Source organism: Sphaeramia orbicularis, chromosome 19 (genome assembly GCF_902148855.1).
Source record: "Sphaeramia orbicularis chromosome 19, fSphaOr1.1, whole genome shotgun sequence".
Taxonomy (NCBI): domain Eukaryota; kingdom Metazoa; phylum Chordata; class Actinopteri; order Kurtiformes; family Apogonidae; genus Sphaeramia; species Sphaeramia orbicularis.
In genome coordinates this window covers 15309847-15598204 of record NC_043975.1, presented here as the reverse complement: position 1 = coordinate 15598204, position 288358 = coordinate 15309847, and the positions used below count along the sequence as shown (strand labels likewise).

The 288358-nt window shown below is 37.1% G+C and overlaps 14 protein-coding genes, 1 long non-coding RNA gene and 1 other non-coding gene across 35 annotated transcripts in view; 11 read left to right on the top strand and 5 right to left on the bottom strand.

Moving 5' to 3' along the window:
* The first annotated feature begins 46128 nt into the window (after nucleotides 1-46128).
* LOC115439308 (transmembrane protein 238-like) lies at nucleotides 46129-58634 on the top strand. Its single transcript, XM_030163134.1, has 2 exons — nucleotides 46129-46730; nucleotides 58269-58634. The coding sequence occupies exon 1, from the start codon at nucleotides 46176-46178 to the stop codon at nucleotides 46719-46721; it is 546 nt and encodes a 181-aa protein (XP_030018994.1). The 5' UTR covers nucleotides 46129-46175; the 3' UTR covers nucleotides 46722-46730; nucleotides 58269-58634.
* Nucleotides 54578-61184, bottom strand: LOC115439309 (uncharacterized). Its single transcript, XR_003938246.1, has 3 exons — nucleotides 61173-61184; nucleotides 59290-59296; nucleotides 54578-54698 (listed from the first exon to the last, which is right to left on the bottom strand). It is a non-coding gene; the product is annotated as an uncharacterized LOC115439309 (long non-coding RNA).
* Nucleotides 61185-77640: 16456 nt separating this feature from the next.
* On the top strand, nucleotides 77641-93019 carry LOC115410314 (forkhead box protein K2-like). Its single transcript, XM_030121918.1, has 9 exons — nucleotides 77641-78124; nucleotides 82756-82950; nucleotides 84335-84476; nucleotides 84864-85010; nucleotides 87425-87618; nucleotides 87716-87918; nucleotides 89510-89767; nucleotides 89885-90082; nucleotides 91498-93019. The coding sequence occupies exons 1-9, from the start codon at nucleotides 77829-77831 to the stop codon at nucleotides 91716-91718; spliced, it is 1854 nt and encodes a 617-aa protein (XP_029977778.1). The 5' UTR covers nucleotides 77641-77828; the 3' UTR covers nucleotides 91719-93019.
* An 18348-nt stretch (nucleotides 93020-111367) lies between these two features.
* wdr45b (WD repeat domain 45B) lies at nucleotides 111368-127372 on the bottom strand. Its single transcript, XM_030121871.1, has 10 exons — nucleotides 127110-127372; nucleotides 125836-125910; nucleotides 123785-123886; nucleotides 122048-122135; nucleotides 119898-119992; nucleotides 119614-119804; nucleotides 118846-118931; nucleotides 117156-117257; nucleotides 115737-115858; nucleotides 111368-114377 (listed from the first exon to the last, which is right to left on the bottom strand). The coding sequence occupies exons 1-10, from the start codon at nucleotides 127174-127176 to the stop codon at nucleotides 114271-114273; spliced, it is 1035 nt and encodes a 344-aa protein (XP_029977731.1). The 5' UTR covers nucleotides 127177-127372; the 3' UTR covers nucleotides 111368-114270.
* A 436-nt stretch (nucleotides 127373-127808) lies between these two features.
* Nucleotides 127809-127881, top strand: trnar-ccu (transfer RNA arginine (anticodon CCU)). Its single transcript has one exon. It is a non-coding gene; the product is annotated as a tRNA-Arg (tRNA).
* Nucleotides 127882-128509: 628 nt separating this feature from the next.
* On the bottom strand, nucleotides 128510-135860 carry LOC115410237 (zinc finger protein 93-like). Of its 2 annotated transcripts, XM_030121790.1 has the most exons (7): nucleotides 135670-135860; nucleotides 134285-134487; nucleotides 132705-132806; nucleotides 132463-132552; nucleotides 132264-132374; nucleotides 131744-131867; nucleotides 128510-130929 (listed from the first exon to the last, which is right to left on the bottom strand). In XM_030121790.1, the coding sequence occupies exons 1-7, from the start codon at nucleotides 135695-135697 to the stop codon at nucleotides 128909-128911; spliced, it is 2679 nt and encodes an 892-aa protein (XP_029977650.1). In that variant the 5' UTR covers nucleotides 135698-135860; the 3' UTR covers nucleotides 128510-128908. The 2 variants fall into 2 exon arrangements, with proteins under 2 accessions (XP_029977650.1, XP_029977651.1); XM_030121791.1 differs by lacking the exon at nucleotides 134285-134487 and having other exon boundaries at nucleotides 135670-135855.
* A 1890-nt stretch (nucleotides 135861-137750) lies between these two features.
* On the bottom strand, nucleotides 137751-145748 carry kdelr2b (KDEL endoplasmic reticulum protein retention receptor 2b). The gene is made up of 5 exons (XM_030121528.1): nucleotides 145469-145748; nucleotides 141951-142051; nucleotides 141554-141712; nucleotides 139847-140099; nucleotides 137751-139001 (listed from the first exon to the last, which is right to left on the bottom strand). The coding sequence occupies exons 1-5, from the start codon at nucleotides 145557-145559 to the stop codon at nucleotides 138967-138969; spliced, it is 639 nt and encodes a 212-aa protein (XP_029977388.1). The 5' UTR covers nucleotides 145560-145748; the 3' UTR covers nucleotides 137751-138966.
* A 1772-nt stretch (nucleotides 145749-147520) lies between these two features.
* On the bottom strand, nucleotides 147521-153465 carry mettl9 (methyltransferase 9, His-X-His N1-histidine). 4 transcript variants are annotated; one of them, XM_030121525.1, is made up of 6 exons: nucleotides 153310-153465; nucleotides 152946-153189; nucleotides 150848-151038; nucleotides 150566-150775; nucleotides 148798-148982; nucleotides 147521-148709 (listed from the first exon to the last, which is right to left on the bottom strand). In XM_030121525.1, the coding sequence occupies exons 2-6, from the start codon at nucleotides 153120-153122 to the stop codon at nucleotides 148480-148482; spliced, it is 993 nt and encodes a 330-aa protein (XP_029977385.1). In that variant the 5' UTR covers nucleotides 153123-153189; nucleotides 153310-153465; the 3' UTR covers nucleotides 147521-148479. The 4 variants fall into 4 exon arrangements, with proteins under 4 accessions (XP_029977385.1, XP_029977386.1, XP_029977387.1 ...); XM_030121526.1 differs by having other exon boundaries at nucleotides 152946-153136; XM_030121527.1 differs by having other exon boundaries at nucleotides 152946-153107.
* A 4936-nt stretch (nucleotides 153466-158401) lies between these two features.
* On the top strand, nucleotides 158402-196137 carry tmem94 (transmembrane protein 94). The gene is given in 38 exon segments (XM_030163474.1): nucleotides 158402-158507; nucleotides 159797-160191; nucleotides 166832-166951; nucleotides 169289-169416; nucleotides 170167-170303; nucleotides 172164-172369; nucleotides 174086-174237; nucleotides 174555-174657; nucleotides 175055-175141; nucleotides 175278-175394; nucleotides 176487-176543; nucleotides 181971-181995; nucleotides 181998-182074; nucleotides 183145-183180; nucleotides 183182-183319; nucleotides 183402-183623; nucleotides 183720-184032; nucleotides 185915-186088; nucleotides 186437-186539; nucleotides 186862-187017; nucleotides 187019-187068; nucleotides 187168-187179; nucleotides 187182-187231; nucleotides 187233-187320; nucleotides 187323-187348; nucleotides 187572-187704; nucleotides 187932-188047; nucleotides 188244-188343; nucleotides 188509-188617; nucleotides 189488-189677; nucleotides 189766-189843; nucleotides 190047-190132; nucleotides 190917-190998; nucleotides 191173-191336; nucleotides 191432-191526; nucleotides 191619-191712; nucleotides 194250-194420; nucleotides 195204-196137. Coding segments are annotated over 37 exon segments (4092 nt in total). The 5' UTR covers nucleotides 158402-158507; nucleotides 159797-160167; the 3' UTR covers nucleotides 195277-196137.
* A 6339-nt stretch (nucleotides 196138-202476) lies between these two features.
* Nucleotides 202477-212345, top strand: tdrkh (tudor and KH domain containing). Its single transcript, XM_030163497.1, is given in 15 exon segments — nucleotides 202477-203488; nucleotides 204974-205134; nucleotides 205228-205319; nucleotides 205781-205988; nucleotides 206148-206287; nucleotides 206370-206700; nucleotides 207105-207194; nucleotides 207197-207273; nucleotides 207403-207575; nucleotides 208161-208225; nucleotides 208364-208515; nucleotides 208584-208697; nucleotides 208855-208909; nucleotides 211609-211690; nucleotides 211786-212345. Coding segments are annotated over 14 exon segments (1779 nt in total). The 5' UTR covers nucleotides 202477-203423; the 3' UTR covers nucleotides 211665-211690; nucleotides 211786-212345.
* Nucleotides 212346-213066: 721 nt separating this feature from the next.
* On the top strand, nucleotides 213067-228754 carry mbtd1 (mbt domain containing 1). Of its 3 annotated transcripts, XR_003938273.1 has the most exons (18): nucleotides 213067-213242; nucleotides 214526-214730; nucleotides 215592-215725; nucleotides 215816-215930; nucleotides 216021-216103; nucleotides 216197-216314; nucleotides 217199-217333; nucleotides 217426-217514; nucleotides 217597-217831; nucleotides 218024-218079; nucleotides 218465-218569; nucleotides 219046-219193; nucleotides 219765-219847; nucleotides 220762-220996; nucleotides 223327-223398; nucleotides 224635-224790; nucleotides 226139-226739; nucleotides 226812-228754. XR_003938273.1 is itself a non-coding variant. In XM_030163475.1 (17 exons), the coding sequence occupies exons 1-17, from the start codon at nucleotides 213222-213224 to the stop codon at nucleotides 226255-226257; spliced, it is 2109 nt and encodes a 702-aa protein (XP_030019335.1). In that variant the 5' UTR covers nucleotides 213067-213221; the 3' UTR covers nucleotides 226258-228754. The 3 variants fall into 3 exon arrangements, 2 of the variants coding, with proteins under 2 accessions (XP_030019335.1, XP_030019336.1); XM_030163475.1 differs by having other exon boundaries at nucleotides 226139-228754; XM_030163476.1 differs by lacking the exon at nucleotides 224635-224790 and having other exon boundaries at nucleotides 213068-213242; nucleotides 226139-228754.
* A 10598-nt stretch (nucleotides 228755-239352) lies between these two features.
* On the top strand, nucleotides 239353-271135 carry LOC115439629 (uncharacterized). Of its 7 annotated transcripts, none has more exons than XM_030163481.1 (7): nucleotides 239353-239654; nucleotides 242637-242993; nucleotides 257336-257677; nucleotides 266483-266584; nucleotides 268677-269009; nucleotides 269532-269855; nucleotides 270453-271135. In XM_030163481.1, the coding sequence occupies exons 1-7, from the start codon at nucleotides 239612-239614 to the stop codon at nucleotides 270548-270550; spliced, it is 1599 nt and encodes a 532-aa protein (XP_030019341.1). In that variant the 5' UTR covers nucleotides 239353-239611; the 3' UTR covers nucleotides 270551-271135. The 7 variants fall into 7 exon arrangements, with proteins under 7 accessions (XP_030019341.1, XP_030019339.1, XP_030019342.1 ...); XM_030163479.1 differs by lacking the exons at nucleotides 239353-239654; nucleotides 242637-242993; nucleotides 257336-257677 and adding exons at nucleotides 261717-261802; nucleotides 264294-264650; nucleotides 266069-266404; XM_030163482.1 differs by lacking the exons at nucleotides 239353-239654; nucleotides 242637-242993; nucleotides 257336-257677 and adding exons at nucleotides 261717-261802; nucleotides 264294-264650; nucleotides 266069-266404 and having other exon boundaries at nucleotides 266477-266584; nucleotides 270465-271135.
* LOC115439634 (uncharacterized) lies at nucleotides 247594-284959 on the top strand. Of its 7 annotated transcripts, none has more exons than XM_030163490.1 (4): nucleotides 247594-247955; nucleotides 254717-255147; nucleotides 279869-280225; nucleotides 281825-283640. In XM_030163490.1, the coding sequence occupies exons 2-4, from the start codon at nucleotides 255111-255113 to the stop codon at nucleotides 282199-282201; spliced, it is 771 nt and encodes a 256-aa protein (XP_030019350.1). In that variant the 5' UTR covers nucleotides 247594-247955; nucleotides 254717-255110; the 3' UTR covers nucleotides 282202-283640. The 7 variants fall into 7 exon arrangements, 4 of the variants coding, with proteins under 4 accessions (XP_030019350.1, XP_030019351.1, XP_030019353.1 ...); XM_030163491.1 differs by lacking the exon at nucleotides 247594-247955 and adding an exon at nucleotides 254448-254480 and having other exon boundaries at nucleotides 255083-255147; XR_003938274.1 differs by lacking the exons at nucleotides 247594-247955; nucleotides 254717-255147 and adding exons at nucleotides 278448-278916; nucleotides 284913-284959 and having other exon boundaries at nucleotides 281825-282328.
* LOC115439635 (uncharacterized) lies at nucleotides 247949-252870 on the top strand. 2 transcript variants are annotated; one of them, XM_030163494.1, is made up of 5 exons: nucleotides 248016-248391; nucleotides 248703-249059; nucleotides 250940-251272; nucleotides 251359-251434; nucleotides 252266-252870. In XM_030163494.1, exons 1-5 carry the CDS (start codon nucleotides 248355-248357, stop codon nucleotides 252309-252311), a joined length of 849 nt encoding a protein of 282 aa, XP_030019354.1. In that variant the 5' UTR covers nucleotides 248016-248354; the 3' UTR covers nucleotides 252312-252870. The 2 variants fall into 2 exon arrangements, with proteins under 2 accessions (XP_030019355.1, XP_030019354.1); XM_030163495.1 differs by lacking the exon at nucleotides 251359-251434 and having other exon boundaries at nucleotides 247949-248391.
* LOC115439630 (uncharacterized) overlaps nucleotides 273471-288358 on the top strand; it is a 47395-nt gene continuing 32507 nt past the window's right edge. Inside the window, exons 1-2 of the mRNA XM_030163486.1 lie at nucleotides 273471-273585; nucleotides 276719-277192. Of these exons, the coding sequence (XP_030019346.1) occupies nucleotides 277150-277192 (43 nt within the window). The 5' untranslated portion in view covers nucleotides 273471-273585; nucleotides 276719-277149. The remainder of the gene's footprint in view (nucleotides 273586-276718; nucleotides 277193-288358) is intronic.
* The window catches only part of LOC115439632 (uncharacterized), a 4356-nt gene continuing 820 nt past the window's right edge, over nucleotides 284823-288358 (top strand). Inside the window, exons 1-3 of the mRNA XM_030163488.1 lie at nucleotides 284823-284999; nucleotides 285522-285845; nucleotides 287994-288317. Of these exons, the coding sequence (XP_030019348.1) occupies nucleotides 284834-284999; nucleotides 285522-285845; nucleotides 287994-288317 (814 nt within the window). The 5' untranslated portion in view covers nucleotides 284823-284833. The remainder of the gene's footprint in view (nucleotides 285000-285521; nucleotides 285846-287993; nucleotides 288318-288358) is intronic.

Here is a 288358-nt window from a genome sequence, read left to right as displayed (position 1 = left end):
AGAATAGGTACCGTGGCAACATGATTTTTGAATGAAAAAAGCTGTACACCCATTCATTCATCTCTCTAAGGTACAGGACTTTGACACAAGAGAGCGGAGTTTGCATTTTGACTCCTGTACGTGTTTAGGTTGAGGCAGCAAAAACACTTTGGTTATGAATAGGAAAAGAGTTGTTTTGTTTAAATATTAATAAATACATTGTGTGTCATGTTTTTGCAGGCTTTAAGCATTCAGGAATAGGGGCTTAGGTTTAGCACCACCAATGAATAAACATAACCATAAAATTTGTTTTTGTCACAACTAGCAGATATTGTAAAAGAAGATTGGATATTTTGGTGGTAAGAAAACAAAATGTATTGTCTGCAGACATTTTACTTTTAGATTCAGTCTGAACATGTTTGTTGTTTAAAAAAATACACCTTCTCTATTATATTGATAGAGAAACTGATGCAGGTTTTAATACTAACTATATTTGCAGAAGATTTATTCATGTATTTAAACTGCATAAAAATTAGAAGACCATGAGTTTTACATTTAAGATAATGTGTAAGAGAAAATGTGACAAACCATTGTTTTATTTGCATCCTGTCTGATTATCACGCTAACTCTTTTGGAGCTACTTTATGCCCAGACTTTAGTATTCATTCAAACAGACATTTCTAACATCGTTTCCACTTGCATTTCTCTTGTAGTAGGATGAATCTATGCAGGTTTTGAACTTTTCTCTCAAGCTCTGTTTTTGCTCTTTACTTATTTTCTTTCACTTGTTGAACTGATGGAAAAGAGTGTTGTGCCCTCATTTCCATCTGCACAGTTGATTGCCTTTAGACTCCAAAGACATGCAAAAGACATAGAGTTCTCAGAAAGAAATCAGGTACGTGATTTGATTAAGCCCAAAGAAAGACGGCAGCCCATTTTTTCACCCAACCAAGTGTGACAATTCGAAGCAGGTGTAAACAAGTCTGCCTTCAGACACTGAGCAGCAAAGACTTTTTCAAATACACGCATGCACACCCATGCACATGCCTTTCTAGAACTGTTTCCAAGATTATATGTTGATAAGTATGATCAAATTGTAGCTGATAGAAATAATGGCCACAGTGGATCTAAAAAGACACAAAGATTTATGCTGCGTTCCAGGCAACCCAAAGTCAAACCCGTGACTTCCCACCCGTGAACTCGTACTAGATCGATGTACTCCCAGTTCCGAGCACTGACGTCACATAGCCATGGATGTGATACACTGCAAAAATCCAAATCTTACCAAATGTATTTTTCTCATTTCTTGTCAAAATATCTCATCACACTTAAAATAAGACATAATCACCTAAAGAGTACCTTTTCAGTGAGATATAAGAACTTATTTTTTGACAATAGATCTTGAAAATCTTATTTCAAGAGATCTTACCAAGATAATTTTCACTTGTTTCATTGGCAGATTTTTTTGCTTAATTCAAGAATTTTTTTTGCTAAATTCAAGCAAAAAGGTGGTTTGGTCATTATGTTGTATTTTAAGTGTGATGAGATATTTTGACTAGAGATGAGAAATGAGAAAAATGCACTTGGTAACATTTAGATTTTTGCAGTGCACCATGTCCATGGGGGCCACCATTGTTGTTTCACAGGCTATGTGATGTTAGAGCTCGGAACTGGGAGTACATCAATCTAGTATGAGTTCATGGGTGGGAGGTCACGGGTTTGACTGCCATTCCAGTGTATTTTCACCAATAGAAGGTGGAAAAACACTAATTTTCACTTATTCCATTGGCAGATATTTTGCTTAATTCACAATTTTTTGCTTAATTCACAATTTTTTTTTTTTTTCTGAATTCAAGCAAATAATATCTGCCAATGGAACAAGTGAAAATTATCTTGGTAAGATTTCTTGAAATGAGATTTTCAAGATCTATTGTCTAAAAATAAGTTCTTCTATCTCACTGAAAAGTTACTCTTTAGGTGATTATGTCTTATTTCAAGTGTGATGAGATATTTTGACTAGAAATGAGAAAAATACACTTGGTAAGATTTGTATTTTTGCAGTGTGTTTATGCAGATTATTTATTAAAACAAGGTATTGTTCTAACATTATTTATCCACAAATGTTCTGCATTATCAGCAGCTACTCTAGCGTTAGCAAGTTTTCAGTCCTTTGAGTGTATTAATAGATTAATACCAAATACATATTCAAGTATACAAATCTCAAAACAAAGTTATAACAGATTCTCTTGCCTTATGCGTCGTTTTTCTTCCCGTTTCCTTCAAATAAGCAAAGAGCAAACACCTCTGGGATAGAAATGACTGTAAATGAGCATTAGCCCCCTACGTTCTGCCATGCTGGTTTGTTTTCATCTACCTACCACAATTCCTTGCGCTCAGGCAGTTTGGCATGACTTGCCTGGAATGTTACAAAGTCGTGATTCGTGGTTTGAAGTCATGACTTACGGGCTCAAAAACCTGCCTGGAATGCGACATTAGTAACTCATAAAATTGTTAAAATTGCACTTATTTTCACGTTGTACTTAGGATATTCACATTTTTTGTGAAAGGATAGTTTGTAAATGGAAATATTTTCATAATGTAATTTTACTTTTGAAATTTTTAACATTAAAAGAAAGAGGAAAAAATTGGAGTTATCAGTATTTATAGGTTTTTATGCTATTATGTTCCCGGAGCTGTATGTGTCCTCAGGTTTGACACCCTTGACTGCTGATATCTTCAATCTAATTTTTCCACTTTTTTCACAAATTCATTCCATATATTTGACTTCCCTGATTTAGAGTAAAAAATAATAACTGCAATTATGTGAAGAGACTGTGAACAATGTAGTCATGCAAAAATGTAGACTTTTTACATCATTTTTAAGGATTTTTGATTGGGACAGTAATGGTGTATCATACTTAGCATGACTACTCACTGTAACCTCATAAAAACTACTAGGCATGGACAACAGTGGTTCTTATTCTAGTTAGTGATGTGCAGATCGATAGTGAGATAACAATATCTCTGATACCAGATCTTTACACTCTAGAATTGATTCACAAATCAAAATATCAGTACTTTTGATACTTCGGTCTTTTGAGGTAATATATATCAGGAACACAGTGGAAAATAGCTAAACTATTGGGATCTTGTCCAAATGATGCATGATTGGTAGGAACTACTTCTTCTCCTGCCTGGGTGTGTACTGCGTCACGCTTCTCAGTCAGTCAACTCTGATTCACTCACTTTGTAGAAAAAAATGGCAGAACAGAAAAGGAGTCATGTGTGGAGCTATTTTAGCTCCACAAACAGCCAAAAAGATGATTAATATGCAAGTTTTCATTTTTATAGTAGTTCTTAATAATTAGACAATAATTACTATCATGTCTTATATTCTACATGAAGTTATGATTTGGAATACACAAATTTTTTTTTATTTGTTTATTTTTTTTAGATTTTCCAGACATTAAGTGTATTTGTACAAAGTATCGACTCGGTATAGCCGAAACCAGGCTGAATTTGACTTGGTATCAGATCAGAAAGGAAATCTGTGTTATGGAACATCACTAGTTCTAGTCAGTTTTGGCTCTGAACTGGTTTTTGTTTCTATTGGTGAAAAAATAAAGGAAGGTCCGCACAACCTGTGAGCTCCCTAAGAATTTATTAAACAAAGTAATGACGTTTCGGGCCGTAGCCCTTCATCAGACGTTTTGTTTCTATTGGCTCATATATGTATAGGCGAATATGTCCAATACCGCTGCCAGACAGAATATCTGTATCAGTTTAAGACTACACTTTATGTAGATTATTTTCTCCTCTTAACCTAGTCCAGAGAACTGAGATCTGAAGTCTTAAAACCACCAGACTCCCTTGACAAATGTAGCACTTGTACTGCATAGAAAAACTGCTTTAATCAGTTCGTTTTTTAATGTGTGATTAAGGTGTTTTGGTGCATTCGATCCAATTCACACTAGTAAAAAAACATAACAAGGCAGTGCTTCTATGATGTTAAATTGCTGTTTTTGTCAAAGGAATGATTTTGAAGAGACTAATACTGTATAACAGTTTAAATATATAAATTTCATCATGTGGAAAATACCACAATGGCCAATTGTACATGAGCATTTGTTTCTATTTTCAAACTGAAATTTCAGTATGTTTAAGTGTGCAGCAGGTCTTTAAAATTTTCAGTTTGTCATATGCCATGGTACCTGGTGATGAAATTGCCCTTTACTTAAAAAAACAAAACTTTATTGAAGGAGATTTACATAGTATAACAAAACACATGCCCTATACCCATTCCACAAGCATCTATACTTACAAACCAAACACACATTTACCCACACATATATTTATGTACACCCACCCATAAAACATCCATGCAGATACCTATGTTCACAACATATATATGCACACACACACACATATATATACACATACACACACATACATTTATACATACATACCTAAATATACACAAACATGCACAAAACCATATACACATATATATATTTACATATATACACATATATACATACATAAATATACATATATACACACACAGACACACACACACATTTTTTTCCTTTTTTTTTTTTTTTTTTTTTTTTAAGATGAGAAATATTGCCTTTTACCTTTACCTCCCATACTGTGGACTGGACGCTACAAAAGCAGTAGTGAAGGTCAGACGTAGTACGTAACGGCGATGCACCTTAACGCTAGATGCTACTGACCTGTAAAAGTCTGTTTTGAGTTACTGTAGAAACATCTTGACCTGTTTCATCTGCAGATATAAAGACACCCTGATTCTTGTTTACAGGGGATTATACACTAATCAAAACATAAAATATGAATATTGCATCGTATTCTGTTTCTGAACCTTGAAATGACTCTTGCTGATAGAACAGATGCCATGTTATTAAAACCAGACTTCAGAGATGACTCATCCTTTAAGGTGAAGTTAAAACAAATTCACGGTTTTGTCCTTAGGTGCTCTGTGCCAGCTTGTAACCCCAGGATAACATTTGCGGACAGACGGGATGGCAGATATGAGATGTATTGATGAGTTTGTTCTTCAGTCTCTCAGATGTGAAGCTTCCTGTCAAGTGTACGTACGTGTATGTGTGTGTGTATGTGTGTGTATGTGTGTTTGGAGTCGATGTGACAGCAGCGTCAAGGACACGGCTCTGAGGCGAGGGGCCCCCCGCCTCACACAAGGGACAGAGGTCTGGCGTAATGAGGCCTCCCCAGGCACCACGTCAACCTGCCTGTCATACACACATACACACACACACATATCAGAATCACATTAAGCCTGGCCGCTGTGTTCCACTCAAGTCGTTCCATTTTGCTTTGATCAATACATAGAAAGTGATCCAAGACTGCTCTGATGCCTTCCACTGACAAACAAGGGGTCCTGTGGCTGTCAATAGAGAGGGCCATGCATTGCATTTTGTTCTGCTGCGGTGCTTATCGGGTAAGAGCAGGACTCCCTCTCTGGCCGATAGTCAAACCCACGCATGCCTCTCTAACCCAGCTTCTCCCATGAGAAAACAGACACACGGACACATGTTCAAAACACACCCACCGTTCCCCTCCCTCTTAACTAAATTAGCTCATTGACACTTAGCAAAGTGTGTAAAGCTGTATTTGTTCAGATAGCTCCAACGTGCATGGCAGTGCTGAGAGCATAAACACACTCAGTAACACCTTGGTGATAGCAGGAACAGAGACTCTCATCACGAGTCCTGCAATCCAATTTTCACATTGTGCTAGGCAAATCATTGTTGCCAGGCAATAGCATATCGATGCTTCGCTTAACTTGGCAGGCTGCACTCCGTCTACATTCCTCTGGCAGCTGAAGACGCTCAGCCACATTCCCTCGGAAGGTTGTGGAGATCGTTCAGAGCATCACCAGGAATGTTTATCCTCAGGGGATAAATGATGGAAACGGAATTTATTTGAGTAAGAACTGGAGGGAAAAAGCAGAGAAGCTTATTCCAACACAGACTAATTTAAAAATCAATACATGAAAAAAACTGCACTGCTTAAACACTAGAAGTAACCAGCATTTCAAACAAGTGCATTTATCAGTTAATGGTGTGTGGGTGCTTTTATTGCATAGGAATATCAATATCTGAATGTAAGAGTACAACTTTTTTTTTATCTTAGTTCTAATGTGTATGAGAGGTTTTGCACTCTGGCAGAAACAAATACCGCCATCTAGTGCTGTTTGTGGTTATTGCGGACTTCATTTGAGCAATCAGAGACTGTTGCAAAGGACAAAAGAGTCAGGGATGGAAACTCCCTCAGATCATGATGTAAACTGTACAGTCACCTTGTCTTTAGCGCTGCTCGCTGTTTCCTTATCTGGTCCGCAGCCAGACAAACAGATGCACACGAGCATAGCAAAAAAAAAAAAAAAAAAAAAAGTAGCAGACAGACTCACAGCACAGAACATCTCGGATCAATAGCTTTCTGGGATCGCAGCCAGAAACACTTGTATCCTTACTGTAGTCTGCGATCACTACCTGTGTCACTTTACGCATGTTAACAGAGGAATACTCTACTAGGTTGAGTTGTGTGTTCTTATGAGATGACAGGATCTGTCACAGTACAAATAGTTTCAACCAGCTTTGTGTTGTCAGTCAGTTTGTGCTCATCTTCTCCTCCTCTTACTGGGGAACCAAACATGCTTCATCAAAACTTGCGGATTTCCTTTATGATTTTGTGGATTCAGTACAAGTCTCTCAACCCGATCTGCCTGATAGAGCCGGCTGACAGGAGGCAGCAGGAGAAATTCCTCCAACACAAATATTGCAAAGGCATTTTTGTTGCTTGTGAGGATAATGATATGGCCTGTGTCGCAGAGAGGGGGCAGCTAAGGTGGAGCTTGAGCCGAGGAAAACATGTCTGTAGTTTATTACTGCCTGCGGGCACAACGAATCTGAGCGACTGGAGACAGATCTCCACATTCGGGCCAAAAAAAAAAGGAAACAACAGCAGCAGAAATAGCCCGGTTGATATGAGAATACATTTGAAGAGAGGATGGTATCTATCCAGTCCCCAAACACATAAGCCACCATCCAATATAGCTCGTGTTGTCCTCTGCAAAATGGCACTCTGCAAAATCCAGGATCTGCAGAGGACAGTAAATAAAGAGAGCTGCCATTTGGGAGGTAAGGTAGCAGCCTAACATATTGCACTTTTGAATCCAAGTGGGTATTTCATACATCGGTAATGTGAAATCCCTGTCTTGATATTTGGATCTACAAGATCTCTGCTACTAGGTTAATACAGAGAAAGTGGGTGGAATTCAGATTGTGGAGCTTGCAGCACTGAAAAGTTACATGTAAAGGAATTTAAAGAGGTAGTGCTCACTGAAATGGGTTTTTTGAGCAGCATGTCCTCGTAGGGAAAAAGTACAATGTGTTGTTACCAGTCACTCCTAAAATGTCACACATAGATGAAACTTGCAAGCACAGAATACCATCATTTGCATTAAAAGATACTACTTAACTGTAGGACGTGACGTTGCCCAGGCTAAGGTTTGGTTACATTTAGGCATTAAAACATCTAACTAAAGCTGGGTACACACATAAAGATAATCAGGCTGTTTTTGTCCTTATTTTCCTCCTTCCCAACCAAGGACGGCAAACACCAGATTACTTTATGTCTTATAAGATTATCCTGTAGTCTGATGTGTGTTTAGAGTGAATTTGTCCCGATAATCGGCTCCAAAACGGGTCAGGGCCGACAATTGTAAATATTAAACTTGTTCAATATTTACAACCAAAAATCTTCATGTGTGTGGGGAAAGCCGACAACTCCCAAGTCATGACTCTGAACTGTGACATGGACCAGAATGTAGCCAATCAAGAAGTGTGCTGACTGAGGAACAAGGAAGCAGGCGTAAATAAAAACAAGCATGGCCGACCTGAAACATAAAGTTCGGTTGACCTCAGAAATTCGGGATTTTTCTGTCAAAAATAATCCCAAGAACACCGTCGTTCCTTCCTCTCGTATGTCCTCTTCCATGTTGCACGTTGTGTTGCAATGTTTCTTCTTTGTTTTTGTTAGATCACATTTGATCACGCAAGATTTATGGCTTGGAGGACTAGGTTGTAGATCATTGGTGGGACAGAATCATTATACACTACAAACAAAAAGTTAAGGAAATTTTTAATTTTTGGGCTATTTTTTTCCAGTTGGGATTCTTGCACAGCACTTTTTACTTTTCTTGTGTGAACTGAATTCAAACACATTTTTTTAATGACCAGACATAGTTTTATTTACAAAAGGTGAAAATGACAAAAAAAAAAAAAAGAAATATCCTTAACTTTTTGTTTGTAGTGCATGTGTGGTGTGCTGTCTTGAGATTATTGGAGCACACCACACACAGTATGATCAAAACTGTTCAAGGCCTGATTTTTTATCTTCATGTGTAGGGTCTGTAACAGATAAAAAAATCTATTCAGATTAAGAAAATTCTATATGTGTGTATCCCGCTTTAGGCTTAAGAAAAGATATTTGGCTAAAACAAATTCACATGAATAACATTACATTACAGTTGAGACAGGAAGCAAACATTGATCTCCTGTTTCAGACACTATACTGTTTTCTCTGTTCAGCATCGCCTGTCCAGCATTTTTTGCGTGCCCTTATTCACCTAGAGATTATCACCGGCCTTTCTAATCCCCTTGAAAAATTCACCAATACTCATTTTTAAGTGCGGTCACAGTGTGACGGTGAACGAGTTCAGGCTGGTTTTGTTTTCAGTAACCTGACTTTTATCACTACAAATGAAACACATCAATGCCAGTGTTCATATAGAAATAGCTGTAGAAACAGAAGAGCTTTGCAGTCATTAAATTGAGTGATATTTTGCTTTTTTAAATGGAATTATTCATTTTAAAACATTTCCCTGTGGTCTACATAAACTGTAAATACTATGCTTGGGTCTGAATTCTTCATTAATTAAACTCCACAGGTCCATCTTCAGCCCTATTTTTGAGTAATGACACCAGAAAGGTCGTTTTGAGCGCTGACCCTTTAAATGCACATGACCCTACCCCCTTCCAGGTTGTTGACTATGCTTCTCTGTCCTGTTCATCCACTTGAGTTTGTTAATGCAACCAGCAACTGAACATTTTAGGTAATCGACTCGAAGTTTGGACATATTTTCAGTTTTTACTACAACCACTGCTGCTGACAAACAGTTATGGCATACTTAGGAAAATGTTCATCGGAAGTCTTGACCTTATATGTGCAAATGTCAAGACGTAACTAGTAGAGCTGCAACCAATTAATCGACTAGGTGCTTGAAGTCAATGCAAAAAGTCCCGATTTGATGAATCGATTCGAATTGATCGAAGGGAGATATTCTATTGCAGTTGTCCTGAATTGAAGCTTCTTTGTGTGTCACAATAAGCGTCCGTGTGAAACACAACAGTGGAACCAATGTTTAACAGCAGAGAAATGAAGGAAACAAAGCTTTGATTCAGGACAATTGTAGTGGAATGATTTTTTTTTTATCACTTTGAGTCGATTAATCGGTTGCAGCTCTAGTAACTAGTTGTAAAATGTAACAAATTAAGAAGGAATTGAAACAGATTGTAGAAATCCACTTGATTTTTGCACCTGGATGGTTCATATTCAAACTTTATGAACTATTAGGGTCCATATACACAAATAAATGTACCAAAGACTAATAAAAGTGGGTTTAGCAAAACATGACCCCTTTAACAAACAGAATCTTTATATTTATCTGTGTTAACAATAAAATAATTTGCACAGATGGTTTATAGTGAGGTGAAACTCCCTTCTCCTCCAGTTGTTCTTTACTGAAGCAAGTGGCAAGAGACAAGTACATACTGTGGTGGAAAAAAGTTTTTGGACCCCCCATGCTTCTGTGATATATTGCATTAAGAATCACAATTGAGTTACTGAACTCTACCAAGAATTGTTCCAGTCTCCAAACCCACATGTTCCCCTCTGCCCCTCACTGTTCTATTGAGGTCAAAACTGGATATTTCAGCAAGATAATGCCCCTTGAAACACAGTGAAATGTGTCAAGATTATGACTGGCTCAGTGTTTGTGAAGTAAATCGACAGTGACGAGAGATGCAGTCCACTGACTTTCTATACATAAACTTGTGCAACTTTCGGAACATTACTATTACATTTCAAAGCGACAAACATCATATACTGTTGATGGCATCAGGATGAAAAAATGTTTCTTTCCACTGACTGATGTCTATATTTCTTTTGATGTAAGGTCCCATTGTGGAGGGGTAGGACATTTTGGGTAGGAGTTTTCTGGGTAGTGTGATAATAGTGTACACTACAAACAAAAAGTTAAGGATATTTCTTTTTTTTTTGTCTTTTTTTTTTTTCATTTTTGCCTTTTGTTAATAAAACTATGTCTGGTCATGAAAAAAATTTGTTTGAATTCATTTCACACACAAAAAAGTAAAAAGCGCTGTGCAAGAATCCCAACTGAAAAAAAAAATAGCCCAAAAATTAAACAATATACTTAACTTTTTGTTTGTAGTGTACTTCTCTAACCTGCATTTTCTGAACTGAAGCCACTATATCGCCTTTTACATTTGACGAGTGGTTAGTTTGGTTTGTAACTGTATTATGTCCTCGTGGTGTTTTCAAATTTTATTTCAGAGGAAACGTAGTGGCTTTGAAGAACACTACTGGGGTTCCAAATATTGCAGATATACATTATTAAACTGACATTGATTTTTGTAGATGATCCTTTTTTATACGGCAAAGCAGTACAAAACCTAACCCTTCAGCTTATGGTTCTGCGTAGGTGTCTCTTCCCTTAACTTGTGTCTCATAAATCCACAGCTTTCCTCTTTAACCCATTTTGACTTTTAAGCTTTTTCCAAATTCATGCTGTGGATTTAGTTCGGAGAAGGGGTTGTTTCATTCAAAATTTCAACAAGATCAGTGGGTTGTGTTAGTGCTTGAAGTCACACTAGGTTTTATGAACCCACATCAAATCTTAACTCAAGGACTAGAAACATTTAACGACATCTGGCTGTTTTTCTCTGTGGACGTAGAGAGTTCAGTCTCATGGAAATGGACTATGATAACAGGTGGTTTAAGTTGGATTTATGATGGAAGGAGGTTTGGATTTATAGCTAGGTGTTGGATTTTACCATCTCAGTGCCAGACACCTGTATAGTACATAATTGTGTCTGTTATTGTGTGTGTGCTGTGCTCATTACTTTATGATAAAAGAGGCCAAAAGGATACATACACACTCATAAAACTGATAGGAGCAACTCATAAAACTGGAATTACATCCAGGTATCTCATAACTGCACTTCACCATGTCTCTTAGTACAGACATTATAATGTTAAGATGTGATTCATTTTTAAATTACTTTATCAATAAAGCTGTAAAAATCCTAAAAAAAAAAAAAAAAAAACATGAACCAGGCAGTAGCACAACACTCAATACTGTCAAAGTTTTATTAAAAGCTCTTCAGTGAAGAACAACCAAAATAAATGTGAACATGCATATTAAGAGAGATTTTTTTTTTTTTTTCATATTTAATTACATTTAAGAATAAACTGTTTTAGTCTGACAGTGATAAGAAAATTAATACATTATTATTCATCACCAGTTGAGTTAGTGTTTTTGGCATTCATTGTCTACACCAAAGGTCACCAACCCTGATCCTCGAGAGCTACAATCCTGCATTTTTTAGATGTTTCCCTCTTCCAGCACACCTGACAGGCATTATCAGGCTTCTGCAGAGCTTGATGATAGGCTTATTATTTGAATCAGGTGTGTTGGAAAAAGAATACATCTAAAACATGCAGGATAGTAGCTCTCAAGGACCAGGGTTGGTGACCCTTGGTCTACACTGTGCTGGAGATTCTGCAGAATCATAAACTTGTACAAGGAAAATGGAAAACAGTTTCTGCAGTTCCCATGTGGCGTCTTATGTCATCAACAGGTCATTGAGGTGGATTTATGCTGGAGCTGAAGCAAGGTTATTATCGTTAATGAAAACTAACGAAATGACGAAAACTAGAATTGAAAAAACATTTTCGTTAACTGAAATAAATAAAAACTATAATTAAAAGAAAAAAACAATAACTAACTGAAACTGTATTGTGTACTTATAAAACTAACTAAAACATATAAAAAATTATGGATAAAATTCCCTTCGTTTTTGTTTTTGTCAATGTCGGATTGATAGGAAATTGATTTATTTCACTCCAGCAATTTTAACTTTTGGCTCCATATGACACTTTACGTGGTTTAGAGTCGTCTTCTGTTCCCCACTGTACCTGGAAACATGGAGACTAAAGCCGCAGAGTCCTGAACGAGATTTATGTGAATACAACGGCGAAGAAGAGAAAAGATATGAAAAAACTAAAACTAATACTGAAACTAAACTAAAACGAAGCATGTAGAAAATAACAAAAACTACTAAAAACTAGCAAACCTGCTCTAAAAACTAATTAAAAATAACTGAATTAGAGAAAAAAAAGTCAAAACTAAATAAAACTAAACTATAACGAAAAATCCAAAACTATTATAACAGTGAGCTGAAGGTAGACTTGACATCACACTTAACCCATAAAGACCCAAACAGACACTGATGACCAAAACCATCTACTGATCTAAAATGTTTAATACCTGTTGATCCACTAATCCTATCAATACATGTAAATAACTGGTGTAAAATGCAGTTTGTCATCTTTTCATGGTCATCAGATATGACCCATTTGGATGTTCAGAGGCTCTGTACCGAATGTGGAAACACCGTCATCTTCAACAACATTGATTCACCAGTAAAACCCATGGACTTTGATCAGTGACAGTGGGCGGACACTCTTAGTTTATGTTCAGTTGTTGATGTCTTTGCTGAAAAAAAAATCACTTTTTCTTCAGTTTTATCTGTTTATGATTAAATAATCATCAACTGTAATCTGAGCTTTTATGAAAATTCACATTATTAGCAAATTAAATACAGGAAAATAAGTGATTTTCATGAAAAAAAAAACAAAAAAAACAAAACAAAACACAGATGATAATATCACAGTAAATGGTGATAAATCACTGAAGAAAGGTTAAATAAAGAGAAAAAATCATTTGGGAAGTGACATAAAAGTAGCACTGGGTCTTTATGGGTTAAGCTGACCGTGTGTCAGTGCAGCAAGCTGGAAAACCAATTGTAATGTCAGTTCTAACCAGATTCACTACTGTTACCAATAACAGCTGAAAACAACCCATTACATATTAAAATTATCTTTTTAAAAAAACCTAAAACACATTTATGAGCTGAATTATGACTGGTCCCACTGGTGATAACATCCAAACAAATCTGCAGATTCATAAAGATTACAACACTTCCTGTTTGGAAAGTCTAAAACCTTGATACTGATGCAGAGTCAGCATTTTGGATTGATTAAACTACTCCAAAAATTGATTTTCATTCCCTCTATTTAGGGATGTGTGGTCTTTTCAGAATCACCGGATTTGTTTCAAAAATCCTCCTTTTGTACGTGTTTTGGTTCTGCCTCAATAGGCCACATTGTCTGTTTGGATCTGAACTAATGTATTCAAACCCCAAAGTGATAAAGTAACACAAGCAGGCTGAATGATGGAGGTGGGGTAGAATTGTTCAATTGTTGGGAAAGTCTGGTTGGTTTATTAACACCTCAGGGCAGGGGTGCCCACACATTTTCAGCTTGTGAGCTACTTTTAAAATGACCAGGTCAGAATGATATATTTATACTATAAATACATACTTAATATACTTTATATACACTATAATAGGAGTACCCTGTGTAACTGCATTAACTCTCATAGGACAATACATCTCCATCCACTTGTGGTCAGTACTTTTCTCTGATGACTTGAGTCACCCAGGGTTGTATAGTCCAGTCTGGACTAGTCTGGTGGTTCCAGCCTCTAAATCACAGGTGTGAAACATGCGGCTTGGGGGCCTATGGGTCCAGTCCAGCCTTTGGGATGAATTTGTGAAATACAAAAATTACACTAAAGATATTAACAATCAGTGGTGTCAAAATCATTTTAATTCAGGTTCCACCTACAGACACGTACAGTCCAATTAGATTTCAAGTGGGTCAAACCAGTAAAATATCATAATAACTTATAAATAATGACAACCCCAAATTTTCTCTTTAATTTTTTGGTGCAAAAAAGTAAAATTACATGAAAATGTTTATAAAATGTGAATAACCTGAACAAATATAAACAAACAGAAATGTCTTAAGGAAAGTAAATGCAATTTTACCAATATTCTGCCTGTTACTAAATGTTTTGTGTGATTGTAAAACACATGTGTAAATGATAAACTGATAAAACGAGGCATAATATTGTTACAATTACACTTGTTTTTCTTAAGACAATTCAAGTTGTGCATGTTATTCAGATTCTTAAGGAAACTTTGTAGATGTAAACCTGATCATAATGTAATTTTACTTTTTTCACTATTATCATCTTACAGGTCCGGCCCACTTGAGATCAAATTGGGTTGAATGTGGCCCCTGAGTTAAATTGAGCTTGACACCCCTGTTCTAAATGATCATCAGTCATGATAGAACACTATTTGGACTTAATTATCTTCATGTGGAAAAATGACTGCTGTCTGATTGCATATGTTTTTAGTTCTCTCACCTTTCTCTTTCCCTTCTCTCTGTCTCTGCACTGCAAAAATCAAAATCTTATCAAGTGTATTTTTCTCATTTCTAGTCAAAATATCTCATCACACCTAAAATAAGACATAATCACCTAAAGCATAACTTTTCAATGAGATATAAGAACTTATTTTTAGACAACAGAAATAATCTTGAAAATCTTATTTCAACAAATCTTACCAAGATAATTTTCACTAGCTCCATTGGCAGATTTTTTGCTTAATTCAAGATTTATTTTGCTTAATTCAATTCGCACATATTGTAGCTTATTATGGCATCGATAAAGCTGATGTCCTCATGTCTATGCGTGTGCTGATGTCAGCATATCAATTGCCTCTATGTATTTGCCAAGTTTGAAGTAAACTGAAAGAAAATTGATGTTTTTATAGACATTTGAAATTTCACCCATCATAAATAAATGGGAGAGAAAAAAAAAAGATTTTAAAAATTCAGTTAAAAAAAATTTACTCTGACCTACTTTTCCCAAAATGTAATCAGATCTATTCTGAGTCACTGGCAATCTATAAACCCAATTTGGTATGAATTCAACCAATTGTTTTGCTGCTAGAGTGTTAACAAACAAAGAAGCAAACAAACCGAACCAAAAGGGGGGTAGGTAATAATTTGACAGATTAGACAAACACATTTCAAATATGACATAGCGTTCATGGAAGTGGTACTTTTTTGGCTTCTTCCTTGGTCCAGCTCTCCCACACATTTTTCTACCACTTTTTTAGTAGATATAAATGGAAAGGTTAACTAGGTCAATTAGCTCTCTGGAGTTTTGCAGGATCTCACAACCGCTGACCCTTGTGTTTGAAGAAAAGACATCTCAGACTGGACACCCGGTGCATCAGTCAAGGGTCAAAGGATGACAGATGATAGACTAACATCTAAAACGTTTTTTTGAAAGTCACGTGATCTTTCTGCACCACTTTTGACTACTAACTACCAGGTGATTGCTGTCAATGTATTGGGTCAGTTTATTATTGGAAAAGACTATCTGAAGACATGTTAACCCATAAAGACCCAAACATCCACCACTGACCCAAAGCATCTGCTGAATTAAAATGTTTAGTTCCTGTTGATCCATTACTTCTACAAATACATGTAAATAATTGGTGTAAAATGTACTTTGTTATTAGATATGACCCATTTGGACGTTCAGACACTTTGTAGTGAACATGGAAACACTATCACCTCCTACAACACTGACTCACCAGTAAAACCCATGGAGTTTAATAAATGACAGTGGATGGAGACACTTGGCTTTATGCTCAGATAATGATATATTTGCTGAATAAGTTACTTTTTTGTCAGTTTTCTTTGTTTTTGATATAATAACCCCGAACTTCACTCTGAGCTTTTATGATCATCTATATTAAATGGAAGGAAGGAAAATACCTGATTTCCACTAAAAAGAAGGCAGAATAAATAAGATAATATTACAATAAATGGTGATAAATCACTTAAGAAAGGTTAAATATAGAAGGAAAAATCATTTGGGAATTGCCACAAACGTAGCACTGGGTCTTTATGCACTGTAAAAAAAAAAATCTGTAATTTAACAGGATTTTCACCGTTTATTTTACAGATTTTTCCTGTATTTTTAAGATACAGGAAAATATCAATGAAATTACAAAAATAGACTGTGATGTTACATATCAAATGGAAAATAACATGAAAAAACTGTAACAGTGAATAACCATAAAATTTAAATTTTTTAAAAGAAATTTTTCCTTTTTCACAGAAAAATACAGTTAAAATACATTTGCAAATGTATCATAATTTCACAAATATTTATTTTGTATTTATGAGATTAAACTGTTAATTTAAAGTTTAATACTGTAAAAAAAAAAAAAAAAATGAGATAAAATTACTGACAATTAACCGTAAAAGAAGTATTTGTTCCGTAAGTTTAACAAGACTTGTTTGTTAATTGACAAATATCTTGTGGAATTACAGGAGGTTTCACAACAAAAATGTTGAATAAATGTGTTTTTGTGAATGTATAACATGTATAAGCACTGATAGACAGTCAAAATACAGTTTTTATCAGTGGATTGTACAACTTAGTCTCATTGAAAATTATACATATATATATATATATAGATAGATAGATAGATAGATAGATAGATAGATAGATAGATAGATAGATAGATAGATAGATAGATAGATAGATAGATAGATAGATAGATAGATAGATAGATAGATAGATAGATAGATAGATAGATAGATAGATAGATATGTGTGTGTAATTTGATTGTTTTAATACATGAAAATATTTTTCATTAAACATTAAAAAGTAAAAAAAAAAATCTCAAAATCTCATCTAAAGTTAGGGCAAAAAAACTGTATTTTAATTATGGAAAATTACTGTATTTTTATGAGATGGTTATTTTCCGTTATTTTACAGTATTTTTTCAGCACCCCCCCTGCTGCCGGAATAATACTGTTTTTTACTGGAGGGTTTTTACAGTGTGGGTTAAAGTAGTCAAAATATTGTTAATATACAATCTGTTAAAGTGAGTCTTATTTTTGTATGTGGTAAGTATTGTGCTCCAAGGACTGACTGGACTTTTTTTTTTCCAATGCTGTGACAACTTTTTTCCTTCATTTGAAAGGTGGGCACACACCCAAATTATTTCTATAAGAAAAACATTCAATAATTTGGTGAATAAACCCTTTAAAACTCTCACCAAAGTCACAGAGATGGAAAATAATTCATTTCATCAAATTAATGAGACGGCCTTATTGTCTTGGAAATCATTTCCAAAGGGACATGCACTGAGGTTATCAGAAATTCACTCATTTGAAAAATTTAATGACTCCTTACATCTGGGACAGTGACATGATTTATAGTGCTTATTTTCCCTCCACAATATGCCCACTGCATCAGAATAGAAATCTCACCCAGGTCTGTCCAGAGCTCTGCAAGCCTCCGCTATTCATTTATGTTCTCCATTAGTAATCCAATTACGCTCACTGGCTCCTGCCACCGACGCTGCTGATCGTTTTTTAATCATATTAAGCCTTTCAACTCGTTCAATTGTTTGTTCCAACTCGGCCAGAGACACGGCGGTGGGGAGGACAGAGGAATGACACTTCAGCTAATAACCGATGAATGGAAAATCAACAGTAACCCGGGGGGTGCTGCTGCTTGAGGTTATATCCTCCTCTTGCGGTGTTTCCTCCCAATCAATGTACATGAGATGGCCAGTTATTGACGCAGTATTGTTGTGTGTAGCGTTGATCTTTAAGTACTCTGATTTAGAGCCCCCGTGTATACTTAAAGCTACAGAATCAAGCCTGGCAGGAAAAGAGCTCCTGCACTCAATTTGGAATCAGACTTTACATTCCGTAGGAGTGGAAGTCAATATTCCCAGAACTCCCCAGGGCTTTGAAAAGGGGGAAATGGTGAGAAATGTTTACAAATAGATAATCAGTTAAAGGCTCGATGAAGCGAGACTCACATGCCTCCCTGTCAGCTGAGATAAAAATCCGCAAAGTGTAACTGCCGTGAAAGATAAGGGGGGAATCTCATCTCATCCCCATCTTCTTTCGCACAAACCCGCCAACGGCATCCATTTTTCTCCCCCTGCCTGTATGACTCTCTAGTGCTCTCTGTCTTTCAGGATCCCCCTGTTGAGCTGTGTAGACCCTGCAGTCATACCAGTCAAGCTGCAGTTTACATCCATGTCCAAACTCATAAAAAAAATATGTATAAAGTATTAACCCTTTACTTCCCAAATGTATTTACAACAAGTGGTTCCAGGCACAACAAACCCTGCCCCTTCCACATATTGTGGCTTATTTTGGCATCAATCCATCTGATGTCAACATATCTATGCATGTGTTGATGTCATCATATCGACTGCATCTATATATGTGCCAAGTTTAAAGTAAACAGAAACAAAATTGATGTTTTTATAGACATGTGAAATTTCACCCATTATAAGTAAATGGGAGAAGAAAAAAGAATTTAAAAATTCCTTAAAAAATTTTGAACTTTGACCTACTTTTCCTAAAATATAATGAGATCTATTCTGGGTCACTGGCGATCTTTAAACCCAATTTGGTATGAATTCAGTCCATAGTTTTGCTGTTACAGACATGTGAAATTTTGCCTGGTATAAGTAAATGGGAAAAAAAAAAAAAAAAAGATTTAAAAATTCATTAAAAATTTGAACTTTGACTTACGGTTCCCACAATGTAATGAGATCTATTCTGGGTCACTGGCAATCTAGAAACCCAATTTGGTATGAATGTAACCAAAAGTTTTGCTGCTAGAGCAGTGTTTTTCAACCTTGGGGTAGGGACCCCATGTGGGGTTGCCTGGAATTCAAATGGGGTCGCCTGAAATTTCTAGTAATAGCTAAAATAAATAAATAAATAAATAAAAATAAAAACTTACTAATAAAAAAATATATGGTGAGTTGAGAGAAACAATCACAGTAAAAGACATGACAAGCTGTGAAGCTGAAGCTGCAGCTCTTTCATAATTCATAGTTTGAGTTATTGTTTGTTCAGAATTAATTGTCAGTCTTGTAAATCCATGCTGGACTGACTGTACATATCCTGACCAAGGAAAATAAAATTCTCACTTTGTGCAGTAATCTACATCTGGCTGTACTGCCTCCGTCCATAATAATATACATTATATAGACTAAATGTCATCTAAAATTAACGTTTATTTACAGCATAGCATAGCAAACTATTACATGATCAAAAACAAATGAATTTTAGCAAAAAAAAATCTCCATTTTGAATGTCTGGGGTCGCCAGAAATTTATGATTTTGAAATGGGCTCACGAGCCAAAAAAAGGTTGGGAACCACTGTGCTAGAATGTTAACAAACAAACAAACCCAACCAAAAATAATACCCCTTGCCTCCCCTATGAGTGATGAGGTAGTTATAAAAAAAAAATAAAAATTAAGCATACAGGTATATTGTTAAGGTTATAAAAACCCAATTTACATTATGCCCCAAGTTATTTATTTTAGAATATCCTAAAGTGCTGTCTGCATTTCCCAAACCACTGAAAGACTGGATAAGGACTGCTCTAATGACTGAATGACAAAGTATCATGAGGAACTGGAAGAAATATGGAGTGGATGACAGAAGTGGGAAAAGTAGCAGCATATGAAAGAATGTCACATAGGATGCAGGACAAGACTGAAAAATATCTTTTGAAATGGAGCAAATACCTGGACACTTTAAATGTCATAGACTAAAGACCAAGAGGATGCACACGGAAAATACCATGATCCCATTCCCTATGTATGTATATATGTGTGTGTGTGTGTGTGTGTGTGTGTGTGTGTGTGTGTGTATACTATGATTAGATTCTTCTGTGTAGATATGTATGCTGTATGTATATATTATATACATGGGGGTACTCAAAGTGGATGTGTGTGGGATAAAAAGCCACTATATTGATAGAAGACCCCTTCTTGTTATGGGTGGGTGGGCGGACAGGTGGGTAATTTACCAGTGCTCTAATGTTAATGTTAGATGTGTGATAATGTGATACGTTTGGAAAAAGAAAATAGAAATATGTAGGCCATTCGAAAAAAAAAAAAAAATCAAACAGATGCTACATTAAGTGGAGGTTCTTGAACATAGCACATAACAATAGCTCTGATGCAAATTAAAGTGGCATAATTGGCATAATAGTAATTAAGCACATTTTCCAGTCTCAGGTATGTGGATTATTTTATTGATCCTGCTATTGATCAGTTCCTCCAAGTCAACAATCCACACAAAACAAAAATGATCCAAAAATCAGTAGAATGTAAATGAAAGTAATAACTCCTCTCTTTCCTCCTGTATTGACTCAGATCGTCGTCATTTTATTATAAGAAAATGTAAAATCATCACCTCTGACAGTTCACGTCCCAGACACAGCCTGTTCTCACTGTTGTCCTCAGGAAATGGATACAGATCCATTAAGGGCCGCACCTCCAGATTCAACAACACGTTTTACCCCAGCGCAGTATGGGTACTGAACACATAATAGTGTCAATACCTTGAATAAGGATATATATATTTAACATATATCCTCAGTGTTCAGCCAAGGTCAACAGTGCAATATATTTATCTCTACCATTTGTTGGTTGTCATGCTTGTTCTTCTCACTTTATATTTATACTTTTTTTTTACCTGTTTGTCTTCCATATTTGTACTTTGCACCACAAAAAAGTTGTCTTTTAATTTTGTTGTACATGTGTATAATGACAATAAAGCATTCTATTCTATTCTATTCAATTCTATTCTATTCTATTCTATTCTATTCTATTCTATTCTATTCTATTCTATTCTAAAATCAGTCAAAAACATTAGTCGCTTTTCCATTGGACATCTGTGCAAAACTTTACCAATATTTACTAAATGTCAAAAAAACAGAAGTACTTAATATCGTTTTTTCCATTAAATCATACATGTAATGATTTTTTCATTTATTATTGCGATGACACGAGAAGTCATTCCATAAACATGGCGACGAATGTAAATATGGTGTTGATTTACAGATATATTCATTATTATATATTACCCCTCTATCTCGTACTAAATTAAAAAATGATTGGGTTTCCTGGTGTGCCCACACATACCGCGACATGTTTCTTCTTCTTCTTCGCTTGTTGTAACGTACGTCAACATCCGTTTTTTTAATCCACCTGACTCTAGTTGCAAAAAAAGGTCTTTCCATTGCAGTTTTGCATGATATACCATTTACGCTACACCTGAAAAACCACCTCTTGCCAGTACAAAAACTTTTAATCGAATAATGAGACTTTTAGCAAAATTGTAATTTTTCCATTAGGTAAATTTTTATGCGCAAGTTATATTTGCACAATTTGAGGGTCAATGGAAAAGCGGCTATTGATGCATGTACAGTGAATAGAAACTAATACATAAACGTATACATAAAAATCTACATTTATCAAGTTAATGTTGCTTTAAAAATCAGTAAATTATAGTAATTTCTGACTTGTTGCAGGTATAAAAAAATGGTTCCTCGAGTCAATAATCCAAACAAAAAAAGATAATCAAAAAATCAGTAGACTGTCATGAAATTAATTACACTGTTACTCAAACAGGGTTTTAACCAGGTAGCATATGTGCATTCAGAGTGTTTAGTAGCATCTCATTACAAAACCAGCAGAATAAAAAGGCCAATTCGCAACAACAGTCCACAAAGGGTTAAGTGTATTTCTTTGGTGAAACAGAAGTTCTCCCTGTTTTGACATACAGTACAGAATGGAGCACTACAGACAAACCAAGAGAACAGACTATTATCTTGGATGCAGGCAACAAAAGACAGTTATCTTAGAAATGGAATTAGGTGTCATCCCACAATAAAACATAAACCTTCAATCACTGTAGTTTTTTTCAGCATAGGAGGCTTTGGTTTGAGTCCCTGTCGCTGAGCAACAGTTGTCGAGCTTTTCAGTTCACATTTAACTGACCCTGACCTTTGAACTTCTATGTAACAAGAGAACATTCAGATATTGACAAAAGACCATGAAGGCTGTTTAAAAAGCCTCGTCACACACTGCTATTTTTGATTAATCCCATTTGAGCAGCACATGTTTTTATGCTTGAGGCAAAGTAAATATGTACAAATATTTTTCTCCACAAAAAATAATTTAGTAGCCTGCAAAATAAACTGTGACTGAGCAGCGAGACAACTGGCAGGCAGACATACTTTGATAGCGCCTTCATCTTCCTACCTAGCATGAAATGAGGGAGCTTGTTTTGAATGAATGAATTCATTAATTAATTAGCGTTTTTTTCTGTACAGTGAAATTGAGATTACTATACCTTTTTCGTAGTTCACCATATTTTTCTTACTATATTTAACTTCTGTGAAGTGATTTGTCACCATTTATTATAATATTATCAATTTTTTCAGTGAACATCAGGTATTTTCCTATATTTAATTCACTGATCATGTAGATGTTCATAAAAACTCAGATTATAAACTGTAAATGCTATGTTTGGGTCTGAATTTTCCATTAATTCAACTCCACAGGTCCATCTTCAACCCTATTTCTGAGTAATGACCCCAGATTGGTCGTTTTGAGCGCTGGCCCTTTAAATCCAAATGAGCCACTTCACACCCCACCCCCTCCAGGTTGTTGACCATGCTTTCTGTCCCGTTCAACCACTTGTGTTCATTAATACAACCAACAACTGAACACTTTAGGTAATCAGCTCAAACTTTGGACGTATTTTCTGTTTTTACTACAACCGCTGCTGCTGATAAACAATTATGCCGTACTCGGGGAAATGTTCGTTGAAAGTCTTGACCTTATATGTGCAAATGTCAAGACATAACTAGTTATAAAATGTAACAAATTAAAAAGGAATTGAAACAGGTTGTAGAAATCCACTAGATTTTTGCCGGAATTTATATAAAGATAACTGTGCAGCACCTGGAGGGTTCAAATTCAAACTTTTCGAATTATTAGGGTCCAAATACACAAATAAATGTACCAAAGACTCATAAAAGTGGGTTTTGCAAAAATATGACCCCTTTAACCCTTTCATACATTATGGTTACTCCAGTGGACAGTTATTTTACAGCTGTTCTCTTTATCTCACTTTATTTTATGTATATTTTATATATATAGTATATTTTTTTTATTTTGTTGTTTTAGTTTCATTTCAGCCAACACTGTGGACACTCATGCATCATCCCATACACTACAATTCATACCATTACTGTAACTTTGCTGTTCTTAATAAACCTGATCTGCACTAACATGTTTGGGTGTAAATCAATTGTTAATTGTTAGACTGTAATTAAAAGTTTGTTATTTTTTTTTTTTTTTTTTTGCATATTATCTCCATGAAGTGAGTAATAACTAGTATTAGAATATGTTAAAATGTGAGAAAACATCAGATTAGCAGCATTAAACATGTTTTTACTTCATTGTTTTCATATCATTTTCTGATATTGGGATTTTAAATACTTGTTTCTTTGCTTCAAGAATATAATGCATGGTGTAGCATGGACATTTTTGTAAATCTATAAAAAAAAAAAAACCCACACAACTCAATTATATTGTTTTTTTCATGCCTAAGGAGGAATAAAAACACTCAAAAAACCCCAAAAACTCAACTAAGGTTTCCATAATTCATGCATGAAAGGTTTAAGTCTATGAAGCTAACAAATGTTGTGTGGACAGAAAAAAAAGTGAAATAAATGTAAAAATTGAATGCAATTGCAGCTATTACCTGCTTTATAGTTATATATTTATGTCCATATGACAGATAAAATGTATGTGGTATGTATCTGTCATATAGGCTTAACATCAAACAGTCTGTGCTACATTCTTTGTGCTATTTTTGTTAACTGGTCATCTGGTATCATTAGCCAACTCCATTTCTAAATTAATGGTAGCATAGCATATGCTGGGGAGCTTTAAGGTTATTGGCCGTTATCATGGATGTAGGCAAATGAGATGGTCATTACTTAGAAATGGAGCCAAAATTCACAGATGTCTGACTCCGAGAACAAAACAGACCCTTTTAATAATCATTTAACTTAATAAATGTTTATTTGATTGGGAAAAAATCAATTAAAAATGTCCTGTGGGCCTTTTAAAGTTCATTTAATTCATCTGATGAAAACATAACACAAGATTAACAATAAAAATGAAAAACCTAGTACCTAACACAAGAACTAAAACAGGAATATGACGTAGTGCGTTATGATTTATTATTCTGACTTCCTGTAAAGATCCTTTGGTGCATCCATTGCATGTTAGGTCACATTTACTGTCTTGCTAATGAGAAACTAGAGTAGGAGAAATCGCCATCTGCTCACTGTCATTTGGAACAGATTACACTGGTTGCATTGGAACTCATATGGACATATGGATGACAATATGCTGAAACACATCACCTACTCCATGGCAAAGATTTGTAGAGAAAAAAAACCTTCTTGGCAGGTTCTTGGAAATTTTCAAGAAATACTGTTCGCTGGGCCTCATACTGAACTTTATTTAAGTGTTGGCAGTTCTTTAATATAAGTCAGTCCAACCCAAATTATGCAATCATATGAATCTTGCTCCATTATATTTCTCCACGGGATGTTGAAAAACCTTTAAGAGCTGTAAGGAACAGAAAGGCTGAGTGGCTAAATGGACATTGTGCTTTCTCATTTCCCTGAGTCCAATCCTCCTCACACCAACCCAATCACCGTGACGACCTTGAAGAGGACAGTTTGGCCATAAGACCCGTTTCTCTTTTTTTCTTCACCCACTCCATCTTCTTCCATCCCTCCCTCTCTCTCCCTGTCGCTTCCTCTTTTAATCCTCCCCTGCTCTTGTGCACCATCTGATTTATATGAGCAGGGTGAAGACAATAGCCACTCAGAGTGGAGGGTGGGAGCTGAGGGGAAGACGTTTCATTGGCGTCACCACTTTCTCTGTTAGTTTCCTGCACTGTCTTGAAGTGGAGTGGATACAAGGGACGCCAAGGCCAACAGCATAAACTGTCATGACTGTCCTTGGCTGATCTCTCTGGGCAACAGCTGATGGGAAATGATCTTTGACCTCAGCCTGAAATGCCACAGTTAAATCAAAGGTCTGCGATACAAAGATGGTGCAGCCTATCCTCAGTCAATGGTATGAAATGGTACACTTCCCCATTCATCTCATTGGGTTCAGTTCATTTGCAAGAGTTACAAAAGCTATGTGGAAGGATGATTGTAAATTACATTACATTATTTTGGGGCTGTCAAAGTAAACGCATTAACGCAGATTAATCCATCATCATGACTAATCTGATTAAAAATTTTAATGCAATTAATCCACCTGCAGCACAGAATGACTCTGAACGTCTATAGCAACACATTCCGGACAGTTTGTCCAAATACAGTTAGCATTGTGCATGCGTAAATGGGCAGTTGATCTAGTAGTGACAGGCAGCAGAACCAACCAATAAGCCAACCAGCAAAGGCCGCGTTTCCACTATGTGGAACCAGCTCGACTCAGCTCGACTCGGTATTCCTGGAGACCGTTTCCATTACAGGATACTACTGACTTTAGAGTACCTGGATGTCAAAGCGATGCGGCGCGTTATTTCCGTGTTGTCTGCTCTGAGAGTTGCTGAAAACTCACTTGTTGCGTGTTGTCTCGTCTGAATTTTTACGTCAGCCACCAAAGACTGAATCTCCTCGACCGACCATGGTGTAGTTTTGGGCTGTTATCATGGGGATTAATGTACCGCTATATTTACTGTCCACTTCCACATCTGTTTTTTGTAAAACAGTGGGTCACAGAGAAAACTGTCTGACCAATCAGTGGTCTGCAGTGTTATAGGTCACTGTTTAGTATCGCTTGGAACCTCGGCGGAGGTGACGCCAAAAAACTAGTACCGGGTACCAGATTCCAGGTCCTTTTTTGTAATGGAAACGCAAAAAGGCCGAGCCAAGTCGAGTCAAGTTGGTACCACACAGTGGAAACGTGGCAATTGATGGAAGATACTAAACAGCACATTAGCCCTCGCAATGGGAAATTTGAGTACAAAAAAAAACACAAGACGGAACAGTTGTTTCACATTGTTTTATTGGAGCAGTTGAAGGTGTTTAATAAACATGTTAAGTGGATATATATTCTTTTATTTCTTGAGTCTGTTTGCTCATGCAATATGAATGATATTTAACTGTGATTATTTGAAATGAATCCACAGCAATCCTGTGACTAATCTGATTAAACATTGTAAATCGTTTGATAGCACTACATTGTTTACATTATTTTTTTACTGGTCATTGACCTCCTTTAGATCAAATTTGTGTAGCAAGGTGTCTCAGACTCAGAAGTGACCATATTTGGACAAAAGGGCAGAGTTTGGGCAGTGCAAGGTTGTCATTTTTGTTATACATAAAGACACTGACCTTACCTTTAAGTTGCAGTTGTTGTGTTTGGCTTAGTGTTCATAAGACACGTCCCTTGCTCGAAAAGCAGGGAGGATAATAGTGTTTTTGCCGAAGGCCCCATAGCAGAATAATCCAGCCCCGAATATGTTCTGTTTGCTCTTTTAACAGCCGATGTGAAGCTTTGAAAATCAGACAGTTCAAGTTTTGTTAGTAAAGAGTTCAGTTAATTAAAAAGAAAAAAAAAAAGTCTTTGTCTGGATCAAGTGCTGAGGCAAGATTTCAGGCTGAGTCTTGGGAATGGATAAAATTCTGTAGAAGGTTCTTGTCTGTGTGGTAAAACAAACACAAAGTGTGTTGACATGTGTGGCTAAATGTATGTGTTTGAGCATGAATAGCAGCTCTGCCTCTCCATGCTCAGTCCCTCGGGGATAAACAGGTAGAAAAGTAACTGCTCCCATGAAATTCACTCTATCAGTTTAAATGCAGCCGTCCAATTTCCTCCCCAGGTGGAGAAAAGATACAATCTCTGATTTGAAACCTCAGCTTCATCGACTCTGCATCCCTCATTCACTCGTGGCTAAGACAGTGTAAACATTTAATGAAATGACTTGGGTTTAATCTTGCGAGTTCCTTTTAAAAGTCGAGCGAGTTTCTTTTTACGTCGCCAACAGGTGATAGAAGTAGAAACGAGGCACGCTTGATAGAAATGGAGAAACAAGAGAGGAGAGAGTGAATGAGGGTTTAAGAGGAGACTGTAATAGGGAGCTGTGTGCTGTTTAGGAAGCGGGATGGGTGGGTGGTTGAGTGGGTGGGCGGTGTGTGGGTGGTGTGGATGGGGAGGTTGACTGTTTAAATGTTCACAGACGCCCATGCGTGTCGAGACTGCCAATCCTCTGGGAAATCAGGGCCCGGGAAGCCGTCAGGCTCCCTGGAAAGATCCCCATTTCTAAGCACAGAGATCTGACATTTTGAAATGTGAGGCAGCCAAACCACCTGCCACATCCAAAGGTTTGATATGAAGCACTGATGAGACAGACAGAGATGGGAAATGGGTCTCATTTGTTAAATTTTTAGATCTCATTTCTTCTCTTGTGTGTCTTTCTCCTCCTCCTTCCTCACTCTTCCTTTCTCTCCAGATTCATCATCATTGAGCTATAACTTTGGGAAGTGTCTGGGTATCTCTGTAATGAGAACAACCCCCTAGATATTATTGATCTATGTCCTCAATTACCTTCCAACTCTCAATTATTTAATACTCTTCCAGCTCCTTTTACTTCCAGAAGTTGTTCAAAGGGAAGAAGAAGAAGGTTTAACTCTCCAATCATGGCTTTTCCTGGCACAGATAAAGTGTTTCTGTGCTACATGTCTTTTCCTGATTGATTCGACTCTATAATGCAATCTCCAGGGCACGGGTTTGTAAAGCAAGCATTTCCACCCCACTGCCAAGGTGACCAGCTGCAAGTGTTGTAGTGCTCTCAGTCGGTCTTAGGTTTGAGATAATTTTCTTGTCTTATCTCAAAATCATCTGTATTTTCTCTCAGCCTTGCCTCCATCTCAAGTTAAAGAGGATTCGGGATTTTATTTCAAGTCTGGGAAGTACCAGAACTGTGCAGATATCGCTAAGTTGCCTGTGCTATGTTTGATTTCCTTGATATCCTCATTTATGTGATTTGATATAAAACTTCTTATGTGATTCTTTTTTTCTTGTGATTTATAGACAAGTAGCCATGGCTGTCTGGAGGAGATATCTGACAAATCTTATGAAGTAAATGATGACAACTGTTAATAATCTGCCTCTGTTCTAAAACTTGCAGGAATTGCTTCACTTCTCACTAATTAGCTACAGCCTAATTATGAACCACAGTTTTGTCTCTTTGCTTCTGCACTCTTTGGTTCACAAGCCAAATTTAGCTGCTGTTTTGACAAATCCTATATGTGGTTTATATGTATTTAATCTCATATTGTAGTAAAGGTATTGTGGTACTAATTGAGTAGTCTTGTATTGCCAGACCTGTCTTGGCACTTTGTTAGCTTTGCAATAATGTTGTAGATACGTCTCCACTCTTGTTGTAAAATAGGAGTTTAGGCCATTTCACTAGTTCTCGGGCGGTGTAGAGCGCAGGATACTGACACAGTACATTTCCAAAATAGTGTCTGGAGGGAAGATGTTTTGATGGATGCATGTGAATGACTAAACCCCTACAAAAAAAAGGCACCCAAAAGACTCTTTATCAAAACTTGCCATATTCAGGCAGTAGTTGCAGATCAGAGGTTATTGTTCTTTCACATTGCAAAGGGGACTTTAAAAGTAATAGCTCACAAATAGCAGAAGGCAGACAAATGATACTTCACTTCATTATGCAACAGAAATATTCAGACTTATTCTCCAAAACAGACCATGGGTCATAGCGACCACAGCTCCTGGCGGTATTGTTAGATGCACAAGCTACCTCATTTAATTTGAAAATGTTGTTGTAGTTGATGCGGTCTTGTCATTGCAAGAGACAAGGCATATGATGACAATTTTTTTTTTCCGAAAGTTACTTTAGTTACTCTTGACCTTCTAAATCCGAAGGGTATTTTCTGAATTTTTACAAACTTTTTTTGATTCATGTTTTTAAGGCACTTGTAAAATAACACAATACCCAAGTGTTTTATATAGCGGCTAAAATTTGCTTCGAGGTCTTGTTTATGTCTTTGTGCATAAGAAATCAATGTAAGTGAATCCCCAAAGGAACTTTGTGTTGGTAAATGCAAGTTATGCAAATTTACAGGATTTCAATTCTGTTGCAACATGTTGATGGTCATATGAACTATATTTTCAGGTCAAAAATGTCCAGTTTCATTACATTTAATGCTATATTTTCATGTCACAAATGGCCAAGTTATATTTTAACCGAATTTACCTGAAAAACAAATATTCTATTCTTTTAGATTCCCCAATTTTTCTTACAAGATTATATCCTACATATCACATGTTTTATTTTTACAGGTTGCAATATGGAGTATGGTGCTGATCCATCCTGCTTATGTTACGCCAATACATACATTAAGAATGTCACACGTCACTTTTTACATCAACAGTTTTCTCATAATAAGCATTTTTATAAAGAAATAACAATTCTATATTGTTATTTACTCTTTAGTATGATGATAAACTATACAATAAATAATTCTGATACTAGTTTTCGCACAGGGATCATTTGCGGAAACGGTGACATGGCTGCCGAGCATCAGTATGATGGGATCTGTAACAACCATGTCACATCCGTCCACTGCCACATTTTGTGTTTTTGTTCAGCTGTTATTGTTTTAGATCCACAATACTAACATTTATGAATAAGAGGAGAATTAGCAATAGTAAGTATATAAGTTTATTACTAATAAAGTACTGGTACTGACCAGATCATCATGGGTAATTTCACGTCCATCCACCAGCAAAAGTTTTCACATACACGTGCTATTCAAAATCCAATATTTCTGAAAATATAGCTTCCACTGTCAAATAATATCAGTAGTCTGTGCACAAATGTATTAGCTTTATTTCAACACAGTTCTATGCATTTCTTACAACTTTTTTTTTTGACAAAAATGGCCACTCATTGGACCCCCTAAGTAAATTTTAGCTGATAGAAATGTTCAGGATAATCTCATCTTTATTTATAGTGAGGCCCCTTTTTTTCTTAAAGGACTGATCCAGTTATGTATAGTGAGAGGTGATGCTATGTTTGATTGCTTTGTGATTGGCCCTCGAACTCCGGCTGTGACTCAAATGGGATGTCAAGAGTGGGAGTAATAGAAAGATGAGATTCTCTGCTCACAGAAGTAATTGAACCACTTTTCTATGGTGTAAAATTACAAAAATATTAATAAAACAGCAAAACTGTTGCAATGATGCACTGGTGCATCTTTTGACTCTAGAGGGTTAAACAATACTGAACCAGACTGGCCATGGTATGTTTTCTATAGCGCCTGTTACACAGCACTTCTGTTCCAGGAATATTTCACCTTTATTCCAGAATGACGTCTGTGTAAACGAAATGGTGGGATCATTTGGTCCCACCTCTGTCATGGCTGTGTAACACCTCTGGAGGTAGTAACAGAGCGGTGATAAAGATGGAGTCATGATTCCGGAACACTACGTAAAAGGAACCATGGTGTGACATTTTGATGATGTATTGCGTGGGCAACCCTCACGCTGGGGGGATTTAAAAATGAGTGCAGGCCGTGTACAGTAAACAAACATATCAACGTGACCAGAAAGATGTTGAACTGGGGACAACTGGGGAGATCCGTGAGGTGTTGTCACTTCGGGAGGAGAGCCAACACCGCTATGCTCAGGATATTTCCGATGTGTAAGTTATACGTCCCACTATACATTGTGTCACCGCCCCTTTGATTCAGGAAGTCCAGCCTTTCTCACCTCTGTTACTCCTTTGGTTTAGCTGTGGAAAGTGGTCAATGGTGGAAAAAAGGTGGGATCACCATCTCACCTTTTTTCTTGGATCTCTTTGTTTTTAGCTCAATAGTTCTTACTCTTGCACTTCTTTCCAGGTCTGACTTGCCATTGTCTGATTAACCTATTTATTTCTTCTTCTTCTTCTTCTTTTTCTCCTCTCTCTTCTTCTCTCCTTCTGTCTTTTATATCTTCTTATTCTAGAAAATGTTATTGTACTTTTAGAATGTAAGTACCTTTTTATGTATTTGGCTGTAACCTTTCACCCTGAGCAAACTTTCTTATATTGTCATGTTTAACAGTTTTCTTCCGATATATTAGTACTTCATAATCTATGTGATGTTTTATTACACAGGTGTCAAACATGTGGCCTGGGGGCCAAATCTGGCCCACCAAAGGGTCCATCCTGGCCCTTGGGATGAATTTGTGAACAGCTAAAATTACACTAAGATATTAACAATCATTTTGGTTCAGGTTTCACAATCAAACGAATTCAATCTCAAATGGGTTAGATCAGTAAAATACTACCCAATAACTTACAAATACTCATAACTCCAAATTTTTCCCTTTGAAAATGTAAATATTTTCATTTATTTACACTAAAACAAAGTATAATTTTGCAAAAAAAAAAGTAAACAACCTGAAATGTCTTAAGAGAAGTACAATTTTAACAATATTCCACCTGTTAATAAATATTTTGTGTATTTGTAGACCTACTGTGATCTGTAAGTTATATATAATGTACATGTGTAAATGATAAACTGAAACATGATATTGTTAAAATTACGCTTATTTTTTCAGTTTGTTCATGTTATTCACAATGTTTGAAAGGATTGTTTGTAGATGTAAACATTTTCATAATGTAATTTTACTTTTTTCACTCTAAAACATAGAGGAAAGTTTGGAATTGACATTATTTCTATATTATTATGATATTATTTTACTGACTTTGCCCACTTCAGATCAAATTTAGCTGAATGTGGCTCCTGAACTGAAATGAGTTTGACACTCCTGTTTTATTATGTCAGTCGTTTGTCCAGGACAACAGACGGAAATTAGCGTCTCTGCTAAATCTGGTGCATGCATCTTGTTCTTTGCAACTAATGCCAATACACACTGTCCTGTAACTAAATAAATGAATACAAATACAAATAAAAGTTGCTTGTGTCTCTTCTAGTCTTAGTCTTTACCTGGTCTCAACCCCTTTTTAAAGTCTTGGTCTTCTTGCCTTGGTTGTGCATCATACCTTGGTCATTTTAATGGGTCATAACTACAACATGACCAGCTGCAGCTCATGTTTCTGCAGCTTTTCTTCCACTATGTCTTTAAAAGTAAATTTACTGTATTGCCTGGGGAGCAATTTGTATTATTAGTCAATTTTACAGAGGCTGTGTGACAGAAAGCAGGACACACATTATGATATGTGGTTATAATAAAAAGGAAATATGTGCAGAAGTGATGTTAGCTGAGAACTCACCAAACGCCCAGAAGCAGTGGAGGAAACAGTGAAGTACCGGCAGGGTTTATCTGCATACTTGACTTTATTGAAATCCTTTGCATGCTAAAGACAAACTAAGTGAACTCCGTACTCAGAAGCAGCCTCCAGCAGCAGCATCCTCTTCTTCTTAAGCAGTCAATCACAATGTTACACCCCAAAGTGAAGGGTGAATGAGCTCCTCTTCACTCAGCTTTTAGAGTGAGAGCAGAGAAAAACAAGTTCGGGCTGTTTTTATATCTCTTAGGCGTAATTTTTTGAAGAAATGTATTTGGCTTGTTTTCATCTTTTTCAATTACCCTGAGGTTTCATATTATAACTCAAAGTAGGTTTTTTTTTTTTTTTTGCTTAGATCTTGCCCTTTAATAACAGAATTTAAAGCATGTATTGATCTGCATCTGTTGTTTAAAACTTTAAAAGCCATTTCCTGCAGTCTTGTCTGCATTCTAAAATAACCTGTGTCGGAATAAACCACTGTTTTTCATTCAGTCATAAATCTATGGCTCTGTACCTGGGGTGTGAAACATCACAGGGGGTCTCGAGGCTTGTGCTGTTTTAAAAATGACATTTTCACTGAATAAAATTATAACAATGTGCTTACTGGAGTCTGCATATGAAAATATTTAAGGTGTTTGTTGATTGACCTAGGTTTATTTACATACATATATATATATATATAAAAATCACGCTAAACAAGATGATAATAATGCCAAAGAGACATTAAAACTTCAGTGTGCAATAGTGTTTTGATGCCACTAGATGAAAATTAAATGGCATCAGATCATCTACATTATTTATAGTTGTTCTTTTGATTTTATGTAAGAGAAGAGACGTACAGGGGGAAAACATTTGAAGATTAATTTTGCTGATAATGATGAAGATGTGCTTTTGTGTGTTCATGAATGTACTCAGAAACACATTCTTTATTTGCCTCATGCTCATGGTATGAACAGTGAAATGCAAGAACTGTCCACAAGGTCGTGCAGTAAAAATAGACAAAAACTACATAAACTCTCAACCCACAAAGATCCAAACTATCAAAACTATCTACTGATCTTAACTGTTTAATACGTATTTGTTTGTTTGTTTGTTTCAATTTAGCATTAAAACCAAAACACAAAATGATTATATAAAAGAAAGTCCGACATTGGAAAAGGAGTGGGATGAAGTTTGATTTATAATCTCCCGCACACTTACCCCATTCTTCAGCCTACTCTAAATTCCCATGTCAGATCCCATAAGAACCTCACAAATCCAACACATATCAGACTAAATTCTGGCCTGTTGATCCACTAATCCTATCAATACATGTAAATAACTAGTGTAACATACAGTTTATCATCTTTTCATGGTCATCAGATATGACCCATTTGGATGTTCAGAGGCTCTGTAGTTACTGTGAAAACACCGTCATCTTCTACAACATTGATTCACCAGTAAAATCCATGGAGTTTGATCAGTGACAGTGGATGGACACACTGGGTTTATGTTCAATTAATAATAGATTTTACTGAAAAAGTCACTTTTTCTTCAGTTTTCTTTGTTTCTGATATAATAACCTTCAACTTTAATCTGACTTTTTATGAACATCTTTATGATCTGTAAATTAAATATAGAAAAATAACTGATTTATAGTGATAACATGCAAAATACAGATGATAATATTGTAATAAATGGTGACAAATCACTTTAGAAAGGTTAGATAGAGAGGAAAATGTCATTTGGGAAGTGACATAAAAGTAGCGCTGGGTCTTTAAGGGTTAAGGAGTGAAGTCATATGGATATAAATATGCCAAATATCAAAGTAACCGAAAAATACTACAGTAACCATTGAACTCTCATATGTATTTAGTGCAGAAAGTGGAGTAGCAGGTGCATTATGCAAAATGTGCATTGTGCAAATGTACAAATATTGTGCAGATGCTACATATATACTATGGGATAATTTTGTTTTCAGACACATTCCTCTTTTTATTCCTATTCAAACACATCAGTAATCACCTTTGACTATTTACCTAGAGTCCCAGTCACACTTTATATATCAAGAATAAATCACATTGTCACAGTCATTTCATGAGAAGAGGTAAAAATCTGTTAGTCCAATAGTGTGTGTGTGTGTGTGTGTGTGTGTGTGTGTCAAGGTTATTATTGTTAACGAAAACGAACGAAATGACGAAAACTAAAATTGAAAAAACATTTTCGTTAACTGAAATTAATAAAAACTCTAATTAAAAGAAAAAAACGATAACTAACTGAAACTGTATCGTGAGCTTACAAAACTAACTAAAACGTATAAAAATTATGGATACAATTCCCTTCGTTTTCGTCTTTGTCAATATCGGATTGATATCAAATTGATTTATTTCGCTCCAGCAGTTTGAGCTGGTGACACCATACTACACTTCACAGTCTGTCATGTCTGGTCACTGGTGGTTTCCAGTGGTCTTCTGGTCCCCACTCTACCTGGAACATACAGACTAAAGCTGGGACAAAGCAGCACAGTCCTGTCTGGGGTTTACTGTAGTGATACATGGGTCGAGTTTTTTTTTTTTTTTTTTTTTTTTTTTTGGCGTACCGTGTGTGTGCGCGTGAGTGACAGAGACAGAGCAGAGCTAAAGGACAGAGTCAGTGTTGAACTAGCATCCAGGTTAAAACTGGAGAGTTTATCACCATGAAAAGGCCTTCCAAGCCCTGAACTGCACAGTTTAGAAGAGGAGAAAAGAGGAGGATGAAAACTAATCCAATTACAGAGGTATGGAACCTGTTAGAATGTTAAAAAACGTTTGATGTTACTAGCTACAGCTAGTTGAACTGAACTGAAGCAAAGTTGGCTAATAATGGAACTGGAGATGATTAAGAGATGAGATATCTGCTAAGGTGTGGTTTACTGCTGATGAACTGGGTTATATATGTTTATAAGTGGTTTATATATGTTCCTATCTGCTTTAACTGCTGGTTAGCTGGTTTATAATAGGTTCCTATCTGCTTTAACTGCTGGTTAGCTGGTTTATAATATGTTCCTATCTGCTTTAACTGCTGGTTAGCTGGTTTATATATGTTTCTATCTGCTTTAACTGCTGGTTGGCTGGTTTATATATGTTTCTATCTGCTTTAACTGCTGGTTAGCTGGTTTATATATGTTTCTATCTGCTTTAACTGCTGGTTAGCTGGTTTATATATGTTTCTATCTGCTTTAACTGCTGGTTAGCTGGTTTATAATAGGTTCCTATCTGCTTTAACTGCTGGTTAGCTGGTTATATATGTTTCTATCTGCTTTAACTGCTGGTTAGCTGGTTTATAATAGGTTCCTATCTGCTTTAACTGCTGGTTAGCTGGTTTATAATATGTTCCTATGTGCTTTAACTGCTGGTTAGCTGGTTTATATATGTTTCTATCTGCTTTAACTGCAGGTTAGCTGGTTTATAATATGTTCCTATCTGCTTTAACTGCTGGTTAGCTGGTTTATATATGTTTCTATCTGCTTTAACTGCTGGTTAGCTGGTTTATATACGTTTCTATCTGCTTTAACTGCTGGTTAGCTGGTTTATAATATGTTCCTATCTGCTTTAACTGCTGGTTAGCTGGTTTATATATGTTTCTATCTGCTTTAACTGCTGGTTAGCTGGTTTATAATAGGTTCCTATCTGCTTTAACTGCTGGTTAGCTGGTTTATAATATGTTCCTATGTGCTTTAACTGCTGGTTAGCTGGTTTATATATGTTTCTATCTGCTTTAACTGCTGGTTAGCTGGTTTATAATATGTTCCTATCTGCTTTAACTGCTGGTTAGCTGGTTTATATATGTTTCTATCTGCTTTAACTGCTGGTTAGCTGGTTTATATATGTTTCTATCTGCTTTAACTGCTGGTTAGCTGGTTTATAATATGTTCCTATCTGCTTTAACTGCTGGTTAGCTGGTTTATATATGTTTCTATCTGCTTTAACTGCTGGTTAGCTGGTTTATAATATGTTCCTATCTGCTTTAACTGCTGGTTAGCTGGTTTATAATATGTTCCTATCTGCTTTAACTGCTGGTTAGCTGGTTATATATGTTTCTATCTGCTTTAACTGCTGGTTAGCTGGTTTATAATATGTTCCTATCTGCTTTAACTGCTGGTTAGCTGGTTTATAATATGTTCCTATCTGCTTTAACTGCTGGTTAGCTGGTTATATATGTTTCTATCTGGTTTAACTGCTGGCTGCTTTGTGCATCCCCTCTCATGCTTTGCACATCTTCGCATTGTTTCACGTAAGTGACGTTGTGTATGGATTGCACCCCCCCTCAACCTGCTATAGGGAATTTATACATTGTACGGTACATTGTGTCTCTGCTCAGTCCATGAGCCGCCCTAACCCAACCCCCAAATAAAGTGTCCAGGGTAACCCATATCCGCGCCTCACTAATTTCTTTGAATAGGATGATGAGGAAGATAAAATATTTGAAATAACTAAAACTAATACTGAAACTAACCTAAACTAAACTAAAACTAAGCATTCAGAAAAAAACGATAACTAATAAAAACTAACAAACCTGCTCTAAAAACTAATTAAAACTAACTGAATAAGAGAAAAAAAAGTCAAAACTAATTAAAACTAAACTATAATTAAAAATCCAAAACTATTATAACCTTGGTGTGTGTGTGGGTGGGTGTGGGTGGGTGTGGGTGGGTGTGTGTGTAGGTGTGTGTGTGTGTGTGTGTGTGTGTTCTTGCTTGTGTAATATACATATTTACATATTTACATTGCAGTGCAGTCCAATGTTAATCTTGGTTATGTCTTGAATCATAACCAAGATTAAATATATGCAAAATAGATAATAAATTAGCTGAAATGTCTACAGCTCTGGTCGCCCTGTTGCCTGACTGTCAAGTAAGTAAAATGCACAGTGAGCTACTAAATCAAAGAAAAAAAAAACAGCTGTGAAACCAGAGTTTGAGGCTTCAATACACAATAGCTTCTTGGGTTTGATGTGAAAAAATTCCATAATTACCTTTGCAGCACGTTGTAATTCAAGTCGTCTTGAATTACAGTAAGATGAAGCAGTAATTCAAGACTACGGCCGCCATTCTGTTGACTCCATTTACATTCTGTAGAAAATCTACCCCATCATGGGATTAAATACACAGCTTTAACCCTATAACGCCAAACATATTAAAGTTGATACATGAGTTTTGAACCCCTCTACATGATCAGTGTGGTTTTTTTTTTTTTTTGAAAACTCTGATGTGTACAATTAGATACATGCAATACATGGATAATCCACCAGGGGGGAGGAATTCATTCACCAGAGGCCTTTCCAGTGACACTACAAGATTGTCATTAACCCTTTCATGCATGAATTATGAGAACCTGAGTTGAGATTTGTCTCCTGAGTGTTTTTATTTGTCTTTAGGCATTAAAAAGCATGCAATTGAATTTCTATTTTTTATTTATCATTATTTTTTGTGAACCTGTTTTTCATGGCGTTACAAACACATCTGCCCAGCTGGACACCATGCATTTAATTTTTAAAGCAAAGAAACATGGATTTAAGACCCATCATCAGAAAGTGATATACTGTGTGAAAACTATTCATTCATTCATTCATTCATTCATTTTTTGTTTAGTTCAAGCATTTACAGAATAAATGTAAATTCAAAATTCCAAAATCATTCGTCTACACTGGAAAAGGAGTGGGAAGAAGAAAAACTATGAAACAAAAACATTCTTCATGCAGCTAATCTGATGTTTTCTCACAGTTTAACATACTCTAATACTAGTCATTACTAACTTCATGGAGATAATATGCAAAAAAAAATTTTTTTTGATTAAGAAAAGTGTTAATTACAGTCTAATAACAATTAGCAATTGATTTAAAATGTATTTCTTCAGATCAGGTTTAGCAAGAACAGCAAAGTTACAGAAATGGTATGAATTGCAGTGGATGGGATGATGCATAAGCGTCCAATGTGTTGGCTGATATAATGATAATAATAATAACTGCATTTATAAAGCACTTTTCATTCAGCAGAATCTCAAAGTTCAACAGAGAGAAAATACGGAACTAAAACAACAAAACCTATGAATATACAAGAGAACGGCTGTAGAATAGCTGTCCACTGTAGTGACCAGTATGCCTGAAAGGGTTAATGAGGAGGGAGGCAGAACTTTGACAATTCTGAAAAGGAATTACCAATTTGTTAGACATGTTTGAGTTATATTGTGTTTCTGTTTGTTCAAAAATAATAATATTTGAGCATTGAGACCTGATGTATCAAATATGGTACAAAACTGAAACTCATACAAGGAAGCTTATATTTGAAAAAAAACAAAATTGGGCTTGTTCAGAATGACTGATTAAGGTTCCAGTTTCAGTTCAGGTTAATTTTACTGAACATTGTTAAGATTCCATCAGATGTGACACTACTGCTCTACTCTGTGACTCGATACAGATGGCAGCTCCCATATGTTGGCTTTACTTTTTCAGCATGTCTTCATATTCTCCGTCTATATTTTTAGTCTGTTGATTTGAACAGATAGAAAAGTCCTGCAGAATGGAAATGTGTATTTTCATATATTGGCATTTTCCCCCCTGGCTTTTGTCTCATGTGGCTCTAAGTCAAATCTGTAGGTATTTATAAGACAGATAAGTGAAGAAAGGCCAATTTGTGAGTTTACACTTGAGCTGTTTAGAGGATGTCTTTTGGAAAATGTTACCATAAAAGCAGCAGTGAGGCAAGTTCATTTACAAAGCACATTTCATACACAATTCACTTATAAAAGAAAATAAAAAAGAAATTACAGCACAGAATTACAGCATCCAGGACACAGACCATGACTCACTGTAACAAACTACCTATAATAAACTATTTTTGGTCACTAAATTTTTACTAAGTATGCCCATAAGGGAGACGAATGAAAGGAAAAAGCTGATGGGATTAGTTTCAATGACAGTGTCTCCATCCATAGGACATAGAGGCTCACTGGATGGTTTGATGAGTATGAAAATGATCAAATGCTATGGCCTTCACAGTCACCAGATCTCCACCCTGCTCAACACCTTTGGGAGATTTGTACATGGCTGTAAGTGCTTGTGGATAATGGATTTTAAATGTACTGTACAGAGTCGGTAATTTGTCTCAAAGTCAAAGTGAGACTTAAAAGTGAACAATGCTTACAATGCTTTTCCACATTTTAACTTATAGGTGCTGCTGGATAAGCAATGCGGGTGTATGTTTAATGCAGTTCTCTAGCGTGTGTTTCAAAGAAGTCTGGCGCCCTCTAGCTACCGATTTAACACTTGTAGGGAGTGTGTTATGTCAAAACATCCACCTCACATGTGCAGTTTGTCCTATTGCAACAGAGACAGTTAGTAACAGTAGGAATATTTGGCAGGGAGCTAGGATTTGTAGCTATCCCAGAATCCCCCTCTGTGTTTGTCTGCTTGTTATTTCCTTGCAATTTTCTGCAGCAGATGCCTTGCATATGGCAGAGAAATCACTTTGAGCCATGAAAGACTTCACTGAGGGAAATCTGTGTAATCCGCTGCATCTTCCACTTAATCACGGTGCTTAATAAGTCATGAAATCATTCACAGTGTGACGAGGTTTCAATAAACTGCTGATAAATAGTGGACGTGTGCGGGTCGCTGTGCAGATCTGCATGACGGGAAGAAAAGTCAGGTATCCATAGGTGTACAATATTAGTGATTTAAATATTATAATTACAAACTGATTACATATCAGAGGTGAGTTGTGGAAAATAGACTAAGCCCAAGAGGAGGCTGGACACTTTTGACACATCTGACTTTGAGTTTGATGTCTTAAACACAGACGCCGTCACATTACGGGCATGAAATTGTTCTTAATTCTGTGTGTCGTTTTTGAGATGTGAGTCATTTAGATGAATATTTAAACGTCTTGACACATTTTTCCATCATCACACCTAATAATTTCACTGTGAATGTTTTATTTTTAGCTCATTGCCTCAATTTATGCTGTTCACCATTTGGTAGATTGAATTCATTTATATTGCAGCCTCATACATTCCTCAATATTGGGTGAAGTTATGAAATTATAGGTAAAGTGAGCCACTTAAAGTGTCAGTATGCCTGCAATACCCCCCCACCCCCACCCCAAAAAAAGGTGCAATTTGTAGAATAGAGCGTTTATGGGTGGTTGGTGTTGGGAACGTCTTGTTTGTTGATATAAGCTAATTCAGTTTCTAAGTTACACTATTTTTACTGCTGTGACATTAGACCTGTAGTTTCATTATGTTATTTGACACTATATGATGTTTTCATTTCAGTTAGAAAATTTTTTTTCTTTTGAGTTTTTCTTGGAATACTTCAGCTTTATTGTCAAGACATCATGACTTTTTTAAATATCTTGTAACTGGGTGCTTCTATGAAACTCGTCTCTAAAAACAGGACATGAGGGCTGATTCAAACAAGACGTAAACTAATGTTATAAAGCAAGTTTGGAAGCATCTATGTAAAAATAAATATTTACTTTATAAAAGAGAAACTTTTTTCAGATAAATCACATTTTTGAATTGTTTTCATATTATTTTTATACTAAAAATTGCATGTAACCTGCTAAAAAGGACACAAAAATCACATGCTAGTATTTTTTTCGAATATCTTTTTATTCTCTCACAGGTACATTTTGGGAATCAAACAAATTATGCATGGCAGAGCGTTTCAATTTATATGTTTAACTGGTCAGGTTCTACAAGTAATGCCAGTGGACACAGTGGGTTACACGCAAAACCTGGAATGAGACTGCTGATTCATGGAAAAACCCACATGTCTGGATTAGAAAAACCACTAGGATCATCAAATTTAACACAGTGTCTTTATTTATAGTGGTATATAAGACCATTTACAGCCATGTTTACAAAATCAAATGCACTGACACCTAGGTAGCTTTTCATGTCCCAATTTTGATTGTATTTTTGGCCCCAGTAGTTTATTAAAAATTCGTTCATTTTGGGATGACTCAGAGCAAGAGTAAAATTTTTTGCATTTACTTGAGGTCATCATTAGGTACATCCTGGGGGGAAATATGTCTAAAGTTCTTGTTTGTTATTGGGTCTATAAAGCTGGCAAAGTACCAGGTACTAAAATAAACTCAGTTGCATAGAACCACCCAACTTTATTCTCAATCTTTCATATCAGATTTTTTTTTAATCCTTATGGTTTGACCCCGGTCTTTGTTCATGATATAAAAACCATATAAACCCTCGATCAGGCGAGTGACTATTTTTGGTCATTTCTGTACACATTACAAGACAGTGACAGCAACGGTTAAAGTGAGGACAGTGAGGGAACGATCTCAGGTCCGATGTGGTCTACAGGGTCTGTAAGGTCCACCTCTGCATGAACAGTGAGTGTACCTGCTTTGTTAGGTACCATGAAGTAATGGTACTAATGTAAGGAATGATGTTCAAAGGGATAATATGGATGTGGACAGGGGTCTGGATCAGCACTTATGTTGGTCTAATTTTCTAAAAGTGATGCTCTAATGTTCTAAAATACATGTTAATTTCACCTTACATGTGTTTTTCTTGTATTTTTTTTAAATATACGTCTTGGATTTATTTTTATTTTTATTTTATTTTTTGCCAGTTATGGGTAAGGAACCATTAACCTGGATTTTCTACATAACAATAAAACATTTTGATAAATTTCCCTAAAGTAATAAAGTCTTGTTAGGTTCTCCAATAACACACTAAAGTTGATTTTTTTTTTTTTTTTTTCTCCAGACTATTTCTGTGAGTGCCTTATAAAGGGTTAAAGTAACTATTTCATAAAAACAATTCATGTCTGACAACTCATTTCAAGCTGTGTTTATATTTACCTGATTCCACCCTATAAAGGTCAGACTGGTCTGGTTTGTTTTTTGTAACTAACAGGAGGAATAGCTAAATGGTATGTTAGTGGAGAAAGCTTGTTTGAGTAGTTTTGATGTGTTTCTGTGCTGCTGTCGATCCCACCCACTCTTGGTGCTTTGTGTTTATAGTCCACATCATGAAACCAACCTGCACTCAGTACTCTGGGAAAACCTGATAATGGGTTTCTGCTATTTTGTTGGGGACATTTTTTGTTTTTAATAAATAAGAATGGAGGCAGTGGTGGAAGGTAACAAAGCATATTTCCTGAATTCGCCTACTGCACTTATATATAGCATTAATAATGTAATGATTACATAAAACAGATCAAACTAGGACTTTTACTTAGAGAAACCTACATGAATTTTATTGCTTATACTCCTTTACTTCCACAGATATTAGATTTTTTTTTTTTTTTTTAATCCAAGACTTTCTAGAATGGGTACTTTTGCTCAGATATATCATCTGAATGCTTCTTAAAATTAAATCAAAACAGTATGAATAACATGACACAAGGACTTTCTGTATTACATATTTTTTTCTTCTTTTTTCAACAATTGTTATTTCATAATATTTTCCATGTTAGTATGAAAATTATGCTTATATTCCAGTATTAGCCTGTAACTACTTTATTCTCATAAACTTGTATCTTTCTCCTCACAATATTATTCCGTCATTTTCATTGTGACTTTATTCCCAAAATAACTTGTTGTGACTGTTTTGTGAGCAAAAAATTTGATTTTCTTTCCATAATATAGTATGACTTTATTCTTAAATTCTTTCCTCCTTCATTTTCTCCAAACATCTAATGATAACATTGCGCTTGCTGGAGTCTACATATGAATGTATTTAATGTGTTTTTGATGCTCACACAAAAATACTAGGTTTCTTTACATCCACATATATAAAAGTAGCCAGAAAAAATGTTAATTATGCTAAAGAGTCATTGTAACTGATGTTAAAGCTTCAGTGTGCAATAGTTTTTTTAATGCCATTTGACAAAAATTCAATTATTACCATTAAGAAACTTTTAATTCAAATGGTCTAATGGAAAAGAAGAATTTTAACCCCTTCTTTAATGTTTTCATGCTGTAGAAAATAAATAATTCTTCTGCTTATAGGTTTATTCAGTCAAGTAGATGTATTATGTATGTGACTGAGTTACAGACAGAGGAAAATTGACTGCTATAGTCTACAGTTTAAAAAAAAAAAAAAGGTAACTTTCCAAAGCTGTGTAAACCGGAACATCTTTTACTTTATTTGTAGTTGGTCTTTTGATTTGAGCTATTAGGTGAGATGTACAGGGAGAACATTTAGCTCCTGATATTTAATTTTTGCCAACATAGATGTGCTTTTTGAGAGCTCATGTATGTGCTCAGAAAAAAAAAAAAAACATCATGTCATCCATAAATACAACTATTGGCTTTGTTTTAGTTTTATTTTATTTCTTATGTAAGTTCCAATGTGTTGCACACAGAGTTTATAGCCATCGCCTGCTGAAAACCTGCTGGGCTTTTGCACCTACAGATGAATAGTGACAATAGGCAGCTCTCATTTACAACACAACAGTACACTGCAAACAGAAAGTACAATGAAAAGACTGAAGATTTTCACATGCTGATAGTATGAACAGTGAAATGCAAGAACTATCCACAACGCTGTACATTAATAATTAGACAGACACAACAAAAATTTACTCTTAACAAGGTATTTGCTCTTTATCCAAATAAAAACTCCAGACTTTTTCAAAACTGCAATTTTTTTCCCCAAGACCTTAACTTCATGTTTTTTAATATTTGCTTGCATTGTGTGTAGTAGAAAAGTTCATTTTAATAAACATATGAATGAATGAATGCATAATTCGTAGTAAATTATGTTTTACTGACAGAAACATTTTCAAAACATATGAAAATCACAAAAGTGCATGGATATCACACAAACAAGTTTCACTAGAATCATTCCAGTACCGACCGGTTAGTGAAATCATATTAGGTTTTTTATATGCTTTCCTCATGTATTTCTTGTCTTACAAGATTATGTGTCTTTGTGCAGACAAAGCAACTTTTTCCCCATACTTTATTAAGATTTTCACACAAACTTCCAGACTTTTCAAGACTTTAAAGACCTGGGCAAGCACCCTGTCTTAACCCATAAAGATCCAAACATCCACTGGTGACCAAAAGCATCTACTGATATAAAATTTTTAACACCTGTTGATGAACTGTAAAATAGGCCTACATGTAACAGTTTCCATCAAACTATGTCATCTCTTCTCTCATCTCATATGCATCGCAGTGCTTGATTTGTGACACAGTTGCAAAAAAAAATCATTAGACCACCCTTGTTTTCTTCAGTTTCTTGTTCATTTTAATGGCTGGTACAACTAAAGGTACATTTGTTTGGCAAATATGATGATAACAACAAAAGTAGCTCATAAGAGTTTAATTTCAGAGCTGATATCTTTCAGTTTCCCATGGTTTTCTTGATAATAACCAAAATCACTTAAGACTGTGTTAGTCACATGATACACACAGGAGTTAGTACTTAATTGCATAACCATTGTTTCTGATGACTTCTGATGGTCTAATAATTTTTTCCATGATGTATTTATACATACATTATATGTCACATAATTATAGTCAAAGTAAATGTAAAATAGGCCTACATGTACCAGTTTCCATCAAACTATGCCTCATCTCTTCTCTCATCTCATATGCATCGTAGTGCTTGATTTGTGACACAGTTGCAAAAAAAAAAATCATTAGACTGCTTATGTTTTCTTCAGTTTCTTGTTCATTTTAATGGCTGGTACAACTAAAGGAACATTTGTTCAGACAAATATAATGATAACAACAAAAATAGCTTGTAAGAGTTTAATTTAATAGCTGATATCTAGTTATTTTCCATGGTTTTCTTGATAATAACCAAAATCACTTAAGTCTGTTTTAGTCACATGATACACACAGGAGTTAGTACTTAATTGCATAACCATTGTTTTTGATGACTTCTGATGGTCTAATAATTTTTTCCACAATTGTATTTATACATACGTTATATGTCACATAAATATAATCAAAGTAACTGTAAAATAAGCCTACATATACCCGTAATTATCAAACTACGTATCATCTCATCTCTCATCTCATATACATCATTGCGCTTGATTTGTGACACAGTTGCAGAAAAAAATCATTATACCACTCTTGTTTTTCTTCAGTTTCTTGTTCATTTTAATGGCTGGTACAACTAAAGGAACATTTGTTCAGACAAATATAATGATAACAACAAAAATAGCTCATAAGAGTTTAATTTCAGAGCTGATATCTAGTTATTTTCCATGGTTTTCTTGATAATAACCAAAATCACTTAAGTCTGTTTTAGTCACACGATACACACAGGAGTTAGTACTTGGTTGCATAATCATTGTTTTTGATGACTTTTGATGATCTAATAATTTTTTCCACGATTGTATTTATACATACATTTTATGTCACATAAATATAATATGTAACAGTTTCCATCAAACTATACATCATCTCATCTCATCTCATATGCATCTTTGCGCTTGATTTCTGATACATTCTCATTAGTTAGAATTCGCAGTGCACCTGAACGCAGCATGGTTTTATGAGGCCCCTGGGAGCCCACCTGTTACAGTGACGTTAGGGAAGGGGGCGGGGCTTGGACACAGGTGAACAGTGCACAGGTGTAAGGGGAGGAAATGTGCGTCCTGATAAACAACTTCAAGCGTCAGGACCCGTTACTCGGGCTCTCGGCTCTGCTCCGGTATGGCCCACGGCTGCGTGGGGAACTGCGCGCCCATCTTCTACCTGGCTTTGGTGTTTGACGCAGCGGGTCTGGTGGTTCTCCTGGTTGGGATTTTCGGAAACCTGAGGCTGGACGGTCGGTTTTATGGGGATTTCCTCATCTACACGGGTTCACTCATCATCTTCCTCAGTCTGGTGTGGTGGGTTCTGTGGTACACGGGGAACGTGCAGATGTACACGGAGGAGAAGAGGGGTTCCCTGGACAGCACCTTTGCGCACTGGGCCAGGAAGCTGTCCGAGAGGCTGTCCATGAGGGGCGTCAAGACCCTGGAGGATGAGAAGAAGCACAGCATCGGGAACGGGAAGGACATGAACGGGACGGTCCGTGGGCCGTGTCGGGTTACGTGGGATGACCCCGGCGGCGGATCCGAATCGGGTCACGATAACAAAGGGTTTGAAGTGGGGACTGAGGGCGCACCGGCTGACAAAAATGTGGAGCTGGGGGTGTTGAGGGGCTCGGATGTGGATCTACAACCGATGGAGGGCAAAGCAGAGAGGCTTCTCTGACAGGAGATGGTGCGTACTGAACACCCACTCCCACAGACAGGGGCTCAAACATAAGGTCCGCGGGCCAAAACTGGTCCCCCAAAGGTAGGGGTGTCAAACTCATTTTAGTTCGGGGGCCACATTCAGCCCGATTTAATCTCAAGTGGGCTGGACCAGTAAAATAATAACAGTAAAAAAAAAAAAAAGGGAAATTCTATTATGATCAGGTTTACGTCTAGAAAGTTCCCTTGAAAATCTGAATAACACGAACAACTCAAATTGTCTTAAGAAAAACAAGTGCAATTTTAACAATATTCTGCCTTGGTTTATCAGTTTATCATTTACACATGTGCATTACAATCGCACAAAACATTTAGTAACAGGCAGAATATTGGTAAAATTGCATTTAGACATTTCTGTTTGTTCATATTTGTTCGGGTTATTCACATTTTTTATAAGAAGTATATGGTAATGTAATGTTGGTAATGTAAACATTTTCATGTAATTTTACTTTTTTTAAACACCAAAAAACAGAAAATTTGGGGTTGTCATTATTTACAGGTTATTGTGATAATATTTTATTGGTCTGACCTACTTGAAATCTAATTGGACTGTATGTGAAACCTGAATTAAAATGATTTTGACGCCATTGATTGTTAATATCTTCAATTTAATTTTTGCAAATTTTCACAAATTCATCCCACAGGCCGGATTGGACCCTTTTGCGGGCTGGATTTGGCCCCTGGGCCGCATGTTTGACACCTGTGCCCCAAAGGGTTCCATTTGACAACAAGATGAATTTGTAGAAAAAGTGGCACTGATAAGATTAACCCTTTCATGCATGAATTATGAGAACCTTAATCAAGATTTTTTCCCTGAGTGTTATTATTTTTAGTTATTTATTATAAAAATGCGATTGAATTTTTTTATGAATCTATTTTTCATGGAGTTACAAAAATGTTCACTCAGCTGGACACCATGTGTTTAATTTTGGAAGCAAAGACACATATATTTAAAACCCATCATCATAAAGTGATCTACTGTGTGAAAACTATGAAAACATTTTTTTAATGCAGCTAATCTCATGTTTTCACACATTTTTATCATATTCTAATACTAGTTATGGAGATAATATGCCAAAAAAAAAAAAAAAAAAAACTTTTTGTTTGAGAAAATTACCAGTTGATTTACACTCAAACATGTTAGTGCAGATCAGGTTTATCAAGAACAGCAAAGTGACAGTAATGGTCTGAATTTCAGTGTAGATCACAGGTGTCAAACATGTGGCCCGGGGGCCAAAACCAGCCTCCCAAAGGGTTCAATCTGGCTCCTAGGATGAATTTTTCAAATACAAAAATTGCACTGATATTAATAATCAATGATGTTAAAATCATTTTAGGTCAATTCAATCTAAAGTGGATCAGACTAGTAAAATATTATCATAATAACCTATAAATAATGAAAACTGCAAATTTTCCTCTTTGGTTTAGTATAAAAAAAAGTTAAATTAGAAAAAAAGTTTGATTTACAGACTATCCTTTTACATAAAATATGAATATCCTGAACAAATATGAACAATCTGAAATGTCTTAAGAGAAGTATGTGGAATTTTGTACAATACTCTGCCTGTTACTATATCTTTAAGTTGTGATGCACATGTATAAATGATCAACTGAGGCGTAATATTGTTAAAATTGCACTTTTTTTCTGAAGAATTTTCAGGTTGTTCATTTCTGTTCATGTTACGTTCAAGTACAGTTCGTAGGTGTAAACATTTTCATCATGGAATTTTACTTTTTTCACTCAAAAACATAGAGAAAACTTTGGAGTTGACATTATTTATAAGTTCTTATCCTATTATTTATATCATGTTACTGGTCCAGCCCACTTTAGATCATATTAGGCTGTATGTGGCCCCTGGACTGAAATGAGTTTGACACCCCTGGTGTAGATGATGCATGAGCGTCCACTGTGTTGGTTGATATCCTCCTGAGACCCAGGAAAGTGAAAATTTTTAGCTTTTTTACAATAAACAGTCATCTTGATTGGAAACTGCATAATGCAACAGTTTTTTTCAGATAGTTTTAAAATTATTTTCAGGTATTTATTTTTTAATGACAAACTGTATTTTACTCCAATTATTTACGTGTACTGATAGAATTAGTGGATCAACAGGTATTAAACAGTTTAGATCAGTAGATGCTTTTGGTTGCCAGAGGATGCTTGGGTCTTTATGGGTTAAAAATGAAGGGTGTCAAACTTGTTTTATTTCAGGGACCTGATGTGATCTCAAGTGAAATAATTAACTTTTAAGTAATGACAACTCCACATTTTCTCTTTGATTTAATGTGAGAACAGTGAAATTACAGTGTTTAAATATTTACATTGTTCACAATAAAATGTGAATAACCTGAACAAATATGAACAACCTGAAATTTCTACAAAAAAGTAAATGCAATTTTAATAATACTATGCCTGTTACTAAACATTTTGTGCATTTGTAGACCTACTGTTACTGTAATAATAAGCTAAGACATAATATTGTTGAAATTGCATTTAATTTTTTGAAGAAATTTCAGCTTACGGTAGTGATGGTAGTCCAATTTTTCCACATTTTCATGATGTAATTTTCCTTGTTTGTATTTATTTAGTTGTATTACGTTATTATGTCTATTATTTTACTGGTCCGCCCTACTTGGGACCATGCTTTATGTGGCCCCTGAGCTAAAAAGTTTGACAGTCCTGGTGCAGCACAAAATTCTGATCCATGCACATAAACAGTCTCTATGGGTTCCACTTATGATCCATGTCTATCACATATTTTCTTTGTCTTTTTTAACTGTACTGGTACGTAAAGCAATCACTAATTAATTAATATGACATCAATAATCTGTCATGTGTCCTTTTATGTTTGCACACTCATTTTAATCCTCCAATACTGCAATTATAATGTGATTTATCATTTGGTTACATGAGGGTTGATTATAGTATCATACTTAAGATAATGCTATTTTCATCAATCATTTTTTGACTTTTTAAGGCCAACGTAGGCAATGATAATTTGATGACAGACAGGTTTAGATGATGTTCAAAATGAGAAGGCTTTGACTGTATTAAAACTATTGATTTCATTAACATGCCGTGGAAGTAAAAGACTATGCCTGGCACAAAACAGGCTTAAAAGACACCACTGTTACGGAAAAGAAACCAGAGTAGCAACATAAATTCCAATTGATACTAAAGAAATAAATCATCCTGATGTTTTTCCAAGCTTTAGAAATAGATGCAGCCAACTTTAAGAATAATTAAAACTAAACAACCATTCCCTTCTGTCATTGTCACCATACCAAAACATTTTATTTAATATGAATGTTCTTATAAAAATATTCACAGTATAAAAGAAATGTTTCATCCTCAGCTTCTCATTTTTAATCCAAGAGGGATTTCTGTTTAAGACTCAATTCCTTGATAAGTTTGAATTCAGGACTGATAATTGTGGTCAGAGAAGCCCAGAACTTCCTTCTAATTGTGTTGCATGTTTCAGTATCACTATACATATATCGTGTTACAGCGTCCTGGAAAACAGCATGAACTGCATAAAGCATTAAAAACCGTGTGCTGAGCTGAATAGATGAGCAAAAGTAATGAATACCTAAATAACTGAATATCAAACTCATTTGAGCTATTCAATAAATCTGGAAGTAAACATCAAACTTCATAAAGAATTGAGGTGGGAGTGATTTTATTATTTCCCTGTAATAATAAAGTCTGTAATTCTTGTTGGCAAGCAAAATAGATATTAGACACCAAGTTCTGTAACAAGTCTATTGTTGTCACATTTCCAAGTGATGACTAAAAACTGTACTTTCCCTGCTTTGAGAAAACATTTATAAACTCAAACAGCAACTGAAAGAGACTTAACTAGAGTCATGTTTTGCAGAGAAAAAAACGTCAAACGCAGATTTCCTAAATTAGAACAGTCTGTCCATACACTGCAGTGTACGTTCAGTTAGGGCTGGGCGATATGGAAAAATGTCATATCACAATAACTTTTTTCATATCAGACGGTATCCATATGTATCACGATATAAATAAAATCACTATTTTTGTCAAGGTTAAATTTTCTGTTACTCAAAAGTTAGTTGTAACGACATCAGAAGTTTATTTTTGATTTAAATATGATTTATTTTCTGTCAAAGATTGAACATGACAGATGTTCTGAAGAACATTATACAACTGTTTCAGATCAATAAAACAGGTCCATATATTTAAAACTAAAGTAAAAGTCCGACCAGCAGGAAAAGGCTTTCAAGTTTTAAAAGAGAATACAAATAAAACAGACCATCTTCACCAAACAATGTCGGGGGTATGTACGTGGGGGTGCGTTCCTTAACTGTCATAACTGGCGTGAACCGAAAATGAAACTTAACATGCTTTGAACGTCCGACTCCCGGCTTCTATGCCACTCCCTACTTTTCAGTAAGTTCTCGGTCAAGTTTCCTCCTAAGGGAACACTCATTTCCTCCCGCTGCAGCCCAAACATTAGTGTGTGTGCTGCAGCTGCTCTTACACCTGCACTGTGTGCGTCAACCTAACTTTCCGTGGCTCTAGTGTGATTGGCTTGGTGCGATGCTACTTAATTGTGATTGGCTGTTCTTATGTCTGTCAAAACATGGACAAATGAATTCTATCAAAATTGTATCGAGTGTGTCTCATATTTTTATCGAGGAAAAGTTTTATATTGCAATATACACTACAAACAAAAAGTTAAGGATATTTTTAATTTTTGGGCTATTTTTTTCATTTGGGATTCTTGCACAGCACTTTTTACTTTTTTGTGCGTGAATTGAATTGAAACACATTTTTTTAATGACCAGATATAGTTTTATTTACAAATGGCAAAAATGACAAAAAAAAGACCAAAAAAATTAAATATCCTTAACTTTTTGTTTGTTGTGTATATTGTTTTATCGCCCAGCTTTACATTCAGTACATCAATGCTACTATAAGTGGTGGTTCAGAAACAATTATATCCTTATATAAGATTAAGTCTTAATAATTAAGTCCATCATACAGTTTGGTAGAGCAAATGTTTTCTCATCCACATAGCGTTACAACACCTGGCCTGTTGGTATGACACAATAGCATTAGCAGTGTGGACAGAGTGAGATAGCTGTAGTGTTAAGGTGCTTCAGCTCCATCTTCTTGTCCAAATATAGACACTTATGGCTCAAAAAAAAAAAAGAATGCACAAGGAAGTCCACAAACTAATGTTAGTTCTGTCATAAAGGCCACAGATGGATCTTATGGTTATTTGACACATCAGAGGGTTTATTAGCATGTTATTTCTATGCAAGTCCAGCAAATTTTAACCCTTTGATGCATAGTGGTCACCACAGTGGACAGCTGTTCAAAGGTGTTCTCTTATATATTCATGGATTTTGTTGTTTTAGTTCCATATCAGCCAACACAATGGACGCTTATGCATCATCCCATACACTGCAATTCATATTATTACTGTAACTTTGCTGTTCTAGATAAACCTGATCTGCTGTCATGTTTGAGTGTAAAAAAATGTGATTACATTAAATTAACAGGTTTGTTTTGGTTTGGTTTTTTTTCATATTATCTCCATGAAATGAGCAATAACTTGTATTAGAGTATGTTAAAATGTGAGAAAACATCAGATTAGCAGCATTACAAATTTTTTTTTTTTTGTTTTTTTTTTCATAGGTTTCACAGTATATCAGTAAATACATGTTTCTTTGCTTCTATCAAGATGACTGTTTAATGTAAAAAAGCTAAAAAATTTTCACTTTCCTGGGTCTCAGGAGGATATCAACCAACACAGTGGACGCTCATGCATCACCTACACTGAAATTCAGACCATTACTGTAACTTTGCCGTTCTTGATAAACCTGATCTGCACTAACATGTTTGAGTGTAAATCAACTGCTGATTTTCTTTTGTTGTATTATCTCCATAACTAGTACTAGAATATGATAAAATGTGTGAAAACATGAGATTAGCTGCATTTAAAAAAAAAAAAAAATTCATAGTTTTCACACAGTATATCACTTTATGGTGATAGGTTTTAAATATATGTGTCTTTGCTTCCAAAATTAAATGCATGGTGTCCAGCTGAGTGGACATTTTTGTAACTCCATGAAAAATAGGTTCATAAAAAAACTCAATCACATTTTTTTTATGCCTAAAGAGGAATAATAACACTCAGGGAAAAAATCTTGATTAAGATTCTCATAATTCATGCATGAAAGGGTTCATGTAGCTATGAGACCAATTACTTAAAAACATAAAAAAAAAAACTGTCCTGCCCTGGGTCGTGAGTCCCATCTTTCTCCACTCCAACGTCCCTTTATTATTGTTATTTTCTCAGTAATGTTAAGACTTTGGATATCCATTTTCCCATACCTACTTAATCTCATGACCTCTTATAACCTGTTACATCTTCCAAAGTTAAACTAAGCTTCTGAAAAATGTATGATGTGCTGAGAGTCTAGGCCTGTGGAACCAACAAGCAGTCATAATTGAAGTCATAAATATTCAGCACATTGCCCCGGTTCACCCTTTGTGCCACTCTGCTGTTGTTTTGCCTGTCATTAGCTGATCACCGCTCCAGCTGTTACTCTTTCATCATTATTGTTGGCATCACTATTGTGTGTTGGCGTGGTGGCCCTGCCTTTTGCTCTCGCCCCTGTCATAATTATGAAATGTCTCAAATTATTATCACTGATCAGATGACACCCACTGTGAAGCCTGTCCTGAGGAATGGGCGTTCACATGCAAAGCTGCTATACCCTCAGGATGCTGCCCGCTCTCTTGGCTCATGAATATCTGTAATAATAATTAATTAATATTTTTTTTCCTTTCCCCGGCTGCTGTGAGAAGATCTTCAGTGGCCCGTGGCAGCTTTTAATTAATGAGCCTGACCGTTTCTGCTCACCTTCACAGTTCTGCATTATTTTAGCTGTCAGTTTGCTTGTAACCAGGTGGCAGGCCAGACACCCTTTAGGCCAAAAGGCGCAATTGCATTTTAATGGAACTCAGCAGTGCGTATTGATCCTGTGGAATTGAATGTGGTAGGTAGGGAGTGTACCGAATGCAGGAATCAGAAGCCGGCTTCATGCACATTCCCTCCATCCACTGGTTTCAGGTAGTTAATTTTAATGCACCCCTGCACTGAATTTCTTATTATTTACCAACCCGGCTAATGATCATGAGATACAGAACTGAGTGAAATGGTTTGGTCAAACAGAACAAACAGTGCACCCTGTTCTTTATCATAACCTCACTTTTGTAAATGTAGGTTAAAGCAGCACAAAACACATAACGTTAAGAATTTTATCAGAAGCCTCCGCCTAAAGAAAACACTGCTATTGTAGCAGCCACCTGTCTTGCGATATTATGAGTCATAAAGTCAGATGTTTATCATTTAGGTTCAGACAGTAGCTTGCATAGATAAGTGCTGGAACAGTGTTGCTCAGGTGTTTAGCAAGAAGAATTGTCCAACACCCATTAAGTGATGCCAGTAAGAGTTTAGAAATAGGGAAGGGCTCTGTTCTGTGGGTATGATTGCTGTACATTATCTGTTGTAAGTCTGTAATGCTGGTGGATTATTTGTGTTGCATGGGCTCTGGTGCAATTTGGGCAATATTTAAAGTAAGGGTTCAGTATCTGAGGAAATACACTAACTCCTTTTGACCTTTGGCCCTCACCGTAGGGTATTGTCATCAGTTCGTCGTCTGTATGTCTGTATGTGCAGAATTTTTCTCAGTTTTTTGGTCAAAAACTGGTGTTTATGCTGAAACCACCCTATGTTCTACTGCCAATTATTAAAGAACCCAAAAGGCTAGAAACCTGATGAAAGAAGAGAGTCTACACTTTCTTTTGATAGTTTCAATGTTTATGTAGTCATAGAACTCAATATTCTGTGGGTCTTGAAACATCAGTCAAAATGCTCCAGAAGTATGGGGCTCTCTGCTCTGAAAATGGTGTATAGCCAATGAGTAATTGCCTTAAAAAAGTCACTTAAAAAGTATTAAATTTAATATGGTAGGACTTAAGTTATGTTGCTGTAAACATGTTCACTATATTGTGTTTAAATGTGTCTGGGAAATGTCCAAGCTGCAAAGAAAGTAACATTATTCTACTCATTTCCACATGTTCCAGTGATACTTTTTATATTGAAATTGGAAAGTAATTACCGCTAACTTTACAAAAATGATCCCAGAACATCCCATCCCAACACATGTGAAGCCGTTAGTCATGTGCACGTCGCCTGAGAAAGCTGACCTTGTATGGTCGTGAAATGGGCATTAATTCTGTTCTATGTAGTCTTAAAAAGTCTTAAATTTACCTTGTAGAAACCTGTAGGAACCCTGGACCGAAGGCCGAGGGTTTTCAAGTGTGGGCTCGTTATGTTCTTTATAGCTGCAGGATTACTACATTTATTCCACTCTAATTTCTGTTGAGTTGAAGTCATGAGACATAGATAGGGATGGGAATTGATAAGAATTTAACCATTCTGATTCCATTATTGATTTTGCTTATTGATCTGATTCTCACTGGGTCATCTTTTCGTGTGAAATATAGCCATACTTTGGAGTATTTCAGCCTCGATGCCATGTTGGCTATGTTCTAAACCAGAACAATGCAGCGTACGTGTGACATCATCACCCATGCGCACCGAAGACAGAACTGATAAGCAGAGTCATTAAGCAGGCAGGCAAATGATTCCAAGGAAATGAGCTACTGGGAACCAGTTTTTAATTCCCATCCCTAGATATAGAGTGACCAGATGTCACAGTTTATATGGTGCATCAGAGCATTTTTATCTCTTGTCCTAAGTTCTACATGTCAAGAGAATACCCAATATTCTGACCCATTTAATAGGAATACAAGAATCCAAACAGGCTTTCACATAAGACCATAAGAATAAGAAACTTGAGCTTTCTTTTATGTTTGTTCTCATTGTTTAGTACGGTTTACATGGGAAAACTGCCCTCAAATAAAATCTATTCGATAAATCTTTCGCATGCTGCCTAACCTTTAACCTACATTGTCTATTGTGTGTTTAGTTTTTAGGTTAGTTATTATATGAAAGCTTTTTCAACATTCGTAACATGTACCACACTGTCCCATGCAAACATACTGGTCAGCCTGTGTTAGCCGAGCACAGACATCATGGCTAATCAAATAACCTGTCAGTGTCCTGGGTCGAACTCAATGTTGTAACTTTGCATCTCTTGTGAAGCTCTTTCTTCAACAGAAATCTGTGTTTTTTTGAATGTTTGGAAACCTGTGCATCCGCTGGTATCACTGCACAAAAGTGCCAAGAGGATAGATGCACTATTCTATAATGTAACTCCACCTAAAACCACAAGTATAGGGGTTTACATTGCTGTCTTTGTACAGGTGTACATTGTGTAAGGTGTTTGGGGTGTATTTTTTGGAGTAGGGCAGGGCTATGATGGCTGCTGTGGACTGCTTGTGGTTGAAATGAGGCTTTACAGATCCAGACCCACATTAACACACAGATAGCGGATAGAATCTAAAGTTCAATATCCAGCCAACGGCAGACTACTTCCTATGAATCAGACTAATCATGTGCTTTAGTCGAACCAGATCTTAACACAAGCTTTGTTGTGTAAAGGTTTAATGTGTAACGTTTGGATGCAAGTTTGCATTTACACGTTTATGCTGGAATTTGAGTCTTGTTAAGGCTCATTTATTTGCTGACATCAGCAGAAGTCAGGACCTGAAAAACTGAGGAACAAGGAAAAGGATTTTGTTTGCAGTCAACATAGAAATCAGCGTTTTATCATCAATGTACGGAAATGAAACTGTGTTAGCTTGGGAAAGGAGTTGGTGAAGAAAACGCAAACAGCACACATGACCAAGAATGAAGAATACACCTTGACAATCCCAACTAGCACTCAAGTTAACTGAAAGGAGTGATGTTTTGCTTTTTTAAATGGGATTATGCATTTTAAAAAATTTCCCTGTGGTCTACATAAACTGTAAATGCTATGCTTTGGTCTGAATTCTTCATTAATTCAACTCCACAGGTTCATCTTCAACCCCATTTCTGAGTAATGACACGAGAAAGGTTGTTTTGAGCGCTGGCCCTTTAAATGCAAATGAGCTACTTCATGCCCCACCCCCTCCAGATTGTTGACTGTGCTTCTCTGTCCTGTTCACCCACTTGTGTTCATTAATACAAACAACAACTGAAAATTTTAGGTAATCGGCTCAAAGTTTGGACATATTTTCAGTTTTTACTACAACCGCTGCTGCTGACAAACAATTATGGGTCACTCAGAGAAATGTTTGTCGGAAGTTTTGACCTTATATTTGTAAATGTCATAACGTAGCTAGTTATAGATGTAACAAATTAAGCAGGAATTGAAACAGGTTGTAGAAATCCACTTGATTTTTGCCAAAATGAATATAAAGATAGCTTTGCAGCACCTGGAGGATTCAGATTCAAACTTTATGAACTATTAGGGTCCAAATACACAAATAAATGTACCAAAGATTAATAAAAGTGGGTTTAGCAAAATATGACCCCTTTAATGCTCAGTTACACATCTACACAATCACTGTAATCTATTATTATAAGGTCAATTTTTCCAGCACATACTTTTAATTTCCCCATGAATGTGCATATGCAGTCGACTAGCGATGTAAAAATGTGTTAATAAAGCAACAGAAACATTAAAGCAAAATAATTAAATGCAACATGTACTTTGATGGAAAATGTACTGTACTCTTGTTAGGTACTTTACATCAAATAAATTATACTTGAACAAGTGGTTCCAGGCACAACAAACCCCACCTCTTGCACATATTGTAGCTTACTCTGGCATCAATCCAGCTGATGTCATCATGTCTATGCATGTGCTGATGTCAGCATATCAATTGCTTCTATCTATTTGTCAAGTTTGACATAAATTGAAACAAAATTTATGTTTTTACAGACATGTGAAATCTCGCCCATTATAAGTAAATGGGAGGAAAAAAAAGAAGTAAAAATTCATTAAAAATTTGAACTTTGACCTACTCTTCCCAAAATGCAATCACATCTATTTTGGGTCACTGGCAATCTGTAAACCAAATTTGGTATGAATTCAAGTAACAGTTTTGCTGCTACGACATTTGAAATTTTGGCCATTATATGTAAATGGGGAAAAAATTTTTGAAAAACTCATAAAAAATTTGAACTTTGACCTATTGTTCCAAAAGGTAGTGAGATCTATTCTGGGTCACTGGCAATCTACAAACCCAGTTTGGTATGAATTCAACTGATAGTTTTGCTTCTAGAGTGCTAAAACAATATCCCTTGCCTCCCCTTCAGGATGTGGGGTAATAACTGCCACAGAGGCCAGTTTTATGAGTGTGTTGTTAATATATTACTATACTTATTTTTATACGGTGCTGTTAAGCCATATTTCCGCTTCATTTCCAGTTACATCTGTGTTATTTCCACGATCGATAATTAACCTTTGCAAATAAATGACAGCCTCTTTCCTCTTGTTCTTTTTACAGGTGGTGTCCAGCTTTCCATTTCAAAGGATGGGCTTTCATCTTTATGCTGCGTTTACAGCCTTCAGACTGAAAAACAGACTGAAATCAATGAGCTTATGAACTGAAGTCACTTTGTTCATTTTTTTGTTTTCTTTTTATTTTGTTGTTGCTAATGGGGAAGACACTTTCTCAACAATCAGGGAAAAGCCTTTCATCCAGCAGATGGGCTGTGCACAGAGGAAGAAAAGGTCTTACATGTACATAGTAAATTTCTATTTTTGTTTATTTTTATGTTTATATGTTGTAACAGATGTAAATTATTTTGCTTAAAAATTTGAATAAAGTTTACACAGAAGTGGATTGTACTGAGGGTGTTACCGCACAGGAATGAAAAGGCTCCACGTTGGCAGCTCATGATGTTTGAGGTCTGATAACGTAGTATCACCCATATGCATCAAGTTGCATAACGGTCAGCTTTTCCTCACTTCCTTATTTACTTTTGTTGTTAACTATGTCACATACACTACACAGAAAGCCGAGTCTTTTCTCATCATCACATTTTAAACATTCATTTTTGAGGCTTGTACACACCACTTCACTATCTGCACTTATTTCCGATCACGTATACATGTCGGAAACCAAAGTACAAGGCTTTTATTCATCGCTGTGGGCCTGAGATAAGGCTTGGATTTGTGGATGTGGCAATGTAATATGTTTATGAAATGAATCCGTGTCAAAACCACATCCAGCGGAGATAGAGCTGGAAAATCTCTTGTCATCATTAAGGAAACACATTTCTTCTCTACCATGAAAAATATGCGAGATGTAGATACAGAGAGGAATGTGACGAGAGGGTAAAGTCTTCCTTCTCATCAGTCTCACCTCAGACTCTGAATAGAGAAGAGCCGAATTTCTTTCCCTTGTAACATTCTTCTTGTTTAGATAAACTTGACTCATTTTATCTCTAAAACAGTGACTAATTGCCTGATCCTGACATGGATTGTAACACCTATTTGGGCCGCTGCCGGATATTTTTTTACACCGCAGTCCTTCTGGACGTAGCAGGCCTTGTCCTGTTCCTCATAGGGGTCTTCGCTCCTCTCAGTTCCTGGGATTTCTATGTGCTTTCAGGGCCGCTAATTATTTTCTTCAGCCTGGTGTTGTGGATCTTCTGGTATCTGGGAAACCTGGATGTACCGATGGAGGAGTTACTGCCCAATTCAGCTATTTGAGATGCAGATTCAGCCACGAATGCAATCTCAGTTTTATTTTGGACTTTGAGGTTGGCTCTGAGAAACTTTTTTGTCTTCACTTTTGCATTTTTCTTGAGCCAAACATGCTGTTTTTCTTCTTCATCATCCTTCTGGGTGCAGCAGGACACATTTTCTTCATGGGTGCGTTCGGTTCCCTTAAATTCTGGGATTTCTTTGTCTGTTCGGGGCCAGTCATTATTGTCTTCAGCCTGTTTTTGTGGATCCTGAAGGAACTAATGGAAGAACTGCACTACATTTGAGTTTCACAACCTCTTCATTTGTGGTACTGACAACTTTGTGTGGCTGCTGTTACAAAGGTAAGCGACAGGTGTTGAAATGAAAGGAGTGACACAGTCCACAGACACTGTCTTTTTACTCCTAGTATTTGGTTCTAGTTTAACAAGTGTCTTTTATTTCCTGTTTAGGTTTTACATACCGGCCTCTTCTCGATCAAATTGGTGGATGATGATTGTATATTTGCTTCTACACTCTAATGGACTTAATGGACATTGTGTAATGTCATCTGTAAGCTTCACATCTCTGGCTATATTGTCATAATTCATGGAGTTTTTATGTTTTTCTGATATATTTTTTTCTGAAAGCACTTTACATTACAGCTCAACACCTGGTTGACCTGGTTGTTTTTAACATTACCTTGCATCATTTGTGAGCTAATGGTTGGTAGGGTTGTTCACTGTTACTGTTGGGTGAGAAAGAGGCTTTTGTTGGGAAAAATGTAGTCCTTTACATAGAAATGTTTATTATTTTTATTAGATCTTTATTTAACCCATAAAGACCCAAACAGCCACCGATGACCAAAACCATCGACTGATCTAAAATGTTTAATACTTTTTGATCCACCAATCCTGTCAATACATGTAAATAATTGGTGTAATATAGAGTTTGATGAATGACAGTGGATGGACACAGTTGGTTCATGTTTAGTTAATGATATATTTTACTGAAAAAGTCACTTTTTCTTTAGTTTTCTCTGTTTCTGATATAATCATCAACTTTAATCTGAGCTTTTATGAACATCTACAGTTGTGAAAAAATTATTAGACCATCAAAAGTCATAAAAAACATTGGTTATGCAATCAAGTACTAATTCCTGTGTGTATCATGTGACTAAAACAGACAGAAAAGAAAACATGGAATGCCTAAAAGCACTGTTTTTGGCAGTACAATGCCATAGCTATGGATATAAGAACTTCAGTCATTTTGGTTATTATCAAAAAAACATGGAAAATGGATAGATATCAGCTCTTAAATGAGACTCTTATGAGCTATTTTTGTTGTTTTCATTATATTTGTCCAAACAAATGTATCTTTAGTTGTACCAGGCATTAAAATGAACAAGAAATTGAATAAAACAAAGGTGGTCTAATAATTTTTTCCGCAACTATACATGATCAGTAAGTTAAATATAAGAAAAATACCTGACATTCACTGACAAAATGTAAAACACAGAGGATAACATTAGAATAAATGGTGATGAATCATTTAGTATAAGTTAAATATAGAGAAAAAAAATTTTGGAACTGACACAAAAGTAGCACTGGGTCTTTATGGGTTAAACAGATAAAGTGAGAACGTTTTTACAGTGACGACCTGGCCAAGAAGTCAGGAGGACATGCATGAAAGAAAACAGATTTTACAGACAGGTATTAACAATGAATTAAAACAATCAGTAATATAATGACAGAAATCTGAATATTTGCTGTTATCATGGATGTATGTTTTATTTTATTTTATGTTATTTATTTAATCGGGACCGTGCATATTTATGAACATTGCTGTGTAATAAAAACACTCATGTAAATACGCCAGAATTAAAATAACTACTTTTCATTTGCAGTCCCTAGGAAGGTGACAGAAACAAGACATAAAACAGCCAACATTGATACATCACTCATTTACTATAAATGTTAGCTAACCCAACCCAAAACAGACTTCAACACAAAGTTTATTTAAGCACATGGACAAGCACAAATTTCTTGCCATTGCCTGGTTATTATTTTGTTATTTACGTGTTATTATTTAATCATTCATTTTCAAACCATGACCCTAGCCTGTGTTATAACCAAGCTGTAATACACGAGTTCTTGAATTACAAATGTCTCAAACATAAGTGGTGAAATCTTTGTATTATTCCCACATTTCCTCTCTATCTCCAGTCTGATCCTGGCAGCTGTGAATGTACTCCCTTTCTTTGTCATTGATTTCCCGGTGCAGCCCTTGTTCCTGATCAGTCTCTGTGGTGATTTTCCTGTTGTGAAATCTGAGTATTGGTCGCTCAACCCATTCAACAGAAACCTGTCAAACTGGGTCCATTAGTCACTGGGGGTAGAAGTGCTCTCATTTTACCTGAATGGGATTTGTGTGAGGTAGAAATGCTTTTTTTTTTTTTTGTCCTTCTATGAAATATTATGAAACCAAAAGGAGCGTGACATTTTTCTCAGATTTTACATAACTGATAAAAGCGTTTAAATATATGTGCAAGTATGCGGTGCAGCCGGTTTCTTTGTTGCTAATGGAGGCACACCCTATTTACAGCGTGGCTGATATTTAATCTTGACACCAGAGTAAACCTTGGTTTTAACAACACTGCCCGTTGTAAGAGATCTGTTGCAAAGACAAACAAAGGAGGAACAATAGCTGAGCATTCTGAATGGATCAGAGTCTTTTTGATGATTTGTTGATTTAACATGTCACTACAGTGCTGCATAAACACTTTTGCACAATCCATGTTTATTCATTATCTCATTGCTTTTCAAGGAGGCCATCATAGCCTCCAACAAAGGAGTGATTGGAAATGTGTCAGCCCCGCATTACTAATTCATAACCAGCTACACAAACATCTCCAGAAGAATTATTCTCAGGTTAACGTGTGATTCTGAGGTGCCTGTGTATCCCTGGGGATTCAGTTTCCACCTCACACATAATGTTTCTTTCCATTACCTGTAGCCAGCTGATGCACGGAGAGCAAACACACAAACACACACACCTCCACCTGCCCTGGGTCATCCGAACATGACACGGTTTGACTCTGCCCCGAGGCAACAAAGGGGAAGGAGATTAAGTTCTGTGTGGCCTGTCAGTGTGAGGTGTTTGGTTGTTGTGGATCCTGCCAGCGTTTCACACTGCAGCGGTCTGTTCTGGTATTTGACACAATGGGGTTTGAAAAGGAAAACTTTACAGCCTCATCAAGTAGAAAACCCCAAACAAGTGCACTCCTACTGTAGGCTGCTCTTATTTGGTGCTTTTATTGAAGGCATAATGTGTAGGATTTTTGTGTGCTTATATGACGTTTGTGTTGGAGGCTGTGTTTGTGTGGTTTGTGTAGTTTTATTTCGAGCACATAGCATCAGATAACAACGAACCATACAACATGGTCAAACAAAATTTTTCGGTGCTTAAGAAGGAGTGGGAAGAAGTATAACGTATAGACTTCCACCCCTTTTTACAAAGTAAATTTATACCGCTTCCATACTTTTTTACCTCCGCCAAGGGGGTTATGTTTTCATCTGGATTTGTTTGTTTGTTTGTCTGTCTGTCTGTCTGTCTGTTAGCAAGATAACTCAAAAAGTTATTGACGGATTTTGATGAAATTTTCAGGAAATGTTGATACTGACACAAGGAACAAATGATTACATTTTGGTTGTGATAGGGGGAGCTGATGTGCCTTGGTGGAGGTCTACGCTCTTCTAGTTTGGTGCTTTTACTCAAGGCACAATTTGTGGGATTTTATGAAGTTACGTTAATGAAGTTAGGGCTTATATGAAGTTTGTGTTGGAGGCTGTGTTTGTGTAGTTCATTAGTTAGTTTTATTTCAAGCAAATAGAATCAGATAATAAAGAATCATACAACATGGTCTAATAACAAACTCGAAAGAAGTGGGAAGAAGTATAACTTATAAACTCCCACCCCTTTTTACAAACTAAGAATTAAATTTATTCTGCTTCCTTTGCTTTAACACACTTATTTTTACCTCCTGTGTTTTCATTGGGGCTTGTCTGTTTGTCTGTTTGTTTGTCTGTTAGTAAGATAACTCAAAAAGTTATGGAAGGATTTTGATGAAATTTTCAGAAAATGTTGATACTGGCACAAGGAACAAATGATTAAATTTTGGTGGTGATCTGGGGGGGGGGGGGCTGATCTGCCTTGGTGGAGGTCTGTGATTGATCTCTGAGTGCTTTTCTACTTTCTATTTATTTTTACAATAACACAAAGCATCCATACAAACCATTTACATACACTTTTTTAGTCACCTCACAAACAATCGGTTTTGCATAATCAACCTTTTTTCATATAAATTATAATATTTACATACACTTTCTACACATACAATCATTTATAAATGTGATAATATCTCCTAATCATGATAGTCTGTATTAATTACTTATTTACAAATAGGTAATACAGAATAATATCTTATTTTATGTATTCTTCTATAACTAGATATTCACTTACTCAGATAATGTTCTATATTCTGTTATTGTACTGGACTTTTTTTTAAATTATACATTTACATAAATATGTACTTGAACATAAAGAACCACACAGACACAACACAAAAAAAAAACAAATTATACAACAAACCTACAGACCTATTAAACACAAAAAAAGAAAAGAAAAAAAAAACTGAACAAAACACAACAACAACAACAAAAAACAACAACAAAATAAATAATATCATCATCTCCTCTTTATAGTGCTCAAGGCTGATTGAGAGTTAATATGATGTATACTAACAACAAATTTCTTCATCAAGAGGACATAGGAGACAGCAGGACACTACTGTTGACAGTAGAGAAAAAAGGATTCCATTGTTGATAAAACAAATTAATTTGTCCACGAACAGAAAACTTCATCTTTTCCAACTTTAAAAAGAATAGTAAATCATGCACCCATTGCACAAAAGTTATATATTTTATTAAATAACTAATTATACTCAATTTATACATCCTTTTAAATGCACAAATTGAAGAAGACATTTTGAAGTTTTGGTCCAGATTATTCCACAAGTGTACTCCTCTAACATGTATATTGAATAATGTCCAAGGACCACAGTTGGAAATTAGTTTCAGCTTTAACCTGGTACCAACATCTTTCCTCCTGATGCTACCTATAGGTCAATGTGTTGTCGTGCACTGTCCCTGTCCAAATAAAATCATATCATACCATATAAATTCATTATTAGATACATGAAGCTATTTCACATTCAGATTACAACAGATATCAATAGTCGAAATTGCTATGGACTGGATGTATGTCAGATACCTCAGTAATCTATTACTGTCACGGTTGCCCACATCCATTTCAGATAAGTTTTTCCTCAAAAATGTTTACATGTACAGCTGAGTGCTTCAGTACTTTTCCTTGCTCCTCTGCAGCAGCAGTCACTAGTTTAGAAATGGAATTGGATATTGTCACAAAAAAAGGATGAACTCCCAGAACACCACTACAACTGAAGATTAGGACCACACTCAGGAGAAAAAATGTCAAGAATAAACTTAGAATACTGGGAGTAAAAATATCATTAGAATAAAGTCATAATATTCCTGTAATAAAATGGTAATATTACAAGAATAACTAATAACAAATAATACAAAGAGCCATAATGTTAGAAAAAGCCACAGTATTACAAGAATATTATTGTAATTTTAATTGCATTACATTTCTAAGGCTATTGTTTCAGCAAGAGAACTGTATTTAACAAATATAAACAGCATGTCCTGGACTCATGTTCTGTCCACATTAATATGAATATCTTCCCTGTTTTTTGTTATTTTATTCTGTTCACACAACTTTTGATTTGTAATTCTGTCCACAGTAGAACACAAAAACAGGTACAAAGCAATACAAACACCAAAACAAACTCTTGTTCATGTCAAACTTTAAACTAAGGACACCAAAGGCTTCAGATAATATTGGACATAGCAGATGCAGAGGTGTGTATTGTATTTGAGCAGTGACGACAAATTTAGGTTTAACACATAAAGACCAAAATCATTCATTGATATAAAATGTTTAATACCTGTTGATCCATTAGTCCTATCAATAAATGTAAATAATTGGTGTAAAATACAGTTTGTCATCTTTTCATGGTCATCAGATATGACCCACTTGGACGTTCAGAGGCTTCGTAGTTACCGTGGAAACACCATCATCTTCTACAACATTGATTCATCAGTAAAACCCATGGAGTTTAATAAATGACAGTGGTTGGAGACACTTATTTTATGTTTAGTTAATGACATACTTTTTGCAGAAAAAAATAATCTTTTTCTTTAGTTTTCTCTGTTTTGGATATAATAACCCTCAGTTTTAATCTGAGCTTTAATGGACATGTACATAATCAGTTACATTAAATACTGGAAAATGCCTGATTTTCAGTTATAATATTAGAGTAAATGGTGATAAATCACTTAAGAAAGGTTTAAAATACAGAAAAAAAATAATTTGAGAATTGCCACAAAAGCAGCACTGGATCTTTAAGGGTTAAACTGAAGTTACTTTAAATATCAGTTCAGGTTGTCTTTATATTCTCTATATTCATAACGATATGAGTGATTCTTGTTGACTTTAAGATACTTCAGGTAAAACACTGCCTTACACATCTATATGAGCTGTATTTGTTAAAGGTGCATGTTGATTCATACCAGCTGACTACACAAATGTACAAACTGGGGTGTGAATTCATTGTTTTCTAATCTCTTTTTCTCCGTTCTCTCTGTCCACATAGACACACACCTATATACCATGTTAAAAACCTTAAGTCGGGAAAGCATTTTTCCTGTTTATATGTGGACATGAGGCCCAAATGTGCTGAAAAATATCTGTTTTTCAAAGTATCCACATCAGTATGAATGGGGCATCAGACTGCTGTGGAAACTTTGACAACTCTCATAACATTAAGCATTTTTACGCCTAAAAAAACATGTTTTTTCCCCATTATATCATACATTTTGTAGTACTTTTACTGTCTCCATAGGGAAATTCAACCTCTGCAATGAACCCTTAGTAGTACACACATAAGGAGCCCTCTGCCTCTGAAGGTACCTGGGGACCCAGTCTAGATCTACACCAGCACCTTGGCCAAGGGCACTGACAGCAGAATTAATTTAGCATCCATGTTTTTGCCACAGAGGGAGGCTGCACAGAGATTCATACAGAAAATGAATTGAACTCATAACCCTCCTCCTGTGAGGTGACCATGCTAACCACTGTGCTATCAGATAATACCTGAACCATATTACTGTATAATTATGACTCTTTGATTATGATGTTAAGACTTTTTTCATGAAATATCATAAACAGAATGTGTAATTCTTGTACTATTTTTAATTAATCTTAAAATCTCTTATCCTCATTGTCGCTGTAATATTCCTTCAACGTAATCCTTACATAAATATGTTACTGTTAAAAATATTCTGTTGTTTTTACGGAAAAAAACTGGCAGCTGGTTACCGGAACAATACTGTAAAAAACACACCAAACCATGAACATATTTACAGAGTAACATGTAGATTTTACATTTTAAACATGTATATTTAACATTGGATTTAAACAGACTGCACTTATATAGGGCATTTTATACACATTCATTGTGCCCAAAGTGCTTTACAAAGCCACCAGGCCCTACTGGGAGCAATTTAGGGTTTAGTGTCTTGCAAGGACACTTTTGGCATGTGGACAGTTGGAACCAGGATTCGAACCACCAACCCTTTGGTCATTGGACAACCCACTCCACCAACTGAACCATAGCCACCCATTAATTTACATGTTTAAATGATAAATTGTTATATGTTTACTTTTTTATTACTTAAAAAAAAAAAAAAAGCAAATAGGCTGTAATTTCAACATTGTGGTCTTGCAATTTAAATGGCACCACAATGTTTTCAATTTACAGTTTTATTTTCTCAAAACAATAGAAATACATAATATCTTCATATAAATCTGGTTTTGTTAACATACTGTTCCTGTAAAAACTACAGCTATATTTGACTTAAGCGTTAACACAAAATCTTTTCAAATAAATAACTTTGCTTTGTATTTTCACTTACAGCTTTTTTATGTTGCAGTTTTACAACTTTTTGGTGTTAATTCTACGTTCATTTTTTACAGTGTATTTAGCCTTTAAATATCAGACCTCATAAATCCAGTGTGTACCACCTGATATTGAAGCCTATTTTCAACGTAATTCATTACAGGAGTGTTTGATTGTGTTTCATGTAAATGAACCCCTCATTTAAGGATCTCATTTATTCCCCTGGTTTGAACTAGCAGTGAATGCGAGCGCCTTAATGAGCTGCTAATGTGCCTGAAACTTCATTAGTCTGGTTTCAGTGGAGAACTGCTGTGTGCTGTGCTGGTGCAGAGGCTGATAAGAAACACTGAATAGCAGTTTAGATTAAAATGAATTGATAAACGCATTTAATTCAATTAAAAGCCATGTTTAAATCAGCAGTATCACCAAATGAAATAGGCAGATGAAGCAATTATTCATATTAGTTTTGCTGTTTTTCTCTGCTCTACTCTGTGACTCATCATTAGTTTGACAAAGCATCATGAAACAATAATAATCTATCTTTACATTTAGTATTTTGACATGGGTAATGATGAGAGAGGTGCAGATAGAAAGTGTGTATTTCCACATCCTGTTGCTTTAATGATCAACACTTAAAAGGTTATGTGTGCTTTGCACTGGAGCTGAATAATTAAGCCAATGCAGAGGTGTCACATCCAGCCATCTACCTTTAAACCCATAGATTAAACACCAGAATTCATCTCCGTAGCTCCCAACTTTGAAATATCTAACACTAAGTACAATGTTTGCACATGACATGAAGTTGATGTTAAATGTACTGTGTAAAATGGCATGTGTTAAGAGTTATCAAGTAGCTGAAATAACATGATGGTATGTAATATGACAGTGTTAGTTAACGATATGAGTGTTTTCAGTAAGTACTGTATATTTACTCCTATTGGACTGTAGATATGAGAAGTAAGGCTTGTCTCAGTAGCATTCTCCACAGAAGGAAGTGACATTAGGTAATGATGCCATCGGACTTGTTAGTTTATTGCCTTAGTTTATGACCTTATTACCTAATGTCTGTTCTCTTTTTGGTGGTGTACGTGTGTGGCCTTGTACAGTACAGATGCATGTGTTTAACATTCAAGTCAACTTCACCCTCAGAAATATTGTACCCTACCATTCTATCCTATCAAAATATTGCGAGTCATATCTCTTCCTCTGAGCATTAGGCTGCGTATCACAACCCAGACCAACTGTAAATATTGGTGTTCGTCCGTCAGTGTAATATCTAGGTCGTCTCCTGACATGTAGCCGAGCACAAAACACCCAAAACTTTTCTGTTCTCATCTTCTTTGCAACTTTCTCTGGTTCTTTTTTCACCTCATGTAGCTCTTTTCACTTCATCCTCATAACCTCTTCGGTTTTTGACACCCTTGTCTTGGCTCAATTTATATTTATTTTAACCCATAAAGACCCAAACACCTACCATCAATCAAAATCATCTACTGATCTAAAATGTGTAATAACTGTTGAGCTGCTAATCTTATCGATACATGTAAATAATTGGTGTAAAATGCAGGTTTTCACATTTTCGTGTTCATCAGATACGACCCATTTGAACGTTCAGAGACTCTGTAGTAAATGTGGAAACATCATCATCTTTTACAACAGGGGTTCCCAAAGTGGGGTACATGTACCCCCAGGGGTACTTGGAAGAAGCCCAGGGGGTACTTGAAATTTTGGGGGAAAAATACGTTAAATAAGTCATCATGTACCAAATACAAAATAAATAATAATGAGAATTAATGCTGAAATAGAAAACACAATAAATACATTTTTTTTAAAAAGCCAGGAAAAAGACTTAGTTGGTTTTAAACAGTCTTAAATATCTTACATATCACTAATTGATGCTTTTGGGATTATTTAGAACTGTCGTCTTCCCCAGAGTCTCTGTGCTTTGTTGGTTTTCCCTGGATCATCTCTGGACCTGCTGCTGTGGTCCTGCCTCTCTCCGGTCTTTATCATCATCACTCACTTATCCATAAAGTTGTGATAGTGTTTATTATATAGTTTTATAGCTCCAGCTGTTCTGCTTTTTAACAGTTCAAGTTCAGTTTGCTGTGCATCCATGTGTCTCCCCCTTCTTCCCCCCTTCTCTCTCCCTCTCCCTCTCTCCAACTGGTCAAGGCAGATGACCAACATGCCTCATATAATATACGCTACATCCACTGACCTCCTCCACTCATCTCATAAGAGATGATAAAAAGTATTCAGAGTTGAATAATAACTAGTCTGACATCGTTTTTCCTCCCAAAAAAATTGGTGACTTTGACCCTTTTAAAAACTGTTGAAATCGCTACCTTCCTCGGTGCAAAACCCAGAACCTCAAAATATTATAATGTTTATTATTTTTTGGTGAGACATTTCCTGCACCCCTAAAGGTTCCTGAGAAGGGATGTTCAGAAAGAAACAGAGGGATGTGAAAATGTGAAAGTGAAAAAGTACTGGTACTTATTTTTGCTGGAGCAGGACTTAAACCAAAGCAGTGTACATGAACCAGCTGGTTTTCATCTAAATCTTTTCAGCTTCTGTGAGTCAGTTTTTGTGAATATACTGTACCTGTACACTAAACATATAGTACATCATGTCTACATACAAATGTTTCAACAGCATGGAAAAGCTTCTGACATGACTGTACAACATTAAACATCCAGCAGATGGCAGCATTGGTCTGTTTCACAAAAGCTGTGCCAGCAGAGTATTGGAGTAATGTTAACAATTCAAAAGATGTAGAAAAATTGGATTTAACAAAACAAAAAAATCCAGTTAAGGGTAGCTCCCTCTGTTATAGACACCTGCACTGTTAAATTTATTGTGTATCATTAATGAAGTGAAACTAATGCACCCATATGTAGTACATCTATAAACTCCTCTCAGATCCAGACTGCTGTGTACCTGTACAGTAACCACATACACCAGAGGTTAGTTTAGGGGACACATTCAGCCCAATGTGATCTGAAGTGGGCCGGACCAATACAATAATAGGCATCATAACCTATAAATAATAATCCAAACTGTTCTCTTTGTTTTCGTGTGAAAGTTAAACTACTTCACGAAAATGTGAATAACCTGAACAACCATGTACACCCTGAAATACGTTTTTAAAAAGTATGTACAATTTCAACAATATTCTGTCACAGCTTATTATTAACACCATTTACAGTTCACAGTTGGTCTACAAACACAGAGAATATTTAGTAACAGACAGAATATTGTTATAATCGCACTTATTTTTCCAGAGAAACTTCAGGTTTCTCAAATTTGTTCAGGTTATTCATATTTTATTGTGACAGGATAGTTTGTGAATATAAAAATTTTCATGTAGTAATTTCACTTTTTTCACATTAGACCAAGGAGAACATTTGGAGTTGTCAGTATTTATAGGTTATTATGTTTTTATTTAACTTGATATCACATTGAGTTGTATCTGACCCCTGAATACCCTTGACTACAAATATTTTCAGTGTCATTGCCTTCTTAAATTCATCCTGCAGGCCACATTGGACCCTTTTGGTGGGCCGGTTTTGGCCCACAGGCCACATGTTTGACACCACTGATATACAGTGACTCACTACTCAATCTCGTGTTACAAAGCAGTATTATGAGATGGGGGACATAACTTCTGTAAATATCGCTGCAATAAAATAAATTGTAAACAGCTGTTTCATCCTACTCTAATGATACAACTGAAATTAATACAGAAATGTTATAATCAACTCATTTGAAAAACAGAAATGCATTGCTGTGATAATATAAATAACATGACAACCATGTTATAGATATATACAGTATATAATTGTCTTACTTGTGTCTTGCTAAATCAGTTTTCCCCAGTACTGATAAACTTCGTCACAGTGTTGATACCCGTAAATAAAGTTCTAATGTGTTTTTGGTATTGCCAAAAGTGTATAACCTGTTTAGAAATGACAAATCATTGGTTTTAGTACAGCATGAAATGACAAACATTAGAACAGCCTTCCAAAACTGAATCCCCTTGTGTCTTACTAACATATACAGTCACGGAAAAAATTATTAGGCCATCAAAAGTCATCTAAAATAATAGTTATACAATCAAGTACTAACTCCTGTGTGTATCATGTGACTAAAACAGACAGAAAAGAAAACATGGAATGCCTAAAAGCACTGGTTTTGTCAGTACAATGCCATAGCTGTTGATGTAAGAACTGAAGTGGTTTTGGGTATTGTCAAGAAAACATGGAAAATGACTCGATATCAGCTCTGAAATTAAACTTTTATGAGCTATTTTTGTTGTTATCATTATATTTGTCCACACAAATGTACCTTTAGTTGTACCAGGCATTAAAATGAGCAAGAAATTGCAGAAAACAAGGGTGGTCTAATCATTTTTTCCGCAGCTGTAGGTCCAAATTATTCTTTGAGAGTTCAGCCAAACCATAAATACAGTGCACTCTAAAAACACAGATGTACTCTCACAATGGTCAGAGTGTTGAGTGGGGAATGCCGACTCTTCTCACCCTCAACAATCACCATCTTAGCAGCATGATATATGTAAACACATTTATACACAAAAAGAATGTCTAACATGGAGCACTATTTAAAATGTGGAGAAATTCACATTTATTTGTGATCACTAATGAAACATTTTTGGTCTTTAATGTATTTTTTATTACCTATGTTTTTATTTGCTTTGACTTTATGATGTGATGCCAGCTTTTTACTGTTTTTTTTTTTTCCATTATTCTTTTTTTATTATCAGCAAAGCAGCCCAGATAGCAAAATCATTATGGCTTAAATCTGGCCCAAAACTGGCATGCCATTTGGCAAAGTTCTGGATGGATGTATGGGCCCTAAATGGCCCAAAATTGGCAAGCCAAAATCAAACCAGAAGGAAGCCAAAATTCACCCAAAACTAATTGCGGACTTCCTAAACATCACCATAATTGTCCCAGAAAAGCCCCAAATCCCCATAATCCAGCCAAAAAGTAGCCAAAACTGACCCAAAGAGAGGCCAAAAGGAGGCCAAAATTCACCCAAAATTTGTGTTGATCATGCTTTTAAAATGAAGTGGGGTTTTCTTCTGGGTAGAAATTCCTGCTCTTTGCGCGGTGTTTTGGCTGTACACAAATATGCCAAAACATAACCAAAACACATCCATATATGGAATAAGATGTTGCTGCTCTTTAGTCAATCTTCTGGCTTGCCATGAACATGCCATACCATTCCTATACTTGATCCTGCTCTTTGCCGGGCCTGATCTCATTCTCCACCATTTACAAACATAATACAGTGTCCATTCACATAAACACACCACCATGTTATTGTACCTTTAATGAAACACAAGGAATTATATGATTCAATAAATCATTTTGGTCCAAATATATTTCATGTCTCTATGAGTTACCAGTGTTAGATTTTGTATTATCAACAGGACAAACTTAGTGGTTTCAGGCTGATGAAAGTTCTGGAAACTGTTAGTTAACGGCCTTAAACTCAAAGTATTTTATCACTAATCATTTATGATTGTAGTTTTACAGCATTTACGGAAATAAACTATCCCTCAGCCAAGTTTTACCACAAATGTGTGATTCACATGAAACGTGACATCAGCTGTAGTCTGCATCCATGACGGAACACGTTTCATAACGTCGGTGAACACTGTTGTTCCTGAACGCAACACTGCTACAGATCATTACGTCATTGGAGGAGAACACGTGCGGCATGGCGCATGGCTTTTCTCGGTGCAGCACGTTTCCTTTAATATTGATGTGAGATGGTAAAAAAGTCGGTCGCAGGCGGCGGATCGTGGAGAGGCGGCGGTGACGGGGCTCCGTGGAGAACACCTGGTGTCCCCGTGGCGGTGTCACCCCGGTGGGACCCCCGTCACCTGCGGCCAAACCTTCAGTCCGACCTCCACACACAGACACTGCGCTCACAGCGTGGTGGCCGGTGTACTACAGTTAGTAAACGAACCCGCAGCACGGAAAACCCGAACCGGATCACCGAGGAAACGGACTCATGCATCTAGACCAGGTCCAGGGGCCACATTCAGACCAATATGATCCCATGTGGTTCCGATCATTAGCATAGTAACAGTGGGGGGAAAAAAGTAGAATTACATTATTAAAATGTTTACACCATTTAACCCTTTCATGCATGAATTATGAGAATCTTATTCAGGATTTTTTCCCCTGAGTGTTTTTATTCCCCTTTATGCATAAAAAAAAAACCCAATGTGATTGAATTTTTTATGAACCTATTTTTCATGGAGTTAAAAAATGTCCATTCAGCTGGACACCATGCATTTAATTCTTGAAGCAAAAAAACATGCATTTACTGACTGAAACTATGAAATAATTTTTTTTTATGCAGCTAATCTGATATTTTCTCACATTTTTAACATACTATAACACTAGTTATTACTCACTCAGATTATATGCAACAAAAAAAACCCTTTTTGTTTAAAAAAAAAAATTACAGTCTAATAACAATTAGCAATTTATTTACACTCAAATATATTTCTGCAGATCAGGTTTATCGAGAACAGGAAAGCTACAGTAGTGGTATGAATTATAGTGTATGGGATGGTGCATAAGGGTCAAAACACAGTATTCGAAACCTCTCTGACAGGACATTTTAGAGACAATCTGACAGATTAGTGTTGCTAAATGACCCACATTTTTACTTTTAAATTAATTTTTGCTTTAGTTGGACCATAAGGGATTATCCAAAACAAGGAGCTACTTTATATCGAAATAAATGTTGGAATGGCAATCAATTAAAGTTTGCTCTCTGATGGGACATTACTGTGTTTTGACCAATAAGCGTCCACTGTGTTGGCTGATATGCAAGTAAAAGAACAAAATCCATGAATATACAAGAGAATAGTTGTCCCCTGTAGTGACCACTATGCATGAAAGGGTTAATTTTTAATTGCAATTCTTTATTTCTATAAATATTTGTATAAATACCATATTTCTTATTTTTCTCTATATTTTCATTTTTCTCTCATTTGTGGTTTTCCTACCTGTCTTTTTCTCTGCGCTTGATTTTTGTATCTTGTTATAATTTCCCCAGTGGGATGAATAAAGTCTTATCATCTTACCTTACGGGCAACTCGGGGGTGCAGTGGTTAGCACTCATGCCACACAGCAAGAAGGTCCTGGGTTCGATTCCAACACCAGTCGATGGGGGTGGGACCTTTCTGTGTGGAGTTTGCATGTTCTCCCCGTGTCTGCGTGGGTTCTCTCCGGGTACTCTGGCTTCCTCCCACCATCCAAACACATGCACTGATAGGTTAATTGGTTAATCTAAATTGCCCATAGGTGTGAATGTGAGAGTGATTGTTTGTCTCTATATGTCAGCCCTGAGATGAACTGGCGACTTGTCCAGGGTGTACCCCACCTTCGCCCCTATGTAGCTGGGATAGGCTCCAAGCGACCCCTGTGACCCTAGTGAGGATAAAGCGGGTTCAGAAAATGAATGAATGAATGTGTCATCTTATCTTATCTTATTGTACCAGACTTTTCTGTGTTGGTGAGATGTACTCCCCTTTTAGTCCCTAGAGGTCTCAAACATGCGGCCCGGGGACCAAATCCAGCTCACCAAAAGGTCCAGTCTGGCTCATGGGATGAATTTGTGAAATGCAAAAATTACACTGAAGATATTTAGCATTTTATTTCAGGTTCCACATACAGACCAATTTAATCTCAAATGGGTCAAATGGATCAGTAAAATACTAGCATAATAACCTATAAATACTCACAACTCCAAATTTTTCTTTTTGTAAATGTAAACATTTTCATGTCATTTTACTGTATTTATGCTAAAACAAACTATAATTTCACAAAAAAGTGAATAACCTGAACAAATATGAACATTTTGAAATGTCTGAAGTGCAAGTTTACCGATATTCTGCTTGTTATTAAATGTTTTGTTGATCTGCTGTGATCTGTAAGTTGTAATTTACTTGTGTAAATGATAAACTGAGACATAATATTGTTAAAATTGCTCTTAGTTTTCATAAGAAATTTCAGTTTGTTCATGTTATTCACATTTTTTAAAGGATAGTTGGTAGATGTAATCATTTTCATCGCATTATTTCACTTTTCCACTCTAAAACATAGAGGAAAGTTTGGAGATAACTTTATTTATAAATTGTTATGTTATTATTTCACTGGTTCAGCCCACTTCAGATCAAATTTGACTTAGTGTGGCCCTTGAACTAAAAAGAGTTTGACACCCTTGCCCTAGAGAGTTACCATAGTTACCGTAAAGTGATAATTGCCATAAAGCAGGTGTTGTGGTAAGGTGTTATGGAATGTGTGGTGACATAGAACATGGTGGAATAAACCCGTACCTGTGGCTGGACATGCAAGACTCCTGTGTGCTCTTTATTATTTAGCTTATCACTAAATATAAGTTAGGTGCATACAGGGGAGTACATCTCACCAACATAGAAAAGTCTGTTACATTGTCTTACAAAGTATCCTTCGAAACTATGTGAATAACACAAACAACGTAATATTTCTTAAGAAAAATCTGTGCCATTTTTTTAATAATATTTTTTCTCAATTTATCATTTACAAAAAAAATAACAAAAAATAACAAAAAACAAATAGAGTAATACACAAAAAGAATGGCTGACATCGAGCACCACATAAAATGGTCAAAATGGTAAAATTCATTTATTGTGAATGAACACCAATGAAACATGACTTTTGGACTTTTATTTATTTTTTATTACTTCTGTTTTTATTGGCTTTTATTTTGTGATGTGATACCGGCTTTTTCCATCATTCTCATTTATATTACTGCTTTTTCTTTTTTTTCTGTCTCATGTGCCAGTCTTCTCATTTGCATCATCTGCTGCGCACCTTGCATCAGCTTATCCTCTTTTTTTTATTTTATCATCTCTTTCTGTTGTTACATTGAATTCTGAGTTTCCTGTTTTTACCTGGTCTGTCAAATCACCTTTTAAACTTTTTTTTTTTAATTAATAAAGTTTTTTTTTTTTATGTTTTTATTTTTATTTTTTTTTATTGTGATTATCTCCCATGTGTGTAATGTGGACAGCAATATAACTGTTTGTGTTTGTCTTGATAGACCTAGTGTTCTTATCAGTGACTCATCCAGGGCTTCCAGTACCTGGGTGACTCAAGATTCCTGTAGCTGCTTTCACACCTATTTATTCAGGCTTTGCTTCATAAGTTAAACAGTGACATTGTTTATGTTGTATTTATTCTTTATTTCATTTTCTATATGTCTCACTTTATTCTTTAATGTATAGAGCTGTATATATATATATATATATATAGTAATAATAATAGACCTTTTATTCCTTAAACAGTACTACAATAGTATTTTATTTCTTTCTTGTGACTTTTTTGTTACTATTTTTGCACTTGTCACAATGACAAATTCCTCATACCGTAAAAGTGCCCTTTACCATATATGGAAATAAAAACTATTCTGATTTTATTTCAGTTCTTATATGAAAGTGTATGAAATTAAGCTTCATGATCTTCTCCTTCAACTTATGATTATTATTATTGTTATGTTGCTATTGTTATTTTTTGTTTTTACAAAAAGAATAGAAAAATGGAATCTACTTGTAGAATTGAGTTTCATGTAAGTGTAACAAACAATAAAAAAAAAAAAAGAAAAATACAAAAAAGCAACTATATCACAATGGTGATATTCATCAAAATGATACCCCTACAAATCATTACAGCCTTAAATAAAACATAAAATTAAACCGTAAAATTAAAATCATCCATGCTTTATTTCTGATTTCTGAGACCAGTGTGTGGCGGAGTAAAATCCCGTCCTTTCAATCACTGCACCGCAGTTTGCAGCTCTCCACCCATCTGCGTGTCAGCCTGCAGTGCAACCGACCTTTATTTTCTACGGCTATTTTTATTATTGTTGTCATTGGTAAACACCACACATCTGCCTACCCAAACACGCTTCCCATTGGTCCAAAAGCTTGTCCGTCACCCCACTTCCGTCCGTTTGGCCGCTTTTGATTGGCCTACGCTTCTCTTTTTTTTCCTCTTCTTCGCGGCGGTGGGTCGGAGCCGCTGCGTCCCCGGTCTGGCACGTTCCTAGCCAAATTCTCCACTGTGTAAAATTGGATTCCCCCTTTTTCACTAAACAAATAGAAATATCCCTCTTCAATTCCCTGCAACCGCGTATAGGTTTGCCGTTAAAATACGCCTCTAAACCCCCCAGCAGATACTTCAGAAGATGGCGGTGGTAAGCGGGATGTCGGGGTCGGCGGTAGCCCGGCTGGAGGGCCGAGAATTCGAGTATCTGATGAAGAAAAGGTCGGTGACCATCGGCCGGAACTCCTCGCAGGGTTCGGTGGACGTCAGCATGGGACACTCGAGCTTCATCTCCCGGCGGCACCTCGAGATATTCACCGCCGGAGAAGACGGCACAGGCACGGGGGAATTCTACCTCCGATGTCTTGGAAAAAACGGGGTGTTTGTTGATGGGGTGTTCCAGAGAAGAGGGGCTCCACCTCTTCAGCTCCCACGAATGTAAGGCTCATATTTGACGAGTTTGCTTACAGAAACAGAAAATGTGTATTTCGGCTGTGTTGTGTGTTGTTGTTTTGTTGTTCCCGCAGCAGTGTTGCACGTGCTGTGTCAAGCAACACAAGCCATACGTACCGTCCGTTAGTATGAGGACGCTACACCACAGCCAACACAGCAACACGACTGTTTCCACGGATTATAACAAGTACAGCAACATGTTGAACTTGATGTGTTCAAGGCCTACATGTGTTCGGTTATTCTGAATACATGTAGCCCACAAAACACACGTCAGTCACACGTCAAATAGCAGAAACGCTGCGGTTCATTGTCAGGAAGCAGAACATTTTAGCTAAATTAGCCCCAACATTTACCTACCTGTAGTGTTTATAGTGATTTTAACGCAGAATAGAACTTATTTAGACTGATATCTGCATTAACTTCAAGAACTTCTGTTGATGTTGTGATAATTATCGCGATAAATCTGTAAACAAGGTTAAATGTTAGTGTTTGGTGCAAGATATACATTTATAGTCTGAGATTATTTCTAACATGAGATGAAATTGTTGTAAAAGACACAACAAATGGAAACAACATGAAATGAAGCAAGACAAAAACATGTAACTAGACAAAGGTACAGCAAAATTGGTGCAGTCCAAGATCTTATGGAACTAAATGACGACCATATTTAACACCATAAAAACACTGATTCAAGGATAACAACATGTTGAACCTGATGTGTTCAAGGCCTCCATGTATTCAGTTATTCTGCAAACATATAGCCCACAAAACACATGTCAAACAGCAGAAATGCTGTGGTTCATTACTGTTCATTTTCAGGAAGCAGAACATTTTAGCTAAATAAGCCCCAATATTTACCTGCCTGTAGAGTTTATAGTGATCTTAACTCAGAATAGTACTTATTTAGACCGATATCTGTGTTAACTTAAAGAACTTCTTTTGATGTTGTGATAATTATCACGATAAATTTGTAATCAAGGTTAAAGATTAGTGTTTGGTGCAAGATGTACGTTTATAGTCTAAGATTATTTGTAACATGAGATGAAATTGTTGTAAAAGACACAACAAATGGAAACAACATGAAATGAAACAAGACAAAAACATGTGACTTGATAAAGTACAACAAAAATCACAACACAATTGATGCAGTCCATTATCTTATGGAACTAAATGACGATTATTTGATACCATAAAAACAGTGTTTCAAGTATAATTTCATGTTTGAAACTGATATGTTCAGTTATTCTGCATACATATAGCCCAAAAAACGTGTCAAACAGCAGAAACACTGTGGTTCATTACTGTTCATTCTCAGGAAGCAGAACATTTTAGCTAAATTAGCCCCAACATTTACCTACCTGTAGAGTTTATAGTAATTTTAATTCAGAATAGTACTTATTTAGACTGATATCTGCATTAACTTGAACTCCTTTTGATGTTTGTGATAATTATCACGATAAATCTGTAATCAAGGTTAAAGATTAGTGTTTGGTGCAAGATATACGTTTATAGTCTGAGATTATTTGTAACAACAGGTGAAATTGTGGTAAAAGACACAACAAATGGAAACAACATGAAATTAAACAAGACAAAAGCATGTTACTTGACAAATGTACAACAAAAATCAAAACAAATGTAATAACATGTTGAACTTAATGTGTTCAAGGCCTACATGTCTTAAATTATTCTGCATACATGTAGCCCACAAAACACACGTCAAACAGCAGAAACACTGTGGTTCATTACTGTTCATTCCCCGGAAGCAGAACATTTTAGGTAAATTAGCTCCAATATTTACCTACCTGTAGTGTTTATAGTGATTTTAACGCAGAATAGTACTTATTTTGACTGATATCTGCATTAACTTGAACTCCTTTTGATGTTTGTGATAATTATCGCGATAAATCTATAATCAAGGTTTAAGATTAATGTTTGGTACAAGACATGCATTTCTAGTCTGAGATTATTTGTAACACAAGATGGAATTGTTGTAAAAGACACAAGAAATGGAAACAATTTGAAATAAAAAAATACTACAACAACAAAAACATGTAACTTGACAAAGGTACAACAAAAATCGTAACAAAATTGGTGCAGTCCAAGATCTTATGGAACTAAATGACAATTATTTAACAGCATAAACATGGTGATTCAAGTGTTACAACATTTTGAACTTGATGTGTTCAAGGCCTACATGTGTTCAGTTATTCTGCATACATGTAGCCCACAAAACACATGTCAAAGAGCAGAAACTCTGCGTTTAAATACTGTTCATTCTCAGGAAGCAGAACATTTTAGCTAAATTAGCCCCAACATTTACCTACCTGTAGTGTTTATAGTGATCTTATCTCAGAATAGTACTTATTTAGACTGATATCTGCATTAAGAATTTATTTTGATAAGTGCTTATGTCAGTCATGCATTTATAATCTGAGATTATTTGTAACAAGAGATGAAATTGTTGTAAAAGATGCAACAAATGGAAACAACATGAAATGAAACAAGACAAAAACATGTAACTAGACAAAGGTAAGTTTAAGACTACACACCAAGACGAAAATAATGTAAAAGATATGACAAGACATAACAACAGGTGAGCTGGATCTGTCCTTATCAAATCAGAAGTAACAGTAGAACAAAAATTTAATCAAAATTGGTACACTCCAAGATCTTACGGAACTTAATAACGACCATATTTAACACCGTAAAAACCACTGATTCAAGTGTAACAACATGTTAAACTTTATGTGTGTCCCGTAACACATCAAACATCACAATTTGGCTCCTAAATTTTAAGATTCATTTTCTGGAAATAGTGCTTTTTAGTTAAATTAGCCCTTTCATTTACCTACCTGTCATATTTATTGTAATCTGTGGTGATCTTAACCCATAATAGTACTTATTTAGACTGATATCAGCTTTAACTTGAAGCAGAACTTGGAGATGTGATTAAAAAAATCTTATGACCAAACTGTTTATATCACGATGAGTGTAGGTTAAAGATTCATTTTTGGTGCAAGGCAGGCATTTATAGTGTGAGATTACTGGAAAAAAAAATGTTGTAAAAAACCCAACAAATGGAAACAACATAAGATGGAAAAAGATCAATACAACAAAAAGATTCCACGAGACATGAGTGACTCTTAAGACAACGCATCAAGATGAAAATAATGTAACAATGCATAACAAGATGAGCTGGCTTTCTCAACCTTAAATCAGAAATGACATTAAAAAAAAATCAGTGCAGTCCAAGATGTTATGGAACAAATAAAAAAACACAGTGATTCAAATTTATAACTAAGCAGAACTTGATAAACACTTCCCAAACAGCAGAAGTGAAACTAAAACTATTATCATGATTATTTGTTGTACATCAAAACATGCTTGAAGAAGTTAAGTAAAACACTTAAGTAAAAGCTATAAGACAAAAGAAAAATATATATATATTGATAATATGATGTCAAATACAGTTTTACCCATAATCCTCTCAAGGAGTAAACGGTTTGGTAAATAATTTATAAATGCATATTCTTTTATTAACCAGCTCTAACTAGGTCTTCAAACATAACAATGCACTTTAGCATATTATCCCTCACTTTGTATATATTAGTGAAACAGGTTTATAGTTCTGGGAGCAGTGTGAAGGGATTAAGTTGTGGATCCGCCTCCAATGAACATTTAACTAAAAACTCATATCAGGTTGTAGATTTTCACTTTACAGCCAGGAAGGAGCAAGACAAAAATAAATATGCTTACTGATGAGGTGTGTGTGATGTCCTGAAGCAATTCTTCACATTTTTGTCTAATTAGTGAGTGAATGCACTGATTTTTGTTTCTGGGATTCTGGCACTTTAACTGTTTATAACATCATCAGTTGATATACACTTAATATCTCGCAAGAAACTTTTAATAAAATAAGTAATATTCTTTGTGTGACTGTAAATGACAAAAAACATAAAAGCGAAGGGGGCACTGTTTTTCCCTTTTGTTTTGGGTAAGGTGCAGTTTTTATACTGGTTTGGAAAAGCCTGTTTTGAGCCTCTGGTGTGTGTGTTCAACCTCCTGAAACGCACGGTGCAAAGTGCTATAACAAGACACAGTCGATGTATTTATCTTGCACTTCGTACACACATTTTTACAGTGTTATTATGGCAGCAACAAGGCTAAGGTTAGTGCTGTAGTTAATTTGATATGGCTCAATGTCTACGTCGCGTCATGTTTCCCGTTGGCATGTTGACACTGCTCTGGTCGTCTGTATTTGTTTCTTTGTGTTGTAATATCCCAGAACTCACACTGAACTGTCTGTGAACTCATTGCAGCCCCTTGTATGTTTAGTTTTGTTGTTTTCACCATACTAATGATTCATTCCAGTATTTCAATGCCAATGGTAAAGTAAACCAGGCCAAATATACACAAATAAATTAGACACGATCTGTTATATAATGGCCTGTGGTGACTGTCCATATTTAACTGAGCACAGCTACACTTAGACTTCCTTCGCTCTCGTGTTGCCAGGCAGGAGGCCTTTTCTGACTGTTTCAACAATGACAGTGTAATAACCATGTGGATCTCTGCTGATTTCTCCCTCCAGACTAATTTCAATGCTCCCTTTTCAGGTGTTGTTTCCGGTTTCCCAGCACGAGTATAAAGATCACGTTCACAGCCCTGTCCAACGATAAGAAAGAGCCAAGGAACGTGCCCGAATCACCGGTTAAGCCTGTCCAGCCCCAGATTTCCCCACTGACCATCAACATTCCTGACAACATCGCCCACCTCATGAGCCCGCTGCCTTCACCCACTGGTACCATCAGGTGAGATTGTCATCACATTACGAACATGTGCAATAAATGCGAGACGGCCTGAAAAATGATGAATGAAAAGGAAAATATTTTGTATTTATCTGTGCCAACACTGGCAGCCCTTTTCTCAGTTTTCCAAGTGTGATTTCTTTTCATAAAACATCCAATAAAATACAGAGAATTCTGAATCTCAGAAATGAAAAAGGTAATCTATATTCATTGTATTTAATTATTTGTACCCCAGGTTTTTTAAAATGCTTTCATAGATTTATTTGAAGATTTTATTTTAACCTCATGAGACCAGCAATGTGTTTTATCCTCTGAACAGGACAGGAGTTTCACAGCTTTACTTAAAACAAAACACTGTCCACTGCAAAGGATATGGCATTAGATAGATAGATAGATAGATAGATAGATAGATAGATAGATAGATAGATAGATAGATAGATAGATAGATAGATAGATAGATAGATAGATAGATAGATAGATAGATAGATAGATGGAAAACTGCATCATACCTTTTCCAATCAAGACAATTATTTAATATAAAAAAGACAAAACTTTCACTTTCCTGAGTCTCAGGAGATTATGGCAGCTGGAGTAAATTAAATTCAATTAGTTCATTCATTTATTTATTTTGAACAAGTGAGTAAGCATTTAACAACACACACCTGCATACAACAGTACCTGACAATGCAACAGAGTACATGCAAGTTCAATATTTCAAATTCATTCATTTATGCTCAAAAAGGAGTTGGAAGAAGAAAACGTATTTAATTCCACCCCCACTTGTAATCTCTTCACTCAGTGTGTGTGTGCAATTTCATAAAAGCATGTTGTAAATAATTTCATTTTCTCATTCAGTGCCCATAGATTATTTGATGTGAGTATACAGATTAAAGTATAGAGAAATGATGAGATCTGTACAGCTAATTTTCACACTTCAGTCTTTGTTCATTTAGCAACATATTGTCATTGCCATATTGTCAACATATGTCTTTATTGAAGAATGTTATACATAGCAAATTTTCCTAATATTCTCAAGGTCAATTTGTCAGAGTGGGCAGTACAGTGGTGCAGTGGGTAGCACTGTCACTTCACAGCAAGAAGGTCCTGGGTTCAATTCCAGCACCAAGACCTTTCTGTGTGAAGTTTGCATGTTGCAAAGAATGTGGGTTCTGCCAAAGACATGCACTAATAGATTAATTTGTTAATCAAAATTGCCCGTAGGTGTGAATGTGAGAGTGATTGGTTGTTTGTCACTTTGTCAGCCCGGAGATGAACTTGTGACACATACCCAGCCTTCATCCATAGGTAGCAGGGATAGGCTTCAGAAGATGAATTTGTCAGAGTTTGGCATTTGTGTGCATTATTCTAATTTGTTTCCGAAATATAGTGCAGCAAACTCCTGTCCATCAAGTCCGCGGGGGGCGGGACTCTCCAGCTACAGGACAGGCCGAGTACTGGCTGCCGACCTTATAGGAGACAACTCCCAATCAGAAAACGACAAGGAGGCCTCAGGTGAAGACAGCCCAAAGGTAAGAAGAAGAAGAGGAGGAGGAGGATGGCCCAGTTCAGTGTGTGAAAACTGGATAAAATAGATCTTTTTGTGTGCGTCTGCTTGCCTTCACACTGGAAAATATGTCAGCATATAATAAAGGCAGCACACTTCAGAGAGTCGTGTATTCCTGTCGGTGCCTGAGCACTTCTTTGGTTACTGATTGAAGTCTAAAAATTGCCCAATGCACATGACAACATAGACTTTGGAGTAAAGAACCTGGATGAACTTGAAGTGGTGTCTGTGTTTTTATGCCTGTGAGGAAACTAGATGAAGAATATGTATGCCTTGTAAGTTTTTCATGAAACTCATTAAATCCTAACAGCTCATGGATTTAACTTTTTCTTTTTTTTTTTGTCCTCTGCAGGATGACTCAAAACCACCATATTCATATGCACAGTTAATAGTCCAAGCTATTACCATGGCTCCGGATAAACAGCTAACACTGAATGGAATATACACCCACATCACCAAGAACTACCCCTACTACAGAACAGCTGATAAAGGCTGGCAGGTCAGTGTCTACACCCCTCTGTCTCAGTGGGAATAAATGAAGCGTGCATACTTAACACTGATTGCCAGATTAAGGTTATTAATGCAGAGTGCCTAAGCTGCAAGTAGCTGACTATTAAAAGGCGTTAGAGTTCATTTAAGGTATGAAGTATAAGGACAGTACATCTGATTTGTTAGGAGTTTTTTTGTCATGTTTTTCAAAATAGGATCGTATGTAATGGTTAAAACCGTGCATTTTTCTAAACCTGGGATTTAATCTGAGGAATTTTACACATCTGAATAAGTACATTGTTGCGTTGTATAATATCTAAAATGAAGAATTTCTAAAAAAAAATTGACCTTATAGAATAGTACTGACATAAGGTATTTTTCATAATAATAATTATAATTATTATTATTATAATGACAGAAGTTTACAAAGAGCTTTTACTGTGGAAACAAACAGGACACTCAGAACTGATGAGTGCAGTAGCGTCGCCAATTAACCAAACAATAATGACCAAAGCTTAGATCAAAATTGGGAAAAAAAACTGTCATTAATGATAAGTAAATGTAGGCAAATATAGAATCACAGTGTAATTAACTTTGACAGTAATTACAAAGAAAAGGAAAAAAAATCAGTAAGAGTAATACCCAGTCCCAATTAAATTGGGATAAAGTGTAGAAAATTGATACCATCAGGTCTTAGAAATTGTGAAAGTGGAAACCCATTCCAGAGATAAAAGCAATAAAAGTGAAAATGGACCTAAAAACTAATAAAAGTAGTTGGCAAAAACTGTACGATGGAAGTATAGAAATAAAAGGATTATGGAATGTAGTATTCTCAGATGTGAAATGTAATCCGAAAAACTACTGAGAATTCAGAATTTTTAAGCAGAAAATGTACGAGTCCAGATTTACAGAATGATCTGGCATGTGTTGTCTCTGCCAATACAGTGTGAGTCAATGGGATGTGTGAGGGTACTTTATTATACTATAAAAAGACACAGTTTATTGTTAGTGATTTCCCGTTTTCCATTGAAAAACACGCTATTCTTCCGATCAAACTGAAAATCATCAGTTTTATTCTTCCATTGTTGATGTGAAGTAGTTCTCTGCAGTGTGGATGGTCATTTCCTGTGGAGTGCCACAGAAATGCAAACGATCCCATGTGCGTAAAATGTACTGGTCATGTACTGGAAGCATGTGTGTTTAAGTGTTCATGGCAGCTGAAAGTTGGCACAGTTGAAGCGTATTATGGAAAATCTGGGTGTGCTTACATGAAGTTTGTGTTGGAGTCTGTCTTGTGCTGAGAGCCTGTTCTTTGTTGACGTAAGCGAACCACATTCTCTGTTGTCTCCATCTATAACAGCCGGTACCCTTATTTCTATAGAGAGCTTTGATGTCACATTTTCCACAACATCTTACATTTAGTCTGATTAATCATTACCTCTATAAAAGGTGAATTTAGTGAAAAAGTCACTAGTAATCTCCTATAATCCCAGACTGACAGGGTTTTTCCACAAGTCGAAACATGTTTAGCAGCCTCCTGAAGAAAAAAGATGTCAGATGGAAGAGCAAATGTTTGACAATCTCATTTAAAGAAATCACTGTAATAAAGAATTGATCATCAAAACTTTTATCAGTTCAATGAGCCGTTGAAGTTCTAACCTAGAGGTATCAAACATAAGGTTTATGGGCCAAAAGGGTCCAATCCAGCCCACAGGATGAATCTGTGAAATACAAAAATGACAGTGAGATATTAACAATCAAGGATGTCACAATCATTTTAGTTCAGACTAATTTGATCTCAAGTGGGTTGAACCAGTAAAGTAGGATCATCATGACCTGTAAATAATGACAACTTTAAATTTGTCTGTTTTAATGTAGAAAAGTAAAATTACAGTAAAAATCTTTACATTTACAAAGTATCCTGTGACAACAAACGTGAATAACTTGTCTTGAAGAAGTGTAATTTTAACAATATAATACCTGTTACTTAATGTTTTGTGTCTTTGTAGATCCACTGTGATCAGTAAGTTGTAATGTGTAAATGATAAGATGAGACATAATACTGTAAAAAATTGCACTTATTTTTCTTGAGAAATTTCAGGTTATTCATGGTTGTTCATGGTATTTGCACTTTAATTTAATTTTAGTTTTTTGCTCTAAAGCATAGAGAAAAGTTTGGAGTTGATATTATTCATAGGTTATTTTATTAATATTTTCCTGATCTGGCCCTCTAACCTGTAACCCCTGCTCTGACCCATAATGACCTCTAGTAGGACAAGAAATATGAACTTTATCTTCATTGTAGGATTTTCTGAATACTGTTTCTGTATGAGAAGGGAGTGGAATCAGACTATATATTTAAGTGGATTTATTGGTCATTTTAATCTCGTTCCATTTTGTAATAACTGTCCTTGTGTTTTTCAGAATTCAATCCGTCATAACCTGTCCCTGAACCGCTACTTCATCAAAGTGGCCCGGTCTCAGGAGGAGCCGGGCAAGGGCTCATTCTGGAGGATCGACCCGGCCTCTGAAGGCAAACTCATAGAACAGGCCTTCAGGAAGCGTAGGCCCAGAGGGGTTCCCTGCTTCAGGACCCCTGTTGGACCGCTGTCATCCAGGTAACACACTCTGAAATCCAGTCTTTTTTTTTTTTCCTGCTCTGTTCATGTGTGGGATGATGTCAAGATTCACCCTCATTTTCCCGTCCTGTTCCAGGAGTGCTCCGGCTTCTCCAAACCACACAGGAGCTCTATCGGCTCACTCCAGCGGGGTCCAGACCCCCGACAGCCTCTCCAGAGAGGGCTCCCCGGTCCCCATGGAGTCAGAGCCGACCCCGCCGCCAGCGCCCACCCCTGCAGCCCCAGTACAGCCCAAACTCGCCGTCATCCAGGAGGCCCGCTTCGCACAGAACTCTCCTGGTAAAAAAAAAGACTTAAATCCCATCTATGAGACAGTTCTCCCACTAGGGCTGCAGTTTAATATCCTCAGACCAGTTGCAGATCCTATTTGGGTTCCACTTATCGATTTATATCATTATTTTTATGAAAGTTTTACTGTTGTCTTCCAAATGCCACTTCTTTACTCCAACCTACAGCTGCCTTTTTTCTTTTTCATTGGAATTATGTTGGGGGTTTTTTGGAAATTGGTTTGGCACTTTTAAGTAAAATAATAATTTTTGCCAACAGCTGAAGCGCTAAGGCTACGTTCAGACTGCAGGAAAATGTGGCCTGAATCTGATTTTTTTTTTGCCCATATGTGACCTGTATCCAATCTGTTAAAGACAGTTTGAACAGCACAAATCCGACCTAGGCCACTTTCATATGTGGTCCTAAATCTGATACATATCTGATATTTTGCAATGTGACTTCAGTCTGAACGGCCAGGTTGCATTTATCCGACCTTTACGTTATTGAAATACATTTCTGCATCCTTGGAGGGGGAGTGGCAGGAATAATATATTTACTTCCATAAACACAGTGTGTGTCTGGGTGGTCACTTATTACATCGGGACCTCTTTTGCACATGTGGGTCACTTCAGGGTCGCATTCAGTTCTTACTCAAAACTGATAGAAGTCGCATTTAATGTGTAATATGAACAAACACACAAAAAAATCAGACCTCACCAAAAAATCTGAATTGTGCATTAAGACCTGCTGTCTGAATGTAGTGTAGGTCTTGAGGTTTCACACTTTGGTTTTGTTTTGGCTTAAACAGACTAGATTAAACTTTCAACAACAGCAATCTCTCCAGCTGCATTTTGCACTTTCCAGCATTCAAATTACTGTAACTCCTGAACCATTTGTGCCATCCACAGAATTCAAACGGCACTGGAAAGCTGAGATCCTGAGCTTTCTGATACTATATAGCACTTTACAGCAGTAATGTGGGACTCTATTACAAGTAGAAAGAAACTGTTTCAGAGACTTCCACACAGGCGAAAAAAGCCTGGAAATAACAAAAAATATGAAGCCATAATATGGATACTGAATGTTCAAGACGAAAAAACATGTTTGAGCAGATGTAAAATAGTTGAGTTTATTTCTGTTATCTCAAAAAGTTTTGTTATGAACATTTACAGTTGTTTCTGATACTAGATATGCTAAATACCTCAAGTCTGTTTTTTTTTTTCTTTTTTACTAAAACACACTGTTTGAAGCATTTATTATTTATAATAATGATAATTAATGTCCGGGTGTTGAAAGATAAGTTCTTCCTGAAAATAATGGTGCAAAAGAATTGGCAAAAAATACATTTTCTGACACTTCATTGCAAAGAAAACATGAAGACACCAAAGCGGTGTGTTATAATGGCAGTGTTAAAAGGGTTAACTCTGACTCTTTTTTTTTTTTTTTTTTTTTTTCCCTGGTGAGGTCAGACTAAATGCATTAGTCTTTATGATACTGGCAATATATTCACTACTGTACTTTCTGTATTTAAGTCTCTGTCTCATTAATATCTGAGTTGTGAGAGGCATGACTGCGACATTAACCTGACCCCGCCCTCTTTCAGGCTCCCCCCTCAACAATCAACCCGTGTTGATCGCCGTGCAGCGCCAGATGCCTCAAACAACCATGAAGCCTGTGACCTACGCCATGGCCACACCGGCCATCGTAACGACGACAGGTAGCCCCGCCCCCGTAATGCAGACGGTGCACGTCGTCCATCAGATCCCAGCTGTCACCATGGCGACGGTCGCCGGACAGCCTACAGCTACAGTGAGCCCAGAGCCTCAGGAGAACGGAGGAGGGGACCATCAGGAGATCAAAGGTGAGAACATTCATCCTGCTGACATCAGAGCTCAACAGAAGAAGAAATTCAACGAAACTGAGTTGTCGTGTTGTATTTCATCATGTTTTAATGTTCCGTGTTTGTCCATGTTCGTAGTAAAAGTGGAGCCGGTCCCGTCCATCACAGCCTCATCTATAGGTGGAGTCAGTCGCATCATCCAGACTTCTCAGGCTGCTCCGCTCACAACGGTTACCATCGTGCAACAGGCCCCGCTCGGTCAGCACCAGCTCCCAATAAAGGCCATCACACAGAACGGGACTCACCTGGTCCCCATCAGCACTGCTGCTAACACAGGTCAGTGGGTACCATTGGACATGAAGCTGCATTTTTATTCATGATAGTTTATTTATTCATACCCCTTAACTCCCCTGAGCTGAAGGGGTTGAGCAGAGGCCATTAGTGCAATTAATGTCATATTCTCTGCCCAAAAGAGTTGAAGACGTTTTAAGATTAAAGAGGTCACACCATACTACATATTCTTCCATGTATAGCTGTGCCCCACTAATGTATATGTCAGAATCTTAGTGTGACACATTCCACTAAATCACTGACTTCACATTAGTGTTTCATTCCAGCTTTAAACTGCTGATTGGTCATATGATGTATTTAAGAGCAGGGTTCCCGCGGGGTCTTTAAAAGTCTTTAATTTACAAATCTGCTTTAATACCTTACAAAAGTCTTTAAAAGGTATTAAATTTCATATAGTAGGTCTTATGTTATGTTGCTATAAACTTGTTCACTGTGTTGTGTTTAAATGTGTCTGGGAAATGTCCAAGCTGCAAAGAAAGTAACGTTAGTCTGCTCAGTTCTACCCGTTCCAACCCGACAATTTAACTTGAAATTAGATACCAGTTATCACTAACTTTGCAGCCCCCAGTCAGAAATGACTCGGAACAGTGGGAATCGAGGCACTGGAGTATATTAATACATTTTCCTATATTCTAGGAGTCACAAATTTTGGCTGTGAAATGGGCATTAAATTCTGTTCCAAGTAATTTTAAAAAGGTCTTAAAAAGGCTTAAATTCAACTTGTAGAAACCTCTAGGAACACTTCAAGAGTCACAACAATATATTTCCTCTGTATTCTGTAAGAGTAAATGTGACAAGAGCTTGCTTAGTGAGTGGGTCTACATGATTCTTAAAAACTGAATTATTGCATTAGTCCTCCTCGAACTGGACTATGACAGTGCATGTAGACATGTTAGTTTGACTGAAATCGAAATTACACTAGTTTGACTAACACCCAGATAATGTGACTGAAATTCAGTCTACTTCTTCATGTAAACAGACCAATTGGACTGGAACAGGACAAGCTCTGCACCAAATCTTGGCCTGGAAGTTGAGCATCATGCATTTCTTGTGTAAAAAAAGTAGAGCAGACAGAAAGTATGCTATGTGCAAGTTTGCAATGTTGTCCATCGTTGCACCAATTTACTTCTGGATTGACGACTTGGTAGCTCACTGTTGACTGTTGTTGTGTTCTGTGGTGGTGTAGGTTATCAAGTTAAAAGAGTGCATATTGCCACCTATCGTAGTGGAGATATCATGATTTAAACAATAAATCGATTTCACTCCTGTCCTGGTAGACTGGGACAAAGACAACAGTCCAATTCAGCGGTTTAGCGGAGCTGCAGTTATAGCTTGGCTCAGCTGTGCATGGAAACGTACAAACTATACCACCTGATTTCTCATTCCTTTTCCTGTTGCAGCCGTTGCCAACCCCCTCCACCTCCTGGCAACCCATGCCTCCGCCTCCGCCTCCCTCCCCACCAAGAGGCAGAACGGTGAACTGCAAGACCAGCCCTTGTCCAAACGGGCCAAAACAGAAGAGGAGGAAGACGAAGGCGAGGCCTCCACCAACAACGGCAGCAGCAACAACACGGACAGAGCCGTAGAGGGAGGGGTCAGTGAACAGCTCAGCGACAAGTAGCTCGGCATCCTGACCCCTGACCCTTCTCTCCATGGAGCCTCACACCTTCCACATTCTCAGCCCTCCATCTTAACCTGGTTATCATGTTCTCCAAGGTGCCAAAAAGAGAAGAGATGTGGAAACTTCAGAATGTGCAACCCTCCACCACCCCCCCAACCCTTACCAACTTCCTCTTCCGTAGTATTAAAGAACACGATGCAAAAACTAAAGACCAAATTGAAAATCAAAGAAAAGTTGCTGTGAATCCCCGACATTTGAGACCCAGATGGCGCCAAGAAGCACATTGGGGACAAAACTCAAGAGAAATTACTTACCAACGTCTCATCTTTGCCTTCCCAGAGTGCAGTGGGGCGACAAAGAGTCGACATTGGCCATCCCGGTAGCATTGCAGACAGACAAGCGCTTTATGAAATGAGTGGGATAGAAAAGAAAAGTGAACAGTAGTGTATTGGGCAAAGGGAAAGCGTTGTGTACGTGTGGACATTCCCATCTTCGGCAGCTAGCCTCCATGTTGACCTACCTAACCACGTTGTGAGTAGATATGCAGTATTCCGTTGTACAAGTGTATCTTTGGATCTTTTTAAGTGTTTCTCCGTCTCCTAAGGCACAGACACTTGTCTAGTAATAACTAAGATACTAAAAGCTATAAGTGGGCTCTATGAACATTGAAACATCACCTGGTATTTTGGGATCCTTTTTGTTTTGTATGTGGACTCTGTTCAGTGAAATGAATGTAGTCTTCTTTTTCCTTTGAAGAAAACACTATCTATGGAGTGGATGTTCTGTTTTTCTGCTCATTCATGCAATTTCTTTATTACTGTACATCAGATTTTTCATATTTTACAAATACCCTATGAGAGAAAAAAAAAGTATATTCCCATGCGTATTTGACCATATGCTTCATCCAGCTTGCATGTTACGGATCTAGAGACAGTGAGCAGATTATCTGAATATGGAACTGAAGAAAATTTAGACTGAATCTACGCTATATGATTCTGACCAGTGCTGCACTTAACCCTTAGTTTCTTTTTAATGTTTCTTTCGTTTGCTCTCCTCTGTCATCATTTGGCTGTTTGTTACCTTTGAGTCTGTTTTGCTTGATTCTTTTTCTTCCGTTTCAGGCTACTAAAAAAAGTCTATTCAGATTGTATTCTATGTTACATGAGGAAAAACAAGTGATAGGTGTTTGTTCTGCTTCAGTGGGTATAAAAATGCTTTTTTTTATAAATTTATTTAAAATGCATAGTTGCTTAGTTTGTATTCCTTTGAGTAAAAAGCCTTCTCCGCTGGGCAAAGTCAAACTGTCTGAAGAATTCTTTGTTAGCTCTTGCATATCAAAGTCGATCATGTGGCTGGCGAAGAGTTAACAGTGAACGGGGACACAGAGGGCTTCAGTGTGCATTCCACACAGTGTGGTCAGGCTGGTTCCAGGAAGCCTGTATAGGCCAGTGCTGGAAATGCTTCCTTTGAACACTATCAGCTTCCTTTTAATTACGAAACAAACAGCTTGACTCACTCGTTTCCAAGACTTCTCAGCTCCCAGTGGTCTTCACCCTATTTTCTGATACTCCCCTTGTGGGACTCTGGTAAACAGCAAAGAACATGACTATGGAGCTAATACCCTGCCAAAAACATTAAAAAAATTAAAAACAAACAGGAGGAGTGATTACAGGAAAGACTACAATGTAAACAGATCTGAAAAGCAGTGCACCTGCCTGTAAAACACTATCCCTTAGGGGAAAGTGGGTGCCAGTTTTCTGCCAAAACCTAACAATCAAACAAATCCTGTTTTATGAATTCTCTTCAATTTAACAAACACTAGGGCACATCTGAATTCCTTTTTTAAATCTGTCAACAATCAATATTCTAAGCTTAACTGTGGGGAGGAAGCTTGAAGAAAATAACAGTCCTGCCGAAATGTAAACCAGCACTACGGTAAATTTCTAGCAGTCCACCATACCTTTAAATAACTCGACAGTACGTCATGGTAAAGATGGTCAAACTATATAGAACAATGGACTGTGGCAAAATGAGCTTAACAGTTTCAGTCAAGTCAGTAATTTCAGTTCATACATAAACGTGGATGTCTCTGATGCACCTACTGGGACTAGACTTACCCTGTGGTTGGCAATCATTCATGGGCATCTGCAGCTGAACACAACCTGCACATGTTATTAGTCTAACATCATGACCTAACAGCACTACTGAACTAGTTTACACAAAGTTGTGGGGATTAAAATTGTGAGTAAAAACACTTACTGCCAATAGACTGAAAGAGTGGGAAACAACGCTGTTAGCTACAGTAAGTATAATGTCCACCAGTTGAAACACCTTCAAAAACCCCAAGGAATGATTAGACGGACACCAGTAATTATGACCATTTTTTTGGACCACATGCTATAGCCTTACCATGTGACCACCAGAGGGCACACTGACAAATATGGAAGATAGACTGGAAGCATGTCAACGCATCAATAAATGAATGGATATGTTAGTAATTATCGTGAGAACTTTTTGGCCAAATTTGGTAATATGACCAGAATGACCATTTTTGGACCACATACTGTAGCCTTACCACTGTCACTAGAGGGCACTGGCAAATGTTAAAATAAAGGGTTGAAACACCTTGAAACACCTCAGGAAATTATTAGATAGACTGGATAGATTATCTGGTGCACTTTTACACCAAATTTGATGATATGACCATTTTTGGAGCACATACTATAGCCTTACCAATTGACCACCAGAGGTTTCCGATGAATTTTGGAATAAAGGGTTGAAACACCTTCAGACACCTCAGGAAATTATTAGATAGACGTTTCTTATTATCTAGTGCACTTTTAAACCAAATTTGATGATATGACCAAAATGACCATTTTTGGAGCACATACCAATTGACCACCAGAGGTCTCCAATGAATTTTGGAATAAAGAGTTGAAACACCTCATGAAATTGTTTGATAGATGTTTCTAAGTATCTGGTGCACTTTTAAACCAAATTTGATGATATGACCAAAATGACCATTTTTGGAGCACATACTATATAGCCTTACCAATTGACAACCAGAGGTCTCCGATGAATTTTGGAATAAAGGGTTGAATCACCTTGAAACACCTCAGGAAATTATTAGATGGACGTTTCTAATTATCTGGAGCACTTTTAAACCAAATTTGATGATATGACCAAAATGACCATTTTTGGAGCACATACAAAAGCCTTACCAACTGACCACCAGAGGTCTCCAAGGAATTTTGAAATAAAGGGTTGAAACACCTCTGGAAGTGATTAGATGGACATTTCTAATTATCTGGAGCACTTTTAAACCAAATTTGATGATATGACCAAAATGACCATTTTTGGAGCACAAACTATAGCCTTAACACTTGACCACCAGAGGTCTCCGAAGAATTTTGGAATAAAGGGTTGAAACACCTTCAAATACCTCAGGAAATTATTAGAGAGACGTTTCTAATTATCTGGTGCAATTTTAAACCAAATTTGATGATATGCCCAAAATGACCATTTTTAGAGCACATACTATAGCCTTACCAATTGACCACCAGAGGTCTCCGAAGAATTTTGGAATAAAGAGTTGAAACACCTCAGGAAATTGTTTGATAGATGTTTCTAAGTATCTGGAGCACTTTTAAACCAAATTTGATGATATGACCAAAATGACCATTTTTGGACCACATACTATAGCCTTACCAATTGACCACCAGAGGTCTCCAAGGAATTTTGAAATAAAGGGTTGAAACACGTTGAAACACCTCTGGAAGTGATTAGATGGACATTTCTAATTATCTGGAGCACTTTTAAACCAAATTTGATGATATGACCAAAATGACCATTTTTGGAGCACATACTATATAGCCTTACTAATTTGACCACCAGAGGTGTCCGATTAATTTTGGAATAAAGCGCTGAAACATCTTCAAATCCCTCAGGAAATTATTAGATAGACGTTTCTAATTATCTGGTGCACTTTTAAACCAAATTTGATTATATGCCCAAAATGATCATTTTTGGAGCACATACTATAGCCTTACGAATTGACCACAAGAGGTCTCCGATGAATCGTGGAGTAAAGGGTTGAATCACCTTGAAACACCTCTGGAAGTGATTAGATGGACATTTCTAATTATCTGGAGCACTTTTAAACCAAATTTGATGATATGACAAAAATGACCATTTTTGGAGCACATACTATATAGCCTTACCAATTTGACCACCAGAGGTGTCCGATGAATTTTGGAATAAAGGGTTGAAACACCTTAAAATACCTCAGGAAATTATTAGATAGACGTTTCTAATTATCTGGTGAACTTTTAAACCAAATTTGATGATATGACCAAAATTACCATTTTTGGAGAATACTACTATATAGCCTTACCAACTGACCACCAGAGGTCTCCGATGAATTTTGGAATAAAGAGTTGAAACACCTTCAAAAACTTCTGGAAGTGATTAGATGGACATTTCTAATTATCTGGAGCACTTTTAAACCAAATTTGATGATATGACCAAAATGACCATTTTTGGAGCACATACTATAGCCTTAACACTTGACCACCAGAGGTCTCCGGTGAATTTTGGAGTAAAGGGTTGAAACACCTTCAAATACCTCAGGAAATTATTAGATAGACGTTTCAAATTATCTGGTGCACTTTTACACCAAATTTGATGACATGACCAAAATGACCATTTTTGGAGCACATACTGTAGCCTTACCAATTGACCACCAGAGGTCTCCAAGGAATTTCGAAATAAACGGTTGAAACACCTCTGGAAGTGATTAGATGGACATTTCTAATTATCTGGAGCACTTTTAAACCAAATTTGATGATATGACCAAAATGACCATTTTTGGAGCACATACTATAGCCTTACCAGTTTGACCACCGAGGTCTCCGATGAATTTTGGAATAAAGGGTTGAAACACCTTCAAATACCTCAGGAAATTATTAGTTTGACGTTTCTAATTATCTGTTGCACTTTTAAACCAAATTTGATGATATGACCAAAATGACCATCTTTGGAGCACATACTATAGCCTTACCAATTGACCACAAGAGGTCTCTGATGAACTTTGGAATAAAGAGTTGAAACACCTCAGGAAATGATTAGACGGAAATTTCTAATTATCTGGTGCACTTTTAAACCAAATTTGATGATATGCCCAAAATGACCATTTTTGGAGCACATACTATAGCCTTACCAATTGACCACCAGAGGTCTCCGATGAATTTTTGAATAAAGAGTTGAAACACCTCAGGAAATTGTTTGATAGATGTTTCTAAGTATCTGGTGCACTTTTAAACCAAATTTGATGATATGACCAAAATGACCATTTTTGGAGCACATACTATAACCTTACCAATTGACCACCAGAGGTCTCCAAGGAATTTCGAAATAAAGGGTTGAAACACCTCTGGAAGTGGTTAGATGGACATTTCTAATTATCTGGAGCACTTTTAAACCAAATTTGATGATATGACCAAAATGACCATTTTTGGAGCACATACTATATAGCCTTACCAATTTGACCACCAGAGGTCTCCGATGAATTTTGGAATAAAGGGTTGAAACACCTTCAAATACCTCAGGAAATTATTAGATAGACGTTTCTAATTATCTGGTGCACTTTTAAACCAAATTTGATGATATGACCAAAATGACCATCTTTGGAGCACATACTATAGCCTTACCAATTTGACCACCAGAGGTCTCCGATGAATTTTGGAATAAAGAGTTGAAACACCTCAGGAAATTGTTTGATAGATGTTTCTAAGTATCCGGTGCACTTTTAAACCAAATTTGATGATATGACCAAAATGACCATTTTTGGACCACATACTATAGCCTTACCAATTGACCACCAGAGGTCTCCAAGGAATTTCGAAATAAAGGGTTGAAACACCTTGAAACACCTCTGGAAGTGATTAGATGGACATTTCTAATTATCTGGAGCACTTTTAAACCAAATTTGATGATATGACCAAAATGACCATTTTTGGAGCACATACTATATAGCCTTACCAGTTTGACCACCAGAGGTGTCCGATGAATTTTGGAATAAAGGGTTGAAACGCCTTCAAATACCTCAGGAAATTACTAGATAGACGTTTCTAATTATCTGGTGCACTTTTAAACCAAATTTGATGATATGACCAAAATGACCATCTTTGGAGCACATACTATAGCCTGACCAATTTGACCACCAGAGGTGTCCGATGAATTTTGGAATAAAGGGTTGAAACACCTTAAAATACCTCAGGAAATTACTAGATAGACATTTCTAATTATCTGGTGCACTTTTAAACCAAATTTGATGATATGACCAAAATTACCATTTTTGGAGCACATACTATAGCCTTACCAATTTGACCACCAGAGGTGTCCGATGAATTTTGGAATAAAGGGTTGAAACACCTTCAAACACTTCTGGAAGTGAGTAGATGGACATTTCTAATTATCTGGAGCACTTTTAAACCAAATTTGATGATATGACCAAAATGACCATTTTTGGAACACATACTATAGCCTTAACACTTGACCACCAGAGGTCTCCGGTGAATTTTGGAGTAAAGGGTTGAAACACCTTCAAATACCTCAGGAAATTATTAGATAGACGTTTCAAATTATCTGGTGCACTTTTAGACCAAATTTGATGACATGACCAAAATGACCATTTTTGGAGCACATACTGTAGCCTTACCAATTGACCACCAGAGGTCTCCAAGGAATTTCGAAATAAACGGTTGAAACACCTCTGGAAGTGATTAGATGGACATTTCTAATTATCTGGAGCACTTTTAAACCAAATTTGATGATATGACCAAAATGATCATTTTTGGAGCACATACTATAGCCTTACCAGTTTGACCACCAGAGGTCTCCGATGAATTTTGGAATAAAGGGTTGAAACACCTTCAAATACCTCAGGAAATTATTAGTTTGACGTTTCTAATTATCTGTTGCACTTTTAAACCAAATTTGATGATATGACCAAAATGACCATCTTTGGAGCACATACTATATAGCCTTACCAATTGACCACAAGAGGTCTCTGATGAACTTTGGAATAAAGAGTTGAAACACCTCAGGAAATGATTAGACGGAAATTTCTAATTATCTGGTGCACTTTTAAACCAAATTTGATGATATGCCCAAAATGACCATTTTTGGAGCACATACTATAGCCTTACCAATTGACCACCAGAGGTCTCCGATGAATTTTGGAATAAAGAGTTGAAACACCTCAGGAAATTGTTTGATAGATGTTTCTAAGTATCTGGTGCACTTTTAAACCAAATTTGATGATATGACCAAAATGACCATTTTTGGAGCACATACTGTAGCCTTACCAATTGACCACCAGAGGTCTCCAAGGAATTTCGAAATAAAGGGTTGAAACACCTCTGGAAGTGGTTAGATGGACATTTCTAATTATCTGGAGCACTTTTAAACCAAATTTGATGATATGACCAAAATGACCATTTTTGGAGCACATACTATATAGCCTTACCAATTTGACCACCAGAGGTCTCCGATGAATTTTGGAATAAAGGGTTGAAACACCTTCAAATACCTCAGGAAATTATTAGATAGACGTTTCTAATTATCTGGTGCACTTTTAAACCAAATTTGATGATATGACCAAAATGACCATCTTTGGAGCACATACTATAGCCTTACCAATTTGACCACCAGAGGTGTCCGATGAATTTTGGAATAAAGGATTTAAACACCTTCAAATACCTCAGGAAATTACTAGATAGACATTTCTAATTATCTGGTGCACTTTTAAACCAAATTTGATGATATGACCAAAATTACCATTTTTGGATCACATACTATAGCCTTACCAACTGACCACCAGAGGTCTCCGATGAATTTTGGAATAAAGAGTTGAAACACCTCAGGAAATTGTTTGATAGATGTTTCTAAGTATCTGGTGCACTTTTAAACCAAATTTGATGATATGACCAAAATGACCATTTTTGGACCACATACTATAGTCTTACCAATTGACCACCAGAGGTCTCCAAGGAATTTCGAAATAAAGGGTTGAAACACCTTGAAACACCTCTGGAAGTGATTAGATGGACATTTCTAATTATCTGGAGCACTTTTAAACCAAATTTGATGATATGACCAAAATGACCATTTTTGGAGCACATACTATAGCCTTACCAATTTGACCACCAGAGGTGTCCGATGAATTTTGGAATAAAGGGTTGAAACACCTTCAAATACCTCAGGAAATTATTAGATAGACGTTTCAAATTATCTGGTGCACTTTTACACCAAATTTGATGACATGACCAAAATGACCATCTTTGGAGCACATACTATATAGCCTTACCAATTGACCACGATAGGTCTCTGATGAACTTTGGAATAAAGAGTTGAAACACCTCAGGAAATGATTAGACGGAAATTTCTAATTATCTGGTGCACTTTTAAACCAAATTTGATGATATGCCCAAAATGACCATTTTTGGAGCACATACTATAGCCTTACCAATTGACCACCAGAGGTCTCCGATGAATTTTTGAATAAAGAGTTGAAACACCTCAGGAAATTGTTTGATAGATGTTTCTAAGTATCTGTGGCACTTTTAAACCAAATTTGATGATATGACCAAAATTACCATTTTTGGAGCACATCCTATAACCTTACCAATTGACCACCAGAGGTCTCCAAGGAATTTTGAAATAAAGGGTTGAAACACCTTGAAACACCTCTGGAAGTGATTAGATGGACATTTCTAATTATCTGGAGCACTTTTAAACCAAATTTGATGATATGACCAAAATGACCATTTTTGGAACACATACTATAGCCTTAACACTTGACCACCAGAGGTCTCCGGTGAATTTTGGAGTAAAGGGTTGAAACACCTTCAAACACCTCTTGAAGTGATTAGATGGACATTTCTAATTATCTGGAGCACTTTTACACCAAATTTGATGATATGACCAAAATGACCATTTTTGGAGCACATACTATAGCCTTACCAATTGACCACCAGAGGTCTCCAAGGAATTTCGAAATAAAGGGTTGAAACACCTCTGGAAGTGGTTAGATGGACATTTCTAATTATCTGGAGCACTTTTAAACCAAATTTGATGATATGACCAAAATGACCATTTCTGGAGCACATACTATAGCCTTAACACTTGACCACCAGAGGTCTCCGGTGAATTTTGGAGTAAAGGGTTGAAACACCTTCAAATACCTCAGGAAATTATTAGATAGACGTTTCTAATTATCTGGTGCACTTTTAAACCAAATTTGATGATATGACCAAAATTACCATTTTTGAAGCGCATACTATGGCCTTACCAATTGACCACCAGAGGTCTCCAAGGAATTTTGGAATAAAGGGTTGAAACACCTCAGGAAATTGTTTGATAGATGTTTCTAAGTATCTGTGGCACTTTTAAACCAAATTTGATGATATGACCAAAATGACCATTTTTGGAGCACATACTATAGCCTTACCAATTTGACCACCAGAGGTGTCCGTTGAATTTTGGAATAAAGGGTTGAAACACCTTCAAACACCTCTTGAAGTGATTAGATGGACATTTCTAATTATCTGGAGCACTTTTAAACCAAATTTGATGATATGACCAAAATGACCATTTTTGGAGCACATACCAAAGCCTTAACAATTGACCACCAGAGGTCTCCAATGAATCCTGGAATAAAGGGTTGAATCACCTTCAAACACCTCAGAAAATGATTAGGTGGACATTTCTTATTATCTGGTGCACTTTTACACCAAATTTGATGATATGACCAAAATGACCATTTTTGGAGAACATACTGTATAGCCTTACCAATTGACCACCAGAGGTGTCCAAGGAATTTTGAAATAAAGGGTTGAAACACCTTGAAACACCTCTGGAAGTGATTAGATGGACATTTCTAATTATCTGGAGCCCTTTTAAACCAAATTTGATGATATGACCAAAATGACCATTTTTGGAGCACATACTATATAGCCTTACCAGTTTGACCACCAGAGGTCTCCGATGAATTTTGGAATAAAGAGTTGAAACACCTCAGGAAATTGTTTGATAGATGTTTCTAAGTATCTGGTGCACTTTTAAACCAAATTTGATGATATGACCAAAATGACCATTTTTGGAGCACATACTATAGCCTTACCAATTGACCACCAGAGGTCTCCAAGGAATTTCGAAATAAAGGGTTGAAACACCTTGAAACACCCCTGGAAGTGATTAGATGGACATTTCTAATTATCTGGAGCACTTTTAAACCAAATTTGATGATATGACCAAAATGACCATTTTTGGAGCACATACTATAGCCTTAACACTTGACCACCAGAGGTGTCCGATGAATTTTGGAATAAAGGGTTGAAACACCTTCAAATACCTCAGGAAAACTATTAGATAGACGTTTCTAATTATCTGGTGCACTTTTAAACCAAATTTGATGATATGACCAAAATGACCATTTTTGAGCACATACTGTAGCCTTACTAATTTGACCACCAGAGGTCTCTGATGAATCCTGGAGTAAAGGGTTGAATCACCTTGAAACACCTCAGGAAATGATTAGATGGACGTTTCTAATTATCTGGAGCACTTTTAAACCAAATTTGATGATATGACCAAAATGACCATTTTTGGAGCACATACTATAGCCTTACCAATTGACCACCAGAGGTCTCCGAAGAATTTTGGAATAAAGAGTTGAAACACCTCAGGAAATTGTTTGATAGATGTTTCTAAGTATCTGGAGCACTTTTAAACCAAATTTGATGATATGACCAAAATGACCATTTTTGGAGCACATACTATATAGCCTTACCAATTTGACCACCAGAGGTGTCCGATGAATTTTGGAATAAAGGGTTGAAACACCTTCAAACACTTCTGGAAGTGATTAGATGGACATTTCTAATTATCTGGAGCACTTTTCAACCAAATTTGATGATATGACCAAAATGACCATTTTTGGAGCACATAGCCTTAACACTTGACCACCAGAGGTCTCCGGTGAATTTTGGAGTAAAGGGTTGAAACACCTTCAAATACCTCAGGAAATTATTAGATAGATGTTTCAAATTATCTGGTGCACTTTTACACCAAATTTGATGATATGACCAAAATTACCATTTTTGGAGCACATACTTCAGCCTTAACACTTGACCACCAGAGGTCTCCGGTGAATTTTGAAGTAAAGGGTTGAAACACCTTGAAACACCTCTGGAAGTGATTAGATGGACATTTCTAATTATCTGGAGCCCTTTTAAACCAAATTTGATGATATGACCAAAATGACCATTTTTGGAGAACATACTATATAGCCTTACCAATTGACCACCAGAGGTGTCCGATGAATTTTGGAATAAAGGGTTGAAACACCTTCAAACACTTCTGGAAGTGATTAGATGGACATTTCTAATTATCTGCAGCACTTTTAAACCAAATTTGATGATATGACCAAAATGACCATTTTTGGAGCACATACTTCAGCCTTAACACTTGACCACCAGAGGTCTCCGGTGAATTTTGGAGTAAAGGGTTGAAACACCTTCAAATACCTCAGGAAATTATTAGATAGACGTTTCTAATTATCTGGTGCACTTTTACACCAAATTTGATGATATGACCAAAATTACCTTTTTTGGAGCACATACTGTAGCCTTACCAATTGATCACCAGAGGTCTTCAAGGGATTTTGAAATAAAGGGTTGAAACACCTTGAAACACCTCTGGAAGTGATTAGATGGACATTTCTAATTATCTGGAGCCCTTTTAAACCAAATTTGATGATATGACCAAAATGACCATTTTTGGAGAACATACTATATAGCCTTACCAATTGACCACGATAGGTCTCTGATGAACTTTGGAATAAAGAGTTGAAACACCTCAGGAAATGATTAGACGGAAATTTCTAATTATCTGGTGCACTTTTAAACCAAATTTGATGATATGCCCAAAATGACCATTTTTGGAGCACATACTATATAGCCTTACCAATTGACCACCAGAGGTCTCCGATGAATTTTTGAATAGAGTTGAAACACCTCAGGAAATTGTTTGATAGATGTTTCTAAGTATCTGTGGCACTTTTAAACCAAATTTGATGATATGACCAAAATTACCATTTTTGGAGCACATACTATAACCTTACCAATTGACCACCAGAGGTCTCTGATGAATCCTGGAATAAAGGGTTGAATCACCTTCAAACACCTCAGGAAATGATTAGATGGACATTTCTTATTATCTGGTGCACTTTTACACCAAATTTGATGATATGACCAAAATGACCATTTTTGGAGCACATACTATATAGCCTTACCAATTGACCACCCGAGGTCTCCAAAGAATTTTGAAATAAAGGGTTGAAACACCTTCAAATACCTCAGGAAATTATTAGATAGACGTTTCAAATTATCTGGTGCACTTTTACACCAAATTTGATGATATGACCAAAATGACCATTTTTGGAGCACATACTATAGCCTTACCAATTGACCACCCGAGGTCTCCAAGGAATTTTGAAATAAAGGGTTGAAACACCTTCAAATACCTCAGAAAATTACTAGATAGACGTTTCTAATTATCTGGTGCACTTTTACACCAAATTTGATGATATGACCAAAATTACCATTTTTGGAGCACATACTATGGCCTTACCAATTGACCACCAGAGGTCTCCAAGGAATTTTGGAATAAAGGGTTGAAACACCTCAGGAAATTGTTTGATAGATGTTTCTAAGTATCTGGAGCACTTTTAAACCAAATTTGATGATATGAACAAAATTACCATTTTTGGAGCACATACTATAGCCTTACCAATTTGACCACCAGAGGTGTCCGCTGAATTTTGGAATAAAGGGTTGAAACACCTTCAAACACCTCTTGAAGTGATTAGATGGACATTTCTAATTATCTGGAGCACTTTTAAACCAAATTTGATGATATGACCAAAATGACCATTTTTGGAGAACATACCAAAGCCTTAACAATTGACCACCAGAGGTCTCCAAGGAATTTTGAAATAAAGGGTTGAAACACCTTGAAACACCTCTGGAAGTGATTAGATGGACATTTCTAATTATCTGGAGCACTTTTAAACCAAATTTGATGATATGACCAAAATGACCATTTCTGGAGCACATACTATAGCCTTAACACTTGACCACCAGAGGTCTCCGGTGAATTTTGGAGTAAAGGGTTGAAACACCTTCAAATACCTCAGGAAATTATTAGATAGACGTTTCTAATTATCTGGTGCACTTTTAAACCAAATTTGATGATATGACCAAAATTACCATTTTTGAAGCGCATACTATGGCCTTACCAATTGACCACCAGAGGTCTCCAAGGAATTTTGAAATAAAGGGTTGAAACACCTTCAAACACCTCTTGAAGTGATTAGATGGACATTTCTAATTATCTGGAGCACTTTTAAACCAAATTTGATGATATGACCAAAATGACCATTTTTGGAGCACATACCAAAGCCTTAACAATTGACCACCAGAGGTCTCCGATGAATCCTGGAATAAAGGGTTGAATCACCTTCAAACACCTCAGAAAATGATTAGGTGGACATTTCTTATTATCTGGTGCACTTTTACACCAAATTTGATGATATGACCAAAATGACCATTTTTGGAGAACATACTGTATAGCCTTACCAATTGACCACCAGAGGTGTCCAAGGAATTTTGAAATAAAGGGTTGAAACACCTTGAAACACCTCTGGAAGTGATTAGATGGACATTTCTAATTATCTGGAGCCCTTTTAAACCAAATTTGATGATATGACCAAAATGACCATTTTTGGAGCACATACTATATAGCCTTACCAGTTTGACCACCAGAGGTGTCCCATGAATTTTGGAATAAAGGGTTGAAACACCTTCAAATACCTCAGGAAATTATTAGATAGACGTTTCTAATTATCTGGTGCACTTTTAAACCAAATTTGATGATATGACCAAAATGACCATCTTTGGAGCACATACTATAGCCTTACCAACTGACCACCAGAGGTCTCCGATGAATTTTGGAATAAAGAGTTGAAACACCTCAGGAAATTGTTTGATAGATGTTTCTAAGTATCTGGTGCACTTTTAAACCAAATTTGATGATATGACCAAAATGACCATTTTTGGAGCACATACTATAGCCTTACCAATTGACCACCAGAGGTCTCCAAGGAATTTCGAAATAAAGGGTTGAAACACCTTGAAACACCCCTGGAAGTGATTAGATGGACATTTCTAATTATCTGGAGCACTTTTAAACCAAATTTGATGATATGACCAAAATGACCATTTTTGGAGCACATACTATAGCCTTAACACTTGACCACCAGAGGTGTCCGATGAATTTTGGAATAAAGGGTTGAAACACCTTCAAATACCTCAGGAAAACTATTAGATAGACGTTTCTAATTATCTGGTGCACTTTTAAACCAAATTTGATGATATGACCAAAATGACCATTTTTGGAGCACATACTATAGCCTTACCAATTGACCACCAGAGGTCTCTGATGAATCCTGGAGTAAAGGGTTGAAACACCTTGAAACACCTCTGGAAGTTATTAGATGGACATTTCTAATTATCTGGAGCACTTTTAAACCAAAGTTGACGATATGACCAAAATGACCATTTTTGGAGCACATACTATAGCCTTACCAATTGACCACCAGAGGTGTTCGATGAATTTTGGAATAAAGGGTTGAAACACCTTCAAATACCTCAGGAAATTATTAGATAGACGTTTCTAATTATCTGGTGCACTTTTAAACCAAATTTGATGATATGACCAAAATGACCATTTTTGAGCACATACTATCGCCTTACTAATTTGACCACCAGAGGTCTCTGATGAATCCTGGAGTAAAGGGTTGAATCACCTTGAAACACCTCAGGAAATGATTAGATGGACGTTTCTAATTATCTGGTGCACTTTTAAACCAAATTTGACGATATGACCAAAATGACCATTTTTGGAGCACATATTATAGCCTTACCAATTTGACCACCAGAGGTGTCCGATGAATATTGGAATAAAGGGTTGAAACACCTTCAAAAACCTCAGGAAATTATTAGATAGACGTTTCTAATTATCTGGTGCACTTTTAAACCAAATTTGATGATATGACCAAAATTACCATTTTTGGAGCACATACTATAGCCTTACCAATTGACCACCAGAGGTCTCCGATGAATTTTGGAATAAAGAGTTGAAACACCTCAGGAAATTGTTTGTTAGATGTTTCTAAGTATCTGCTGCACTTTTAAACCAAATTTGATGATATGACCAAAATGACCATTTTTGGAGCACATACTATAGCCTTACCAATTGATCACCAGAGGTTTCCAAGGAATTTTGAAATAAAGGGTTGAAACACCTTGAAACACCTCTTGAAGTTATTAGATGGACATTTCTAATTATCTGGAGCCCTTTTAAACCAAATTTGATTATATGCCCAAAATGACCATTTTTGGAGCACATACTATAGCCTTAACACTTGACCACCAGAGGTGTCCGATGAATTTTGGAATAAAGAGTTGAAACACCTTCAAATACCTCAGGAATTATTAGAGGGAGGTTTCTAATTATCTGGTGCACTTTTAAACCAAATTTGATTATATGCCCAAAATGACTATTTTTGGAGCACATACTATAGCCTTACCAATTGACCACCAGAGGTCTCCGATGAATCCTGGAGTAAAGGGTTGAATCACCTTGAAACACCTCAGGAAATGATTAGATGGATGCTTCTATTTATCTGGTGCACTTTTAAACCAAATTTGATGATATGACCAAAATGACCATTTTTGGAGCACATACTATAGCCTTACCAATTGACCACCAGAGGTCTCCAAGGAATTTCGAAATAAAGGGTGAAACACCTTGAACACCCCTGGAAGTGATTAGATGGACATTTCTAATTATCTGGAGCACTTTTAAACCAAATTTGATGATATGACCAAAATGGACCATTTTGAGCACATACTATAGCCTTAACACTTGACCACCAGAGGTGTCCGGTGAATTTTGGAATAAAGGGTTGAAACACCTTCAAACACTTCTGGAAGTGATTAGATGGACATTTCTAATTATCTGGAGCCCTTTTAAACCAAATTTGATGATATGACCAAAATGACCATTTTTGGAGCACATACTATAGCCTTACCAATTGACCACCAGAGGTCTCCAAGGAATTTTGAAATAAAGGGTTGAAACACCTTGAAACACCTCTGGAAGTGATTAGATGGACATTTCTAATTATCTGGAGCACTTTTAAACCAAATTTGATGATATGACCAAATTGACCATTTTTGGAGCACATACTATAGCCTTAACACTTGACCACCAAAGGTCTCCGAAGAATTTTGGAATAAAGGGTTGAAACATCTTCAAATACCTCCGGAAATTATTAGAGAGACGTTTCTAATTATATGGTGCACTTTTAAACCAAATTTGATGATATGACCAAAATGACCATTTTTGGAGCACATACTATAGCCTTACCAATTTGACCACCAGAGGTGTCCGATGAATTTTGGAATAAAGGGTTGAAACACCTTCAAATACCTCAGGAAATTATTAGATAGACGTTTCTAATTATCTGGTGCACTTTTAAACCAAATTTGATGATATGACCAAAATTACCATTTTTGGAGCACATACTATAGCCTTACCAATTGACCACCAGAGGTCTCCAAGGAATTTTGAAATAAAGGGTTGAAACACCTCAGGAAATTGTTTGATAGATGTTTCTAAGTATCTGGTGCACTTTTAAACCAAATTTGATGATATGACCAAAATGACCATTTTCGGAGCACATATTATATAGCCTTACCAATTTGACCACCAGAGGTGTCCGGTGAATTTTGGAATAAAGGGTTGAAACACCTTCAAACACTTCTGGAAGTGATTAGATGGACATTTCTAATTATCTGGAGCACTTTTAAACCAAATTTGATGATATGAGCAAAATGACCATTTTTGGAGCATATACTATAGCCTTATCAATTGACCACCAGAGGTCTCCGAAGAATTTAAGAATAAAGAGTTGAAACACCTCAGGAAATTATTTGATAGATGTTTCTAAGTATCTGGAGCCCTTTTAAACCAAATTTGATGATATGACCAAAATGACCATTTTTGGAGCACATACTATAGCCTTACCAATTTGACCACCAGAGGTGTCCGATGAATTTGGAATAAAGGGTTGAAACACCTTCAAATACCTCAGGAAATTATTAGAGAGACGTTTCTAATTATATGGTGCACTTTTAAACCAAATTTGATGATATGACCAAAATGACCATTTTTGGAGCACATACTATAGCCTTACCAATTGACCACCAGAGGTCTCCAAGGAATTTTGAAATAAAGGGTTGAAACACCTTGAAACACCTCTGGAAGTGATTAGATGGACATTTCTAATTATCTGGAGCACTTTTAAACCAAATTTGATGATATGACCAAATTGACCATTTTTGGAGCACATACTATAGCCTTAACACTTGACCACCAAAGGTCTCCGAAGAATTTTGGAATAAAGGGTTGAAACATCTTCAAATACCTCAGGAAATTATTAGATGGACGTTTCTAATTATCTGGTGCACTTTTAAACCAAATTTGATGATATGACCAAAATGACCATTTTTGAGCACATACTATCGCCTTACTAATTTGACCACCAGAGGTCTCTGATGAATCCTGGAGTAAAGGGTTGAATCACCTTGAAACACCTCAGGAAATGATTAGATGGACGTTTCTAATTATCTGGTGCACTTTTAAACCAAATTTGACGATATGACCAAAATGACCATTTTTGGAGCACATATTATAGCCTTACCAATTTGACCACCAGAGGTGTCCAATGAATATTGGAATAAAGGGTTGAAACACCTTCAAAAACCTCAGGAAATTATTAGATGGACGTTTCTAGTTATCTGGTGCACTTTAAACCAAATTTGATGATATGACCAAAATTACCATTTTGGAGCACATACTATAGCCTTACCAATTGACCACCAGAGGTCTCCAAGGAATTTCGAAATAAAGAGTTGAAACACCTCAGGAAATTGCTTGATAGATGTTTCTAAGTATCTGGTGCACTTTTAAACCAAATTTGATGATATGACCAAAATGACCATTTTTGGAGCACATACTATAGCCTTACCAATTGACCACCAGAGGTCTCCGATGAATTTTGGAATAAAGAGTTGAAACACCTCAGGAAATTGTTTGATAGATGTTTCTAAGTATCTGCTGCACTTTTAAACCAAATTTGATGATATGACCAAAATTACCATTTTTGGAGCACATACTATAGCCTTACCAATTGACCACCAGAGGTCTCCAAGGAATTTTGAAATAAAGGGTTGAAACACCTTGAAACACCTCTGGAAGTGATTAGATGGACATTTCTAATTATCTGGAGCCCTTTTAAACCAAATTTGATGATATGCCCAAAATGACCATTTTTGGAGCACATTCTATAGCCTTACCAATTGACCACCAGAGGTGTCCGATGAATTTTGGAATAAAGAGTTGAAACACCTTCAAACACCTCAGGAAATTATTTGATAGACATTTCTAATTGTCAAGAGCAGTTTTTAGCCAAATTTGATGATATGACCAAAATGACCGTTTTTGGAGCACATTCGCCTTACCAATTGACTAACAATGGGGACACTCATGAATGTTTTAATAAAGGGTTGAAACACCTTCAAACACCTCAGGAAATGATTAGAAAGACACCACTAATTAATTACAGCACTTTTTAGACATGTTTGATATGACAAGAATGACAATTTTCTGTCATTTACAATTATTTCAAGCTTCAAAGAAGGTTAAAAATATTTCAGAAATAGTCTAAGATAAAATTTTTTCCAAACTGTCCAGTTCCAGAGGAGATGATACAGTGTTCCTACAGCACCAGTACAGAACAGTGGAGTCTCACACTGTTAACATGAAGCAGCGTGAAATACAAAAAGCACTTTTACTATCTTTTGAAATGTTAATCCATCTTCAAATACTAGTGCAAATCAATTTAAACACGGTCTGAAACCTGCTCCGTAGGAAAAAAAAAAAGAATAAACGTAAGGTTGTATAGTTATATAAATGTGTAGAAAAGTTAAGAACTTACTGGTTTTAATATTTATAGGTTAATTAGTAAAACTGCCTTTTTTGTTTATTCTAAAAATTAATGACATTTTCCCTTATTTCCTAATACTTTTGCTGAGCATTTATATACATTAAAGCACAAAGATAGTGTTTTCCGACCTCAAGTAATGCAGAAAAAATACATTTCTATTGATTTTGACAAATGTTTTAACTTCAGAAGAGACCTTGGACCAGTATTTGGTGGTGTAACTGTCCGGTTTCATGAGGGATTCAGATCTGAAAATATGAACTTTATGAACAGGTGTTGGCATACTCATCAGATACATTTAAAGAAAAAGTGCATGGAATGGTCTTTATGTAAAGAAGGAAAAACTGATGCAAGGGAACATTAATGATGGCTGTAACTTCCATCTACTCGCACTAAGAAAAGCACCGTTTTATGATCACCAGTGGAGCTCTTCATCAAAACAGACCAAGTATAATAGTAAAAGCACATTACATTTTATTTACCAGGTGTTACAATCATTCTGAGTGTCAGAAACACGTTGGCGTTTCAGTGAGTGCATCATCCTACTGTGACCGGTCATTAGTAACACCTGCAAGTGAACAATCAGAGTCCCAAAGCAACACCAATCAAATGTTGTTTTTGCACCGAGTCAACATAAGGCTGCTGAATACAGACGTATAAGAGACAAAGATGTTATTTTTAACTGTAAATTAAATTACTCCGTATGTATGCGGTCCACGCTGAACAGATCTGTGGTTTATGGCTGCCGGCATCAGCAAAGCACTTCAGATTCCCTGATAAGCTGAATCTATAAACGCTGCAGAGGGTCAAGTAGTTACACAAACACTAAAGTCAAACTACGCTCCATGTAATATGGAGCTATTGTCCTGCAAAAACATGTTTTACAAATGCCTTATGAAACACTGTGGTTTTGCAAACAAGGTTGGAAGGATTATTATTTTCACAACTGTGCACAGGTGCCAAAAATGGTTAAAAAGAAAAGTACTTTATGGATCTTGGGTGTAATGGGTGTGACAAAACACTCAACCGTACCCTTAGGAAAAAAAAAAAAAAAAAAAAAAGTGTCCGTATGAATTTTTTACCTAGATGCACCCAAATTGGTATGTACAAAAATGGGAATAAAGCCCATTGCAATTTTGTTATTTTTTCCATTTTGAGCCACTGTTTTACTATAAATTTATAAAATTAATGGGTATTTAAAGTGCCAGACAATGGACACCAAGTGTAATATTTAACTCCTTGTGTTGGGCTGATGGTCATTGAAGCTTATAATCCTGTTGGTTTGCAAATACAAAAACACCCTATAAATGCAACATAATTTCACTACATCATTCTTCACAAATTGTCTTAATGCTACAAAATATACATATATATATACACACACACACACACACACACTCTCTGAAGTGGAAGTAGAAAGTGTTATAGTCACACTAACTTCAATTATTACAATAAATTCTGTTCCAATTTTTAAAAAAGATTTTCTGTTTTGTAAATCATAATAATTTATCACTTATTTCCAAAACTTGAATTTCTTACATTATTGTGTTTTGTTCTTATGTTGTTATACATCATCACTTTCCTAAAATAATTGCCCGAGTCCTTTTGTTTTATTTTATTTTTTTTGGGGGGGGGGGGGGGGGGCAAAAGAATGACTTTTTTTTTTTTTACAAAATCATCAAATACTCAATTTCTGGTGAAGTTTTTTAGTTTCCTGACAAATCTGAAATAATGACTTTGGCACTTGTTTTAGGAAGGCGACAATATACAAAAAAAAAAAGTTTCTGATGCCTTTTTGTTTTCCAGTGTGATTGATGATTTACAGTTTTAATCAATTGCTCAATCAAAAATATGCTTTCTTTTACTGAAATTACATGCCATAAACATAATACAAGAGGCAATATTTGTTGAGGAAGAAAACTCTGTGGTAAATAATCTCAATTTTTTTTTATTTGGTGATTTTTCACAGATCTCAGAAAGCAAAACCCAAATGAATCAACTTAATGTGCATATATTATCCACCTCATATACAGTAGTGTATATAAAATGATATTTAGAGTTCAGAGTAAGGCTGGAGTTTCTAAATTTAGATTGTGGAGGGTGAATTACTTTGAGTTCTACTATCTTTGTCCAAATGATTCTCTCAGTAAAGTCCAATTACATAATAGATAAAGTAGAAAACTGTAGTTGTTTTCAAGTATGATGTGCAATTGTTCTACATGTATGTTTTGTATTTGCAAACCAGACTGAGTGAACATTAGCACATTTGTAAAACATGTTTTGCTTGTGAGTTTTGGCATTAATTTAGCTCCAAACATTAAAAAGTGTAGCCAGAATTTGAACAAAGATCATATATTTAAGAAAATATATAAAGCAACTGTCATCATATTGGGTTAATCATTTACATAACATGAAGTGTGAATTTGAACCAATGTTACAGTCACACCTCAGATGTTTTGTTCAACAAACCAAATTCTACACAATGAAGAGTTTCCCATTTGGTTGGAAAATCCATAACTTTCTTTTAACAAAAAAAAAAAAAAAAAAAAGGAAAAGAAAAACAAGATATATTGCACAATGTATGAAATAGGAAAGACTTTTTTTCTTGCTACTATTCTGTACATTTCTATGTTAGATGTTCAGTCTGGTGCATTGTGTTCATACAGTGAATATAAGAAAATCTAGTTAATACTAAGGTGACATTCAGAATGCAGGATCAGACTGTGTTCCACATGTCACTGTGGGCTGTACACAGCTGAAAAAGCATGGCTATACATTTGTTCGCTCAATCTGATCCTGCTTAGTGAACACCAAAATATGGTACACTGGTATATACACGAACACACATACAGTATGTATATATGATAACAATAATATGTGCACACATACGACTTCTCTCCACGCTCCACTCAGTTCAGAGGCACTCCCTAGAGTTAGATTAGGTGGTGTTAGTCGACAAAAATCTCAAGCTGATCAGTTTCTAACTAGCGGAATCATCTATGTGATTAAAAATAGCCATCCACTGGAAATTCCTCGGAAGACGTCTTAAAAAGCGACAGGTTTCTCCTTTCAAAAATAGAACTTTCCCTCTTTTTTTTCGGTTTGGTTTGGGAGCGTCTGTGTGCAGAGACCGTCCTCAGGAGTCTATAAGACATACAGTTCACATTTCTGTTGGAGCGTCTCGTCCAAACTGTGCTTCTTTTCACCGTTTCCTACCTTCGTCCGACGCTCTTTCACAGAGTCTGTCGAAACGAGAAGAAGTGCAGCACAGGACTTCTCCATGAACGTAAAAAATATATATATATGTGTAAGGACGTGGGAGAGCAGAGTCTGCAGAGAAAGGGGGCCGGGGGTCAAAGGTCATATTTTTTCATCGGTCATCTCCAGGAACTGGGCGTACACATCTCTGGAACACTCCCCTTTCTGGTTGAACAGGAACTTGTAGTAGCTGCCGTCAGCACATATGGCTGCAGGAGGAGGAGGAAGGAGAGAGAAGAGCTCAGTCAGCGACAAAGTACACAACACACGAAAACAAAACCATTTACAACGATCACAAGGAACCCAGCTACAGAAAATAAGCCCAAAGTTGGAATGAAGCTATTCTATAAACCCATATTAGACCAGATTCATGACGGGATGGAGCACAACTGCCCTCAAGTCTATGGCTGTTATCATCTGATGGCAGATGCTGACATCAATAGAGACTCTATAAGTAAAACACTATTTTTGTTTTTTTGCATTTGGCCTGTGTATAAAAGCTGACCAGTTATAACTGCAGAGGTTTAGGAGGAGCACCTGATGTACTTATGAGAAAAGTCAAACCTAGTTATTTATCACTATTACATATCATGGAGCCTGTTGTAAAAATTACAAATATTATTACTGCTATTATAGTTCAGGGGTAGATCCTGAAATGACTGCAGGCAAAAAAAAGATCCAAATATGTTGCCTAAAACAAAATTAATGACAAATGTAACAAGAAAAGCATTCGGAGAGCGCAGACCTCCACCGAGACAGATCTGTTGTGTGTGTGTGTGTGTGTGTGTGTGTGTGTCCTCGATCACCACCAAAATTTAATCATTTCTTCCTTGTGCCAGTATCAACATTTCCTGAAAATTTCATGAAAATCCATTCATAACTTTTTGAATTATCCTGCTAACAAACAAACAAACGTGCAAACAAACACACAAAGCAAAGCGATCCCAATACCTCCTGGCGAAGGTAATGAATGCATCAAACATTTGTATCATTTCTTTTTATTGAATTTCAGCTCTACCTCCATTTTTATGTTAATATTTTATGTATGAATCTGTATGTTTTCAAAAGAGATATCTAGTTATGATGGGATGTCCCTAGTGAGTGAGTTAGTGAATTAATATGTTTTGTCTTTAAACCTTTGTGTGTGCCTGAAGGATATACATGAGCTTTACATTCTGAATAGACCTTCTCATTTTTTCCTTATGCTTCATTCAGTTAACAATGTCAGAATAGTCATTTCCTATAGTTGGTACAAAGTGGTGGAAAAAAAAAGGAGACATCCTCCAGTCTATTCCCAAAGTGGTTTAACCATCTAGAGGAGTTTGTGTCATCTCTAATAAGCAGGGAAAACACAAACTAGAAACAGGATTTCATCAGGAGAACAGTTGATATGAATGCTGGACACACACATTGTCCCTGTACATCTGACGACAACATCAGGCGGATGGTTCACACTTCTGCAAAATCCTAAAATGTTCTCATCTAATTGCAAACCTTTGGTCTGAGCTGGGCTTCAAGTTTCAGTGTGAATTCCTTAAATATGAGACATTTTTCCATGCCATACATACCTATGACAGCGTTGGGCTCTGTTCCAAAGGCACACACACATGGAGAGCCCGAGGGCACCTGGAACTTGGAGAAGCTCCATTTGGAACTGAAGTATTTGGGGAGAAAACTAGCCGAGGCCAAACTGCAGGATGAGACACAGACATGCACAGTCACATTCAGATATGTCCGCCTCCACAACCCTGTTTATTCCCCCAAATCAGAAACACACATAGTTTGCATTTTTACCCCCCCCCCAAAGGGGAGGCAAGGGGGTATTGTTTTTGGTTCGGTTTGTGCTTGTTAACACTCTAGCAGCAAAACTACTGGTTCAGTTAATACCAAATTGGGTTTATAGATTGCCAGTGACCCACATTAGATCTGATTACATTTTAAGAAAAGTAGGTCAAAGATCAATTTTTTTATGAATTAAAAAAAAAAAAAAAATCCCCATTTACTTATAATGGACAAAATTTTAAATGTCTGTAGCAGAAAAAGTATTGGTTGAATTCATACCAAATTGGGTTTATAGATTGCCAGTGACCCAGAAGAGATGTGATTACATTTTGGGAAAAGTAGGTCAAAGTTCAAATTCTGTATGAATTTTTAAAATCTTTTTTTTTTTTGGTTTCACATTTACTTATAATGACCGAAATTTCAAATTTCTATAAAAACATCAAATTTGTTTCAATTTACTTCAAACTTGGCACATACAGGGTGGGGAAGCAAAATTTACAATGAACATTTAGTTGTTTTTTCTCAGCAGGCACTATGTCAATTGTTTTGAAACCAAACATATATTGATGTCATAATCATACCTAACACTATTATCCATACCTTTTCAGAAACTTTTGCCCATATGAGTAATCAGGAAAGCAAACATCAAAGAGTGTGTGATTTGCTGAATGCACTCGTCACACCAAAGGAGATTTCAAAAATAGTTGGAGTGTCCATAAAGACTGTTTATAATGGAAAGAAGAGAATGACTATGAGCAAAACTATTACGAGAAAGTCTGGAAGATACTATTAAAGAAGAATGGGAGAAGTTGTCACCCGAATATTTGAGGAACACTTGCGCAAGTTTCAGGAAGCATGTGAAGGCAGTTATTGAGAAAGAAGGACACATAGAATAAAAACATTTTCTATTATGTAAATTTTCTTGTGGCAAATAAATTCTCATGACTTTCAATAAACTAATTGGTCATACACTGTCTTTCAATCCCTGCCTCAAAATATTGTAAATTTTGCTTCCCCACCCTGTATATGGAGGCAAATGATATGATGACATCAGCACGTGCATAGACATGATGACATCAGCTGGATCGATGCCAAAATAAGCTACAATACATGCGAGGGGTGGGGTTTGTTGTGCCTGGCACCACTTGTTTTATTTTTTTGCTTTTGCCTTGAATGCAGTGGACAATGCAAACTCAGCTGCTGACCTGCTCTGCTTGTTCCTCTTGGGGTCTTCTGCTGCGAAGATGTGCACTGTGCCATGGTCACTGGACACACAGATGAGGGACGCATCCTGGTTGAAGTTGATGCTGAGCAGGACACAGGAAGTAGAACGTGTAAACATGAATAATGACCCTCCATGCGCAAATGCTGCAGCTGACATGGTTCACTCTGCATGTCTGTAGCAGAATGAACACATGAATAGAAAATGAACCAAGCTGCTTCAAGGGTTTGTTCATCTTCCAGGTTGTGGACTATGTGAGGACCTGAGGTGGGTGCTCACTTCATTATTGTAGCTGTTTGCACATGAAAACACACAACCATGTAACTATGAGAAGTTCAAGCTAGTTATCCATCACTGTCACATATCATGGAAACCCTTAAAAAAATTATATAAAATATTAATATAAAATAAAAGCAGCACTATGTACAGTTCAAGGATTGATCCAGAAACTACTGTAGATTAAAAAAAAAAAAAAAAAGACTCAAATATGTCACTTAAAACAAATTAATATAAATAATGACTGCATCAAACATTAGTATTGTGTCATTTTATTACATTTCAGTGCTTCCTCTATTTCACATGAATATTTTACCTCCATGTTATGTGATGATAATTGTTAACTAGCCTTAACTGGTCTCATAATCACATGTTCCTGATGTTGTAATTATGAGATCATAAGCTTTTCTCATAATTATAAGATCAGGAGTTTTTAATTATAAGATAAAGTGTTTTTTATTCTCTAAAGAATGTGCTTCTGAGCTTCTCTCATGCAATGTTGTGATGATGCAGCTGTGTTTCTCATGTTTGACAACAAACTAAAGAGCTTAGTGCTTAACTTAGTAATAACAATGCTTTTTTTAATTCATCACCTTCGTCTCAGACCCTGATTAATATAATGAATGGAAACTAGCATGTTTTATTAAATAAAATAATAAATATCACATTTAAAAAAGCTTTCTGATACTAAAACTGAAATAAACAGAGAAGATGTTCTTTGTTTTCATCTTTGTCCATTTAATTCTTACACACACCTATCATTAATTATGAAAATTTGTTATTTAGTTGTGACTGTTTTATACCAGCAGATGGCAGCACATGACATCTGCATTCATGGTTGACATCATATTGATAAAGGTCAGACAGAAGCATACAGTCCCATTTTTAAGTATTTTAGAAATAATAAATCAGTCAACAGATATTTTGGTAAACTCCCATCATGGAAAAGGTTCCAGATTTAAAAAGTAAATACAACTAAACTGAAAAAATCTAAATAAAATAAGAATAAAAACCAAGGAAAAAATCTGCTATTTTAAATTATTTTTTCTAGTTCAATACAAAAGACAAATTAGTCAGAAATTAAGTGACTGAACTGGCCTAATGCTTTCATCTACTGCCTCTTTACACATTAACACATCTCCTTCTCTGGGGCTTTGAGAAAATTTTTACAAAATTACCAAAGAATTATTACAACTATATTCCATTAGTAGAATTTATATACAGTAATACTTTCATCACATCAATGACAAAACAGGTGGACCGAATCAGTATTGCCCAAAGTTTTTGCCTCTCCAATGTGAGAATTTGCTGATTTTTGCCTGATACAACAGTTAGGGAAACATGTTTGGATTTTATCTGTTGGTGAATGAAAACACATCCTCTGTGAATGAACTCACCAGTAAATGTTAGCTGCCTGAGAGCCTCGTCTGAGCTCCTGAATGAGCTGACCTGCTGATGTGTCAAAGATTCTTATGAGGGTCCCCTGCAGAAACACAAAACAGATTAATCACATGGTAAAAGACATTCATCTAGGTCTTCCTATTTTCTATTTCTGACAAAAACATTCTTCTAATTACCTCAGAAGGAGAGGCAAGGGGTATTGTTTTTGGTTGGCTTTGTTTCTTTGTTTGTTAACACTCTAGCAGCAAAACTATCTGTTGAATTCCTACCAGATTTGTTTTGTATGTTGCCAGTGACTCAGAATAGATGTGATTACATTTTGGGAAGAGTAGCTTAAAGTCAAATTTTTTTTAATGAATTTTTAACATTTTTTATTTTCCCACATACTTATACTGGGCAAAATTTCACACGTCGGTAGCAGCAAAACTATTGGTTGAATTCATGCCAAATTTGGTTTATAGATTGCTAGTGATCCACAATAGATGTGATTACATTTTGGGAAAAGTAGGTCAAAGTTAAAATTTTTTATGAATTAAAAAAAATGTTCCATTTACTTATAATGGGTGAAATTTCAACTGTCCATAAAAACATCAATTTTGTTTCAATTTACTTCAAACTTGTCACATATATAGGGGTAACTGATACGCTGACATCACCACACATACAATGGACATCAGCTGGATCGATGTCAAAATAAGCTACAATACGTGCGAGGGGTGGGGTTTGTTGTGCCTGACCCCACTTTTTTGTTGTTGTTGTCGTACTTTCTCAGATGCAGTTGCTATTCTTGTTCCCTGTAGGTTCAGGGCAATGCAGCACAGTGCCCCCTCATGGGCGGGGATGTCCACTGGGGGTTTTTCTGTGTTGGCCAAGTCCACGATCTGCACATGGCCTGAGTGAGTCCCAGGGAAGGCCAGCAGGGAGTTGTTACTGTTGGGACACAGCACACACAGCCCTGCAGAAGGAAAACACAAAAACACAATCCTCTGTGAATGTGATCAGTGAACACAGTGCTAGTCTTTTAACAGCTGCAGAGTCTGGAACTGACCTTTGGGGTTGTAGCAGGTCTCGAACACATGGAGCTGATGGGGGTTGTGTGTGAAGGTGAAAACCTTGATCATTGAGTCCAGGACCACCACGATCCTGAACACGGAGCAGAAACACCACATTGACACTTGTATATTAATGTCATTTCAACAACCTAAAGAGGAAGCTCCCATTTAGAGACTAGTGATGACCACATTACACACACTTACACATTGTGCAACACATGACGAGGGTTTTTCCTAGAGAAAAATGTCTAACAGAATTGCACTAAACATTAAGAGTTTGTACCATAACATGGTAGAACTTTTTTTCCCATTTAAATAAGTTTGAAAACAGGTGTTCTGCCAAAAACATGCCTCAAGCAAAACATGTTCCCTGTAGCTTCTCTTATAGTTTGTGGAAAACCATTTACGTCAGTTGAGAGATAAGTCACTGGGTCAAGGTAAAATTAGGTAACTATTATGCTCAAATTTAACATAACAGAATCAGCAAGAAGCGATGCTTTCAGGTTTGTTATTTTGTCCCACAAACAAAAAAGTGCCCGAAGATATCAATTTAGCAAGGACAATAATGCACATCTGCAACAAAATTTGGTATTTTGACTCCCAGAAAAACAGGGTTCCTAAAGGTTTCTACAAGTTAAATTTAAGACCTTTTTAAGACTACTTATAACAGAATTAAATGCCCATTTCACAGCCATACCGGCAAAAATGTGTGACTCCAAGAATTCAGGAAAATGTATTTATTTACTCCAGCGCCTTGATTCACATCATTCCCAGTGATTCCTCACCTGGGTCTGCAAACTTAGTGATAATTCGTTCCTAATTTCAATATAAATTGCCAGGTTGGAACGGGTGGAACTGAGTAGACTAACATTACTTTTTTAGCAGCTTGAACATTTAACAGACACATTTAAATACAATACAGTGAACAAGTTTATGGAAACATAACTTAAGACTTACCATATCAAATGTAATACCTTTTAAAGACTTCAAGGTATTAAAAGCAGATTTGTAAATTCAAGACTTTTAAGATTTTGCAAGACCCCATGGGAACCCTGAAAAAGCCATATTACTTTCTTATATTTTTTTTAAATCACCTGACAAACAGATTAACATTGGTTCTGAAATAATACATTAAAGTTGAAAAAAATAATAATAATAATTGTGTGCCATTTTGGAAGAACACAATTAGTGTCAGATTTTACTGGCATTTATGAGATACTTTTTTGGATCACATCTTTTAACAGAAAAAATACTTTACTGGTAGATGACTAAAAAGGTTTTTAGGATTATATTTTAAGACCTCAAATTCTTCACTGATAATTACTAAATCTGCAATCACAGTAACTTGGTAATATATTCCATGATTTTGTTCACCTCAAGTATTTGTTAGATTAATGTTTAACAGTAAACAGCGCATGTTGCCACACTGTTTCAACATATCTGTCATTTTCTTCAGTCATAATTACCACAGCTCCTATAATATGTTGCTTGTAAAATGTTACGAGCCAGGTGAAGGTGTGATACTCAGCATGAGGATGGCACAATCTCCACCTTATTTTGCAACAGAAAAACCTGACTGATCAAATACATGTTACCACACAAAAGCAGTTTGTAGGACTGTGTATTACAAAGAACAGAAGTTAAGACTCCAAATCTTTCTAGTTTTTAACTATCTAATTGTAATGATGAAAAAGGAGACTGAAACTAGCATTTAAATGAAATAAAAATAGCTTAAAAAAACATGAAAACTAAAAAACCCCAATAAACGGCAACACAAACTACATCAAAATAGAAATGCAGGTAAAATAACCTGTGGTTCAAGAATAAAATAGCTTTGTATATGGGACCTTTAACAACAACAGTTTTGTTAATATTTTATGTCTGCCTGACCTTTTTCAGCTTCTATAGATTAAGATTTTCCTCATGATACCTGAAAAACTCATACCAACCATCAAACCAAATAAAAACCCAACTAAAACTAGCCAAACCCAAGGAAAGTATTCGCACAACCCTACAACTGAAACCAAATTAAACTAGAACACACATAAATACGTCAAAGTAATTTCAAGACTAAGGAGGAAGGCTACCGCATTACACAACTCATATTGAGCAAGAAACAAGTTTTCTTTTCTTTTTTTTTTTTTACCTGTCACGACGAAGCTTCACTGCTTTCACCTCTGTTGAAAATTCGATCTCAATAACTGTCTTCTTCTTCAAGTCGTCCCAGATCATCACTGTAGTATCAAAAAAAAAGCAAGACAACACAAAACAGTGTTTCACTAAAATATAAATATTAAGACAAGATAAGATAAACCTTTACTAATCACCTGTCTGGGAAATTGAGTTTGCCACAGCAGATGAATAATACACAGGGTAGCACAGAAAACAATTTTTTTAGGTGGAATATGTCAAATTACTGCTCGGTAACACATGGACTTGAAACAGACATTAATATTTTAAGCTTTACACAAACATTCAAAATATGTGGTTCTCGACAGAAATTGATATCAAGTAGGACAAAATCTTGTAGATATTATGTTCAACTATGGTGAAAATAACTTTTGGAGTAAAATATTGAAAAGTTTCTGTTTCATTGACATGAGAATGTGGTAACACATGGACAGGCTGCCATAGTAACACGTGGATGACTCTTTACCATTATATGCATCACCAAAATGTATCAAAAGATCATTACTTTCTGAAAATATCTGAAATAAAAGTAACTTGAAAATTAAAAATTGGTATTTTTGTGATAACATGTGGACAGGGCCTTTTAAGGAACTCACAAATGTTCAAACTCAAATATCAATAATATTCACAAAATAATGAAAATCTAATACTTGAAACTTAATCATCTATATAATGAACAGATTGAATACATTTTCTAAATTTTTTAGATATAATTTTTAGCATCAAATTTGAGCTTTATTTTTATATCTGAGGCATGACTATGGTGTAAAAAGTACAATCTGTTGTAACTTTTTCTACAAGTGGTATTTTAAAAAGGATAATAGCTCCATAAAATAGAGATCTTGAGATAAAAAAATGAGCCCACTTGATAAATGATGTGTGCAAATTTACTTTTTCATGCTGATGTTCACTTGATTGGACCCATGTACAACGATAGCTATATATTCCTTGACATACTTCAGCTGTTGACTGAGGTGTTAAATATTAACCAGAGGTCTTTGACATGGAATCTCATCAATTTTGTCGAATAATCTGAATCTGGTTTCAGCCCTTTTTGACCTTTAACCCTCTCGTTAATAAGATGCCTCTTTCTAGTGACTTTTCTACTGTTTGTCAACGCCTTTGTCTAACATTTAATTCTTCAGCTCTTCAAACTTGGGGCATTTTAGGTTCATTTTTCGTACCCATTCAAGGAACGCTGCAGTCTCCTCAGCAGTCCAATAATAAACACACATGTAAAAAGACGATGGTTGGATATAAAAGCAATTTTCTGATTTAAAAATTTAGATGAATGAAATGCCAAGATCAGTTTTTTCCTGTGGATGCATAAACCCTGTTAATCACCTTTAAAAAACCAAAACAACATTTATTTTGCCATGTAAAAAACATTATGCAATCACTTCACTTATGTTTATGATTAAAAATAGATGTGTGCAAAATGTATAACTGATTAGAAAGTAGATAATGACAAGGCAAAATGGGGGTAAAAGTCTCTTCTGTTGTTTCCTTCACTTATTCATATTCGCTTTTTATTGATACATACAGTACAACTTTACCAGCTCCTCTACCACAAGTAAAACCTTCTTTGTGGTATTTCAAGATGTTTTCTTATGTGTAAATTTAGAACATGTAGGTAAAAAACAGCTGGATGGGATGCATTAACTGACAGATGAGGCTTTTAAATAGCTCATACCTTTGTTGGTTGGGTACTTGGGTTTCTTTCCTCCCCCTACTAATGCCAGATAGTTACACCTAAACAGCATCTCCACGTGGCCGACTCCGCCTTCCAGGAACTCTGCAAGTCACATTCATTGACAGATTATACAAAGACCGGATGAATGGAGGAGCAGACTGTTTACTGTACTTATCGAACATGAGCAGACAGCCTGTAATCAGTTTTAGAAAAACTCCTGGTGACTGATTTGTCATGGGTTAGCTCTCCACGACAGACGCAAAAGCACAGTGACAGGAAACCCTCTGCGTTCGACACAGTGACTCCAGCTGATCGGATACACATCATCATAAGAGTGGATCAACACAAAGGACAAGACCAGAGACACAGCTGCGCTCCACTCTATGAATGAATACATGGCTTACAGCTTTTACATGAGTCTGAAAATTAACTCTGAAGCTGGTCATGTGTCGAGTCATATTTTTAGCCATTCTGAGGAATGGTTCCTCTTATATTCCTTCAAATTCAAGAAGTTGAATTAGTTGCCATGAGTCTGTTTGCATGGTTTTACTCAATGCTGTAAAATCCCACAAGCCAAAATGAGTCTTCGAACTCACTAATGACAAAGCCATTCCTGTATTATCATTATTTTGGAAAATAATTCCCAAGCAGACTTCCTAATCAGCAGGAAATAAAACACTGACAAAACTACAAAGCACAAAATGTATACTCTTATTTAACTGTTTAGATTTTTAACAGATCTACACTTGTGCAAAGAGTGTCTGTAGCAAAATCAGCCTACTTGCTTAAAAAAAAAACTACCCCTGCAGGATACTAATGCAGATTAATAAAAAGCACCTACTACCCTTGATTAGGAATTCCTTTGTCACACAATAGTGTCAAACGTATGACCTTTTGGCACCACTGCAACACCACCTATTATCACCTACCCACTAGAATCTGAAGACCCATTTAAAATTCTGCTCCAGGGCCCAGCCAAGCCAAAGTGAACATCAGGGTCAATTTTCTTTTTCTCTAAAACAATATCTTTGATTACTCAGCATGAAAGACATATCTCTAGTTTCCAAAACTCTGTTAATTTAATTAATAACTGAATTACAACTGGATATATAAGAAAATATATGACAATACTGTGTAAATTAAGAACAATAAAGGCTATAAATGAATGTATACAGCATACATTCAGAACATAAATAGCAATGTGTAAATAAATACGTTCAAAATATATGTCTGTGTCTAATCTTATATTTCATAATAACCGAATACTATAATGATTTCAAATGTTATTTATTATAAAAAACAGCAGAAAGATGTGTATTTAATAGAGTAATGAAACATATGTTGCACAGACTGATCATTTTATCAGTATCTTAATATAATCTTTGATTATTATTATGGTGCATCACAATGAACAAAGACTTCACTCCATTACTTTTTTGGATTCTCACTCCGATACCATGAATTAATGTTTTTTAAGACTCAAATAAAAATGATATCAGTTTCATTTTTGGATATAATGTATTCTCATATATTAAGAAAAGTGTGGTATGCTAAACATTTGCAGTTTCCTTGAGGAACAGCACTTTTTGGCATTTTTTCCAAACCTTGAATAACTGCTGTATATGATTCCTCACTCCATTACTTTGTCAATGATGACAAATTCATGTTTTTATTAAATATCTGGTTATAATTCCTTAATGGCTTGTTAAAGTACTTGCTTAGACGTACAATTTGAGCTATTAAGGTTGCTGCTAAATTAGTTTTTAAAAACAGATACGGAATGATTAGTGTTGCTGCAAAGTGCTTTCTCACTGTTACTCGCTTGGCCAGGCCCTCCATCATTCAGTCACTTTTTGGCTTTCAATATAAACTCCTTCTGTAGATTTAATATTTGTTGTGCACAATCCTCTAAAAGCTGAGAGCCAAAACATCTGATGCTATGACTTAATATGGAAATGTATACAAAAGAACAGTCACAGACATTTTTCTTTTTTTTAATGTGACAGATGTAGATACATCACATCAGCACAAGTAGTAGTCAGTAGTCTCACCTTGTTTCTCCTTTTCTTTGAGAGGATCTGTGTTGTACACGCGAAATCCATTCTCCATCCCACAGGCGAAGCATCCTGAGGACACACAAGCATAAAGCAGCCATCAGAGACGGATCAGCACATAAAGATCACATTCATATACTGTTGTTGCCAGTTTGTTTCCCCTGAACAAATGACTGTATTTGGTTTTAACATAACCAGAACACACTGCAAGGAAAAACTCTAATTACATATTCTAATTGGAACTGAGGGCGTACCCCCCACATAAATAGATGACTTAAACACATCTGGAGCTACAGACAGTTAACTGAAGTGATAAAAGGGCCTAAAACGAATACTGAGCTGACACGAACCATGGAAGACAAGTCATTGACTTATAATGGAATGGCTGCAGTCAAAGTAAATAATGACATCACTGACATTTATGTGATTCTGTTAGGGGTCACATGAGGTCTCTTATCCCTTCGACTATGCGAGTTTGGTTGTCTTGACTTCGGGTTTAATGTTAACACCAGTAATTTCACTGAACTGATGCCAGACTGTATAATAAAATGAAAACGCGATTAACATGTATGCCTGTGTACATAGAAATATGCGGGGGTGGGGAGAAGTAAATAATAACAATGTAGCTAAGGAATTTTACGTGGGAACAATAAGAAAAAAACAAACATTAGAAAACTGCAACCCTGATAAAAGTCTTTTTAGAGCCACCTAGATGTACTTTAACCCAAAAATATACATAAAAAAACTACCTTAGCGTACCTGATTAGCATACCTAGCTAGCTATCACCGTTAGCTGTGTTATCACAAAACGGTTCTCGACCCTAGCTTTGAAGCTGTCTAAATTACTTGATAGCTACATAATACACGCGTTTATATTAAAATTAAATGTCACATGTTAACCACATGTCTGTGTCTACTTAACCCTCACTGTCATGATGAACTAACATTAGCTTGCTAGTGTGTGGGCTGAAAACAAAAAAGCTAGCTACATTAGCTAGCTAACGGTGATCCAATGGGTTAGCCAGAAGTAGTCAATATTAACTAAACGTTCGACATTTGGCCTTTAAACGTTTAGACTAACAAAGACGTAATGTTAGTGTTTTTAATAATGTAACATACAAAATTACCAGGTTAGTTATATACTGTTAGGGTTAATTAATTCCCTGGAAGACATTATGCTAGCAAAAATAGCTTAGCATCCACGTCGCTGCCAATTTCCATTTGGGAGGAAAAATACACACACACACACAAACGACAGTAGTATTTCTTACCATGATCCTGGTTAAATCCGGCATAAAGTAGCCCATTCCCGTGCGGATTAGACGGTAGTAAATTCATTATTTCACCAGATAGTCAAATTCCAAATAACCTTATCAAGTTAATCCAACAACTGCTGTCTGAAAAGCTAGCTGGCTACCATTCCTCCAGAGTCTGCTAACCAGAGAGAAGGAAAACCACTGAGGCTGGTTCCTGGTTGTTGAACTATCCTCGGTCAATAGCGGAGGGAGTTTTTAATGGTAGCGGAAAAGTAAGAAAACTATTGACATATCAGTGACATCAGTTGAATATTATTCCAGTCGTTTAACTAGTTTGGGTAAATTGACACATATCTCAGGGCTTGTAGGATGACAATTGATCAAAGCAAACATACACCTAATCAAGCTAGTCGAACGACATGACATTATATTTAAAAAATGATTTGATTGTCTGACTTAAAATGTAATTACTGAGATGATTTCACGAGCTAATAGTATTGTTTACAGTTTTATTTGCTTGAATTTTAAGAAATTAAATAAAAGCTGAAATGAAGACAAAGCTCGTTCTGTAGATAGATACATAAAGCGTTAAGCTATTGGTAGCTAACTTATTGTTAGTTCGATAAAAAAGTATCAAATCAGATAAACATTAAAATATTTACTTTAAATGAGAAGATCTATTTAATATTTCGGTGTATTTCAGTCTTGTATATAGCCCCAGTGGCCTAATGGATAAGGCACTGGCCTCCTAAGCCAGGGATTGTGGGTTCGAGTCCCATCTGGGGTGAATTTCGTTTTTGTAGGTTTCAAAGATTTCTCACTTAGACACTGATTTTTGAGATTAAGAGCAATTTAATTTTTATGTTGCATCTTAAGACCCCAAAGTGTTATTAGTGCTTAGTTGTACATTTAAATGTTTTATTTGTACATGTGATACTCTATAGTTCGATAACTCTGTACTGGATCATTATTTTTCCTGCTTGTGCTTAATATTAATACATGAAACAAATATGTAGTTTGAGTGAAATGTTACATGTTGACTTACCTCAACAGAAAGAAGCACGAATCTGTAAAGTCATACCTTAATAGACTAAAGTCAGTACTGTACTATCCATATCTATTCTTCCAAATTTAAACTTAAATTAATTTGCGTATTAATACATATGGAAGATGAAATCAAAGTCATTCATTTCTGTATTCTGCCAGTAGATCAGATACAGCTGAATCTTTAATTATTCCTGATATTAACTCAAATCAATTATTCAACTATAGACTGAACATGTAAAATGTCAGTGACCAGTGTATTATGAGACAAAGGTTTTATGTTAAACAACTACCAAAAGTTTAGTGAGCAATACACTTTTAACATTCACCCAGACTTTTTTTAATTAATGAAAATTCACTGACACTTGAAATCACTTGAAATCTTCATTTTATTCAGCAAAATGAAATCCATTCCCAGAGGAAACAAGGTTAATGTATTTATACATACAAATCTTATGTAGAACTACAGCAAACATTTGTGTAAAAAATACAAAGATACATTTTTATAATAATCAACTATACAATTACACATTTTCAGCCATTTCCAACAGTGGCAGCTGCAGACTTTTAAAGTGTGGCCTATGAGTTAACAAAATGGTCCTTCAAATGAGGAGTCCAGTTTCATTTCCCCGTCAGTCAGTGTCCACACTGTGAAAAGATTCTCAACAAAAAACAGATCCTCAAGCTCTGGTCCAGAGCTGACCTCTGACCTCCTTCAACAGGGGTTTAGTAGAACAGAACATCCCTCTAGTGATTACTGTTAATATTAACTACGCATGGACGAGCCTCCTGTGTCTTTTGAGACCGTGCAGACTTGAAAAGCCTTTACTACATATATTACAAACATAAGGTCTCTCCCCTGTGTGGGTTCGCATATGTAGAGTAAGAAAGCAGGACTGGACAAAACCTTTATCACAGATGTTGCACTTAAACGGCCTTTCCCCGGTGTGGTATCTCCTGTGGATCTTCAGTTCTGCAGCAGATCGGAAAGATTTGTCGCAGTCGTCGCACTTGAAAGGCCTTTCACCGGTGTGAATTAGTGTATGTCTCACCAACGCGTCTTTGCCAAAGAATCCCTTCCCACAGTGTTCGCATGGGAACCGCAACCCTTTGTGATGGAAGTTGTCATGTTTTAAAAGGCATCTTCTAGAAGTGAAGGTCTTACCACACTGAGCGCAGGTGAAGGTTGGTGTGGGTTTCTCTGTAATGGGTTCACCGGCGTGATGCACACGCTCAACATGCCTCGTCAACGTTACACCATGCCTGAACTTCTTTCCACATTCCCAGCAAAGGAAAGGATATGCTTTTGTGTGTTTTTTCTGGTGCTCCACAAGGTCAGAGTATGATCTGAATCTTTTAGTGCAATGCGGACATTGAAACGGTTGGTAACCCGTGTGTTTCCATTCGTGTCTAATGAAACGCTTCAAACTGGCAAACGTCACCTGACAGTGGGGGCAGGTAAAAGGCTCGGTGGGATTATGCACGTCGATGTAGTGCTTATGAAGAGCCTTGAATACAGGGAAATTCTCCTCACAGTGGTTGCACTGAAACGGAGTGTGCGACTCCTTGTGCATGGCCAACGCGTCAGAGTCTCGTACCAGCTTCATGCACACTTCGCAGTAGAGAGGATTGTGCGTTTGTTTGTGGGAATCTAGAGTTGATTTGTATTTGAATGCCTTGTCACACTCGTCACACCTAAAACAATGCTTAACGTCCTCTGGCTTCTCAGGGTCGACCTGCTGCTCAGTGTAGCAAATGTTCCTTAAATGGAACCTAAACGTTTGTTTGCACTTGAACTCGACACTGCAGTGAGGACAGTAGAATGGACCTTCTAGAATACTTTTGTTTCCATCTGGGCTCCTCTGTCCTGATTCTTTAGACCTCTTGTCTGGTGAGTAATCAGGGTCATCTTCAGTGTCTGGTAGCTGATCTTCATTTGTTGTCTCACATGGAATCCCACTGGACGACTGTTCACCATCATCTGCTGGCTCTGGTTCTTTTTCTTTCCTCTCTTTCGGCAGGCCTGTACATTTGTGATGCTGCAGATAACGCAAGCTCTTGTAAAACTTTTTACATGACAGACAAGAAAATGGGGGTTCTTCTGTGTGTTGATTCATGTGTCGCTCCAAGAATCTGGCAGTACTCGCCACCTTACCACACAGTTTGCATGTTCTATCTTCCAAGTCATTGGTTTTGGCAGAACCTTGGGATCTGGGAAATCTCTTAGCTGTGGTACTGTTGGCACCCGGTGTCTTTCCGGTTTTCCTCCACTGAGACAGGTAACGTTTCATCTTGAGGCCCCGGTTCTTTCGCACTGGTCTGTCCCACAAGACAAAGTCCGGATCTGCCTGTTTGTCCCTTACTTCAAAGTCTTTATCTATAGGTTGTTTCTTTTTTCTCCCACGTCTTTTCTTCTCCACGCCACCAAGGACAGTCACCTGACCGTCCTCCCCGATCATTAACATTTCAGGTTGTCCGTCATGGTGGTCGTCTGTCATTTCAATCTCATTGGCCCCGTTACCTTCAATGGGCTCCGGAACCACCTCAGTATCTGCTTCTGTTTTCACCTCGCTGCTCAGGCCAAACCATTGGCTTTGAACAGCTGCTTCAGAACTCCCAGCTCCCTCCACGTACACTTCCTTATTCTCAGACTCCACTTCCATCTCTGTGCAAACTGTGTACACAAGGCCACTCTCTGTACCGGGCTCTGTTTGTTCATTGACGATTACAACTCTTTCCACAGGAGGGAGACAGAGGGCTGATAGGATTCCACTGTCTACAACATATGAATCTGGAAAGAGCAGACAGCAGGGAAATTAATTATTTTGGCATTTTTCAAGTTACATTTAGGTCAGAAGTTAAGGTTTACATTTCACAACGGACAGCTGTTCATAAGAGGGACATGAACATTATATAAACTTGTCTTCTATTGTTTCTCAGTGATTAGAAAATGTCCCCTGATTCTGTGACATTTATGGTTGCAATTGTCACTTGTGCCAGTGAAAGAAAAGTAAAAAAAAGTATATATATATATATATATATATATATATATATATATATATATATATATATATATCAGAATATATTTATAAAGTATATATTTCAGGGCTGTCAAAATTAACACATTAAAGCGGATTAATTCATCATTATTAATCTGATTAAAATTTTTTACCTAAATTAACCCATCTGCAACGCATTTGGGGCAGTTTATCCAAGTGAGACGAACAGTTGACCGACAAAGTATTATGAACACTCTGCAGGAAGAAGTTTTCTTTTCACTGAAGCACTTCCATCTTAAAATACCACATTAACGCAAAGCATACGTTAGTTGGAGATTCTGCTAGCACTTCACCTAACGCGTCGCCCAGCTTGTGACAAACGCATCAAGTGCATATATTTTCCCTTCTTTCTTGAGTCTATTTGTTCATGCAAAATGAAACGCAGTTAATATAGATTAAAAATGAATGATATTTAATGGTGATTAATCAAAATTAATCCACAGCAACCCTGTAATTAATCGGATTAAAAATTTTAATCATTTGACATCACTAATATATTTATCAGAATTATAAAAATACCACCAAATTTACATGTGAAGAACTCACCGATGTCATCCAACTGGCTGAGGTCTTTCTGAGCGTCTAGCAGTGTTTTCAGCTCCTGAGGCCGAGCGAAAGACTCCACGTATTCATTTAGAACAGACGAGGCATCACCAAGAAGAGACGCAATCTGACAAAAACAAAGTTAATAGAAAATAGTATTAAAACCTCTTTCAATGTTTAACATATTGCAATATTCAGATATCTTCTTTCTTCTAAGCAAATATCACAAAAAGCTGCAAAGTAAAATGAATGGATTCAAGTGTCTATGTATTCCAGGTACTGATTACTTAACAGTATTCTTCTTAAATCAAAGTCTAACCAGATAGTTAAAATCATCTATAACCATAGTTTCTCGGCAAACTAAGAGATGACAGCTAAATGTACACAACTTTCAGCAATAACTTTCATGTAAACTATCAGAATTTTTTTTTTTTTTGTGGCACATACACTCACTTCTATGCTCAACTGTTATCCAAACAAAAGAAAAAACATTTTTTTGTCACACAGCCATGTAACATGTTACCTGTTGCAAAGACTGGGTTGGAAGAAGCTTTTCAAGTCTGGACAGAAACAACCACATCAATGTCTGGATTGCTTTGTCATATGTGGGGCCAAAGTCTCCTGGGAAAACATCCTGTAACAGAGACATGTGCAGGTTAACCTTTGAAACTTTCAATACAAACCAGCATATCAGTGTTTAAGGCAAAAAGAGTTGATCTTACCTGGAAGAAATTTCTCCTCTCTTCAGGATCTCGCAGCAGGTTTTTCACAAGTCCCATAAACTGAGAGTCAGATGGGTCTGCGTTGTTAGTCTGTGATATGTGACAGTAAAAATACTTAAATGCAATATTTCCAGAATGCTCAATAGTTGATACAATAATAATAGCAAACATCTGCAAATGTGTTTAAAAACATAACAATAATATCCATTATTGTAAAACCACAAAAAGGAAATTTATGCTACCTCTGCATTCCAGAGTGTTTTGAGGTTCTGCATACGATCGAGATGTGGCTGAATAATCTGGAGGTCAGCAGTCTGCTCAGAGCGACACAGTTCCAGAATCAGCTGTGATAAAAGAAAGAAAGCAAAAGTGATAAACATACTTTAAAATGAACACTGAAGGCAGTTATTTGACAAATGAATGGGTAAGGTCCTGTCACAATGAATGACAATACTCTAACACCAATATCTGGTGTACACCCTTTCCTTGTACTCTATGTAGCATAAACATTTTGATTTCACTTTTTGTTAAAGGCCGTCAACCTTGATGCAGAGAGGTACTGCCGGTATAGTTAGATCCAAAAATTGTACTGCACTTGTCCTCGAAAATTATTAAACCTTGTGACAGTGTGTGACAAATGCAACCTAAAGCTCTAACAAAATAATCAACGACAAATTCTATTTGAGCTTTGGCCAAATAAAGAGTATTAAAAAACATTGATTCAAAAGCAACAAAAACCAATAAAGGAGATTATCTCTTTTTGCAAGAAAAATAGGGCTGCTCACTTTTGGCCAAAAATAAAATCCCGATTATTTCGCCTTAACACTCGATTTTGGGTAAAACTACAACAGAAGTCAGCACCGTTTTTATGACCAAGGCACTGCTCTCTACCTCAAAACTGTGATGGTATCACGTAATGGGCCCACAGTAGTGATACCAACGTAAGTCAGTGACGGGCGTCAGTCATGCTGGTGTGGACCACTTAATATGAGTGATTCCCATGCAGTTAATAATTAATTTCGGGGTCCGTATATGGAGGAGACCAACCCAGGACACGCTGGAGGGATTATATCTCTGGGTTGGCCTAAGAATGCCGCGGGATTCCCCGGAGCTGGTGGATGTGGCTGGGCTACTCTGCTGAGGGTGCTGCCCCTGTGATCAGAAGATGGTACTGAATGGATCCATGCCGGACAATATAAGATGAGTGAACTCCATGCAGTTATATTTAAATTAGGGAATCTGTGTGTGGACCACAGTTTACATTGGTATCACTACTGCAGGCCCATCACAGATTTAACGTCCGTGGTCATTACACGAACTTCTGTGTATGCCCGCTCTCACAGATAGGAGGAACCTACGGCAACCCACAGGCACGTGGCTCAGAGGCACGAGAGAGATGAAATCGATTTGATGATTTTCCCTTTTTAAAAAAAATCATCCCAATTTTAAAACTCCAATTTCGATTTAAAATCAATTAATCGCGCATCCCTACTGAGAAATGAACACCTCACGATGGTACTAATGGGGCATTATTAAAAATGAATTAAGTTTGTATCCAGTAGTTGTTGGTTCAAAATTTGTTGCATTCCAGATTTGGTGTAGGATGATAAGAGTAATAATAAAAGGTTTCCTGCAGATGGAATCTCAGGGAGGCAGAAAGGAAAAGATACAATACAAAGAATTAAACCGACTAAAAACATTGAACAAAGCAAACTTCTTCCACTAAGAAAGGAGGAACACGTAGGATCCACCTCTGTCACATATTATCCCACATGAACTGTATCTTATTTGATTTATTTTAAAGACAACTAGGATTCCTTACTCGTGCTCTGAGGCCCAGAATGAGTTCAGCCCTCTGCCTCGTTGAAAGAAGCTGGGGAACAATCTCTGTGACCCTAAATACAAACTCCTCAAGCAGACCATAATCCGACACAATTTTCTGCTCCACCGTTTGCCAGATGGCTGCAGAGACAAGCCGAATGGGTGGCACCAGGAGGCGCAGGGAGGAGAGGGGAAGAGACGGACCTGAGACACAAAAAACTACGTTAAGTGGTGACATTTTATGAACGCAATATCAAAACATAACAGCATTTGGAATATGCATGATTAACCTAACAAAAGCTTTATATGAAAAGATGCAAAGGGTAATGAATATGAAACGTATCTAGATTTGATAACCCTTATAGTCAGGGTCAATAGTAGTAATGTAATTTGTAGCAGAATCATTACAATTTTCATTATATACATTTCGGTCGACTTGAAATGTTTCACTGTTTTATTTCCCACATGCATATTTTGTGTGGAGCAAATTATTGTTAATGTTTTACCTCTAGATTTCCCATATGTTCCACTTTGTGGCAACGTCACAGTTTAAACCCACAAATAACCATCTGGTTTCCGGAGGAGCAAAATTTATCCATTAAACCTAAAAGAAATAATGATCTGACATTTACTGAGACAATTCTCAGTATGGCCTAATATGGAAATTTCAGTCATGATAACATCTTTGACCATGTGGCCCAACCCTTGCTGTAATCACTGACCAAACTGTTATCATATTACATGCTGCACTATTAATGTCGGGAAATAGCTAAATTTCTATGTACGCTATATAGAATTTATATGGATAGAGTTTTTCTTACATTTTATATTTATCTATACCAGAGACATAACCACCAGCAAACAATCGCTTGTATATGTTTACTTACTTGGTGAATAAAGCCGATTTTCATTTGCTACTGCTTCTGAGCTTAGATTTTTGCTAAAACCGTACTTTGAGGAATTCTTCAACTCTTCAACAACACTCGTTCAACAACATTAAACGTAACACATAACCACCTACTTACTTGCATGCTTATACTGCCCATCTACTTATAAGGTATCTGTTATCAAACTGTCAATACAGAACAACTGAGCTACTTCTTATCCCATGTGTAGAGCCAGTGTTAGCAAACAGCTGCGCCGACAACACTAAGCTAGCGTTAGCACACATCCCAAAACTACCAGATACTAAATGTAGGTAGCACAGCACGGGGTTAAACTGGGTCATCTGATGTCTGTGGTGACAAAAGTGTCACTTAAACTCACTGGGTGATCACTGTCTTCTGTAAAACAGCCTTTCGCCGACAAAGTTAGCTGTGCTATTCCCGCGCGCGGGCTGTGTTGCGGCCTAGCCAAACAAACCCGTCTGTAACGGTTTATACTCACCGGGTAATGCGGAAATACCTCTGTCCATCCTGGGGATTCACTTCAGATACATTCCACTAAGAAATATTAATATCGGCTGCTGTACCAAGGTCACGTCTAATATTTCACGGTTTTTGCAAACGAGAGCCCGACAAAACAGACAATCTTTGTGCGTCAACGGTTGTCTGTTCCGTCCTGAACAACAGTCCGACGGAAGACAAGGAGCTTTCATTTGTTCCGCGTGTTCCTTTCCGCCTTCTCTCATTTACATAATCCGTATAGTACTGTGTAGAAGTCTTAACCTTTTACCTTAGTATACTTTGCAGTGTTGTAATGACTTTAAAACATATTTCTTTCCTTGTCTTTGTTTGAAATCATTGCATAGGTATGTTCAATAGAAAAATTAGACAGAAATACAACAGATATTAATGCAATTAAATCTCATATTGTCTCATATTTGAAGTGCAAATGCTGAATACTTCCCACTTTGGTCTGTAGAAACAAATTGTAGACTCAGAAATTTATGAGTATGGGCATTATAACCTTGCTATAAATAAATAAACAAATAAATAGATAGATACTAACATATTTAAAAAATATAAATATCTATGAGAGTGTCCAGTATCATCTCTCCTGTCAACATCTACTGTAGAAATCATCCACTCACTCTTTCTGCATTTTGCAAAGATGTAGTGGGTGGAACCAAAAATATCAAATTCAGATTTCCACTGGTGTAATCTTGTTCTTCTTCCTCAGTAGTGGCTTCTCTGCAGGAATTCGACCATGAAGGCCTGATTCAGTCTCCTCTGAACAGCTGATGTTGAGATGTGTCTGATACTTAAACTCTGTGATGGATTTAAATGGAATCTTATTTGAGGTGTTGTTAATTTACAGTTTCTGAGGCTGGTGACTCAAAGGACGTTATCCTCTGCACCAGAGGTAACACTTGGTCTTCCTTTTCTGGGGAGAGCCTGCTTTTTCATAGTGTTTGACAGTTTTGCATTCACTTGAGAACACAGTCAAAGTTTTTGAGATTTTCGAGACCAATTTACCTTGGTGTCTTAAAAAAATGCTGGTCATTTCTTCTTATTTAGTTGAGTTATTCTTGCCATAATATGGATTAAAATAGAAGTCAAATTCTAATATTGAATTTCTGTACTCACCATACCTCTGCACAACACAAATTACAGTCCCAAACACATTAAGAAGGTAAGAAATTCCACTAATTACTGGACTCTTTGCACAGCCCTACTACTTCCTGAAGTTAAAGTAGCTCTTTTATTTCCTCTTTCATTATTGGACACACTAATTAATCCAGGTGTGTCTGCTACTTCTTGTTGTGACTACTGTGGTCAGACACACCTGGATTATTCAGTGTGTCCAATAATGAAAGACAGGAAACGAAGGAGCTACTGTAAATTCAGGAAGTAGTGGGGCTGTGCATAGGAACCATTATGAATCTGATACCAAGAGTGTGCAAAGCTGCTATCATGAAACAGAATTACTTAAAAAACATATTCTGGTTTGTTCAATACTTGTTTACTGTATAATTCTATTAGTTTTGTTTAATAGTTTTGATGGGTATTAATCTACAATATAGAAACTAATGGAAAAAAAAGAATGAGGACTGACTGAGAAGCTGCATCCAAACTTCTGAACGATACTGTATATTATCCTTATTCAAAGTAAAACTATTTAGTTCAGTAAAAATGTCTAGCATCACATAGATTTTATTGTGATTTTTAACATGAAATTATAGGTAAACTATACTTCTATTTAAATGTTGTAATCATGCTTTGTCCTGTAATTTTCTACATGACTTTTTGCAGTTTTTTTGGCATCCAAGCACTCAAACACTTATCTTTTTACTCTTGGCTTTTCACGTACATGTAAAAATAAACCTGAGTTACAGTCGTTGTTTACTTGATATCTTCCTGTATCTTACAATGTACTGTCATTTAATTACTACCATTAAAGGTTCTAGACTAATAAAAAGCTGCTTTTCAATCTGCTAATACATAGTAAAATTCTTATTTAAGGCCTTAAGTCTTGTTCAATTCTGTATTTAACATGTCTGATGATCTACAGCATGGACACAAAGGTTTCCCATAAAGTCTTTTATTTTTGGTGGCAACATCATGCAAAGCTCTGATAGCAAAATAAAAAGAAAAACTGGAATATAATCTAAAAGACGTGGATATGTCTTCTGGAAGATTCAATGTAACAGAGTTCGTAGGGTTGCGTTCGGGGACAGTCAAATGTTCAGTTAAAATTATGCACAACAGGTAAACAACTCTACGCACTGTGTTTATTGGAAATCAGAAAGAAGATAAAAATAAATACATCTGCACCTAAAAGAAAAAAAAAGAGACTTCGATTTGTGCGGTGATAAGTCACATACAGTGCATTACCAGTGGGTGTTAAACACGTTAAGGAGCCACTTGAAATGGAGAGTAATTACAGGTAATAAACCAGCCGTTCTCTTTGGGTGATGACTGGAATGAAAAATGAAGAAGCCATTTACAGTGATGACAGCGTGGTCTCCTTTAAATGCTGTACTTTTGTTTTGCATTTCGCTCACTGACAGAACAGAAGAACCTATACTGGTCTCCTTACATGTTCGAAAACAGAACTTTTAGCTAGAGCATCCTTAGGAATTTATACTCTACAAAGGGTGTGATAAAAGTCGAGTAAAAAGTCTTTATACATGGGAATGCATACTGCAAACAGAAGAGCAAAACATGAATAAGTTGCCCACCAAAGTTATGAGGATTCAACAAATTCCTCCCCAAATTGATTCAGGAAAAACAATGCACATTTATTTAGATTGCAAATACTATTACAAATAGTTGAGTCAATAGTATCCCACCACAAGAAGTCCGCTTCAGTATCATACAGTGCCAAATCAGAGGCAATTTTACATCTTCAGCTCTTATTCACCAATGTGTCAAATCTTCAGAGAACACATTTTTATGTAGAAAACTTTTCTCACTTTTTTTCTTCCTTTATAGAGAGCAATAAAAAAGTTAAGGCAAGATGCATCAAACAGAAATCCGAAGGCCATGGACCAGCCTCTGCATGTGTTCTGATTCCACTGATTCTGGATCAGATGAAGGTGCAGCCAGCGGCTCCCACTTGCTCTCTGTCTCAGGCATCTTACACAGATCGATGGGAGGGGGGTGGGGGTGGGGGGGGTGGTGGAGGGCGGGGCTGGTGGAGGAGGGGAGGGGGGGCAGGGGGCGTCAGAGGTGTCTGCTACCGCTCCTCCTCCCCTCCGATCCCCCTCTGCGAGTTTGCCGAAACACTCCTCTTTGGCACTTAGGCTGGCAGACTCAGCTTCTTTCCTTTCAGCACTGGAACGACACAGGACAGATGTGTGTTCAACAGGTGAAGCAAAGAAACAGCGTTCACAGTGAGGTTAAGGGTGTGATATTTTGTGCCATCTAGTGTTGAAGCTGCAGACTGCACCCATCTGAATATTGCCCTAACCCTCCCGTAAAAATCTGATGGCTAAAACCTCTTATTATACTTATTAAACCTCTTATTATAATTAAACAGATGTTAACTCTGGTCCATAATCAGACATTGACTTCAGATGCAACCCACTATAAAACACGGAATATATAATAGAAAGTTCTCTGATCTCAAGGTCAATGTTTTGTTTTGTTTTTTTTTGTTTTTTTTAAACACAGGTTTTCGGCTCAATGACTGAAATAATGTCTGTTCGTAACACAAACAAAAGATTTTAACATTTAATTTAAAAATTCATGAGTAAATATCCCATTCATCTGTTCTGAAGCTTTTCTATGTCCTTATAAAGCTACTTTCAAGCAAACTACCAAAATTGGGGATGTAACTTCATAAATTTAACAGATTAGTAGTTTTCAGTGTCAAAAATTAGGGCGAAATTAGTATTTTTGAAATTTGAAATTAAGATTGTAATTAAAAATGCTTAATTACATACATTTAAATAAAATAATACTGAAGAAATATGAATAAATACAAAATATACAAACAAATAATACATTTTACATTGGGATGGGTAAGGTTTTCTGGCTTCATGCAAATTAAGTGATAGATTAAAAGATAAAGAAAGCTGCAGCACTACTTCCAAATTATTAAGAAGTTAATTAGATATACAAAAATGACATAGTAAAATCAACTTATATATGATGAATAAAAATGCTCCACAGCTCACCTTTTGTTACATACAAATAGAAGAAGTCGCAGTAGAGGATGGTCTGCACCACCCCGGCGACGATGGCAATCATGTCGAAGAATCCCTCGAAGTAGAACCTCCATATCCAGTTGATGAGGTACAGGGCTCTGTAGAGTCCCAGGAAGAACAGGTAGTGGGTGGTGATGGTCTCGGCCTCGCCGGTTTTGCTGATCATGAAAAGCTGCGGCAAGATGGCAACAGACTCCAGGTAGATGGAGAACGTCCACAGGATCTAAGACGAGTGGAGGAGAGAGGAAATGACATATGAGACAGAGGTCAGAACACAACACAAAAAACAAACAAGTAGTGGCAGGCACAACAAACCCCACCCCTCGCACGTATTGTAGCTTATTTTGGCATCGATCCAGCTGATGTCATCTTGTCTATGCATGTGCTGATGTCAGCAGATCAATTGCCTCTATATATGTGCCAAGTCTGGAGTAAATTGAAAAAAAAATGATGTTTTTATAGACATGTGAAATTTCGCCTTTTATAAGTAAATGGGGAAAAAAAGATTTTAAAAAATTCATAAAAAATTTGAACTTTGACCTACATTTACCAAAAATGTAATGACATCTATTCTGGGTCACTGGCAATCTATGAACCCAATTTGGAATGAATTCAACTAAAAGTTTTGCTGCTAGAGTCTTAACAAACGAAGAAACACACAAACAAACCAAATCAAAAACAATACCCTTTGCCTTCCCTTGGGGGGGTGGAATGAAAATAGTCTCATGGACCATTATTCCAAATATCTGGGGGATCTTTATTATGACTCATTTTGTCAGACAATGTCATATCTATAAAATTAAGACTTTTATCTTGGCTAAGAAGTGACTGCTGGTTCACATTCAGGCTTGAGACACCATGAATAAATTATGTTCATACTCTTTCAATGGTCAAACACAAAAAAATTGTATTATAGTGACTTCAGCTGGATTCAAACACACTACGGTAACTAAACAAAGATGTAACAGCTGATAAATGACACCAACCAAGCATCAAGCAAGACTGAACTTTGCTACATTTGCATGTTTTGCTTTATATTAAATGTTCAGGCCTGAAAGCAGCCATGTCTGTTAGAAAATTAGTTGGAAACTCCTGTGTGTTACTTCGGCCTTAAACTCATCTAACTAGCATCAACTAAATTAGTTGTGATATCCTGGGATGTGCTTTTGGAGACAAAAATGAGCGTGATCCATTAAATGTAGTTTTCTGCTGCTGCCAGTAACAACACTAATACTAGAAGCACTCGGAGAGCGCAGACCTCTGCCAAGGCTGATCAGTGCCCCGCCACCCCCCCCCCACCCCCCCGTGGGCCCCCCCACGCCAAGGAGGTTATGTTTTTGCCAGGGTTTGTTTGTTTGTCTGTCTGTTTGTCTGTCTGTCCGTTAGTGTGCAACATAACTCAAAAAGTTATGGACAGATTTTGATGAAATTTTCTGGTCTGCGCCCCCCCCGTGGGCCCCCCCCACCCCCGATCACCACCAAAATTTAATCATTTCTTCCTTATCCCATTTCCAACAAACCCTGAAAATTTCATCAAAATCTGTCCATAACTTTTTGAGTTATGTTGCACACTAACGGACAGACAAACAAACAAACAGACAGACAGACAAATAAACCCTGGCAAAAACATAACCTCCTTGGCGGAGGTAAAAAGTGGTGGGAATAAGAATTTCTGACCTCCAGTGGAGAGAAGTCGTGGTTCACCAGGAAAGCCAGGCCACCGACGGGTACGACCAGAAACTCCACTCTGAATGTGTCATGGTTCCCATCGTAAGTGGCCTTGAACTTGACGTAGATCAGGTACACAGTGGCGTATGCACAGCCGATGTAAATGATCTGAAACGCACAGAAAACACAATGCAAATGAAATATGAAAACATGGACGTCTACTCACAAGCAGCCACGACGGTCTGCACAAGTCTGTCAAACCTTGATATGCAACTTTTTAACCTTCAGTAAACAAGGGAGTGTCAACTCTGTGTATTAATTAGGCTCAGAACAGTGTGTGTTGAACTCTGAGGAAAATAAACACTGTGAGATATAAGACTGTGGAGCTTTGTAGTGAGTGCTGCACCTTCATGGTAGTGTTGTAAAGAGAGATGAAGGATGTCAGCAGGTCCAGGTAGCGGGTGGTGAACACTAGGGCGAACAGGACCTGACTCTTCCCAGAAATACCTGTTGACAAGAACAGAGGACAATGTAGACCAGTAACAGAATAATGATCCCAGACCACTTACACAGACTGCCCACAGGCATCAGATGCTTTTTAAAGGCCTTTTCAAGATCCTTTCACAACTAAATTAAGATCATAGTTTAATTCAACAATAAAAAGTATTCGAAGTAAATCTAAGGGAGCTATGTTCAACTCATTTTGACAGCAATAATACACAAGTATAAAGTAAAATGACATTCATTAGTTTGGTTGGATGATATAATTATTAATTTTAATGATAATTATTGTAATCTAACTTTACCTTTGTCTTTTGTTCTGGTTTGTTTACATTCTCAGCTGAAACTCTTACAAAATGTTTCAACAACAAAACAATTGGCTATCTCTATCTTGATAAGATGAGAGAATTTTTACTGCGATAAAAACTTTGTCCAGCTATAATTTGTGGCTCCAGTTTCAATGTTATTAGATTTTCATGGTGTGATCATCATGTGACAAAATACCACGGCTTCACACAATCGTTATTTTCCATTAAAGGAATCAGAATATCAATGTTGAATATGAACTTTATATGATTAAGCCAAGAAAACATTTTTAAGTCCACTCTTAAAAATAAAATAATTAAGAAAACTGTCCATCTACAAATGACATTTTGAGAAAAGTCTTATTTATTTGATCTTATCTTTTTCTTATCCTTGTTGCTATATTGGTGAATGGCGGAACACTGAGCACTTTTTTGTCTTGACATTCGATCAAGAACACACCTGTCAGGTTCAATGTGTGTTTTGTACTGGAATGCCAAGTGCAATCATTTTTTTCTCCACCACAAATCTACCCATGGGTATACATAAAGTAACCTTGAACCTTGAACATAAGTAGGACCTGTAAAATTCAACTCTCTTTAGAATAAATGAATCAAATTACTTGTTTCTGAAAAATAAAAATGGAGGAGAAAAATGTGCTTATATAGAGCAACTCTCAGTCGCTTAGTTAAACAAATAACGGTCATTTTATTCTACTGCAACATCTTTTATAATAATTCACACAATTCATATAAAAATGTGAATTTTGATGCAGAAGAGTCTGACTCACTTAAACAAAAAATGAAATTAGCTCAAATGTTTGTGTAAATTAAGACGTGACAGATGACAACTTTAATCATGTCTAAGGCCTGGCCTAAAAACATCCGGTTAAATGAAATAAAATAATAATAATAAAAAAGACCTGTGGAACTCACTGTGTCTATGGATCAAGAATAACTTGTCTATTCAGTCCAATACGATTTGCTGGTGTTTACAGGAGTCTTTTATACATATGTTTATTACATAAACCATTTAATCTGCGGTGATTAAAAGCATTTTTATTCAAACATTATTACTCATAGTAAGCCACAGACGTAAAATACATTAGAAAAGTAAACAGTTTCTTCAGTATTTCCATTATTTAAGTGCGTCTCCAAGGAACTAACCTGTCTTTCTTTTCTTCATCTCTGATCACTTCCGTTTGTTTCTTATCCTGTCTCTAAAGTCATTTCTAATGTCTGTCTGATGTTAGTTATACTGCAGATCCTTTAATAAGCACATATTAAATCTTTGAAATTATCATTATTATCAAATTCATAGTCTCCTTTTTCACTTGGCTAAAACACAGACACATTGTTTCTTTCAAGCAACGCTCTGAGTCTGATGTGTTGTCACTCATTCCTCCCACGGACAGATCACTACTAACAGATTAACAGCAACTGCTATAAATTAGAATTCAGCTATAGAGGGTTTTCTTGGAGTTTCTGGAGGGTTTAGGTGCCACAGTTGGAGTGAGGATGATGGAATTTGCTGTTGTTAGACTAAATACTGTGTGCTCTTGCAAAATATTTTACTCTTACTAAAAAAGCAGATCATAGATTTTCACAATAGTACATTAGTAAGGGGAAGACATTTTATGGAAGTAAATGTGTACACCAAAATTAAGTCAGAATACAGAAAAAAAAAATCATATTTAACAGAATAAAGTCACGATATTCTGGGAAGAAAGGGCAAAAGTTGTAATATCCTGAGAGCAAAAGTCATATAAGAAGACATTGTAAAAAAAAAAAAAAAAAAAAAAGAAAAGAAAATACATGGAAAACAGTTGTAATATCACATGCAAAAAGCCATCATATTCCAAGAAAAAAAAGTCAAAATATTTTCAGAAAAAAAAGTCACATTAAAAAATGTCAGACTAACTTGCAGGTAACAGTAAACAGTAATAGGGCTTAATATTATTAATTGTCAAAATGATCAACTGATGTAGATGCAGCAGATACTGCTTGTATTTGATGGATAAAGGCTCATTTGACACTACATGACTTCATAAAATTAGGACTTTTTTTTTCTCACACTACGATTTTAACATCAAAATATCATTGCTTTCATGTTGAAATCCATTGTCCCTTTGGTTGGTGTGCTGCACATATGAGTACTTAAATGACACCTTAGGGATCTGGACTATTAATATGCTGAACCTAGTCATCTGCACAGTTTTATTTTCTCTTTATTTGGCTCAGGTACAAGGTAATTAGAGTTGCAATGACTGGAATGGTTTGAACCCTTGTATTGCCGGTAAAACTTTGCACTAACATGACAGACTAGAATGCAGAGCTGTAGGTATATGGACCAAACTTTCACACATATCTGTCTGCTTTAATCTCAAGCAAACAGCACTAATGTCAGTCTCAGGTGACTGGCTGTGTTGTAGTGATACTGATTAACCTTTGACCGTTGGAGTAGCAGGACAGACTTTAAGACGAAATCATGGCAAAGTTTAAACATGATAATATATTTGCATTTCACTTTTCCCTGGCCAACAAGTTGGGCTGTTGGAAATGCATTCAATATTTGCCTTTGCAGCTGTCAACTTGTGGCTGCCACGTCAGAGAGGTGCACACTGACCGATCTATCATAACCTATAGCTATGAATGGACGTGAAACTACCCTGCTGTCAAAACTGTTCCACACAACGAGGATAAGCATGCTATAAAACAATAAAATTGCAAACGTGTTGGCCTGTGGTTCCCTTGTAGTGTCCCTGCCAACATTAGAGGGGCCCGCTGCACTGCAAAGAGTCCTGCTACTGAAACATTCTCACACTTCCCATGTTCACATTGCAGGTAGTCAAACATTAAATAGCAATAAAGAAAATAACAAAAATAACTGTCTTTATGTGATGACAGGGCACACCTTTAGGAGGACACACCATAGAATGAACAGTAGCCACCTAGCTAACATTAGCCCATCATTAGCTAGCTAGCTAACGAGCTACAACTACACAAGTCACACAGTTTTGACCGATTTTTCTGCTTAAGCTGCCTCTTTGCATGACAGGATACTTTCTGTGCAAGTCAAAAAAGCATTGCAACATGCTGTTAAAAGCCTGCAGCTACTTACCGGCACAAGACCTGGTTTTCCATATTTTTAGCAGCAGGATGATGATGGCTGCTAGGTGGGAGAGATCGCCGGTTAGCCTGAAAATGTTCATGATTCTGAGAGAACCCGCTGAAGCAGACTAATTTAACGCTCTATATGGAGCTCGGGTCGTCTCCGGCTATGATTAAATTTAGACCTGATAGTACTAGATAACACCGTGACACTAGTAATGACTGATTGTAGCTTCAGGAGATGGGGAAAATGGCGAATACAGCGCGACGTGGCTTGGGGACGTGGCCAGTACGACGGTATCCAATGCAACACAGGCAACGTTTGCGGTATGAGCCAATCAGAAGGCGCGCGTGCCTCATCTACATAAACTATACCTATGAAATGCTGCCTTCCCTGTCTATCGAAAAACAGTAAATGTGAGTGCTCTCTTACTTCGTTAACAAGAACAAGGAAATAGAGTTTAACAGCATACCCAACCATAGAAATACACGTCACATAAAGACAGTAATATTTCAAAGATGTGTCAGTGAATGAAAGAAAGCAGGAAATAAACTGAACTTCTTATATACTTCATTTTAATGAGGTGATGTGGAAGTGCAAGTTTAGACCCACTATTATAGCATGGCTGTGTCAGATTCTCCTCATGTAATTTTTGTTATATTAACTTGAAAACACACAAAAAAAGGAAGTTAAGGATGCAGAAAATATTTCATAATTTTTATTCTGGAACCATGTTTCTCTTTCGGTACAAACAGTTATGGCACGTGTTTAATCTTTTTTGCAGTACCATCCAAGGTGCACAAAACTAGTATAAAGCAAGATCATGTTGAATTAATAAGTTCAAATTTGCTTCAATGACATTTTTTTTTTGTTTCTTATGACCCGTATCTGCTGGATGTTGTCGCTCTATAGTTTGTGAATTTACTGATTCCTCACTACTTGTGCTACTGTTCATTTTTAGTTGTCAAACTGCACTAATCAGTACTTTCATATTTGACACAGCATATTGGCTACAACCTGAGAAGTGATCTCAGAAAACTAAAGAAGACAGCTACAGAGAAGAGTGACAATTGCTTTTGTCTACTTACATGTACGCTCTCTAATTTGTTATAGCAACATTATAGGATCATATCTCAACATTGGGTTCTGAGTTTGTAATCGTGCCCTCTAGTGGACACAAGTTATTTAAGCAGCTTTAACCACTAGCAGAACTGCTACTTGCAGCTACAGTAATTGCTGGCTTTATATTAATCTTGTTATATTATAACAAGTATGAATGGTGCATCAATATAAGAACTCCAGATCTGAACAGGCAACATCAGCAAATCAGCATACACTGAAAAAACAGGAGAACAAATAGTACAAAGGTTTTTCCCATTAATACTTGGAGAATGATAAAACATTGACAGTTAACACTTCAAATAACAGACTTGTGGAGGTAACACTTATTGTACAGCACGATGATGTGTATGGAGCTAATTCCTTGCCAAAATTAACAACTAAAACTTACAGTATTTTGGAAAGGCCCTTCAATTCACAAACAGCTGGTTTTGCAAGTTTAAAAAAAATGTGATTAACAAACTAATGTGTGTGGCTTTGCAAACTCAAAATGTATCAAACAAATCCAGCATGTCTCACAACAAGAAAATAAGGTTTACTTTACTGTCACTGCAGGGAAATGTTTTTTCTGCATTAAACGTTGCATTCACATTAGTTGCAGTGTCCACATCCAAGTCATACATTCTACAAAATCTGACAAAAAATGTCATGTTGCTTTTGACAAATCTTTCCACTGTGTTTCTGTTCATGCTTTCTTTGCAAAGTAATGTAAATCAGAATAATTTCTAATAACTTTCCAAAACATAACTGACTTGCAGCACCATCTGCTGCTGCAGATGGAGAATTATTCAGAACATTAGTGGGAAAAATTTTAAAGGAGTGATATTTTGCTTTTTTAAATTGACTTATGCTTTTTAAAACATTTCCCTGTGGTCTACATAAACTGTAAATGCTATGCTTGGGTCTGAATTCTTCATTATTTAAACTCCACGGACCGACCTTCAACACTATTTCTGACTAATGATACCAGAAAGGTTGTTTTGAGCGCTGGCCCTTTAAATGCAAATGAGCCATTTCACACACACACCCCACTCCCACCCCATGTTGTTGACCATGCTTTTTGTCCCATTCAGCTACTTGTGCTCATTAATACAACCAACAGCTGAACTTTACTACAACTGCTGCTGCTTACAAACAGGTATGTCGTACTCAGAGAAATGTTCGTTGGAAGTCTTGACCTTATGTGTGAATGTCATGACACAATTAGTTATACATGCAACAAATTAAGCAGGAATTGAAACAGGTTGTAGAAATCCACTCAATTTTTGCTGGAATGAATATAAAGATAGCTTTGCAGCACCTGGGGGGTTCAGATTCAAACTCTTGGAACTATTAGGGTCTCAAATACACACATAAATGTACCAAAGACCAATAAAAGTGGGTTTAGCAAAATATGACCGCTTTAACACAAAGACAGTGGATAGATTGAGCTAAAAGTCGTGATCATTTTGTGTGCATGTTTGCATGTATGTATGTTTCTGAAGCATGGTGCACTGAATATACAGTGCAATGTGCATTTGTTTGATAGTCAAGTTTGTATTTGCAAAACTAAAGGAATTAGTTTGTTAATCATGTTCTGTTTGTGAATGAAAGGGCAAATGGTAGGGAAACTGGCTCCATGGATATGTCTCAGAAGATTTGATCTTCATTAGCATTTCAAGAGGCAAGCTGCCATTTTTATATTTTTTTTGCCTAAAAATAGAGGTATCACATCACATGAAATGGCTGGTAAATGTAGGAACCACATTACCTGAGCTTCATACCTGACTCACCAAATCTAAACAAGTTAGAAACACTGTGTCTGTGAATGAAGCTAAAGAAAACAGCGCTAGAATCCGCCAAGACGTAACCTACTGAAAGTAGGAAAATGAGCCTCTGACAGTCCAGCACGTCATTGTTATTCAGTCAGTATGGTCTTCACTTTCATCTGAGGCTTTGAGGACAAAAACTGCATCATCGAGTACGTAGTAGTCGTTATACATGTCCCCTTCACAGAGATATGGCAACCGGGTCACAGCCTCCACCTCCAGCCCTACCCTTTTGAAGACCTCGTTGGACAGATTGGTCACTTGCTCCTCCCAGGTCTTTCCTTTAATTTTCAGGTGTTCTTTTGGACGCTGCCACTGTCCACCTAAGAACACAAAAAACACCCCCAGTATTTTAATTCAGATATGAATTTGAAATCAGAGTTCTGTATTAAAACACTCCTTGTCACTGACCAATTTCCACATAGGGCTGAAAGGGGAGCACAGCAGCCAGGATGAGTCTCCCCGTTTTGGGAACCAGTGATCTCCTGATGTCCCGCAGGAGATGCAGAGGGTTGTCACAACGGTCCAGCAGGTTCAGACAGCTGATGACGTCGTACTGGAAACCAGTGTGCTGCCACTCATCTATACCCAGCAATCTGAGCGAGACATGACGGTGCAGTGAGAAAATATGTCCCAGTCGCTCAAGGTCGAGAAAAACAGGATTTTCAAGTTGGAAGGAGTTACTGGAAACTATTGATTTAGGACTTTAATCACAAAAGTATGGCAAAGTAAAGACTATAATGTAAATAATGGCAAGAGAAATAACAGGGCATTGAAGAAAAGCCAGGTAAAGGGATAGAGGCTGAATTTTTCTCATTAACAGAAATATAAGAGACCCCTCACTAAGTTTATTTGGTTTTTGTCCGACTTTCAGCACCTGGACCGAACTCAATGCTGATTTTAATTGTATCACTGAGTAATACTCCAACAGAAATTTAATTTTACTAGTTTTGCAGTATCAGAAAGAAGTAAACACACGGGAAAACAATATGATTTTAGAGCAATAGTCCCATATATATCAATTTCATCAATAAATAAACATTTTCTCTGCCATTAATGTATCAAGTAATGTGCACTAATGTGTTTGTGAAAGCTGCCAATCACAATTTAACCATTTTATTTTTGATATTTATGGTATCTGAACCCAAAAGGAAAAAACACAACTGGATAGGAAGATGTAGAGAGTATAACTTGGCTTTTTTGTTGCACTAGTGACAAATGCACAGTAAAAATACAAGCCATCTTGATGTTATAGGGATCAGGTATGAATATGGAGGATGTGACAAAAAACACAACACCAACAGCAGATAAAAAAGGAAGCCAGCATCTAAGAAGATCAGGGAGGTATGATCCTAGGGCAACTGTGAGTTATTTTTCTTTACCTTTTTTTTATCTTCTATGAATAAGTTATCATGTCAACCTGTTCACACAAGATGAGCATTATCATCTTTTTGTGGGCGTTTAATACAAAACAAGAAACATGTTTCTATTATTATTATTATTCGTTCATTATCTGAACCCGCTTTATTCTCACTAGGGTCACGGGGGTCGCTGGAGCCTATCCCAGCTACTTATGGGCGAGGGCGCGGTCGACCCTGGACAAGTCGCCAGTTCATTGCAGGGCTGGCATATAGAGACAAACAATCACTTTCACATTCAAATCTATGGGCAATTGAGATTAACCAATTAATCTATCAATGCATATTTTTGGATTAACAAAGACATCATTATAATAATAATAATAATAATAATAATAATAATAATAATAATAATAATAATAATAATAATAATAATAATAATTATTATTATTATTATTATTATTATTATCATTGCCTTTATTTAACCAGGAAAAAAGCTCATTGAGATTAAAAATTTCTTTTTTCATAGTGTCCTGGCCAAGACAGCAGGAGCAGCAGAAGTTACACAAAATAGAAAACACAGCCATACATCCCCACTAAAAATATACATAAAACACAATAAGAGTCAATTCTGAAACCATACATAAAACACTAAAATAACAACATACAAATAATACACCATCATTATTTTAAAAGGTACTGTAAGTATAACAACAATATTCCTTAAAAGCATATCAAAGCAGAATCCGTTAAAAAACTCATCTACATCCAGATTTATCCTTTTCCCATTCATTTAAAATGACCAGTTTTCAAACTCTTACTTGTAATTCCTCCTCTGGAGATGCCATTTCATGGGGGGTGACACCTCTGTGGCATAGATCTCTCTGAAGTGGACCCCCATCACCCCTGTGACACCCCCGTCCCCAGCTCCGAGGTCCAGGAGTCTCTCAGCCCTCCATTCAGGACCGATGCGGAGCAGCTGCTGGAACTGCTCCGCGGAAAACACAAACATGGACCCACGACCGAGAAACCTGAGACAAGAGGGCAGGTTAGACAGAGACAGACTATATGTGACACAGAGACAGACACATGCCTCTACTCACCCGTTAATGGAGGTGCGTGACACCATGGGGCTGAGGACGGTAGATACAAAAGAGTGGTAGAGCTGCGTGAAGAGCCAGCCGGACTTCTCTACACTCTGCTTCAGAAAAGCCTTGGTTCCCGAGTCCATGTTACTCTGGACAAACAGGGGTCGCAGTGATTCTCCGAGCCGGTCAGGACAGCACCGGTACCACTAGACCAGAAAAAAAGGAAACTTAGAGGTGGTACTGCATCTGTAATATACAATACATCACATTCAGTGTTTTTACAGAAGAACAATGCATTCACTACAGGAAACAAACAAACAAACGTAGGGTGTTCAGTGGTGGAAAAAGGTGTTTGGACACCCCATGTATTTGTAATATGTGACATTAAGAATCACTCTTAAATCACTGAACCAAACCCACATGCCTTCTGCACATGCTCTGTTCCATCAAGGTCAAAACTGGATGTTTCAGCAAGATAATGAAACACATCCAGGGCATGACATGTTGAAACTGTCAAGAATGTAGTCTTGTTATTTTTTCTTGTCAACAAATTTGCATTGGTTTGTGTCTGTCTGATGCAGTGACATCTTTTGAACCACAATAAAAGTTTTTACCGCAAATATTTCATGAAAATATTCATGAAAAATTTTATGAGTGTCTAAAAATGTTCTTCCACAACTGTATGTTGTATTAACAACATCCCAATCTAGTAATTTTTACATGAGTTCAAGGTGAGAAAAATGAAGCTAGCCTATCAGCTATCACACATCACAAGCTGATGCTGATTTTTATTAATAAAAAAAAAAAAAAAAAGGTACTGAAATCCACTAAAAAAAACACGTGTTTTATTTGTCCAGTGAAGTAACATCCTTTTCCTTAGATCAGCAGAGATCAGGATTTCATAACTGCACAATAAGGCATCTAATTGTTCTTCTTTTTGTAAATGCAAAGCACCTCTGCCTTTTTTACAGTAGTTAAGAGAATGTTCTCTATAGAAAGTAGAGCTTGTGATCAGTTCTGACAATTCTTTCAACAATCACTTCCCATGCAAAAATGTCTAGACCACAATGAACATCTGAAAGATAAACAGTACCACAGTGCTTCAGTTTCAGCTTCAGAGTTTGTCATGTTTGTTATGTATTGTGATTGTCTCTGTCAACTCACCTTATTTATTTATTTATTTATTTATCCTTTCGTGCATAGTGGTCACTCCAGTGGGCAGTTATTCTCCAGCTGTTCTCTTGTATATTCATGGATTTTGTTGTTTTAGTTCCATGTCAGCCAACACAGTGGACACTTATGCATCATCCCATACACTGACACTGATACCATTACTGTCACTTTGCTGTTCTTGATAAACCTGATCTGCACTAACATGTTTGTTTGTTATTGCTATTAGACTGTAATGTATAGGGTTTTTTTTTTTTTAAACAAAAAATAATAATTTTTCTTTGCATATTATCTCCATGAAGTGAGTAATGACAAGTATTAGTATATGCTAAAATGTGAGAAAACATTAGATTAGCAGCATTGAAAATGTTTTTCATTTCATAGATTTCAAACAGTATATCAGTAAATACATGTTTCTTTACTTCAAAAATTAAATGCATGATGTCCAGCTGAATGGACATTTTTGCAACCCCATGAAAAATAGGTTAATAAAAAAAATATTCAATTGTATAGATTTTTTTTATGTTTAAAGAGGAATAAAAACACTCAGGATTAAGGCTGTCATAATTCATGCATGAAAGGGTTAAAATTTATTTTATTATCATTATTATTATTATTATTATTATTATTATTATTATTATTATTACTATTATTATTATTTTAATCAATTACTAGAAATTTCAGGTAACCCCATTTGAATTCCAGGCGACCCCAAGGTTGAAAAACACCGCTGTAAGGTATATAGAACTTTCAAAACTTAAATCTTAGATACACAACACACAAAATGTTTAACAACAAAAACAGATACTGCCGAAAACTACATCATCCGCGCCTGGGGGTGCAGTTTTCAGCAGGGAGCAGAATTCGGCACTACATCTACTATGTCTGCCAAAACCAGACTGTCCAGAGCCAGGTTAGTGACCTGTGGGTCAATAATTCATACCTCTTGCGTCTCCACCGCCGCCGCTTCGCTGTCGCTCACCATGTTCATGAACAGTGAACGGACCAGCGGACTGCGGACGTACTTCCCCGTCCACATCTTTCTGACGGAGAGCAGAAAGGCGACGTAACCCAGCACCCAGGCTACAAAAATCAAAGTCCTCAGCTGTAGATGACACATAATGGACAAGAGCTCTGAGAAGGAAAGCGGACAGGACAGGGAACGGCTGCCGTCTTTAGCAGGAGAACTAAGAAGCCAGTGGACAGCAGTGAGATGTGTGTGTTAATATTAGATGTTACAGAAGCAGCCAATTGTAAACCAACACGCCAGAGCATGTCTCCAGTTCCAAGACAATAATCAAACAAACCTGAGGGTGCGGTGGATTTAAGAAAAGCCAGGTGTTATTTACTCGCCATCTTAGCCCCGCGGACCCACTGTTTAACCATTTCTTAATAAATATCCAGCTAATCTATCACCTGTTGACCCATGACAACAAAGAGGCACTTCCGCATATGCTGCACTTCCGGTGCTACTACCAAATGTATCCGGGTTCACCCAAATTTCCACAAACCGCCACTCACTGCAAATTTAATGTCATTCTTATAACGGGAAAAAAAAAAAAAAAAATACACATAGAGCACTAAATATGCGTCCTGTATCGGAGAATTAGTTTTAATTTGATGGTTCTGCACAAGCCATTTAAAATATTTGATGAAATTCTGTTTTATATAATTTTATTGTTGTTTAGAGCCCACAAAAACAAAACAAAACAACTCACAATTATTGTTGTATATTCTGTCTTGTTGGCATGAGTGCATTGTAAATCCTAGTTTTTACTAGTTTTTTTTTTGTTTGTTTGTTTACTTTTTCCTCATTGAAATATTGCATTATCCAGTTAAGATTATATCAAAATTTAACCGGCAAATGAAACATCTTTTACAATGCCCTACATTTTTCTGACAGTTTGGTTTACAAAAAAAGACAACTTGTGTGTTTTTATTTTATATTAAATAAACAAACAAAAAAAAACAAACAAACCATCAAACAAATGCTCAATATATGTTTGTAGCTTATATTAGTGCTTCCTAAACTTTGTCAGCTTTTAACCCCAAAAAATTAATTTTGTCTCAACAGGACATAGAAAATCATTTCTATTTTCCATCATTTTCATCTCATGCCTTTTACACAATTTTCTCTCTGTTACATCTTTGATGCAATACTAATCTTGTGTCCACTTAAACATTGTTTGTGACTTAGTCTTTTCATCTTGTTCCAAGCTTTGTGCTGTTTTCATCTCATTAAGTCTTTCTACATTACTTTTGCCATGTTAAAACAACGACAAAAACCCCAGCAAAAAAAGTCTACTTTATGACCTGCTTGATATGTAACATTATGGAACCACCAGGAGGCATTAAAGAACTACTGTTAAACCTGCTCTTTTAGAAGATCTGTTGCAGTCTGAACCTGATCATACATACCGATTACCTTTTTGTTATATGATTTCAGTTTAAATCAAATCAAATTTTCATCCTAAACCACATTTTTTTAGATGGTGGTCTGTAAAATCTCATCACAGTGAATGACATTTGGGCTGAGTGTCCTGCATTGCTTGTCACTGATACACAGCACTGGATTTATTAACAAACTATTTGCAACTTATACTGTTTTTGACATTTAAAATATCAACCCCAACCCTGACCATTTAGATTATTTGGATTTTAGTCATAGGTCTGACTATAATGTCAGTTATATTTGGTTGTATTTTAGCCAACTGAACATAAAAGTCATGGACAAAAATTTGTGTGCTTGACTTATTAATTCATCACCTCATTTTAATGAAATTGTTGCAAAGATTCAAGATGATGTCAAGCATAGAGGGAGCAGAGCCACAAGGTAACACTCTTGATTTACTGCTTGATCTACCTTGCTACTGGTTATAAACAAGGCATTGAGATGGCAAATACAAGCAACAGAAACAGTTTTGTTCTCAGAGAAAGGATGAGGAATTTGGTCATCTTTGAGGAGTTTGGAGAAAAGCACCTGCTTATCCACATCAAGAGGAGTTGACAGAGGTGGTTCATCTTTTAGGATGTCTCCTGGAAGCCTCTCTGGGGCAGTACCAGGATACACTGGAGGGAAAACACCCCTCAGCTAGCCTGGGAATGTCTCCGTTTCCCCTCTGAGGAGCTGGAGGAGGTGGCCGAGGATGGGTAGGTCTGGATTCAGATTGCTGCCCCATGCTGGATGGATGGACATTTATTTAATTAAATAATGAAAATAAATATAGAGTGGCTAGATTTAGTGTCAAGAGCATAAAGTGATGCATGGATTCATAGCTATTTATGCATGTTGAATGAATAATGGATGATTGATTCACTAACACTTTACACATCAGTTACACATTTATTAAAGGAGGGTTGTTAACAGCTTTTGAAAAAAAAAAAAAAAAATTGCATTCACTCGAAGTGCTGTATGTAAATGCCTTTGGGTATTTGAGTAACTCAGAATTTCCTAATGGTTAGTTTTCAGGTGATTGCTTCTCTGGATGTGTCACGTTTACAAATTAAGTTTAGACATCTCTTTTGCTTACAGAGTAATGAAGCTGTTTAAAAAGTGAATACAATGAATATGTCTGGCACACATTAACTTCCACTTCTTTTTGTTTTTGTACCTGCAGCTTTTGACCAGGGATCCGGTCCTGTTTTTGTACCACTTGTACTATTCAACTGCATGCATCAAGTAAAACAAAATAAATAAATGGTTGAAGAAAAAGAAACAAATTATTTCTATGCTGTCAAAGTGATGTTGCCTGATTTGATAGCTCTACTGACTTTTACAGACTTTTTCACAGAAGATCTAACTAAACTTTAGCAACAAAATGTAATTAAAGTAGGCCACACAGGTTTATTACATTCACTTGCCTAATTTTGTTAATTTTAGTCAATATACCACACTGGAAGTGAAACTTAACTTTGGACGTCCGACTTCTGGCTTCTATGCCTCTCTTTTACTCTGGAGCTTACACGAAATTTTCACAACTTCTAATGCTGGGACCCATGAATTTGTCATCCCCCCCCCCTTTACGGAACCGCAGCCTTCAGGGGTCCAGCAGCCCGCACCCAACAACGTGATCACTGCACTACATGCAAAAAGGAAATAAGTGCTTTAACTATAAACAAACCATACACAGCACACAAAACCAAACTAGGGGACTGGTGCCCCCCCACCCCCAAGCACTCGAAGTGCAAGGAAATGTATGTGCAAATTGGAAATGGGAAAAATAAAAAACATAAAAAAAGACTTAGTGGAGGGGGAAAAAATGCAAAAAAAAAATGTAATGGGAAAAAAATGCCAGGAAAAAAAAATTTGTAGGAAAAAAATACCAGGAAAAAAAAATGTAGTCGGAAAAATATTACCAGGAAAAAAAATTAGTAAGGAAAAAAACACCAGGAAAAAAATTAGTAAGGAAAAAAATACCAGGGAAAAAAAATTAGTAGAAAAAATAATACCAGGAAAAACATTAGTAGGAAAAAAATACCAGGAAAAAAATTTAGTAGGAAAAAAATACCAGGAAAAAAAAACAGTAGGAAAAATATTACCAGGAAAAAAAATTAGTAGGAAAAAAATACCAGGGAAAAAAATTTAGTAGGAAAAATATTACCAGGAAAAAAAAAATAGTAGGAAAAAAATACCAGGAAAAAAAAATTTAGTAGGAAAAATATTAGCAGGAAAAAATTTAGTGGGGAAAAAAATACCAGGAAAAAAAATTAGTGGGCAGTCCCAGCTGTCGGCCACGCACTCAAACAAAGAAAAGAACGTGTCTGGGTCCCGCTCACAAAACTGAGGAACTAAACGTAAATTAGTAGCCACCTCAAAACGTGGAACATCAGAGGGCTGAGCAGGTCTGGGTCCACTACCCTGACTCAAACTCAGTCTACGTTCATCCAGATCCAGACATTTCAGCTCCAGCTGCAGTAATAGGAATGCCTTGCGCTGCTCAAACGTTCAGCTTGCGTCGCCTACATCAGAGACTGACGCAGCACCAGAATCAACAGCCAAGCCAACCTGAAGCTTAGACTGAAGAAGCCCGCTCTCTAACAGGTTTCCTTTAATGATCTGCCTCATAACACCTTTCTGCCGCTTATCACCCACATCCACATCAAAATGTTCAGCAATCTTAAGTAGTCGCTCACTCGAACAGCTGTCTAACCACTCCTCTGAAGGAGCAGACAGAAAGTCCTCTACCGAGGCCATTTTAATTCAGCCTACCTGAAAAAAAACAGAACTCACCTGAACACCTGAGCAAACAGCCAGAACACACCCCAAAGCCACCGCAGCCAGTCCCTCTATCTGCCTACCAGAATCTTCTCTAAGCTCCCCCCTAGTCTTCAGGTGTCTACTGGTGGAGGGTATTTACACACTCAATCCTGTATGCGTAGTGAAGCAACCGGATAAAACAGAGACTTCACCTACAGCATCGGACGAGCTCCCGAGATGACTGCTCTACCCACATTCAGCACCACCTAAAGGAAGAGCCCCCCAGCCAATTCCAAAGGGGAAGACGCACTGAACCTAACAGGGACCAGACAGAGGCGACACACTTGTGTGACAGGGGAAAAAAATACCAGGTAAAAAAATTGGTGGTGGTGGTGGGGATACCAGGAAAAAATGTAGTGGGGAAAAAATATACCAGGAAAAAGACTTGGTCAGTTTCAACCAGTCCTAAATCCCTCACATATCAGTAATTGATGCCTTTGGAATTATTTAGTACTGCCTTCTTCCCTGGAGTCTTTGTACTTTATGTCCTCACAGGTTTTCCCTGGATCCTCTCTGGACCTGCTGTGGTCCTGCCTCTGTTCTGCCTTCATCCTCATCACTCTCTTATCTGAATAGGGGGTGTGTTCCATAAGTGCCTTAACTGGCAGTAGGGATGAGATCTCACTGTGGCCTGTGGCTTACTTCCGGTGGCTGTGGCACCGGTGCCTGAGGTGCCGGTGCCTGTGGCTCAGTACTTCTGGTGCCAGTGACTTGTTTCTAGTGGCTGTGGTACGGCTGAAGTGAGCCACAGGCGGTGTCGGTGCCTCAATATGCACCCACTGTCTCTCCATATTATCATGAAATACAGCTTTAAACTGTTAACTTCATGAAAAATATGTAAACAAACAATTAATATCAAGCACTTTGTTTTCATTGTATATCACAATGCGTGACAGGCTCAAGGATATTTTGCAAATATGCCAGTTAGCTTTTAAGGAAAATGTACCTTTTATATAACAGTATAACTATTAATGTAATAGCGATAAATAACCACAATCCATTAAATATTGAAGTTTCCTATTTCAAAATAGAACCGTAAACAATCGGATTTCGCCCACTCTCGTTTCAGCCAATCAGAGGACAGAGTACTCTGGCGCTGACCAATCATATTGCGGTATCTCTTCTTCCAGGCAGAAGGACGCTTCTCAACATGGCTGCTGCAACAGAGTAGAGGCACCGAACTGCGTTTATTCCGGAGACAAACGTCGCACAATAAGGACATTGAAGCCCGGGCGGGGGAAAAAAAGGGTGAGTTTGTTGAGAAATTGTTTATTAAGACAAGCTGCACTGTCAGGACGAACACTGTGGAGGTGTAGTTTGGACGAAGCTTCTGTTAGCATCTGTCTTTGACATCCAGGGAAGGGGACGTCTACCCGCGATGCCTTCGACTGAGCATGGGGAGCTCTGGAACTAGCTACAACAACTAGACTAGCTACATTTCACATAGTTTAATGTTTAGTTAGCGAATGTTGTGTCAGCATAAGATAGAAAACAGGGCTCTCCCGACTATAAAGTTCGTAGTCTTATCCTTTTGGCTGAAATTGGGGCGATTTTCATACAACGTGCATTGAAAGGTAGTATTGTGGGAGTTATAGTCCTTCGCTTTTTAAGATTGTCTCCTAAACATTGGTATAGCAAATGTTTTTTAACCATGTTGTACTGTGTACGTATCTCCTACATGGCGCATAAACGTTGCACCACCACAGATTTTAAGCGGAAATGATAAATTCGTAAATGGAAGTGATGTTTTTTATCAACTATATCAACTGTACATTAAACATCTACTTCCGGTGTTAGTGTTACTCCCATGCAGACTGCAGTCCATCCAAAGTTGTTTGGCTTGTCCGACAAGGATTAGCTGGCGAAGTTTAGGACTATCACTGAATCAGTAGGTCAGATTGGTCTAAACATGGATGCTACTAGCTTAATACTGGAGGTTAATTAATTGTCACCACAATTAAAAGGAAGTGGCTATTCCAGGTAAAGTGGTGATTAAACAGAAAGTTGCAGCCAAGACTAGATTGAAGGGATGAATCTGGCTATTTCTGTCTCTCAGCACACTGTAAGTCTGATTGTTAATGATGCTCCTCTCATTTGCAAATTAGTTTATCTTGCACTTTACATGTCCACCCCTCCCCTGGATTCTGCAGTTCACTGACTCTCTCTTTTAATCTTTCTTGGATAGTCTTACTTTGGAGTCTGTGCACTCACTCACCCTTTGCTCTGCTGGGCTCTGTTCTCTTGTGTCTGTCTGGCTGAGTGCTGTCAACTCTTTGCCAATGGAGACTGCTGACTCGGGGGTTCACTGGGGTTTTTTGTGCCATAGGAAGCTGCTTATGTGGTCAGAGTGACTGCATCTGGTGTCAGTAGATTCGGGGCCTTGGTGTGCTTTCAATAGAGCTTTTATGCTAACATCTGGGTAGCGTCAACACCTTACTGCATGACGCCCCAGGACTAAACTCAGACAATAGCTGAATTAAGTCTGAATTGTTAAAATTCTGCAGTTAACAAGTCTATTATTTGTCATTTCTTTACAGATCTCCAGATAAATGTTATGAAGAGGAGTCTTATGAACCCGAGCATCAGTTAATCCTCCAAACCAAAGCGTCACTTCCCTGACTTCCCTGACTTTTGTGCTGGTGCCTGCAGGTTTGCTGTGCCTCCTGTCACACTGGCAGAGGAGGCGTGGCAGGAGGTGTTGCCAGGTGGGGGACTGAGGCCACACCTGGCTGCCTTCAGCCTCTGTTCAGTCTGCAGCTTCCACAGCAGGCGGGCTGACAGGGAGACGCTCCAAGAGCCTCGAGTGTGCGGCATCCACATTTGGATATCGCAGAGCGGTGCTGACAGGGCTCTGCCAGGTGGCGTTGGCTGCTTGAGGAGCAGAGCATGTTGAGTGGTTGTAGTTGCCATGGAGCCGCAGGATAAGAAGCAGGTAAGTTTAGGTGCTCAGTTGAGCATCTGCCCGAGATGCTTTAATGTCCCTGAAGAGAAGAATTGTCAACTGAGCAAACAGAGCCCATGAGATAGTTAATGCTCTGATGCAAGGGCTCATACTGCACAGTTCCTAGAATATGATTGGGTTTTTATAAGGTTATTTAGACTCTTGATGCCTTACATTAGAGGATACTTGAACCAATTTGCCCTCAAGCGTGTTCTTGGTTCAAGGCTATTTTACACCGAGGGTAAACAACCACAGCTTGAAAGTGAAGCTCATGTTGAATTATCTTACAGTGTAATGTTACTGATGCTCCCTCTAAAAAGCCTTGCAATTGATGTCCTCTGATTTTTTTTTTTTTCTTTCCCTCTACACATACCAAGCAAATTCATTACTATCAGGAGTTATTCTATATATGTGTCTGTGTTTGTTGTCTTTCGAACCTTTCTGTATGTACTAGTGATCCACTGGTCCACTTTTAGAGCTAATAGAAGATACTGATTTCTGTTGTATCATGTTTTGATTAACAGGTGCGCTTGCCTGCTGAGTTGACTCTCAGAGCTGTTGTTGACTACAAAAATAAGTTGTTTTTTTTCCTGACAGACAGCTCTGCTGTAGCAGTGGCTTCGAAGTTGCACTAACAAGATCTTTTATGATCATTCATTTCTGCAAATCTTTGAGATTTTCCATTTTGTTGTGTCAGCAAATTAGTATTTAGCCTTAGCCCTAGTTCAAATATGGTCTTATGGCTCCAACAAAGTGGGATTATTGCAGCCATTATTTCCAGTATGTAACTGTAACTTTTATATTTATTTTCAACCCTTTTTACGGGAGCATTTTGTCATTAAATGTGACTTATTTAAAGAAATGTGTTTTCAGTGATGACAGCCTATAGCAGTCAAAAAGGCCCAAAATATCAGTCACCCTTAGTAAGAATCATTCCCAATCAAATACTGCTTAAATAATTTGCTTGTTGTAATCAAATCATCTTTTTGCAGTGTTCATTTTGTGTGTTTTCATACCTTATGCTCCTGTTGCATGCATTTTAAAATAATTTCCTTTGAATAAGAAATGTAAGAAAATGGATGTGCATCTATAATTGAAGCCACCCTTGTTTGGTACTGCATGGTCATCTGATGCCCCTGTGAGAATAAGTCAGAAGAGTCAGCAGTGAGGCTGGTAGATGACAGTTTTAAAACTTGCATTGCTCAAATGGTGTTTTACAAACTACGCAGAATGGCAACAGTCAGACTAATTCTGTGTTCATGCCGTATCCTTTGAATCTTCATACAAGCAGCTGAATGGGGAAAAACCTGTGCTGCTTTTAATTCCAAGTTGGAAATGATTTAAACACGTATGGCATACATATACATAACAGGTATGGAAGCATCTACAAAAACTGTCATCCCCAATAGTTGAAGGTGAATAAACCTCATCATCACTAACTGCGTATTAGACATACAGACGGGTGACAAATTAAAGGTTTGGTTGCATTAATTTCCTGCTTATAATGATCGGTTTGACCTGGACAGATGTAATCACTGTCAGTGGTTTTCACTGTAATTAAGATGACTCATTAAAAAGGTTAAACAGTCAAAGCGCTTGAGTTAAACATAGATGTGTAGGTGAGATATTTCACAGCCGGCCACCTCTGGGTCAACAGAATGTGTGGAGGAGCGGAACGTGGCTCCAAACTGTTGCTCAACAAGCTCAAAGAGGAGCTCTATTACCTCTTCTATCACAGGTCCCACCTATGTGCTATGTTGTGTTATATAATCATTAACTCATAACACAACAGGCAGGAGTGTGTAGCTTTCCTCCTACTCAGACAGATATGAATTTTCTACCAGTCGTAGAGGTAGAGTACACTTTTCCTTCTGCACTTCTAGAATGACTTGACATGGTGTAGAATGATATGTAATTAATGGTTCACTGTATTGAAATCATGCATTAATAATATGACGATTATATAACAGACCTTGAATACACCTTCTATTACATTAGCCGCACTTTCCAAAGAGAAACCTCTCTGATATTTTTTATTGAAGCAATAATTACAGCACAATGGCTTTCTTCTCTCGTAAAGAAAAGCCAGTGCCAGTAGATGGCTTATATTGAATTCACTCTCAGTGTATTAATGTAATTATTCAAGGCTGCCAAAGTGCATATGGGTTAATTAAATTATTCTGAGGTTGTATAATAGGGCTAAATATATCGTGTGAAAGGAATTACTCTTTAGGTCCATATCGTTTATTTAATTGTGTCACAAATCACATTCCTCACAGGGATGTACGAAGGAAATGTGTATAAAGGCAACATAAACAAACATTGAGAAGAGTGACCGTGACTCATAACAGGGTAATTCTGAAAAGGAGAAAAACAGTTATATGTTTTCTTCATACTTAATATAAGAATTTGCACATAGTATCTAAATATTATGAAGGACTAGGAATAGCTGAGACAAAACATTTCAAAGACAACTGTTACGTGTCTGTATTTTAAACAATGTTATGTTGTATTTTGTGTAGACATTTAGTCAAAAAAATTGCAGGTTTATAGTTGTGAAATAAAAGGAGAATAGCAAGCAAGGGCCAAGTCTTCTCTCTCTTTGTAAGTACTGTGCCAATACTGCAGATAGGTATGGGACAATGCACTATCGTTCTCAAACGGGGGTAATAGTTATCTTGGTTTGGTAACTAGGTCAGGTGTTGCTGATCCAGGATGTTGGTGAAATGTGTAAATGAAGTGAGGTGCATCCTGGTATTAAAATTAAATTACTAAATCCCTAAAAAAGTTAATGGCACATTTCAGAGACTATTTTTAGGATGTAGTTGCAGCTTGGAGGTTGTTGTTCTTTCATTCAGTAAATGGGACTTTGAAAAGTAAAGATAATGCACCGATAGCAGAAACAAGGAGAATGATAATCCTGCTATGGCACAATGGAAATATTTACATTTATTCTGGGAGAGTATTTCCACCGAGCCAGACCAGGGCCCAAGCACTGTGGAGCCACAGTGACCTAAATGAAAAATGTCTGTACAATTGTGTGCTTATTTTGTTTGTGAACTTGGCAGTTCTAATATCCATGGAGTAGTTCAAAACAGAGTATTTGGGGTATTTTGATTCAGATTCAGAAAACTTTATTTATCCTATATGGGCAGTTCATTTGCAGCTTATCACAGACATCAATCCACATTCAAAATGCAATGTGACAAACATGAATCAGTATACAAATACCAGATAGGCAATTGGAAGGCAACTACAAATAAATACATTAAATAATTAACAATAAATACCAATGCTGGCTAAAAGACTAAAAAAATCTCATAAAATGACTGCTTTCAGAGTTTAAAAGTGTGACAGCTGAAGGAATAAAAGATTTTGCAAATAAAATTGGTTGATTATAGTTTGGCACACAAAAAGATCAGGTGGATATAAGATAAGTAGAATTTGAAATGTACAGTTTATTATGACATGATCCATATGAGTCTTCTGAAATGTAGCTCAGATGACAATTGGGATAGTAATGTTGTGGACTAAAAGTGTTGTTTTGATAACATCCTGAAAAACGATTTTTAAAAAAATGTAATTATCGTAGTTGTAGTTTTTGCTTGCCGTCCCCTGCAGTTGGCTTGTCAGTAGTGCAATATAACAACACTGCAGTTATTTCCACAATCCTATTTTACGCTGTTTGAATAATCATTTTTACCTACATTGGCTATTTTGTTGATCTCCACCGTTTTGCTATCCATCCCAACTAATCTGTTGTTTTTTCATGGTTGTACTTTCATATGTCCAGTGTCATTTTACTCTGTGTAGTCTCTCTGTTTGCTCCCCTCTGAAAGTGCAAATTGTGCTAAGCTGGTCAGAGTGGAATAAAGCCTGTTTGTGGTGATCCAGGCCAGGTTGGCATTGTTCCTGTCATCAAAGCCCCTCTTTTCTCCCCCCCACACACACTCTGTACCCAATGTCACCCCCTCCTCTGTATCTCTGCCGTCGCGGTTTTGTTGCTTAGCGTCCCGTCCGGCTGCTGAACCTCGCTGAACTGAGCGAGGCCCGCTGACTGCCAGCAGCGGCGGCCAGATTTGATGTTTTTTGAATGGGAGTCCAGCTGGCAGCGCGCTCTGACGCTGGGCTCTGTTGTCTGCAGCCCAGTGACGAGGGAAATTTGGGTGAGGTTGTTGCAGCATCACCAGCTCTCTCCTGACTGTAGACATGAGCAGGCTGTTTGAGAAGCAGCTCCTGAAATGGAACAGCTCTCGTATTAAACCGCACTCGAGCAGGTCCGGGTACAGATCTGAAGGTGTCAGAGCAGAGCAGGGCAGGGCCATCATGGTGTGGACAGTGAGAGAAGGCATCTGTCTGAGGAAGAGAGCAGTGTAAGTCTTGCTGTGTTGCCGTGTCGTCTCCTGTTTGTGTCTGTCACTCTGGGGCTGAACAAATTAAAGTTGTTCTCGGTGAAGGCTGCATTATGTAACGCATGATATCTCGCCTATTTGCTGAGGGGTCAGTCCATATGTCTCGTTAAATGCTCCTGATTTTGTAGGTGAGGATTTACGTAGCTTTACTCTCATGTCTCTATGTTTGCGTCTGTCTGGAGAGGTTTGTTGACAGGGCTTTGTTACTCTGGGGAAATGGGAGGTATTTATAGCTCAGCTGTGTGGGATGCAGATCTTTCGGAGCTGAACACTGTGTGTATGTGATTGTGAGTTTTCATATTGGCCTTGTGTGAACATACTGGCTATTGCAGACATACCACATCCTCAAGTTGACATGGGCATGGGAAAAGGTCACTTTCCCATTGATGGAAATGACTGCATTTGTCGTCACTCATTTAAAAACATGTTCATTTGTTCTGTACTGTCTGGACATGGAGATTACCTTATTTGACATCTTACAAAAGGGTTGATTGATCTGTAATTACCAGTGTGTCAGTTGGCTGGTGCTATGTGTTATGCATGTGAACTCCCAGACTCAGGTTGAAAAAAATGCATCATAGAGTAAAATATGGCAGCTTGTGTAACCTCAGCATTTTGACATTTCTTTTCCATGAGAGAGAAGAGAAAGCAATGTAACACTGTCCTTCTTTTTTATTCTCATTTTCATCCCCTTTTCTTTCAACATTGGGTGTGCCACTTCGCTTTGCGTTTGTGTATGAGTGTGAAATTACTACTTGGATTGCTGACAGGGTGAACATCAAACAGAGCTGGTAGTTTGTGTTAAAGCCTTTCTGTCTCTTTCATGCTGCTTCAGCCAACTGCGTTTACACGAAAATATTGTCATTTAAGCATAAAAACTTTGGGATGTCTTACTTCTTGCTAGGTTGGTACAATGTTAACATTTTTCAAGATAGTTCAATTGTTTTTCAAACGCTATATAAAATGAAACAATACATTCTGTTCAGTTTAGTTTAATATTGTGTTACATAATCTGTTTCGTCCACTGTGGTCATCTCTCCTCTCATTACAGCTTGCAACTGTTTCTTTCATAATGAGATGAAAATATTTGTACATTTCTCATAATGGTCATAAAACACTAAGTTGTCACGATTTTTGCTTTTGTAGCTGCAACCTCCAGCAGATAGTGACCGTAGTTAGACGATGGGAACTTCAACGTCATTTACTTAATTTCGTCTGTATCAGAAGAACATCATACACACTCGTTTTTGGGGATTTAGCTGTTGCTGTTTCACTAAAAATTAAAGATTTTTTTATAATATGGACCCATAATATAATGCTTTGAAAGGGCTCTAACAGTGTCTTTTCTCTCCAGAATGGATAGACATGTTGGCACAGTTTTTCAGTTTTCTTCAGCTTAGGTGCTGTGCAAAACTGCTTAGTTGCTGCACTTAAATCTTATAATGGTAGAGAAACCCTACCAAGATGCCACACTAAATACTGTTATTACACGGGAACCTGTCCCATTCAAAATATATATTAAGTAGTAGAAACATCTGGACAGTGCTGTTATTATTTAATGATATGATTTGTTTCATCCCTCTGAAAAACAGATCAGATGACAAGTCACGGTATTGCAAAAACAAAAGGATCTATTTTTTTATCTGATAGAACCTGTGTATTTATTTGTGTATATTATACAGAATACTTGTATACATACCCTGTATCACCTTTTAGCTTAAATATTTGTGATAGACTGATGGATAAAATTTATTGCTTGATCAGCACAGACAGAACATTTCACAAAGTGTCAGTAATAGTGAGGAGCATTTTCTACAGAAATTTCTGGCTTTGAAGGACTCAGACTCAGCTTTATTGTCATTCAAACCATGGATTAAACACAGTTCCCCAGATGTGGGTATATTCAGCACATCAGATTAAAAATGAATAAAAATAGAAAGAGCTAATGTAGAACACATAAAATAGGAATCAAAAAATAATTACTAATCGCTCAAAAAGCAAAATCTTATAAATGACTTTGTTTTTTTTAATGTCTAGTTTGATGTGAATTGTTATCCAGTTGTGAATTAAGTTGAATATTGTCCTTTTTTCTTTTTTTTTTTTTTTTTTGCAGAACCAGCAATTCTATTAGTCTTTACAACTGATCAGCAGCTGATCTTTGTCATGTGTGTTTGTATTGGGATTATTTAGTTACAGTGATGCTGTGTGTGTTGTTGCAGGAGGAGAATGCGGTGACTCTGGGCCTGTCCACTGGTCAGGCTCTTGGGAAGCTGCGGGACCAGCTCAGCAGCCTGTTGGACCAGCACCAGAGGACTGCACGCAGACGGACATCCCTACAGGTAGACACATACATATCACTATCAGCCGTGTTTTATTCATTACGTTCCCCCTACTCGAGTGGTTCTTAAACATTTTACACTATGTACCACCTCTATTTAGCCCTCAAAGAGCCACCATTATGACTGCAAAAAAGCAGTGAAGGCCGATCCTGTTCAGGTATTCAGAGCTCACACTGGAGCCAAATGTATTCCTGACAAGAATATGCTTTATTGTCGACTGTTGTCAGCCCCAGACCCACTGCACAGATGACAAGAACAAGAGCTGTAGCCTCAGCTGAACACATGCTTGGAGATTTTCATGCTTTTAAAGGACTTTCCATTGATCCTAAATGTTAACTACATTAAGCCTAAACTGAACCTTAACCTTAAAACGAGGTAAGTTTTAACCCTGACATTTACTGGTTTTAACATTGTAGCTGTTTAACATTGGTTTATGTCCCCACAATGTGAATATGTAATTAGTTTTACGTCCCCATAACGGAAGAAAAACATGGGCACACAAAAAATAAAATAAAAACAGAACAGAATGAAATAACTCTTTGGTATTTCAGGACTATTGACAGCTGACATGAATGTACTCTACTAGTGCTGTGATTTCTGAGTCAGTTGAGGTCAGCTCCAATTCAGCTTTACCTCTGCATCCATCCTGCTTCTGTAATTTGGTTTTTATGACAGGAAGTAAGGAGAAGTCTTTCTCACACAGATATGGGGCCAAAATACACAGTCTTGTCTGAAAGCAAAGGGTATTTTCTAAGTCCAACAATAACTGACTTCTGATGACATAATATTCTCCTTCATTAAAAGTTTCTTCTAACAGTTCCCATTTGGAGTCTCAATTCAAGTGTTTTTGAACCATTTGTTATTGGAAGTATGGCTGTCACAATAATGGCATTTTAATTTGCTGCTGAAATACTAATAAAGGGGATTAACTAGGGCTGTCAAAATTAACGTGGATTAATCCATCATCATGATTAATCTGATTAAAAATTTTAATGCAATTAACCCATCTGCAGCGCAGAATGACTCTGAATGTCTCTGGCAACACATTTGAGGCATTTTGTCAAGTAGAGTTAGCATTGCGCATGAACAAATGGGGCAGTTGATGTGGTAATTACAGGCAGCAGAACCAACCCATTAAGATGGAAGATGCTAAACAGCACGTTGGTCTTGGATGGAAATATGAGTACAAAAAAAACCAAAGATGGAACAGTTGACCGACAAAGTATTATACACACTCTGCAGGAAGAAGTTTTCTTTTCACTGAAGCACTTCCATCTTAAAATACCACATTAACGCAAAGCATACATTAGTCGGGGATTCGGCTAGCACTTCGGCTACTGCGTTGCCCAGCTCGTGGCAAACACGTTAAGTGCACATATAGTCCCTTCTTTCTTGAGTCTGTTCGCTTATGCAAAATGAAACATGATTAATATAGATTAAAAATGAATGATATTTAATCATGATTAATCAAAATTAATCCACAGCAATCGTGTGATTAATCTGATTAAAATTTTTAATCGTTTGACAGTACTAATATTAACATTTTCTCTTTTTACATTCATATTATGCCACTAATGTAGTATAAACATTACAGTAGTTTATTTATGTGCACATACATTTAATGAAGAACCATTAACTGCCATTAAGAATTGAAGCACAAATAAAAAATGACATTTCTGTTTGTGTTTTCTACTTTGTAAACAAATACTTCACAGGGGAGATACTTAAATATACAAAGAAATGTCTGATAAGCAGAGATACCAATAGAAATGAAGCAGCTTGCAATTATGTCAATAAAAGTGTGAAAATGATGTGGAAATGGTGATTGACTCTGATAATTCTGCCAGTTTTTACCAGCTGTGTGTCAATAATTTCATTTGTAAGTTTATTAGCTTGTAGCCTTGTGTATTTTCTGCCATTAAAACAAAAATATCTAAGAAACTGTTTCCTGTACATTGGTTTTCCATTATCTTATGCTTAAAGGAATTTTTGTGTGCAGCTGTATTTTGTTAGTATATGTAAAACTTCATTTAACTTAAAATGTATTTGCCAGGTTCCACCGAGTGCCACTTGAAGTTTGAGTACTTTGGCTCCAACATATATTTATTGGGGCTGTCATAAATAAGTGTAGTTTCCTTGTTAGTATCTCATGCTCCTCATCTGAGTTCAGATTAAAGTTCAGATTAAACAAACACAAAGCGTAGCCTCAATCCAACCTATAAATAACTTTGCGGTCACTTCTTCATCATTAAATACAGCCATCACATGTTAAATGACGTTATATAACACACTATATATAACCATGTTTGTGACCAATATTTTGTCACATTTCTGTAGGAACAATGGGGGAACAGCTTTCTTTACCATGGCAACCGTCACTCCTGTCTCCATTGGCCGGGTGCTGCCCTCACTCTTCTGGTGGTCCTGGGATTTTTTTGTTGCCATGGCAGCCAGCCAAAGGGCAGGTAGGTGTCCTCATTTCAGCGCAAGTGTCCTGTCCTAGAGTGTCTCTCATACAAAGTATGCATCAGGAAACGTGATGCAGTCAGTTATTTAGTTATTTTTGAGTTTAGCATGTTGCGCGCTAGACTGATGAATTGTTTTGGCTAATTAATTATCATAAGATATTTCATGTATCATGTCTACATTTACATAAGTATTGGCGTCAGCAGAACTTGACACTGATAATGGTCAGTGGTTAAAGTTAAGCTTCGCAATTGGTATTAGTGGCATTGAGGGAAAATAATTACTCAAAAATAAGAATGGCTCCACTTTTCATTGATAGAGAATATTTCTAAATGTATTTACTTATTTGATATACTTTGATATTCAGTTCAGCATAGCCAACCATTTTAAATTTTTTTATAGTCAAATATTATTTTTCATCAGTGTTGATACCTATCAAAGTAATAAGCTATTTCTGTTGTTTTTATACCAACCCTTAAAAATCCACATTTGAGTCTCAGCCATGCGTATTTATGCACTTGTTCATGTAACTGCAGAACCATTTTACAAGAAGAACAGAGAAGTGAGAATGTGAAATCAGTTTGCAGCTACATAACACCAGCTGTCGAACTGTTTGCTAAGTCACACTTGCCCGCAGCTATTTCATTTTAATCTTTATATTGAATGTATTAAAATCAGAAATGCTGTTTTTTATGATTCGCCACGTCCAGTATAAAGTATATGTGCCTATATCACTTTCCCGTGTGCAGTTCTGGTATCGAGCTGGCCAACGCTGCAGCCCTCCTCCTGCTTTTCCTGCTGAACCTGCTGCTGGTCGGACGCCAGGAGAGGCTGAAGAAGAGTGAGATGGTTCGTCGTCTCAGGGGCATCATCACACAGCTCAACGGTGAGTCAGACCTGTTACTCACCAGATCAATTTATGTTATGTTATGTATGCTAATGTTACAGCAGGTCTCTCTTCCCGCACACAGTGATTCTGCTTTTTCTGGTGCTCAGTTTCTTAAAGTCATTCTTAATGTTAGAAGTGTTTGGCCTCTTATGAAAATGAACACAGTGAGTTGTCAGGATTGTGCAAACACTCTGGCGACTCACCGCAGTTTAAAACTTGTATCTGTGCCATTATGTATTTGTTCAGTCCATGCGTCCCTCTGTGTAGTATCCAGATAAGTAAGTTCCAGATGATTCTTATGAATGTGATGTCTCTGGAAAGCTTTGACAGAATTTCCATCAGTTTGGTGCAAATATTCACTTTGACGCAAGAATGAACTAATTCAGTTTTTATGGTGAAAGGTCAAAATAATAATTATTAACTAATTATTCATAGTTATGTTATTAAACCTGAATTCCAGGCTCCAAATTGGACTACCCTCCTGTGAATGCAAAGCTGCTTGTTAACCCTTTTGTCAAAAATGTGACTGGATTCTGTGTTAGTTGCACATTATGCAGTCCATTGCACATGTGAACTAGCACCTCACCCTCTGTCCATGCTTGTGCTTTTTTAATCAGACCAATGGCTGCTTAGACAGTGAGTTGGCAAATTTAAATTTTCTTTTTCACTAAAGTTTTATTGACATTTTATAAATACATAGTCACCAAAAACTGCAAACAAACCTTGCTTGGGTACACTACATGACACTGCATTCACATTATTCAGTCCTTCCACCATTCCGGGTTCTGTAATCAGTCCATTTATTCCATTTTTTTGTCCGTTTGTGCTTTTTGTAGTCGCAGTTTGGCAGTTATTTTTTCCATTGCATATATTCCTTCAATAATTGTGATCCATTGGTGCTTTGTTGGTGGTTCTGTCTTTCTCCAGTTCCTTGTAATAGGTTTTTTGCAAGCCACTAAAAGTATCTTAACCATGTTGTTTCCCACTACACCTCTATCAGACAACTTACACAAATGCAGTACATCACAGCACATTGGAATGTCATACTCCATTGGCAAATTTTAATTTTAGTTGTTTAGATTATTTAAAACCTTGAAACTATCCATCCATCCATCCATCCAACTAGTTCTGCTTTTCTGGATTTCCGGCAGAAGCCTCAGAACCCCAGGTATTTCACTCACTGGCCACCTCCTCTAGTTCTTCCAGTAGGATACCAAGGCGTTCCCTTCATATCATAAAAATTGATAATAAACCAAATAATATCTGACTGTTGCAGTTGTAGATGTCCTGCCAGTAGTTTCACAGATGACTCTTTTGTCATTCTGGTTTACGGACAAAATAGTTTGTGGGTCACAGGGCATTTTTTTTATAGAAGTACAGGGAGTGGCCACTGGTGGAACTGGTGTCAAATCTGAGCAGCAGTCTGGTATCCAGTTCTGATAATACATACATGTAATTACTCCACTCAACTGAATTTCTATGCTGGGACTTTGTTTTTATCTCTTGTTTTCCTCAGGAGATGTAGAAATGAATTTGAGCTTACCAATGTGGTAAAGTGATTGTGAGTGATTGATTTTGGTATCAAAGTCAAAGGATGTCTGAGGATTTGCAAGGGGTATCAAAGCATTTAGTATTGATCTGCATCCTGTTACATCTAACATCAGCTAGAAATAACAGTTTGAGCTCTGGGTGCAACAACAGTCCAAATCACTTTCTATTTTCTGTCTTCTTTCCTCTAATGCATCACACCTTTTTCAGTGGACTCTTGCGTCTCATACTGAGGAATTGGGTCATCGGTGATTGATCATCCTGTCTTTACCAAAGTATTGTTGTGTCGGTTGTTCCCTTGTACTGCAGACTATTTGTCAGGCTGTATCGGTGAAGTGCGGTGGTCTCCCTCTCTCTACCCGGACCTGTACACACCCTCATCCCCATCATGGTCCCTACACTGGACCTACAGGGACTCGCAGCTGGTTAACCTTCCCGTCAGTTTGTTGGTAGAAGGAGACATCATTGCACTGAGACCAGGACAAGAAGCGTTTGTCTCTCTCAGAGGCATTAAGGTGAGTCAGTGTTCTGTGAAATACCACAAAGAATGGATTTCAACAGAATTACTCACAGGCTCCCTCATGTGGCACAATATCAGTTACCAAAGACACCTCCAGCTGACCTGAGTATACGTGAATTGATTTTCAAGCCTTTTGAGAGCTGTAATTCCAATACCTTAAATACGCATAGCGGCATCGTCGGATTATTAGATCTGGCTGCTGCTTAAAGTTGAACTGAGAGCCAAGGCAGACACATGGTTCTGTTTTTAAGAAGTTAAATTTTATATAGCATCTTTGACAAAGTGCTTCACAAGAGTAAAATGCTTAAAGATTACAATTAACGCATCAAGACTTTATACAACATCTCTTAACACTTGAAGATTCTCTGAAGATTCTCTGAAAGAATACAAACATGAAATGAAACGATATGTGAGAGATTGAGCATTAGGACAAACTAGGGCTGGGCAATATGGGAAAAAAATCATATCACGATTATTTTTTTCATATCAGACGATATCGATATGTATCACGATATAAATCAAATCACTATTTTTGTCAAGCTTAAATTTTCCGTTACTCTTAAGTTAGTGTTGAAGACATCAGAAGGTTATTTTTGATTTTAAATATGATTATTTTCGGTCAGAAGTTGAACATGACAGATGTGCTGAAGACATTATACAACTGTTTTCCGATAAATAAAACAGGCACATATATTTAAAACTAAACTAAAAGTCTGACCAGCAGGTAAAAGCTTTCAAGTTTTAAAACAGAACACAAAAAAAACAGACCATCTTCACCAAACAATGACGGGGGTATATACATGGAGGTGCATTCTGTACTGGCATATAAACCAAAAATGAAACTTAACATGCTTTGACAGTACGACCCTCTATGCAGCACTCTACTTTTCAATATCGGTTTGCCTGAGTTCTCAGGCAGATTTTCTTCGGACGGGAAACACTCCATTACCTTCCACTGCAGCACAAACAATAAAGTGTGTGCTGCGGCTGCTTTTATGCCTGTGCTGTGTACTTCAACCTAACTTGACGTGGCTCTAGCGTGATCGGTGCGGTGCTACTTAATAAGGATTGACTATTCTTACATCTGTCAAAAACCTGGACGAATGAATTCTGTCAAAATTGTATCAAGCATGTCTCATATTTCTATCGGGGAAAGTTATTATGGCTATATATCGTTATCGTTTTATCGCCCAGCCCTAGGACAAGTCAACAATGTACAATAAGGGTCAGAATAAAGTGAGAATAGGTGCGTATAAGAAATATGTCCATATGTTGAAGTAATAATGAAAACTACCTTTATTTAAATCTATCACTGTCATATGTTCTGTTTTGACTGTGTAGTTCAAGCCTAAAAAGCAAACAAATTAATTTACTGAGGCATGTAAACATCAGAGAGAAGCAGCTCATGCAGTACTTCTCTTTTTTTCCTACAGCTGGTCAGAATGAGGTGAACTAGACTATTTTCTTACTGGTAATAAAAAAAGCTGTTATTTATTTAAACTGTGTTTTGGCTCTGAATTACAGGAAGGTGGTGTATGTCTTTCAGTTGTGTTTATCTCACACACATATTCTGCTATTTTGACTCTACATCAAAAAAATAACTAAACATTGTGATTCATAATGATTAATGTCACTGCTGCTGTAAGTGCCTAGTAGAGATTAGCCTTTAAAATATACACACTGACAAACTTAATGTGCTTTTTCTGATCAGGATGATGAGCACATTGTGTTGGAGCCAGGAGATTTATTCCCCCCATTCTCCCCACCTCCTTCTCCCCGAGCCAATGAGAAGAGAGGACCCCAGAGTCCACAGCAACATCGATTGTGTCAGAGTGGTCGTACCCCAGTCCTGGATCCAGTCAGGTAGGAAACCTGTCCGTTTACACCTAATTGTGAAGAAGTGGCTTTATTTATACATTAATTTTAAACTCCAATGCCTTCATGCCTGTAGCACAATCTTTGCCCACCATTTGTGACTGTGAGTAAGTGTGAATGTGGGAGTGAATGAATAATGATCCACTGTATGCACTTTGAGTATGTGTCCATAGAAAGTGCTATATAAAACTAATCCATTATTATTATCATTATTATTATTACCATTTTGAAAAGGTATTTAGGCATATTGTAAATATTAAAAATATAGATTTATAAATGTCTGTATCTCATTTTGTTTTTAACAGGAACAGTCTGGAGTTGGCACTGTCTCGGCCAATCACTGTGCTGGATAATGAGCGTTTCACAGTGCAGTCAGTTATTACCAAGCTAGTGTGTCCTGTTGTTTTGGTGAGTTTATGTAATCACCAGTTTTCCTTTTAACCCCTGTTTTCTTTTTCCATTCCCCAGTATTTAACTACTCATCAAACATAAAGTATAAATTGTCACTCAGGTCTCTACCACACCAACTTCATACCATCTCACATTTTTACTTCTTTGTGGAATTTAGGGTCCGATACCTTATTACATAACATTCCGAGCACCCATAATTCAACTAAAGTCATGAACATGTCATGCATTCTCTTTTATGTTATGGGTCTTTTTGTGGAAAAGAACCTTAAGTCTGACATTAAAACCATTTGAAGCAGTTCCATATTTCACCCCAGACAACAGCACTGTTGAAATAACTCAAATGTAATGTTTTGTACCTTTAACTCTCAGTGTGTTTTCTGATCTTTACCTATAGGTGGCCTTCCTGGTAGTAAACACCATCCGCTTTTTTTGTGATGCACCCAGCCTCACCCCTGCTTGCTACAACTTCTTTCAGCTTCAGGTAGAACCTTTTACATCTTCAGACAGACATGTATTAGAGACAGGAGTAAATACAGTACAATAGTTTTCTTCCAATAATATGTTCATCAAACCGTTGTGTAAACTGATCAAATGTTCATGCTTGTTATTGTTTACAGCTGATGGGTGTCCTTCCCATCTTGCCCCTTCTCTTCCCGGTCATGTGGGTGCTGGTAAACGCCTTCGGAGAGGCCCGGGTCCTTGCTGAGTTCAGCCGTGCATCACCAGCTGGCCTGGTTAGAAACACACACTGACTAACACACTAGCTGTTGTTACTAACACAGACAAGTGTGTTCTGTATTGTAACTAATATCTAATGTTACACAGACTGAAGGGTTAGACTGATATGTTGGTTTGAATCATAAAGGACACATGAGTTAAGGCCCACAATTATGTTCTAATGGTACAACACCAAATGAAGATTGAATCTCCATATATGGAGTCATGTCATTATAAAATGACTGTGAGCAACAGATGCATCAGTGTTTTTGTTTTTATCATGGTTGTGGGACTAGATTAACTTTAAAGGCTAAAACAAACTTTCTGTTGTTCTGGAATAGTTTAAACGCTTCTGTGATAGTATTCCTGTAAACTTAAGTGAACTCAAACTTAAGTTAAATATCGACTAATTACATTTTCTGTTTGCTTTGTTATTTTTCCGATTTTCATATTCAAATATGAAATATTTATTCATAAGCCAAACATGTATGCACGGTCAACTGATGTGGGATTTGTTTGAGGCAAGGAATGTGTAATTTTTCATATTTTGTTTTTCACATAAATGAAAGGAAGAAAATTAAAACAAGGGGCTTGAACAATATAAGTATTAGAAAATCTAGTTTTAACATGTTTTAATATGAAAGTATGTAGTAAAGAAAGTGGTACTAAAAGGTAATTAAAGAACAATTAATTTTTCAAAAAAAGAAAGCATTTACAGTGCTATATCAATGGGGTGGAGATTACCACTAGTCAGTAGTTTGTTTTTTTTTTGTTGAATACAGATTTATGAAATTAATGAATCTTTATCTTTTCCTTGTGATGGATATTATAGATGGCTTGATATTAGAGACAGTAAATGAAAAGATGAGAGGGATGAAACTGTACTTTTCTTATCTGGATTTGTTGGATTTTCAATGAAAAATGCAAAAAGGAGTGGGCAATCTGCAGCATGGTTACAAATCTTCTGCTCAGAAAATAAAAATCTAACATTTCTGAATTCAGTAAAATATTTAAAAAACTATCAATCTAACCCTTCCACTCTGACTCGCACAGAGGAGACGCAGTGCGGGCCTCCCTTTGTGTTTAACTAGCCTCTTTTTTTGCCCCAGCTTGCTAAGTTCTCTGAGGACACTCTAAGCAGCTACACCGAAGTGGTTTCCTCGCAGGTATAACCTCTCACTGTCTCGCTTCCTCCTTCCCACTTCTCCACTCGCTTGGCTCCCCCAACTCCACCTGAACCCGCCTGCCTTCACTCACTTGCTGCCCCCTCTGCAAACTCCCCTCTGTGGGCCCCTCCTCTGTACACAGCTCTCCGCTCAAACCCCACACCCTCAGCCCGTGTGGAATCATGGACATCTTCTGATTTTTGAGCACCTCTCTGAGGTCTCCATTTGGTCACATCACTTTATTGTCTTTTTTTGTCGCTTTATTGCAAGCGCTTTGCTTTCTGTTTGAATTCATCTTGCACGCCATGCTATTCTCTCTCCTTTGATTATTTGGTTTTGGTCACTCTTCATCTGTGGATTATCTGTCATACATCTTGATCAAACACCTCTAGATGTAAGGTTACGCTCAAATATCTCCAGTCATCTTTGATGTGTAACCTCAAACTTCACTCTTGGTTTTTGAGATAATTTCTCACCTCACCTCTGGACACAACTTCAGCTGTCACAACCTTTTCACAGCTTCTGTTTTAAACTCAATCATTGTCTCTGTTATTCAAAGAAAACTGAATCAGTTTTGTTTCCTGCTTTAAATTTTTGCAATAAATAGCTTTAAAGGTATTTGTAATATTTGTTATGGCACTACTGCAGTACCACTTTGTACCATTAGAGTAAATAGTCAGAATTATCCTCAGTCAGGACCTAGCTTTACTCCCCGGCCAATTCTAAATATTCTTTTCATGTACAAGGACAGAGAGCTCTGAAAAGAATAGTAAACACAACAATGCAAATGGAACAGTGACTGAAGCCATTTACAACTGGACCATTATCAGAACTGCTACACAACGCCATAAAAAAACAATGCTGGAGTCAAAGAAAACAGAAGTCTGTGTTGTTGTTGCCTGAGGTTGTAAGAGAATGGAGGTTGATACTGAAGTCGCAGTGTTTCCTCTATACTGTAAGTTTGCAATGTTGTGTCATATTTAAAAGGTACTAAGTTTTTAATAGTGTTATGTTTGATTTTTGTTTCAGACCAAACTGTGGCAGCACTGACCTTGTTTAGATATTTGGAAGATAATCTTTCGTGCAGTTTTGACTCTTCAGATTGGAAATGGAGGAACTGAATCTTTACGCAACCGATCCTGTGAACATTAGGCAGCTGTGTTATTTTGACCAGCTGTCTGAGTTTTTGTTTGAGAAAGAAGCTTCATGCTGATATTCTACCACTAACACAAGGGTGGGAGTAATAACAGTGCTTCCAGATACACTACTGCCCCCTGCAGCTGTTAGTTGGAGCTAGTTATTGAATCTCAAAACTACCAATAACTCCTTTAAAGTCTTAAACTAGGGAAACAATGATCCTGAAAGGGGACCTTGACTTCCCCTCTGTTTGTCTGCCTGCACTTGCATGACAGGAAATCAGCCTCTTGTTTTGTCCCACACTGGGAATGTTTGATGTTTTGTTTTTCCTTGTGTTCTTTCCTTTTCACCTTGTGGAGTCACCTTATAAAATAACTCTTTCTTTGACCATCTAAAGTAGTCAAATTTGGCAGATAACTTGGTAATAGTCACTCCCTAAAAGAAATTGTCATAAATTTAAAGGGATGTTGGTCCCTTCCACCATGCACTCTGCCCTTTATTGGTACCTGCTATACGCATTTTGGTATAATTTCAAAATACTGCATGTTTACTAGGTACAGCAAATAATAAATAATGTATCCAGAGCTGAGGGCCTGCACCAGCTGTTTGCAAGTTTAAAGGGCTTAACAAAGAATAAACATTGAAAGAGTTTCACCAGCTTAACATTATAGCTTAAATCAGGGGTGTCCAAACTTTTTTTTAAAGAGGGCCAGATCTGATAATGTGGAGATTGACAGGGGCCAGTTATCCCTTCGGACGTTTTTTAAACAGTAAAAATTACATATAAAAGCGATAATTTTAAAAACAACTTTATTTTCACTGTCAAAATATAATTTTTTTAAAATGGCAATGTAACCAAATCTAAGCCACTCAGGTGTGAACAAATTAAAAAAAAAAACAAAAAACATTTCTGCCTTCCTTTCACATCTGGAGTCAGATAACATAGAACAAACTGTTAGAGTATCTTAAACTTCCAAAAGTTGATAAAAATCTTAACCCCACATTCATTTTAAACATGACTTATATGAGTAATCATTACTCATATATTACTCAGTAATGTAAGTCTGTTAACGTTTAAGATGAAAAACATATGACTCTTACTCTTGTCTTTCACAAAATCATTCAGAAAGTAATATTTGTGTCACATCTACAAGTACATAACACCAGCAATTATAGGCAACTAACCTGGCAACTTGGTAGCCTGTCTTGGTGGTGAATTCCTTGAACTCACAGGTTCACATGAAGAGTCACTGTTGTAAGTTTAAAGCAGCTTGAATTTGCTTCACTTTTTCAGAACGCTCACTCCCTGCTAGCTTGTCGTATGCGTTAGCATGTTTTGTCTGCTAGTGTGTCTTTACATTGAATTCCTTAAACAAGACAACGTCTCTTGACAAATTAGGCAAACACAATCACCTTGATTTCAGTGAAAAAAATTTGTAATTCCATCTCTCCTGGAAGCGGCGGCCCTCACTGTCAACTTCCGTTTTTTTTATTTACAGGCGCCATGGTTAGAAATTAGCGAAAATGGTTCATGGCAAAGTCACAGAGCCAGATAGAGTTAGAGTGGTGCTGCCACCATGAGGTGACAGGAGAAACTGCATTTTGAACCTTTTATGATTCATGTACTCGGATCAACAGTCCAAGCGGGCCATAAATAATACAGTATAAAACCGAAGCTGGGGGCCGTATAAAATCTGACCGCGGGCCGTGATTGGCCCCCGGGCCGGACTTTGGACATGCCTGGCTTAAATATTACACCCAGTCTTGAGTAGGTGTAAAATAGTGGTTGTTGTGATGCATAATTTTAAAACTTGAATAATTTGGAGAATGAAGAGGAGTGAATTGCACTGGCTCTTGTCCTGAGTAGGCGTGTCAAATCATATTTGGCTGCTCATTAAGAAGACATCTTTCCTCCTTTTTTTGCTTACTTGTTCATTTATTTATTTTTGGAAAGCAGAATGTCCTTTGGCATGTGTATCACTGGTGATTTGGACCACATTACCATGGTCAGTGTTTTTGAGTTTTTAAAAATGAATGAATTAACTATTAAGTAATTTAGATCTGCAGCCTGTGTGCTCTGGTGTCATTAAGTGTTTGGCTGCACAACACCTATCTATACCTGTGGTACACTTTGGCATGTAATTCCAGGCTGCTTCACTCAAACTCCACACCAGTCACTGTTTCTGGAGTTTGTGCACACGGCTTACCTCCCTGTTTCACCTTGTTATTCTAACTCCTCATGTTACTCCTCTGTATGTTGAGCTTCTTTTTAGGTTTACCATGTTACTGTTTGGCACACTGACTTCCAAATATTTGAAAAGAAATGAGAAGCAATTGAGAGGAAGGTTTCCCAAGTGGAATTGCTTGGAATTGTTCTCTCTGGGCCCCCCAGAGGCTCACCTGTTAGAGTGCATCCCACATGGCCCAAGGCCCTATTGCAACAACCCTATTTGAGTCCCAGCACGGGTCCTGCTGCATATAATTCCCCCCTCGCTCTCTCCAGATTTCCTGTTCCCTTACACTCTCTAATAAATGCAAGAAAATCCCTTGAAAATTAAAAGGAATGGCTAACTTTCAGGAAACAGCCCTGATGTCTACTATGTGTGTTTTACCTTATGTTTGATTGTCAAAGCTGTGACATGTTAAAGGTGTCATATTTTGCTAAACCCACTTTTATTTGTCTTTGGTATATTTATTTGTATATTTGGGGACCCTAATAGTTCAAAAAGTTTGAATTTGAACTCTCCAGGTGCTGCAAAGCAGTCTTTATATTCATTCTGGAAAAAAATCAAGTGGATTTCTACAACCTGTTTCAATTCCTGCTTAATTTGTCACGTTTTTATAACTAGTTATGTCACGACATTTGCAAATATAAGGTCAAGACTTCCGACGAACATTTCTCCGAGTACACCATCATTGTTTATCGGCAGCAGCGGTTGTAGTAAAAACTGAAAAGATGTCCAAACTTCAAGCCCATTACCTAAAATGTTCAGCCTTTGGTTGTATTAATGAACACAAGTGGCTGAACAGGACAGAAAGCACAGTCAACAACTTGGAGGGGGTTGAGCGTGAAGTGACTCATTTGCATTTAAAGGGCCAGTGCTCAAAATGACCTTTCCTCCTGTCATTACTCCAAAGTAGGATTGAAAATGGGTGTGTGGAGTTTAATCAATGAAGAATTCAGACCCAAGCATAGCATTTACAGTCTATGTAGACCACAGGGAAATGTTTTAAAATGCATAATTCCATTTAAAAAAAGCAAAATATTCACTCCTTTAAGTGGAGTGTGTCTCTGTGCTGAAAACAAGCATATGTGTTAACATGGATTGCATGCATGTAGAGATGCTCTGCTCCAGAATTAAAATCAGTGTATAAAGCTTTGTCACACTAGTTTGCTTTTACAGAGTCCTGAAATTACATATCGCTCTGTCTTTATATGTGATCACTTTCCTAGCAACACTATAGGCAACTCAAGGCAAAACAACAACAACAGATTTTACATCCTCCTCACAAGAGATTTATAAGGATTTACTCCTCAGGTATCTAAATTGGTACTAAAGACAAGGAGGTTTTCTTTACTCTGTGGTATCTTAAGCAATTTGGTTGCCAACATAAAAAGGACCTCTTAGCCTGTCATGATAACTCCCCTCTTGACTGCATCTCACAGCATTTTTTACAGCAATTTTTTCTGCATAAAGACTAGAGGACACACATTTATGTAATACTTCATTCTCTTCTTCACTGCTTCATTTCATTATTCCCCTCATCACTAAACTCTATAGTTCATAAAGAGGATTACATTGAAAATTCAACGTGAATTGATTGTTTATTTAAAATCTGACCAAAATGCTGAGCACAATTTCCCTGAGCTGTTAGTGTCGTTTTCACTTTGTTGCCCGCTGACGCTGTCACCATGGACTCCATTGAAATGAACCAAATCTGCATGGATATTTGGAATCGCTTAGTGAAGGCTGCAGCTTGCACTAGGCTTCACCTCCTCACCTTATGCCATGAGCGGTGTAGTTTACAAGTCTGTTTTTCTGTTTTTGTAGCCAATCACAAAGCTGATGTCCACATTTGCAATGTTGTATTAGAATCAAGCTGCTGTCTCCATTTGATTCTTCCTCGTTCCTGACTGCTTGTTTTTCAAATAGCTTGATTACACTCATATGATTTATGTGCTTTTGAATCTCATTGAAAGAGTTTGTATGTATTGACATGTTCATTATCTCCTATCTATCAGCTACCGTCACCTAACTTGAGTATTTTTGTGTGTGCTCCCATGTGCAGGAGATGCTGCGTTGTGTGTGGAGACACCTGTGGGTGTCTTGAAGGGGGAGTCTCAGACACGGCAGCTACACCTCCAGCCTCTTACCACTCTGGGCTCAGTCACTGTGAGTACTCCACTGAACTATCTGTAGAAATATTTTTACAGTTTACTTAAAACATAATAATTATAAGCTGTTTTCTGAGATTTTTTTAACAAAGAAATTATGAAAGGTAAACTTCCAGAATAGATTTCAAATTAATTCATAATGATATACAGTCACAGAAAAAATTATTAGACCATCAAAAGATATCAAAAACAATGGTTAGGCAATCAAGTACTAACTCCTGAGGTGTATCATGTGACTAAAAACAGACAGAAAAGAAAAATATGAATGGCCTAAAAGCCTGTTTTTGGCAGTACAGATGCCATAGCTCAGTGGTTCCCAACCTTTTTGGCTCATGACCCCAATTTTAAAACATCACAAAATTTCTGTCTACCCCAGACATTCAAAACGGAGACTTTTTTTTTGCTAAAAAAAGTAATTTGTTTTTATCAGTCAGTAGTTGTGCTATACCATGTTGCAAATAACATTAATTTAGTAGACTACTTTTAGAGTCTATATAATGTTAGATTATTATGGACGGAAGCAGAAAGCCAGGTGTAGATTACTGCACAAAGTGAGATTTTATTTTCCTTGGTCAGGATATGTACAGTCAGGTCCGATCTTGGATATACAAGCTGACAATTAATACTGAAATGAACAATACTCAAACATAGATTATGAAAGCTCTGCAGCATCTTAAACTGACCACAATTAACATTTGACAGATAAACATACCACGTGCTTCATTTTCAGCTTCACAGTTTTTCATGTCTTTATGTATTGGGATTGTCTCTGCAACTCACTATATATTTTTTATTACAACTTTTTTTTTTTTTTAATGCAATTACTAGAAATTTCAGGCGACCCCACGTGGGGTCCAGACCCCAAGGTTGAAAAACACCGCCATAGGCTTATTGTTCCCTGATGTTCATGGCAAGTTCAGAAAAACTTTTAAAAGAAACCAGTTGACTGGGTGGTTGTTTTTCAGCTTATTTAGCTAACAGTATCTCCACATTCCAGAAGTTATCACTGAAGGAGCAAACATTTATGCAGGAATATCTCCACAGTCATTTATTCCATGTGTGTTGTAGGTGCTGTGCTGTGTAGACAAGCAGGGTATCTTGTCCGTGGCCTAACCCGAGTCCTGAGACTGTGCTGTTCTTCAGTGGACGAGTTGAACCCCCTCACAACAGTCAGGATGACCTGAGAGATGACCTGTCCATCAACTCCTACTGTAGAATGGAGACGGATGATGATCGTGATGAGGTGTGTGCATCAGTTATTTGGATTACTTTGTTATGGACATAGAGATTCTGTGAGATTCTAAAGTTTAAATGTTGCTGTGCAGGCCCAGGAGGGGGAGGCTCTGCTCTGTCTACCAGCAGAGCCCTTCAACCAGCTCGGGGAAGGGCCAGAGCCCAGCGAGACATCACATGACACTGCTCGCTCCAGCGAAACACTCCGGCCTCGACGGCCTGGTCAGCCAGCGCACACTCGAACCAAACACCACTCTGGGTCCAATGTCAGCTTCAGCCACGACACCGAGGGGGGAGAGGATGACCAGACCCAGGTAATGTTACACATATGTCAGGTTGTCAAGTCTAAAGTATGTAAAAAAAAAATAAAAATATTGTCTGAGTTGACGTCCATGTCCCTGGTCTCCCAGGACTTCGCGTTGGGTTGCCCGGACGCTGAGGCTGAGGACTTCGTTTGCGACTACCACCTGGAGATGCTGAGTCTGTCTCAGGACCAGCAGAACCCAGCCAGCATCCAGTTCGATGACCTCTCCTGGCAATGCCACCTGCCCTCCCTCAAGCCACTGGGTCTCAACATCATGCTGAACCTGTGCAACGCCAGCGTCACCCAGCAGCTCTGCCGCTTCTCTGACCATCTGTCCAACCTGGCCCTGCAGGAGAGTCATGGCACCGTGCTGCCCGTCTACGTGCCCTGGGGACTCTGTGAGCTCTCCAGACTCATAGGTGAGCACTGATCTGAAGGGGTTTAAAGCAGGAATAGTTAGTTTGATCCTCGAATAATGGTGTCATGTAATGAAATTTCACTCGCTGATTAATTTTCTCGTGATCTAGTAAGTTTTAGCAGATTTAGCCCCACATACAGCACTATCTACTTGGGTACATGTTATAAATGGCAGATACTTGACACAGAAATGAAAATACTATATATTTAATGAATGGTTCTTGGAATTGTCACTTAGCTTAAAGACTTTTCAAAAGTTTGTGAATTTGTGTGCAATGCATTTATGTTTTATTTCTCAAGGTTTTGATTTATAGCAGTTATCACTCTCCATGAAAATGGTGTCAGCTCTGGAAAAAGAAAAAAAAAGAAAACAGATTTGTCAGTCCCTAGTTTAGAGCATGACCCAGTTCGTCTCTTCCTTTGGGTTTGTCAGGTCATATGAGGTCACATCAGTGAGTCAGATCTTATTCAGCCAGTGTGGTTTCCGAGACAAAACCTGATCTGACTGTCCTCCTGCTGATGGATGGGCGGATCAATGATAGATGAAGTTTTCCCAGAGAAGAAGTTTGTTTTCAGTCTCAGCACTGATAGCATAGATCTGCCCCCTGTGGTTTAAATGAGAAAATAAGTTTGCAAGTTGCCTCTGATTTTATAGTACTGCAGTTAATTCATTAGTAGTTTCAATGACTCAAATGAAATCATTTGAACTTTATGGAACTCTTTAAGAATTATTACATGATCGATTTTTTTTTTTCTTTTTTTTTGTTTAAATTTCTAATGTGTAAGTGGGTGTGAATGTACATCCATGATAACAGCCTATACACTATATCTATGTGGTGGACTCAGATTTTCTGCAGTAATCTTTACACTCACTGTCAATTTCTTCAGTCCATCTCTTCTGCACCTCTACAGCCAGAACACTGGATAACACCACTCAGTGTTGTTAAATCATATAAAACCTACTTCTAGTAAAGTATAACAATTTTCAGTGTTTTCCTCAAAGAAATAATTGTGCGTTATAAATGTACACAAATTAATATTTTAATAGCAGAAAACAGTTAATCCAATTTTAATGTTTGCACATGAGAATCTGAGTGTGATGCAAACACATTAATGTGTCGAATAATGACTTTGGGACCAGTTTAAGAAGAAACTAATGTTTGATGGTGTGATGCCATTTAGGTCAATTTATTTTTTCAGTGGTTTTAAATACAAAATGATAGCAATTACAGTAGTAGCAATTATAAGATGTGGTGTTGTGTATGTAATGTAACACTTTGTAATGCTTGGGGGTGTAATTGTCCTAATTACCTCCTTGGGATTAACAAAGTGTTAGTTTAAGCGGGAGTGCATTTATTGTGCGCTATTTTTAACTGGGGATTAACCAAGATAACAATTACTAAGAAAGGCTGTTGATATTTTCCCTTAACCAAACAAACCCACCCTCTCTTTAGTACTGCTTCACCAGCAGTGTTGTTTTGTTTCCTCATTTACAGAGACATGACTGTATACAAACTACATATTATTTTACCACACATAGATCAAACATCTTATGGACCATGAGGTGAAATTGTATTGATGCTGACGTTTGAACAGAAAGGTGGTTGATAAGTGGTGATTCCCCTTTTAATATACATGTACTGTTTCTACCTTGCAGATGATTCTAGACAATGCTGCTTCTTTTATGTCACAGGTTGCATCACTTTCTTCTCCAAAGCATTTATAATCTTGATAAACAAAAAAAAAATCTGACAGATGTGTCCACTAATTCCTATTTTCTCTGGGCAGCTAATGTGTATTATCAACCTGAAACCAATCGACTCTAAACTCCTTGTTGTTACTCAGAGATGTGGCCCAGACTGAACTGTGTTACATTCTCTTCAGGGTTCACACCTGGTGCGAGGGAACTGTTTAAACAGGAGAACCACCTGGCTCTGTACCAGCTGCCGTCAGGAGAGAAAACCAAGGAGCTTTCTTCCCGTCGTCTTCATTACTTCATCAAACGGCAGCCCCCCATCTCCCACCTCATCTCTCTGTTTGTTCGAGACTCCTCCTCCAGTGAGTTCTTCTACTGTACCTGTTAATGAGATGAGATTAATGACAGAAGAGCTGCTTTGTTTTGCATGTTCTTTATGCACCTTATGTCTTTTCTTCATTTTGTTTCCTATTCGTTCCATTTTGAAACTTAAACTAAACAAATTAAAGGTACTTACTCACTTTTCAATATTTTTCTCCTCTTATTAGAACCATTGTGCAAAATTTCAGTTCCAGACTACTGTGACAAAGTAGTAAAAAAAATCGACATTTATCATAGATGTGATTTGTAAATCTTAACATAAAGTTTGCGATTTATAACACAATGGATAATGGCATAATATGAAACTACCCCCCCCCCCCCCATTACAGATAATGTTCAGATGCTGTCACATGGCTCAGCTGATCTTATCCTGGAGGCTTGCACTGACTTCTGGGACGGAACAGATATCTACCCCCTCTCAGGCTCAGACAGGTACAGAGTCTAACACCAAACTGACAGCGTTAATGCTGATGAGTGTCATAACTGACTGTAAATGATGGATCAGAAAGCGTAAAGAATATCAAAGCCTTAACCATCAGAGAGCTTTTGTGCTGTGTGTGTTCTGGTGGATGGTGGCAGTGGTTGTAGAGTGTGTAATATTTTTTTTTCCCCACATTGTTTTTATCTTATGTAAAAGAAATCCAGCAACACTTATTGTATTTAATCAAAAGGCTAATTAACACCAATGGCCGTACATTTGGTGATACTGTCATTTTTTCTGTTTAATTGGATTTTGTTTGTTGTTTTTTTACAGGAAGAAGGTTCTGGACTTTTACCAGCGTGCCTGTCTGTCTGGTTACTGCTCAGCCTTTGCCTACAAACCCATGCAGGTGTCACTGTCGAGCCAGCTGAATGGGAAATGTGTGGAGCTGGCCCCCGGTCCATGCCTATTCTCTGGATTGGAGTTGCCCCTCCCCCCCCGATCAAGCACACCTCCTGCAGAAACACTGGAGCTCCGATGGTAACGACTCAAACGGCACAGGATTACTGTTAAAGGATCAACACTGTGATAATGCAAGTTTTAATACATGTCATGGTCTCCTCGCCATTGTCTCTACAGAGGGGATAGGAGAGGGGTGGAGCGGGATGACTGTGTCCAGGCTCTGAGTGGACAAATCTTCATGGGGCATGGTGTCGTCCCAGTTCCAGGCGAGGCTGGACACGGTTCGACTCATTGACGCTCTGGTCACTGCCTGCATCCGATTTGTCTACTTTCCATGGAGGATGAGCTCCGCAGCAAGGTGACGGCACATGAAATGAACATTTATGGCATTTACTCCCTCTGCTGTTAAAACATAGCTCACACAGTTCCTTGTTGGGTTTTTATGTTAGTGATTTACTAATTATCAACAGAAAAATAGAAGTGTGCATGACAATAATGTGCTAAAATGCATCCAGCTCACTGGGAAAAGCAGTAAAGTACAGACAGTAAAAGAAGCACTCTGTCATTGTGTATATGTGCAGGTTTTTGCAGAGAAGATGGGTTTGGAGACAGGCTGGAACTGTCACATCTCTCTGACTCCTAATGGAGATAGTCCCTGTGATGGAGCTCCATCCAGCCCAAGCCAGGGCTCCCTACATGAAGACCTGAACCAAGGTACTGGACCTGGACCTAGGAAAAGTTGGCTTTGACTGTTTAGTAGGGACAGAATGTGTTACTGTATGACAATACAAAATGATGTCTGTTATGCGTTATAATAGTTAACCTTTGTACTGTTGATGCACCCAAACCTGATCTTAAAGCAAGTGAAGAGCAGGAGTTTGATGAGATAGTGGGTTATGTTTCAGTGTGTCTGCAGCTTCAGTGGGTTGTTTATGTTGCAGATTCTCGGGATGAAGCTGAAGGTCCACTGCTGCCGGAGGAAGAAGCCCACTCAGACCTGGCCAGTTTCCAGCCCACAGATAGCGATGTGCCCAGTTTCCTGGAGGACTGCAATAGGGTAACTATGCATCTCACTATCCACTCTCATCATGATGCTCATGGTTAAGTTTAGTGCTTAGCTAGCTGTTTTGTGTTTTTGCATTATAATTATTTTTGTTAAGTTCTCTCTAACACTTGGAATAAAGTGTCTTGTATTTTTATGTGCTCATCTGTCTTTCCTAATCTTCTTTCCTGTTGTTTGTGCTCCTTCTTAGGCCAAACTACCTCGTGGTATCCACCAGGTTCGGCCTCATCTGAAGAACATTGATAATGTGCCTCTTCTGGTTCCACTTTTCACTGACTGCACCCCTGACAGTAAGTTTATTTACATGACCAAAATACGATGAACACTTTTCATATTATCTGTTAAACATCATTCACTTTTCATAACAAATGTGCACTTAGCCTTAAAACTCTGCATAGACAAGGGCCATTTTGTGTCTTGAAACTAAAATTCTCTCTCTGTGGTGATTTCCTCAGCTATGTGTGAGATGATGAAAATCATGCAAGAGAACAGGGAGGTGACGTGCTGTTTGGGAAGCTCTGCCAATTTCCGCAACAGCCGCCTGTTCATCCAGAGTGACCTCAGGTAAATGCACATTGTAATACATTTTGTTGCAAATTTGTGTGTTATCTAATCGACTCTTTGCACACAGTAGCATGGAAAAGGAATTGTACAAAAGAGCACTGAACAATGGCATCTTTGTACCAGAGCATGGTCACCAAGGTGTGAACAAAAGTACAAATCTGGAGTACAATAATTCCATCTCTCTAAATGTGAATGTATGTACTTTGGGCCATAAATATAAAACGCTCAGAAGAAACTATTAGAATGAACTGACTTAAGAGTTGAAGATGAGAGAGTTTAGATATGGAAAAAAATGACTAGTTGAATAAAGTAGTTGACCCTCAAAGGGTGGAGGCACAGTCCTCTTAGCTGAAAAGCATAATCCCATATCAGAAATCACACTCATCATTCACATGCACCAAGTTTTCCTTAAATACATGTGATTCTTGTCTTCATGTTGCTTTGACGAAGATACACAATCATTCATTAACTTAAATACAATACACTCAAAGAATAAACTTGTTTGAGCTTATAAATGATTTCAAGTTTTTGCTAAAGTAACCTGAAGGCCAGAAGAGAGCAGTGGTCAATATCACATGCATTTTGTCAAGGATTATTTATTTAATGCAAAATGGAGAACATTGTTGTTCAATAATATGTTAAATTAACTGGTTGTGTTTGTCTGCAAAAGGCATTAACCTGTATCTGTGGTTATGTTATTGCTCAGACCTCAGTGGAAAAGGAGGGTTGTTATTTTGGTTGAGTTTGTTACCCAGTTGTAAAAAATTAGAGTTACTGACAATATATGAACATGTTAAACTATATATTTTAAAATAATTAAAATGGATTGATTCTGAAGTGATTACACACTAAACTGTATGTCTTCCACAGTATCGCTCTAGATCCACTGTACCCATCTCAATGTTCATGGGAGACTTTCGGCTACGCCACAGGAGGAGGATTTAATGGAGAAGTTGAAGGTTTGTCACCTCTGAGGCTGTCTGGGCAGCTCAACAGTCTGGGCTGCTCAGTCACCTTCCACCAAGGAGAGAGTGTGAGCATGGTGAAGCTGATAGAGCAGGTTAGATGCACACACGCACAGAGAATATGTCAGATCGAGCTGTTAATTCGATTCATTCACTTACCACTGTTTTATGTGTCTGTTCCAGGCGCGACACACAACCTACGGCATCCGCAAGTGCTTCCTTTTCCTCCTTCAGTGCCAGCTCAGTCTGGTCATCATCCAGGTGAAAGATGACGCATCACACTTCATTCATTTCAAAAGATCATCTCTGTGTTTGTCTTTATTTAGTAGTGCATATTGCTAAGATTTCATCTGCATGCTGCTGAATAAATGCTAATGTAGGATACAGAACTAATAGGTTACTCAGGATGTTTGTGGACAGCCAGACTGCAGTGTTTTTGAATGAATGTCTGTGTTTGTGTGCAGTTTTTGGCCTGTCTGGCTCAGCTTCCTCCTCCCATGAACACCACTGACATCCTCTGGTTGTCCTGCTTCAGTTGCCCTTTGCTAAGGTACGCACACTTTCATGTCGGTCTTATGACACTCATTGACATGTTGCTTAAAGAACCAACACTGCACTTATTTTGTTTTGAGCCAATTCTGATACCTAAATCTGGATACCGACTATACGCAGCAGAATATTTGGAACCAACAGGACACATTGCAAAGTATCAGTATTAGTGCATCAGTATCAGCCTTCTTAAATGGAATGGCTGAGTGACTGAATACTGGATACTAGTGATTTTTTAAAGTCTTTTTTTCACAACTTATCTTTTATATGCAAAATAATTAACAGATTTGGCACTTTGTTTTCTATACAAGATATTTAACACTTGTCCAGTAGCTAACTAGAAAAGCACTCGGAAAGCGCAGACCTCCGCCAAGGCAGATCTGTCGTCCCCCCCAATCACCATCAAAATTTATTCATTTGTTCCTTGTGCCAGTATCAACATTTCCTGAAAATTTCCTGAAAATTCATCCATAACTTTTTGAGTTATCTTGCTAACTAACCAACAAACAAACAAACAAACCCTGGCAAAAACATAACCTCCTTGGCGGAGGTAATGACTGATATAAAGATAGTTAATTTCTGAAATTTCAGGGGTTAATACCAGCAAATTAATCAAGTATTGACAGTTCTTAACACTTAACTCTTATACAGTATCTGAATCAAACTATTGCTCCACCTCTAAAACTCAAGCACACCTGTTTTCACACATGCAGTTTATATACTACTGTCCTTTTTACTGTGCAGTGGGCTGTCTCACTAATCTGGTATGTCCCTTGTGTTGCCAGTGTGTCTCTATTAGGGAAGCCACCTGACAGTTCAGTCATGACTGTGGCCACAGGGAAGAACCTCAACGCCATTCCTAAGAAGGTAGGACTAGGAGCACACAGTATTCAGAATAATGCAGATGTTTTTGCTAATTTTCTGTTACTAGAAAGTCATGTCCTGGCAATAAATAGCACAAATAAGTAGAAATGCAATAAATAAAGGTGTGCAAATGATTTGAATGGATATAACATTATTGTCATGTTGTCCTCCTGTCAGACCCAGAACTACTTCCTGGGTTGTTTCCTGTTGAAGTTCGGTCTGACGATGTGTGCCTACCTGTTGGCCTTTGGGTTCACCCTGCAGGAGGTCTGCCTCCGAAGCAGCAACATGACATTACCCGGCAACACCACTGCCACCTACACTCACATACTCACAGCCAGGTAGGGACACACTCACACTGCACCAGACGGAACAGAAGTGAGGAGGGTGAAGGCTATGAATCAGCTCAGTCAGTTGTTTCTCTGTGTGAATCCAGCTCCTCAGATGACGCTCCTCAGTGGTTCAGTGAGTTGTCAAACGGTCTGCTGCTGACTCAGAAGGTCATGGCGGGGTTCCTGGTCTTACACACAGGTAGAAACATATTGAGTGTAAGTAATACACACACTGACACATGGATTTGTTGTGATGATTAAAATCTGTCTTTATCCTTTTCTCATCTGCAGTGGTGATCTCCCTCAGTTATGTGCATCGCTCTCAGCCCCTATGGAGGAAGAGTCCGTTCAGCAACACCTGGTGGTGTCTCACTGTACCTGTGGTGTAAGTCACGATTACTGTTTAAAGTCCAATTCTACAGAAAAAGACAGACCATTTTTACAGGCTTTATAAAAAAAAAAAAGTAGAAACTTCAATGATAGCATCAAGTAGTTTGTGGATGACGAAAAAGGAAACAACCACAGCTAATGGACCTAATGTGGAACTACACTGATGAATGCCACTGAAAAACACAGGATAGGTACTCCAAGTAGACTTATATTGAAGTGATGCTAAACATAAAAACATGTTAGAGATTTTCTTGAGATTAGACAAGTAGAATTGAGGAAAGAGGTTTTTTTTTTTTTTTTTTTTTTACCTGCAGACGGTTTCAGCTGTAGCTGCAGCTTTCATCAGAGCTGGCAATCCTGGTGTGACGTGTCTAAAAACAGCTGACTGGGCCGCGGGAACTTCTCAAGATAAAATTTCCACCAACTGTGTCCATTCTCCGCTCCCCCACCGTCTGTGTTTTACACGGTTGGGTCAGGAAATTTTATCTTGAAAAGTTTGCCAGCTGTTTTTAGACACGTCACAGCAGGAAGCGTTTGACAGCTCTGATGAAGGCTGAAGCTGCAGCCAAAACTGTCAGCAGGTAAAAAAACCCTAAACATCTTTCCTCAATTCTACTTGTCTAATCACAAAATAATCTATAACAAACATTTGGAATGGAAGACATGACGAATGTAAACAATCTACAAAAACATGTATTTGAACTGTAACAAAATCATGACTTGAATGTGATGAAACACACCAAAGCTGGAGATGCTGCAAATAAATCTTTTTTTTCCCCTTGTTAATCTCCCTCTTTCCTGTTTAAAAACTTTGTGGAGCCTTTCCACCCATTTAACAACATGGAGCTGTACTTTAAGTTTTATTTTAGGAAGAAACAATCACAAATAATCCATATTTCCACTTTTCATCAGGTGTGTTCAGTCCACCTCCCCATCACATTCTACCAAACTTTGTTCATTTTCCAACAGGTCAAACTGAAGCTATTATATCAGCAGTATTTGGAAACAATGGCCTCACACAAAGCAGAGGTTTTATTTGTGAAACCACGGCTTCAATCAGTTACTTTTGCTTGTTGGTTTGAATCCAACCACAATGACAGAACAAAATAGACACTCTTTGTCTGGGAACATTTGAAGGCTCAAGATAACTTCAGAGCAATGTAGGAAAGAATTCTATGATGCCCAAAAAAAAAAACATATTGAAAGTATTCTAAATATAGTCGACACATAAAATTATACTCTTTTTTTTTTATTATTTGTCAGGCCTTTCTGAGGTGGTAAAACAATACAAAAACTCAAACCCTTTCAAAGCCTGTATGATCTTCTTCTGTCTCACATCCACACTTGCATATTCAGGGACTCTATCTTGAAAACTTTTACTGACTCTGATAATGTATTCTGTCTTCTGTGAAATGTCAACATTTTTCTCACTGATTACCAAACTCGCAGCTTTTACTGATCAGGCTGAAAGCCCATTGTGTAAAGTCCTCAGGCTTCAAATCTCTTAATCTCTCAGCCTGTAACACAGAGACAGTACAGTCTGACTATTGCTGTGGTCAGCTGGCTCTTCTATTTCAGCCGCAATGGTGCCAAAAACAAAACTGGAACAAGGTGACCCAGCAGAAGGTTCAACTTTTTGCTGGATCACCTTGCGGCATAGTGTATTTGCCAACAATAGCTATGCAGGCACATATTTGTGAACGTAAAGCTTCTTGTCTTGCTACATTAATCTTCAAATAGAATGTTTTATCCATGTTTGAAAGCCATACCTGCTTTGTAGAGCAAATAATGAGAGAAATGCAAGATAAAATGTAGACTGAGATTTTGCTGTAGCCTCTTAAACCCATCTGCTCTGGTATACAGCCACGTAACCAGAAGAACATTGGCTAAAAGCACAATAAAACCAATTTTTGGAAAGCAACTCTAGAACAAGTGGTGCCAGGCACAACAAACGTCACATGTATTGTAGCTTATTTTGGCATCATGTATATGCATGTGCTGATGTCAGCATAGCAATTGCCTCTATATATGTACCAAGTTTGAAGTAAATTTAAACAAATTAATGTTTTTTAGACATTTGAAATTTCACCCATTATAAGTAAATGGGAAGAGAAAAAAGATTTTAAAAGATTAAAAAGATTTACTTTTCCCAAAATGTAACATCTACTCTGGGTCACTGGCAATCTGTAAAACCAATCTGGTATGAATTCAACCAATTGTTTTGCAGCTGGAGTGTTAAAAAACAAACTAAACTAAACCAAACCAAAAACCAATACCCCTTGTCTCCCCTTCAGTGGGGGGTGGGGGGGGGGGTGGGGGGGGCAGGTAATAAGCACTTAAATGGGCAAATATCACAACAAGCTTATAGTCTGAGACCAGCGTATGTCATGAATAATTCCCTAAAACAGAAGACCAATGGGACAAACTGAGTCAACCTGTGGTGGAATAGGATTGGAAATCTGATTGTTGTGTCTTTTCATTGTTTTAGAATCAATAACATTGTATAAACTGTTCCTTCTGTGTCTTCTCCAGTTTGCTGAGCCAGATTGTTCAGGCCACGGTGGATTACCAGCTGTGGCGAGACCAGAGCAGCCTCCTGACCTTTGACTTGGCTGATATTCCCCTGCTGGCCTGGCTGCTGGTGTCTCTGTCCCCACTGCTGGTGGTGGTGGTCAACGAAGTAGTGAAATTACATGAGATACGGTATGATGCTAAGTATTGATGCACGACAGCAAACACAAAGTGTACATGTGTAAAAATGTAAAGGGCTTTGAGTGCCTTGAAAAGCACTATAGAATTATTATTATTATCTATATTGATACTGACAGATTCATATTATGGCATATTATAGCGGTGTCTTTTGTTCCACCAGTTTTGATCAAACATGTATTTTTCTTGTAAATTTGTGACTTTTAACTTGGAAACCATGAATTTTTAATCTCAGTCTCATGTGTGAGTATATAATCTTCATACTCAAGGTTTTTTTCTTGTGAATTTAACCCTTTAACTTGGTAGGATTTAAATTCTTATTCATTCATTTACAAGAAAAGATGTGTTGGTAAATTCACAAGTAAAAAAGCTGTAAATGTATGAGCTCTCACTTTTTTCCTCATAAATTCATGGACTTAAAATCTTAGAATCTGGGTCAGATCTTTTTTTTTCTCATAACTTTTTTACTGGAAAAATGTGATTTAAAAAAAAAAAAAAAAATCCTCTGAATACTGCCCTCCTCCAGCTCGAAAAATGTTGTTTCACTTAAACTGTTACTAATGTGTCATCATAGATTCATCAGAAACAGAAGTTAATAGCTTAAGAGTGGAGGAGAAGTGGACAGAAGAAGCTGAAATGAGTGCAGGATTACTGAGGATTATTGAGTGATCAGATCAGATCAGACCACGAGTTTCTCTCATTTTGCAAACAACAGAGAAAAGCTCTGATGCTAAACTGATGAAACAGTGTCTAACATGTCCTTTATGTGTTTTTCAGGGTGCGAGTTCGCTACCAGAAGAGACAGAAGCTGCAGTTTGAAACAAAGCTGGGAATGAACTCTCCATTCTAATGCGGAAAATCGGTGGTATGCCAATACTGGGAGCCAGGGAGGGACAGGGTACAAACACTGTAATCCCCCAAGTTCACATTTATCAGCCCCGTCATGTGCTCATGGCACCACAACCAAATGTCATAGCCGGGCTTCATGACACACACACGTTCAGACTCTGACAGATAGATATTTTATGTGAAGGACAGGGAAAAGGATGATTCCAAAGCTTTTATTTCAACTGATTAGAAAAAGAGCCAAAAAGGCAACTATTTATCTGATTTTTAGTTGGTTTTTAAGGCATGAGGAATGTTTTCTGACAGGGTTTATCACTTCTGTTCTCCATCCACTTTGTGCATGAACGCTCCAGGCCCCAAAGGTTTTATTGTGAAGTTAATTTTATTGTCATTTTAATGATGCATCGTGGCATATCATAATATCATCCAAATAAGTTAATGTTAGTGTGTGTTCATATACAGGACAAACACACAGGGTTGACAGCAGTGGGTAGTCTGGAATCAGATGTTCGGACATCAGGACAGGCTCTTACACTACCTCTTTCTGGACCGTTCTGTACCTTTCAGTCTCATTTTCACTGTGGTAGCCTGCAACACAATGTTCTCTTTTATTTTTGTTGTATTTTACTTCAATTCCTGAGCTGCTGTAACTCAAAAAAAGAATGAGGGTAAATTAGGTTTTTACACTTTGTACATAACTTGTGTACTTTTAAAAAAAATCATATACTGTATACACTATAACTGAGGAATGTGCCCACACGCCATGTTTATCCTACGCAGCTGGCTGATTTAGCAAATCCTAAGCAACGGTAAATAAAAATGTCGAACCTGGTGTGTTAACTGTACCAGAGTCGTATGAAAGGTGCTTCATGTCATTCAGTTGCCTTCTTTTTTCAGCCGGCTGTATCTGTTGGCGCCTGCACATGGATGTGTGAGGTGGACACAGACAGGAGCTCAGGATACTGTTCAGTTAGAAGAAAAAAAAACAAAAACAAAAACAAATGGTACATTTTGTCACCAATTAGTTCTGACAATCCCAGTTTCCATATTTGATTTACTGACCAGCAAGAATCCACAGTGAATCCAACTGCCTTTGATTTCATAAAGTTAATACACAACAACATCAGCAGCAGATGTCTGTATCACTAACACTTTTTCAATCAGACCAGCCTTGGATTTAGTGCTGTTATATAAAGAACATGATGGTATTTACTAGTATTGAGTAGCTTTGCCCTCCTTTAACAGTTTATTTGGATAGTCCATATGTATAGAATGTGTAATATTTCAACAGTTTATTTTTTACTAAGCGGACAATCTTGGAACAAGACCCATCTGTTGGCGGACACATGAATACAAACACATTCAAGCTCCAGGTTGTTTTAACATTCTTCAATCAGTTAAAATGTTCCTGTGCAAGAAGAGAGTGTTGAGACTCACACTTAAATGTAAGAATATTACAGTGTGAGTATTTAGGGGCTCACAATTCGGAATTACCAAAGAGTAAATATCACAAATTTACACAGAAGAACGGCATTCAGAGATTTCCATAACAACTTTGTGTATAATTTGTCTGAATCATTTGGTTTATTTTTCCAAGTACATGCAAAAATTAAATATTCCATATACAGCCACGGAAAAATTATTAGACCATCGAAAACAATGGTTATGCAGTCAAGTACTAACTCCTGTGTGTGTCGTGTGACTAAAACAGACAGAAAAGAAAACATGGAATGTCTAAAAGCACCATTTTTGTTAGCACAATGCCATAACTATTGATGTAAGAACTGAAGTGATTTTGGTTATTATCAAGAAAACCATGGAAAATGGATAGATATCAGCTCTGAAATTAAACTCTTATGAGCTGTTTTTGTTTTAATCATTATTTTTGTCCAAACAAATGTACCTGTAGTTGTACCAGGCATTAAAATGAACGAGAAACTGAAGAAAACAAGGGTGGTATAATAATTTTTTTCGTGACTGTATTAACTCACTTCAGTCAGTATATGTACCAAGTTTTATTAAAATTGGTATCTATTGGTGAGTTATAGTTGTCCTATACACACAGATGGACACAAGCAGAAACAATACCCTGTTTGCCTTTGAGTAAATGTGACAAACAGAAACTGAATTGTTGAACCTCTAATAATAAGCTGTTGAAATGTTACATATACTTTAAACCAGGGGTGTCAAACTCATTTTAGTTCAAGGCAATATACAAACAATGAAAAAAGTAAAATTACATAATGAATTGCATTACATCTACAGATTGTCCTTTAAAAAATGTTTTGAATTTGACAAATCATGAGCAACCTGAAATTTCTGAAAAAACATTTGTACATGTGCTTACACATCGCAATGGATCTACAAATACGCAAAACATTTAGGCATAATATTGTTAAAATTGCACTTAATTCTCTTAAGACATTTCAGGTTGTTCATACTTGAGGTTATTCATATTTTTTGTGAAAGAATAGTTTGTAAATATAAACATTTTCATGTAAATTTCCTTTTTTTTTTTTTATACTAAAACAAAGAAAAAATTTGGAATTGTCACTATTTATAGGTTACTATGATAGTAATTTTACTGGTCTGACCACTTGGAAGAGAATAATAAGAATAGATATAATCAAGACATTTTCTTTGTAACGCACTTTACATTTGACACCAATCTCAAAGTGCTCAATACAAAGCAACAAAATCGACTGATAAAAACTTGAGATCAAATTGTTCTGTATGTGGCCCCTGGAGCTAAAATTATGTGAGACATTTAATTATTAATATCTTCAGTGTATTTTCGCATTTCGCAAATTAATCACACGGGTCAGCTTGGATCCTGTGCGGACTGGATTTGTGGCCGTGGACCATATGTTGACACCCCTGCTTTAAACTGTTTGTAGATGGACTATGTGATAAAGCGTTATCCACATAACTACAGTCAAAATCTTATCTTGAGGTTTGGGTTTAACATGCTACTCAAGCCTCATGTCATATTGACAGTCATTTTTTGTGGGTACAGCTCAGATCAGTGGACATTATGTTGACCCAGCGTTCCCATTTAGCCCTGTTTAGTGTCCAGTCCTGACACTTGTCCATTTACACTAACCGGCATCTTGGGCCTCGGACTTTAATGAAACCCAGGTTCATGTGGTCGTCAAACTTTTGAAAAGAAGTTGTTTTTAGTGATCCTATGGAGTTATACATAGATATTATATAAAATGTTTTATATTCTTGAAATGTAACAAGTTTGAAATGACCCAGATGTGGAGTTAGATCCTTAAAAGTGGACAGTTTATTACAATCTCTTAACCAAAAAGTGAGGGTGAAGATCCATACTACAGTACTCACCTTTAAGGCAAACTTGTGTAAATGATAGCATCCTAAAACACAAAGCAGAAATAGAAAAAAGGGTTAAGACACACAATTAATTTTAAAAACCAAACAAAGTTAAATGCTAGGTATTCCAAATCTACCTAATTTAATATATATAAAAAATGAAAATACAGATAATAAAAGGGTGTGAAATAGATCTTAAGGTAGAACGACAAGTCCCTTCCTCCCGAAGCAAAACTAAATAATTTAATCTAAAACCAGTATATTGTAAACTGTGACATGTGCGATCCAAGCTTCTGATGAATTTACTGTTCTGGTCTTTATAATGAAGATATCATGTTTAATACAACACTGTTGCACACTGGATTGAATTCAGTCACAGTCAACTGGTTTACCAAGAGTAAAAAAAACACCCAAGTTGTATCAGTAATTTAAGATGACCATGTGCAATCAAGCTTGTGTCATAAATTAAGTGATAAGTATGACATCCCTACTTTCCATATAACGCTAATCGAACTGAATTTAAACTCAACTCTTTAGGTTATATGAACACTATTCTGTTCATCTGACAGAAATCATAAACTACAGCAGATACTGTAAAAAATAAATAAATAAATAAATAAATAAAGTAGTGATACAGCCACGCCATGTGTCATATTTAGTGATGTTTATTGAAAAAATGACACTGAAGCAAAGTAGCTGTAACCTTGATGAGAAGATTTATGATACAAGCAGAGAAAGTTGAGTTGTAGAAATTGGGAAATGAAAGAAGAGGGAGCTAAGTCTACGGAAGAGGATTAGGGCCACTGGAAAAAAGAAAAAAATTAAGGTCCAGTATTTTTTTTTTTATTATTCTGAGAAAAAAAAAGTCAGAATCCTGACTAATCTCAGAATTCTGCCTTTTTTTCTCAGAATTCTGACTTTAAACTCAGAAATCTGACTTTTTTTTCTCAGAATTCTGACTGTTTTCTCATAATAATGACCAAAAAAAATATATTGGACCTTTTTTTTTCCTCAGAAATCTCAGAATTCTGATTTTGAACTCAGAAATCTGACTTTTCTCAGAATTCTGACTTTTTTTCTTAATAATAATAATAATAATAATAATAATAATAAAAAATTATTGGAACTTAATTTTTTTCCAGTGGCCCTAATGCTCTTCCATATTGGTACTAACGCTTTAAAGCCAAACGTTAGATATTAAACGTTTTCTGTTTCCCCACCTCCATGTTCTCCCTCATAAAGCTTCAGGTCTTATGTGTGACTTGACATTTCCAGACATACATTGTGTAAACAAGGAACAGTTAATTGAATGAATTTAATCTGGCAGAATTACCAGGTTGTTTTGGATGTGGGGTGGCGGACTCGTAGACTCCTGATCTGAGGTCCTGTTCTCCGCCCCTGTTTACATGCATGCTTTTCTACATGTTGCCTGTTTTAGCTACCGCCATAGCTACAAATGATTGAAGTGACTGTGATCAAGGTTGTGCAAAAGTTAATTTTCTGGTTTTACAGCATGAAAGTAATGACGATGGTCGGCAGGTTCAGTGACGCTGCAAGTCGAACTACTGAAGTGGATTTTTGGCAAACTTTAAAATGTTACATAAATACATGACGTGTTTTTATTCTTTTGTTTGCCCATTTTCTACTTCCTCTCTTTCATATCATTAGCAATACATAGGACAATGCTGCATAGAGATCCAGTGAATGCTCTGTCTTGATCGATGTACATGTTATCTATACTCTACTGTTGGTTCATGTGGTCTCAGTCAAGCATGGACTGCATACTCTGTTACCAGTGTTGAGTCCAACAGGCCTCTGGTACAACCTGCACAGCTGATGCCGGGCAGTTTTTCTAACATTAATCACAGCAGCACCTGCCACGGTCCTGGAGCCTACGACAGCTCATTAATTTGTAGGGTGGGGACGGGGTCATGGACTAAAATATGGTTGGTCACAAGATCCATAAATGTATATTTTGTATTTTTTAAAGTATCTATGTTCAGGACTTTTGGCAGATTTGTCTGTGTATTGATTATGTCATGTTAATAAATATGCTCTTTTATTTACGTGGCTGTCGTGTAGAGTTTTACTTTTTAGAAATGTGGTATTTCATGTCAGATTGTAAAAGCCAAGAATGAAATGTATTGAAGAAAGGAAGTCATCTTTACAATAATTATTTACAAATTCATAATGCATACTTTTGTATTGTAAATTCACACGTAGCTTATATAATACCCTTTAGTGTCTACTTCATGACCTGATACATTTGCCCAATTATACATAAGACATAAAATTATTAAATATTCACTACTGATTGGATAAAGTGGTGTCCGCCTCCCACACTAAGTGGAGTCCACATGTGATGTGTCAAGTGCATGGTAAAGAAACAAAAACAGTTGTGGTTGGCTTTCAAAATAAAATCATCATTATGCTATGATTTAATCAACTGTGGGAAAAAATAGAAAATATATATACAGACATAAATTTAAACTGGAGAACAAATAATAAACAGACTTAATCAAATGCAGGAATAAAATCATTAAACTTGTCCATGAATTAAGTAAAACAAGAAACTACTTAATATGTAAACAAACTAATTCAGTGTTTCCATGAATTAAAATAAGGGAGCTAATGGATGATACACAGTCATGATTTAATAAAAAACAAATTAAATGATCAATAAAATGTGCCAAAAATTTACACACACACGCACACATTTATTTATTTATTTATTTATTTATTAATGAGGGAACTAATCAAGAATAATGAATGATAAAGGGAAAGATTAATAAAGTGCGGCTATGAATTAAAAAATGATGGAACTCATAAATCTGTTTTTCTGCCCATGTTTTTTATTTATTTTATTTTTTTTCCTTTATTATGGATCCAACCAAGGAAACATTAAACAACCATAAAAATAATCAATATAAAAGAGAGCACACTTATTGAAAAGGGGTGTAATCACTCCATTGGTACATACCAATGGATTTTGTTGCTTTATTAAAATTGTATCAGGATAATTAATTAAAATCACTTAGTTTCACACATGAAACATTTGGGGAAAAAAAAATTCCAAAAATGTAGCCTATGTGTATGAATCAGAATCATCTTTTTTTCACCAAGTATGTAAACACATACAAGGAATTCTTGCCAGTGGACGTTTTTCTAGTGAGCTGAGAAAAAACTGTATATACATATAAACTCTACATAAAGGCACAGTATGAACTTATACAATTATGGTGTGATTTTTTTCAGGTAAATTGTGAAATTTCAATTGGATTGATTACAAATGATATTTTAGAATTTATGTGGACAAAATGTGTACTAGTACTAATGTATAAGATAAGATAAGATAAGATAAGATAAGATAAGATAGATTAAGATATGACTTTATTTATCTCACCCTGGAGAAATTTCACAGATAACAGCAGCAACATACAACAAGCAAGTGTGGAGAAAAAGACAGTTAGAATTAAATATTATTTGTATATTTCCATTGTGGTTGCCCATGCTCATGGTGTGATTTGAGGGTGGGTGGTTTACTTAGAAAGATGGTCCTAAAATGAGGAACATAAGGGCGATAATTAAATAGATGAAGGAGTGATTAAAAAAATGTACATATAGTTTCTGTATATAAAATATTAAGGATATTTCTAGGAGGGAATCGTTAATTTACATGTTTGTTTTAATTTCTTTCTTTTTCTTTCTTTCTTTCTTTCTTTTTTTTGTTTTTGTTTTGTTCTCTAAATCAAAGTATGCCGTTTCCGGTGTGCGCGCGGCTTCCTGTGTCGTACTTGACAGCTTTATCAGTATCGATTGGAAAAGAGCTGGGGTTTGTGCGTAAGTGTCATTCATAACTTATAACTCAGAGATACTGTTAGATAACGGTAGTGTCAGCACTGAGGCACGTTAGGATTCGGTAACGTTCATAGACCTTAGTGACTGTCTGCGTCGTGTGTGCGTTTTAAGGACGTTCGGTCCGTTTTTTCCAAATATTTGACTTGCATTGATCTGTCAGCCGTCAGCTAACGGTAGCTAATGTTAGCTAGAACCGCTCGCTGAACAAACCGCCTTTTGGCTATTGTCAGTAACATAAAATATATTCTGTCTCTTTGTGTTGACGCTGACGCTATCATTGTGTTCACGAGTAAACGTGTCAACAGCACCGTGCAGTGGGAGAAAGAAAACACCAAGGTATCCAACTAGCCGGTCGTGTCGTTTGCTTGGTATCGTGAGACGTGACGCCAAATTCAAATGAAAAATCTCCACATTTAATATTGTTACTGCGCTTTTGCCTCAGTATTTTAACTTCCTACACCTCATTGTTAATTGCCATGTAACAATCTTTAGTTCGGCTTAGAGAAATTAACTAGCTAATTAATTAGCTGGCATTATATAGCGAAATTCAATGTTTGGATACTACCAAGTAGTGCAAAACAATTCACACGTGACTATGCCACGATGCTTTTTTTTCTCATTTCAGTTTTACAGTGTCATATTAACTGGACCGATTCATGCAGCGTCCTAAATGAGCTTAATACAACCCTAATATGCCTCTAAGAAGTAATTTTCTATTGCAGGTCTCATCAGAATAAACTCCATTTAATTAGGCTGTAACCTACATACAAGACAGACCATGAGACTGACTGAGTCTGTTGTGATTTCTGATCAGCTGCTCTGTAGCAGCACAGCCATGAACTGTTACAAACTTTCCTCTCCTTCTACCTGTCTGTCAGTAGTCTTTGAGCTCGGATGTAAACAATAAAACAGACCAGACACTGGAGAAGATTTGTGTCTTATTGTCACGAGTCTTCAGAGATGGACGTTGGCGTGTCCAAATCCCATGTGTTTCTCAACTACAGTCCCAGAGCCCTCCTCTCCCAGTGAGACACGCATCATCTGCATGGTGCTGCTCTGTGTTCCTCAGTCCTCCGTGGTCCGATCCTCTTCACTGTTGGCTTACCTCCAGTGCATTCTGTTACAGTGCGTGAGTTGTAGTTTGAGCAGCATGACATTATAAGCCTTAGAAAGAATAGATGCAGGTATTAAAGCCTCTTATCATTTCTTTGATATTTTACTGGAATGGCTGGAGGTCGCCCAACTACAGGAAAGCATTTTTATTGTATGCAGCAGCAGCTTATGGTGCATTTCTTCATGCGGACCCATTCAGGGTCAGGGCTGCTGCAGTATGGCTTCATGCTGTGTGTGGATGTAAACAATATACACTAAATGTTTGATCATTTAGGGGCCTACTGTACTGTATGTGTGTGACTGCTTGTGCACGTTTTTGCAGGCTAATAGTCTGGAAAGTGATGTAGTTGGATGTGGTAAAAGGCTGCATCATGCAAATTTCCTCTGCAGTGGTTCTCAAAGTGGGGTCTGGGGCCCCTCAGTGGATTCTTATATATTTTTTACAGAATTGAGGAGCATTATTCAGTTAAAGGCACAATATGACATGACAAAATTTACACATTTGAATGGATCATAATTTACTTGAATAATTGAGAGCCTCAACCGACTTGTCAACATCCATCCTGTGGCCCTTAGGCTAATTTCTTGGAGGAAGCTTCATGTTGGACTTGGATGGTGATGGTGATGTTATACTCACCTCTAAATGTCTTCTGCTCCTCTACAATGGCACACACTAATGTCACATATTGTACCTTTAAAGATGCTTATCTTGCAGCATAATCATTAATGACTAACATAATATTATGCACACCATCTCACAATGAAATCAGTTTAGTTGCCATTCTGGAGCTATCAGGCATATTAAATGATCTTCATCAAATTTTAGGATGTTTTTTCTAAGATGAAGTGCTGCCAGGCCAGAACCAGCACCAAGGTCATATTGGTGAAAAAGGGGTATCAGAGAATAAGGGGTTTGCCATCGCTGATGTTTGAGAACAGCTGATGTACTGGTTTGAATTCAGGCTGCATTGTGCTTTCATTTTTGTGCTGCATGACTATACAGTTGTCCAGCAAGACAACCAAACACTGTGGAATTTCCATAACAGCAGCTAATACATTTTGATCGCAGTGAAAATGTTTTCTTACATTTGTAAAACAACAAAGGCCTGACATATTTGGTAAGTAGAGGTGGGAATCAGAGTGACTTATGATATGTGTCATGTTGTCCACAACAACAATGGTGTCAGAAGAATTTTTTTTGGAAACATGCACGTTTTCATAAAAATATTGAAATTTGGTGCCATGATATACAATACAGTATACTTCCATAACAATCTGTGCCACTCCTGTTGGTAAGTATGTAGGACAGTCTGCACAGAAAAGGTGCATCTGCCAGATAGATGTGAACATCTTAACATGATCAGTGGAAGTAGAGTAATATCATGTTTGTGTTTTAGGTGGAGCGTCCCGCTGTGTGCACAGCGTATAATGGATGCAGTGAAGGAGGGGCATAAGACCACCATGAGCTCGGGAAAAATGGTGGCTCTGGCTGCAGGGCTCTCTGTCGGGGCCACAGTGGGTTACATGGTGTATCGACATATAAGTAGCACCAGTAACAGTAAGTGCTCACATCGACATTTGGCTTGATAAACTGAAGAAGGAGGTTCTGTTTTCTGATTAATTTGGATTTCTGTTGATTTTACCATGACAGGCCAAGGCCCTGACTTTGAGGTGTCCAAGATGACGCTTCCTGTAGAGGTTTACAGGAACATATCCAGATGTCAGGCCAAATTCTTGGATATGGTGAGTAGTGGACCTAAATTGGTCTGAAGATAAAGAATGTATGCCATTCACTTTGTAGTTATTATGACAACTTTTTGTAACATGATGCAACAGTTACAGTATAACCAGTGTTAGGAAAACTTTGCAAACTAGGCCACATGGGTCTAGCTCAGCATATGCAGTATGCAAGCTTTTATATTTTATAGATATTTCACCTCAAAGTCTTTAAAATGTTTTTGTAGTATTATTGTACAATCTACACAATGTAAGTGTCAACATAAAGGGATGATGTTATCAAGATGTCCGTATATATGTATTGACAATGTTGAAGAATTATACAAAATTATTGCCAGACAGGATTTTTAATATTCAAATATTGCTCAGGAATCACATTATCAATTTAAGTGTGTGTTTGCTATTCTACCTGTTACATGACTAGGTGATGTTGGTCAGTGTAAATCTCTTGTTCTTTTTGCTTCCAGGTGACCCAGAAGTCCGGTGCACGTGTCCAGGTTTTGTCAGACTCTGACTCAGATTCATCCGGCTGTAAGACAGCTGTGTGTTTCCTGCTGCAGGGCTCAAAGGAGCAGGTTCTGTTGGCCCGCTGCGTTCTGGAGAACCTAGTCATAGATTGTGAACCAGCAAGTGAGGTTCTGGAGGTTCCTCAGACTGCTTTTGGACGTATTATAGGTAACTTCTAAAATTTTGAGTTTGATATATTTCTAGGTCTAAGGTTTCCTCATTCCTTTTCATTGTTTTCATGGAACCATGTCAGATGGTAACATGAAGTGCAACTTGTTGGATGGTAACATCCAAGTTGTTCGACATGTAATCCTCTGTGTGTTGCAGGCCGTGGAGGAGAGAGTTTGAAACAGATCACTAGGACCACAGGGGCTAAAGTTAACTGTTCTAAAGAGAAAACACAGGGTCCTGGAGCAAAGGGCAGCATCACTATCACAGGCAGCCGACAGGAAGTGAAGCAGGCCAAGGTGAGCAGAACTTGTTCGTTTACACTAATTTATATGAGGTTTAAGAGTGAATGTCAGAGATGTATTTGTGATGTGTGCACAGGAACTGATTCTAGAAAAAGTCAGAGAGGACATGTTGGTTCGGACAAAGATCACCCAGTCCTCTGCTCTGCGCAAGAAACGGTGCACCACAGCAGTGGAGAGTCTGAAACTTGCAAAGAGCGAAGAGACTGAAGTACCACTGGGCCTCAACAACAACAACAACAGTACTTTTCCACAAGCAGAGAAAAATGGACCTATCCATGCCAATGGCACTGCAGGAGAGTCACAACCGGTATCTGATAAGACAGATGACTTACAAAGCATCAACACAGAGAGCAATGAGGAGGAGAGTGTGTCGACTGACTCACTCTCTGAAATCTCCAAGTTTGAAAGTGAGTCTCCATCCTGTTGCTGTGACTTAGCTATAACAATAATTTTATTTACAGACGTTTTTTTTTTTAAATTACATACAATATGGCCACTGTCAGGGAGGGGGAAAAACCTGAATTATAACCCATCGCTGTTCATTCATGCAAACCAGTTTAAAGAACACCATGTGTTTGGTCACATTTGTCCATAATAATGCTACATTAGCCTTGTTTGGCAAATGTATCACAAATTTTAAAAAAAACGGCAAAGAAAACCAAAAAATTATGATTATTTACTGTTGAATATTGAATATTATTATTTGGTTTAGAGTTGGGCAGTTGGTTATATTAGTAAGAGCTGTAATATCTGTGATTGAAATGGCTGGGGTCAAGAGTAGAATATAATCAAATGGCATGCTGTTCTTCAGTTCCCAGCCCAGACCTGAGCTTCCAGCCTGATGAACACCTTGAGTGTTTACGTTTCTGCATCAGAGAACCCAACCACTTCTGGATCCAGATCCTGGGGTCCGCTCCCTCCAGCTGGACAAGTTGACAGAGGAGATGACCCGCTTTTACAGCGGTGTAACCCCACAGTAAGTATTAAATTACTCCATTACTTTAGAATATGTTATACCACCAGAAAAATCCTCTCAGCAGTGAAAGATAGACGCATCTCTTCAACTGCGCTGTAAGCACAAATCTTTCACTGTTGAATGTTTTTAGGAGCAGAAGGTGGAGAGCATTGTGGTGGGGGACATTGTGGCTGCTCCATACCAGGATCATGGCACATGGAACCGGGCCAGGGTGGTAGGAGCCCTGGCATCAGGACTGTTGGTCCTTTACTATGTTGACTTTGGAGACAACGGGGAGCTGCCCAGAGACAGCCTGCGCCGCATGAGGTGAGTCTAACCTCGGAAGAAAAAGGAGAAAAGTCAGACATTCTCTGCCATGTCTTTCAGCAGGAACATAAAGTTGATTATATTTGAAATTTTTCTAATACATGTTTTTTGGCCATAAACAACTTTAATCAGATGTAAAACATTCATTTGTTGTGGGAATAAACCCAACAGCACAGCACTACTTTTATCTAAATCTAGCAATGAGCAGCACATTTTCACATGTTGTATTTCTGTCAAAACAGCTACGTGTTTTCCCATCATGCACTGAGCTCTTGCATTCATTGTGCATTTGCTGGTTATCGCACCTGAAAAGGTCTGGCTCACCTTGAAAGAGCCTTTTTGAGTCTTGTAGCGCCTGCGCTAGCTTCACCTATAACACAATTATAGATGGTTTCCCTGAGCACTCTGCTCTTTATCAAATTGTATAATTGTTTATACAACCACAAGGAGCTTGGGCAGGAAGTAGCATGTTGTGGCTATACTTGAATGCACCTGCAGAAAGTAAATATTTGATTGTGGCATCAGTTAAACTGTCGCAGAGCTTTGTTGTTAACAGCTTTTGCTTTTGCTGCATTAACGTTGCAGGAGTGACTTCCTCAGCTTGCCATTTCAAGCTATTGAGTGCAACTTGGCAGGAGTGAGACCAAAAGGTAAAGCCCTTATTTTAATGTATCACACTGACATAAAGCTAAGAATACCAAGGTTTGAATTTGGAGGTCTTACTGAATCATCTTTTTAATTGCTTCATCTTCTTGAAATTTAGTTAATATTGCTCTGTTGGTCTCCAGGAGAAGTGTGGACTGAGGAGGCTCTGGATGAATTTGATCGGTTGACATATTGTGCCTTGTGGAGACCTCTGCAGGCAAAACTGTGCAGCTACTCCCACTCAGAAATCTCCTCATGGCCCAGTGTCAAACTCTATGACAGCAGTGAGGGAAAGGTGAGTCGGCATGTTTTTATCATCTGTTCTCGTATGTCGTACATAGTTACAAACACATTTCTTTTCAGACTGTGGACATTGGTGAGGAGCTTGTTAGGCTCGGACATGCTACTAGCTTTCAGGAAGCAGTGAATGGGAAAACTGAGGGAGCCAATCTGGGCTGTCTGCAAGGATGCTGGTGAGTCTCATTGAATTATCATCTGTGTAGATTAAGCAGTAATTTTTTGCTGTTAATTTGTTACATTCAGCCACCTTCTGAACATTCAGCGACCTTTTTTTCTTCTCCTTTATACCAGAGATTAATTTTTAATTCTATGTTTCTCTCATGACCCTGTGCAGGATGACGTGATAGGAGCATCATCAGAGCTGAGTCTCTCCTGTATCAGCTTATCAGGTGAGTCCAGTCAAAAGGAAGTTAGGCACAGAGTAATGCAAATTGTGTCTTAACTATGTTTCTATTTTTCTTGGGGTGGGGTTAATTTAAGGCCCACAACAACCAAAGAAGACTAATCATGTGAGCAGCTACAGAGGCACATTGTATCTTCTGCATTTTCTTAAACCAGACAAAGTGACTCATCTCATTAGCCAACATCAAAGTTATCAAGTTTCCTTTTCCCTCCCCCACTTCCTAAATGGACCTATGCATTCGGGAATTATCAGTGATGAGACGACACCAGACAATGCAACTGTGCTGAACATACATGTAGAGGACAGCATCCTGAACTGCTGCGTGAGCACAGCCTCCACATTTACCCACTCCTACATGACTGATGACTACACAGTGAGGAATATGGAGAGAGTTTTTGGCTGTGTGGAGTCAGCAGAGAGAATAATGGGATACTGGGGAGTGATGGCAACTTCCTTAGAGACAGCAGTGGGATTACAAGTTCCTGACTTTGATAGAGACACATTTCAAACTGTAGACAGAGAATAGAATCTGCTAGAAACAAGCTAACACCACACACATTACAGATGGATGTTAACAGTTGAAGTTGTGACAAAAACTCATTCCTACACTACACAGAATTCAGAATTGTGTAGTCACATATGAAAAAGAAGAAGACATTTAACTTATAGTTATAATATAACTATATTAATACTACATACATACAATCAACATTTAATTACAGGAAAGTGAGATGAAATAGCAATCTTAATTTTTGAAAATTAAACATTTTGTTTGAATATTTTATGTTTATTAATTTGACAATATCTATTTTCCAAATAAGAAATTGGGTTAGAGTTGTGATTAGAATTTAGGAATCATGAATGTATGAAGTTTTCACATTATTTTTTCACCAAAATTCATGATATGAACTGTAAGGAGTCTTGGTTAGTTGGTTGTGATGACCCTGTCGATTCTGAAACACAAGAGAAAACATTCCACTTAGCACCAGATGAAGATGTCAGACTGTTCACTGAGGCATGGTGTGACCTACAGACAGGAGCACATCGGAAAATTATACTTGAAAGCTTTCCAGACAGAGGGAAACGGGACAGATGGCAGATTTAACTTGTGAACCCTGCTCATATTCCAGACAGTGAAGGTACATGTCCATGGTGAATTCACATAATCTGGGTCTTTTCTGGAGCCGCTACACACATTATTGAGCACTGGTGTCTCCTATTGGTTTCATGTCACTCAAATGGATCTCCTCTTATTCTTTATTGGTGGCACTGAGACTGAAATAGTGCAGACTGAAAATAAAATAACTACTGGATGACTTAAGTACAGGTCAAAAGATCTTATCTTACAAAATACTCATCTTGACCTTGTGTAAATAGTTTACTGTTTTGCAATACATTTGTTTTTGGCCATATAAGGAGAGATACCACACTCCAAACAGCTAAAGCAGGGGTGTCCAATCCTGGTCCTCATTGGCTGGTATCCTGCATGTTGTAGATGTATACCTCTTCCAACACACCTGATTCATATGATAGGCCTATCATCAAGCACTGCAGAAGCCAGATAACAATTGTCAGGTGTGCTGGAAGAGGGAAATATCTAAAACATGCAGGATACTGGCCCTCAAGGACCAGGATTGGACACCCCTGAGCTAAAGGCACAGTGAAACAACAAGATTCAAAAGTTGTAAAGGATGTCTACCAACAACTTTGAAAGCTCACTGATTAACATGTTGCTTTTGTAACGAATAGTGGTTTATGGAGGAGTTAGGTTTCATGAAGAAGAGTTTATCCATCTGTCCAACACTTCTGTGCTGCATCCCTGGCAATGTTTGGTTGTTGAGCTCAAGCTGTGGTGTCAAAATCAAGGAACACCACACCAGAAACCCAGTTTGTTCTATACATGTGCAGAAGTGCAGCTACTTCTCATCACCAGTATTTATTCAGAAATTCTAGGGGTTTCATTTTGATTTTACTAGTTATGAAGTTAGGGGCTCCCCCCAGTTTCAAACTGAGTTTAGCTCACTATTTAATGTTTGGCTTTCTAATTGACTGTGTTAAGCAAAGTCAGTCACTGTCCAGCCTATAGTGTAAAAAAGGTAGTTATTTAAAAAGAAAAATTGACACTTTTAGACTAGTCAAACCACAGACAATATTTGTTTAAATCAGAGACTGCTATTGATTTTCTGAGTTTAGACTTTGTGCCAATAAATGTTGTAGCACACAATTTCCTCTGAGACCAGAGATTTATTTTTACTTTTTGTTTCTATACGACTTGAACTGATAAGAGCCAAGAAGGTGTTGACATGACTTATTTTTGACCTTTATATAGAGGCTGGCTAGTGTGTTTTTTCCCAATTTCCCTCAAACAAATAACTTTAATAAAATGTGTTCAGAAACTTGGGAATAAAGTTATCTAAATAAGACAATGTGTTGTCCACCATATGTATATACCAGTATAGTATTACAAAATTAGTAATTGGATTTATATTTTACTGGTAAAGAAAAACATTTAGAGTTGACACCAATAGTGACTTTATTACAGTGTCCTTGCTAGTACTCTTCATCACATTTTCAATCCAGATTAAGGGACGGCTCTTGGGTGAGTTTAAAAGCACTGTGCTCAAATGTGCCATTTGTAGGTTAACAACTAATAAACCTGGGTTATTTTCTTTTGGTTCCATTTAGAAGCTGCTTCAATCTCAGGAAGCGTTGATGATGTCGTAGGGGACGAGCTGCTCTGAGACCAAAGACATACAGAGATGTCAAGGTACTTGCGTCCTGTGCCGCGTCTCAGTGAATTCAACATTTTCTGCTGAAAAGATTTGTGAAGCTTCAACAGTATGATGACTCTGACTCTCGCAGCACTGACCATCCGCTCCTCAGCATCAGTGATGAAGGTGCATTTCCTCGTCTGACCTGATCTCAACCACATAAATTCCTCATGGTGAAGCCTTACCTCCTCGACCACACACGCAACAGTTCTTCCAGCCATATTCACTTTACTATTGTTACTGAATGCATTTGTTTCGCCTTCATGCGGTTCTGTTTGACCCAATGCTGCTTTGCTTAAATGTGTTGTTACTATGTTTTGGGTGTTCAAGAACGGAAGAGTGGAACAAAAACTGAAAGCCAGTATTACTACTGAAAAGCACTGTGATATGAGTCAGTGGAATGCAACTGGTTTGTGGCTAACTCTAGCTTTTTTTCCTCTACTCATATATGTAAAGAGTTAAGGGCCTATATATTGGCTTCATAAGTTCTATTTTGAAATTAAAGTATATTGAATGTGGTCCGTTGAGTAAGAAAAACGTGACATCTATTGTCTCATTACTAAGGACCAAAATACTATGTTTAGAGGTGTAATTGCACTAATATTAATAAAGGATTTTTTTATTCACAAAATGTGTCTGTCATAAGTTCCAATGCTGTTCACACAGGATAGGGAAATTGAAACAATAGTATTTATTACAATCTAAAATGGTAATAATTATCACTGTCATTCATTTAGGTTTTATCTTCAGGGTGTGTTTTTTTAAATTCTCTGATTTTTTTTTCTTTACACGTTTATTATAATGTTGGTAAAATGACTGAAATTGAATACTTTTCTTATAGATTTTTGAAATATTTAGTTGCTTGGTGTTTGTCATTTCACAAAAAAGAGCAATTTAAACCCCCAAGCAACTGTTAAAGATCATTTGTTGCGTTTTTTTTATGACGTTTTCGCTTTCTCGTGTCTTCTACATTATATTCACCTTGTGTGGTTTATAAAATTTTCATCATATTGTGTCTTAAACAATTTTCGTATCCTTACATCCCTTCGATTAGTTTAAAACCATAACTAGTCATTCACTCCTTTGGCTTACCTATTAAGAATTAGATGACGAGTTAACTGTCAAACTTCAACTAAATAAAAATAAAATAGCATTTTTAGTCAGAATTATTGACACTGTTAGTACCGTAAAATTGGTGCTGAATTAGAAGTCCTTCATATTTATGTTGTCGATGAGTCACGGGAGTGAACCAGTGTATTAAACTCAAGTAGTCATTCATTCATTTCCATTGCAGAGTCCACTGTTTTGTTTCTGCATCGGTCGATGACCTCCATTCCGGATTGACCAATCACATGAAAGTAGGTTACGCTCGCACATGCGCAAACGCAGCAGAGTAATTTGTTGATATCCTGCTTAGTAGTATTCATTTAGACTTTGGTATTTCATAGCCAAACCTATCCCCACCGCAGGGGTTTAATTTGTGTCGGGCAGCACCGTTAACTATAACGTTATCTATATGAAGGGCTGATGGAAGACACAAGGGATTTGGTGAGTTTATTTTAAACATTTTAGGGCCGCGATCCTCCGACTACATAGGATTTGCTTAGGCTAGCGCTCCTCCTTTGTTGTTATCTTTTTTTTATGGTAGCTAGCTGCAGTTTCAGTTTGTATTAAATATTAAAACGCGCTCCAAGCATACATTGAGTACAATAAAAATAACTCCACATTAATTTTAGTTGCACCCGTGTATATATGCGTTACCTACAAAATTATATTGTTCTTTGCTTTTGTGAGTACTAACTGGAAAAACAGGTTTCCGCTAGCTAGCTGTGCTAACGCTAGTTAGCATCAGGAGCTATTTTTAATAAGGCCGCCCCTGTCTTCCATTTTAGCTAGCTTTTTCTATTTTGTATTATTTTCATTTTAGTCCAGCTTGTTTTTGCATGCACGTAGCTTAACGTTGTTTCAGTTTTATTGGCTAAATAATTCACGTTATCGCAGGCTTTAGGGTATCACCTGTGATGCTCAGAGGAGGAAGTGGACTAGCGGTGATAACAGTAAACATTTCGACAGGGTTCCGGATTATGTTTGCTATTATCACACTGTCACTTTATTTAACAGCATATTTTTTTGTTGTATTTTTAAAAATAATAATTTATTAAATAATTATGATAATACAATTATGATTTCCATTTAGTTTCTGCATAATAGATCTCAATGCGGATGGACAATTTTACTATCAATCGAATACTTAATTTAACATTTGATCATGCGGTGAATAAACATTACATATTTTTTCATCCACTGTTTTTATTCTGTTTATTTTACTTTAAAAAATTTTTTTTTTTTAACCATAGTGAAGTTGTACTCCGTTTTCCTCTTATACTGACGCTATTTGTTGCATGGATTTTTATTGTTTATTTTGTAATTTTTTGTCTGGTTTTTTTATTCTAATTTTACATAGGCTTAGTGTTTAGTCATCTATTGAAATGTGGCCATGAAAAAATCATGTTATCTCATCTTTGAATCACTGTGAACTGCACTAAGTTGTATGAAAGGTTCTATACATGTAAAGGTTGCTTGATTGATGTGTTTAGGACAAAGCAAAAGGTAAAATGGTTGTAAACTTAGTGTTTTTCAGCTGTAGCTGGCCTCTAAAAGTGCTGGCTTGGACTGTAATAAGCTGTGATTTAAATTTGTCATTATTTTCTAACATTTTACAGGACAAACAACTAATAATGTCATTGAAGAATTACTGTTAGAGGGATAACCATTACTGTTAGCCCTTGTTAAGACTTCATGTCTCGTGTTATTTTTGCTGAATTTTGAAGGCTGAACGCACCCCACGTTCAGAGCGTAAGCGGAGAGACTCATTCGGGATGTTCGATGGCTATGACAGCTGCAGCGAGGAGTCCACCAGCAGCTCCAGCTCTGAAGACAGTGAGGATGAGGTGGTACCCTCCATGCCTGCTAGCCTTCCCATCATCAAAAACAATGGACAAGTGTACACCTACCCTGATGGCAAGGCTGGAATGGGTTAGTATATCAACATCTACTTAGGACTTATCCCCCATTCATATAGGCTTATAATACATGTTTAACCCAGATGACTACATGACAGTTCCACAAAAGTCAAATAAATACACATAAGAATATTCAACTTCAACAGCAGTAATATCTTGTAACGTCGGGATACAGTCATATTGCCAGTATTTTGATTGAGTAGTCAGTCTGTTATTTTCATGGTTATTGAGGAAAATATTACTGACAGTTTCAAAATTTAAACAAATATAAAAATATTAAATGTTTCAAACAAAGTATTGACTTTTATTTAGCATATTTCATTATCAAAACACCTTTACACTCACTGGTGCACATGATGAAATTGCAGTTCAACTAATCACGCAGCTCTCAGTCACATAAAATTACATACACTTAAGATCTTTAGTACTCTTTGTATAATATTATTTATATTACGCTGTAATTAGAATTTAATTTTCAGATATAATTTGCAAAGGGAAGATGCTATTGCAGCCTCTCACGACTAACAATAATAGTGTGTACAGTCCAAGTTATGATTTTTTGGTTACTCTATCTTCTGGAAAATAAACAAGAAATTTCTGCAACCTAAACTTTTTTCCTCTCTGCTACTGTACTTTACTGCTAACTACTGTATTTTTGTAGTAACCACACTTAAAGATATGCTCACTCTGCTGTTCACATTGATTCTTAAACTTCCACTAATCTCCATGATTACATTACACTCAAAAGATTTTTTAAACTTTCTTGTAACTGCATGTGGATATCTGAAATCCTGTCCTGTGAGTATGTCAGTGATTACCAACTAGTGCAATATAGTGGTCATTTTAACACAGTGTCATCTTCTCCTTTCCACAGCCACCTGTGAGATGTGTGGGATGGTTGGAGTCCGAGATGCTTTCTACTCCAAAACTAAGCGCTTCTGCAGTGTATCATGTTCCAGAAGTTATTCGTCAAACTCAAAAAAAGCTAGCATCTTGGCAAGACTCCAGGTAAGTGTGTAATAAACCCACTATAATCCACCATATCAAAGAATAAATGTACATTTTTAAAATGAAAATGTCTGCTTTGATATTTCTAAGGGCAAACCACCAACGAAAAAGGCAAAAGTCTTACAGAAACAGCCTCTTATGGCAAAGTTGGCAGCTTACGCCCAGTACCAAGCAAGCCAACAGAACCAAGCCAAGTCTAAAGCTGGTATGTTGTTAGAAAGCAGTGATAATGGCTAACAGCATCACTCAGTTCAGATGTAGCTGCAGCTTCACACTGTTTTCTTGTTCGTCACAGTGGTCCCTGCGGAGAGCTTTGACTGGGGGCGGTATATCTGTAGCAATAACACAGTAGGAGCTCCGGTCAGCTGTTTCAAACATGTAAGTAAATGCTTCAGTGAGACAGGGCAGCAGCATTTGGCAGACAGTAGAAAGAGATGTTTGACGCTTTACACTGCTTCTTGTGTGCTTCAGGCCCCTATGGGGACGTGCTGGGGAGACATCAATGAAGGAGTGAGAATTGAAGTGCTTAACTCTGATACCAGCCTCTCTACCAAGGTGTACTGGATTGCAGAAATCATTAAGCTAGCAGGTAAGACTACTGGGATAAACACAAGACACTTTTAAAGGTGGGACCAAATGATCTCACCATTTCGTTTACACAGATGTTGTTCTGGAATAAAGGCAAAATATTGCCGTAACAGAAGTGCTGTGTAAAAGGGGCTACAGTTTTAAGGTGTCTCCTAGTTAGTGGTTCATCGTTGCAGGCTTTTTAGATATCTGATTGTTGTTTCCATCTATTAACATACTAAATAAAATGATAAAAAATAACAAGAAGTGAGATGCAAAATACCTGAGCCTCCATCAACCTTTATTTAACAGTATTGTCTGCATTGCTTACTGTACTAGATCTACTCTGAGCTCTGCCTGCAGTGCGCTTACTATAAACAAAAGTTGTGCAGCCATAATCATTTATGCTGCCTTCATTACAGATGTGTCTGCATTAATTTTCATCTTGCAATTACAGTAATCAGTTAATGCTGATTGTCTCAACATGACCAATTGATCTATTATTACTCCCAAATATATTAAGTCAATCAGCAGGTTTACTAGTGTAAAAAAACAGGCTTATTCTGATGAATCAGCTTGTGTTGGATGTCATGCAACCTGCACTGTAATAGTATGGATAGATGTGTATGCTATACTATGTATCATGTATGGTTCTGTTTTATTTCCTGTCTGTGTATTACAGTCCTGTAGTCACGTGAACACAAAAGCCCCTTGAAGTCTGTGACTGTTTAGAGACTTACCTCATAAGTTAAATGTTAGACAAAAACAATTAGGTGTGAAGTGTCCAGAAACATGAGTGAGATTTACTACATTTATTTGTTTTTCATTTAACAGATGTCTTAAATGTTTTGATTTGTGTTCATATGGAAAGCTTTTAGCTACTTTGTTTGCATTGCTGTTTTACAGGGTTTAAGGCTCTCCTGCGATATGAGGGCTTTGACAATGACAGCAGTAAGGACTTCTGGTGTAATCTCTGTATCCCTGAGGTGCACCCTGTCGGATGGTGTGCATCTAGTGGCAAACCCCTTGTACCTCCAAAAAGTGAGTCTGGAACCAAGTATGACTACATTTTTTATAAGTTGTACACAGTTTTGAATGTGTAGAGGAAATTCCCGGTGGTGTTTCTCCTCCAGGTATACAACATAAATACTCGAACTGGAAAGCCTTTCTTGTGAAGCGGCTCACTGGAGCTAAAACACTGCCGCCTGACTTTAACGCCAAGGTTAGACACCCGAATGCTAAAAAAGCCCTCTGTTTGTACATTTTGCTTTTGTTTGTTAAATCCGTCTCTGTTTTCCCCTCAGGTACATGAGAACATGCAGTTTCCCTTTAAGAAGCTGATGCGGGTTGAGGTGGTGGATAAGAACTACCTGTGCCGGACACGGGTGGCCTTGGTGGAGCAGGTGATTGGTGGTCGCCTCAGGCTGGTCTATGAGGAGAGTGAGGATGGGTCAGATGACTTCTGGTGCCACATGTTTAGCCCCCTCATCCATAGCATCGGCTGGTCCCGCAGCATCGGACACCGCTTCAAACGATCCGGTGGGTTTGAGTTCGCACAGTGCTTCTGAAATAAGTCCTAAACAGCAGTATCATATTATAAGAGTGTGTGTTATATATCAGTAAATCACTTATTTAATTGATGTAGAACTTCACATGAGTCTAGCTTTATTGTGACGTAATGTCAATACATCCATTAATTATTCTAAAAGTTTTATTCTATGTATTTTGCAGACATCACAAAGAAAATGGATGGACAGATGGATGCTCCTGCACCGCTCTTCCAGAAGGTGACTTTCTGTTTAGTGCTTCCTAAGTTTTCAAGCCTGAATTTGGAGTAGACAAGTGTAAATATGAAATTGGACATGGAAAACCCCATAACTTGAACTCATGTCTACTTACATATACTCAACAATGAGGTGGCAGTGTGTTACAATGAGCAATTTTCATTATTATGTACTGTACATGGTACGGGTATGTGTTATTTAATTTAAATAAAATTATATAACATGCATATGCATTCCTAAATATAATGTGAATGAAACATTAATACAGTAGTGCTGGAGAAATGACAGCTCCTGTGATTTCATCTTACATCCTCATCAAATATGTCTTGTTTTGATTGAGAGAGACCACTAGCAGCAGAAATGACATTATTTTCTTGATTTGTCTTAGGTAAAAGATGTGGACCAGAGTGGGGATTGGTTCAAAGATGGAATGAAGTTAGAAGCCATTGACCCCCTCAACCTCTCAGCTATATGTGTAGCCACTGTAAGAAAGGTAAGTGTGTGTCCCGGCTGCACATTTACAGTCGTGGAAAAATTATAAGACCACTAAAAGTCATCAAAAACAATGGTTATGCAATCAAGTACCAGTTCCTGTATTTATCATGTGACTAAAACAGACAGAAAAGAAAACATGGAATGTCTAAAAGCACTGTTTTTGGCAGTACAATGCCATAGCTATTGATGTAAGAACTTAAGTGATTTTGATTATTATCAAGAAAACCATGGAAAATGGCTAGATATCAGCTCTGAAATTAAACTCTTATGAGCTATTTTTAGTTGTTATCGTTATATTTGTCCAAAAAAATTTACCTTTAATTGTACCAGGCATTAAAATGAACAAGAAATTGAAAAAAACAAGGGTGGTCTAATAATTTTTCTGCGACTGTACATCATGCACATTGTGTTCCTTATATGAAGCTTCAGTTGACACTGCTGGCCCACACTGAATTCAGCTGCTCTGCTGTGCAGGTGTTGGCAGACGGGTACCTCATGATCGGGATTGACGGTTCGGAGGCGGTGGACGGATCAGACTGGTTCTGCTACCACGGCACCTCCCCCTCTATCTTCCCTGTCGGATTCTGTGAAATCAATGACATTGAACTCACGCCCCCTAGAGGTAACGTATACTGTTCATTTCTGACTGCCGGGAGAATTTCAGAACCTCCTTTAATCTCACAGTATAAAATTTTGATGATCTCACTGTAGATATTTTGGGGTTGCCTTCACTGTTAAATACCCCCAAGTATCTCACACTGAAACGTTTAAGGACCACAGAGTTTTGGACAGATATTTACAAAAGTCTTTGCTAAATGCATTTGAACTTACTATTCTGAAACTTCAAATCATCATCAATAAAGACAGTACATATATATATATATATATATATATATATATATATATATATATATGTATATGTGTGTATATATATATATGTACATATATATATATGTATATATATATATATATATATATATTATATATATATATATATATTATATATATATATATATATATATGTATATATATATATATGTACATATATATATATATATACACACAACATGTAAAATATAGCATATATATAAACAACTTTATACATTCTTGTTAATACCATTTCTCTTCAGGATAGGGCACATGTTATGTTTAGATGGTTTGTGCGTCCTAATGTTCCTGGCTCTGTTCTTCAGGGTACACTAAGCTGCCATTTAAATGGTTTGACTACCTCAGAGAAATGGGTTCAATAGCTGCTCCTGTCAAGCTCTTTAACAAGGTACGTTCTGTTAATGGTTTCCCTGTGGGTTTCACTGTGGGTACATGCCACTTCCTTTATTTCCTCAGTTGACTTCTCACTGTAAATTCCTACCCTAAAATCAGACTACATACAGACAGGAACATTGCTGAACATTTTTGTATTTAAGTGAACATACCTGTACATACTGTATATGACCATAGTAAAGTATACAGGTTTAAAGATGATGATACCTCCTTATTGTGTTCCTGTCAGATTATAGCTCAATAAATAAAATCCATTAACAATTACATTGGTAAACATTGACTGCATGGTCAGTGATAAGCATGTACAGTAAAAACAAAAAGTTAAGGATATTTCTTTTGTTTTTGTTTTTGTTTTTTTTTTTCATTTTTGCCATTTGTAACCAAAACTATGTCTGGTCATTAAAAAAATGTGTTTCAATTCACACACAAAAAAGTAAAAAGTGCTGTGCAAGTATCCCAATTTAAAAAAACTTCCCAAAAATTAAAAACATCCTTAACTTTTTGTTTGTAGTGTATGTATAACAATAGTAGTGTATCAAACATTTTTCTACTACATCCAGGCTATTTATTCACTGTAGCTGTTAGTTGTTTTAGATAAATGCGCATGTAGTCTGCAAATACACATAGTATATTGTTTCACCTCTGTTGAATAACATAGAGGCTCTACTTTTTGATTCCTCATTGCTGTGGTGATTTGTCATGTCTTAGCTCTATCAGTAATGGCTTTTTTCATTCATCTGGCATGCTTGTAATTCTTGATTTGATATAAGTGGATAAGATCAGCTTGTCTGAAACAAAAAACTAACCTTCCATTTCAGGGTTTATCAACTCAGACTTCTGGTACTTGACTATGCACCTGTACTGTTAAAGTATTCATATTTTAATGTCCACGATGCCATGTATCTCCAGGAGGTTCCTAATCATGGATTCCGGCAAGGCATGAAGCTGGAGGCTGTGGACTTGATGGAGCCACGGCTGGTGTGTGTTGCCACGGTGACGAGGATAGTGCACCGGCTACTGAGGATCCACTTTGACGGCTGGGAGGATGAATACGACCAGTGGGTGGATTGCGAGTCACCTGACCTCTACCCGGTGGGCTGGTGTCAACTGACGGGATACCAGCTCCAACCTCCCGCCTCCCAGAGTAAGATACATGACCATGATCTCTGCATAGTTATCACAGCACTAGATAACATTAGTCCTGTGACGCATACTATACACTATCGGCTATCAAGTAATTGTTGATAAGAATTTGCTCGATTAAATGATCAATTGTCGGTTAATTGCCCTGTTCCACGGCGGGGTTTGTGATGTTGACAGTAGGGGGCGCCACTGCCCAAACTAGGCTTCATCGCTGAAGTTGAATAACAGGTTACCCTGTTACCTGTCCACACCTGTCTCACGGGACGGCATCTCTGCTGAAATCTCACTCCATCATGTCAGCTAATGATGCAAAGTCCATTTCTTCTAAACTGCTCCTCTTCAGAGCCATTTATTTATTGAATTTTTCTGCAGAATTTATTTAGTTATACTCCATAAATGTCATTGCCTGTACTGTATCCCCAGTGGTACAATAAATCAGTCATTGATTAATATGAAATGCTTTTTTCATGAAGTATATAAATGATATTTAGCTCTTTTTTTTTTTTGCATTTTTTTTTTCTTATAGACCTATCGAAAGAGAAATTCAGGTTCTCAGGAAAATATCAATTTTTCTTATTATTATTAAATATCAACTTATCAATTAATCGTTAATCGATTGATAAGGTCAACCAACTAATGATTAATGGATTAATCGATAATTTGCATCCCTACTAGGGATATAACGATATGAAAATTTCATATCACGGTTATTGTGACCAAAATTATCACGGTTATCATTATTATCGCGTTATTGCTGAAATGTGCTCAAAATGTTCAAAAAGTACTTATACACACACTGAAATAATTTAAACAAGTTGTATTTTGAAAAAAACACCAAAAAAACCAAATAAAACCAGAAGCACTCGGAAAGCACAGACCTCTGCCAAGGCAGATCAGTGAACCCCTGTGGCCCTCCCACCCCCCCACCCCCGATCACCACCTAAATGTAATCATTAATTCCTTGTGCCAGTATCAACATTTCCTGAAATTTTCATCCAAATCCGTCCATAACTTTTTGAGTTATTTTGCACACAGACAGACAAACAGACAAACCAACGCTGACAAAAACATAATCTCCTTGGCGGAGGTAATAATAGGCATAATGTACTTTCTGTAGGCAGAAACATTCAAATATTAACATGTAAGCAATCAAACATACAAATGTGCATTAAAGATGGAACCTTATGGACATTGTTTGACCATTTTCCATATCAAGTTTGAGTTGTTTTAGTTTCTTTTTCATAGATAGATAGTCTCTCTCACTCTCTCTCTTTCAAAGTGCGGTAATCAAACACGGTTATCATGATAATTAGATTTTAAACGGTAATACTAACCGTCTGGAATTTTACCGCGTTTTATCGTTATACCGGTAATTGTTACATCCCTAATCCCTACTATACACATACTATACTGATGATCAGCTAATACTGATAGTCTGGTCTGGCTTCTTCACTTATACCCTTTTTCCACCAAGGCATTTCCAGGGCTGGTTCAGAGCCAGTTCTTTTAGAATCCAGAAACACTTGTGACAGGGGAAGGAGGTATTATTATTATTACAACCAACAAGATAAACTCAGTGTTTGTGATCCAGAACTTACACAGTGGCCATTCTGCCAAATCCAAGAAGAAAAGCTAAATGACCATACTGACACTTCAGTATGGTCATTAAATGAACTCCAACAGGGTCTCTGGAGGGGTTGTACTGTGGCTTGCCAAGATTAGGCTCTTTTCAGTTTCATACCCTGAGTACTGGCTAGTGTGGTCATAGTCACAGTTTGTTAGGCATGCTGGCATTATGATAGCTGATCAGATAAGATAGGTGTAACCAATGGTACTGCACATTTTCACATACAGCACAGAATTGAAGTTTAAATAACTACATTCTGATCTGCAAAAAAAATCTTAAAACTTTTTTCTGTGGCGTTTATGCGGGAAACAGTGGGATTTTTTTGATAGTTGTCTAGCTATAGGGTATCTTGATAACAATTGTCAACATTAACACACTTCTTTCTTACACTGCTGCGGCTCCTCTGATGAATGTATACAGTCCTGTACAGTGACATAATCACATGACTCTAACAAACTGGTTCTCAGAAGCTGTGCAACTTGTACCAACTCCAAACCAACGCAAGGACTGGATTGGTGGAAAAGGGGTATTAAAAGATTTTGCTACTTTCCTCTGTTGTATTTGAATGTAAAGTTAGTTTAGTTTGCTTTCTGACATTTAGACCACCAGACCATTTAGCAATGTTCACTAACCTGTCTTTTCAGACTAAACCTTTAGGACTTCAGTTGTGTCATTTGTAATGATGGCATATAATCTTATTTTAGGCAACAGAGAAATGCCTCCATCTGTGCCCAAGCAGAAGAAAAAGGCCCAGCAGTACAAAGGCCAAAAGAAAAGTGAGTAGATGGTCTTATACAGTCCAGTCTAATATGTTTTTCTTTACTCCTCTTGGCCTTCTTCTTTTCTCCTACCTCTTCCTGTCACTGGCTACACTTGCAGTGGGAACTCTGTTGGTGTTTGAGTGGTCACATTACCTGTTGGCTTTCAGGAATATGTTCATTTGACCTTTTGTGTCACATTGCGGGATGCTGTGAAAAGATGAAATGAGTGTCTTCGCCCGATTGAGTTGGATTAACACATAGCCTGCATAGCTGGAGACACAAGGGAAAGAAGTGTTTGAGATAATTCAGGTGGTTGACAGCAGAGGCCTGGTCTTGCATTCAAATGTAGGCCCAAAGCTTCAGACCACAGTAGCAGATGCTAATACTGAACTGAGTTCATGTGGAAGTGTTCGGCTGCTGATATTAAAGGACAGAAATCTAAATTAGATTTTTCATCTCTGTACCATAATGTGTGAAATAAACCAAAATTTAACTTGGATTAATTTAAAAAAGGGAACATGAAGTGGCAAATTGTCTTCAAAGGTAATTGGCCACCATTACTCCTTGCTGTATCTTGAGAAGTGATTACTGTTTTTAGAAGTGAGGCTGCTCTTTTGTATGTGTACTGCAGTGCATTTTTTACATACTTGTGATTGCAATATTTCATGATATCTCATTACGAAACCACATTGTAGATCAAAACAAATGGACACACTGCTGGGGTGAGGCCCATGTAAGCTGACTGGAATTGATCCACAGAAACAGAATTCAGTTAAATCATCCGATAAATCCCCTAAATCTTATACAATCTTTTTTGTTTGTTTGTTTGTTTTTTCTTTTCTTTGTTTATTCAGAGGAGCAGATCATACAAAACTTCCCTTTCGGGTACAATTCAATGTCCATACCTCAAATGTAAACGAAGAAAATCTTATACAGATATGTATTTTAATATTTGCAGCTGTTGACTTCCATATTTTGGTTGTTATTGTAGCTCTGCTCATTGTAGCTAACGGTGCATCTGCTTAAGTGGGTCTGGCGGTGTGAGATCAGCTAACCAGGGGCTTATTCAGACGGGCATATGAACACAAGTGACAACAGTTTGAGGTTCAATACAGTTTCACCCTACACTCTGACCTTTGAACTTTCCTTCCTGACACATACATCTGATCACTGCCAACACGTGCCAGTTGAACTGACCCCCTGTGTGTAATAAGCCCCTGGTAGCTTACCCGAGTCTGGCTTGGTGTTTAGAGAGGAAGATTCCGGTTGGTCGACGGCCCTTCAGTCAGGCAGGCAGGAGGAGGAGCTTCTCGGGGGACGAAGAGCAGAGCCCGCCCCCTTACCCTACCCAGGGGCCTACTCGGCCCCCCCGGCCCCGAACCCACCTCCACCAAACCCACAAATCAGGTAACGGCACACTAATGTTAAAACCAGCACGGCACTGAGCCCTTTGAGGCGCGACGGAGATTTTATCTGGAAGAGGTCCTCAGAGTCCCGGTGCCTGGGCCTCACTGTGGAGCTGGATGCTGCTGATGCTGCATGTTCTACTGTTAAACCAACTTTGTTCATTGTCAGTGATGTCACTTGAGTATTTCCCATGCCAGTGAAGGTCTAGAATGATGCTGCACTGTTCATTTACATTTTCAAAGTCTTAGTTTGACATTACTAGTATGTTGTCTCACCTCACTGCTTCATTTTGAAGCAGTCGTAAGGCATGTTTGTTTGATTTGAAGATTTTTTTGATTGATGCTCGTCATGCATGTGGAATTGGCATTAACACAAGGAAAAAGGATATTGGTCCACTCCCTACATTTGACTTAGAGGCCCTGTTCTGGCTTTTACATGTACTTTTGGTGATGTGATAACAAGAGAACAGCTCTGAGTACATATGTTTAGACCTGGCATTAGAATGCATCTATACAAGTTTCTCAAGTGATCATTTATGATTGGATCTCCCTTCTCTACACTGTAGGCATTGTGGCTGCTGTACAAGCTGTTGAACTTGAGCAGAACAGCTTTGTTATGTTTCTTTGTAAATCCGTCACAAATGGAGAAACAGTTGGAGGTGATTTCACAATTTGGAAAATTATGGTTGTTTTACCATATCTGAAATGACAGGAGAAAAAACACAAAGGGTAGATAAAATCAGTTGGGCTGCACACGTCAAATTGAATAGTTCCATGTCACGTGTTCATGGTGCAGTTTTGATTGCCACTTGTCATTTTGTGTTGCAGCATATGAGGCAACTAACAGACACAAAGCATATTTGTTTCTACCATATACAGTGATGTATAATCGTAACATGTAACTGGTCAACAGAAGTTTAATTTTTTTTGACATATAATGGATTCAGGCTAAAATCTGTCTGATATAAAACAACACCAGGAAAAAGCTGATGGCCGACTGGTTGATATGAACCAACTTCCAGAAAACAGTGTTGAAATTTAACTATTTTTGATTTCAGAAAGTCAGTAATTGCTTAATTATTCATCTAAGTCAAAGCAATAAACAGCTGATGAAATGCTTACATAGATATGGGAATAAATATCAGCTGTGGAAATGGGAGCACATTTTACCTTGAGTGAATTGGTATTTCCCTGTGGATCTCATTGCGCAACAGTTGATATCAGAGTTTGCTACCTGTGATCACATCATGAGAAAGTAGTGTTAAAGCAAGTCTAAACAGGTCCAGAGTGCATGAAGAGACCTGGCTCATCTGTGCTGCTCTCTTATCTGTCTTTGTCCCCGTCTGTAGAGCCTCTTCTGCGAATGAAGGAGGAGGCAGCGGAGGTCGACGAGTTTACCTTCTCACAGACCATCTCTGACCAGGAGAGCAATGGCTCCGGCAGCTACTACATCAAACAGGAGCCCTGAGGTCGTGAGGATACGACAGAGCAGGATGAACCAGGACAGAACACACCTCTGGAGACTGGATCAGGATCATGGAGAGTCAAAACTCCGGTTCCACTTAGAGACCAACACCAGGCCTGTACATGGAGTCAGTACAACGTCATGAAGAGCAAGCTTCTGAAAAATCCTGAAGGGAACAACTTTGTAATGTTGTAGCTGTGTGTGCACGTAATCACTCACAAGCCCCCACATGTTTCGGATTAACAGGTTTGGGAAGCACCCACCGTCAGGCCTGGTTCATACATGTTTGGGCATTCGTTTTTTTAAAGCCTCCACCCGGCTTTTTCTCCTCTCCTGACAGAAATGTCCACTCAGATTAAAGACACTCGAGTGGAATCATCCAACAACCCTTTTTTTTTTCCACAAAAAAGGGGGTCGTGCAAGTTCACATCAGCCCATCCTGCCTCTGCCACAATCTGGGCGGCACACAGAGACCTGTAGAAACTGTGAGAACCATTTATTGAGCCAGGTCTTCAGTTTTCTTTACTTCTTTTTTTAAACATTTGGTTTGTTATCAGGTCTGAGAGTCAGCCACTGAACGCAGGATTTCCATTGGCCCAAGGAGAGAAGAGGCTGGCCCAAAGAGGAACAGAGTTGTGTATATTTTGGTTCTTTTCTTTTGAACAATATTGCCAGGTGGACTTTTCCTTTGTTAATAGTACTTGAAGCTTTTTTTTTTCTTTTATTTTGTAATGATCTATTTTGGAGTTGTTTTGTCTTAATGTTCTTATTTTACATTTACAGTTTTTGGTGGCTGTGTGGGGAATTTAATGTGCATTGTTTTATAAAAGTGATTCTATTCATATAGTATGTGGAAACCTATTCAAATAGAACTACAGAGTATAGATATTACAGCTGGTGGTTTGACGAGAGCAATCTTAGTACAAATGCTGCTCAGCATTACTCATTTACATGGGCGTTTGATATTTGGGTAGCAAAACACTTGTTAACAATCACAAGCTGTCCACTGCTTTGTTTCTCATCCAAACATTACAGTACAAGAAGCAATGAAACTCAATGTTCAAGTCTCAAAATCCACAAATTAACACAAGCTTCCAAAACTTTAAGGAGATCTTTGGTATTTCTGAAAAGTCTTGTGATTTTATTGATATGAAATGGAGAAAATAAGCAACTTTTCCATATTTCAAAAATGTTAGAAGTCTGCATAGACCAGTAAGATGTGGTGTGAGTCTGTTCCACCACAGAGAATTGACAAGTATATAAAATTAAGTTAAAAAAATCTGAAAAAATAAGAAGTATTCTCTGCTTTACAACAGAAGCAACAGGGTTCTGGTATGGAAGTGAAGCAATGTAAGCGCCTGCTGTGAATGAACCTACAAAAAAAAATAACATCAGCCAAGATAAGCTGCATAACTAAAGCACATTGAATGGTTTTGGGTTGTTGTGTTAAAGAGGACCTCCAGGGACCCATCACCAGAATCCCACAAAACCATAAATGACTGTTAGCACTGTTCACTCATACCCCACCCTTATAAAACGACAGCATTGTGTTTTAGACAAGTTGTGCTGTAATGTTAAGGAAAAATATCAAAGCTGTGGAAATAAAAATCCAGTTTAGTAAGTAAATTTGGCCCTTCAAACACACAAACGCTTATAGTTTGAGCTAATACGAGCAGCAGCGTGTGTTGCATTAAAGAAAAACCTTACTGGTATGATAGGGTACACTCTAACATGTTACTCCCACTATCCAGTCTAACGTTGACCTCTACAGTTTGGATGTAGCTGCTGTTAGGGAGGGACCAGAGTCTTATCAGAGGCGGTCGACACAACTGGCTGATTAACAAGTCCCTTTGACACGAGGCCAGTCCAGCTCTCAGTCCCACCGTACAGCACAAGAAAGCTCCACTCATCCATCACTTACATACAGTTAAAGGACACACTACAGCAGTGGTGTTTCTGTTGTTATGGGCCAACCAGTGGAGGACAAAGGCTCCAGGTTACATGTGAAACACCTCATTTGTATGGAGTCTGAAGTGTGCCACCATAGAGTTATATAGACTTTGTGAATGTATAGTTACTATTTACTAATGAATAAGAATCCTCTGAAATAGATCAGTTACATTTTATTACAATTATACAGATGAATCCTTATTCCATGAGAAAATTATGAGGTGGCTTAGTAAAAAAAAAAAATCATTTTAATTACATGTAGACAACTCAACAGTGAGGCAGTAGATGCAAATCCTGTTGTAAAGGTTCAGTGTGTAAGATTTGGAGTCTGTTTTGTACTCGGCTGCATCATTTGTAGATTGTAGCTGTCTTCGGTAACACCCCCTACACTGATTTCCTTGTTAAGAACTCAGGTCAGTTTTTTTTGTAAAATCATCAGACTGACACAGTTCTTCGGCATCTCCCATTTGCTCTTCTACAGCAGCAACAGCAGTTTAGAAACTGAATCAGCTAATGTGAGTCACGACTGCCTGTTCTGTCAAGTGCATTTTGTGCAAACTGTATTTTCATTGTTACTGCAATAAGAACAAGCGAGGGAATGTGAATATATTCCAGTTTAGTCCATTCTAAATTTACAGTGACATGAGCTTAGGAATTCACCACAAAACGGACTCCAACACAAAGTTTTTGTAAACATAAGCATGCACTTGTCTTACACATTGAACCTTTAAGATTTGAACTGACTACACTGATGATACAGACTAAAATAATATCTGAGTTGTAGACTCGTATAAATATAGTCACTAAGTAGATGTTTCTAAATACTTTTTTGAAAGTCAGTAGTCGCTTTTCCATTGGACATTTGTGCAAAACATTACTGATATTTACTAAATGCCGAAAAAACAGAAATGTGTAATGTTGGTTTTTCCATTAAATCACAAATGCGATGATTTGTTTATCGCGAAATGACATGAGAAGTCGTTCCATAAACATGGCGACGAACGTAAATATGGTGTTGATTTACAGATAAATTCATTATTATTATATATTACCACTCTATCTCATATTAAATTAAAAAATGATTCGGTTTTCTGGTGTGTCCACACATACCACGCCATGTTCCTTTTAAAACTCTGTCTTCACTTGTAATGGCCGTCAACATCTGTTTTTTTTTTTTAAATTCATGTGACTAGTTGCAGAAAAAGGTCTTTCCATTACAGTTTTGCGTGATATACCAATTGCACTACACCTGAAAAACCACCTCTTGCCAGCGCAAAAACTTTTAATCAAAAAACGAGAGTTTTGGCAAAATTCTTGTTTTTCCATTAAGTAAATTTTTATGTGCAAGTTATATTCGCATAGTTTGAGGGTCAATGGAAAAGCGACTGTTAATGAATCACTTTAACATGAAAAGGAATAGAATCATTTACTGGTTTCTTGTTTTTGCAAATCTATAATTCTCTCCAGTCCCAGATAATTTTATCTAAATAAAAATGACAAAAGTGGCACACTAGAGAGCCCATACATTCAGCATTTGTAGCATCACACTTTAGTTTCTGATATTAATGGTAAGAGGTTGAACGTGTTTTAACGATCTTAATCAAGCAGTTTTGATCTCCAAATGCAAAAAAAAAGAACATGTTGAATATTTTCTGTAGGGTGATATGCAAAGCATCGATGTTGTTTATTTGTTTGCTTTAGGTTGTTCTCATGTCAGAGCCATATGTATGCAAGCTAGTTTATGATTCAGCTGAGCCACAGAATAACAGGTTTGTTAATAATGAAACACGAACAATGCACTGCTTTTCCAATAGTCTCTGAAGGCAGCATTCACATATGACGACGGGATCTTAAAGTGGCATAGATAGATAGATTGTCTCTATATATATACGTACATATATATACATATATCTATAGTAAATTTCATGACTATGATGGTATGGAGAAACAAATCGTTTAGTCCCAAGTCCATGCTTGGCCGTGGAAATGACGAGACTCCTCCTTCATTCTTCGTAGAGCTCGATTTTTGCAGCTGTTTATCTACTACCTCCTGGTGCTAGCCACGTTTAGCTAATACAAGAGTGTGAAATAGACAACGGCAGTGGGTTAGCATATGCAAAATAAAATAACCTAAAAACAATCCACTTGAATACTAGACACCAAACAGAAAAAAAATTCTATCACAGCACATGAGGTAGTCTTCTAATTTGAATGATATGCAATAACAATAGATCCCATATTATTTTGCTATGTTAAATAAAGCACCCGTAAATGTCGAGAGCACTACATGAATAGAATTAACATAGAAGACAATTTAACAAAATGGTATTATATGACTGTGATATTTGTGAGCCAGGGCTCCGATACGGAAATATTGAAATACAGAGCAGATGTTAAGTTCTCAGCGATCATAAAAGACCCAGACATTCTCTACTTTCTCTCTCTCTCTCTCTCTACCAGTAAGGTTCATAATCCAATTCTCAGGAAGTTTGTGTTTTTCATTCTAAGGGTTGCATCAGCTACAAGTCTGAATCAGCTGGGTTTGTCTTCATCACATGCATCTCTGTGGAAGTCGATTAGTGCTGTATTCTTAATTGAATATCTAACTGTGGAATGTAACCAGTGAAGGAACGTTAATGTCGGATGGCTTTTTTTTTTTTTTTTTTTTTAAAGACATTTATGGTGTTGAGAAATCATAAATGAAACTTCAAGGGTCATATTTTTATTAAAGTATAAAATATGGAATTTTGGTAAAGCCAATATAAGTCTGAATGTTAAACAATTTTTTAAATGTACAATGAATAGAACAAAAAGTCAACCTTATATGTATTTACTACATATTCCATTTTATAATGTTCTTCAGTTTAGTGTCTTATTGTCCAAAAATGTTTATTGTAATCAAAAAAGCATTTCAGCACATATTTACCAGCTATAATATTAATTCATTAATGGTTGCATTTCACAAGAAGGTATTCACTTTTAAAGATCCCAATGATTATAGCTCTTATTTGCTTCCACATAATTCATTTAATGTAAGTCTTATCTCACCATTTTGTGTATTTTGTCATTTCTTCTGTAAATTCTATGTATGAGTGACTACACATAACACTTCAGAAGTTGATGGGGTTTTTTATTTTGTTTTTTGTTTTTTTTTAACCTGCTTTTTGTAGCTTCCTGTAAACCTTTGATTTCTTCAAGAGATGTGAGGTATGTTTTCTGCCAGTTTCCTTTTTGGATTTGTCTACTGATCAGATTGGATACACATCTTAGCTGAACAGGCTAAGTTTCTAAGACCAAATGAGCAATAAAAAAAAAAAAACAGTGTCTCACAATCAGCTGAAGCAGGAAGGTTTCAGAATAGGGTCAGAGTTGTTTTCCTCTGATGTAGGAGGGCAGAATAAAGCATTAAGTACTTCATGACCAAACTTCATGAATATCTTAGTATATATAAAAAAAAAAAAAAAGAAGACTGTTCTATGGACTAACTGCTGCTACCCTCCTCTAGATTAACCCTAAATAATCAAATGCACAATCAGCACTGTTTTAGATTTTCTGTTTCTCACTTTTCCTTGTGGATACGAAACCTCTTGATCCCCAGATCTAAAAGCGAAACATGTTTAACCTCCGTTCACAGGTAGCTGTGTATTTAACACGTTTGGGCATCAGTACTAGGAGATGGGAGTCGATGACGTGGGGTTGGGTGCAATGATCAACTGAAAGCATGTCGAACAGAGCGTATTGTGCCGATGTCGTGCTGAGCTTTTTTTTTTTTTTGTTGTCATTGGTTGTTCCTCAGTCTGTCCGTGTTTTTGTTTTTGTTCTTTTTATTGTTTTTTTTTACCCTCCTCCACTGTGATCAGAAAGGTACGGTAGCCTGTTTGCACCAAAAAAAAAAAAAAAAAAGCATGTTTGACTTAATGAAAAAAATAAATAAGTAGATTAAAATATTAAAATAAGTCACATATTTGACACTATTCATAAATTAGACTATTATTATGTTTAATATACAGAACAGTTAACTATTTCTTGGTGTTAACAGGCTTCCGTACTGAACTGGTGTTGAGGAGCAGCCTAGAGTTGGATATTTGTTTTCCTTGGATACTAACACGGGTCTTTTGTATGTGATAGCCCCTCCCCTCCCCTTCCTGATTATATTAAACCATTATATTGTGGTGCTATATATATTTGATAAAATGACTTAATGTATTGGGATTACTATTGTCTGAAAATAATTGTGAGTTGAGAGGGTTATGGTGCAAAATTTATTTTTGGATACAAATTACAAAAAAAAAAATCTATGTTAATAGTTATAAATCTATTGATATTAACACTGACCCTTGAGGTACATTATTAGATTGCAGTTTAAAGTTTGTACATCTTTTTGATAGTGTATACCAGTTTCCTTTCTTATGGTAAATTTGTGCTGTGATCAAGCTTTGATAGACTTTGTAAATAAAGCCAAATGTTTGGATCATAATATTGGTTGTAATGGATGGCTTCTTTGTTTACAAGCGTTGCAAACTGTTTCCGCATGGCTGTGAAAGTTTATCTGGTGATTTTTGTAAGATCTGACTTTTACACTGAATAAAAAGGCTTATGACTTCACACTGTGGAAAACCTTTCTTCAAGTGTGTGAGTGAAGTTCACTCATTGCCAGCAAATATATTTTCATCCATGTGTTAAAATAAAATATGAGTCTTGGCTCAATAGTTAATATTAGCAAGACATTTGACATTAACATTAGAGTCCTTGTCCCAAGTGGAGGAGTTCAAGTGTCTTGGGGTTTTGTTCACAAGTGAGGGAAGGATGGAGCGTGAGATTGACAGGTGGATCAGTGCAGCGTCTGCAGTGATGCGGACGTTGAATCGGTCTTTCATGGTAAAGTAGGAGCGAAACTGAAAGGCGAAGCTCTCGATTTACTGGTCAGTCTGTGTTCCTACTCTCACCTATACACTCAGTTTATTTAAATCCAGGTTAAAGACCCACCTGTTCTCAGCGGCATTTGAAGGGGCTACTCTTTTGTACTGCAGTGCATCTTTCACACACTTGTGATTGCAGTATTTCATGTTATCTCATAAATAAACCAGACTGTACATGTAAACATTAAACATTACAGCATTTTATTGTGGTGCTATATGTATTTGATAAAATGAAGAAAAAATCATTCAGAAGTTGCCAGAGAAATACCTCTAGGTCTTTAAGGATTAAATAACTTCAAGCTACAGTGTACAGGGTGGGGAAGCAAAATTTACAATGAACATTTAGTTGTTTTTTCTCAGCAGGCACTACGTCAATTGTTTTGAAACCAAACATATATTGATGTCATAATCATACCTAACACTATTATCCATACCTTTTCAGAAACTTTTGCCCATATGAGTAATCAGGAAAGCAAACGTCAAAGAGTGTGTGATTTGCTGAATGCACTCGTCACACCAAAGGAGATTTCAAAAATAGTTGGAGTGTCCATAAAGACTGTTTATAATGGAAAGAAGAGAATGACTATGAGCAAAACTATTACGAGAAAGTCTGGAAGTGGAGGAAGCAACAAAAAATGTACCAAAGCTTTTATTAAAGCTCTCAAATCCAAAATCCTAAAGGATCCAACCAAATCCATGAGAAAAATGGCAATTGAACTTGAGGTAGACAACAAGACCGTTAGAAATGCAGTAAAATACGATTTGAAGTTAAAATCTTACACAAGAACACCAAAACACTTGTTGACAACAGCAACAAATCCAACTTTAGCAATTTTTGGGAATCATGTTTATGGCCGCCTTCTAGCCCAGATCTAAACCCTCTGGATTCTGCTATTTGGGGCGTTTTAGAACATGCTACCAATAGAACATCACACAGCAATGTCGACTTTCTTAAAGATACTATTAAAGAAGAATGGGAGAAGTTGTCACCCGAATATTTGAGGAACACTTGCGCAAGTTTCAGGAAGCATGTGAAGGCAGTTATTGAGAAAGAAGGAGGACACAGAATAAAAACATTTTCTATTATGTAAATTTTCTTGTGGCAAATAAATTCTCATGACTTTCAATAAACTAATTGGTCATACACTGTCTTTCAATCCCTGCCTCAAAATATTGTACATTTTGCTTCCCCACCCTGTATGGTGTCAAGATGAGGCCAGATAACACTGTAAATGTATGTGAAGTATATTACGTGCAAGTGAAGTTTTATTGAAGTTTATTTTGCTCCTACAAACCTGTTGTTTTGCTTTTACAAAGCGCTTTCTGCATTTACAAAACTTTATCTGCATTTACAAAACTTTTCTGCAGTTACAAAACATTCTGGCCTCTTTTTGACGTGGCGGCGTGGTTAGATTAAAGGCGTGTCCAGACCTGGTCCATACAGGAAGCAAAATTAGTGGTGATGGACAGACATCGCCTCATTCGCTACAATGGGCTGAGGCGATGACGAAGTGCCATCATAATGTGCCTGTAACAGGGCCAACCAGTTATTTTTGTTATTCAGTAGTAATCACCCTTCTCTGCATACAACTACGATCGCGAACAAATACTGGAATACCTTTAAGGTGAAATAGACACATTACGGTGGTACTTCGCAATCGCTCCATTGTTGTGAATGAGGCGATGTCTGTCCATCACCACTAATATTGCTTCCTGCCTGGACCTGGTAAGGACACGCCTTTAATCTAGCCACGCCCCCAAGTCAAAAAGAGGCCACAATGTTTTGGAACTGCAGAAAAGTTTTGGAAATGTAGACAAAGTTTTGTAAATGCAGAAAGCATTTTGTAAAAGCAAAAAACAAGTTTGCAGGAGCAAATAAATTTTATAGGTGAATTTTAAAAAGACATACGTAGTTTTGGTTTACAATACTTCACGTACGTTTACAATGTTACCTGACCTCATCTTGATGCCATAACAGTGACCATAACCTTGTCCCAATTTACAAAATTAGCTCTTACAGCTAATGTTGGCATATTTGTTGTAACTCTGTCACTGATTCAAACAATAGTTACTGAATAAACCCATTCTGAAGTTATAACAGCAGATTTATAGATCAGCCTTTGTCTTCAATAAAAATCGTACCAGTTAAATGTTTCTTACTAATTATTAACTATTGTTTGTGTCCCTCTGCCAAGAAGGTTTAAAGTTCACCCACAGAATGAATGTAGTACGCTCAAAGGAATTAAACGCCTTTATTTTGGAGTTATTTTGAGTAACACTAGTGTATTAGATTTAAACCAATTCTCTGTTGACAGAAAAGTTTCTATTTCTATTATTTTTGGGTAAAAGAATTTAAAAAAGCATCTGTCTGTTACTACAGTCACATGACCATTTGTCAGTAGATGAAAGTGAAAGCTGCTCTGCCTCTTATCACATTCCGGTACAGATTTTTATTTGGTCAGTGGTCAATGAGATGTAGTGAAATTAAAATTGCCCGTGAACCAACATCCTCTCTGCATTTCAAAAGTGGAATATAATTCAATGTGAAAAACTCTTATGGAGCTTTGTTGTACTTTTTGCCGCTTGTGAAATAAGATGAAGGTGTTTGTGATTTTTCTGCTCCTCGTACACGGTAAGATAAGCTTCCTGATCAGGTCACATGTCTATGTTAAATTCTTTGTTTAACTTCAACATTATGTTTAACTGAAATAAACCACATGATAAATCATAGATATGTCTTTTTATTTTTAAAACAGAAAACTGTACCTTTGTTTAATTTTGATTATGTGTAAAATTTCTTAGATCTGGAGTGTGTATTGTGCTGGGAGTTGTTCATTTCCTCATCGAACTCATTTCTAACTTTATAGAACCCCATACATGAACACAGTGAGGAAAAACACACTGCAAAAACCAATTTACAGTATGTTTCTGCCTCTGTGTCTGCAGCTTCCCAGCATGCACTGGCTGTTCTGGTGCAGGCGTATGAGGGGGAGCTGTCCACCCTGTTGCCCTTCCAATTTTATGACCATTTTACTCTGATGCCTGAAGACCCCATAGTATTTTGGATTCGCAATGATCTCAATCCCAAAATTATTCACCAACTTAACGATGATGGTGATGATCTTAAAGAGCAGAATGAACATTACAAAGGACGCACATCGATGAAAACTAATGCTCTAGACTCTGGAGACTTAAGCCTCACTCTGAAAACACCTCAAATATCAGACAGTGGCAACTAAACCTGCACCATCTGGGTGGGATATGAAAAGATGAGATTAACAGAAATACAGCTGCAGGTCAAAGGTGAGCTGATGGAGATACAAACAATTCTTCACCATTGGAGATAAAACACTTTTTGATCCATTTTCAATTTTCTCTGAATGTAAAGCGGCTACTACTTTGAAAAAATTCTCTCTCTCTCTCTCTCTCTCTCTCTCTCTCACACACACACACACACACACACACACACCTACACACACACACACACACACACACACACACACGCATACACACACACACACACACACACACACACACACATGCACACTCCTGATGAGTAACTCAGTCCAAAATCGAGCATATTTTCATTGAATTTATGAATGTACCATATTTAATAGCCATTTCAGACTTTAGCTTTTAACAAAACAATCTTAGATTTGATATTCACACTCATTGTTCATATCCTGTGCTCCTTTAGTGTATTCCCAACATAATAGAATTAGTACAATACATACAGTACAGTAGTGGAAAACCTGTTGGATACCCTTAAAATTTTACACATCTCAAATATTATCATGAAATATTTGTGGAAACATCTTTTTGGGTGTGGCTGCATCAGACAGACACAAACAAATGCAAATAATTATTTTTTATTGTTGAGATAAAAATAAATAAATAAATTCTTGATAGTTTCTACATGTCATGTCCTGGATGTGTTTCATTTTCTGCTGAAACATTCAGTTTTGACCTCAATGGAACTGAGCATGTGCAGAAGGAAGCATGCAGGTTTGGAGAACGGAACAATACTGAGCAGATTTCAATGACTTAAGAGTGATTCTTAATGTAATATATCACAAATGCATGGGGTGAACAAAACCTTTCTTCCACCACTGTATAATCTAAGGAGGTGTGGGTCTCAAATCTCTCATTGTCTAGTTTGATGTTTGTCAAGGAAATTACCCACAGTTCTGAGCGCTGTAATAATAAACAGAGGTTTACCAAGGGAAGTCCTATCCTCAGTTAAAAAGAAATATGTCAAATATTTAATTTATTTATATAGCATGATTTAAAAACAACTCTTGTGGCTCAAAGTGCTGTACAGGATTAAAATATAAAAAAAAAAGAATATAAAATATAAGAACCGTCAAAAGAAGCAACTGTATGGAAATAAAATATGATAATAAAGTAAGTAAATAAAGGAAGTCCTATGCTCAGTTAAAATGAAATATGTCAAATATTTAATTTATGTGGCACAAAGTGCTGTACAGGATTAAAATATAAAACAAAAAAATAAAATGACAATAAAATATAAGAACCGTCAAAACAAGCAACAGTATGGAAATAAAATATACTGTGAATAGAGAGCATCTGGAGCAGAGGCAGTCACAATGATATTAAATTAAATTATTTTCATTTTAACATTACGTACCAAACAATGAAACAAAAATCTTAAAATGTAGCCAATAAAAAAATGTAGTACCGTAAACTAATACCACCACATTTTCATTTTTAATTCATGATACTTTTTATGATAAAAACAAGTAAACTACCATTACCCTTGTATTTTAATAAAGTGCCAGTGATGTAAATGTGTTTTGATGTTGTCATGGTAACATCATATAATAATTCCAAATAGTGTCGAAATTTTTTTGTAACTTTAGGGCCTTACAACCTTTCACACTCTATGATTTACCAGATAATATCAACAAAAGTCTGTGATGGTTTAGTGACCGAAATTTTGGCCCTGGACTGCTGGATATTATGGGCTGTTCTTCTTCCAGATGATCAGGTGGTGGTGGACGCATGGAAGGGGGCGGAGTCTGTCAAGCTGCCCTGTAAAACATCACCTCATCTGCCTGAAGACACCAGAGTGGAGTGGACTCTCCTTGACCCTGTAACGATGTTGGTCCAAGTGGTCCGTGCGTATCAGAATAAGAGAGATGACCTTAGAACACACACCTCATGGGCTCACATAGAGGTGGATACAGACCTGCTGACAACTGGAGACCTCAGTCTGACCATTAAATATCCCACAGACAGAGACAGAGGAACATACATCTGCACCTTCTATGTGAAAGGAGACACCATGAAACAAGGAGTAGAGCTACATCCTGACAAATGTTAGTACTGTAGACACAGTTTAAAGTCAAAGTTTGGACAAGGGAAGCTTTAACAAAATGATTTCATGCTTTTCTGTCATCCACAGTGAATGTTTTTTCCTCGGTCATACTTCCCCTCATTGGCGGACTGTGTGTGGCCATCATCTTCATCTATGCCCTCTGTTGCGGGTGTGTTATTCCTCTACATCAGATGCTGTTGTGGTCAAACACACATGACCCAACTCTCACACACTTCACAGAAAACAGAAAGAAAAAAGTTTTCACACATATGTTGGCGGTAACTTGTTATGGCCAAAAAAAGTGTTTTGAGATGTCACATCCTTATTGACCTCTGATTTTGGATGGGAAAGATGAGACATGTTTAGTTTTTGGTGCATTTTTGATGATATAAAGAAGAAATGAGATAAAATAATAATAAATTTTTTGTCCATGATTTGTCTACATGACAGACTGTAGAGCTGTTGTAAATGGACCTCACATGTCTCAGCACCTGAAACTTTCACTTGTCTCACAAAATGATCATTTACCTAATGGTAGATTTTATCAAATGATATAATTTGTCTACAGATAAGATGGTAAAGATCAGTTAATTTAAGTTTTCACTTAAGTTTTCAGTTAATTGTCTTTGGTTGTCTGTTTGTAGTTGGTCGATTGCTTCTATATCTCATGCTGATAGCTTTCTATCTCCTCTGTGTTCTCAGTTTCATCATACGGGGTAATGTAAGTCTGAATTCGAGGAATCGACATCATGAAACTCTTCGGATGACCACTCCCGAAGTCTGATTGCGCTGTACATCTTACTTTGTTTGAAAGAACATGGAAATCTGGGACCAAAGATAAATTACTGCAGATGAAAAGGCAATTCATCTGGAACAACAACATTTTTTTTTTAAATATTTTTTTTTATCATTTCATAATTTTTTATAAAAATGTTGCACATTTGTCTTTCTGTCAGTCACATCATTATTTGTCAGTGACTGAAACTTAACGCTGTGCTGCTTGTTATCACTTTATAGCAGCTGTTTTTATTTTGCTAACAGTTGATAGGATGTGGTGAAATTACAACTGGCTGTGAGCCATTGTTCTCCCTATGTTACAAACATACAAAGTCAGTCCGAAGAGTTCTGATGAGCATGATGGAGTCCATTAATGAAGATGGTGGTGTTTGTGGTTTTTCTGATACTTGTACACGGTAAGATGATCCTCCTGATCAGATAAAGTGTGTTTAATCTTTGTTTATCTCTTTAACTTTAATATGACATTTTTAAAAAAGTAAAGAATATGCATTGAGGCGCTATATTAAAGAGAAAAAACACACAAATACGTGGCAGAATTTTTCTTTCTGAAGAAGAAAACTGTGGTGTCATTTTATTTCGATTATGTTGAAAATATGTCAAATTTGAGTCTAAGTTTGTGTACTGTCCTATATGTTTTTCTTTACTCCTCTCTGCCTTCTCCTTTTCCCCTACCTCTTCCTGTCACTAGATTTTGGTGTGAACTCTGCTCCTGTTTGAGTGGTCACATTACCTGTTGGCTTTCAGGAATATGTTCATCTGACCTTTTGAAAAGATGAACCAAGTGTCTTTGCCTGATTGAGTGGGAGTGGGATTGACAGCAGAGGCCTGGTCTTATATTCAAATGGATCAAATCAAATTTATTTATGTAGCGTCACATCATAACAACAGTTCTCTCATGACACTTACATATAGAGCTGTTCTAAAGCAGACTCTTCGGCCCAAAGCTTCAGACCACAGTATCAGATGCTAATAATGAACTGAGTTCAAATGGAAGTGTTTGGATGGTGATGTTAAATGACAGAAATCTGAATTTGAGTTTCCATTTCTGTGCCATAATGTGTGAAATAAACACAAATTTGATGTCATTAATTTAAAAAAGGGAACATGAATGAACAAAATGGCTAGTGAATTAGCGATCATTATTCCTTGCTGTATGTGTAGGTGACAAAAATGATGGCTGTTTTCAGAAGTGTGGCTACTCTTTTGTACTGCAGTGCATTTTTCACACACTTGTGATTGCAGTATTTCATGTTATCTCATAAATAAACCAGACTGTACATCTATCATCATCTATATCACCATCTATATATCATCTATATATCATCATCTTTATCATCATCTATACATCTATCTATATGTATTTGATAAAATGAAGAAAAAATCATTCAGAAGTTGCCACAGAAATACCTCTAGGTCTTAAAGGACTAAATAACTTCAAGCTACAGTGTACAGGGTGGGGAAGCAAAATTTACAATGAACATTTAGTTGTTTTTTCTCAGCAGGCACTACGTCAATTGTTTTGAAACCAAACATACGGCATTTTATTGTGGTGCTATTTGTATTTGATAAAATGAAGAAAAAATCATTCAGAAGTTGCCACAGAAATACCTCTAGGTCTTAAAGGATTAAATAACTCCAAGCTACAGTGTATGGTGTCAAGATGAGGCCAGATAACCCAGTAAATGTATGTGAAGTATATTAAGTGCAAGTGAAGTTTTATTGAAGTTTATTTTGCTCCTACAAACCTGTTTTTTGCTTTTACAAAATGCTTTCTGCATTTACAAAACTTTTCTGCAGTTACAAAACATTCTGGCCACTTTTTGACGTGGCGGCATGTTTAGATTAAAGGCGTGTCCAGACCTGGTCCATACAGGAAGCAATATTAGTGGTGATGGACAGACATCGCCTCATTTGCTACAATGGGCTGAGGCGATCATGAAGTGCCACCATAATGTGCCTGTAACAGGGCCAACCAATTATTTTTGTTATTCAGTAGTAATCACCCTTCACTGCATAAAACTATGATCGCGAACGAATACTGGAATACCTTTAAGGTGAAACAGACACATTACGGTGGTACTTCGCAATCGTTCCATTGTTGTGAATGAGGCGATGTCTGTCCATCACCACTAATATTGCTTCCTGCCTGGACCTGGTCAGGACACGCCTTTAATCTAGCCACGCCCCCAAGTCAAAAAGAGGCCACAATGTTTTGGAACTGCAGAAAAGTTTTGTAAATGCAGACAAAGTTTTGTAAATGCAGAAAGCATTTTGTAAAAGCAAAAAAAAAAAGTTTGTAGGAGCAAAATAAATTTTATAGGTGAATTTTAAAAAGACATACATAGTTTTGGTTTACAATACTTCATGTACCTTTACAATGTTATCTGACCTCATCTTGATGCCATAACAGTGACCATAACCTTGTCCCAATTTACAAAATTAGCACTTACAGCTAATGTTGGCATATTTGTTGTAACTCTGTCAATGATTCAAACAATAGTTCCTGAATAAATCTGTTCTGAATTTATAACAGCAGATTTATAGATCAGCCTTTGTCTTCAATAAAAATCGTACCAGTTAAATGTTTCTTACTAATTATTAACTATTGTTTGTGTCCCTCTGCCAAGAAGGTTTAAAGTTCACCCACAGAATGAATGTAGTACGCTCAAAGGAATTAAACGCCTTCATTTTGGAGTTATTTTGAGTAACACTAGTGTATTAGATTTAAACCAATTTGCTGTTGACAGAAAAGTTTCTATTTCTACTATTTTTGGTAAAAGAATTTAAAAAAGCATCTGTCTGTCACTACAGTCACATGACCATTTGTCAGTGGATGGAAGTGAAAGCTGCTCTGCCTCTTATCACATTCCGGTACAGATTTTTATTTGGTCAGTGGTCGATGAGATGTGGTGAAATTAAAATTGCCTGTGAACCAACGTCCTCTCGGCATTTCAAAAGTGGAATATAATTCAATGTGAAAAACTCTTATGGAGCTTTGTTGTACTTTTTGCCGCTTGTGAAATAAGATGAAGGTGTTTGTGATTTTTCTGCTCCTCTTACACGGTAAGATAAGCTTCCTGATCAGGTCACATGTCTATATTAAATTCTTTGTTTAACTTCAACATTATGTTTAACTGAAATAAACCACATGATAAATCATAGATATGTCTTTTTATTTTTAAAACAGAAAACTGTACCTTTGTTTAATTTTGATTATGTGTAAAATTTCTTAGATCTGGAGTGTGTATTGTGCTGGGAGTTGTTCATCTCCTCATCGAACTCATTTCTAACTTTATAGAACCCCATACATGAACACAGTGAGGAAAAACACACTGCAAAAACCAATTTACAGTATGTTTCTGCCTCTGTGTCCTCAGTTTCCCAGCATGCACTGGCTGTTCTGGTGCAGGCGTATGAGGGGGAGCCGTCCACCCTGCTGCCCTGTCAGTTTTATAACTATTTTACTCTGATGCCTGAAGACCCCATAGTATCTTGGATTCGCAATGATCTCAATCCCAAAATCATCCATCAACTTAACGATGATGGTGATGATCTTAAAGAGCAGAATGAACATTACAAAGGACGCACATCGATGAAAACTAATGCTCTTGACTCTGGAGACTTAAGCCTCACTCTGAAAACACCTCAAATATCAGACAGTGGCAACTACACCTGCACCATCTGGGTGGGATATGAAGAGCTGAGATTAACAGAAATACAGCTGCAGGTCAAAGGTGAGCTGATGGAGATACAAACAATTCTTCACCATTGGAGATAAAACACTTTTTGATCCATTTTCAATTTTCTCTGAATGTAAAGCAGCTATTGCTTTGAAAACACACTCGCGCTCTCTCTCTCTCTCTCTCTCTCTCTCTCTCTCTCTCTCTCTCACACACACACACACACACACACACACACACACACACACGCACTCCTGATGAGTAACTCATTCCAAAATCGAGCATATTTTCATTGAATTTATGAATATGTCATATTTAATAGCCATTTCAGACTTCAGCTTTTAACAAAACAATCTTAGATTTGATATTCACACTCATTGTTCATATCCTGTGCTCCTTTAGTGTATTCACAGCATAGTAGAATTAGTACAATACATACAGTACAGTAGTGGAAAACCTTTTGGATACCCTTAAAATTTTACACATCTCAAATATTATTATGAAATATTTGTGAAAAAATCTTTTTGTGTTTCAAAAGGTTTGGCTGCATCAGACAGACACAAATGCAAATGATTATTTTTGACTGTTAAGATAAAACTAACAAAAATAAATTCTTGACAGTTTCAACATGTCATGTCCTGGATGTGTTTCATTACCTGCAGAAACATTCAGTTTTGACCTTGATGGAACTGAGCATGTGCAGAAGGGAGCATGCAGGTTTGGAGAACGGAACAATACTGAGCAGATTTCAATGACAAGAGTGATTCTTAATGTAATATATCACAAATGCATGGGGTGAACAAAACCTTTCTTCCACCACTGTATAATCTAAAAGGGTGTGGGTCTCAAATCTCTCATTGTCTAGTTTGATGTTTTTCAAGGAAATTACCCACAGTTCTGAGTGTTGTAATAATAAACAGAGGTTTACCAAGGGAAGTCCTATGCTCAGTTAAAATGAAATATGTCAAATATTTAATTTATGTGGCACAAAGTGCTGTACAGGATTAAAATATCAATAAAAAATAAAATGACAATAAAATATAAGAACCATCAAAAGAAGCAACTGTATGGAAATAAAATATACTGTGAATAGAGAGCATCTGGAGCAGAGGCAGTCACAATGATATTAAATTAAATTATTGGAATTTTAACATTACATACTGAACAATGAAACAACAAACAACAATCTTAAAATGTAGCCTATGAAAAAAAAATGTAGTACTGTAAACTAATACCACCACATTTTCATTTTTAATTCATGATACTTTTTATGATAAAAACAAGTAAACTACCATTACCCTTGTATTTTAATAAAGTGCCAGTGATGTAAATGTGTTTTGATGTTGTCATGGTAACATCATATAATAATTCCAAATAGTGTTGACATTTTTTTGTAACTTTAGGGCCTTACAGCCTTTCACATTCTATGATTTACCAGTTAATATCAACAAAAGTCTGTGATGGTTTAGTGACTGAAATTTTGACCCTGGGCTGCTGGATATTATGGGCTGTTCTTCTTCCAGATGATCAGAAGGTGATGGAGGCAACGAAGCAGGTGGAGTCTGTCAGGCTGCCCTGTAAAACATCACCTCATCTGCCTGAAGACACCAGAGTGGAGTGGACTCTCCTTGACCCTGTAAAGATGTTGGTCCAAGTGGTCCGTGTGTATCAGAATAAGAGAGATGACCTTAGAACACACACCTCATGGGCTCACACAGAGATGGATAAAGACCTGCTGACAACTGGAGACCTCAGTCTGACCATTAAATATCCCACAGAAAGAGACAGAGGAACATACATCTGCACCTTCTATGTGAAAGGAGACACCATGAAACAGAGAGTAGAGCTACATCCTGACAAATGTTAGTACTGTAGACACAGTTTAAAGTCAAAGTTTGGACAAAGGAAGCTTTAACAAAATGATTTCATGTTTTTCTGTCATCCACAGTGAATGTTTTACTCTTGATCATACTTTCCCTCATTAGCGTATTGTGTTGGGCCATCATCGCCATTGTCCTATGTTACAGGTGTGTTATTCCACTACATCAGATGCTGTTGTGGTCAAACACACATGACCCAACTCTCACACACTTCACAGAAAACAGTGAGAAAAACGTTTTCACACAAATGTTGGCGGTAACTTGTTATGGCCAAAAAAGTGTTTTGAGATGTCACAACCTTATTGACTGCTGATTTTGGATGGGAAAGATGAGACATATTTAGTTTTTGGAGCATTTTTGATGATATAAAGAAGAAACGAGATAAAATAATAAATTTTTTGTCCATGATTTGTCTACATGACAGACTGTAGAGCTGTTGTAAATGGACCTCATATGTTTCACCACCTGAAACTTTCACTTGTCTCACAAAATGATCATTTACCTAATGGTAGATTTTATCAAATGATATAATTTGTCTACAGATAAGATGGTAAAGATCAGTTAATTTAAGTTTTCAGTTTAGTTTTCAGTTAATTGTCTTTGGTTGTCTGTCTCTAGTTGGTCGATTGTTTCTCATGCTGATTGCTTCTTATCTCTAAGTTTCTAAGTGTCCTCTGTCTCCTCTGCAGACGGAGAAACCGAGAAATCGACATCATGTAACTCTTTGGATGACCACCCACAAAGTCTGATTGCTCAGTACATCTTACCTTGCTTTGAAAGAACATGGAAATCCAGGACCAAAGATAAATTACTACAGATGAAAAGGATATTCATCTGTAACACTGTATTTTTTTTTTAAATAATGTTTTATCATTTTATAATTTTTAATAAGAATGCTGCACATTTGTCTTTCTTTCAGTCACATCATTATTTATCAGTGACTGAAACTTAACACTGTGCTGCTTGTTATCACTTTCTAGCTGCTGTTTTTATTTTGCCAACAGTTGATAGGGTGTGGTGAAATTAAAACTGGCTGTGAGCCGATGTTCTCCCTATGTTACAAACATATAAACAAAGTCAGTCAGACGTGTGTTACAGAGTTCTGATGACCTTGATGGAGTCCATTAATGAAGATGGACGTGTTTGTGTTCTTTGATTCTTGTACACGGTTAAGATGATCCTCCTGATCAGACAAAGTGTGTTAAATATTTGTTTATCTCTTTAACTTTAATATGACATTTTTTAAAAAAGTAAAGAATATGCATAGAAGTGCTATATTAAAGAGAAAAAACAAATATGTGGCAGAATTTTTTAATTTCTGAAGCAGAAAACTGTGGTGTCATTTTATTTCGATTATGTTGAAAATATATAAAATTTGAGTCTAAGTTTGTGTACTGTCCTATATGTTTTTCTTTACTCCTCTTGGCCTTCTCCTTTTCCCCTACTCCTTCCTGTTACTGACCAGATTTTGGTGTGAACTCTGCTCCTGTTTGAGTGGTCACATTACCTGTTGGCTTTCAGGAATATGTTCATCTGACCTTTTGAAAAGATGAACCAAGTGTCTTTGCCTGATTGAGTGGGAGTGGGATTGACAGCAGAGGCCTGGTCTTATATTTAAATGTATCAAATCAAATCGAATTTATTTATATAGCGTCACATCGTAACAACAGTTCCCTCATGGCACTTACATATAGAGCTGTTCTAAAGCAGACTCTTAGGCCCAAAGCTTCAGACCACAGTATCAGATGCTAATAATGAACTGAGTTCAAATGGAAGTGTTTGAATGGTGATGTTAAATGACAGAAATCTGAATTTGAGTTTCCATTTCTGTGCCATAATGTGTGAAATAAACACGTGAATTTGTTTGTCGAGGGTTTTGATGGTTGTTTATAAGTCCTGGTTTGATTTTTGTAGTGTGACGATGTTGTGGTGGGCGAACTCCAGGTTATTGCATATGTCTTTAATCCAGTGTTTTTCAACCTTGGGGTCAGGATCCCACGTGGGGTTGTCTGGAATTCAAATAGGGTCACCTGAAATTTCTAGTAATTGTTAAAAATAAAAACTTACTAATAAAAAATATATGGTGAGTCAAGAGAGACAATCACAATATATGAAAGACATGACAAACTCTGAAGCTGAAACTGAAGCACTGTGGTTCTGTTTATCTTTCAAATATTCGTTGTGGTCAGTTTCAGATGCTGCAGCTCTTTCATAATTCATAGTTTAAGTTATTGTTTGTTCAGTATTAATTGTCAGCCTTGTAAATCTAAGCTGGACTGACTGTACATATCCTGACCAAGGAAAATCAAATTCTCACTCTGTGCAGTAATCTACACCTGGCTTTTCTGCCTCCGTCCATAATAACATACATTATATAGACTAAATGTCATCTAAAATTAATGTTTATTTGCAACATAGTAAAGCAAACTATTAAATGATCAAAAACAATACATTTTAGCAAAAAAAAAAAAAAAAAGTCTCTGTTTTGAATGTCTGGGGTCGCCAGAAATTTGTGACGTTAAAATGGGGTCAGGAGCCAAAAAAGGTTGAGAACCACTGCTGTAATCTCTTCCTGTAGTGATACTAATAAGTCCAGTTTGTTGTTTATGCTTGCTAGTACACTAACCTCCATTTCAGTGGTTTGTAAATCCTCTGTAGGCAGGTCTGTGTGTCTGTCTGAGGGTGTGTCAGTTTGTCTGTGCAGGAGTGGGTAATATCTTGCAGGTGTAGAGCCAGATCTCAGATTGGACCAGCCAGCCAGAGGAGGGACTATAAAAATGACGAAGCTGGGCAGGTCTATTGTGGTCGTTCCTCCACTCCCAACTCTTCACTTCTACTTTGTTCCAGGATGCAGCAGTAGGGATGGGCTGCCAATTTCTTTCGCCTTGTTTTCTCATGTTTTACGTAAGTAGGGAGGTGAGACTTTGCATTTTGGTTTCTTTTCTTTTGCAGGTCAGCCTCGCTTCCTGAGTTAATAAAGTTATATTTGTTATTCTGGCCTGGGCCCACCCCGAAGACCAAGCTGCTGTTTTGCTGAGTTTGTATTATCTTTATATAGTTTGTAAATAACCCACTTATTTGTTCAAGTGCACAACCTGCATCCTGGGGTTTCTCTGTGGCTTTGGAGTGAGGAAAGGTGTGCACTTATTCATGCCCTAGGGTCCCCTAACCAGGGTGTAACATCTGTGTCTGTAGAAGAGTCTGTCTTACATTTTTTTGGAGCTGGTATATATGCTAACACTAGTATATTAGATTGAAACAAATATTCTGTTGACAGGAAAGTTTCACATATTTTGACTATTTTTGAGTAAAGGAATTTAAAAAAAAAAAAAAAAAAAAAGAGTCTTTCTGTCACTCACATGAATGTCATGACTGTAGCGTCAGTGGATGGAAGTGAAAGCTGCTCTTCCTCTTATCACATTCCAGCAGAGATTTTTATTTTGTCAGTGGTCGATGTGATGAAATTAAAACACACCGTGAACCGACATCTTCTCTGCATTTCAAAAGTGGATCTTAACCATAACCTTCAAAGAAGATGAAGGCGTTTGTGGTTTTTCTGCTCCTCTTACATGGTAAGATAAGCTTCCTGATCAGGTCACATGTCTATATGAAGTTCTTTGTTTAACTTCAACATTATGTTTAACTGAAATAAACCACATGATAAATCCCACATATGTCTTTTTATTTTTGAAACAGAAAACTGTACCTTTGTTTCATTTTGATTATGTGTAAAATTTCTTATGTATGGGGTGTGTATTGTGCTGAGAGTTGCTCATTTCCTCATCGAACTCATTTCTAACTTTATAGAACCCCATACATGAACACTGAGTAAAAACACACTGCAAAACCGATTTACAGTATGTTTCTGCTTCTGTGTCCTCAGCTTCCCAGCATGCACTGGCTGTTGTGGTGCAGGCGTATGAGGGGGAGCCATCCACCCTGCTGCCCTGTCAGTTTTATGACCATTTTCCTATGATGCCTGAAGACCCCATAGTATCTTGGATTCGCAATGATCTCAATCCCAAAATCATCCATCAACTTAACGATGAAGGTGATGATCTTAAAGAGCAGAATGAACATTACGAAGAACGCTCATCAATGAAAACTAATGCTCTAGACTCTGGAGACTTCAGCCTCACTCTGAGAAAACCACAGATATCTGACAGCAGCAACTACACCTGCACCATCTGGACAGGATATGAAGAGCTGAGATTAACAGAAATACAGCTGCAGGTCAAAGGTGAGCTGATGGAGATACAAACAATTCTTCACCATTGGAGATAAAACAGATCCTTTTTCAATTTTTTCTGAATGTAAAGCAACTATTGCGCTGAGAAAAAAAAAAAAAAAAAAAAAAATCACACACACCTGATGAATAATAACTGAGTCAAAAACCAAGACAATATTTTCATTTAATTTATGAATATACCATATTTAATAGCCATTCCAGACTTCAGTTTTTAACAATATAATTTTAGATTTGATATTCGCACTCATTGCTCCTTTAGTGTATTCCCAACATTGTAAAATTAGTTTGTTACATAGAGTACAGTTGTGGAAAACCTTTTGGATACCCTTAAAATTTTACACAATCTCAAATATTATCATGAAATATTTGTGGAAAATCTTTTTGTGTTTCAAAAGGTGTGGCTGCATCAGACAGACACAAACAAATGCAAGTTATTATTCTTTATTGATAAGATAAAAATTAAAATAAATTCTTGACAGTTTCTACATGTCATGTCCTGGATGTGTTTCATTTTCTGCTGAAACATCCAGTTTTAATCTCAGTGGATCTAAGCATGTGCAAAAGGGTGCATGCGGGTTTGCAGAGGACTTGAGAGTGATTCTTAATGTAATATTTCACAAATGCATGAGGTGAACAAAACCTTTCTTCCACTACTGTATAATCCAAGGAGGTGTGGGTCTCAAATCTCTCATTGTCTAGTCTGATGTTTTTCAAGAAAATAAGGGACCAAGAGAAGTCCTATGCTCAGTTTAAAAGAAATGTCAGATATTTATTTACATAGCACAATTTAAAAATAACTCTTGTGGTCCAAAGTGCTGTACAGGATTAAAATATAAATATAAAAATAAAATGGCAATAAAATATGAGAACAGTCAAAAGAAACAACTGTATGGAAATAAAATATGATGTGAATAGAGAGCATCTGGAGCAGAGGCAGTCACAATGATATTAAATTATTGTAATTTTTAAGGTTACGTACCATATAATAAAACAACAAACAACAGTCTTAAAATGCAACCAATGATAAAATGTAGTACTGTAAACTAGTACCACAACATGACATTTTCATTTTTTATTTCATGATACTTTTTATGATAAAAACAAGTAAACTACCATTACCCTGGTATTGTATTAAAGTACCAATGATATAAATCTTTCTTGGTGTTTTCACGGTAACATCATATAATACTTCCAAATAATGTTTAGTGTAAGTCCTTACAGCCTTTCACACTTGCTGTGGTCTCCAAACAACAAGGAAGTAAAGCGGCTCAAAGGGGAAAGGAGACCCCAACATAAGGAAAGGACACCATAAAAAATATACTGATTTTATTAATCCAAATTAAACAAAAGTAATGCAGTGAATCAACAGTAAAGTAATTTGATAAAGTAATAAACTCAGAAAGCAATACATACCAAAAGGGGAGAAGGCAGGCCACCCCCTATAGGGACATAGAAGCTGCTCCCCCTCCCTAACAAAAAAAGAACTCAACTAAATCTAAAGCGAAAAGTTTGACCCCTGGCCACCCCCAGGCTAAACTAAAAGAAATTAACTTAAATGTTAACCAAAACAAAAAGCTTCAAGCTTAAAGCTCAGCTGGGTCTGGAGTGGTGGTTTGCTGGGTCTGGGTCTGGTGAGGCTTGGATCTGACTGGCTTTTATTGCAGGCTGAACAATCAGGGTGCTGGTTCATCAGATGATCATCAGGTGTGTGAACTGATTGGAAAAGCCAGACAGGGTTAGACAGCACATGTCATGGCCTTACGCAACACACTCTATGAATTACCAGTTAGTATCAACAAAAGTCTGTGAGGGTTTAGTGACTGAAATTTTGGCCCTGGACTGTTGGATATTATGGGCTGTTCTTCTTCCAGATGATCAGGTGGTGGTGGAGGCACGGAAGGGGGTGGGGTCTGTCAGACTGCCCAGTAAAACATCACCTCATCTGCCTGAAGACACCAGAGTGGAGTGGACTCTCCTTGACCCTGTAAAGATGTTGGTCCAAGTGGTCCGTGTGTATCAGAATAAGAGTGATGACCTTAGAACACACACCTCATGGGCTCACACAGAGATGGATAAAGACCTGCTGAAAACTGGAGACCTCAGTCTGACCATTAAATATCCCACAGACAGAGACAGAGGAACATACATCTGCACCTTCTATGTGAAAGGAGACACCATGAAACAGAGAATAGAGCTACATCCTGGTCAGTACTATAGACACAGTTTAAAGTCAAAGTTTGAACAAAGGAAGTTTTAACAAAATGATTTCATGTTTTTCTGTCATCCACAGAGAATCTTATACCTGTGGTCATGTTTTTCCTTAGTTTCTCACTGTTTTGGGCTATCATCATTGTCCTCTATTACAGGTGTGTTATTCCACTACATCAGATGCTGTTGTGGTCAAACACACTTGACCCAACTCTCACACACTTCACAGAAAAAAGACAGAAAAAAAGTTTTCACACATATGTTGGCAGTAACTTGTCAAGTGAAATGAAAATCACACCTGTTGTAGTTCCAGGTTTGTTAAACTGACCCATGAGTCACTGCTAATCTGCTACTGCTACGAGGGTCACACAGGAGTGTGTCAGACTATTGTCCAACACTGAACTAATGTCCACTGTTCCAACATTATCATGTTGTTCATTTCTCCATGGACTTGAAATCAGAATCTATGAAGTTGACACAATATTACATTGAAAAAGCATGAAGCATAAGTTCAATCAGATGCTTCAACTGTCATAATATGTTCATGTAGTTCTTTCCATTACCTGTAGTTATGGCCAAAAAAGTGTTTTGAGATGTCACAACGTTACTGACCTCTGACTTTGGATGGGAAGGATGACACATATTTAGTTTTTGGTGCATTTTTGGTGATATAAAGAAGAAATGAGATAAAATAATAATACATTTTTTTGTCCATGATTTGTCTACATAACAGACTGTAGAGCTGTTGTAATTGGACCTCACATGTCTCAGCAGCTGAAACTTTCACTTGTCTCACAAAATGATCGTTTACCTAATGGCAGGTTTTATCAGATGATGTTATAATTTGTCTACAGATAAGATGGTAAAGATCAGTTAATTAAAGTTTTCAGTTAATTGTCTTTGGTTGTCTGTCTCTAGTTGGTCGATTGTTTCTCATACTGATTGCCTCTTGTCCCTAAGTTTCTAAGTATCCTCTGTCTCCTCTGTAGATGGGATAAAGAAAGACAGAAACCGAGAAATCGACATCACGCTTGAATGACCACCCACAAAGTCCGATTGCTCTGTACATCCAACTTTGTTTGAAAGAACATGGAAATCCAGGACCAAAACTAAAATTACTACAGATGAAAAGGATATTCATCTGTAACACTGAATTTTTTTTAAATTTTTTTTTTTTTTATCATTTTATTATTTTTAACAAAAATGCTGCACATTTGTCTTTCTCTCAGTCTTATCATTATTTGTCAGTGACTGAAACTTAACACTGTGCTGCTTGTTATCCCTTTCTAACAGCTGTTTTTATTTTGCCAACAGTTGATAGGATGTGGTGAAATTAAAACTGGCTGTGAGCTGATGTTCTCCCTATGTTACAAACATACAAATGAAGTCAGTTAAATGTGTTACAGAGTTCTGATGAGCATGATGGAGTCCATTAATGAAGATGGATGTGTTTGTGGTGTTTCTGATTCTTGTACATGGTTAAGATGATCCTCCTGATCAGACAAAGTGTGTTTAATCTTTCTTTATCTCTTTAACTTTAATATGACATTTTTAAAAAAAGTAAAGAATATGCATCAAGGCACTATATTAAAGAGAAAAAACAAATATGTGGCAGAATTTTTCTTTCTGAAGCAGAAAACTGTGGTGTCATTTTATTTCGATTATGTTGAAAATATATAAAATTTGAGTCTAAGTTTGTGTACTGTCCTATATGATTTTCTTTACTCCTCTCTGCCTTCTCCTTTTCCCCTACCTCTTCCTGTTACTGACTAGATTTTGGTGTGAACTCTGCTCCTGTTTGAGTGGTCACATTACCTGTTGGCTTTCAGGAATATGTTCATCTGACCTTTTGAAAAGATGAACCAAGTGTCTTTGCCTGATTGAGTGGGAGTGGGATTGACAGCAGAGGCCTGGTCTTATATTCAAATGGATCAAATCAAATCGAATTTATTTATATAGCGTCACATCATAACAACAGTTCTCTCATGGCACTTACATATAGAGCTGTTCTAAAGCAGACTCTTAGGCCCAAAGCTTCAGACCACAGTATCAGATGCTAATAATGAACTGAGTTCATATGGAAGTGTTTGAATGGTGATGTTAAATGACAGAAATCTGAATTTGAGTTTCCATTTCTGTGCCATAATGTGTGAAATAAACACGTGAATTTGTTCGTCGAGGGTTTTGATGGTTGTTTATAAGTCCTGGTTTGATTTTTGTAGTGTGACGATGTTGTGGTGGGCGAACTCCAGGTTATTGCATATGTCTTTAATCCAGTGTTTTTCAACCTTGGGGTCGGGATCCCACGTGGGGTTGTCTGGAATTCAAATAGGGTCACCTGAAATTTCTAGTAATTGTTAAAAATAAAAACTTACTAATAAAAAATATATGGTGAGTCAAGAGAGACAATCACAATATATGAAAGACATGACAAACTCTGAAGCTGAAACTGAAGCACTGTGGTTCTGTTTATCTTTCAAATATTCATTGTGGTCAGTTTCAGATGCTGCAGCTCTTTCATAATTCATAGTTTGAGTTATTGTTTGTCCAGTATTAATTGTCAGCCTTGTAAATCCAAGCTGGACTGACTGTACATATCCTGACCAAGGAAAATCAAATTCTCACTCTGTGCAGTAATCTACACCTGGCTTTTCTGCCTCCGTCCATTATAATATACATTATATAGACTAAATGTAGCCTAAAATTAATGTTTATTTGCAATATAGTATAGCAAACTATTACATGATCAAGAACAATACATTTTAGCAAAAAAAAAGTCTCTGTTTTGAATGTCTGGGGTCGCCAGAAATTTGTGATGTTAAAATGGGGTCAGGAGCCAAAAAAGTTTGGGAAGCACTGCTTTAATCTCTTCCTGTAGTGATACTAATAAGTCCAGTTTGTTGTTTATGCTTGCTAGTACACTAACCTCCATTTCAGTGGTTTGTAAATCCTCTGTAGGCAGGTCTGTGTGTCTGTCTGAGGGTGTGTCAGTTTGTCTGTGCAGGAGTGGGTAATATCTTGCAGGTGTAGAGCCAGATCTCAGATTGGACCAGCCAGCCAGAGGAGGGACTATAAAAATGACGAAGCTGGGCAGGTCTATTGTCGTCGTTCCTCCACTCCCAACTCTTCACTTCTACTTTGTTCCAGGATGCAGCAGTAGGGATGGGCTGCCAATTTCTTTCGCCTTGTTTTCTCATGTTTTACGTAAGTAGGGAGGTCAGACTTTGCATTTTGGTTTCTTTTCTTTTGCAGGTCAGCCTCGCTTCCTGAGTTAATAAAGTTATATTTGTTATTCTGGCCTGGGCCCACCCCGAAGACCAAGCTGCCGTTTTGTTGAGTTTGTATTACCTGTCTTTATATAGTTTGTAAATAACCCACTTATTTGTTCAAGTGCACAACCTGCATCCTGGGGTTTCTCTGTGGCTTTGGAGTGAGGAAAGGTGTGCACTTATTCATGCCATGCCCTAGGGTCCCCTAACCAGGGTGTAACATCTGTGTCTGTTGAAGAGTCTGTCTTACATTTTTTGGAGCTGGTATATATGCTAACACTAGTATATTAGATTGAAACAAATATTCTGCTGACAGGAAAGTTTCACATATTTTGACTATTTTTGGGTAAAATAATAAAAAAAAAGTCTTTCTGTCACTCACATGAATGTCATATGACTGTAGTGTCAGTGGATGGAAGTGAAAGCTGCTCTTCCTCTTATACCATTCCAGCAGAGATTTTTATTTTGTCAGTGGTCGATGAGATGTGATGCAATTAAAACAGACTGTGAACTGACATCTTCTCTGCATTTCATAAGTGGATCTTAACCATAACCTTCAAAGAAGATGAAGGCGTTTGTGGTTTTTCTGCTCCTTTTACACGGTAAGATAGGCTTCCTGATCAGGTCACATGTCTATATTAAGTTCTTTGTTTAACTTCAACATTATGTTTAACTGAAATAAACCACATGATAAATCCCACATATGTCTTTTTATTTTTAAAACAGAAAACTGTACCTTTGTTTCATTTTGATTATGTGTAAAATTTCTTATGTATGGGGTGTGTATTGTGCTGAGAGTTGCTCATTTCCTCATCGAACTCATTTCTAACTTTATAGAACCCCATACATGAACACAGTGAGGAAAAACACACTGCAAAACCGATTTACAGTATGTTTCTGCTTCTGTGTCCTCAGCTTCCCAGCATGCACTGGCTGTTGTGGCGCAGGCGTATGAGGGGGAGCCGTCCACCCTGCTGCCCTGTCATTTTTATGGCCATTTTCCTATGATGCCTGAAGATCCCACAGTATCTTGGATTCGCAGTGATTTCAATCCCAAAATCATCCATCAACTTAATGATGATGGTGATGATCTTAAAGAGGAGAATGAACATTACAAAGGACGCACATCAATGAAAACTAATGCTCTCGACTGTGGAGACTTCAGCCTCACTCTGAAGAAACCCCAAATATCTGACAGCAGCAACTACACCTGCACCATCTGGACGGGATATGAAGAGCTGAGATTAACCAAAATACAGCTGCAGGTCAAAGGTGAGCTGATGGAGATACAAACAATTCTTCACCATTGGAAGATGAAACACTTTTTGATCCGTTTTCAGTTTTCTCTGAATGTAAAGCAGCTATTGAAAAATCTCTCTCTCTCTCTCTCTCTCTCTCTCTCTCTCTCTCGCTCTCTCTCTTACTCACTCATTCACTCACACACACACACTCACACACACACACACACACACACACACACACACCTGATGAGTAACTCGGTCCAAAACCGAGAGCATATTTTCATTTGATTTGCAAATATGCCATATTTAATAGCCATTCCAGACTTCAGTTTTTAACATAGTAAACTAAAATTTGATATTCACATTCATTGTTCATATCCTGTGCTCCTTTAGTGTATTCACAACATAGTAGAATTAGTTTGGTACATACAGTGACAATACAGTAATGGAAAACCTTTTGGACACTCTTAAAATTCTACACATCTCAAATATTATCATAAAATATTTGTGGAAAAATCTTTTTGTGTTTCCAAAGGTGTGGCTGCATCAGACAGACACAAACAAATGCAAATGATTATTTTTTTATTGTTAAGATAAAAATGGCAAAAATAAATTCTTGACAGTTTCTACATGTCATGTCCTGGATGTGTTTCATTTTCTGCTGAAACATTCAGTTTTGACCTCAATGGAACTGAGCATGTGCAGAAGGGAGCATGTGGGTTTGGACAACGGAACAATATCGAGCAGATTTCAATGACTTAAGAGTGATTCTTAATGTAATGTATCACAAATGCATGGGGTGAAAAACACCTTTCTTCCACCACTGTATAATCTAAGGAGGTGTGGGTCTCAAATCTCTCATTGTCTAGTTTGTTGGAAATTACCCACAGTTCTGAGTGGTGCAATAATAAACAGAGGTTTACCAAGGGAAGGCCTATGCTCAGTTACAAAGAAACATGTCAAATATTTAATTTATTTTTAAAGCATAATTTAAAAACAACTCTTGTGGCCCAAAGTGCTGTACAGGATTCAAATATCGACAAAAATTAAAAAAAAAAAAAAAAAAAAAAGACAATAAAATATAAGAAATGTCAAAAGAAGCAACTGTATGGAAATAAAATATGATGTGAATAGAGAGCATCTGGAGCAGAGACAGTCACAATGATATTAAATTAAATTATTGTAATTTTAACATTACGCACCAAACAATAAAACAACAAACAACAATCTTAAAATGTAACCAATAAAAAAATGTAGTACCGTAAACTAATACCACCACATTTTCATTTTTAATTCATGATACTTTTGCGTGATAAAAGCATGATAAAAGCAAGTAAACTGCCATTACCCTGGTATTGTATTAAAGTATCAAGGATATAAATGTGTTTTGGTGTTGTCAAAGTAACATCACATAATAATTCCAAACAATGTTAAGTGTAAGTCCTTACAGCCTTTCACACTCTATGATTTTCCAGTTAATATCAAAAAAGTCTGTGATAGTTTAGTGATGGAAATTTTGACCTTGGACTATGGGCTGTTCTTCTTCCAGATGATCAGAAGGTGGTGGTGGAGACACAGAAGGGGGCGGAGTCTGTCAGGCTGCCCTGTAAAACATCACCTCATCTGCCTGAAGACACCAGAGTGGAGTGGACTCTCCTTGACCCTGTAAAGATGTTGGTCCAAGTGGTCCGTGTGTATCAGAATAAGAGAGATGACCTTAGAACACACACCTCATGGGCTCACACAGAGATGGATAAAGACCTGCTGACAACTGGAGACCTCAGTCTGACCATTAAATATCCCACAGACAGAGACAGAGGAACATACATCTGCACCTTCTATGTGAAAGGAGACACCATGAAACAGAGAGTAGAGCTACATCCTGACAAAGGTCAGTACTGTAGACACAGTTTAAAGTCAAAGTTTAAACAAAGGAAGCTTTAATAAAATGATTTTAAGTCAAATAAAATCATGTTTTTCTGTCATCCACAGTGGTTGATCCACTCAGGCCCAGATTTGTCCTTAATGTCTTACTGTCTTGTGTCTGTATCATCCCTGCCTTACTTTGTATCAGGTGTGTTATTCCACTACATCAGATGCTGTTGTGGTCAAACACACATGACCCAACTCTCACACACTTCACAGAAAACACAAAGAAAAAAGTTTTCACACATATGTTGGCGGTAACTTGTCAAGTGAAATGAAAATCACACCTGTTGTGGTTCCAGGTTTGTTAAACTGACCCATGAGTCACTGCTAATCTGCTACTGCTACGAGGGTCACACAGGAGTGTGTCAGACTATTGTCCAACACTGAACTAATGTCCACTGTTCCAACATTATCATGTTGTTCATTTCTCCATGGACTTGAAATCAGAATCTATGAACTTAGCCTGGCTGTTGACACAATATTACATTGAAAAAGCATGAAGTGTAAGTTCAATCAGATGCTTCCACTGTCATAATATGTTCATGTAGTTCTTTCCATTACCTGTAGTTATGGCCAAAAAAATGGTTTTGAGATGTGACAACCTTATTGACATCTGATTTTGGATGGGAAAGATGAGACTTATTTAGTATTTGGTGTATTTCTTATATTTTTGCTGTGATTTTGACATTTGGCTTTGATGATATAAAGAAGAAATGAGATATAAAAATAATTCATTTTTTTGTCCATGATTTGTCTACATGACAGACTGTAGAGCTGTTGTAACTGGACCTCACATGTTTCAGCGCCTGAAACTTTCAAATTGTCTCACCAAATGATCATTTACCTAATGGTAGATTTTATCAGATGATATAATGTGTCTAGAGATAAGATGGTAAAGATCAGTTAATTTAAGTTTTCAGTTAATTGTCTTTGGTTGTCTGTCTCTAGTTAGTCGATTGCTTCTATATCTCTTACTGATAGCTTCCTATCTCCTCTGTCTCCTCTGCAGACGGGCTAGGGTAAGACAGAGAATCTGAGGAATCTACATCATGTAACTCTTCAGATGACCACTCATAAAGTCTGATTTCTCTGTACATCTTACTTTGGTTTGAAAGAACATGGAAATCCAGGACCAAAGACAAATTACTACAGATAAAAAGGCAATTCATCTGTAACACTGATTTTTTTTTTTTTATTTATATTTTTTTATCATTTTATAATTTTCTATAAAAATGCTGCACATTTGTCTTTCTCTCAGTCACATCATTATTTGTCAGTGACTGAAACTTAACACTGCGCTGTTTGGTTTCCCTTTCTAGCTGCTGTTTTTATTTTGCCAACAGTTGATAGGATGTGGTGAAATTAAAACTGGCTGTGAGCCGATGTTCTCCCTATGCTACAAACATATAAACAAGGTCAGTTAGACGTGTGTTACAGAGTTCTGATGAGCTTGATGGAGTCCATTAATGAAGATGGACGTGTTTGTGTTCTTTGATTCTTGTACACGGTTAAGATGATCCTCCTGATCAGACAACATGTGTTTAATCTTTCTTTATCTCTTTAACTTGAATATGACATTTTTAAAAAAGTAAAGAATATGTATCAAGGTGCTATATTAAAGAGAAAAAACAAACAAATATGTGGGAGAATTTTTATTTCTGAAGTAGAAAACTGTGGTGTCATTTTATTTTGATTATGTTGAAAATATGTCAAATTTGAGTCTAAGTTTGTGTACTGTCCTATATGTTTTTCTTTACTCCTCTTGGCCTTCTCCTTTTCCCCTACCTCTTCCTGTTACTGGCTAGATTTTGGTGTGAACTCTGCTTCTGTTTGAGTGGTCACATTACCTGCTGGCTTTCAGGAATATGTTCATTCAAATGTATCAAATCAAATCAAATTTATTTATATAGCGTCACATCAAAACAAAAGTTCTCTCATGACACTTACATATAGAGCTGTTCTAAAGCAGACTCTTAGGCCCAAAGCTTCAGACCACAGTATCAGATGCTAATACTGAACTGAGTTCAAATGGAAGTGTTTGGATGGTGATGTTAAATGACAGAAATTTGAATTTGATTTTCCCTGGATTAACCCTAACTCTAACCCATAGAATGAATGTAGTACGCTCAAAGGAATTACACACCTTCATTTTGGAGTTATTTTGAGGAACACTAGTATATTAGTATATTAGATTGAAACAAATTATTTGTAGGCAGGAAAGTTTCTATTTCTACTGTTTTTGGGTCGAAGAATGTTGCAGGTGGCGCTAAGTAAAGAAGGGGAGATGCGGGGATTAGGAAGATGGGTTTAAATATGCCCGCCTGCAGGAAGGAACAGGTGCTTTGAAATGGATTGAAAAAACTAAGCAAGATAAGGTGTCGATATGTTCCGACTCTGCTTCAGTTCTGACGTGCCTGAAATCATTCCGATCAAACAGCCGTCAAGACATCTTATTTGAAGCACTGAAGTCAGATACAAAAATAACAAATCGGGGGGACAGGTTAAGTTTTTGTTGGTGCCAGCACATGTAGGGGTTAGAGCAGTGGTTCCCAACCTTTTTTGGCTGGTGACCCCATTTTAACATCACAAATTTCTGGTGACCCCAGTCTTTTTTTTTTTTTTTTTTTTTTTTGCTAAAATTAATTTGTTTTTGATCATGAAATAGTTTTCTATCCTCTGTTTCAAATACAGGTTAATTTTAGAGAACATTTAGTCTATACTATGTATATTATTATGGACGGAGGCAGAAAAGCCAGGTGTAGATCACTGCACAAAGTGAGAAATTGATTTTCCTTGGTCAGGATATGGAGTCAGTCCAGCTTGGATTTACAAGGCTGACAATTAATACTGAACAAATAATAACTCAAGCTATGAATTATGAAAGAGCTGCAGCATCTGAAACTGACCACAATGAACATTTGACAGATAAACAGTACCACAGTGCTTCAGTTTCACAACCACAGTTTGTCATGTCTTTTATGTATGGTGATATTCTCTCTCAACTCACCATATATTTTTTTATTATTAAGTTGTTTTGTTTTTTTTGTTTTTTTTTTTTAACTTTCATCAATTACTAGAAATTCCAGGAAACCCTACGTGGGGTCCCGACCCCAAGGTTGAAAAACAGTGGGTTAGAGGGAATGAAAAGGTGGATAAATTGGCGAAGAGAGCTCTAAAGAAACTAAATATAGAAATGCACATTAATCTGAGTAAGGCAGAGGTCAAATGTGAAGTATGGAAGAAAAGTATTCAAATGTGGCAAGAGAGGTGGGGTGGAGAGGGCAAAGGAAGACATCTATATAAAATACAGAGGAGCGTAAGAGTAGAAAGGATGGGAAGTGGAATAAGGAGAGAAGAAATAATAATGACACGATTAAGGCTGGGGCACTGCGCATTAAATAAAACAATGAAAGTAATAGGAAAACATCAAACAGGTTTGTGTGAGGGGTGTCAGGAGGAGGAACATGTTTTACTAAGGTGCTCTAAATTTGACACACAGAGAGAGGAGATGAGGAGGAGGAGAATAGAGTCAGGGGTAAAAGAATTTACACTGAAGAGGGTATTAAAATGGGTATGAGAGTACAGGTTAGGGCACTTCTGGATTTTTTAAAGAGCACAGGTGTATATGATAGGATCTGAGGGAAACTGGGGTATATTGTGGAAAACAGAGGGAAGGTTGAGTGCATGAGAATATAGGTGAAGGTTGTTTTTTTTGTTTGTTTTGTTTTTTTTCACCATTTATTATTTGTTTTATGGGGATAAAGAAGGTTATCGATTGTCTGACACACACTCCGCAGCAAAAGGTGGCGGTAATGCACCAAAAGCTGGATGCCAACCGCCGTAGAACACAAAGAAGAAGAAGAAGAAGAAGAAGGAGGAGGCGGAACAGGTGTGTGGCAGGTGGTTCCAACCGGAGGAGTGAGGCCAGTGCACACGTCACTCCAGCTGGTACACAGGAGAATGAAGGAGCACTGGTGCACCGAGGCTCTGGTTTTAAATGTTTATATTGTTCGGAGGTGTGTGACATGAACTGTTTTGATGTTTCAGACTTGTTTTCCTGCTGAGGCGACAAAAATACTGATAGTCGGTAAGGGAACCATTTGGCCAAACCAGGTATTTTTAATGTTTTAATGTAATCTGCAAACGGTTGTGTATTTTAACGGATTTACTAAAGTGTTTAAGATTTGTATTTGTGCTTTTAACAGAGGCATCGGGGGCCTGCTATCTGTTTTTCTTGCTGTTGTTTTTGTGTTATTAGTTGGTTTGAAGAGCCGATAATGGGCATAAAAGATCGGGGCGGACTAGTTTTGTTTTTCTTCCTTTTTTGTTTTGTTTGTTTGTTTGGCATATGGTGATGTGGTTAAGTTTGCAGTGATACGAACGTGTGTGAGAACCTTCATGTTGAGTCACAGAACGTGTAAACCCTTTTATAGTGTACACAACAATAGCGATATGTGTTATTTAACCCCTGCCTTGTTATGGAAATGTGGGATGTGAACCGATGAGGTTAAAGTGGGCCTATGAACTGTCAAGCAGAGCTTTGTAATAAAAACTGTTCAGCTTTAATTCCTCCACTGTCATGACTGATGATAATTACCTGTAGTGGGAGTAACAAGAATTTAAAGAATGATCTGTCTGTCACTACTGTCATATGATCATTTGTCAGGGAATGAAAATGAAAGCTGCTCTGCCTCTTAGCTGCCATTTTTATTTTGTCAGTGGTCGATCAGATGTGGTGAAATTAAAATTGCCCGTGAACCAACATCCTCTCTGCATTTAAAAAATGGATCATAATTCAATGTGAAAAACTGTTACGAGCTTTGCTGTACTTTTTGCTGATTGTGAAATGAGATGAAGGTGTTTGTGACTTTTCTGCTCCACGTACACGGTAAGATAAGCTTCTTCATCAGGTCACATGTCTATATGAAGTTCTTTGTTTAACTTCAACATTATGTTTAACTGAAATAAATCACAGATATGTCTTTAAAAGAAAAAAACAAACAAACAGAAAACCGTACCTTTTTTTCATTTTGATTACGGGTAAAATTTCTTAGATATGGAGTGTGTATTGTGCTGGGAGTTGCTCATTGGGCCTTCCTAATCCGAATGACGAATGATCACTAATTTGGCGTAAGATTTGGCATAGGTGTCATTCCATTTCTCAAGGGAGAAGGTGGTCATAAGAATGGATAATACATTATTCTACAGAATGACAGTGTCAGTCTATGGGATATTGGTAGGGTTGCACCGATACCACTTTTTTCCAGACCGAGTACAAGTACTTACATTTGAGTACTTGCCGATACCAAGTACCGATAGGAGTACTTAATAATCCCATTCCAGTTCTTAGTTCTTTTTGTAAATGTGCTTTATTGTCATTGTCATTAGTCTGACTGGAAAAAAGTGCTGCTACTGACATTTACTCTTAGAAAGAGTGTTTCTCAATTAATCCACCATCCAAATACCATAAAGAAGAGTAAAGTTTTTTGAGAAGAAGAAGAAAGTCAGTAATAACAAACATGGAGACAACAGAGGTAACACTAATGTGATACTGATATTGCAGTGTTTTCACTGATAAGGTTTAAAAGCTTAGCCTCAGCAGGTAGAGAAAAGAGAAATGAGCGATAAGTTTCGTTTTCACTTCTGTTGGCGGCGGTCCGCACCGCTCCGTACACCCGCTGGTATTCTCATTCTGTGTACGCATCCGCCAGCACCTGGAAAACGGATGGAATGTACGCAGAGGACGGACAGAACGCTGCATCCGTATCTGTCTGTGTCTTTAATGTTACTTGCAGTCAGCGTTACTTTTATCACCATCATTTATTTTGAAAAATCTCCACACTCTTCACACTCCACACACATTATTCCACCACCGTGTACCTGCTGCACTGAACTGTGAATGTCACATGGCCATAAGTGGTATCGGTGCATTTGTATCGGATGTCTTTTACGAGAATGAGTATGAATACACACTGAGTATTGGAGCCGATGCTGATACTCGTATCGTGCATCCCTAGATATTGGTGACATTTCCTTTAGAGAGGTAGATTATAACAAGGAGAAAACACTGTCATTTTTATGAATTACAGTGTCATTCCATTTCTCAAGGGAGAAGGCGGTCATAAGAATGGATAATACATTGTCATTCTACTGAATGACAGTGTCATTCCATGGGATATCGGTGTCATTTGCTTTAGAGAGGGAGATAGAGATTATAAGAAGGAGAAAACGCTGTCATTCTTATGAATTACAGAGTCATTCCACTGAGTATAAGTGTCATTCCTTTTCTGAAGGGAGAAGGTGGTCATCGTTTTTCGTTATTCAAAGTCGTCTGTCATGCCCATTATAGCTGTCAATCCATTTACACTATTCCAAATGACAAGGGAGCAGTTGTTACACCAAATCTTACGCCAAATTTTAGTGATCATTTGTTATTCCATGTCATTCAGATTAGGAAGGCCCTTGCTCATTTCCTGATCGAGCTCATTTCTAACTTTATAGAACCCATACATGAACACAATAGAAAAAAAACACACTGCAAAAAACGATTTACAGTATGTTTCTGCCTCTGTTCTAAGCTTTCCAGCATACACTGGCTGTTGTGGTGCAGGCGTATGAGGGGGAGCCGCCCACCCTGTTGCCGTTCAAGTTTTATGACCATTTTACTATGATGCCTGAAGACCCCATAGTATCTTGGATTCGCAGTGATCTCAATCCCAAAATTATCCATCAACTTAACGATGATGGTGATGATCTTAAAGAGCAGAATGAACATTACAAAGGACGCACATCGATGAAAACTAATGCTCTTGACTCTGGAGACTTCAGCCTCACTCTGGAAAAACCACAAATATCTGACAGCAGCAACTACACCTGCACCATCTGGACGGGATATGAAGAGCTGAGATTAATAGAAATACAGCTGCAGGTCAAAGGTGAGCTGATGGAGATACAAACAATTCTTCACCATTGGAGATAAAAACAATTTTTGATCAATTTTCTCTGAAAGTAAAGCAGCTATTATTCTGACAAAACTCTCTCTCTCACACACACACACCTGATGAGTAACTCAGTCCAAAATCAAGCATATTTTCATTGAATTTATGGATATGCCATATTTAATAGCCATTTCAGACTTCAGTTTTTAACAAAACAATCTTAGATTTGATATTCACACTCATTGTTCATATCCTGTGCTCTTTTAGTGTATTCACAACATAGCAGAATTAATTCAATACTACTGTACTATATACAGTACAGTAGTGAAAAACGTTATGGATACCCTTAAAATTCTACACATCTCACAAATTATTGTGAAATAGTTGTGGAAAAATCTTTTTGTGTTTCAAAAGGTGTGGCTGCATCAGACACACACAAACAAATGCAAATGATTATTTTTTATTGTTAAGATAAAAAATGAATTCTTGACTGCTTGTACATGTCATGTCCAGGATGTGTTTCATTACCTGCTGAAACATTCAGTTTTGACCTCAATGGAACTGAGCACGTGCAAAAGAGGGCTTGCAGGTTTGGAGAACGGAACAGTACTTGGCATATTTCAATGACTTAAGAGTGATTCTTAATGTAATATTTCACAAATGCATGGGGTGAACAAAACCTTTCTTCCACCACTGTATAATCGAAGGAGGTGTGGGTCTCAAATGTCTCATTGTCTAGTTTGATGGTTTTCAAGGAAATTACCCACAGTTCTGAGCGTTGTAATAATAAACAGAGGTTTACCAAGGGAAGTCCTATGCTCAGTTAAAAAGAAATATGTCACATATTTAATTTATTTATATAGCATGATTTAAAAACAACTCTTGTGGCTCAAAGTGCTGTACAGGATTAAAATATAAAAAAAAAAGAATATAAAATATAAGAACCGTCAAAAGAAGAAACTGTATGGAAATAAAATATGATAATAGAGAGCATCTGGAGCAGAGGCAGTCACAATGATATTAAATTAAATTATTGTAATTTTTAAGGTTATGCACCAAATAATAAAACAACAAACAACAATCTTAAAATGCAACCTATAAAAAAAATGTAGTACCGTAAACTAATACCACCACATTTTCCTTTTTATTTCATGATACTTTTTATGATAAAAGCAAGTAAACTACCATTACACTTGTATTGTAAAAAAGTACCAATTATGTAAATGTGTTTTGGTGTTGTCACGGTAACATCATATAATAATTCCAAATAGTGTCAACATTTTTTTGTGAGTTTAGGTCCTTACAGCCTTTCACACTCTATGATTTACCAGTTAATATCAAAAAAGTCTGTGAGGATTTAGTGACTGAAATTTTGGCCCTGGACTGCTGGATATTATGGGCTGTTCTTCTTCCAGATGATCAGAAGGTGGTGGTGGAAGCACAGAAGGGGGCGGAGTCTGTCAGGCTGCCCTGTAAAACGTCACCTCATCTGCCTGAAGACACCAGAGTGGAGTGGACTCTCCTTGACCCTGTAAAGATGTTGGTCCAAGTGGTCCGTGTGTATCAGAAAAAGTGTGATGACCTTAGAACACACACCTCATGGGCTCACACAGAGATGGATAGAGACCTGCTGACAACTGGAGACCTCAGTCTGACCATTAAATATCCCACAGACAGAGACAGAGGAACATACATCTGCACCTTCTATGTGAAAGGAGACACCATGAAACAGAGAGTAGAGCTACATCCTGGTCCGTTCTGTAGACACAGTTTAAAGTCAAAGTTTGAAGAAAGGAAGCTCTAATAGAATGTTTTTCTGTCATCCACAGAGAATGTTCCATCCTGGATCGTAGCTCTCCTTACTGTCATTTCTGCTGTAGTTATCATCACTGGATTTGTCTTATTTTATTTACGAGCCCATATTAAATCAGGTGTGTTATTCCACTACATCAGATGCTGTTGTGGTCAAACACACATGACCCAACTCTCACACACTTCACAGAAAACAAAGAAAAAAGTTTTCACACATATGTTGGCGGTAACTTGTCAAGTGAAATGAAAATCACACCTGTTGTGGTTCCAGGTTTGTTAAACTGACCCATGAGTCACTGCTAATCTGCTACTGCTACGAGGGTCACACAGGAGTGTGTCAGACTATTGTCCAACACTGAACTAATGTCCACTGTTCCAACATTATCATGTTGTTCATTTCTCCATGGACTTTAAATCAGAATCTATGAACTTAGCTTGGCTGTTCAGACAATATTACATTGAAAAAGCATGAAGTGTAAGTTCAATCAGATGCTTCCACTGTCATAATATGTTCATGTAGTTCTTTCCATTACCTGTAATTATGGCCAAAAAAGTGTTTTGAGATGTGACAACCTTATTGACATCTGATTTTGGATGGGAAGGATGAGAAATATTTAGTATTTGGTGCATTTTTGATATTTTTGCTATGATTTTGACATTTGGCTTTGATGATATAAAGAAGAAATGAGATATAAAAATAATTATTTTATTTGAGATTTGTCTACATGACAGACTGTAGAGCTGTTGTAAATGGACCTCACATTTCTCAGCACCTGAAACTTTCACTTGTCTTACAAAATGATAATTTACCTAATGGCAGATCTTACAGATGATGTGATAATTTGTCCGTCTACAGATAAGATGGTAAAGATCATCACAGAGATCATCTGATTGTTATGAAACCAACAGTTTTCAAAAGTGGTTTCACTTTTTCAGCCCCAGTCGTTGCTCTTTGGTTTAGACCACTGAGGAGCCAGACAGTAGGAAAGGTCAACAACTAATGTCAGAGCGCACACACACACACACACACACACACACACATTAGTTTACGTGATTTCATTCAACATATTCAATAAAACATTCATTTTTAATGTTGGGTTCCTATTGATTCAACAGAGTTAAGGTGGATGTAAACAGATAAACATCTAAGTCCATCTTCACTCTTTCTTCTCTCTAGACCCCAGTAGAGGTTAAAGGTCACTGCTGTAGCAGTTAGATACAGTTGTGGAAAAAATTATTAGACCTACCCTTGTTTTCTTCAATTTCTTGTTCAGTTAAGCCTGGTACAACTAAAGGTACATTTGTGTGTGTGTGTATATATATATGTATATATATATTTTTATATATATATATATATATATATATATATATATATATATACACACACATATATGTATATATACACACACACACACACACTCACACTCTACCGGTAAAAAGTTTTAGAACACCCCAGTTTTTCAAGTTTTGTATTGAAATTCAAACAGTTCAATTCCAATGAACAGCTTGAAATGGTACAAAGGTAAGTGGCAACCTGCCAGAGTTAAAAAAAAAAACTAAAAAGGTAAGGTTAAACAAAACTGAAACATAATGTACATTTCAGAATTATACAAAAAGGCGAACAAGAAATGGGTTAACAACTTAAAGCAGTTCTGCAGCGATGGAGGTTGATCAAGCCTCGAAAGTTGGTGCTACCAATTCCTACAGGTGTCCCAACGTTTCTGAATTCCTTCCAACCCCCTCTGTCTGCATAAAAGTAGTGTTGGAACACACTTTGGTACCATACCGCTGTGAGCATTATTTGAACTGGAAAAATTGGGGTGTTCTAAAACTTCTGACTGGTAGTGTGTGTGAGTGTATAAACAAATAAACAAATTTGTTTATAAACAAATATAATGATAACAACAAAAATAGCTCATAAGAGTTTAATTTCAGAGCTGATATCTGGCCATTTCCATGGTTTTCTTGATAATAACCAAAATCACTTCAGTTCTTACATTAACAGCTATGGCATTGTACGTGTTGTATCATGTTTTCTTTTCTGTCTTTTTTAGTCACATGATACACACAGGCGTTAGTCCCTGATTACATAACCATTGTTTTTGATGACTTTTGACGGTCTAATAATTTTTTTCCACAATCGTATGTCCTGCTGTCAATAGTGTACCTCTATTGTCTTCACAGCTGATGGTGTGTTTGTTTTTCTCTCAGATGTAAAAAGAGTAGAGGTTGAATCAGGGGTGGAATCTGTCCAGCTGCCCTGTAAATCAACCACAGCCTATCTTATGAAGGACATCAGAGTGGAGTGGACCGACAGTGACAACGACATAGTTTACCTGTATGAAAACGGCTCTAAAGCCTCTAGTCAAGAGTACCAGATGTATAGCAGCAGAACAGAGATGGAAAGAAATCAGGTGAAAACCAAAGATTTCAGTCTGACCCTGAAATACCCCACAGATAAAGACAACTACACCTACACCTGCACCATCTACAGCAATGACAATAAAATCCTGCTGAAGAAACGAGTGGAGATGAAGGTCAAAGGTCAGTACTGTGCATACACAAGAGAGGTCAGTGGTCCTAACACTTTGTCAATAATGACAATGTGACAATAAGGTCTTTTACTTTATGCATATTTGTTTATTAATGAATGAAGATGCTGCTTTTGGTTTCTGAAACTTTTCAATCTGACCTCTGACCTGACAGGTTTTCAGTGCAGACTAAGGCAGAATGTTTGAATATCATTAAGACACAAATATCCTTTCCCAGCTTTACAAATATATTTATTCACATAATCCTGACATGTATATGATGGAGATAAGACTTTTTATAGTGATGAAACCTTAAAAGCACTAAAGCCTTGGACTTGTTGACAATCTAAGATCTGACAATAAGCCTTGTTTTGTGTTCTGTTTTTATATTTGTCCTTTACTTACTCCAAATAAACAGCGCCAGGGTTGGGTTATATGATGGCTGATCCCGACAGAAGTCATGTTTTTATGTGAAATTTTCCTTCACCTTTTCCACAGCTTTGTCAGGGATACATACTATAGTTTTTCTTCTCAGTTTGTCAGGTGGAGGTGGAGGAGGGGAAGGAGTTTGTGGTGCTGCCCTTCATAACCACACCTGAATCGCTTGATGGCGTTGAAGTGAGATGGTTTTACTACAAAGATAACGAATGCAAGGAGCTCCTTGTTTATTCAAGGGATTCTGTTGAACACCATGTTGATTACAGAAACAGAACAGAGATGAATGAAAACCCACTGGGATCTGGAAACCTCAGTCTGACCCTGAAAGACCCCAAAGACACTGACAGTGGAAAATACAGATGTTTTGTTAAGAAAAATAAAGACATAATCACAATGAAAACGGTGCTCCTAAAAGTCAAAGGTCAGTATTTAGATACAGTTCAGAGGTTATAGGTCCATCGTCTGTGGTTTATATTCTGTCTGTGGTTGGTGGTCTATCTCTGGTGGGCAGTGGTGGGTAATCCCAGCTCCATAGAGTATAAATCCTGCCATGTATTTGTTCCAACCACTCACTGAACCAGCCCATTTTGATCAGCATGACTCCTCATCCAGGTAGATGGGATCATTAGTGGAATCATCTGTGTTAAGTGAACAGGTAGAACCAGAACATGGCAGGACTTTGACTCTGTGGAGCTGGGATTACCCACCACTGCTGGTTGGTTGGTTGCTTCTGGTTGTTTCTTTCCAAACTGAGCACAAAAAATGAGGAAATTTGTGTTTGGTAGGTTATTTCTTTATTTGAATGATGCTTCTTGTCAATAAACACTACACCACTGGAGAGCATGTGTATTTCCCATTCCAAGGAGCATTGTTACAATAAAGAAACAATCTACACAAGACAAATTTCCTTACTTTTTGTGTTTAGTTTAGTTGGTTGTCAGTTAATTGTCTTTGGTTGTCTGTCTCTAGTTGGTCGATTGCTTGTATATCTCATTCTAAAGTTTCTACATGTCCTCTGTCTCCTCTGCAGACAGAGCTCAGCATAAAGAAGAAAGACAAAGGAACCAAGACTTGTTCACTGATCCAGTTCCTCTGATGACCACTCATGAAGTCTGATTGCTCTGTACATCTTACCTTGCTTTGAAAGGACATGGAAATCCAGGACCAAAGATAAAAAAATTACTACAGATAAGAAGGCAATTCATCTGTAACACTGAAATTTCTTTTTTGTAATCATTTTTTATCACTTATACCACTATAATTTTTAATGAAAATGCTGCACATTGAACTGGAAGAAATATGGAGAACCTCCGTTCCAGGAATGGATGACGGCAGTTGGAAAAGTAGCAGCATTTGAAAGAATGTCAAACAAGATGCAGGACAAGACAGAAACATATCATATGAAATGGAGCAAATACCTGGAATCTTTATATCTCAAAGACTAAAGGCTAAGAGGATTCACACTGAAAAGACAATGATCACATACCTTATGTATGTATGTGTGTATATTATAAATAGACACCTTTGTGTAGATATGTATGGTGTATGTATATATTATATACATGGATACTTAAAGTTGATGTGTGTGAGATAAAAGTCACAATATCAATATGAAGACCCCTTCTGGTTACGGGTGGGTGATTTGCCGATGCTCTAATGTTAGTATTTGATGTGTGATGTGATATGTTTGGAAAAAGTTAATAAAAATGCAAGTCATAAAAAAAATGTTGCACATTTGTCTTTCTCTCAGTCACATCATTATTTGTCAGTGAGTGAAACTTAACGCTGTGCCGCTTGTTATCACTTTCCAGCAGCTGTTTTTATTTTGCTAACAGTTGATAGGCTGTGGGGAAATTAAAACTGGCTCTGAGCCCATGTTCTCCCTATGTTACAAACATATAAACAAAGTCAGTTAGACGTGTGTTACAGAGTTCTGATGAGCTTGATGGAGTCCATTAATGAAGATGGACGTGTTCATGGTGTTTCTGATTCTTGTACACGGTAAGATGATCCTCCTGATCAGACAACATTTGTTTACTGTTCATTTATTTCTTTGACTTTAATATGATATTTAAAGAAAGTAAAGAATATGCATCGAGGCGCTATATTAAAGACAAAAAACAAATGTGGGAGAATTTTTTTTCTGAAGCAGAAAACTGGTGTAATTTTATTTAGATTATGTTGAAAATCTGTAAAATTTGAGCCTAAGTTTGTGTTGGAGTATGTTTGGTGATGGGATCTGGTCAGGTGTTTACTCTTCATTTGTCTGTTTAACTGCTTCAACGTAACCTTAAACTGAGGTAAAGCATATGCATCTGGACAACAACTTTCAATGAAAAAACAACAAACAGTAAACTATGGGATCAGGTTCAATATGTAAAACTTCAGCTTAAATTTGTAATTCTGATTGTGATGGAAGTTGGTTATTTGATGAAGTGACATATGTCCTTTTCTAAGTCTAAAACAGTTTGTTACCTACGTATATGGTCCTCAGTGTCAGATGGACTGTTTAACCATTTGTTTTGAATACATTATTTTTTACGACCTTTATCATAGATTAAAATGTAGTTTTTCTGCTGTCTGAGTTTTTCCTCTGTGAAGAATTTAGACCTCAGAGACATCCAAAAATGGTCACTCTAGTCCAGGGGTGTCAAACATGCAGCCCAGGGGCCAAAACCAGCCCGCCAAAGGGTCCAATCCGGCCCGCAGGATAAATTAGTGAAATGCAAAAATTACACTGAAGAAATTAACAATCAGAGATCTTAAAATAATTTTAGGTCAATTTCATCTGAAGTGGGTCAGACCTGTAAAATACTATCATAATAAACTATAAATAATGAAAACCACAAATTTTTCTCTTTGTTTTAGTGTAAAAAAAAAGTAAAATGACACAAATGTTAACACTTACAGACTAGCCTTTTACAAAAAATGTGAAAAACCTTAACAAATATGAACAACCTGAAATGTCTTAAGAGAATTAAGTGTAATTGTACCAATATTCTGTCTGTTATTAAATGTTTTGTGTATTTGTAGATCCACTGTGATCTGTAAGTTGTAATGAACATGTGAAAATTAGAAGCTGAGGCCAAATAATAGCATAAATTGTTAAAAAAATTGCACTTTTTTTCTTAATAAATTTCATTTTGGTCATGGTTGTTCATGTTTTTCCACATTTTTTTAAAGGATAGTTTGTAGGTGTAAAAATTTTGATGGTGCACAGTAATTTTACTTTTTTCACTCTAAAACATAGAAATTAGACATACAAATTTTGGAATTGATATTATTTATGTATTATTGTGTTATTATTTTAATCCTCACCAGCCCTCTGCAGGTCATATTGGGCTGTATGTGGCCCCTGAACTAACATGAGTTTGACACCCCTGCTCTAGACACATCATCAAATTTGACTAAAAAGTGGTCTAGATAATTATTGAGGATCATCTAATCCTCCCCTGAGGTGTTTCATTCTGCTCCAAGCCTTTATTCCAAAATTCCTCAGCACCCTCTGGTGGTAAGGTTATACTATGTGCTCCAAAAATGGTTATTTTGGACACATCATCAAATCTGATAAAAATGAGTTCTAGATAAACAGAAAACTGTACCTTTGTTTCATTCTGATTATGTGTAAAATGTCTTAGACACGTGTTTTGTATCAGGGTGTGTATTGTGCTGGGAGTTGCTCATTTCCTCATCAAACTCATTTCTAACTTTATAGAACCCCATACATGAATACAGTGAGGAAAAACACACTGCAAAAAACGATTTACAGTATGTTTCTGCCTCTGTGTCCTCAGCTTCCCAGCATGCACTGGCTGTTGTGGTGCAGGCGTATGACGAGGAGCCGTCCACCCTGCTGCCCTGTCAGTTTTATGACCATTTTACTATGATGCCTGAAGACCCCACAGCATCTTGGATTCGCAGTGATCTCAATCCCAAAATCATCCATCAACTTAACGATGATGGTGATGATCTTAAAGAGCAGAATGAACATTACAAAGGACGCACATCGATGAAAACTAATGCTCTCAACTCTGGAGACTTCAGCCTCACTCTGAGAAAACCACAAATATCAGACAGTGGCAACTACACCTGCACCATCTGGACGGGATTCAAAGAGCTGAGATTAACAGAAATACAGCTGCAGGTCAAAGGTGAGCTGATGGAGATACAAACAATTCTTCACCATTGGAGATAAACCACTTGTGGAGAAATTTTCACTGCATGTAAAGCAGCTATTGCTTTGAAAAAAATTATACACACACACACACACACACACACACACACACACACCTGATGAAAAACAACTCAGTCCAAAATCAGCATATTTTCATTGAATTTATGAATATGCCATATTTAATAGCCATTCCAGACTTCAGTTTTTAACATAATAATCTTAGATTTGATATTCACACTCATTGTTCATATCCTGTGCTCCTTTAGTGTATTCCCAACATAGTAGAATTAGTACAATACATCCAGTGCAGTAGTGGAAAAATGTTTTTTGACACCCTTAAAATTTTTCAAATCACTCATATATCATGAAACATTTGTGGAAAAATCTTTTTGTGTTTCCAAAGGTGTGGCTGCATCAGACATACACAAACAAATGCAAATGATTTTTTTTTTATTGTTAAGATAAAAATAAGAAAAATAAATTCTTGACAGTTTCAACATGTCATGTCCTGGATGTGTTTCATTTTCTGGGGAAACATTCAGTTTTGACCTCAATGGAACTGAGCACGTGCAGAAGGGAGCATGCAGGTCTGGAGAACGGAACAATATTGACCAGATTTCAATGACAAGAGTGATTCTTAATGTAATTGTTATGGCTGGGGCCGTTGGTTGTTTTTTATTTCCTTTCCTTCCATTTGGGCCGACTGGAAACATCTGCCACTAATTCACCTGCCTATAAAAGCCTGAAGCTCCAACAATGAAGACCAGTGGGTCCAGCGCTGTAGTTTTTTTTTTTCTTTGTTTGTTTGCTTAAGCTTGTGTTTTTGACTAATTTTGGCCGTGTACAATTTTTTTTTTGTATAATAAATTTCCAGCCTTTTTGTTACAAGCGACCTGCTCTCCACTTTTTTCTTTGCTGTCTCCCGGAACATCTTTTTCATTCTTTAAGTTTTTGTTACGTGTCGGCACCCTAGACCTCCTGGCACGTAACATAATGTATCACAAATGCATGGGGTAAACAAAACCTTTCTTCCACCACTGTATAATCTAAGGATGTGTGGGTCTCAAATCTCTCATTGTTTAGTTTGATGTTTTTCAAGGAAATTACCCACAGTTCTGAGCGTTGTAACAATAAACAGAGGTTTACCAAGGGAAGTCCTATGCTCAGTTAAAAAGAAATATGTCAAATATTTAATGCATTTATACAGCATGACTCAAAAACAAGTCTTGCAGCTCAAAGTGCTGTAAAGGATTAAAACATCAATAAAAAAGAAAATGACAATGAAATATAAAGAACAGTCAAAAGATTATTGTTTTGGTGTTGTCAAGGTAACATCATATAAAAATTCCAAATTGTGTTCAATTTTTAATGAGTTTAGGTCCTTACAGCCTTTCACACTCTATGATTTTCCAGTTAATATCAAAAAAGTCTGTGAGGGTTTAGTAACTGAAATTTTGGCCCTGGACTGCTGAATATTATGGGCTGCTCTTCTTCCAGATGATCAGAAGGTGGTGGAGGCAGACCAGGGGGCGAAGTCTGTCAGGCTGCCCTGTAAAACATCATCTCATCTGCCTGAAGACACCAGAGTGGAGTGGGCTCTCCTTGACCCTGTAAAGATGTTGGTCCAAGTGGTCCGTGTGTATCAGAATAAGAGTGATGACCTTAGAACACACACCTCATGGGCTCACACAGAGATGGATAAAGACCTGCTGACAACTGGAGACCTCAGTCTGACCATTAAATATCCCACAGACAGAGACAGAGGAACATACATCTGCACCTTCTATGTGAAAGGAGACACCATGAAACAGAGAGTAGAGCTACATCCTGGCATGTTTCTGTCATCCACAGTGAATGTTTTACTGTTGGTCATATTTGTCCGTCTATGCGTATTGTGTGCGGCCATCTTCCTCATTGTCCTCTATTACAGGTGTGTTTTTCCACTACATCAGATGCTGTTGTGGTCAAACACACACGACCCAACTCTTACACACTTTACAGAAAACACAAAGAAAAAAGTTTTCACACATATGTTGGCGGTAACTTGTCAAGTGAAATGAAAATCACACCTGTTGTGGTTCCAGGTTTGTTAAACTGACCCATGAGTCACTGCTAATCTGCTACTGCTATGAGGGTCACACAGGAGTGTGTCAGACTATTGTCCAACACTGAACTAATGTCCACTGTTCCAACATTATCATGTTGTTCATTTCTCCATGGACTTTAAATCAGAATCTATGAACTTAGCCTGGCTGTTGACACAATATTACATTGAAAAAGCATGAAGTGTAAGTTCAGTCAGGTGCTTCCACTGTCATAATATTGTGGCATGTTTGCCACAGTGCATTATGGGTAGTGGGTATTTTGTTGTAAATATGTTATTTTTATGTGCAAGAATTCACCGGGGTTTTTGTGTTAGCATTAGTTTTGACTTAATATGTGTATGGCAATGCTTATTGGCCTTTTTTAAAATTTTTTCTGTATTTTTGTAATTTGTAAAGTTGCACCCTGAGTGAGAGGCATAGGCAGAGCAATGGCGATCCTGTTGTGATACTTTTTGCCATCCATTTGTCAGCTTGTCTAATTGGAAGTACAATTTGAATTTATAGTTGTCACAGTTAAGTTTCTGTGGATGTTTTGCCTATGCTACATTAAGTGGATGTAGTTGTACCAATTACCTGTAGTAATTACTTAAAATAGGTTTTTGTGACATCAGAACCTTATTGACTTCTGATTTTGGTTACGAAACATGAGACATATTTAGTTTTTGGTGCATTTTTGATAATATAAAGAAAAAATTAGATTAAATAACAATATATTTTTTGTCCATGATTTGTCTACACGACAGACTGTTGAGCTGTTGTAAATGGACCTCACGTCTCCACCTGAAACTTTCAAATTGTCTCACAAAATGATCATTTACCTCATGGTTGATCTTATCACATGATATTATTTGTCTACAGATAAGATGGTAAAGATCAGTTAATTTAAATTTTCAGTTTAGTTGTCAGTTAATTGTCTTTGGTTGTCTGTCTCTAGTTGGTCGATTGTTTCTCATACTGATTGCTTCTTATCTCTAAGTTTCTACGTGTCCTCTGTTCCCTCTGCAGACTGCATAAAAAAAGGACAGAGAATCCCAGAAATCGACATCATGCTTGAATGACCACCCACAAAGTCTGATTTCTCTGTACATCTTACCTTGCTTTGAAAGAACATGGAAATCCAGGACCAAAGATAAATTACAACAGATGAAAAGGTAACACTGATTTTTTTTTTTTTTTTGTAATAATTTTTTTTAGCATTTAATAATTTTTAATAAAAATGCTGCACATTTGTCTTTCTCTCAGTCACGTTGTTGTTTGTCAGTGACTGAAACTTAACGCTGTGCTGCTTGTTTTCACTTTCCAGTAGCTGTCTTTATTTTGCCAACAGTTGAGTGTGGTGACATTAAAACTGGCTGTGAGCTGATGTTCTCCCTATGTTACAAACATACAAATAAAGTCAGTTAGAAGAGTTCTGATGAGCTTGATGGAGCCCGTCAATGAAGATGGATGTGTTTGTGGTGTTTCTGATTCTTGTACACGGTAAGATGATCCTCCTGATCAGAAAACATGTTTAATCTTAGTTTATCTCTTTAACTTGAATATGACATTTTTTAAAAAGTAAAGAATATGCATCGAGGTGCTATAGTAAAGAGAAAAAACAAACATGGGAGAATTTTTATTTCTGAAGCAGAAAACTTTGGTGTCATTTCATTTACTTTATGTTGAAAATATGTCAAATTTGAGTCTAAGTTTGTGTACTGTCCTATATGTTTTTCTTTGCTCCTCTTGGCCTTCTCCTTTTCCCCTACCTCTTCCTGTTACTGGTTAGATTTTGGTGTGAACTCTGCTCCTGTTTGAGTGGTCACATTACCTGTTGGCTTTCAGGAATATGTTCATCTGACCTTTTGAAAAGATGAACCAAGTGTCTTAGCCTGATTGAGTGGGAGTGGGATTGACAGCAGAGGCCTGGTCTTATATTCAAATAGATCAAATCAAATTTAAATGTATTTAAATAGCATCACATCGTAACAAAAGTTCTCTCATGGCACTTACATATAGAGCTGTTCTAAAGCAGACTCTTAGGCCCAAAGCTTCAGACCACAGTATCAGATGCTAATACTGAACTGAGTTCATAAGGAAGTGTTTGGATGGTGATGTTAAATGACAGAAATCTGAATTTGATTTTCCATTTCTGTGCCATAATGTGTGAAATAAACACGTGAATTTGTTTGTCGAGGGTTTTAATGGTTGTTTATAAGTCCTGGTTTGATTTTTGTAGTGTGACGATGTTGTGGTGGGCGAACTCCAGGCTATTGCATATGTCTTTAATCCAGTGTTTTTCAACCTTGGGGTCAGGATCCCACGTGGGGTTGTCTGGAATTCAAATAGGGTCACCTGAAATTTCTGGTAATTGTTAAAAATAAAAACTTACTAATAAAAAATATATGGTGAGTCAAGAGAGACAATCACAATATATGAAAGACATGACAAACTCTGAAGCTGAAACTGAAGCACAGTGGTTCTGTTTATCTTTCAAATGTTCTTTGTGGTCAGTTTCAGATGCTGCAGCTCTTTCATAATTCATAGTTTGAGTAATTGTTTGTTCAGTATTAATTGTCAGCCTTGTAAATCTAAGCTGGACTGACTGTACATATCCTGACCAGGGAAAATCAAATTCTCACTCTGTGCAGTAATCTACACCTGGCTTTTCTGCCTCCGTCCATAATAATATACATTATATAGACTAAATGTCATCTAAAATTAATGTTTATTTGCAACATAGTAAAGCAAACTATTACATGATCCAGAACAATACATTTTAGCAAAAAAAAAAAAGTCTCTATTTTGAATGTCTGGGGTCGCCAGAAATTTGTGATGTTAAAATGGGGTCACGAGCCAAAAAAGGTTGGGAAGCACTGCTTTAATTTCTTCCTGTAGTGATACTAATAAGTCCAGTTTGTTGTTTATGCTTGCTAGTACACTAACCTCCATTTCAGTGGTTTGTAAATCCTCTGTAGGCAGGTCTGTGTGTCTGTCTGAGGGTGTGTCAGTTTGTCTGTGCAGGAGTGGGTAATATCTTGCAGGTGTTGAGCCAGATCTCAGATTGGACCAGCCAGCCAGAGGAGGGACTATGAAAATGACGAAGCTGGGCAGGTCTATTGTGGTCGTTCCTCCACTCCCAACTCTTCACTTTTACTTTGTTCCAGGATGCAGCAGTAGGGATGGGCTGCCATTTTCTTTCGCCTTGTTTTCTCATGTTTTACGTAAGTAGGGAGGTCAGACTTTGCATTTTGGTTTCTTTTCTTTTGCAGGTCAGCCTCGCTTCCTGAGTTAATAAAGTTATATTTGTTATTTTGGCCTGGGCCCACCCCGAAGACCAAGCTGCCGTTTTGTTGAGTTTGTATTACCTGTCTTTATATAGTTGGAAATAACCCACTTATTTGTTAAAGTGCACAACCTGCATCCTGGGGTTTCTCTGTCGCTTTGGAGTGAGGAAAGGTGTGCACTTATTCATGCCATGCCCTAGGGTCCCCTAACCAGGGTGTAACATCTGTATCTGTTGAAGAGTCTGTCTTACATTTTTTGGAGCTGGTATATATGCTAACACTGGTATATTAGATTGAAACAAATTCTGTTGACAGGAAAGTTTCAGATATTTTGACTACTTTTGGGTAAAAGAATTTAAAGAAGCGTCTGTCTGTCACTCACATGAATGACTATAGCGTCAGTGGATGGAAGTGAAAGCTGCTCTGCCTCTTATCACATTCCAGCAGAAATTTTTATTTTGTCAGTGGTCGATGAGATGTGATGAAATTAAAACCGACCGTGAACCGACATCTTCTCTGCGTTTCAAAATTGGATCTTAATCTTAACCCTCAAAGAAGATGAAGGTGTTTGTGTTTTTTCTGCTCCTCGTACACAGTAAGATAAGCTTCCTGATCAGGTCACAATAAGTTCTTTGTTAAACTTCAACATAATGTTTAACTGAAATACACCACATGATAAATCACAGATATGTCTTTATATTTTTAAAACAGAAAACTGTACCTTTGTTTCATTCTGATTGCTGGTAAAAATTTCTTAAACTTGTGCAGGCAGTTGCTCATTTCCTCATTGACCTCATTTCTAACTTTATAGAACCCCATACATGAACACAGTGAGTAAAAACACACTGCAAAACCGATTTACAGTATGTTTCTGCTTCTGTGTCCTCAGTTTCCCAGCATGCACTGGCTGTTGTGGTGCAGGCGTATGAGGGGGAGCCGTCCACCCTGCTGCCCTGTCAGTTTTATGACCATTTTGCTATGATGCCTGAAGACCCCATAGTATCTTGGATTCGCAATGATCTCAATCCCAAAATCATCCATCAACTTAACGATGATGGTGATGATCTTACAGAGCAGAATGAACATTACAAAGGACGCACATCGATGAAAACTAATGCTCTTGACTCTGGGGACTTCAGCCTCACTCTGAAAAAAACCCAAATATCAGACAGCAGCAACTACACCTGCACCGTCTGGACGGGATATGAAGAGCTGAGATTAATAGAAATACAGCTGCAGGTCAAAGGTGAGCTGATGGAGATACAAACAATTCTTCACCATTGGAGATAAAGCACTTTTGGATTCATTTTCAATTTTCTCTGAATATAAAGCAGCTATTGCTTTGACAAAACTCTCTCTCTCTCTCTCTCACACACACACACACACACACACACACACACACACACACACACACACACACACACACACACACACACACACCTGATGAGTAACTCAGTCCAAAACCGAGACCATATTTTCATTGAATTTCTGAATATGCCATATTTAATAGCCATTCCAGACTTCAGTTTTTAACAAAACAATCTTAGATTTGATATTCACACTCATTGTTCATATTCTGTGCTCCTTCAGTGTATTCACAACATAGAATTAGTACAATACATCCAGTACAGTAGTGGAAAACCTTTTGGATACCCTTAAAATTTTATAAATCTCAAATATTATCATGAAATATTTGTGGAAAAATCTTTTTGTGTTTCCAAAGGTGTGGCTGCATCAGACAGACACAAACAAATGCAAATGATTATTTTTCATTGTTAAGATAAAAATAAATTCTTGACAGTTTCTACATGTCATGTCCTGGATGTGTTTCATTTTCTGCTGAAACATTCAGTTTTGACCTTGATTGAACTGAGCATGTGCAGAAGGGAGCATGCACGTTTGGAGAACGGAACAATACTGAGCAGATTTCAATGACAAGAGGGATTCTTAATGTAATGTATCACAAATGCATGGGGTGAACAAAACCTTTCTTCCACCACTGTATAATCTAAGGAGGTGTGGGTCTCAAATCTCTCATTATCTAGTTTGATGTTTTTCAAAGAAATTACCCACAGTTCAGAGCATTGTAATAGTAAACAGAGGTTTACCAAGGGAAGTCCTATGCTCAGTTTAGGAGAAATATGTCAAATATTTAATTTATTTATATAGCATGATTTCAAAACAAGTCTTGCGGCTCAAAGTGCTGTGCAGGATTAAAACATCAATAAAAAAAAGAAAATGACAATAAAATGTAAAGAACAGTCAAAAGATTATTGTTTTGGTGTTGTCAAGGAAACATCACATAATAATTCCAAATAGTGTTCAATTTTTTATGAGTTTAGGTCCTTACAGCCTTTCACACTAAAATATAACAACCGTCAAATGAAGCAACTGTATGGAAATAAAATATGATAATAGAGAGCATCTGGAGCAGAGGCAGTCACAGTGATATTAAATTAAATTATTGGAATTTTTAAGGTTACGTACCAAATAATAAAACAACAAACAACAATCTTAAAATGTAGCCAATAACAAAATGTAGTACTGTAAACTAATACCACCACATTTTCATTTTTAATTCATGATACTTTTTATGATAAAAACAAGTAAACTACCATTACCCTGGTATTGTATTAAAGTATCAATGATATAAATGTGTTTTGGTGTTTTCAAGGTAACATCATATAATAATTCCAAACAGTGTTGAAATTTTTTTGTGAGTTTAGGTCCTTACAGCCTTTCACACTCTATGATTTATCAGTTAATATCAAAAAAGTCTGTGAGGGTTTAATAACTGAAATTTTGACCCTGGACTGCTGGATATTATGGGCTGTTCTTCTTCCAGATGATCAGGTGGTGGTGGAGGCACGGAAGGGGGCAGAGTCGGTCAGTAAAACATCACCTCATCTGCCTGAAGACACCAGAGTGGAGTGGACTCTCCTTGACCCTGTAAGGATGTTGGTCCAAGTGGTCCGTGTGTATCAGAATAAGAGAGATGACCTTAGAACACACACCTCATGGGCTCACACAGAGATGGATAAAGACCTGCTGAAAACTGGAGACCTCAGTCTGACCATTAAATATCCCACAAACAGAGACAGAGGAACATACATCTGCACCTTCTATGTGAAAGGAGACACCATGAAACAGAGAGTAGCGCTACATCCTGGTCCGTTCTGTAGACACAGTTTAAAGTCAAAGTTTGAAGAAAGGAAGCTCTAAAAGAATGTTTTTCAGTCATCCACAGAGAATGTTCCATCCTGGATCGTAGCTCTCCTTACTGTCATTTCTGCTGTACTTATCATCACTGGATTTGTCTTATTTTATATTCGAGCCCATATTAAATCAGGTGTGTTATTCCACTACATCAGATGCTGTTGTGGTCAAACACACATGACCCAACTCTCACACACTTCACAGAAAACACAAAGAAAAAATTTTCACACATATGTTGGCGGTAACTTGTCAAGTGAGATGAAAATCACACCTGTTGTGGTTCCAGGTTTGTTAAACTGACCCATGAGTCACTGCTAATCTGCTACTGCTACGAGGGTCACACAGGAGTGTGTCAGACTATTGTCCAACACTGAACTAATGTCCACTGTTCCAACATTATCATGTTGTTCATTTCTCCATGGACTTTAAATCAGAATCTATAAACTTAGCCTGGCTGTTGACACAATATTACATTGAAAAAGCATGAAGTGTAAGTTCAATCAGATGCTTCCACTGTCATAATATGTTCATGTAGTTCTTTCCATTACCTGTAGTTATGGCCAAAAACGTGATTTGCGATGTCACAACCTTATTGACCTCTGATTTTGGATGGGAAAGATGAGACATATTCAGTTTTTGGTCCTTTTTTTATATTTTTGCTGTGATTTTGACATTTGGCTTTGATGATATAAAGAAGAAATGAGATAGAAAAATAATTAATTATTTTATTTGAGATTTGTCTACATGACAGACTGTAGAGCTGTTGTAAATGGACCTCACATTTCTCAGCACCTGAAACTTTCACTTGTCTTACAAAATGATCATTTACCTAATGGCAGATCTTACAGATGATGTTATAATTTACCCGTCTACAAATAAGATGGTAAAGATCATCGCAGAGATCATCTGATTGTTATGAAACCAACAGTTTTCAAACATGGTTTCACTTTTTCAGCCCCAGTAGTTGCTCTTTGGTTTAGACCACTGAGGAGCCAGACAGTAGGAAAGGTCAACAACTAATGTCAGTAGACACACACACACACACACCTACGCACACGCGCACACACACACACACACACACACACACACACACACACACACACACACTCACCTACACACACGCACACACACACACACACACACACGCACGCACACACACACACACACACACACACACACAGTAGTTTATGTGATTTCATTCAACATATTCAATAAAACATTCAGTTTTAATGTTGGGTTCCTATTGATTCAACAGAGTTAAGGTGGATGTAAACAGATAAACATCTAAGTCCATCTTCACTCTGTCTTCTCTCTAGACCCCAGTAGAGGTCAAAGGTCACTGCTGTAGCAGTTAGGTACAGTTACGGAAAAAATTATTAGACCACCCTTGTTTTCTTCAATTTCTTGTTCATTTTAATGCCTGGTACAACTAAAGGTACATTTGTGTGTGTGTGTGTGTGTGTGTGTGTGTGTGTGTGTATATATATATATATATATATATATATATATATATATATATATATATATATATATATATATATACATATATATATATATATATATAGATATATATATATAGATATATATATAGATAGATAGATAGATAGATAGATAGACAGACAGACAGACAGACAGACAGACACACACACACACACACACTACCATTCAAAAGTTTTAGAACACCCCAATTTTTCCAGTTTTGTATTGAAATTCGAACAGTTCAATTCCAATGAACAGCTAGAAATGGTACAAAGGTAAGTGGCAAACTGCCAGAAGTAAAAAAAAAAAAAGAAAAGAAAAGGTAAGGTTAAACAAAACTGAAACATAATGTAAGTTTCAGAATTATACAAAAAGGCGAACAAGAAATGGGTTAAATACTTAAAGCAGTTCTGCAGCAATGGAGGTTGATCAAGCCTCGAAAGTTGGTGCTACCAATTCCTACAGGTGTCCCAACGTTTCTGAATTCCTTCCAACCCCCTCTGTCTGCATAAAAGTAGTGTTGGAACACATATTGGTACCATACCGCTGTGAGCATTATTTGAACTGGAAAAATTGGGGTGTTCTTAAACTTTTGACCGGTAGTGTGTGTGTGTGTGTGTGTGTGTGTGTGTGTGTGTGTGTACATATATATAAACAAATTTGTTTATAAACAAATATAATGATAACAACAAAAATAGCTCATAAGAGTTTAATTTCAGAGCTGATATCTGGCCATTTCCATGGTTTTCTTGATAATAACCAAAATCACTTCAGTTCTTACATCAACAGCTATGGCATTGTACGTGTTGTACCATGTTTTCTTTTCTGTCTTTTTTAGTCACATGATACACACAGGCGTTAGTACTTGATTGCATAACCATTGTTTTTGATGACTTTTGACGGTCTAATAATTTTTTTCCGCAATCGTATGTCCTGCTGTCAATAGTGTACTGCTATTGCCTTCACAGCTGATGGTGTGTTTGTTTTTCTCTCTGATGTAAAAAGAGTAGAGGTTGAATCAGGGGTGGAATCTGTCCAGCTGCCCTGTAAATCAACCACAGCCTACCTAATGACAGACATCAGAGTGGAGTGGACCAACAGTGACAACGACATAGTTTACCTGTATGAAAAAGGCTAGGCCTCTAGTCAAGAGTACCAGATGTATAGAAGCAGAACAGAGATGGAAAGAAATCAGGTGAAAACCAAAGATTTCAGTCTGACCCTGAAATACCCCACAGATAAAGACAGCTACACCTACACCTGCACCATCCACAGCAATGACAAGAAAATCCTGCTGAAGAAACGAGTGGAGCTGAAGGTCAAAGGTCAGTACTGGGCATACACAAGAGAGGTCAGTGGTCCTAACACTTTGTCAATAATGACAATGTGACAATAAGGTCTTTTACTTTATGTATATTTGTTTATAAATGAATGAAGATGCTGCTTTTGGTTTCTGAAACTTTTCAATCTGACCTCTGACCTGACAGGTTTTCAGTGCAGACTAAGGCAAAATGTTTGAATATCATTAAGACACAAATGTCCTTTCCCAGCTTTACAAATATATTTATTCACATAATCCTGACATGTATATGATGGAGATAAGACTTTTTATAGTGATGAAACCTTAAAAGCACTAAAGCCTTGGACTTTTTGACAATCTAAGATCTGACAATAAGCCTTGTTTTGTGTTCTGTTTTTATATTTGTCCTTTACTTACTCCAAATAAACAGCACCAGGGTTGGGTTATATGATGGCTGATCCTGACAGAAGTCATGTTTTTATGTGAAATTTTCCTTCACCTTTTCCACAGCTTTGTCAGGGATATATACTATTGTTTTTCTTCTCAGTTTGTCAGGTGGAGGTGGAGGAGGGGAAGGAGTTTGTGGTGCTGCCCTTCATAACCACACCTGAATCGCTTGATGGCGTCGAAGTGAGATGGTTTTACTACAAAGATGACGGACGCAAGGAGCTCCTTGTTTATTCAAGGGATTCTGTTGAACACCATGTTGATTACAGAAACAGAACAGAGATGAATGAAAACCCACTGGGATCTGGAAACCTCAGTCTGACCCTGAAAGACCCCAAAGACACTGACAGTGGAAAATACAGATGTTATGTTACGAAAAATAATGACATCATCACAGTGAAAACGGTGCTCCTAAAAGTCAAAGGTCAGTATTTAGATACAGTTCAGAGGTTATAGGTCCATCATCTGTCGTTTATATTCTGTCTGTGGTTCGTGGTCTATCTGTGGTTGGCAGTGGTGGGTAATCCCAGCTCCATAGAGTATAAGCCCTGTCATGTATTTGTTGCAACCACTCACTGAACCAGCCCATTTCGATCAGCACAACTCCTCATCCAGATCAGAGCCCTATAAAGAGAGTTATGACACGCTTTGATGTCGCCGCTCCGGTGATCACGTGATTCATGTAAGCCTGAAAAAGTCCAAATGAACTAAGCGCTCCCATGTTATTTAATGGGAGAAACAGCAGTGAGCATGGTCAACCTCAAAATAAACCACACACAACCATTGCGTCACTACCGTATAAACTGTTGTGTGTGTTACACTTCTGAGTAGTGGGGTTGACCACTGAAAGGAGTGCATTTATTACTTTGAAAACTTAAATTTTGGGGAGAAAGGTTGGTGTTAGCTTGGATAGACAACTTACATGAGAGGTGCTAACTTTACAAGTTCATTCATTCTGCAATTGTACTGTACTCATAAGGAGATGGGCAATTTACCATTTTTAAGTTTCACTATTATAGGACTGAGGTACAAGCAGAAAACAGTGGTTAGCTGTGAACACTGTGTGTCTGCCAAGTTCTGCTCTGATAACACACACAATATGACATTAACCAGCGGTTAACATAGCAGCTAACTTAGCATTTTAGCATTAGCACAGAGGCTAAACTCATTAAAAACTCAACAGAATCCTTACAGGATGAGTCGGATCTTACAAATGCCAAGTTACACAAGTTTCGCTTTCTTTAACTCATGAATAATAACTTCAATGAACTTTTATTGGCAGAGCTCAGCTCTACAGCAACTCTCCTCCTAATTCGCACAAGACTTCAGCTGACAAACTTGACCAAACACCACCAGGTTCAGCAAAACAACTAAAATGAAACCCACCGATAACAACATTGTACTAATGTTAACTTATCGTTAAAACTCCATAATTTGTGGTTATAGTGGTTAAATCTCAACAGCTGTCCAAGTCAACTAGCGAACTGTAGGGCTACAGCTGACAATTGAACGTAACAGTTATTTAACCCTTTCATGCATGAATTATGAGAACCTAATGGGTCAAAACACAGTAATGTCCCATCAGAGAGCAAACTTTAATTGATTGCCATTCCAACATTTATTTCAATATAAAGTAGCTCCTTCTTTTGGATGATCCCTTATGGTCCAACTAAAGCAAAAATGAATGTAAAAGTAAAAATGTGGGTCAATTTGGCTCTTAAAATGTCCCGTCAGAGAGATTTTGAATACCGTGTTTTGACCCTGATCAAGATATTTTTCCTAACTGTTTTTATTCATCTTTAGGCATGAAAAAAACAATGCAACTGAAATTTTTTTTTATGAACCTATTTTTCATGGAGTTGCAAAAATATCCACTCAGCTGGACACCATGCATTTAATTTCTGAAGAAAAGAAACATGTATTTACTGATATACTGAATGAAAACTATGAAATATTTTTTTAATGCTGCTGATCTGATGTTTTGTCACATTTTAACATACTGTAATATTAGTTATTGCTCATCATAATGAAAAAAAAGGGAAAAAAAACAAACAAAAAAAAAAAACAGCTACAGTCTAATAACAATAACAAGCAAATGATTTACACTCAAACATCTTACTGCAGATCAGATTTATCTAGAACAGCAAAGTTACAGTAATGGTATGAATTGCAGTGTATAGGATGATGCATAGGTGCCCACTGTGTTGGCGGATATGGAACTGAAACAATAAAATCCATGAATATACAAGAGAACAGTTTTGAATAGCTGTCCACTGTAGTGACCACTATGCATGAAAGGGTTAAAGTATAAATTTGTACAACCCCTAACCCTAACCAAAGACAACTGAATTTACAACATGAATGTCCGCTCATGCAGGAAATACACTTGATCATTTGAAAGATGTCGATATCTGGGGGGCGCTAGTGAGCCATGGAGCGACAGGCAGCTTTCACCTGAAGTTCCTGGGTTGTATGATGGCTGATCCCGACAGAAGCCATGTTTTTATGTGAAATTTTCCTTCACCTTTTCCACAGCTTTATCAGGGATATATACTATTGTTTTTCTTCTCAGTTTGTCAGGTGGAGGTGGAGGAGGGGAAGGCGTCTGTGCATCTGCCCTTCATAACCACACTTGACCTGCCTGATGACATCAGAGTGAGATGGTTTTACTACAAAGATGATGAACCCAAGAAGCTCCTTGTTTTTTCAAAGGGTTCTGTTGAACACCATGATGATTACAGAAACAGAACAGAGATGAATGAAAACCCACTGGGATCTGGAAACCTTAGTCTGACCCTGAAAGACCCCAAAGACACTGACAGTGGAAAATACAGATGTTATGTTAAGAAAAATAATGACATCATCACAATGAAAACGGTGCTCCTAAAAGTCAAAGGTCAGTATTTAGATAAAGTTAGGACATTATAGGTCCATTGT

Excerpts from the sequence above, each read along its gene's own strand:
- LOC115439308 (XM_030163134.1), top strand. The coding sequence starts at position 46,176 with ATGGCCCACGGCTGCGTGGGGAACTGCGCGCCCATCTTCTACCTGGCT.
- LOC115439635 (XM_030163494.1), top strand. The coding sequence starts at position 248,355 with ATGAAGGCGTTTGTGGTTTTTCTGCTCCTCTTACATG. Across the intron at positions 248,392-248,702 it reads TTTTCTGCTCCTCTTACATG|CTTCCCAGCATGCACTGGCT; the intron begins GTAAGATAAGCT and ends CTGTGTCCTCAG. Across the intron at positions 251,435-252,265 it reads ATCATTGTCCTCTATTACAG|ATGGGATAAAGAAAGACAGA; the intron begins GTGTGTTATTCC and ends TCTCCTCTGTAG.
- LOC115439634 (XM_030163489.1), top strand. The coding sequence starts at position 278,784 with ATGAAAATGACGAAGCTGGGCAGGTCTATTGTGGTCGTTCCTCCACTC. Across the intron at positions 278,917-279,868 it reads CTTGTTTTCTCATGTTTTAC|TTTCCCAGCATGCACTGGCT; the intron begins GTAAGTAGGGAG and ends CTGTGTCCTCAG. Across the intron at positions 280,226-281,824 it reads AATACAGCTGCAGGTCAAAG|ATGATCAGGTGGTGGTGGAG; the intron begins GTGAGCTGATGG and ends TTCTTCTTCCAG.
- kdelr2b (XM_030121528.1), bottom strand. The coding sequence starts at position 145,559 with ATGAACATTTTCAGGCTAACCGGCGATCTCTCCCACCTAGCAGCCATC. Across the intron at positions 142,052-145,468 it reads GAAAACCAGGTCTTGTGCCG|GTATTTCTGGGAAGAGTCAG; the intron begins GTAAGTAGCTGC and ends TCTTGTCAACAG. Across the intron at positions 141,713-141,950 it reads TTTACAACACTACCATGAAG|ATCATTTACATCGGCTGTGC; the intron begins GTGCAGCACTCA and ends TGTGCGTTTCAG.
- mettl9 (XM_030121524.1), bottom strand. The coding sequence starts at position 153,122 with ATGTGTCATCTACAGCTGAGGACTTTGATTTTTGTAGCCTGGGTGCTG. Across the intron at positions 148,983-150,565 it reads CTCCAGAGGAGGAATTACAA|ATTGCTGGGTATAGATGAGT; the intron begins GTAAGAGTTTGA and ends TGTCTCGCTCAG. Across the intron at positions 148,710-148,797 it reads TCAGCCCTATGTGGAAATTG|GTGGACAGTGGCAGCGTCCA; the intron begins GTCAGTGACAAG and ends TTGTGTTCTTAG.
- mbtd1 (XM_030163475.1), top strand. The coding sequence starts at position 213,222 with ATGGAAGACACAAGGGATTTG. Across the intron at positions 215,726-215,815 it reads GCATCTTGGCAAGACTCCAG|GGCAAACCACCAACGAAAAA; the intron begins GTAAGTGTGTAA and ends GATATTTCTAAG. Across the intron at positions 218,570-219,045 it reads GTGTAGCCACTGTAAGAAAG|GTGTTGGCAGACGGGTACCT; the intron begins GTAAGTGTGTGT and ends TCTGCTGTGCAG.
- wdr45b (XM_030121871.1), bottom strand. The coding sequence starts at position 127,176 with ATGAATTTACTACCGTCTAATCCGCACGGGAATGGGCTACTTTATGCC. Across the intron at positions 125,911-127,109 it reads CGGATTTAACCAGGATCATG|GATGCTTCGCCTGTGGGATG; the intron begins GTAAGAAATACT and ends GTGTGTCCTCAG. Across the intron at positions 115,859-117,155 it reads AAGAGGAACAAGCAGAGCAG|TTTGGCCTCGGCTAGTTTTC; the intron begins GTCAGCAGCTGA and ends CTCATCCTGCAG.
- LOC115410314 (XM_030121918.1), top strand. The coding sequence starts at position 77,829 with ATGGCGGTGGTAAGCGGGATGTCGGGGTCGGCGGTAGCCCGGCTGGAG. Across the intron at positions 84,477-84,863 it reads CAGGTGAAGACAGCCCAAAG|GATGACTCAAAACCACCATA; the intron begins GTAAGAAGAAGA and ends TGTCCTCTGCAG. Across the intron at positions 85,011-87,424 it reads CAGCTGATAAAGGCTGGCAG|AATTCAATCCGTCATAACCT; the intron begins GTCAGTGTCTAC and ends TGTGTTTTTCAG.
- LOC115439629 (XM_030163478.1), top strand. The coding sequence starts at position 261,754 with ATGTTTCAGACTTGTTTTCCTGCTGAGGCGACAAAAATACTGATAGTC. Across the intron at positions 261,803-264,293 it reads GACAAAAATACTGATAGTCG|CTTTCCAGCATACACTGGCT; the intron begins GTAAGGGAACCA and ends CTCTGTTCTAAG. Across the intron at positions 266,585-268,676 it reads ACGAGCCCATATTAAATCAG|ATGTAAAAAGAGTAGAGGTT; the intron begins GTGTGTTATTCC and ends TTTTTCTCTCAG.
- LOC115410237 (XM_030121790.1), bottom strand. The coding sequence starts at position 135,697 with ATGGACAGAGGTATTTCCGCATTACCCG. Across the intron at positions 132,807-134,284 it reads TTCTGGGCCTCAGAGCACGA|CTGATTCTGGAACTGTGTCG; the intron begins GTAAGGAATCCT and ends CTTTTATCACAG. Across the intron at positions 130,930-131,743 it reads CAGCCAGTTGGATGACATCG|ATTCATATGTTGTAGACAGT; the intron begins GTGAGTTCTTCA and ends TGCTCTTTCCAG.